The 279,883-nt window shown below is 42.3% G+C and overlaps 22 protein-coding genes, 4 long non-coding RNA genes and 1 pseudogene across 48 annotated transcripts; 10 read left to right on the top strand and 17 right to left on the bottom strand.

The window, feature by feature from the left end:
- Nucleotides 1-12,964: 12,964 nt before the first annotated feature.
- On the bottom strand, nt 12,965-32,887 carry LOC113141616 (integrin alpha-3-like). 2 transcript variants are annotated; one of them, XM_026326148.1, is made up of 29 exons: nt 32,745-32,887; nt 31,554-31,721; nt 28,987-29,114; nt 28,179-28,264; nt 27,851-27,987; nt 27,656-27,762; nt 27,475-27,567; nt 27,104-27,163; nt 26,845-26,998; nt 25,284-25,477; nt 25,107-25,195; nt 24,713-24,846; nt 23,325-23,402; nt 23,153-23,220; nt 21,499-21,635; nt 19,867-20,010; nt 19,486-19,583; nt 18,994-19,162; nt 17,070-17,156; nt 16,909-16,988; nt 16,748-16,825; nt 16,515-16,617; nt 16,265-16,441; nt 15,906-16,040; nt 15,554-15,664; nt 14,887-14,985; nt 14,595-14,720; nt 14,281-14,423; nt 12,965-13,839 (listed from the first exon to the last, which is right to left on the bottom strand). In XM_026326148.1, exons 2-28 carry the CDS (start codon nt 31,709-31,711, stop codon nt 14,313-14,315), a joined length of 3,141 nt encoding a protein of 1,046 aa, XP_026181933.1. In that variant the 5' UTR covers nt 31,712-31,721; nt 32,745-32,887; the 3' UTR covers nt 12,965-13,839; nt 14,281-14,312. The 2 variants fall into 2 exon arrangements, with proteins under 2 accessions (XP_026181933.1, XP_026181934.1); XM_026326149.1 differs by lacking the exon at nt 32,745-32,887 and adding an exon at nt 29,767-29,824 and having other exon boundaries at nt 31,554-31,683.
- A 12,090-nt stretch (nt 32,888-44,977) lies between these two features.
- LOC113141121 (globoside alpha-1,3-N-acetylgalactosaminyltransferase 1-like) lies at nt 44,978-57,192 on the bottom strand. 4 transcript variants are annotated; one of them, XM_026325348.1, is made up of 12 exons: nt 57,107-57,192; nt 55,471-55,756; nt 50,800-50,832; nt 50,370-50,426; nt 49,977-50,018; nt 48,522-48,575; nt 47,343-47,375; nt 47,132-47,266; nt 46,913-47,045; nt 46,580-46,775; nt 45,857-46,076; nt 44,978-45,778 (listed from the first exon to the last, which is right to left on the bottom strand). In XM_026325348.1, exons 2-12 carry the CDS (start codon nt 55,527-55,529, stop codon nt 45,637-45,639), a joined length of 1,104 nt encoding a protein of 367 aa, XP_026181133.1. In that variant the 5' UTR covers nt 55,530-55,756; nt 57,107-57,192; the 3' UTR covers nt 44,978-45,636. The 4 variants fall into 4 exon arrangements, with proteins under 4 accessions (XP_026181133.1, XP_026181134.1, XP_026181135.1 ...); XM_026325349.1 differs by lacking the exon at nt 48,522-48,575; XM_026325350.1 differs by lacking the exons at nt 55,471-55,756; nt 57,107-57,192 and adding an exon at nt 50,963-51,383 and having other exon boundaries at nt 50,370-50,832.
- An 8,849-nt stretch (nt 57,193-66,041) lies between these two features.
- LOC113140987 (interferon alpha-B-like) lies at nt 66,042-67,861 on the top strand. Its single transcript, XM_026325146.1, has 5 exons — nt 66,042-66,176; nt 66,864-66,953; nt 67,107-67,262; nt 67,336-67,407; nt 67,754-67,861. The coding sequence occupies exons 1-5, from the start codon at nt 66,042-66,044 to the stop codon at nt 67,859-67,861; spliced, it is 561 nt and encodes a 186-aa protein (XP_026180931.1).
- Nucleotides 67,862-70,394: 2,533 nt separating this feature from the next.
- On the bottom strand, nt 70,395-77,531 carry syngr1a (synaptogyrin 1a). Of its 2 annotated transcripts, none has more exons than XM_026325704.1 (4): nt 76,124-77,531; nt 73,796-74,033; nt 73,552-73,697; nt 70,395-71,734 (listed from the first exon to the last, which is right to left on the bottom strand). In XM_026325704.1, the coding sequence occupies exons 1-4, from the start codon at nt 76,223-76,225 to the stop codon at nt 71,576-71,578; spliced, it is 645 nt and encodes a 214-aa protein (XP_026181489.1). In that variant the 5' UTR covers nt 76,226-77,531; the 3' UTR covers nt 70,395-71,575. The 2 variants fall into 2 exon arrangements, with proteins under 2 accessions (XP_026181489.1, XP_026181488.1); XM_026325703.1 differs by lacking the exon at nt 70,395-71,734 and adding an exon at nt 72,936-73,250 and having other exon boundaries at nt 76,124-77,519.
- Nucleotides 77,532-77,920: 389 nt separating this feature from the next.
- On the bottom strand, nt 77,921-93,470 carry itga2b (integrin, alpha 2b). Its single transcript, XM_026324256.2, has 31 exons — nt 93,328-93,470; nt 92,260-92,390; nt 92,069-92,169; nt 91,052-91,217; nt 90,573-90,622; nt 90,437-90,482; nt 86,925-87,044; nt 86,564-86,608; nt 86,365-86,408; nt 85,479-85,544; nt 85,329-85,381; nt 85,172-85,244; nt 84,731-84,866; nt 84,377-84,562; nt 84,250-84,295; nt 84,013-84,114; nt 83,477-83,532; nt 82,970-83,121; nt 82,785-82,898; nt 82,449-82,516; nt 81,610-81,745; nt 81,429-81,521; nt 81,216-81,295; nt 81,049-81,129; nt 80,860-80,965; nt 80,249-80,404; nt 80,072-80,158; nt 79,845-79,964; nt 79,665-79,766; nt 79,459-79,581; nt 77,921-78,823 (listed from the first exon to the last, which is right to left on the bottom strand). Exons 1-31 carry the CDS (start codon nt 93,468-93,470, stop codon nt 78,734-78,736), a joined length of 3,072 nt encoding a protein of 1,023 aa, XP_026180041.1. The 3' UTR covers nt 77,921-78,733.
- A 1,497-nt stretch (nt 93,471-94,967) lies between these two features.
- LOC113140461 (uncharacterized) lies at nt 94,968-97,038 on the bottom strand. The gene is made up of 3 exons (XR_003296647.2): nt 96,754-97,038; nt 96,477-96,557; nt 94,968-95,230 (listed from the first exon to the last, which is right to left on the bottom strand). It is a non-coding gene; the product is annotated as an uncharacterized LOC113140461 (long non-coding RNA).
- A 161-nt stretch (nt 97,039-97,199) lies between these two features.
- Nucleotides 97,200-111,106, top strand: crhr1 (corticotropin releasing hormone receptor 1). Of its 4 annotated transcripts, XM_026324258.2 has the most exons (14): nt 97,200-97,323; nt 100,659-100,749; nt 100,858-100,908; nt 101,664-101,783; nt 104,003-104,085; nt 105,301-105,407; nt 105,640-105,760; nt 105,933-106,086; nt 107,474-107,534; nt 107,631-107,703; nt 108,177-108,262; nt 109,744-109,882; nt 110,125-110,166; nt 110,319-111,106. In XM_026324258.2, the coding sequence occupies exons 1-14, from the start codon at nt 97,300-97,302 to the stop codon at nt 110,457-110,459; spliced, it is 1,293 nt and encodes a 430-aa protein (XP_026180043.1). In that variant the 5' UTR covers nt 97,200-97,299; the 3' UTR covers nt 110,460-111,106. The 4 variants fall into 4 exon arrangements, with proteins under 4 accessions (XP_026180043.1, XP_026180044.1, XP_026180045.1 ...); XM_026324259.2 differs by lacking the exon at nt 101,664-101,783; XM_026324260.1 differs by lacking the exons at nt 97,200-97,323; nt 100,659-100,749; nt 100,858-100,908 and adding an exon at nt 103,128-103,283 and having other exon boundaries at nt 101,668-101,783.
- Nucleotides 109,034-110,430, bottom strand: LOC113140460 (uncharacterized). The gene is made up of 3 exons (XR_003296646.2): nt 110,301-110,430; nt 109,796-109,942; nt 109,034-109,193 (listed from the first exon to the last, which is right to left on the bottom strand). It is a non-coding gene; the product is annotated as an uncharacterized LOC113140460 (long non-coding RNA).
- A 1,719-nt stretch (nt 111,107-112,825) lies between the features above and the next one.
- Nucleotides 112,826-122,411, top strand: maptb (microtubule-associated protein tau b). Its single transcript, XM_026324257.1, has 12 exons — nt 112,826-113,105; nt 113,462-113,696; nt 114,107-114,178; nt 117,200-118,168; nt 118,826-118,866; nt 119,145-119,190; nt 119,272-119,351; nt 119,589-119,738; nt 120,409-120,490; nt 120,653-120,762; nt 121,451-121,618; nt 121,698-122,411. The coding sequence occupies exons 3-12, from the start codon at nt 114,112-114,114 to the stop codon at nt 121,728-121,730; spliced, it is 1,746 nt and encodes a 581-aa protein (XP_026180042.1). The 5' UTR covers nt 112,826-113,105; nt 113,462-113,696; nt 114,107-114,111; the 3' UTR covers nt 121,731-122,411.
- Nucleotides 122,412-124,096: 1,685 nt separating this feature from the next.
- On the bottom strand, nt 124,097-134,513 carry cdc27 (cell division cycle 27). The gene is made up of 20 exons (XM_026325743.1): nt 134,361-134,513; nt 132,438-132,513; nt 131,488-131,635; nt 131,215-131,340; nt 131,031-131,128; nt 130,801-130,946; nt 130,032-130,252; nt 129,859-129,958; nt 129,451-129,560; nt 129,257-129,356; nt 128,946-129,126; nt 128,253-128,425; nt 128,021-128,173; nt 127,833-127,913; nt 127,436-127,563; nt 127,131-127,248; nt 126,906-127,034; nt 125,810-125,884; nt 124,794-124,923; nt 124,097-124,488 (listed from the first exon to the last, which is right to left on the bottom strand). Exons 1-20 carry the CDS (start codon nt 134,385-134,387, stop codon nt 124,397-124,399), a joined length of 2,412 nt encoding a protein of 803 aa, XP_026181528.1. The 5' UTR covers nt 134,388-134,513; the 3' UTR covers nt 124,097-124,396.
- Nucleotides 134,514-135,201: 688 nt separating this feature from the next.
- gh1 (growth hormone 1) lies at nt 135,202-136,568 on the bottom strand. Its single transcript, XM_026325145.1, has 6 exons — nt 136,559-136,568; nt 136,074-136,267; nt 135,835-135,951; nt 135,608-135,751; nt 135,380-135,526; nt 135,202-135,285 (listed from the first exon to the last, which is right to left on the bottom strand). The coding sequence occupies exons 1-6, from the start codon at nt 136,566-136,568 to the stop codon at nt 135,223-135,225; spliced, it is 675 nt and encodes a 224-aa protein (XP_026180930.1). The 3' UTR covers nt 135,202-135,222.
- A 2,937-nt stretch (nt 136,569-139,505) lies between these two features.
- On the bottom strand, nt 139,506-160,303 carry scn4ab (sodium channel, voltage-gated, type IV, alpha, b). 2 transcript variants are annotated; one of them, XM_026324696.1, is made up of 31 exons: nt 160,190-160,303; nt 152,708-152,912; nt 152,409-152,546; nt 151,910-152,028; nt 151,501-151,590; nt 150,962-151,090; nt 150,403-150,494; nt 149,980-150,234; nt 149,846-149,909; nt 149,635-149,776; nt 149,024-149,224; nt 148,809-148,902; nt 147,839-148,077; nt 147,457-147,528; nt 147,263-147,364; nt 146,748-147,104; nt 146,295-146,481; nt 145,871-146,118; nt 145,653-145,761; nt 145,229-145,383; nt 144,480-144,653; nt 144,164-144,286; nt 142,623-142,907; nt 142,375-142,428; nt 142,057-142,194; nt 141,803-141,907; nt 141,437-141,707; nt 140,619-141,240; nt 140,352-140,496; nt 140,199-140,276; nt 139,506-139,877 (listed from the first exon to the last, which is right to left on the bottom strand). In XM_026324696.1, exons 2-31 carry the CDS (start codon nt 152,837-152,839, stop codon nt 139,506-139,508), a joined length of 5,292 nt encoding a protein of 1,763 aa, XP_026180481.1. In that variant the 5' UTR covers nt 152,840-152,912; nt 160,190-160,303. The 2 variants fall into 2 exon arrangements, with proteins under 2 accessions (XP_026180481.1, XP_026180483.1); XM_026324698.1 differs by lacking the exons at nt 147,839-148,077; nt 148,809-148,902; nt 149,024-149,224.
- Nucleotides 160,304-161,080: 777 nt separating this feature from the next.
- myl4 (myosin, light chain 4, alkali; atrial, embryonic) lies at nt 161,081-162,996 on the top strand. Its single transcript, XM_026324702.1, has 7 exons — nt 161,081-161,347; nt 161,743-161,770; nt 161,856-162,005; nt 162,186-162,259; nt 162,349-162,448; nt 162,816-162,893; nt 162,968-162,996. Exons 1-7 carry the CDS (start codon nt 161,243-161,245, stop codon nt 162,994-162,996), a joined length of 564 nt encoding a protein of 187 aa, XP_026180487.1. The 5' UTR covers nt 161,081-161,242.
- rdm1 (RAD52 motif containing 1) lies at nt 162,546-168,553 on the bottom strand. Of its 3 annotated transcripts, none has more exons than XM_026324700.1 (8): nt 168,486-168,553; nt 167,357-167,466; nt 165,836-166,015; nt 165,536-165,658; nt 165,240-165,408; nt 164,672-164,770; nt 164,488-164,564; nt 162,546-163,853 (listed from the first exon to the last, which is right to left on the bottom strand). In XM_026324700.1, the coding sequence occupies exons 2-8, from the start codon at nt 167,459-167,461 to the stop codon at nt 163,773-163,775; spliced, it is 834 nt and encodes a 277-aa protein (XP_026180485.1). In that variant the 5' UTR covers nt 167,462-167,466; nt 168,486-168,553; the 3' UTR covers nt 162,546-163,772. The 3 variants fall into 3 exon arrangements, with proteins under 3 accessions (XP_026180485.1, XP_026180484.1, XP_026180486.1); XM_026324699.1 differs by lacking the exon at nt 168,486-168,553 and adding an exon at nt 167,658-167,845; XM_026324701.1 differs by lacking the exons at nt 167,357-167,466; nt 168,486-168,553 and adding an exon at nt 166,384-167,350.
- Nucleotides 168,554-169,635: 1,082 nt separating this feature from the next.
- Nucleotides 169,636-171,688, top strand: ifnphi1 (interferon phi 1). The gene is made up of 5 exons (XM_026325094.1): nt 169,636-169,755; nt 170,146-170,220; nt 170,473-170,625; nt 170,894-170,971; nt 171,052-171,688. The coding sequence occupies exons 1-5, from the start codon at nt 169,636-169,638 to the stop codon at nt 171,190-171,192; spliced, it is 567 nt and encodes a 188-aa protein (XP_026180879.1). The 3' UTR covers nt 171,193-171,688.
- A 118-nt stretch (nt 171,689-171,806) lies between these two features.
- Nucleotides 171,807-181,921, bottom strand: abi3a (ABI family, member 3a). Of its 6 annotated transcripts, XM_026325093.1 has the most exons (12): nt 181,781-181,890; nt 180,733-180,875; nt 180,398-180,568; nt 177,588-177,773; nt 176,521-176,579; nt 176,369-176,422; nt 174,967-175,277; nt 174,578-174,715; nt 174,152-174,286; nt 173,322-173,435; nt 172,912-173,040; nt 171,807-172,672 (listed from the first exon to the last, which is right to left on the bottom strand). In XM_026325093.1, exons 2-12 carry the CDS (start codon nt 180,862-180,864, stop codon nt 172,509-172,511), a joined length of 1,593 nt encoding a protein of 530 aa, XP_026180878.1. In that variant the 5' UTR covers nt 180,865-180,875; nt 181,781-181,890; the 3' UTR covers nt 171,807-172,508. The 6 variants fall into 6 exon arrangements, with proteins under 6 accessions (XP_026180878.1, XP_026180874.1, XP_026180875.1 ...); XM_026325089.2 differs by lacking the exons at nt 173,322-173,435; nt 174,152-174,286 and adding an exon at nt 181,590-181,678 and having other exon boundaries at nt 181,781-181,799; XM_026325090.1 differs by lacking the exons at nt 173,322-173,435; nt 174,152-174,286 and having other exon boundaries at nt 180,733-180,870; nt 181,781-181,921.
- LOC113140952 (uncharacterized) lies at nt 173,047-174,520 on the top strand. Its single transcript, XR_003296703.2, has 3 exons — nt 173,047-173,215; nt 173,326-173,342; nt 173,562-174,520. It is a non-coding gene; the product is annotated as an uncharacterized LOC113140952 (long non-coding RNA).
- A 1,689-nt stretch (nt 181,922-183,610) lies between the features above and the next one.
- Nucleotides 183,611-186,542, bottom strand: dnaaf19 (dynein axonemal assembly factor 19). 2 transcript variants are annotated; one of them, XM_026325095.1, is made up of 3 exons: nt 186,428-186,542; nt 184,976-185,127; nt 183,611-183,932 (listed from the first exon to the last, which is right to left on the bottom strand). In XM_026325095.1, the coding sequence occupies exons 2-3, from the start codon at nt 185,122-185,124 to the stop codon at nt 183,830-183,832; spliced, it is 252 nt and encodes an 83-aa protein (XP_026180880.1). In that variant the 5' UTR covers nt 185,125-185,127; nt 186,428-186,542; the 3' UTR covers nt 183,611-183,829. The 2 variants fall into 2 exon arrangements, with proteins under 2 accessions (XP_026180880.1, XP_026180881.1); XM_026325096.1 differs by lacking the exon at nt 186,428-186,542 and adding an exon at nt 186,226-186,394.
- A 3,425-nt stretch (nt 186,543-189,967) lies between these two features.
- On the bottom strand, nt 189,968-215,087 carry arhgap27l (Rho GTPase activating protein 27, like). Of its 5 annotated transcripts, none has more exons than XM_026324928.2 (22): nt 214,977-215,087; nt 209,430-209,516; nt 205,854-206,992; nt 200,132-200,344; nt 199,201-199,365; nt 198,602-198,748; nt 198,183-198,251; nt 198,019-198,093; nt 197,276-197,371; nt 197,066-197,146; nt 196,911-196,976; nt 195,852-195,919; nt 195,652-195,739; nt 195,143-195,244; nt 194,740-194,871; nt 194,587-194,659; nt 194,274-194,393; nt 194,030-194,128; nt 193,872-193,949; nt 193,301-193,435; nt 192,762-192,867; nt 189,968-192,451 (listed from the first exon to the last, which is right to left on the bottom strand). In XM_026324928.2, the coding sequence occupies exons 2-22, from the start codon at nt 209,458-209,460 to the stop codon at nt 192,274-192,276; spliced, it is 3,261 nt and encodes a 1,086-aa protein (XP_026180713.1). In that variant the 5' UTR covers nt 209,461-209,516; nt 214,977-215,087; the 3' UTR covers nt 189,968-192,273. The 5 variants fall into 5 exon arrangements, with proteins under 5 accessions (XP_026180713.1, XP_026180716.1, XP_026180714.1 ...); XM_026324931.2 differs by having other exon boundaries at nt 194,773-194,871; XM_026324929.2 differs by having other exon boundaries at nt 209,430-209,557; nt 214,977-215,046.
- Nucleotides 215,088-215,747: 660 nt separating this feature from the next.
- LOC113141397 (uncharacterized) lies at nt 215,748-217,363 on the bottom strand (annotated as a pseudogene).
- Nucleotides 217,364-221,573: 4,210 nt separating this feature from the next.
- On the top strand, nt 221,574-225,030 carry LOC113141427 (uncharacterized). The gene is made up of 4 exons (XR_003296738.2): nt 221,574-222,128; nt 223,295-223,355; nt 224,380-224,427; nt 224,697-225,030. It is a non-coding gene; the product is annotated as an uncharacterized LOC113141427 (long non-coding RNA).
- A 3,643-nt stretch (nt 225,031-228,673) lies between these two features.
- samd14 (sterile alpha motif domain containing 14) lies at nt 228,674-238,910 on the top strand. Its single transcript, XM_026325631.2, has 11 exons — nt 228,674-228,773; nt 230,576-230,677; nt 233,405-233,562; nt 234,136-234,252; nt 234,336-234,522; nt 234,866-234,965; nt 235,586-235,654; nt 235,737-235,893; nt 236,907-237,029; nt 237,197-237,352; nt 238,468-238,910. Exons 2-11 carry the CDS (start codon nt 230,641-230,643, stop codon nt 238,621-238,623), a joined length of 1,260 nt encoding a protein of 419 aa, XP_026181416.1. The 5' UTR covers nt 228,674-228,773; nt 230,576-230,640; the 3' UTR covers nt 238,624-238,910.
- A 3,734-nt stretch (nt 238,911-242,644) lies between these two features.
- Nucleotides 242,645-244,736, bottom strand: csf3b (colony stimulating factor 3 (granulocyte) b). The gene is made up of 5 exons (XM_026325662.1): nt 244,598-244,736; nt 243,706-243,878; nt 243,499-243,609; nt 243,280-243,411; nt 242,645-242,901 (listed from the first exon to the last, which is right to left on the bottom strand). The coding sequence occupies exons 1-5, from the start codon at nt 244,611-244,613 to the stop codon at nt 242,698-242,700; spliced, it is 636 nt and encodes a 211-aa protein (XP_026181447.1). The 5' UTR covers nt 244,614-244,736; the 3' UTR covers nt 242,645-242,697.
- A 3,112-nt stretch (nt 244,737-247,848) lies between these two features.
- On the bottom strand, nt 247,849-254,763 carry psmd3 (proteasome 26S subunit, non-ATPase 3). Its single transcript, XM_026325953.1, has 12 exons — nt 254,461-254,763; nt 253,619-253,809; nt 252,830-252,970; nt 252,580-252,716; nt 252,003-252,193; nt 251,743-251,846; nt 251,541-251,655; nt 251,340-251,459; nt 250,776-250,879; nt 248,990-249,145; nt 248,623-248,673; nt 247,849-248,074 (listed from the first exon to the last, which is right to left on the bottom strand). The coding sequence occupies exons 1-12, from the start codon at nt 254,624-254,626 to the stop codon at nt 247,997-247,999; spliced, it is 1,554 nt and encodes a 517-aa protein (XP_026181738.1). The 5' UTR covers nt 254,627-254,763; the 3' UTR covers nt 247,849-247,996.
- Nucleotides 254,764-255,341: 578 nt separating this feature from the next.
- On the bottom strand, nt 255,342-258,709 carry LOC113140985 (leucine-rich repeat-containing protein 3B-like). The gene is made up of 6 exons (XM_026325144.1): nt 258,703-258,709; nt 257,332-257,564; nt 256,998-257,123; nt 256,734-256,898; nt 256,530-256,608; nt 255,342-256,200 (listed from the first exon to the last, which is right to left on the bottom strand). The coding sequence occupies exons 1-6, from the start codon at nt 258,707-258,709 to the stop codon at nt 255,947-255,949; spliced, it is 864 nt and encodes a 287-aa protein (XP_026180929.1). The 3' UTR covers nt 255,342-255,946.
- A 2,980-nt stretch (nt 258,710-261,689) lies between these two features.
- On the top strand, nt 261,690-274,640 carry LOC113140306 (serine/threonine-protein kinase WNK4-like). 2 transcript variants are annotated; one of them, XM_026324132.2, is made up of 24 exons: nt 261,690-261,882; nt 262,177-262,750; nt 264,850-265,022; nt 265,577-265,797; nt 265,961-266,118; nt 266,192-266,280; nt 266,908-267,127; nt 267,206-267,445; nt 267,614-267,794; nt 267,888-268,072; nt 268,654-268,727; nt 268,972-269,101; nt 269,191-269,307; nt 269,604-269,741; nt 270,002-270,056; nt 270,168-270,287; nt 270,648-271,201; nt 271,323-271,371; nt 271,592-271,719; nt 272,461-272,509; nt 272,605-273,073; nt 273,226-273,431; nt 273,515-273,609; nt 273,799-274,640. In XM_026324132.2, the coding sequence occupies exons 2-24, from the start codon at nt 262,316-262,318 to the stop codon at nt 273,799-273,801; spliced, it is 4,089 nt and encodes a 1,362-aa protein (XP_026179917.1). In that variant the 5' UTR covers nt 261,690-261,882; nt 262,177-262,315; the 3' UTR covers nt 273,802-274,640. The 2 variants fall into 2 exon arrangements, with proteins under 2 accessions (XP_026179917.1, XP_026179918.1); XM_026324133.2 differs by having other exon boundaries at nt 261,691-261,882; nt 270,168-270,278.
- Nucleotides 274,641-275,933: 1,293 nt separating this feature from the next.
- Nucleotides 275,934-278,005, top strand: LOC113140308 (DELTA-thalatoxin-Avl1a-like). Its single transcript, XM_026324136.1, has 3 exons — nt 275,934-276,212; nt 277,152-277,243; nt 277,394-278,005. Exons 1-3 carry the CDS (start codon nt 276,132-276,134, stop codon nt 277,809-277,811), a joined length of 591 nt encoding a protein of 196 aa, XP_026179921.1. The 5' UTR covers nt 275,934-276,131; the 3' UTR covers nt 277,812-278,005.
- The last annotated feature ends 1,878 nt before the right edge of the window (nt 278,006-279,883 follow it).

The raw sequence follows: 279,883 nt of genomic DNA, 5'->3' as shown, positions 1-279,883 counted from the left end.
GGCTCTAAAAGCAACACACACCTGTCGTTGTCCATGTGGTGTCCGTGCCGGTGCTTCCATCAGGATGAAACAGAATGCAGGGGTAGTAAAACAAAGCGTTAGCTACTTCACAGCCCGTTAGCCATGTTTTCCACTCATACCAGCTCTGCGAAAAACCCCAATTATACAGTTCCCCCCTTTATAGATACTTGTTTGGTGTTTAAATTTGGTCGGGATTGTCCTGATTGTTTAGTTGACAATTTATCCAGATTACTACAATGACTTAATGGTATTTCTTTTAATGATTTGATCATGTTGTTCTGTAATAAGGTAATGTTAGCCATGTTGACCGTGAATCCCGCTAGCTTGCTACTCCCACAAATTGTAACACTGGTTACTTATGATGAAAGCACATTAGTGCAAGCCCTTCTGGAATCCATACAGAATACATTGCAGCATCTAAAGTTTGAAAAACAAATTAATATGACAGTCTATGAGAAGTATCTGGGCGATTTTCACCAAGACTGAAATGTCAATATTCATAATTTATACCTGTATCAATAGCACCGGGAAGCAATTGAAAAAAACCTCACATGACCTGGAGGCTATTGATCGAAAATCAAAGCCTCGATATTAAATATTAAAAAAAATTCATAAAAACTAAAAGAAGTGACATATTTTAACTACTAGAGTTGTGCCTGGTGGGGACAGACGAGACCTATAAGCTGGGCATAGTTTGGAGTCATCAGGTCACATGACCTAGAGGCTATTGATCGAAAAATCAATTTATGTCATAAAACAAACAAAAAAAAACAAAACAAATTGATTTCTGTGAGATACTAGTAAAAATGCAAGTCTGAAACATTCATTTGTTAATGGAACAACCTCGCAATCTTTTTTAAACTCTTCTTTTTGATCTGATTCACTTCATCTCATACTTTTTTTTAATTCATTTTTATTTCAGTATATATGGTTTTATTGCTTGGTTTTCAATTCACACAATGCCTCCTACCAAAAATTCATAAAGAACCACATACCTGAACAATCCCTGGCACAGTTCCACCTGGAAGACCTATAGTTTCTGACTGTAGTAGCTTCACTTACAACGCCTCCCAGTACATAGACGTCTTCTTAGGCCCCCTCTCCTGCAGGCATCCCAGTTACCTGAAGGACATCTATCATTTCCTCGACACCATCCGTCCTATGGAATTACCTCTCAACACATTTCTCTTTACAATAGATATTGACAGTTTATACACCAACATTGACACGGAACTCAGACTCCAGACAGTCAGGAATATATTTAATAAAAATCCAGATAACCATAGACCGGACACTGAAATCCTACAGTTACTGGAAATTTGCTTGAAACATAACGACTTCACCTTTGATCACCAACAATATTTGCAGGTACAGGGCACAGCGATGGGCCACAGATACGCACCGTCCTACGCCAACCTGTATATGAGCGAGTGCCAGAGAGGCGCTGGAGAAATGTCCGCTGAAGCCCCTCTTCTACCTTCGCTTCCTGGACGACATCATCGGTGTTTGGGGACATGGTGAATACAGCTTCAACCAATTCATCACAATCCTTAACAGTCATTGTTAGAATAAGGGCATTGTAAATTGCTAACTGTGTTATGAGAATTGTCATTTTGCAGACAGATTTATGTAAAGGGTGTAACCAGGCATGTCATAGTTGAGGAAACCCAGGTTTTCTGTGCAAATCACCAAGACATGTAAATGTATGGATGTGAACTTTGTATGAACTCTGAAGTTAACCTATGTTTCAACTCTCCCCTATTGTGTAAAGTGAGACGGTGCCTGGAAGTCATGTAACCACCTCCAGATATAAATTAAAGTGTTCTGAGCGGGCTCGGGGCTGCAGCCGGGGATAGCACCAAGTGTGCATCTCCTAAAAGTCACGAGCTCAACCTAGAACAAAGAAAAGAAAGTCTCTGTGTAGATGTTTGATTAGAACCAACATTTATTGGTGTTTCCGCCCGGTTTCCAATACAGCATCAATGGTGAAGAGGAGGACGAGGACGCTGGAAAACTGTGCACAGTCGGTCCCATAGGGGACCGAGGAAAATCCACCCTCGTGAATTCGACGGGAGGTCGGTGTCTACTCGCCTGAAAAGATCCTCTTCACTTCTGCTGCTTGACGGAAGCCGGACAAGAGACGTATCTGCAGAAATAGGTGAGCTGCGTTGACTTCTATGTCTGGGACATAGCAGTGTCAGGGACACTAGAAAGCAGCTGTAAGTTCGTCAGGGACGAAACCTATGTCAGGGACATAGCAGTGTCAGGGATACTTGAAAAGTAAAAGCGCTATTCGTCAGGGACGAAAAGAAAGTATCAGGGATACTGAAACACGTGTGAGTGAATGAGAACGTGTGATTGATGGTAGTTGACGGACTATTGTCGGCTGAATAGAGCAGTGTCACTACCTATTTAAACTGTGTGTTATTTGTTGGGCACAAGTAAAAATCGAAAAGTTGAGTGTGGTGGACGGCTGTATCCGCAGGTAATTAGTACCTGTAGAAGCCTGATACAGTGGACGATCCCCGCGCTGTTGTGACTGATCGTTTGCTTGTGCCAAAGTTGCAACTATGGGAAAGGGGAACAGTAAACCCCAATTAATGGGGGATCCTAAATTTATGAACACTTATTCTCCTGGATCAGCGAGATATTTAGGAGAATGGAAGAAAAAGTATGAGTTTCCTGGAAAATTGGAAACCTGCGCATGCGATAAATTGGTAACTCAGTTAAAAGCAGAAATGGCCATAGTAGAACCTAGGAAAATTGATAAATTTAAACTTCAGCTCATTGAGGCAGTAAAGTGGCAAGAGCAAGCTGAGAAGAGAAGAGAAGAGATAAAAAGTCCCTCATAGCAGCCCTCCAAGAGGACCCAGCTGATTTTGTAGGGCGTCCACAAGCATTAATTCAACAAGAAGAAGCGGCTGCTGCGGCTGCCGCACCTGTGACGGGGGCAGCAAAGGCAGCCGCGACCCCGCCTCCTACGGCTGGACCTGCTCTAATCAGTCCTAGCCACACTAGATCAGGAAATCTGTATGGTCCTTTAATTGATGAGGTCCAAGGACTGGCAGAGGCCATGTCAAAATTAAGCCCGTTTAGGGACCTCCAGGGCGATGGGTCAAGGATGGGGCCCCGTCCTGATCCGCCGCCCTGGCCACCATTGATCGACCCAGCCAGCATCTTTCCAGCCATAGAAGTGCCTAACCCTCATTTTGGAGTAGTGAATGACAACAGGCCCCTTCTCCTGGTAAGGAGCTGGAGGATGCAGTAAAAGGGCTAGGGGACCCCTTCGCTAATGTTCGTCAATGGATTGAAAATCTGCAACAACTTAGACAAACTTACAATTTGGACGGGCAGGAGATTGACTCAGTGTGCAGGAAAGCTTTAGGACACAGATATGGAGGAGTGAGGGGAGGATATACAGGGCGGACTCCGGCGGGGGAGGTTTTGGCCCCCGGAGACCCAGTCTTAGACAACCAAGTTGCATTACTGACAGATAGAGTAAAAAATGCATTTGTTAAACCTCCTGATTACCAAGCTATTGCCCAATGTAAACAGAAAGAAGGTGAGGATGTGTAGTACTATAGAGGACGGCTAGAGGAAGTGTTTAAAGCAAACAGTGGTTTGGATCCCTCTGACACTGTCGCTTCCCCCAATCAGCAACAACTGAAACAGGCCTTGCTGAGTGGGTTTCTTCCGTCCATCACCCACCACATCCGAAAGCTAAATATTAATACACCCACAGATGGAGTGACTCGAATAATGAATTATGCACAGCATGCCCAAGACTTACAGAAACATAAATCAGAACAACAATCAAAAGCTGCAGTGTTAGAGGTAGAGGGAGCTCAGGAAGAGGCTTTGGAAATAGGAAATGGAAGGATGATGTATGCTATAATTGTGGTAGACCAAGACACTTTGCCCGTGATTGTGATGAGCAGAACCAGAGCTCAGGGAGAGATGAAGGCAGACGATCAGAAGAGTATAGGAGACCAGGACCCTTTAACCCCCAAGCATGACTAGGCCCTACTGTAGACGAAATGTTGGACCTTGAAGAAATTGTAGACACTTATTATAGTGCAGAAGGGAATAAGGTAATGCCCATTAGAATGTTAAAAATTAATGGAGTGAAAATAAAGTTTTTGTGTGACACAGGAGCAGACAGAACAGTTTTGAGGGATAGAATTCCTGGAGTGACAAAAGGTGATAAAAATATTTTTGTAAAATCAGCAAATGGACAGGTCACCCCTTGCAGTTTCTCCCAAAGTTTTATGATTGAGGATGAGGCATCTGGCTTTCAGGAAAAGGTAATGGCAGTTTTGTGTCCTAACTGTCCTGTGAATTTATTGGGCAGAGATTTGTTGAGCAAATTAAAAATATCTCTAGTACCTACTACAAACGGGATGGCAGCCATAGGCCCAGGGGAGGAGATCCCCTCTTATGTAGTGCTGAAACAAGGGGCGCCACATTACTGGTGGTCCCTAGATCTGCCCATGCCTGACCCTGGACGCACAGTAGAGCAGCTCCTGAGCCTGCTGCCTGATCCTCAACCACCACACTCAGAAAGCCTCTCCCCAGAGCAGATGCATGTCACCCTCTATTATAAACACACTCCAGGTCCAGATTTTGACTATGTACGGAAGTTTGAGAAGTTAGGGCCACAGAGAATAACGCTTAAGACCCTTTATACTGATAGGAAAGGAAAGGCAGTCTGCTCTGTTAGTCTTCCTCCAGAAGCTAAGCGCCTCATGAAGGGATGGACACCTAATCCTCATTTGTCAGTGTCTAAGACGAATGACATGCAGTGGGAGGAGTTGAAGCAGTTTTTGAATAAAGCTGAGAGTATTTGTGATTGGCATGAAGAAGAAGGAGGCTGGTTTAGTAATAGTGTGGGAAGCTGTTTTTACAAAAACTTAAATTGGGTTGTAACGGCCACTCCCCGTGCTCACATGGGGGAGGATGACCAAGAATGAGTGTTACTACTGGAGGAGTTAGATCCGTGTTTGGCTGAGGTGCCTGACAGTTTCTGGTCTCGGAGCAAAACTGATGTAGGCCTAATGACTACAGCTCCAGAAGTTATTATTAAGGCTAAATCTGATTATAGACCTAGGATAAAGCAGTATCCCCTTAAACCAGACGCGCTTCAGGGAATCAGGCCGGTAGTACAAGAGATGCTTGATGCAGGGATCCTGGTGAGAGCACCAGAGGCTCAGTGTAACACCCCTATATTTCCAGTGAAAAAGGCTGATGGGAGGAGTTGGAGGATGATTCAAGACTTAAGGGAAGTAAATAAAGCAGTTGAAAGTAGGGCCCCGTGTGTCCCAGATCCTCACACTTTGCTGAACCATATAAAACCTGAAATTAAGTGGTTCACGGTTGTGGATCTCAGTAATGCTTTTTTCTCTATCCCAGTACATCCAGACTCACAGGGATGGTTTGGGTTCACCTTTGAGGGAAAGAAACTCACCTACACCAGGTTGCCACAGGGTTATGTTGATAGCCCTACTATATTTGCATCAGAATTGGAAAATTGCTTATCTACATTCCATGTGCCTACACATAGCCAAATTTTGACCTATGTGGATGATATCTTAATTACATCAGACACTCAGCAGCACAACAAAGACACGGCGATAGCACTGTTCAAACATTTAGAAAGAACAGGTAACAAAGCATCTCCAAAAAAGCTACAGTGGGCTGCTGCTGAGGTTGTATTCCTGGGTCATAAACTAACACCAGAAGGCAGAGCCCTGACTGAATCCAGAAAAGCAGCGGCGCAGGGACAGTTTGGAAAATGTAACCTATACCTCATGGAAGACGTGAAACAGCCTATCGATCATGAAGTACTTTCAGACATGCAGAAAAGAGCCCCACCGGCTGAACAGCAACTCTGGCTCAAAGAAGGAGCCATAATTGAGCAAGACCTTTTTAAGATTAAAGACAAACTTTGCCTGCCTAGAAGTCTTTATCATACGGCAGCTATTTTGACGCATGGGCCTTGCCATGTGTCAACAGGAGGGATGGTATATGCAGTGGAAAAGTATTTTCATGCACCAGGTTTCAATAACTACTCAAAAAATTTTTGTAAATCCTGTTTGACTTGCTGTAAGCATAATCCACAGGGAAATCTCAGACCAAAGAGAGGGAGATTCCCCAATCCGGACTATCCATTCCAAGTTATTCACATGGATTTCATAGAGTTGTCACAATGTCAGACATACAAGTATTGTCTTGTTTTGATAGATGCATACTCTAAGTGGGTTGAGATTGTGCCCAGCAAAAGTGCTGATGCACTGACAGTGGCTAAAGCGCTGTGCAAAAACATTATTCCAGATCATGGAATCCCACAGCGAGTCTACAGTGATAATGGTCCACATTTTGTAAATGAAGTAGTTACGCAGATGTCTAAACATCTGGGTTTTGAGTTGAAGAACCACTGTTCATACCATCCCCAAAGTGCAGGCCTGGTAGAAAGAACTAATGGCACTATAAAGATGAGACTGAGGAAAACTATGGAGCAAACGGGAAGGACATGGGTGGAATGTCTCCCCCTGGTGAAAATGTATATGAGGGTCACGCCAACAGACAGAGGCCTGACCCCGTTTGAAATCCTTTATGGAAGATCTTTTACACTTCCCATTTGTGAAAATGTGTGTGAAAAACCTCAAGGAGAAATTACTCTAGCTGAATGGATGAGCAAGATGTTGCAAACTAGAGAAGTTATGAGTGCAAATAATCTGCCAAGAGATGTTTTGTCTCCACAGGTGCAGAGAGTCAAGCCTGGTGACCAAGTCCTGATAAAGGTCATCAAGAGGAAGACCTGGTCCACTCCCAAGTGGGAGGGGCCCTATACAGTGATCCTGACCACTCCCACTGCAGGGAAGATTCAGGAGAAACCTACGTGGATTCATCAGAGCCACTGCAAGATACTACAGCCACTAGGAGCCGAGTAAGGTGGAAGTCGGCCGGTATCAAAACCCTTGGCTGCTGAAGAGACCATCTGATCCTTACTCCCAACTATGGCTCTCCATCGGCTGATTCTGTGTCTAGGGACACTAAGTATTGTCTGTTATGCAAGCACAGACTGTAAATATTTACAAGACTGTAAATACCACTTGCTCCCAACAAAGGGGTTTCCAATTCGGCATACAGCTACAAAAACTACGGATCAGGACCTACCAAGTATCCTCTTGCAGACATGCTACAGGTTGTGTAAATACTGATTATGTGTGACTGATTGGGCTCTGATAGAGGACCAGAGGTGGTCGCCCAGGAGCCTGTTGGGAATTTTTCCTTTACAGAAGGTTTTCGCCCAACCCCTCACAGAGCCTTGCTTCTCCAAATCTTGTTTAGTCATAATGACGAGTTTCCAGAAAATCCTACAAGGAAGATGGAAAACTCTGATACTATGGTGAAAATGACAAACAGGAGGGAAATGTTAGAATAAGGGCATTGTAAATTGCTAACTGTGTTATGAGAATTGTCATTTTGCAGACAGATTTATGTAAAGGGTGTAACCAGGCATGTCATAGTTGAGGAAACCCAGGTTTTCTGTGCAAATCACCAAGACATGTAAATGTATGGATGTGAACTTTGTATGAACTCTGAAGTTAACCTATGTTTCAACTCTCCCCTATTGTGTAAAGTGAGACGGTGCCTGGAAGTCATGTAACCACCTCCAGATATAAATTAAAGTGTTCTGAGCGGGCTCGGGGCTGCAGCCGGGGATAGCACCAAGTGTGCATCTCCTAAAAGTCACGAGCTCAACCTAGAACAAAGAAAAGAAAGTCTCTGTGTAGATGTTTGATTAGAACCAACAGTCATCATAAACAAATTCAAATTAAACACAAACTAGACCCACATGAAGTCACTTTTCTCGACACCACAGTGCTTTTTGACTGCCCACAGGACAAGGAGCATAAAAAAATTACTTACCACGGTCTATTTCAAACAAACAGACATAAATGCTTTGCTCCATAAAACTAGCTACCATCCCAAACATACATTCCGTGGTATAGTCAAATCCCAAATCATTAGGTTTCACAGAATATCCTCCCGTACAAATAGACTTACACAACTCCATCTCCACTCTCTTCCGTAGCCAGAGGGGCTGCTCCAGACAATTTGTCCGGCACATAAAGCGGACTACTCTGGCATCTCTCTCTCCCCCACCAACAACTCACCTGACGGACACTCCAACCGTGCCACCGAGAAGCAGCTGCAGGAAGTAAACAGCACCGTTGATCCCAACCAATGAATCCCCTTGGTGACAACTTTTTCTAAAACTTACCTTTCTCTACAAGTTGCCTTTAAAAACAACTTTTAGACAATACTGTCACATCACATCCCATTCAGACACTATAAAGTCATTTCCGCTTTGAGGAGGACCAAAAACATCAAAGATATGCTGGTCAGAGTCACATTTAAAAGACAGGTTCAGTGCACACAACAGGACAGCCACTGGGCATTTAAACGCATGCACTTTATCTCAAATCCACATGGGGGAGCAAGTGCTCCAATTACAGACACATTCACTCTTCAAAGTAAGAACCTGGTCAATGGCATCATCTGCCAATCCTGCCTAATAATTTAAGTGGATGAGACGGGAAATACTTGATTGACAAGGCTTAAACGGCATTTACATAACATTAGGGAGGGCAGACTGACCACACACTTGGTCCAACATTTTCAAAATCATTCAACACAACGCTTGATCATCACAGGCTTACAAACCTGTGCTCTTCTTTTTCATCAGATTCACTTCATCTTTTTGATTTGATTTACTTTATCGCATATACTCCATCTGGCTGGCCTCTGAGCTCCCTGTCTGCTGATTTTCAAACTTCCTTCTGACCAATCACAGCCATTATGCAAATGAGAGTCATTCTAATGAGAGTCATTGCGACTTTCACCCTCTATAACTAACCCTAACCCTAACCCTAACCCTAACATTACCCTCGCGTGACCAAGAAGCTATTGAGCATAAGCTCACATGACCTGGAGGCTTTTGAGCCAAAAATAAAGCATCAATATTAAACAAAAAAAATTCATAAAAAATCAAATAAGTGACATATGAAAAATATGTGAGGTATGTCTGGTGTGGACAGACGAGGCCTATAAGATGGGCACACTTTGGAGTCATCAGATCACATGACCTGGAAGCTATTGAGCAAATGCTCACATGACCTGGACTCTTTTGAGCCAAAATCAAAGCATCAATATTAAACAAAAAAAATTCATAAAACATCAAATAAGTGACATATTTTAAATACTAGAGGTGTGTCTGGTGGGGACAGACGACGCCTATGAGATGGGCATAGTTTGGAGTCATCAGGTCACATGACCTGGAGGCTATTGAGCCAAAATCAAAGCCTCAAAATTAAAGAAAAAAAATTCATAAAAAATGAAATAAGTGACATATTTAAAATATTAGAGGTGTGTCTGATGGGGACAGACAAGGCCTATGAGATGGGCACAGTTTGGAGTCATCAGGTCACATGACCAGGAAGCTATTGAGCAAAACCTCACATGACCTGGAGGCTTTCTAGTGAAAATCAAAGCCTCAATATTAAACAAAAAAATTCATAAAAAATCAAATAAGTGACATATTTAAAATATTTGAGGTGTGTCTGGTGGGGAAAGACGAGGCCTATAAGATGGGCATAGTTTGGAGTCATCAGGTCACATGACCGGGAAGCTATTGAGCAAAAGCTCACATGACCTGGATGCTACTGAGCCAAAATCAAAGCATCAATATTAAACAAAAATAAATATTTAAAAGTCAAAGAAGTCACATATTTAAAGTATTAGAGGTGTGTCTGGTGTGGAAAGACAAGGCCTATAAGATGGGCATAGTTTGGAGTCATCAGGTCACATGACCTGGAGGCTATTGAACCAAAATCAAAGCCTCAATATTAAACATAAAAAAATTCATAAAAAATCAAATAAGTGACATATTTAAAATATTCGAGGTGTGTCTGGTGGGGACAGACGAGGCCTGTAAGATGGGCATAGTTTGGAGTCATCAGGTCACATGACCGGGAAGCTATTGAGCAAAAGCTCACATGACCTGGATGCTACTGAGCCAAACTCAAAGCCTCAATATTAACAAAAATAAATATTTAAAAGTCAACGAAGTCACATATTTAAACTATTAGAGGTGTGTCTGGTGGGGACAGACGAGGCCTATAAGATGGGCATAGTTTGGAGTCATCAGGTCACATGACCGGGAGGCAATTCACACAATGCCTCCAACCAAACATTCATAAAGAACCACATACCTGGACAATCCCTGGCGCAGTTCCACCTGGAAGACCTATAGTTTCTGACTGTAGTAGCTTCACTTACAACGCCTCCCAGTGCATAGACGTTTTCTTAGGCCCCCTCTCCTGCAGGTATCCCAGTTACCTGAAGGACATCTATCATTTCCTCGACACCATCCGTCCTATGGAATTACCTCTCAACACATTTCTCTTTACAATAGATATTGACAGTTTATACACCAACATTGACACGGAACTCAGACTCCAGACAGTCAGGAATATATTTAATAAAAATCCAGATAACCATAGACCGGACACTGAAATCCTACAGTTACTGGAAATTTGCTTGAAACATAACGACTTCACCTTTGATCACCAACAATATTTGCAGGTACAGGGCACAGCGATGGGCCACAGATACGCACCGTCCTACGCCAACCTGTATATGAGCGAGTGCCAGAGAGGCGCTGGAGAAATGTCCGCTGAAGCCCCTCTTCTACCTTCGCTTCCTGGACGACATCATCGGTGTTTGGGGACATGGCGAAAACAGCTTCAACCAATTAATCACAATCCATAACAGTCATCATAAACAAATTCAAATTAAACACAAACTAGACCCACATGAAGTCACTTTTCTCGACACCACAGTGTTTTTCGACCGCCCACAGGATAAGGAGCATAAGAAATTACTTACCACGGTCTATTTCAAACCAACAGACACACACGCTTTGCTCCATAAAACTAGCTACCATCCCAAACATACATTCCGTGGTATAGTCAAATCCCAAATCATTAGGTTTCACAGAACATCCTCCCGTACAAATAGACTTACACAACTCCATCTCCACTCTCTTCCATAGCCTCCGACAGACGGGCTACTCCAGACGGTTTCTGCGGCACATAAAGCGGACCACTCTGGCGTCTCTCTCCCCCACCAACAACTCACCTGACGGACACTCCAACCACGCCACCGAGCAGCAGCTGCAGGAAGTAAGCAGCACCGCTGATCCCATCCAATGAATCCCCTTGGTGACAACTTTTTCTAAAACTTACCTTCCCCTACAAGTTGCCTTTAAAAACAACTTTCAGACAATACTGTCACATCACATCCCATTCAGACACTATAAGGTCATGTCGGCTTTGAGGAGGAACAAAAACATCAACGATATGCTGGTCAGAGTCACATTTAACAGACCGGTTCAGTGCACACAACAGGACAGCCACTGGGCATTTAAACTCATCCACATGGGGGAGCCAGTGCTCCAATTACAGACACATTCACTCCTCAAAGTAAGAACCCAGTCTATGGCATCATCTGCCAATCCTGCCTCTTTATTTATGTGGGCGAGACGGGAAATACTTGATTGACAAGGCTTAAACAGCATTTACATAAGATTAGGGAGGGCAGACTGACCACACACTTGGTCCAACATTTTCAAATTCATTCAACACAACACTTGATCATCACAGGCTTACAAACCTGTGCCACATGGACAGTGGGCCAGCGGAGGAGACAGGAAAGACGGTGGATCAGGAGACTCCAAACCAGGTTTCCTACAGGACTCAATCTGACTGATTGATGGAGGATCTCTTACATCCCAAGATTCAAGGGCTTAAATAACAACCAAAAATTAATACATAGATAAGATATGTGGAATAAAATAACCCTTTCTCCTCATCCCTTCTTTCTCCTTCCTCTTTTAGTGTTCTTTATTTTATTCCCTTTTTATCTGGTTTTAGAGCACTTACCATATGGAAAAGCAGAACCCGGCCACCGGAAGCCACAAGCACTTCTTCTTGGATTGACCTTAGGGGATAATGAATTTATATCATATTACAGCCCTTTATCTTTTAATAAATAAATAATTATCCTTATTTATTTTAAATTCATGAATTGCGTGGTTTGCCTTTTAACATATTTTAAATGTCCTTTTTTTATTTTGAGTGGCTTTCTTTTATATGTTGAATTGTTTTCATGCATGCCCCAAGCACTTAACCCTTGTCCCCTTCAGTCACCAATATTTGGCCCGTGGATGACAGGAGAACTGCAGCCTCCGTGTCACCTCACCCTCCCTCCATCACAGATAACCCCCCCCCCCCCCCTTTCTTCTTTCTCCTCCCCATACTTGATCTTTCCCCATCCCAACTACTTCTACATGACCCAACCCTAACCTGCACCCCATCCTAACCCAAATCCTAACCCTGTACCTCTCCTATCCCTAAACCTAACCCCTCCGCCCCTAACCCTAACCCAAAACTGACCTGCACCCCATCCCAGCCCTACCCTTAAACCTACCTGAACCCTACCCTGACCAATAGCTCTCCCTGACCCTAATCTACACCACTTTAATTTGCTACCCTACCCCACCCCCATCCCATCCCAACTTGTCCTTTTTACTTAAGTGGGGAGTGAGGTGACAGTGGGCAGACCCCTGAGGCCAGTGCACAGAAGTCACAAAGTGACAACTAAACAAACCTAACCCCTAACCCTAACCTTGGGGAGTAGAGAAAAATGTTACTACCACTGATAACAGTAATAATAATAATAATAATAATGACCCAGTGTCATAACAGTCTTAACGGAGCATACTAATTATATATAAATCAGCACTTTTACCACAAATCCTGTCCACATTCTTCAGACTATTTTCCAAACTATAAACCAGTCTCCAGGTTGATGCATGTCCTTTCAAGAAGTTGTTTCAATGTATTTCATCCAAACAGCCTCATTTACACATTCAATTTACAGTGTATTGCTCAGGACAGTACGCTTCAGATATACTAATTTAGTGATGAAAAACATTAAAGCTGTCTATATGAAGCCAGATTGTTAGCTGAATAAGTGACTTGAAACAAGAATGAAAGCTGATATTGAAAATAGAAGATGAGGTGAACATACATTTTTCTTGAATTCTGGACCATGGATGCGTGTAGTTTCTGACAAAATTTTTTCAAGAATAAAACCTTCATTGATTAAAAGTTTTTGTTTTGTCTCCTACAGGTCTACCAATGCCTTCTTTACTGTGGAGCTCTGTAGGCAACATGAGCTGTGGGAATTTTAGTTGCAGTACCACCAAGAATTACTGCACCATTATCACCGCTGTGGAAGGAGATTGTCCACAAATATTAGTTTCTACGTATCTAACTCAGGCCAGTGGCATGCTGGGAAAAATTCACACAACAAGTCATACAGATGAAATTATAAAAACATTCCAATTACATAAAAATGTATGTTACGGTTAAGTCAACTGCTGTCAGTTGAAAATCTCATATCTCCATAACATACAGAATATAATGTGAACAGGCCACAAGGTTCTCACAAGACAGCAGACACACAGTCTGGCACTGTGTTGGTCCGTTTTGATTTGTTTCAGTCTGGTCAGTCCAGTTTAGTCCAGTTCTGGATGTGTCTCCATGGATACACAGTCAGTCTCTCAGCTAATCTCAGTCCATTAGGTGACCCAGTGTTTTGGTGACTTCCTGTTTCTGGACGAGGACTTGTCCTGGATTAGGATACCACCAGAGTCTGCTATGCCATGTGATGCAGAAAGAAACCACACTGAAAACACAGGAGTGTTGGAGACCTCAGCAGCAGCAAGCAGAGACAATTGGACACATGAACAGGAATGGTAAACAGGTGAACAGATCTCCAAAATGTTGTAATTGAGATAAAAGCAGAGTGGCAAAATCAGATCAGTCAATTCAGCAGGAAAGAAAAACACAGATTTATATAGATCAGCTGAACTATTGACGATCTGATTGATCAGACGCAGGATGAATTGGCAGGCTTGATAAAAGGACGTTCATCATTAAAAAAACACACCTTTAGTGCTTAGAAAAAACAGCCAGAAGGTTAATCAGTCAGTGACAGTCCATGACTACGCAGCAAGCAATCAGTACCAGTCAGTAATAGTTAGTACCCAGTCACTAACAGTCAGCAACAGTGTGATCTGAAACAGAAACTGTAATGGAAACAGGCAGTCAGTAACCGCGTCCTTACAGCAGGGTTCTCTGGCAGCACTTAGCCCAGCCTCAGTGCTCCTCAGTCATCCTCGCATTCTCAGACGGCTGGCTCTTCATGTGGGCCTTGTGGGTCTTTGCCTCGTACAGCTCTCTGGTGCTGGCTCTCCTGAAGAACCCACACTGGATAGCAGGGGTGACAACAACGCTTTACCACCAGGAGGTGATGAGATCACAAACATGAATTTATGGTGGCGAGAGGACAGAAATAACCATGTGTGGACCTTGGTCCATGGTCAATCCTAAAACTAGGGTTTATTTTGGTTTCAGATGTAAAGTTACAGCTTGGTTTACCTTCCAGAGCAGGAGGCAGATCAAAGCCAGCAGCAAGACTCCTGCCAGGACAGACATCACAATGATCCACAAGGGGGCACTGGAATCCACCTGCTGCCCAAGCTCTGGATAAATGTAGACCTCAATCTGCAGAGGAACATGGTGATTTGGAAGGAAAATTAAAACCATGGACAGATTAAAAATCAGTTCTTCTACAAACACTAAGACTTCTAAGTCTAAAAAAACAGGATTTAGTTTGTTTATGCAACTTTAGTTAGTCGGGGTTACTAACAATGCTTTAATAGTTTCTTACCTCTGTGCTCTGAAACTCCATGTTGACAGTGGGTTTGTTAGTCTGCAGCTTTAGAGTCGCCCGGCCTCGAACCAATATACCCCTCGCATCGTTGTAGTCCTAAAGACATCAGGTGACAGCCCTTTTACTTCCTGAGACATTTTTGTTTCACTAACCTGCTGCAGCAAAGTTTGAAATGGAGGACCTATTATATGTTCCCTCTAGAAATATACCATTTATAGACATTGATGTGTCTATAAACCGATTGTGGTGTTCCATGGGGCTCTTTTCTTGGTCCTTCAAAATTACATGGTAATATTCAATGTGTCAACACTCCTTAAACAGTAAGTCATGTCTCTGTGTCCACCTGATGAATCTAAGAATATTCCCTCAGTTTGAGCTCTGGATTTGGTCTTCACCACCTCCAGAGGGAAATCTCTGGTTCTTTAACTGCTAAATGCTCCACTATGTTCACCAGCTTGTCTGTGTCTGTCGTCTGTTTGCTGCTAAGCAGGTAGTGGACAGTCGCTTTTTACAGCTGCAGCTCTGAAATGAGTCATAACTAGACCAGACAGAAAAGCAAACTAGGAGCTAAAAGGGGCATGAACGCTCTCTAGAGTGGCACAAAGTACATGAACTGTTGATGTCAAATTAAAGCTGAACTGAACTGAAAAGAAAGTTTCTGTACCTCAATCATGGTGGAGTTCCATAGTCTGGCTCTGACAGTCAGAGTCGCTGATTTGTTCATGTTGATTAATGGACAAACAAATGTTTTACATCTAGCTCCGTGCACACAGTCCTGTAAGAACAAACACGTTTTTTAAATTCTTTTATACTGGTAATACTTGAATGCACACAATTTCTTACCCTTAAACCCAAATGTAAATACAAAAATCATAAAAACAAATCTAACCACAAAACAGTCAATTTGACAAAATGCCTGCACTTTGCTAAATGTCTCCACTTTCTAAAAAAAAAAAAACAATTTCTAAAATGTACTAATTTATTAGCTCTTATGTGCAATTTTATTGTGTTTGTACCAGAGTGTAGGACTTCTTATGTCCTTGCAATTGGAAGACAGGAAGAGTTTTTCTGGTCTGCTCCTTCTCCTTTGCTTTCACTTCAGCTTCCTTCAGACTCCTCTTCTCTCTCTTCTTCTCTTTCTCCTTTGACAGCTAAGCAGAAAATTATTATCATGATCATAGATATTACCACGTCATTAATTATGAAGAGGTTTCTGAGAACTCCAAGAGGTTTGGATTTTTAAAATTTAGCTTTTTGATGGTTTCTGGATAGTTTTTAACTATAAAACAGCTCTCTCCACATGCTGTGATAAATGTCCCAGCCTAAGACCTCTACTGTGAGATGAGTCCAAGGGAGGATGATGTTAGGTGGCTACCTCAAGGTTTAGAGGATTGATGATGTTGCCGGCTGGATTACAGAGAGACTCTGAGGTATCATTCACATGAATTTCTGAGAGGTACAGCAGCCACTTCCCATTGGACATTGCCAGGGGCCAATCAAACTCCACCTCGAGGTTACCTAGGCGACCCAATGGTTTCCCGATGATGTGTACCTGAAGGTCAGAGAACGCCCTGGGTTACACCTGGTCTGTTTACAATCTGAAAATGGTATGATTTAAAGCAAACCTGGAGGATGAAGAGCAGCAGACTTCCAATGTCCTCTGTCTTCTTCATGGCTGACTCACCAATAACATGACCACTGAAGAAGGCGGGCCCTGGTGGCCTGATTCTGTCAGGAAACAAATCAATTGATAAGATCATCGGGTCAAAAGTCAATATAAAACTTCTTAGGGTGAGTGAAAAAAAAAAAAACTTTGACCGCTGTGTATTAAGTAGTAGTATACTGTGTCTGTGCTTACAGAGTGAGAGATGTCTCCAGTGAATACTTCACCAACATGGAGACAGAGACCGAAGACAAATCTGACTGCTCACTGAGCCTAAGACACACAGGAGAAAGGCTAAATACGTGTCCAATACACCTCTTAAGATATGTGTCAGTGACAACTAATGTGTGTCCTACGTGGACAGGTGCAGCAGAGACTGAATCTCTCTTGTGTCCAGACTGATCTCAGATGTTTGAAATATGATCAGAACCTGAATCTGAAATAAAGAAGGATAAGAAGACAGAATAACAGATCTTGGCACTAGTAGTACTACAGTCTCAGCAGTAATGTTCTGTACCTTTTGGTTGGCTTTGAATGGGTTCCCCAGCTCGCACAGAAGAACACTGTCCTCAACAGAGCACTTTACCATTGCTGTGAAGTTACCCTGAAATACACAGGACACACTGAAGGAGTAACTGGTTCTACTCAAAACCCTGATTCTTCAAGGTAAATCTAAATGGATTTATTCATCCATCCATCATCTATACCTGCTTATTCCTAACCAGGGTCACAGGGATCTCTTTGGGTGAAAGGGCTTAGGGCAAGTCTTAAGTTAAATTGTATGCCAGTTACCCAAATGTTTTTGATTGTCAAGCCTCCTTAGTCCATTTAAATTAGACATTCATATAAAAGAAAATGTGGCATACCAAAAACAAAAAAACAGCAGCCATTCACTTCACACATGTTCCACAACCTTTTGTTCCTCTTAATCTTGTGGGAACAACTCAAAAGCCTCAGAATAAAATGACCACTTTTTCAAAGTTTATTGCCTGCCTCACCTACCCTTCTTCTTCTTTCGCTGCTCCCTCACAGATTATCGTCACAGCAGATTATCCGTCTCCATCTTTCTCTGTTTTCTGTATCTTCCACTATTACACCAACCTTGCGTATGTCCTCCTTCACTACATCCATGAAAATTCTCTTTATCCTTCCTCTTCTCTTCTTGGCTGGCAGCTCCATCCTCAGCATCCCCCACATCCCTTCTAAGTCTTCCCTCTCTCACTTTGTCTCCAAACTGTCCTACTTGCACTGGCCCTCTAATCTGTTCATTCCTAATCCTGTCCATCCTTGTCACTCCCATTGAAAATCTCAGCAACTTCAGCTCTACCACCTCCAGCTCTGCCTCCTGTCTTTATGTCAGTGCCACTGTCTCCAGTCCATACAACAGAGCTGGTCTCACTACTGTCTTGTAAACCTTCCCTTTCACTCTTGCAGATACCCTTCTGTCACAGATCACTCCAGATACTCTTCTCCACCCACTACACCCTGCCTGTACTCTCTTCTTTACTTCTCTACCACACTCCCATTACTCTGAACAATTGACCCTAAGTATCTAAACTTATCCACCTTCACCACCTGTACTCCTTGCAACTTCACAATTCCACCATGATTTCTCTCATTTATGCACATGTACTCTGTCTTGCTCCTGCTGACTTTCATTCCCCTTCTCTACAATGCATACCTCCATCTCTCCACGTTCATTTCTGCCTGCTCCCTACTTTCACTACTGATTACGTCATCCAAAAACATCAAAGTCCATGGAGACTCCTGTCTGAGGTCATCCATCAACCTGTCTATCACCACTACAACTAAGAAGGGGCTGAGAGCTGATCCTTGGTGCAAACCTACCTTCACCTTGAACTAGTCTGTCACTCCTACTGCACACCTCATCTCTGTCACACTGTCGTCATACATATTCTGTACCACTCTCACATACTTCTCTGCCACTCCAGACTTTCTCATGCAGTACCACAGCTGCTCTCTCTCTCTCTCATTGCATCTGTGGTACTTGGCAAAAAACCATAATGTTGTTCACTGACCGTCACCTCTCCTCTCAGCCTAGCTTCTACTACTCTTTCCATAGTTTCATGGTGTGGTTGGTCAACTTTATGCCTCTGTAGTTGCTACAGCTCTGTGCATCTCCCTTGTTCTTAAAAATCAGAACCAGGACACTTCTCCACTCATCAGGCATCCTCTCATCTACCCTCTCGCTCCTAAATCCTTGAACATTTATTTTCTGACAGGTCCTTTATTTTTCTATGCTAAAATATATAGTGTCCCCTAGGCTGAATATTAATCAAATGCTGTTCTGTACAGACACCCTTAGAAACCTTACTTTATTTTTTAATATCTCATTAGCAAATGACACTCTGGTCTATATCAACATTGTCTCACAATTTACCTGTTTAAAATTAGATAACAAGGAGCCTCACTTTCACTACCTTTGTTCGAACTCCAGAGTACATGAGGGATGGTGGAATGCTAACATTCAAAACAGCATTATGAGCATCCTCTGCTGGTCGGCCTGGTGACGGGGTGTTGCTGATGTTAACCTCCAGAAGCATTCGGTTAATGCTGCCATTGTAGTGCAAAACTTGAGCGCCCTTCTCCCTGGAAGCACAAATATAGAAAAATAATATAATTACAGCATCACCAGAGACAAGAAATGAGAGACAGCCCACTTTCTATGTAGATTTAAAAGGCTCATTCAAAAATGAATAAAATGCAGCAGTTGGTATTTTCTGGGGATTACAAACTAATATGTTTATGAATTCTATGTTTGAACCTTTAAGTCTCACGTCAAATCAGATGTTTTTCTGCAGTGAAATCACAAAACGTATTTCAGTACCAAAACAGGAATACACAAAGAGTCTATTAGCTTATGTTTTCTTAAAGTGGACCTCCAAACTGACATGGAGGAAGCATTCACTCACATAGTGAAGGGTTTCTGGTTTTCGTCTGTGAACTGGGCCGTCATCTGCAGGTTACTCTGGCAAAAGTTATCAGAACCACAGGACTTCTGGATATGGATCTGATAACGAAAGTCAGTGTCATTGATGGTTCTGTACATGTTTTTTTTTATTTTTATTTTGGGTTAATTTAAAGTGAAGTTTTGTTGAGATACACTGGTTATGACCTGGGTTCTGACCAGTATGCTGGTGGGTTCTAGTGTAACTTATGATTGGTCTGATTCTTGTTTTCATTTCTGAACTGGGCCAATTTCTGTCATGGATTCCAACCTAGGTTCTGGTCAGTTTCGACATGGGTTTTCATTTTTTATGACTCATTTTCTAATGGGCTTTGTTGGTTTTAACCTGGGTTCTGATGGGTCTGGGTGTCTGACTCAGGACAGGAAAGTGTTTCAGGTCTTGTAAGCCACTTTTTTTCTTTGGAAACTTCTTGTACAGAGAGACATTCAGAGAGAACACCAGAGGTTCTACTTTGTTCCGTATTGAACTCTGAAGACAAAACAGAAAGAAACAAAGAACAGAACCTCAGCAACACTTTTCATTTGAGGACCTCTTCACTTTGTCTTTAGTCTTTCAATCCTCTGATCAAAAGTCTACGCAAAAATGAACCCAGAATGTTTTTGACTGCACCAGCAGGCAAGCAGACTCTTGTTTCATCATCAATAATTTGACAATGACAATGACTTTACATCAACAGAACATGAAGCTGATTAAACCCTGATGGAAGGATTTTCTCTGCAGGCTTCAGGTCTCTGATGGTCAGTTTAAATGAAGTGTAACCAGCTGCCTCCTGAAAGGAAATAAGGCAGAAGGCAGATGGATTAATTGGAAAATTACAAGCAAGAATGTAAAGCAAAGAGGATTTAGACTTTATGGACGAGAATTTAAAAGTGTGGGGCTTTAAGTCTGGTCTGATGTGATAGATTTCTAACTATCACAAGATGAATGAGTCAACTCTGCCAACTCTGATCCTCAAAACACACAGCTGATGAGAAAACTGCAAAAAAAGCAGGGTGAATGTGGGCAGAATTGCAACCATACACTGAAAGAAATCACATGCAGATGGAATGGGACAAAGTCAGGTCAGGTCATGTAGAACAGTGAACTTTACCTGCTTGATGATTACAGTTGGATGTAGATCATCTGAAAACTCAACGTCCACTAAAGTGTGTCCAGCTACCAGGTAGTATTAGTATTTATTTCATTAAGTTGCTAAACAGTGTTTTTGGTAAATAACTGTCATATTTGTACTTTTAGGAGTTTAAATTGACTTAATTAATTAGAAATTGAAAATATACAAAGCAAAATATACAAGTTAATGAATTAATTAACCCACCCACTTCATGAGGAACTGTGGCGAATGGGAAGTTCATTCAGCCACAGACTAATTCCCCCTAAAGCCAAGACTGAAAGATTCAGGAAGTCTTTTGTGTCCACGGCCATAAGACTCTATAATTCCTTAATATAAACAATAACGTACACACACACACACACACACGCATGTACGCACACACACATACACACACGCACACAAATAAATAGTTAATTACTTTATTACTTTATGAATTACTATTAATCAATATAATTTAAATTATCTCAAATTTATTAACTGCTGTAACAACTGAATTTCCCCTTGGGGATTAATAAAGTACTTCTTCTTCTATATTGTCACATTTGCAAACTCCCCTTGGGGGATGAATAAGGTTTTTGGATAGAACTGAACTTAACATGTGAGTGATTTTCAGCCCTAAGTTTTTAGTTAGTTAATTAATTAATTTTAGTTAGTAAATTTCACTACAGTTAAAACATTTTTCTTCCACAACTAATATCTGTGAAACATCTAGGCTACAAATTATGACAAAAGTTCCTGCTTGGCAGTGGATGAACACTCCAGGATTTTTCCTGTAGTACCACACTCAGCACCAAAGCGGCTATAATGCAGCCTGCAGGGGGCACAGTGATAATCATGTGTCTCACCATGAGTCCAACACTCAGTGTTTCACACCGTTTTCTCTGCAATGACAGGTAACCGGTGTACTTGCTCTGCCCATTGTCACGGAAACAGAGGCGGGACTTGAGGCTGGTGATGTCGGCAGTGACAGTGAAGTGCACGGCTGAGTGATGAAAACACAGACCTCATTGTTAGAGTTATCACACAGGTCAACAACATTGGGTCTATGTAGAAACAGGTTTGAGATGTAGAAAATCAGAAATAACATTCACAGGTCAGACATTGCCACAGAAATACAGTAGCATAAAGTGTGCGCAGGAACAGAACAAAGAAAAATAAATAATTCTCATTAGTTTTGAACAGAATACAATGAAAAATTTTCACATTTCATTGTGACAAAATAAAGACAAAAAATAGACACAAAAATGAAGAAGATAAATTAAAATTAAAACAATTTCTTGATTTTTTAAATCTCCTACAGTTGAAGCCTATTGGGCAGTGTTAGCATTAGCATCAACAGAAGACTCATGATGCTGTCAGAGTTATGAATAGATCTGAGAATCATAGAAAATACAGCTGTTCTTAAAAGTAGTTCAATCTATTATCATTGTGAATGCCAGCTATTTTTTCCCCAGCATTTCAGTGTTGTTTGTGCTTCTGCGCTGTGTTGTCCTGAAATCTCTGTGTTAATGAAATGTGAATTTTTGCAGTAGTGTACAACCACAATCATCCACCACATTGTGTCTCCATTAGTGCAACTGCATCAATATAACCTGAAATAAAATAAATACAGCGACGCTCTGATGGCCACGTGCCATAGCAACAGCCTGACCTCATCTTTGATTGGCTCAATTACTGAGACAGAAGCAGGACATAGAGTTCCCTGAGGAACAGTGAATGGCTATCTTTGTGAGGACAATAATGCACTGCCACACCTTCAAAAGGCTGTTTGAGGATTCAGATCTGTTCAGGGTTCAGGGTACAAGTTTTGTTAAGGACCTGGGAGATGTTTTTTTCACTGAGGATCTTCACAAAAACAGAAGTATAAACGTGTGTGGGTCTCAGGCATAATACCAGTTTTGTAATGTGATTTTTTTATTCAGAGAAACACACAGAGGACACAGACACAAGGACACGGTATGATGTCATCTAATGTGTATGTGTGTGTGTGCATGTTTACAGCCTTGTCCTGTCAATTAATCAAGTCAGCCAATTACCTAAGAGTGCTCACACACGTTTCGATTTCTGTCTTTGTGAGGATTGTCACTGACAAAATGCATCTTCTGACTCTAAACTAAACCTAGTTCTGTCTTGGACCCCAAGACCAAGTCTGAGCCCTGAAACTGACCAGACAATATGTTATCACATTAACTCACATATAACCACACATAAGTCATAAAAGGTGTACAAAATATCAACCAAAAGTCATCAATTGTAGTTACAATAGTTAATCATTTATCAAAATAATTTTACGGTTTCCTTAAGATGAAAAAGTGTTAAATTTAGACTCAATTTTGTTTGTATTGTTTCCCATCCATGTCCAAGTGTAATTAGTTTCTCTTCAGAGATCAATAAAGGGATAGATTCATTGATTGTGTTGGTGTAATTGTCTCAACATAAACACACCACCTCACTGTATTGAGCTCATACTGCAACAAACAGCATGTGTTGTTCACTCACTGATGTTGTCTCTATCATTCTGCTCTTCAGTGCTGAAATTGTAGGAGAAACACACCTCCACCTGAATGCTGACACACACACACGCACACACACACGCACACACACACACACACACAGTCTGTTAGCTCACTAGCTGGCTAGCCTGTTACCAGGTCACAGGTTTGATCCTCACCAGAAGTCACAGCTCTTTGTGTCGACAACGTCGGGAGAAACTCTGAGGGTTTTATTGAGGTGGACAACTGGACGAGTTCTGCAGAATAAATCAGTCACTTGATCAATCAAATGGCTAAACATATCAATAACAGAAGATGATTATGAATGCATTTATGTGAGAATCAGATAACTGACCGATGTAAACATGTTTATTTAGTAAATGAACACTATGTGTGACATTAGGATGAAGTTAGTGGTGGTTACAGATGCACTCTTTAGTTGATAACTGATTAATTAATCAAGTCTTTTTAAGATAAAATGCCTGTATACATGTGAATTTACACTTTCTTAGTTTTCTCAGTGCATATGTCACATCAGAACATGTTTATGTCATCCTCAAGAATGAATTTACCATTTTCTGACATTTTATTCTGTAATGGAAAAATGATTTCTACTTGTATTATTAGATTTATTTGTATTCAAACATTTATCTACAGTTTGATTTACTGAGAACACAGAGGTCGTTTTTACTTTCACTTCCTCCATATTCAAGTTCTTCTGTATTTGCTCCAATTGATTATTAAGTGTTAGGACAACAATTTGGACGTCCTCATGGGCCTATTGTCAATGTCATGAGGGGTAAATATGGTGACAAAGCTGCTGCATGCTTACAAATATGGATTAATGACTATGGGTTTTCAGAAGGAGGAAATTAACCTGAAGATAAATCTGTGAATAGAAATCATTTTAATCCACAGAGAAATCAATTGATTAGTAAATACAATAACCTCAGAGAGTGAAAGATAATACAGTGATTACTTGAATAAACACATATTGATAACAAATGAGCTCAATGTAAATTAAAACAGTTCAGAATCCCTCCACAAGACCAGGGCCACAGAACAGAGGATGGAGGACCCATCGGTACTGATATGCCTCAACAAATCTGTATTTAATCACATGACAAAGCACCAAGTGAATTGGAGTAAACCAAAGGTTTTGGGGCCCTTGGGAGTACTAGTTGGTGAGCCAGTCTGATAGCTGTCAGTTTGTGTTCATCCAGTTATTCTGGTTTAGTCTGTCATTTTCAGGTCAGTTTAAGATAAGATAAGAAACTTTTATTTGTCTCACAATGGGGAAATTGCCATTTCTATTGTTCAGCTCTGTTCACTTGAACTCTTTTTTGGCCCCATAACTTGTATATTTTGCTTTGTATATTTTCAATTGCTATTTTTCTTGGTTTTGGGGAATAAAGCCCTCCTTTTTATAAAATTCACCTGTGGCTCTTTTGGTCTCTAACAGCCAGCTTTAATAGACCTATATGCACCTCTAAACTGTAAAGCTGTAAATGTTACTTTGCTAGTGTGGAAGTACAGTAACTCAGAGGTAGTAATAGGTAGGATTTACCTGAGCAGAGCAATGGTGTCATCCAGAGAACCGACCAACAGGTCTGGATATTTGTTCCCATCGATATCCTGACCTGCAGACAAAGAGTACCCAAAAGTCCTGAACCCAGGAAAGACACTGCTGCCATGGATCACCTGCACAGAGACAGAAGGGGTTGTGGTTGGATTGTGGTAATTGTAAGGATCAATTTTAGGTTCACACCATAATTGTGAGGACATTTTTGCATGGACATGTTGTCCAGATGTCACACCTTGAAAGGCTGATTCAGGTTTTATACCTGGTTTTAGGGTTCATATCAGTACCAGCTTTAAGTTCAGGTCAGAGTGAGAGGCTAGGACATGCATTACATCAGTGAGGGTCCTCAAAGATAGGAAGACCAAAATGTTTGTAAGACCTGGGTTGGTTCTGTAGAGACACCCTCCCTGCTCCCAGTCCAGATCATCACACTTCCTGTTTCATGGAAAGGAGCTCCGATGGCAAAGTCTGAAACACAACAACTCATCACTCTGCCTAGTTGTTGATTGGTAAACATGAAAATTGTGTCATCATCAGCGTAATGATGCATCCTCACCCTGGAAGCCATCTTGGTTCAGGTCTCCAGCTGCAGTGACAGCCATACCGAAGGCAGATCCTGCTGGTCCCCTCAGCACCATGTTGGGCTGAGGGTTAAACCCTCCTCTGGTGTTCATGTAGATGTAAACTGCCCCACCTGCCTCCTCCTGATGATCGAAGTAAAAAGGAGCACCCACCAGTAGGTCATTCCACCTGAAGGACAGAAGACCCAAACCTGAAGTGACATCAGGTTCTACCTAAGAGGTTTGTTTAGAATTAATTACCTAAAGCAGGTGTTTGACAGGCTGTTAAAATGTTGGTGAGTTTTAGGTTTTGATGCATCATTTATGGTTATTATTTGAAAATCTCTTGGAAGAAACCCCTACAGTGGCCGACAAGGGCATACGCGCAGCAACAGCCAAAACACATGCAAGAGAGAAAACACACGCAAGAGAGAAACGCTGCAATGGAGGTGCGCCAGGCCTGTAGGGGGACCCCGAACTGAGGAATGCTATATTTAGCTACGTTTTACAGAGGCGACATAAAAAAGGTAGGTTTTCCATTTATTTCTTTTTAAACACTTGGCCATCACGTTTTACATTAAATATTACATTATATATAAGTACAGGATTGTAAAAGATGACAGCCAAGTGTTTAAAAAGAAATAAATAAATGGAAAACGTATTTTCAGATGTCCCACCCCGCAAAAACAACCCCCCATACCCCATGTCTCCCAAAGTTGTATGACACTTTTGATCAAGTAAACAAATGTAGTAGAACATTTTTAGCATATTAGTGCACATGAGAACAATCACCAGAGGATGCTCATTCGGTTGCAATTCAAAACTATAGCTGCTGTTGGGAAAAATGTGTTATTCATTTAGCATAGCATTATGTTTGCTGATTTATTAATATTTGTGTTCAGTTTCTGCAAATAGAAAATCATGGTTTTCATTTACTTATTTAGTGTCATATATATAATTGTGTGAACTTGTATTAGTTGTAGGTATTAAAGAATGTGTTGTACAATATAGTGTGACTAGATACAGAGACTTAGGAGAAGAGGTGGTCACCCCCAGAAACCGTTGTTTTGCTAAACATGAGTTACAGGTCACACAACTGCAGAATGAGGAGTACCTAGAAACGATCAGTAAGGAATTCTTTAGATTTCACAGATGGGTGCTGTCTCATGGGATTGGCTGTGGAAAGTGCCGAGGGGTCAGGACTGGCCCTGGCTAACAAATAATGTCATGTTTTCCTTTGTTCTGCATCTCTTTCTTGCAAGGTTGGTTGCAGTTAACTGCTTGCAGACTGTGATTTTCTGACCAAGAGAGGGTCCTTGTACAAGCGTTTGGAATTTCAATTAAAACTTGTGTGTGAATGAAAAGAATTTCTCCTGTGCTAATTTCCAATAAACGAACACGCTACAAAGTGTCCATTTAGAGTTTGATATGTTCTGTTTAGACAACAGTGAAAGTGGCTGTACTGTGGTGTTGACTTGTTCAGTGGACATCAACACACTAAAGCTTATTTTTAAAAACTTAAAAATGTGACTTTAGTGTGAATTTTGTGATTCTTACCCATCATTGTTGAGGTCGGTGGTGGCCACGGAGTTACCAAAGTACGAACCAGTCTGTTCACCACGCAGTCTCTGTTTAATCACCAAGGTTTTAGACTGTTTCACCATCAACAACACAGATCCTCGAGCATCCTCTTTACAGTCCTTAGGAGCTCCTGTTTATAAATACAGAAACACTGCAATCAATACATGAATTAATGCAGCAGGAAATCACTCTCGCTGTTTAGTGGGTTAGGGTTGAACTATTTTTAGTCCATCACCTGTCACTATGGTGTCTTCATCCTCAGAGAAAAGATGGCGAGCTTGAGTGATTGAATATCCTAAGGACACACACAGACTCAGCGTTAATTGTATAAAATCATGATTTGTTCACATTCAACCAAAGTGTATCATTAAAGCAGCAGAACTGACAGTGATCAGCTGCAATTTGCAGTGAATGGATGCATAAACAACTGTCCCTGAATCACTGTGATTCTGAAGGAAACTTAAAAACAGCAGGATTCTGATTGAAGTTCTGCAGCCTCTGTCTCTTCTGGTTTCTCAGTGGATTTATGGAGGTTTATTGTAGAGGGAGAGATACTGAGATCCTCAGGAAGTGAAAGTGACTGAATCATATAAAGAGATTATTCACCTATATAAACATGTCTCTGATTCAGGTTGGGTAAGGAGCTCTTCTGCGTCACAAAGATGTCATCTGGATTCATCCAGGAGACATGGACATTTCCTACAACATCCACAGAAATTACACATCAGTGTTCAGAGCAGAAATCTTGGAGGTGAGAAGAATAAAACAGGACAGAAGAAAATCTCACCTTGCCATTCATAGCTTCCAGGTGAACCAACGATGACTTCAGTTTGAGTGATGGAGGCTGAAATCCCCATGTTACACATGGACTCACCACGGAAATCACTCTGAAAACTAAACACAGGAAACAGGAAGTGACCTGCACCACACCTGGAACTAGGACTGGTGGGCACTGAGTTTACATTTGTGTCATGTGACCTACTCGCAGGGCTCTTCTGGTTTCTGCCAGTTAATGTCATCATTGTTGTACTTCAGGTTGTTTCCACGGAGATAACACCGGCCAATCATGCTCCTGAGTTTGAGGGGTCCATAGAATTTAACAAACCGATGACCACATGCCTGGAGAGGCACAGTTTACCCACGTTAGAAATACATCTCTCTTCTTCTCTGTTATCAGACAATTGTGTTTCTCAAGCAGATGGGGGAATCCGTGAGCAAAAGTTACATAGTGTTTCTTTAACAACAAGACCTACAAGAGATTTAAAAAATGAGTAAAATCGGTTTACCAGCTAATGACAACACAGACTTACCAGGACCCTCCCTCCAGGTCGGCCCTGGCTGGCTACTGAGACACCCAGCCACATGTCTTCAATCAGGTTCTCAGAGAGGTTCACATCTGAAACAATAGCAGTACCTTTGATGAGCCTTTTCCTTGCAGCAGTAGTTTCATGACTTTTCTTTGCTTTAAGAGCATCATGTTAAAAATGATGCCCTCTAATTGGCCGTTGCCATGGTTCACTCAGGATGAAGCTTTATTGTGTCTGAGCATATTTGCCAGAAAGCAGATAAAAGCTCTGAAACAGATGGCACTACCAATAGTGCACCAGGAGACAGATAACATCAGGCAGAAACACAATGCCAGATGCAGGTTATTTCCTCCTATCTGGACTCCCAGGTGTAACCTAGGGTACATTCTGCTGTAGGTCACAGATAAAGTCCATTACATGTGTCCAGTGCTGCACAAGCGCCACAGGACTGAACTAAACCTAACCTATTTAACTGTAGCAAGACTAGAAACATTCATCCATAATATTATATTACAGAAAAACAATGTCATAAGTTTTGGTCTAAAATCCTCATCTTTAATGTAACAGTCTCCTATATTATACACACATCATTTGTATGCTACAAATGACAAACAGCTGGAAAATCAGTTATAAACTTGAGGTCTGATGATTTAACTGTGGGCAGACCTTTCATACATGCATCGGGAGGCTTCCCTGTACCAACATGGCGGCTGTGCTGATGCAGTTTAAACTGAAAGTTTTTTTTACTGTGTTTTAAGAAATAAAACAAACAGTGCAGAAAACTGTATCTTTAAATTAAGATGAACCTCACCTGGATCTATGAGCTTCATCCTGCTGCAGTCTGATTGGTCAGCAGTGATCGGGCAGCTGTACACTCCTCCTGTTCGATTGGCTGGAACATTAGGCTCTGCCTTTTCCCTGGGAGCTCCAACCAATAGCCTGTCATGATGAGGCAGGTGAGAGGTTCTGATATCTGCAGAACAAAGTACTACATCCTGGCGAACCTTCAAGGTTCCCTGGTATCTCAAAGGACAACTGTGTATCAAGGTTTTCTTGGAACTAATTTAAGGACACCAGGAATTCCTTGAAAGAACACCACATGTCCTGGAGGGACATTCTAGGACTCTCAAAGGAGGAGCACATTCAAGCACCCATAAGTCTTTCAAGGGGCCCTGGGATGTTCTGGAAATCATGGTCCTTTTCTCAGTGTCATGTTTGTTCATTTGAGTTATGTTTGTTTTACTTTGTTGTCAATACTATAATAAATAAGGCACATATTTCGTACATGTAGTTCTAATGCATTCCCTAGACCCTTACCCTAACCGTTACTATCAGAACTAAATGTCCTCAGTCCTCACCCTGAATTTACTGAAAACCAGTGTTGTCTCCACCCCCTCACCTGTGTGTCTGAGCTGACTGAGACACAGAGTGACTGATGGACATTAGCTGCTGCCATTAAACCACCACAGAAGAAGAGGAGCTGATTAACAGATGGAAACTATGTGGAAATGTGGACATGATTAAATCTGACATTTCTGTTAGTTTCATTGTTCACATGAGGAAGATCAGTCTCATCACTCCACATACACACCTGGTCTATGAGTCACATGATTCATGTATGTCAGCATTTATTCACACTGATGTTGAATCTGGAAAATGTAAAAAAAAAAAAAAAAAAAAAAATCCCACACACAACAGGTGGGTGGAAGCTACAGACTTTACCATCACTTGAACACATCTCATAAACACCCTGGAGGTCTTCTGGAACATTCTCAAGAGCTCAGAACCAGGTACGTCAGCCCCTCAAGTTTTTGCACTTAAAACCTCATAATGGCACCTCCAACTTTTCCAGGGTTCCTGCTAAAGACACCTAAAACTATCTCAGACTCTCCTTGGTCCAGGACAAAAGGGACTCATGTCACACAGAACTTGGGTCGATTCAGTCATAGAAGACCAATAAAAAGGACCTCTTGACACCTTCTCACTCTTGGTTATTGATCAAGGTGAGTTGTGTCTGATGGGTCTCTAGGCCAATCAGATGACAGTGACCTCTGGACCCCTGTGTATATCTGTGTGGTCCTTTAGCAGCCCTTCCAATCAGCAGTCATAAAAGTTGCCATGGTGACCATGGAGATGGACAGATGGTGACCCCTGAATGACTTCACTGCTGTGTCCAATGAGGCTCCTCTAAGGAAAACCAGTCCCGAGTCATAGCTCAGTGAAATATGAACACAGACATGAAGCACATGTGATTCGGTGTGCCTATCACTTCCTAAGGATCTCATTAGCTGTGTCCCAATTCAGGAGCCGCATCCCTCGAATGCTGCATTTGAAGGTCATTTGACTAACTGTTATGACAAGTCTGGTCCATTTCAAAGACTCCTTAAAATGCATACGACAAATGCAGCCTTCTTTTCCCAGGAAATTAAGTCATCATCTGATGTATCCTTTGCAGCCCAACATATCCCAAAATTTTTCGTGAATGGTGACAAAAAAAAAATGAACATAACGGAGTGGCGAAGCAATCAAAGTGAAAATATAATTATCCAAATTAAAAACAAATGAGTTTTTCAGGACCAGGCCCATTGGTCCACTGGTCCACACTCTGCACAAAATCAGTACTTCGTGATTTTTCTTTAGCAGCTCCATCAGGACAATATTTGTATGCTGTACTCCCCTGATATAATATTCTAGGACTAGCAGAGCAGCTCCTGGAATGTCCTCATGCAACCTCAGCTGGAGGACTTTCAGACAGGTGAGAGGTGAGATGTTGTAATGGGATCGTTTTCTAATCCTCAAGGACCCAAACAAGTTAAATAAATGACACTGAAACTTCAAAACTTCACTTAGGAGGCTTGAATATCCATCAGAGTTTCAAGTACTTTCACGTCTTTGTGTTTATAATCCTTGGCCCTTCCTCAGTGACTCCTTGATCCTCTTTAACGGCCCTCCTGCTGTACATGATCGGAAAAATGAATCCAGACTCATTATTGCACTGCAGGGCATCCACATGACCCAGGTTGTATGTAACTGTTGCATATTTTGAATTTACAAATCACATGAAACACATTATTACACTACAGATCACGCAGTCACATGTCTGTGCTTCCATCTTTGTGAGGCAGACAGAGATAGACAGACACAGACAGGCAGACAGACAGACAGAGTTAGAGACAGACAGGGACTCAGACAGAGATAGACAGAGACACAGACAGGGAGAGATAGACAGAGACACAGACAGGCAGAGATAGACAGAGATAGACAGAGACAGACAGGCAGAGATAGACGGAGACAGGCAGTCAGACAGGCAGGCAGTCAGACAGACAGAGAGACAGACAGTGAGACAGACAGATAATCAGGCAGTTTACTTATACTCACAAGTAAGTGTCTGTCTTCAGGTCTTGGTGCAGAGCGACAGACAGTCCAAAGAGACTCCCATCTCCGCCCATCTTCAGCAACGGAAACGTTGTGTCGAGGTTAAAGGCCACGTACATGCCAATACACATACTCAGTAACGCACACACAACTGTTGCCATGGAGACACACCTGAGATAACAATACCAAAATGTAACACTATAAGGCAGGTAGGAAGCAATACCTGTATAATAGCTAAGTGTTCTCACCCAAAAAACAAACAAACAAACAAAAAAATATGTAAGCAGGTGTTTGTCTAATACCCGTCTCTGTGTTCACATGATCTATTCATTCTTTCCTAAGGAGCACCACAGGGAGCAACATTGGGCCCTCTGAATAATGTCTAATCACAGACTGAGTCTATGCAGACAACACTGTGTTTTATTGATTGGCCTCTTTGGCTCTGACTCAGCTTGGTTCTGATCTGGTTCAGTCTCACTTCTGTACTAAATGTTGGGGCCTTACTGATACTGTGAATCCAAACCCAAAGTTTTTACACTCAGCACCTTAGAAAGGTAAGTGTTTGACACAGTACCAGCAGCAATGTGTAATTCTCAGGTAATAATGAGGCATTAAATTATTCACGTCACTGACAAATTAACCATTTCTGGCTGAGGATTACAGAAACCATCTTCTGCTTCAACAGAAAGAAAAGATTACTTTCAACAGTTTCTCTTCAGCTGCTTGCTGCATTTTTTAAAAGTATTTTACATGGTAATATTCACATTTATACCGGTTTACAATGGTTCTAATAAAACATTAATTCCATTTAATTTAATGGTAATAAAAAAAAAAAATCAGTTAAATGTTATTTTGGTGGATAATCACAAATTGATTGTACTACTGATTGTACTTTCAAAGTTCTTTGCTGACATTTATATAAGATAAACTATTAAAAGTACTAGATTTAGTTTTTAATGCAAAGGTTTTTCTTCATGGTAATATAAACATTTACCATTGCCTTTGTTTTTGACAGTAAGTACCGATACTGCCTTTCAATCTCATAGTATTTTGCACACGGTGGTACTTCTACTGCAGTAAACCACTAGAACAGTTTTTTCAACAGATTCTGATGAAATCTAATTTATTGACATTAACTTGTTTGATCAATGTCTTTTGGAAATAATCTGCTCTTTGAAGGGAGAAGTTTCAAACCTGTTTCACTGCAGCTGCTGTTTGCTCTTGAATGAGGTCAGATCCTCGTCCTCCACAGGTTGTTGCTTCGATTCCCACTCTGTCCGACTTCTCCTCTGTCTGGACACGCTCTGCTGCCTCTTGGTCTTCCTCAGCAATATGTTGCTCCACCTCCCTCTCTCTCTCATTCGTCAGTCACCCTCCCCCCCCCGAAATGAAATCATGTGTCCGTGTGTGTGTGTGCGTCTGTGTTAACCTGCCCACACACACGCACACACATGCACGCACGCACGCACACGCACACACACGGACACAAGCCATAAATGGATTTGGGCGTGCGAGGGCACCTTGATTGTCTCTCTTCCATCTGTTTTTGTGTGTGTGTGACACAGAGAGGGAATGTTTTGTTAACCTTATGAGGTCTGACTGTGCACATTCAAACATACACACAGACACGGATGGATCACTGAATGGACCTGCCAAACACAGACACAAGGGCCCAAATGGTCAGGGGACCACAGAACCCTGGAGGGACTGATGAAAGTCAAACACTTGGCAGCAAAATGAAACAAAATGTGAAATAGTTTTTGCGAAATTATACAAAAACAAAACAAACAAACAAAAAAAAAGAATATGCCACAGAAAAATGATTATGCAATGACAAAATGAAAGACAAAACAAATAAAATATTTGACTTCAAAGAGGTGTAAAATTGATAAAAACAGAAAAAAAAATGCAAACTGACTACAAGTCGTGTGGTTGCTCAATGACTGATTCTTGTTTTGATCAGTAAATGAGAGGTGGAGGCCTTTTACATGGGTGCCCATTGTTTTCTGACCAGTACACACACATACACGCATTCAGGGCTTATTTCAACTTCCTGTCTTTGTGATCACTTCCTCGGTCTAATTCTTCTCGTTTTCCAACCAGAAACTTATGTTCACACGACTGCATGTCTATACTTGGAGAGACAATTCCTGCAAACCTAAAGTTTAACCCTTTAAAATTTCATAATTTTTTAATGTCTGGGATTAATGGGATCATTAAGTTTTTAAAATTTTGAATTTATCTAAATGACTGGGTGCTGGAATGACAAGCTATGAGCATAAGTGAAAATCATATTCTACGAAGTTAATGGAATGAAGGGACATTTTACAGCTTTACACTAGACAGATTTCTATAAAGTTTTAAATCGATCTTGGTGTGAGTATTTTAAGTCTTTAAATGACTTAGAGAGATACATATATATATATATACACACAGATATAGATATTTATTTATATGCCTGGTGGTGACAAAGCTTGTGTAGGTTTAGCCATAACATGTAAACTGATCGTCACAGATTCTTAAACACAAAATTAAAGCATGTTTATGGAGGCTTGCTCCAAAGACAGGAGCAGACAGAAAGTCCTGTGTCCCATAAAGAGACCTCACAAACACAGACATACAAGCTCACACACTGTCTACATGCAGCTGTGTGGCATCTTTGAGATGAAAAATATTTCTGACACATGCACGGGTTATTTGATGGTGCTGTGGTCACGTGTGCAATAACTAGTTCCAAAGAGTGATCAAAAGGCTTCATGCGCTGTTTAAACAGCTGCACTCGTACCCACCACAGACACCTGACCTGCAGTACAATCTGCACCAGCGACACAGGAAGTGACCTACACTGAAAATGTGCTTCACACCAACTTAAAACCACCTCTTGACTTAAATGAGTTCCTTATTCTGTTTGTCTTGTTGTTTGTTTGACGCTGAAAATTTCAAATCCATCCATCCATCATCTGTACCCCCTTAGTCCTAACCAGGGTCCCAGGGAACAGCTGGAGCCTATCCCAGCTCTCTTTGGGTGAAAGACAGGGGTCCACCCTGGACAGGTCCCCAGTCCATCACAGGGCCACATAGGGACAAACAACCTCACACACTCACACTCACTCCTATGGGCAATTTAGAGTCACCAATCAACCTGACATACATGTTTTTGGACTGTGGGAGGAAACCAGAGTACCTGGAGAAAACCCATACAAATCACATATTTGTGCGCTATTTTTATTAATGTTATTACCACTGTATAAAAAGGAAGGTGCTGATCGTGCGATAAGGGAGATTATTATGTACTGGAACAAGGACATAGTGAAGGCAAAGGAAAGACAACAAATACAAAATATTACATTTATGTAATTTTCTAACTGAAAAAACTGACTGTATTGGTCTAAACACACGTACTGTTACTGCACTAAGTTAAACTCAATGACAGCGTTGACTGGTCCTGAATTCTGTGTGTGTATAATTACATCTTGGCAGCCACAACCAAGTTTTATATTAATTTAAGAGGATGGGGCAGTGCAAACTCAATCAAAAACAGTGGATGATGAGCAGCTCACTAAAAAAAGTGATGAAATTTGCAGGTGCTGTGTTGTTTGTTTCCAATGATCAGCTTTTCCCAGGTCCTGGCAGAATTTCAGTACACTGGGTCACAAGGTCTCATCTTTGCAACAAGTCCAACTTAAGTCCAAGTCTCTTGTTAGAAAAGTAAGTGGTACTAACAAGGAAGAGCTGGATGAACATCTTACAACTAATTAGGTTAATTGGCAACAGATCAGCAACATGATTGGTTATAAAAAGAGAATCTTAGAGAATCAGAATCTCTCAGAAGTAAAGATGGGCAGAGGTTCACCAATCTGTGAAAAGCTGCATCTACAATATTTAACAATTTCAGAATAATGTTCCTCAATGTGAAATTGCAAAGACTTTATATATATCATCTACATTACATAATATCACCAAAAGATTCTGAGAATCTGGGGACAGGGACAAGGCTGAAACAATATTGAATGCTTGTGATATTAGGGCCCTCAGATGGCACTGCATTAAAAACAGGCATGAGTCTGTGATGGACATCACTACATGGGCTCAGGAATACTTCAAAAATGTTATATATGTTATATAAATACTTCACTGTTTGTGCCATCCAAAAAAGGAAGTTATAACTTTATCATGCAAAGAAGAAGACATATATAAATATGATATAGAAACACTGCCATGTTCTCTGGGCCAAAGCTGATGTAAAATGGTTTGGGGCAAAGAGGAAAACTGTTCTGTGGTCAGACGAATCAAAATTTGACCTTCTTTCCAGCAACCATTGGCGGTACGTCCTCTGGATTAAAGGAGTGGGACCTCCTGACTTGTTATCAGCACTCAGTTCAAAAGCATCTCTGATGGTGTACATTAGTGCCTATGGAATAGGCAGCTTGCACATCTGGCACCATCATTCCTGAAAGATATATCGAGATTATAGAGCAGTATATGCTCCTATATAGACAATGTGTCTTTCAAGGAAGGTCTTACATATTTCTGCAGGAAAAAGCTAAACCACATACTGCATCTATGACAGCAGCATGAATTCGCAGTAGAAGAGTCTCGCCTGCAGTCCAGACCTTGACCACATCTTGAAACAAAAAACACAAGACCACCAAGGATGTGGAGCAGTTAATGCTCCTCCAAGAACCATAGTGATCCATCCATCCATTCATCCATTTTCTATACCCGCTTTTCCTGAATCAGGGTCACGGGGATCTGCTGGAGCCTATCCCAGCTCTCTTTGGGTGAAAGGCAGGGGTCCACCCTGGACAGGCCACCAGTCCATCACAGGGCCACATAGAGACACAAAGACAGACAACCTCACACACTCACACTCACTCCTATGGGCAATTTAGAGTCACCAATCAACCTGACATACATGTTTTTGGACTGTGGGAGGAAACCAGAGTACCTGGAGAAAACCCACGCAAGCACAGGGAATACATGCAAACTCCACACAGAAAGGCCCCTGATGGGTTTCAAACCAGGAACCTTCTTTGTTAGAATAAGGGCATTGTAAATTGCTAACTGTGTTATGAGAATTGTCATTTTGCAGACAGATTTATGTAAAGGGTGTAACCAGGCATGTCATAGTTGAGGAAACCCAGGTTTTCTGTGCAAATCACCAAGACATGTAAATGTATGGATGTGAACTCTGTATGAACTTTGAAGTCAACCTATGTTTCAACTTTCCCCTGTTGTGTAAAGTGAGACGGTGCCTGGAACCCATGTAACCACCTCCAGATATAAATTAAAGTGTTCTGAGCGGGCTCGGGGCTGCAGCCGGAGATAGCAACAAGTTTGTATCTCCTAACAGTCACGAGCTCAACCTAGAACAAAGAAAAGAAAGTCTCTGTTTAAATGTTTGATTAGAACCAACATTTATTGGTGTTTCCGCCCGGTTTCCAATACAGCATCAACGGTGAAGAGGAGGACGAGGACGCTGGAAAACTGCGCGCAGTCGGTCCCATAGGGGACCGAGGAAAATCCACCCTCGTGAATTCGACGGGAGGTCGGTGTCTACTCGCCTGAAAAGATCCTCTTCACTTCTGCTGCTTGACGGAAGCCGGACAAGAGACGTTTCTGCAGAAATAGGTGAGCTGCGTTGACTTCTATGTCTGGGACATAGCAGTGTCTGGGACACTAGAAAGCAGCTGCAGAGTTCGTCAGGGACGAAACCTATGTCAGGGACATAGCAGTGTCAGGGACACTAGAAAGCAGCTGTAAGTTCGTCAGGGACGAAACCTATGTCAGGGACATAGTAGTGTCAGGGACACTTGAAAAGTAAAAGCGCTATTCGTCAGGGACGAAAAGAAAGTATCAGGGATACTGAAACACGTGTGAGTGAATGAGAGCGTGTGAGTGAATGAGAGCGTGTGACTGATGGTAGTTGACGGACTATTGTCGGCTGAATAGAGCAGTGTCACTACCTATTAAAACTGTGTATTTTGTTGGGCACAAGTAAAAATTGAGAAGTTGAGTGTGGTGGACGGCTGTATCCGCAGGTAATTAGTACCTGTAGAAGCTTGATACAGTGGACGATCCCCGCGCTGTTGTGACTGATCGTTTGCTTGTGCCAAAGTTGCAACTATGGGAAAGGGGAACAGTAAACCCCAATTAATAGGGGATCCTAAATTTATGAACACTTATTCTCCCGGATCAGCGAGATATTTAGGAGAATGGAAGAAAAAGTATGAGTTTCCTGGAAAATTGGAAACCTGCGCATGCGATAAATTGGTAACTCAGTTAAAAGCAGAAATGGCCATAGTAGAACCTAGGAAAATTGATAAATTTAAATTGCAGCTCATTGAGGCAGTAAAGTGGCAAGAGCAAGCTGAGAAGAGAAGGCAGAAGAGAAGAGATAAAAAGTCCCTCATAGCAGCCCTCCAAGAGGATCCAGCTGATTTTGTAGGGCGTCCACAAGCATTAATTCAACAAGAAGAAGCAGCGGCTGCTGCTGCCGCACCTGTGATGGGGGCAGCAAGGACAGCAGCGGCCCCGCCTCCTACGGCTGGACCTGCTCTAATCAGTCCTAGTCACACTAGATCAGGAAATCTGTATGGTCCTTTAAGTGATGAGGTCCAAGGACTGGCAGAGGCCATGTTAAAATTAAGTCCGTTTAGGGACCTCCAGGGCGATGGGTCAAGGATGGGGCCCCGTCCTGATCCGCCGCCCTGGCCACCATTGACTGACCCAGCCAGCATCTTTCCAGCCATAGAGGTGCCTAACCCTCATTTTGGAGTAGGGAATGATAATAGGCCCCTTCTCCTGGTAAGGAGACCGTGGTCTTGTAAGGAGCTAGAGGATGCAGTAAAAGGGCTAGGGGACCCCTTCGCTAATGTTCGTCAATGGATTGTAAATCTGCAACAACTTAGACAAACTTACAATTTGGACGGGCAGGAGATTGACTCAGTGTGCAGGAAAGCTTTAGGACACAGATATGGAGGAGTGAGGGGAGGATATACAGGGCGGACTCCAGGGGGGGAGGTTTTGGCCCCCGGAGACCCAGTCTTAGACAACCAAGTTGCATTACTGACAGATAGAGTAAAAAATGCATTTGTTAAACCTCCTGATTACCAAGCTATTGCCCAATGTAAACAGAAAGAAGGTGAGGATGTGCAGGACTATAGAGGACGGCTAGAGGAAGTGTTTAAAGCAAACAGTGGTTTGGATCCCTCTGACACTGTCGCTTCCCCCTATCAGCAACAACTGAAACAGGCCTTGCTGAGTGGGTTTCTTCCGTCCATCACCCACCACATCCGAAAGCTAAATATTAATACACCCACAGATGGAGTGACTCGAATAATGAATTATGCACAGCATGCCCAAGACTTACAGAAACATAAATCAGAACAACAATCAAAAGCTGCAGTGTTTGCACTACTGGATGTCATGAGTGACAGGGGAGGAGGAGGTCCTTCACAGTACAGCAGGAGAGGATTCAGAGGAAGAGGCAGAGGTAGAGGGAGCTCAGGAAGAGGCTTTGGAAATAGGAAATGGAAGGATGATGTATGCTATAATTGCGGTAGACCAGGACACTTTGCCCGTGATTGTGATGAGCAGAACCAGAGCTCAGGGAGAGATGAAGGCAGACGATCAGAAGAGTATAGGAGACCAGGACCCTTTAACCCCCAAGCATGACCAGGCCCTATTGTAGATGAAATGCTGGACCTTGAAGAAATTGTAGACACTTATTATAATTCAGAAGGGAATAAGGTAATGCCCATTAGAATGCTAAAAATTAATGGAGTAAAAATAAAGTTTTTGTGTGACACAGGAGCAGACAGAACAGTCTTGAGGGATAAAGTTCCTGGCGTGACAAGAGGTGATAAAAATATTTTTGTAAAATCAGCAAATGGACAGGTCACCCCTTGCAGTTTCTCCCAAAGTTTTGTGATTGAGGATGAGGCATCTGGCTTTCAGGAAAAGGTAATGGCAGTTTTGTGTCCTAACTGTCCTGTGAATTTATTGGGCAGAGATCTATTGAGCAAATTAAAAATATCTCTAGTACCTACTACAAACGGGATGGCAGCCATAGGCCCGGGGGAGGAGATCCCCTCTTATGTAGTGCTGAAACAAGGGGCGCCACATTACTGGTGGTCCCTAGATCTGCCCATGCCTGACCCTGGGCGCACAGGAGAGCAGCTCCTGCGCCTGCTGCCTGATCCTCAACCACCACACTCAGAAAGCCTCTCCCCAGAGCAGATGCATGTCACCCTCTATTATAAACACACCCCAGGTCCAGATTTTGACTATGTACGGAAGTTTGAGAAGTTAGGGCCACAGAGAATAACACTTAAGACCCTTTATACTGATAGGAAAGGAAAGGCAGTCTGCTCTGTTAGTCTTCCTCCAGAAGCTAAGCGCCTCTTGATGGGATGGTCACCTAATCCTCACTTGTCAGTGTCTAAGACGAATGACATGCACTGGGAGGAGTTGAAGCAGTTTTTGAATAAAGCTGAGAGTATTTGTGATTGGCATGAAGAAGAAGGAGGCTGGTTTAGTAATAGTGTGGGAAGCTGTTTTTACAAAAACTTAAATTGGGTTGTGACGGCCACTCCCCGTGCTCACATGGGGGAGGATGACCAAGAATGAGTGTTACTTCTGGAGGAGTTAGATCCGTGTTTGGCTGAGGTGCCTGACAGTTTCTGGTCTCGAAGCAAAACTGATGTAGGCCTAATGACTACAGCTCCAGAAGTTATTATTAAGGCCAAATCTGATTATAGACCTAGGATAAAGCAGTATCCCCTTAAACCAGACGCTCTTCAGGGAATCAGGCCTGTGGTACAAGAGATGCTTGATGCAGGGATCCTGGTGAGGGCACCAGAGGCTCAGTGTAACACCCCAATATTCCCAGTGAAAAAAGCTGATGGGAGGAGTTGGAGGATGATTCAAGACTTAAGGGAAGTAAATAAAGCAGTTGAAAGTAGGGCCCCATGTGTCCCAGATCCTCACACTTTGTTGAACCATATAAAACCTGAGATGAAGTGGTTCACGGTTGTGGATCTCAGTAATGCTTTTTTCTCTATCCCAGTACATCCGGACTCACAGGGATGGTTTGGGTTCACCTTTGAGGGAAAGAAACTCACCTACACCAGGTTGCCACAGGGTTATGTTGATAGCCCCACTATATTTGTATCAGAATTGGAAAATTGCTTATCTACATTCCATGTGCCCTCACATAGCCAAATTTTGACCTATGTGGATGATATTTTAATTACATCAGACACTCAGCAGCATAACAAAGACACGGCGATAGCACTGTTCAAACATTTAGAAAGAACAGGTAACAAAGCATCTCCAAAAAAGCTACAGTGGGCTACTTCTGAAGTTGTATTCCTGGGTCATAAATTAACACCAGAAGGCAGAGCCCTGACTGAATCCAGGAAAGCAGCTGTTCAACAAGCCTGTAAGCCTATCACTAAGCAACAGATGATGCAATTCTTAGGGCTGTGTAACTACTGTCGACAGTGGATTCCAGATTATGCTCAAGTAACACAACCGCTGTTAGACTTGATTTATGAAACACCGATGGCCATGAAGCAGGAAATAAAGTGGACTCCAGAAGGTGAGAAGGCTTTCTGTGAGTTAAAAGCACAGTTAGTGACCACACCTGTCTTGAGTCTCCCAGATTATAGTAAACCCTTTGTTCAAACTGTGGATTGTAAAGGGAAGTTCATGACTTCGGTGCTAACTCAGTTGTCAGGAGGAAAGCAGAAGCCAGTAGCCTATTATTCTAAGAGGCTGGATCCTGTGGCTTGTGCTTTGCCTGCCTGTGTCAGAGCTGTGTGTGCCGCTGCAATGGCAGTAAAAGCCTCGGCAGAAGTAATACTTTTCCATTCACTTACATTGCTAGTCCCACACTCAGTTGACTTACTTCTGACAGAAACTAAAATGTCATTTTTGTCACCGGCTAGACATCTGTCAGTCATGGCGCTCCTAATGTCCCAGCCACATTTGACTATAAAAAGATGCTCTACACTCAATCCATCTACACTATTGCCCACAGCTGAGGAAGGCACACCACACTGTTGTATTACAAACACTGAGGAGACATGTAAACCCCGTAGTGATTTGAAGGATGTAGCCTTAGCTGAAGGGGACGTGTGGTTTGTAGATGGTTCTTGTTTTAAAAATGACAAAGGAGAAAATATGTGTGGGTTCGCTGTAGTGTCACTACAGGATGTCTGTGCAGCAGGGCAACTTCCTTCACATTTCTCAGCACAGGCTGCAGAAATAATAGCCTTAACGCAAGCATGTAGGCTAGCAGAGGGGAAGAGTATTACAATTTACACAGACAGCCAGTATGCTTTTTCAACTCTTCATTTCTTTGCTGCACAATGGGCTCGCAGAGGAATGAAGACAGCTGGAGGACAGTCAGTTAGACATGCTCCACTCTTGAAAGAGCTATTGCAAGCTGTCATGTTACCAAAACAACTTGCGGTCTGTAAATGTGCCGCACATACGAGGAAATTAGATCCTATATCCAAAGGAAACAATAGAGCGGATGCTATAGCAAAAGCAGCGGCGCAGGGACAGTTTGGGAAATGTAACCTTTACCTCATGGAAGAAGTGAAACAGCCTATAGATCATGAAGTACTTTCAGACATGCAGAAAAGAGCTCCACCGACTGAACAGCAACTTTGGCTCAAAGGAGGAGCCATAATTGAGCAAGATCTTTTTAAGATTAAAGACAAACTTTGCCTACCTAGAAGTCTCTATCGTACGGCAGCTATTTTGACGCATGGGCCTTGCCATGTGTCAACAGGAGGGATGGTATATGCAGTGGAAAAGTATTTTCATGCACCAGGTTTTAATAACTACTCAAAAAATTTTTGTAAATCCTGTTTGACTTGCTGTAAGCATAACCCACAGGGAAATCTCAGACCAAAGAGAGGGAGATTCCCCAATCCGGACTATCCATTCCAAGTTATTCATATGGATTTCATAGAGTTGTCACAATGTCAGACATACAAGTATTGTCTTGTTCTGATAGATGCATACTCTAAGTGGGTTGAGATTGTGCCCAGCAAAAGTGCTGATGCACTAACAGTGGCCAAAGCACTGTGTAAAAGTATAATCCCAGATCATGGAATCCCACAGCGAGTCTACAGTGATAATGGTCCACATTTTGTGAATGAAGTAGTTACGCGGATGTCTAAACATCTGGGGTTTGAATTGAAAAACCACTGTTCATACCATCCCCAAAGTGCAGGCCTGGTAGAAAGAACTAATGGCACTATAAAGATGAGACTGAGGAAAACTATGGAGCAAACGGGAAGGACATGGGTGGAATGTCTCCCCCTGGTGAAGATGTATATGAGGGTCACGCCAACAGACAGAGGCCTGACCCCATTTGAAATCCTTTATGGAAGATCTTTTACACTTCCCATTTGTGAAAATGTGTGTGAAAAACCTCAAGGAGAAACTACTTTAGCTGAATGGATGAGCAAGATGTTGCAAACTAGAGAAGTCATGAGTGCAAATAATCTGCCAAGAGATGTTTTGTCTCCACAGGTGCAGAGAGTCAAACCTGGTGACCAAGTCCTGATAAAGGTCATCAAGAGGAAGACCTGGTCCACTCCCAAGTGGGAGGGGCCCTATACAGTGATCCTGACCACTCCCACTGCAGTGAAGATTCAGGAGAGACCTACGTGGATTCATCAGAGCCACTGCAAGATACTACAGCCACTAGGAGCCGAGTAAGGTGGAAGTCGGCCGGTATCAAAACCCTTGGCTGCTGAAGAGACCATCTGATCCTTACTCCCAGCTATGGCTCTCCATCGGCTGATTCTGTGTCTAGGGACACTAAGTATTGTCTGTTATGCAAGCACAGACTGTAAATATTTACAAGACTGTAAATACCACTTGCTCCCAACAAAGGGGTTTCCAATTTGGCATACAGCTACAAAAACTACGGATCAGGACCTACCAAGTATCCTCTTGCAGACATGCTACAGGTTGTGTAAATACTGATTATGTGTGAACTGTTTGTGCTCTGATAGAGGACCAGAGGTGGTCGCCCAGGAGCCTGGGGGCCGGTTGGGAATTTTTCCTTTACAGAAGGTTTTCGCCCAACCCCTCACAGAGCCTTGCTTCTCCAAATCTTGTTTAGTCATAATGACGAGTTTCCAGAAAATCCCAAAAGGAAGATGGAAAACTCTGATACTATGGTGAAAATGACAAACAGGAGGGAAATGTTAGAATAAGGGCATTGTAAATTGCTAACTGTGTTATGAGAATTGTCATTTTATAGACAGATTTATGTAAAGGGTGTAACCAGGCATGTCATAGTTGAGGAAACCCAGGTTTTCTGTGCAAATCACCAAGACATGTAAATGTATGGATGTGAACTCTGTATGAACTTTGAAGTCAACCTATGTTTCAACTTTCCCCTGTTGTGTAAAGTGAGACGGTGCCTGGAACCCATGTAACCACCTCCAGATATAAATTAAAGTGTTCTGAGCGGGCTCGGGGCTGCAGCCGGAGATAGCAACAAGTTTGTATCTCCTAACAGTCACGAGCTCAACCTAGAACAAAGAAAAGAAAGTCTCTGTTTAAATGTTTGATTAGAACCAACATTCTTGCTGTGAGGCAACAGTGCTAACCACTCAGCCACCATACTGCTACCATAGTAATCCATAAACACAATAAAATACACAGACCACATATATCTCATAATTGACTAACAATCAACTAAGAGCCTTTAGCTAGGTGTGCACAGTGCAGATAAGACATTAGACAAGGCACAATTAAAGACAGTGGAGCAGAGAGCAGTACAGATAAGGTGCAACAACGTAGTATATATAAACATGACATGCTGTTTGCATTTTCAAATTTTTTGTGTACAAGGAGTTTGTGTGTTCTTTCTTTTTCTCTAATTTCCACAAATGTGTTGAATTAAATGATGACAAGAGAAGCTGAGAAAAGCAGAGCAAAGTATTCTGACTGAACTCCTTTCATTTAAATAATAAAACCACACAAAACACCTGAGGGAAGAAACAGAAACTCAGTGACACAGTGTGTATTTCTGTGACCTGATCAACCTGAATTGAGACTCACCTGTGAGTCTGAAAGAATCCGAACCAACGTTAAAACTGATTTAGAACTTTTACAGTAAACTACAATTAATATGACATCTGGCAGCAACACACCAGGATGTAGCACTAAGTCCAAAAAATGCCCTCAGAGGTATGACAGACGAGGGCCCACGTCTTAATTTAAAAAAAAAAAAAAAAAAAAGTGCTGTGTTACGTGTTTTCCCTGTCAAAGCTTATGATTCAAAGGAACAGTTACACAGGACCACTGCGCGAAATTAACTGCCAAGGCAGCCATTATGTTTAAAGTTTGTGGTCTGTACTAATTTTCAGGAAGGCAGAATCAGAGATGTCTAAGTTTCAGTCACATTTATTATTTGTAAATAAACTTATTTACTTCAAGATAACAGAACACAAAAAACAGACCCAGCAGAGTCCTGGAGACCTGACCTGGACTGTCCATAGTGCATGTTTACAGCAGTAGAATTAAAACTACATCTAGAACACACCCCGAGGATTAATTTACCCTAACCCCCTGATGCTTTGCTTTCCTTTTGCATGAGTTAATAGTGTATATTTATTCTTTAATTAAAATCACATAATGTGTATGAATGAATAAAACTCCAGTAAAAGTTACTTATTGATTATTGCCAGTATTTGTGAGGCTTGAATAAGCCCACAGCCCCTCTAAGGTCTACATGTTTGTATAATCCAGCACCACCTCTGCTTTATATTTAAAGTGTGTCTCTTTTAGCAAATTATTATTATTTTTTAAATTTAGGGTAAAACCAGATCAGGTCTTGGCATCCTGCCTTTATCTAACTCTGAGATGTCAGAAGTCACATGGACAGGTGTATTGTGGGTAAACTTCGGGTGTTAGAGAAACGTGTGAAACCATTCCAGAGGTGTGGAGAGGTGTAGTTGGGCTTTTCCAGACTTTTATAGTCCATTTCCCCATTGCAGGACAAATAAAGGTTTTCTTATCTTATTTGAGTCTAGTCCAGTCCAGACTCTCATACATTGGGTCTGATAGCAGCATAGTTCTTGATGACTCCTGAGAATCTGACAAGGTGAACTTCTGGGTTTCTGGGTTTGAAGTCCTGCCACAGGTACTCAGGTGACAGAACTTTGGAGGGCTTGTTGATCCACATGTACCTGAAAACACAGGAACAAGAAGTATAGTCATCAGAGCGTACAGTCGGGGCCAACACCAGTTCTTTCAGCTCTGCCTACCTGTTCAGGTGACTTTCCTCCTGCCAGGCTGCCTCAATGCCTTCCTTGGCATCATCAATGAAGTTGGTGTGGCAGGTTTTGGTGAGCAGGTGCACTTCCTCTAGGGTGCCTCCAAATGCACCCCCACAGTAGTAGAAGTCTCCCTCGCCAGGAGCCACATAGGCTCTGGATTCCGGCCTCCGCTCATAGGGGAACCTGCTTCGATCATCTCTGTAGTAACCTGCAGACACGGATAGGAAGGGTCATACAAACAACATGTGACCTGGACAAGTAGATGTGTGATCCTGTTGGATCACCGTACACCCACACTTCATGTCATTTCAAACACTGAACATTTAATGATAAAATAACAGACTGAAAATGTGAATATTTTGGTATCCATCCAACTTAGAAGCCGGCCCCTGCTGAAAGTTTTCCTCGTTACATGCCAAGAGTCACTCTCTGCAATTCTCAAAGAAAAAAAACTCCAACATCAGTTTGACTTGTACAAACTACTTTTCTTCCATGTGTAAACTTTGTGTCAGCATGTTTGAAACCAACTAATTACCTGCAGATGTAGGTAAAAGGCCATTTTAAATTTAAAAAGAAAAAGTAATTTCTGGACATCAACTCAAAGATGGGATGTATTTTTCGTTGCGGTCCAACCTCGATCTTTCTCAAGTTAAACTTTTACCAAGTGTATTCATCCATTGTCTATATGGGAAGGGAGGATCGTCTACTGACCAGGATGTATCACACCGACCAATCCACCCAGTGACTCTGTCCCCCATCGGCCATGGAACTGGGAATCGACGTCCAGGCAGAAGATGTAGTCAGCGTAGCTATGAAGATTATCCTCTATCAGCTTCTGGATCAGCTCCATCCTACGAGCTGAGATCTCCTGCCAACGTTGGGAGTTGGGCACCGAACGCACCGTCAGCTGGAGGACAAGTCATGAGATATCAAACTACAAATACCACTGAACTCCAGCATGAGTTCAACAGCTGAGCTCAGTGTAAAGATGTGATTTTATTTGTAATGAATCTTGAAAACACTTCATCTCCATCCTGTGTTTACCTGTCTGCCGGCGGACATTTTGACCTGGGGCACGTCTAGCGGCCGGTCGGTGAACACGTAAACATGTACCTGGAACCCAACAAAGAAGTGCTGCTCTGCTGTCTCCAGGAAGTTTTTGAGGAAAATGGTGTACCTATGGAGAAGTGCAGAGGTGTCAGCTCCAAGTCAAAGGTCATAGAGATGCTGCATTAGGAGGCAGCATAGAAATGTCAAGCTTACTTTCCAACAGCAAATACAGTGGCTGCAATGCGGATATTCTTCAGTTTGTAGATGCTGTCCAGTAGATTCGGGTTAAATGTTCCCTCCCATACCACAGGAGCCAACCAGGGTGTGACCATCACCACATCGGTCCGACTACGATTACAGAGACACCAATATCATCAACAAGCACCAATGTTGCCAGTCATGAACAACAGTGAATGTTACTCACCCAAAAACAATGCTGGGTTGTTGGTACTGCAGACTGAAAGAAAAACAGATTGTTCATCAGAAAACAAGCAGAACAACATTTTCACAGCCAGTGCCCACTATAGCTGCAGGTATGATCAACAGCCATGTTTCTGTGGCGCTAAACAATTTACAGTTAGTATTGAATTTGGCACAGGAGCTTCTGATGGACTGAACGTGTCTCATAACACAGGAAGGTCGATCACAGCAGCAGCCTGAAACACTTCTCCTCCATCTCTACCTTTAAATGCTGGTGTCCCAGAGCACATCAGAGATGCTATCACAATCCTGTATTAGAGTGGATGTATGATTGATGTTATCTTTCAATCAACAGCTGTTTTGGAGATTTAACTGTGTGGTTTAGTTGTTTCACTGTGGAAAATTGCCTGGAAACATAGTGTGGAGAGACATAATTTCCTCTAGTGCACTTTAATGAATCTTGCTGCAATATGGTTGGATCCCCCGTCCATTCCGGTGTTTGTGTATTGGAATGTGTTTCACTCTCTCTGATGTTTATTTGCTTTGTTTTCAGTTGGTGTGATAATGCTTTTTAAATGTTCTTGTTGGATTTCCTACCCTTCTATTTAAGCCACTTTGTGTCTTTTACTGAAGAACCAGTGTTTTTCAGAATCACTGTAGACCTAAGTTTAGATGATTGTGATGACTGGCTGCTGGTCTTGTCTGTCAAGGCTAGCTGGTCCCATGGGAGTGAGTCATAGAGCCATAGTGAAGGCATTTTTCAGAAATGGGTCATCTGGCTTGCATTAGGAATCCAGAACCCCCTTTTGGACCCAGAAGTGGGGGCAGAGCTCACAAGTGTAAGTCCAAACCACATGGAGTCACCAGGCAGTTGTGAGTTCTGCTCCCAGTTCTGGGTCTAGGAGGCTTCTGTTAAAGACATAGTTCAGAAAAATATTGTAATATCTGAAACCGCTGCGGTTACAGGACAATATTTCTTCACTGACTGCAAATCATCCTGAAAAGAGATTCTGCAGCACTGGTGAGGACAAACAGAGGGGGGATTTGGGACAGGATGACTGGTCCTTTTAAATATCAACTCCTGACGCAACAAAACATAAAGAGCTGCCGTCAATCAACATGTTTGACGTGTGTAATTACTAAAAGTAAATCTGATTAAGATGATGGTGACAATGGTACTTACTGGTCCGGAGCCACAAGGTGAAACTCATGAGTGACAATGTGGGTAGGGTCAGACCTACAAACACACACAAACACACACACACACACACACACACCCTCACACACACACACACACACACACACACACACAGTTAAAGATGTGATCATTTGCCATATGAATATAAAGCTCTTCACAACGTATTTATCTGTTCATTTTTTATGGCAGAAACTGAACTGCTCCTGTCCTGCAGACACACCTGTATTGTGACCTAAGTGTGTTTATTCATTTCTTGTTATAACTGCAGGATTTACAGTAATAATTTTAATGCAGCTCCTGTGGAATCAGTGTGGACTGGACTGAGGCTTTCTTCAGAAATAACTTTAGATTTTACAAAATCTTCCAATATACATCCTGCAGGATATTGTTGTGATAATATCCCAATACACTTGGGATATTACATACCCCATGGCATCACATCTTAAACCACTGGTCACTAATTTAGGCCTCAAAATGGTCACGTCTCCAGGTGGTCCAAGATGCGGTGGCTCGTCTTGTAACTGGAACGCGAAAAAACGAGCACATCACACCAATTCTGGCTGCACTCCATTGGCTGCCAGTCTCTTTTAGGATTCATTTTAAGGTTTTATTATTTGTTTTTAAATCTTTAAGTGGCCTTGCCCCATCTTATCTCACCAAACTCCTTCACCCTTATACTCCCAGCCACTCTCTTAGATCAGCCGACCTCCTGCCAAAAACAAGGAGGAAGCTCCGTGGAGATAGAGCTTTCTCTATTGCTGCCTCGAGGCTGTGGAACAATTTGCCTTTGCAAATAAGACAAGCCCCTACATTACCCATGTTCAAAGTACAACTTAAAACTTATTTGTATACCCAAGCCTTTGGACCGGCATGATGGGTTGATTATGTTGACTGTTTTTTATTTTTTTTATTTTAATAAAATTTATAACCTATTTTTATAATTTTTATTTATTCTTGTTTTATGTATATTTGTTTTTCTGTTTGTTTTGGTGTACGACACTTTATGTCAACTCTTGCTGTTCTTAAAGTGCCTTATAAATAAAAGTATTATTATTAATAGATAATTTGACAGAAGAAATTATTTTGAATTATAATTACTACTACTTTATAACATATATTACAGTATTTATAAAAGTTATTTGTGCCGAGTCTTTAGTAACATCCAGGTGCACAGTGATCCTGATACAACTGCTAGCCTTGGCAGACAAGAGCAGCAGCCAGTCATCACAGTCATCTAAACTAGGTCTACGGTGATTCTGATACACCTGTCAGGTGGTGCTCAGAAGTAAAAAGCACTGGTACCTCAGTAAAAGTACTGAAAAGATCGAATGCGAGCAGAGTGATAAACTGGTAAACAGGTGCTTGGTGCACAGGCTGGAGGTGATAAGCCTGTCAGACCACACCCAGAGAAAAGGTGAGGGAAGAGTTGGTGGTACTGACCTATTGTTTGGTGTTATCGCTTTCTGCTCGGAGGATGGGGATCTGCACACACACAAACACCATGTCACTGTAACAGGTGGATCCATCTCTGTAATGACTAACCCTAACCAATCATGAAATCAATCGGTAGCCATTGTCCTGGTGAGAACCAGTTCCATTGTAACTCCAGGAAAGTGAGTTTGCTTAGAAAGTAAGCGGTTTGTTTGCAGAGCAGCATTCAGACACAAAGTGGCTTAAATAAAAGGGTAAGGAAATCCAACAAGAACATTTAAAAAGCATCATCACACCAACTGAAAACAAAGGAAATAAACATCCAAGACAGTAAAACACAAAACACACTGCAGTGCAGTAAAGTAAAGTACAGCAAGTCGGACCAAATTCCAGGAAACTGACCTGTTGGTTTTTGTGATTTCGTTCAGCTCAGACAATGGAGCAGAAATGATTGAAAACCTGTGGCAAACAGACAAAGTCTCTGATGGCATGAAGTGATAGCTGATGTGAAAACGTGACTCATGCTCACAGCATCAAGAGAAAAACATGTTTAATATCCAGGAGTGATACAGAAAGAGTCTGAATCAAGAGTTTGAGTCATGGCAACTGGACTTCTGCTACTCATCCACTAGCTAGCTAGAGTAGCTTCATCAGTCTAATAACTGCTGAAGCTACTCTAGCTAGTCCAGTTGCCATGACTCAACCTGTAGATAACTTCACCTAGATGACTCAGAATCTTCACAGTCTGAATCATCAGTCACACAGGTAACGACCCAATGGTTTCCAGGTATGAAAGGAGCTGCAGAAATGTCACCTGCATAGTGTGTGTTACCTGTATGGCTGGTTGATGTAGCAGTAGAGCAGCCTGTGGGTGCAAACAAAATCACCAATTAATATTGGATACTATCATCACAGTTCAATGCAGCAGCTGTGTGTCAGTTCTTTAGTTTGAACGTAGGTGAAAAAAGAGCAACCCTACATAATGATCAACTGACTGTTAATAAGAAGCATCTTCCCTTCGGGAACGTTCTCTCTCTGTCGTCTGACGTTAGAGCTTCTGGGAAGAAACAGGGTTATGGACTAAATTCATTCACTGAGGATTAGACAAGAAGACCCAAACAAACAGCTGAGACACACGAAGAAAACGCAGCAGATGCCAACATTTCTGCTTTCAGCTCGACCAGTGAAGGGAAGAGCTGTGGATGTGGCTGGAACGTAGGCATTCCTGTCAGTCCCATATCTTTGTGCTGCCATCAAAGGGAATAAGTCAGTTCCCGGATGAACATGGGCAGTTGACCATCGGAACCTTACTCCTGACGTTCTCCTTCTCTGACTAGACCCAGTTACCAGGGTCTTAGTTCACTCAGAAAAACAGCAAAAATCTGTTGGATTAAAACTTTAACATACAGTGGGTATGGAAAGACCCCTTTAAATTTTTCACTCTTTGTGTCATTGCAGCCATTTGCCAAAATCAAAAAAGTTCATTTTATTTCTCATTAATGTACACTCAGCACCCCATCTTGACAGAAAAAAACAGAAATGTAGAAATTTTTGCAAATTTATTAAAAAAGAAAAACTGAAATATCACATGGTCATAAATATTCAGACCCTTTGCAGTGACACTCATATTTAACTCACATGCTGTCCATTTCTTCTGATCCTCCTTAAGATGGTTCTGCTACTTCATTGGGGTCCAGCTGTGTTTAATTAAACTGATTGGACTTGATTAGGAAAGGCACACACCTGTCTATATAAGACCTTACAGCTCACAGTGCATGTCAGAGCAAATGAGAATCATGAGGTCGAAGGAACTGCCCAAGGAGCTCAGAGACAGAACTGTGGCAAGGCACAGATCTGGCCAAGGTTACAAAAGAATTTCTGCAGCACTCAAGGTTCCTAAGAGCCCAGTGGCCTCCATAATCCTCAAATGGAAAAAGTTTGGGACAACCAGCCAAACTGAGCAATTGTGGGAGAAGAACCTTGGTGAGAGAGGTAAAGAAGAACCCAAAGATCACTGTGGCTGAGCTCCAGAGATGCTGTAGGGAGATGGGAGAAAGTTCCACAAAGCCTCTCCTCAGTGCAAGACACATGAAAGTCTGCATAGAGTTTGCCAAAAAAACACATGAAGGACTCCCAGACTATGAGAAATAAGATTCTCTGGTCTGATGAGACCAAGATTGAACTTTTTGGCGTTAATTCTAAGCGGTATGTGTGGAGAAAACCAGGCACTGCTCATCACCTGCCCAATACAATCCCTACAGTGAAACATGGTGGTGGGAGCATCATGTTGTGGGGGTGTTTTTCAGCTGCAGGGACAGGATGACTGGTTGCAATTGAAGGAAAGATGAATGCGGCCAAGTACAGAGATATCCTGGAAGAAAACCTCTTCCAGAGTGCTCAGGACCTCAGACTGGGCCGAAGGTTCACCTTTCAACAGGACAATGACCCTAAGCACACAGCTAAAATAACAAAGGAGTGGCTTCAGAACAACTCTGTGACCGTTCTTGACTGGCCCAACGAGAGCCCTGACCTAAACCCAATTGAGCATCTCTGGAGAGACCTGAAAATGGCTGTCCACCAACGTTCACCATCCAACCTGACAGAACTGGAGAGGATCTGCAAGGAAGAATGGCAGAGGATCCCCAAATCCAGGTGTGGAAAACTTGTTGCATCATTCCCAAGAAGACTCATGGCTGTACTAGCTCAAAAGGGTGCTTCTACTCAATACTGAGCACAGGGTCTGAATACTTACGACCATGTGATATTTCAGTTTTTCTTTTTTAATAAATTTCTACATTTCTGGTTTTTTCTGTCAAGATGGGGTGCTGAGTGTACATTAATGAGAAATAAAATGAACTTTTTTGATTTTGGCAAATGGCTGCAATGACACAAAGAGTGAAAAATTTAAAGGGGCCTGAATACTTTCCGTACCCACTGTAGCCTATCACCTTCAAAAGACAGAAAATTAGTCTATGTGCTGTATCCATATACAATATAACCTGCGCACCTGGACATTTAGCAGTGGTTCTGCTGAACAAGTCTGTGCTGGCAGAACCTGGTAAACACATTCAGCTGTAACTGGCTTTGTTCTTTTTTTATCTCCTGTTTGTGAGCACAGTTGCTGTGTCACTATTGCCGTTTTAAAAGCTAAATAAAAAAATAAAATAAATAAAATAAAATACATTTCATCTGTTCATCTAAAACATTTAGTAGTTTTTCCCCAAAACCCCATTTTGTCAGATCATTCCTTAATAACTTTTGAATTTATCATAATGGATCATGCAGCATTTGGAAGAAAATTCCACTACAGCAGATGTTTATCTGACAACGCTGTTAATACATTTAAGAAAATGATTCCATCTTTATTTACATCTATGACAAGTACCAACACAGTGGAGGGGAGCTGCCTCAATACCACTCCCTACCAAATTGATCATGTTGTTGACAGTGCTGTAACCTCACTGCGTGAAACACTCAATACTGTGGCCCCTCTGAAAAAGAAGTTAGTGAGTCAGAGAAGACTAGCCCCATGGTATAATTTACATGTTCGTACCTTAAAGCAGGCATCACGAAGGCTGGAAAGGAAGTGGCGTTCCACAAATTTAGAAATTTTATCTAGCCTGGAAAAACAGTCTACTAACATATAAAAAAGCTCTCCGTAAAGCCAGAACTGCATACTATTCATCACTAATAGAGGAAAATAAGAACAATCCCAGGTTTCTTTTCAGCACTGTAGCCAGGCTGACAAAAAGTCACAGCTCCGTTGAGCCCAGTGTTCCCTTAGCTCTCAGCGGTGATGAATTTATGAGTTTCTTTACAAATAAAATCACAACTATTAGAGATAAAATTCATCAGATGCTTCCTATACCTGCAATAAATGAATCTTCTACTACAGTAGCTCTTGAATTATCTGTAGGACCTCAGTTATGTTTAGACTGCTTCTCTCCTATAGATCTCTCTGAATTTACATCAGTAGTTGCTTCATCGAAATCATCAAAGTGTCTCTTAGACCCCATCCCGACTAGACTGCTTAAAGACAGCCTGCCATTAATGAACTCATCTTTATTAGACTTGGTAAATTTATCTCTAGTATCAGGCTACGTACCACAGGCCTTTAAGACTGCAGTGATCAAATCCTTACTCAAAAAGCCTAGTCTTGATCCAGGAGTCTTATAAATATTATTATTATTATTAATTAATTAATTAACATAAAAACACTCACTGAGCCTGCTGCACCAACCACAGCAGCATTTTCATTTTGTGCCTAGTTTCACAGCTCCACATGTGACTCCTGCAACTATTCACCAGTAAAATCTCAGCATTTTTACATACACATACTATTCAAAGTGCTTCACACAAGCAGCGGGACACCTGCTTTACACTGAAGAGTTGATCCGATCATTGTTGCTGACTGAGGATCAATATCGTAACAGTGCAACTACAGTAGGCTGATGAGTTAAGCTTCAGACTTCCCGATGGGAATATTCAGAATCCAAACCACAGGGCTCAGAGCTCCTCGCATGACCCCAGAAATGGGGTAGACTGGTTTCCAGTAACAATGGTCCCTCAGAGGCTGTAATGCATCATAGCTAATGTTGGTTTAAGAACTGTAACTATGTTTGTTTTGTTTCTGTGTTCTCACATTTGTCCAGGACAGATCCGGCTCTCCTGACACTGTCTGAGAAACTGAAAGAGCCAACACGGTAGCTACTTGCTTGTGAGGATTTATTAACAAAATGAAAATTTTTAGGTTTTCACTACTGAACAGGCAGAACGTCAGTCAAAACACACAGGTTTGGTATTTTATCTTCACTTACACTAAAATAATAAAGTGCATCAGTTACAGTAGCTCATTTTCTGGCAAGTGCATAGCTAAGTCAGCTGACGTTGTTTGACAGTATTCACACCATGGAGTTGTAACATACACCTTCTAAGACACAGTAATAATGACCAAATGTTCACAGTCACAACAGGAAGCAGCTGGATTTGCTTTTTAACTTGGATTTAGTCTCCACCATTAAATCCATTTCTACTTCCTTCTCCCACATTGCTTGTGTGTGGTGGAACAATGTGTTTGTGAACTCTGACAACAGTTACTAACAGTCCTAATGATTAATTATTACAATTTTAGGGGTGCTTCAGCACCCCAAAAAAAGGTCTTAAATCATCCCTGGTTCAGTGATTAGATGTTGATGATATTTACGAGCCTCATTCAGCACCATGAATAAAGTATCTATCTATCTGAGGAACTCACTGACATTCTATAACTATGGTGTAGAAAATCCAAACTTTTTGAAAACTAAACTGTGATCATGAAATACTATTGAAAGTGTTAAGTGCAAACTTTCCATTAGCACTTCAGTAACTGTTGTAGTAGTAATAGTAGCAGTAGTACTTCTGTAATAGCATATGTACTTGAGAAGTAGTAGTACTAGCCCCTCAGTACCAGTAGCACTAGTATGTGAACAGTAGTAGCAGTACTTCAGTAGTAGTATTTACTCACACCATCAGCAGAATTAAGACCAGGATCACTGTCACAATTTTGCTATTTATGGGCTGCATCTCACAGTCGGAGCCAGACCAGGACAGTCCCGATCTCCAGGGTGAGAACCTTTAATCCACTAAAACCAGATGCTCATAAACCAGATCCAACACTCAGGCGATCCAGCAGATGTTTGTTGGTCCAGATTGGGGTTGTGAACCAGAGAGATCGTGGCTCAGCATTAACGTGTTCCACTGTTTCAGCAAAGAGCAGGAACCAGGAAGTGTGAGCGAGCGAGCAGCAGTATCTACAGAGTGAGAAAGAGAGGGCGTGGTGAAGAGATCAGGTTTCTAAGCCCATTTCTAACAAAGTGACTGCAGAACAAGCAGAGAGAGACGAGGTGCACAGTCACTTCCTCATACACAGAAATAATACAAATATCCATCAATCGGTCAGTCAATAAATCAATTTATTAGGCCCAGAGGGCAATTTGTGCAGCATCAACTGAATCTGACACCAGTATTGGTGCAAACAAACAAAACACTGGGGCACAGAGACTCGAGTCCACTGTACAGAGACTTAAGTCCACCACAGAGACTTGAATCACCAGTATCCAATTTTGAACTAGTTCAGTGTAAATTTCAGATTCAGATTTCTAATCTTCATCCCCCTACTGGTGTCTGGATAAATTCAGTTTGGAGCGGAATGAAAACAATCCTGAAATTCAGGCTTGTCCAGTGAAGGACCCACGTCCACAGATTCAGTGGAAATACAAAGACAGTCCAGCCCACACTCGCTACCCTGACACCCAGAAAACATGGAGGATGAGTGGGGGTCCTCGGGTTGAGTTTCAACATTTCCCTCATTTTGCGACTTTAAAAAGATAAAAAGTGCAAAACATTTTTACAGTTTGAACTCTCTGCACAGACGATACAAAATAATTTTCCTGCTTCAGCTGAACTGACATATAAATAAAAGATTCTCAGTTTTCATTTGTTCAGACTTGTTTTATTCCATGGGCCATAAAGGATCCAGTTCACTCTCAGCTAGACCAGTAACGCTGTTGCATACCAACAAACGGGAACTTTAGGAGCAGGTCGACGGGTTTGTGTTCTGTTGTCCGGGTGGACACACTGCCCCAAGTATGCACGGTACCGGGAATCTCACGGGTAAATCGGGAGGGTTGGCGAGTATGGTGCGCCCCAGCCTCAGTGGACTAGGCCCCCTCCTCACTAATCCCAGGTTAAGCCGGACCTCAGAAACAGGTGATTTCAGGTGCATCAAACCTTGAAAGAGCCCAAATCAACATTCTAACTGATCGAAACCTCCTGAAATTAACCACCAGTCCCCGACACCCACAGACAGATGAGAGACCCCCACTTGCGCAGGACCAGGTTGACGGACTTTACACAGCAGACTCCGCCGAGAAAACGCTGTACTACTTTAACTACCAGAACCAGCCTGAATCCCACACCTGTTCACCTCTACCTGGCGGCACTGACCAGGTGTACGACGTCACACCGTCGCGTGGTCATAAATACCTGACATCATCTGTCGCTCCATCTCATGCCACGGACGACCGCGAGACAACAGGAAATATAGCAGGACTCGGTACCGACAGAAACAAACGTAAAGAGAAAATCGGTTAGAAACCCACCGCGTCAGCATGCAGCTCTCGATGTCCCCGTTAAATCCACAAACAACCTTCTAATTTCCGGCCTCACCGCCCATCTACCGGTCGACGTTAGGCCACGCCCTCTGCCCCTCCCCCCGACAAATAACAGGAAATACGTCCCGGTGAAGCCGTTTCTGTGTAAAATGACATGAATGTTTAGACTCGGTTGTAATCTGCAGGTTACAGGATCTCACACCTGTAAATAAGACCTGCTGTTCACCTGGATCAGCCCCACACAGATGGTGCTTATACTTTTAATGAGTAAAACTCCGGCAGGGTTAGGTACAACATAGTAAAAATACTGTACAGACTGTACATGTTTACATGTGCACATTGGAAAAAAAGTATATGCAATTATATATATGGGCATATACATACAAAACAAAAGTTATATACAGTATTAGTTTATATACTGTACATTGACTATGTACAGTATATATACATTGACTATATACATTTACATACTGCATCTACAGTTAAGCATTTCGTCAGATTTGTTGTTATACATTTTTAATTTAACAAAACTTTTTAAACATGTAAACCAGTGCAACCAGTAAAACCAGTGGAATCAGTTCAGTTTCCAGTGGTTTGTAAATTGAGTAACATGGTGAAATTAAGTCTGATCTCTTTATATTTCAAGGTGGTCCGCTGATTAAAGAGGACAGTCCAGTTCCCTTTCCAGAAAGACTCAACCAACTCATACGTAATGCTGAGGTAATCCATCAATTGATTGATCAATCAATCAATCAGTCAACCAACCAATCAACATACTCCTGCTTACATTTTGGACAGCTACGTTTTGCATTACCAGTCATATTATCAAGTAATTTGTATGTTATTGTTGATGTGTTCACCTCCACAAACAAACATGTAAACAAACTAGTTGTGTCACCTGTTGATGACATCATCTCTGTCAGCCAATCAGAAAGATAGAATCCACACCCGTCTGTCTCCAGGTGGAGACCAAGCTGGTTTTCGTGTGTACAGGGTGGTAGTACATCCTGGGAGCTGCTCAGGAAGGAAACCAAACTGCGCCTGGATCACCTGGACCTGCTGGTCGCCTTCATCAAAGATGCAGCTTCTGCCAGCAGGAGCCGCTCTACACCAACTCAACATCAGCATTGACTGACATTCCTGCTGAGTCTCTGAGAGACTCGTCATTCTGCAGCCGCTTTATTTATATATTTATTTATATGTGACCAAAGTTTTAGTATTTATTTATGGGAATTTGTCTAAAAATGTTTTTATGGAAATGAAGCTAGAGACCAGTGTTGAAAAGTAATATCTATTCTGTTATTATACTAATAAAAAGATTTGAGCTATTTTAGTTGAATATTTTCATTTTATGCTAATTCATACTTCTTTCCAACCATGTGTTGTACTTTCTACTACACTGCATTTATTGCTAGTTATTTTGATAATATTTCACCAAAAATCGTGGCCTTAAGGTGGCTCAGAGAATCACAACTGTTTTATTATTCTTTCGTCTAGCATGAATCATTTCAGATTTACCTGGGGAACATTGGGCTAAATTTAACTAAATGTTTTTTTATGTCAATCTAACAAACAAAAACACCAACCATGTTTGTATTTTTACATTTCAGTGGTAAATGATAAAATGTAGATATGTGGATTTTCTCCTCCCACAGTCCAAACACCTGCAGGTTCGGTTGGTTGGTGATTCTAAATTGCCCGTAGGTGTGAATGTGATTGTGTGTCAGTCCTGTGATTGGCTGCTGATTTGTCCAGGGGGGGACCCAGGTGTTCCAGGATAATCAGTAGATGATGGATGGATCAGATAATAAAAAAAGTAATGTTACAGGTTTATGATGCTCACAGCTGCTTCAAGTGATTCTCAAAGGAAAAATGGTTTTTAGGCCAATGTACAACACATGGTGAAGTATGGAAAGTATTTCAAATACTTCAAAGTACATAAGTAAATAAGTAAATGTAGCGGTATATAAAGTACTTCAAATTAGAAGTATATAAGGTAGTTAACGTCAGCTACCCAACGGTATATAAAGTACTTCAAATTAGAAGTATATAAGGTAGTTAACGTCAGCTACCCAGCGGTATATAAAGTACTTCAAATTAGAAGTATATAAAGTAGTTAACGTCAGCTACCCAGCAGTATAAAAAGTACTTCAAATTAGAAGTATATAAGGTAGTTAACGTCAGCTACCCAGCAGGATATAAAGTACTTCAAATTAGTAGTATATAAGGTAGTTAACGTCAGCTACCCAGCGGTATATGAAGTACTTCAAATTAGAAGTATATGAGGTAGTTAACGTCAGCTACCCAGCAGTATATGAAGTACTTCAAATTAGAAGTATATAAGGTAGTTAACGTCAGCTACCCAGCGGTATATAAAGTACTTCAAATTAGAAGTATATGAGGTAGTTAACGTCAGCTACCCAGCAGTATATAAAGTACTTCAAATTAGAAGTATATAAGGTAGTTAACGTCAGCTACCCAGCAGTATATAAAGTACTTCAAATTAGTAGTATATAAGGTAGTTAACGTCAGCTACCCAGCGGTATATGAAGTGCTTCAAATTAGAAGTATATGAGGTAGTTAACGTCAGCTACCCAGCAGTATATAAAGTACTTCAAATTAGTAGTATATAAGGTAGTTAACATCAGCTACCCAGCGGTATATAAAGTACTTCAAATTAGAAGTATATAAGGTAGTTAACGTCAGCTACCCAGCGGTATATAAAGTACTTCAAATTAGAAGTATATAAGGTAGTTAACATCAGCTACCCAGCGGTATATAAAGTACTTCAAATTAGAAGTATATAAGGTAGTCAACGTCAGCTACCCAGCGGTACATAAAGTACTTCAAATTAGAAGTATATAAGGTAGTTAACATCAGCTCCAACATTAAAGTGATCAACACAATAATCATCAATAATTAGAATCCAATAATATCAGATCCATTCATGTGAAATGGGCCATTCTGCACAATGAGTACTTTACTTTGGATACTTCAAGTACATTTAGATACTGGTACTTTTGGACTTTTACTACAGTAATATTTTTTAATGCAGGACTTTTACTTGGAACAGATTTTTACTTTGTGGTATTTCTGTTGTTAATTCAGTAAAGGGTCTGAATACTTCCTCCAACACTGGATTTAACATTAGGTCTGTTATATTTAGTGTTAGTAGTCAGTCAGTGTTAGTATTTAATATTTTATTTAATTTCTAATTATGAAATTAGACGCAGAGTTTCCCATGTGCCAAAGAAAGGAAGCCTGTCTGTGCAGGACCTAGACCGCAGGTTTGGACCTGTCCTGCATTTTGCTTGTACCCACAAGAAAATCTTCTATAGGAGAAAACAAACGAAAACAAATTATCTGAAATGTGAGCCAATGAAGAACAAAAATTTCCCATGTGTTAGTTCCATAAATATTTCTGCAGAAAACCTGGTCATTGTGCTAAAACTGTTGAGTTCTGGTATAAACGGATGTTTCAGTCAGAAACACTGAAGCAGCTGATCGAAGCTTTAAACTGCTAAGTTTGGTTTCATGAGTTTTCCTTCAACAACCAAAGTGGAAACTGAACAACTACAGCTGAAGACTGAAGAGGAAAGTCCTTATCATCATCATCACATTTCTCCCCAAACTCTGAAAGTCATTCAGAATAGCTTCAGGAGAGAAAAGCCTCAGGCGGGGTTATGTGGTTTTCATCTCCACAAATGTTTCTGCCGTTTTCTGTCTAAATGTTAACTGAGCCTGAACTTCCTGCTGTCTCTTCTGGGTAAATGTAAACTGAAGATTTCAGAGGTTGAACCGCATCCTGAGCTGCTCTGATCTATGACGCCACAGATGAGTTGTATTTTGATTCATACAGAAAATAAAGATGTAACGTGGAATCTAATACACACTGTGGCCAAAAGTATGTGGACAGGTCTGATCACATTCTATCTGGGGAGAAGTTTTTGCTAGTGTGCAACAGTTTTTCATTTTTAAACTGTTTTGGCTTTTTAGTCATTTAAAATAAAGAGTCAACCAGTGCAGTATTTGAGATTCCTCTATTGATGACCGATAGAGGTTTGAAGTAAAAAAACTGTTCAGTATTAAAAATAATAAAAAAAACACTATCATAAATTAAGATTTAAAATTTTCTTCTTCACTCTCAGATTTAAAAATATTTTGGATTAATGTGAAGTTAAATTTTAATTTGTTTTTTTTTCATAAATGTCATTAGCTGACACGTGTATGGAGATTCTTAAGTTATATAGAGGTTGAGTCATTTCAACTGGACTTCTAGTTTTTAGGTCAAATGTTTCACTACTCCTCAGAGTAGCTTCATCAGTCAAGAGAAAGCTGATATGGAACCTCCAATTTAGCCTTCAGGTTGGTTTCACTTCACACCTGGTCTGAATAGGCTTGTTAGGTGAAGAATAGAAGTGAGCTCAGGTGAAGGTCATAGGATCTAATGGTGGACTTGTGAGTGTGCAGAGTGTGACCTCCCTGGAAGACATTTGATTTGTTCCTTAATTTCCTGGGAACAGATGAAAGAGCAGCCTGGTAGATTGAAGACAGGTTATGTCTGAGCCCTCCACCCCTGTTAAGGGAGGGTTTTTCCACTTGGACATTATATAGCTTCCCTGACCCCTCTCTCAAACCACCTATCTTCTCTGTCCACAATATCTCCATCACTGTCTTCAAATGAGTGTCCTGTTTCCTTTACTTGGAAGTGCTCAGCTGACTGTGGTCCTGAAGAGATGCTCCTCTTGTTGGGTGGTTGTTTGGTTTCTCCAATGTAAAGTTCTAAGCTTTCTTCCTTACACTGGACGGCAAATACCACATTGCTCCTCTTTTGTTTTGGTGTCTGGTCTTTAGCGGGAACCAGTCTCTGTTTCAGTGTGTCGGTGGGTTTGAAGTGAACTTGTATTTGATGTTTCCCAATAATCCATTTAAGCCTGTGAAACACCTGCTACATAGGGAATATCCAGGTTTTTCCTCTGTGGATGTTGGGGCTCAGCCTGATGTGGATGTTACCTTGTTGAAGGCCCATGTAGGGTAGCCACAGGTTTTGAGGGCTGTCTTTAGATGTGTGTCCTCCCTTCTCTTGGCCTCCATGGAGGTAGGGATGTTGTTTGCTCTATGGCGTAAAGTCCTAATGACTCCCAGTTTGTGTTGCAGTGGGTGATGGGAGTCAAAAAGAAGGTACTGGTCTGTGTGTGTGGGTTTCCTGTAGACTTCTATCTCTAGGTTCCCATCAGACCTGATGACGACCTCACAGTCCAAAAAGGTCAGCCTGTTCTCTTTGGTGTCCTCTCTGGTGAATTTGATGTTTGTGGCTACTGCATTGATGTGATCTGTGAAGGTTTGAACTTCCTGGGTCTTGATTTTCACCCAGGTGTCATCCACATATCTGAACCAATGGGTTGGTGCTGTTCCTGTGAAGGTGCTTCTTCTCCTCTTCTTCCATGTACAGATTGGCAACGATGGGTGACACAGGGGAGCCCATGGCACACCCATGTTTCTGTCTGTAAAATTCACCTCTGTATGAGAAGGATGTGGTGTTCAGACACAGGTCCAGTAGCAGCAGATTTGGTCTGGGTTGAGGCTGCTAATGGTAGAGAGGGTGCTGTCCTCCAGTAAAGAATTTAATGGGATACATTAATGGATAAAAGACATGTAGGTATTTTAAAGTTACGTTTTTAGTTTAAGGGTTTTTCATGAAGACCTTTGAGGATTATTTTATGAATGAAACCATCATTAAATTGAACTGAATAAAAACAACTAGCACCCAATCAGGTTTCTTCTTATTATTTATATGTAAATTGCTAACAATGCCTTTAATTTTTTTTAATGCCCTGGACAAGATAATTAATATATTGTAACCCATGAATAAACTCAATTAACCAGAAATTTAAATATAATTGATTTTAATGTAATTTTAATTTTAAGGTGGTTTTTCCCAATACACTCTTTTCTCTCTCTCAGTGCATCAGAATGCAGTCATTAATTAGTCAAACATTAACCTCAATTACAACAATATGTTCAAATCCATGGAGTTGAAATTAACATAAACCTGGACCTGAACACAGAATCATAATGAAATGAAAGGGTTTTAGTCATAAAGTGTTTTACATCCACACAATTTGGTCACACAGCTCAGTTGTTCTATCGAGGAAACCAGCTTCAACTAAATCAGAAATTGCCAAAAATATATGGACACGCTTTCGCTACTACCCCCTTATCAATGAACGCGACAGTCAGTTTCGCTGTCCAAATACTTTTGGACATGTACTTTATATCTGGAGTAAAGTGTTTAATCTATTGGTGGTGGCGTGTGTGTGTGTGTGTTAGTTATAGGAGTGGGGGATGAGAAGGGAAATTTTCTAATTTCGTAGAATTTTTGAAACAATTTGCTTTGAAAACATCAGTTTCAGTTTCTGTCCCTGTCCTTCCAGGGTGAAGCTTTATTTAAACCACAACATGACAGAGACACTCTCCAGAACCACAACAACCTGCAACCACAGGGAGAGCCAGCTCAACCAGGACCAGGACCTGCAGCAGACTGACAGTGAGTTTAATTTTGGTTGTGAATGAATCAGAAGAAATTAAGAATCTGTCAAACTTTTAAACAGATTTTGGATTTTTTAACAAATCAGTTAAATATAAAACATATCACAAATTCAGCACCAGAGGAAACACGACACTTCATATTTTTCTGTTTCTATTTAAGCAATTTGTCTCTCCAATAATCTTACGAATTAAAATATCACTGATTTTTAGATTTTTAGTAGATGAAACTTCAAAAAATGTTCTATTTAAAGCTGAAACTATGGGATGTTCCTTCATTGTTTTTGTCTTTTTGGAAACAAAAATTTCTATCATTATAAAAACAAAAAAAGTGAAATTATTATTCGAGGTTTTTGTGGCTTCATTTGAAACATTAAGACAAAATTGTCTTTGACAGACTTTAAATGCTTGACCTGATTGCAAGTTGAAAATAGAGTTTAGAGGTTTTGAATAGACTGGTTTAAACAGACTGATGCAGCAGCTGCTTTGTGACAGAAAAATACATTTCAATACAAACAGATTTTATAAAAGAGCACAATCAATTACCCATTATCAGCCATAAAGTGATGTAAACAGGCTCAACACAACAGACATAAGTCTGAATTAAAACTAAATTAAACTAATATTTCACATCCACAGTAAAACACCTGAATGTGAAAATGCTCCTTTAATAGTAAAGATCCTGCAGCAGTAAACTGGTAGAAAACGGAAAAATGATAAATGTATAGGATCAACAGTTTCAACCTGCTGCATCTAACAAACTATAAATTTACACTCAGTTTTCCCACACAATGAGTTTGTGACTAACAAGAAATAAACATGAAGCAGACTATGTTAAAGTGATGACGCCAGCTCCAGTTTCCAGATGGACGGCGCTCAGATGGAAATATCTGAACACAGCTAATAGAACACAACCGATTTAAGTTTCATTTCAGGGTGAGTGACAGCTCAGAGCGTAACCAGCTGAAAAGTCAGAATGAAGCTGGGTCCTGGTCTGAAACAGTCCAGGAGCTACTGATCAGTCTGACTCAGCAGCTTTTTCACTTTCAGTCCATTTCAGTTTTGTTCAAACTTAGCGTGAAAACCTAAACTTTCTGGTGTGACCTGAGCTCCTCTCGTGTAAATGAGAGTGGATTTGTATGGTTCTGGCTCAGATATAAAATCTGCTCTTCGCTCGCACTGAAATGAAACTTAACTTCTGACGTCGATATCTGACTGTTTCCACGTACGCGCAGACACTAAGTGTTTCTGACCAACGAACAGGGAAAACGCTCATCGGAAATCATGCTGCGTTTTTATGACAAATGGCAACTGTGTTACGTCACACGTCTGTTTACCGATAAATATTAACATCGTCTGTGATTCATCTCCAATGAAGCCCAAAGTTTCAGTCTGATCTGCAGCTGCTACAACACACCGTCAGGTCAGAGTTCAGCTTTGATTTCACTCTCTGTCTATTTAGGGCATTGAATTAATACTAACAACAAAGAATTTGATGTTCCTGTCCTTTCTCTCTGGGTTTGTGCATGAAAAACTAAATATTGATGTCACTGTCACTGATGATCTTATTTTTAACAAAACCTCATTTGACAACTGAGGCAGAAATCACTTAGTTCAGCTTCACCATCGTCACGTCGGCAGGTTTGGTGACAAAGTTTTTAGCGGCAAGTGAAGGCATCACTGTTTGAAGATGCTGAATACAAACTGTGGCTTACTTTTAACAAATTAAGGTAATGTTAAAAATAAGACAGATGCACCGAAAATATAATATATATAGAAATATCCAAAGATAAATATGTCACAGATCAAATATTAATGAATGTGTGAAGTTTCAGAACTTCAGTTGGAGTTTGTGTTATTTTTTGGTTAAACGTTTGGTAGAATCTGGTCTTAACTCAACACTTAAAGGTTTTGTGATCTGAATGTACCTGCAGTAACTCACCTGGTCTTGGATCAGACTTTCTGTGGTTTGATGACTCACAGTAGTAGGGTTAGGGTTGCTCTGATTGGCTGATTGGTCCTGATATCCAGACAATCTACTTTATGTTCCAGTTGACGTGAACTCACTCACTGCCAGGTCAGGCAGCACACCTGAAGCATCTCAGTCCAGCTCCAACCAGGACCAAGATAACTTGAAGATCCAGGACAGAACCACTGAAAAAAAATCAGGATCAGGATTAAGCCCACTTCAGGTGAATGTTTTTAAAACTCAGAATATCAACTTGTCTTTATATAAAACATCAACTAAAACAGATATTTCTAAACATCAGGACGAGAACAACCAGAACCTGCTACAGTCCAGATAAAAACCAGCACAGTCTCAAGAAAACCTGAAGCAAAAACCATCAGAGCTATAACCTCCAAAACCAGGACCCTCATGCCCATGATGCTGTCTTCAGCCCTACTCATCCTCCTGCAGCTCTGCAGCCTCCAGGTCATGACGGTTGCTATGCCAAGATGTGGGCTGCAGGCGACTGTGGTCCAAACCGCGTACAACCTTCTCAAAGACCTGGTATGACCCTGGACCCTAAACACTGTTCTGCTGTTGTACAGTGGCTCTTTATCTCAGGGGTGTGTTCAGTCAATCAGGAGCTGGACAATACCATCTCAGATGAGGGTGGAGGGGGGGAAAACAAAGTGAATTGGTGTCTTCCAGCTCTAGGGTTTTACTTCAGATGTTTTAGCTGCAAAGATGCTGCATTTACAGAACTAGTGCAGCCAGTGATTTATGTTTCTGAACAGACAGTTCAACTGCTTTCACTTTTTCTCTATAACTGACATTTTAACTGTGGTCGGTGCTATAATATTTACGTGATGCTCCAGCCATCATTTTAAAACACTGGTTTACATGTTCAACACTTTCATCTTCTCACTGTGAGCAAAGGAACGTGTTCTGACTGATTATACACAGTTGCCTTCAAATGCTTTCATTTCAGATCACAGCACTCAGTTTATAGACATGAAGTGGTTTTATGCTTCGTCAAGGCTTCAACTTTATCTGACACTTTAACTTTCTTCAGAGCTTATATTTTACATGCTGCTCCAACTGCTTTCAAATTTTAAAATGTTTTAATTTTAATTTAGAGCGCTGGGCACACATACACTTTGTTTAGACACCATTTCTAGTTAATGTCAGTCCTGTTTGCAGCTTCGTATTAGCTGCTGACACAGTTTGGGCTGTTTTCTGTCTGTCCTGTAGGGAGGGCCATTTCCTGTTCACTGCCTGCAGTACAACGCCAACATCTCCTTCCCGGACTCTGCCTTCCCTGCCACATCCAATCACTTCCAGGTAATGGTTTTAGCCTCACATAAGCCTCTCAGCCAATCACTCAGCTGGGCAACTGAGAAAAAGTAAAAGTCCAGTTGACTCAACCTATAGATTTGTTTTACAAAGCTTTAAAACTGTGGTTGCAAACACTGACAATTGATTGGTCCCCTGCAGTGCGACCAGGCATTAAGGGTGGTGTATGAGTCACTGCGTGGGGCGTGGCTAATATTTAATGATCATGATGAGTTACCTGACGGACTCATGTGGAACAAAGACAAATTTGACATCTTCCACAACCTGCAGGGCCGACTGCTGAAAGAAGGGAGCTGTGTGAGTATCACCTATGAAGAAACCATGGATTCATTCATTCGTCTTGCATTCACTCATTCATTTCTCTCTGCAGTTCTCCAGTGTCGGGGATTCAGGTGTTTTGTCATCTTACTTTAGTAACGTGACGGCTGTGCTGCAGCAGCAGGTAAACTCACAAACACTGATTTCTTCATATAAACACAGATAAAACTTGTGAATCAGTTTTTGAAGTTCTTGTCCTGAATTTAGCCACAACATCCTCTTGAATGTTTTAGAAATAAAGTTGATGAATTTAATCCGTACTCAGGATGGACAATATAAATGATTTACCATTTAATTTTTGAGTTTAGCATCTGACCTTACGTCACCCCAGCTCCTTACAATATAGAAACACATTTTCAGATATTTGAAGAATTTGTATTAAACACGTGATTAAGGATTGGACATTGAGTGTGTCAATCAGAATGTGGACCGATCTGAGCTGAGCTGGTGGTTTTGTGTGTGTCACTCAGGACAGTGCGGCCTGTGGTTGGATGGCTCTGAGGAGGGATCTACTGAGGGTCCTGATGTATAACCTGCAACAACACCGCAACTGTTTCACCAAGAGACCTGCCCACTAAAGGCAGATGCCACACCCACCAAGCACACAGATTAATAATGAATATTTATTTATTTATTTATTTATTTATTTATTTATTGTATTTGGAATTATTTATGCTTGGATATAGATTGTATATTTTTGTACAAGGAATTCTCAAGTGCCTTATTGTTGTAATTCTATTTTTTAAAAGTTCCTTTTTTCAGATTAAAGCATCATGAAAACTCACAGTTTGAAATTTACTTTTGTGCGCACACAGTAACCAGAGTAGAAACAGTAGAAACAATCATCTGCTGTGACTCATCTCTTGTTTCTATTTTAGTTTAATTGTCTGCAGCTGCATCAGGAACACAATGACACATTCAGTCGTCAGCTCATTATTAATCCACTGATTTATAAAGTAGAAAATAACATTGCAAAACAGTCAGAATTTTTACCTTTGACATAAAAGATTTATCTCTTCTTAAACTAAACTAAAACTTTCAACTATTTCCTCTGAAACGTAACCACAAACTTCAATGTGCCAACAGAACCCTGACCCAGCACTGTATGCTGCTGTCAAACACAAAGTGAGACTGTAGGTCAATTCTCTGACTGGTCTGGTTTGTTTCTGCTCCTGTCCCGTCCAACAACTAATTAAAACAATTTACCAGAATTCACCTGTTTCTGTGGAAACAACCAATCATCATTTCACTGCAGCTTTTCAGTGCAAAGGAACACATTGTAGATTGGTTCAGAATCATCACACTCACCTGTATCTCAGGTGTTGTTCTCATGAGCTGATGGGTTCGACTGGTGTTGTTTGAGTGAGCAGGAACAATGGCTGCTGGAGTCTGACCTGGAAGGACACAGGTTTCTAACAGGAAGTGACATAAAATTCACATCTTGTTTGAACTGATCGAAAGTTATGAGATGAATCTGTTCAGCTTTTAATACCAAAAGTCTACAGTAACGATGGTCCTGACGGATTACTTTAAAATACAAAGGTGATTAGGTTTCTTAATATTTGTTCTTATTAGTAATTGATTCTATGTCACTGTGATTTTCACAATAATGACATATATTAAAATTTTTTTTTTTTTTTTCACAAAACAACCCAGCTCTGTTAAAAAACTAAAAATGATTGTGTAAAAGATTTTGTTTGTCTTAATTTCACAATAAGTGCGTGCTCATCAAGGATCAACAAATCAATCCTCAAAGTGCTTTTAAAGAACCAGATTATCTGGATCAGAATTATCAGGATTATTTCAGTCCCAAAGCAGCACCTTAAAACAAACATTTTTAAAGAACAGAACCCTGGTGTGAATCTGGGTTGTTTCTAATCCATTTGTTTTTCGATGAGATATTTTGGTAGAATAACTGGATGTTTGCAGCTGATCATGTAGAAACACTGATTGTTAGAGTCAAACAGGTCAGTGTTTTACTTTCACTTTTTTCTCCACGCTCATATTCAGACTGCCAACAGTGTGAGTAATATGAGAAATACTCAGCCTGAAGCAGTCAGGCTTTAACTCATAACGTTTTACTTAAAAATCAGACAGACACCGTGAGTCACAGCTGCAATAAATACCACAGGGATAAGTCAGTCTTTCATTAATGCCTTACAGTGGGTACGGAAAGTATTCAGACCCCTTTAAATTTTTCGCTCTTTGTGTCATTGCAGCCATTTGCCAAAATCAAAAAAGTTCATTTTATTTCTCATTAATGTACACTCAGCACCCCATCTTGACAGAAAAAAATATCACATGGTCATAAGTATTCAGATATTTCAGTTTTTCTTTTTTAATAAATTTGCAAAAATTTCTACATTTCTGTTTTTTTCTGTCATATTATCCCAATAGACCACTTCGCTCTCAGAGTGCAGGTCTACTTGTGGTTCCCAGAGTTTCCAAAAGCAGACTGGGAGGCAGAGCCTTTAGTTATCAAGCTCCTCTCCTGTGGAACCAGCTCCCAGCCTGGGTTCAGGAGGCAGACACTCTCTGTACTTTTAAGGCTAGACTTAAAACCTTCCTCTTTGACAAAGCATATAGTTAGGGCTGGCTTCAGGTAACCCTGAACCATCCCTTAGTTATGCTGCTATAGGCCTAGACTGCCCGAGGACCATCGGTGCACTGAGCTCCCCTACCCTAACCCCCCCCTTCCCCTCCCCTCTCTTCCTCTCCTCCCACCTCATGTATATTCCACCATTGAATGTTACTAACCTTGTGCTCTCTCCCTCTCTCTCTGTACCTTCTGCAGGTGTCCCTGGTCCTGGAGCTGTATATCACTGATGTGCAGTTACTGGCCCCACCAACCTGCAGTGTCTATTTGTTGTTTATTGTTGCTGTTCTTTTCTCTCTGCTCTATCCACTCACCCCAACCGGTCGAGGCAGATGGCCGCCCAAACTGAGCCCGGTTCTGCTGGAGGTTTTTTCTTCCGTTAAAGGGAGTTTTTCCTCTCCACTGTCACCAAGTGCTGCTCATAAGGGATTTGCTGGGTTTTTAGTTTTAGTTTTTGTAAAGTGCCTTGAGATGATTTGTATTGTGATTTGGCGCTATACAAATGAATTGAATTGAATTGAATAGAACAGCGCCATGTTTCCAAAATCGGAAAAGACCAAGCCGCATTTCCAGCGCGGCAGTATATTATGTGCATTGTGTGGTTTTCATTCAACAACAACTGCAGACATTTACATAACATGAAACAACACAAAGCTGATTTTCTCTGTTTAGTACACACTGAACTGAATCATACAACACAAACCATTTTTGAAACCAGTTTGGAGCATTTGCCATTTGGAGCATTTGTCATTCCTTATTTTTTTAAACATTTTGCCATTTGACAAACTGAATAAAAGTTGAAAACTGAAACCAGTGTTCTTCTTTCAAGCAGCTTATTGCTCAGAGAACAAGCCATCAAACTCCACACACTTACAAGCGCTGTCACCAGGCCCCTTTTCCACACACATCGCCCAGAGTCATGGTGACAGCCACTCCCACTAAACAATCCCACACAAACACACACAATACCTCCCTAACACAACTCAAAGTACACAATAACTCCAAACAGAACGAAACTCTTAACACATTTGAACAGGTAACCTATCTAAACACTGATAACAACTCCCACAATGCACCTGGCCGCCAACTCCCCGGCCAGGTTGCTACAATATTCTTGGCTGTGATTGGCTGACAGAGGACACGCCCCTGGCGGCCAAAGTCACAGTAAAACGATGTGTTTTTGTTTCGAGTTCCTCCGTGTTTCTGTTGAGTCTCTAAATGAATCACAATGATCCTTTCCTGCCCAGTGACTGTAGAATGGGTGGACATAGCAAACCCGCTTCCGGGTTCGAAACCACATAGGAAGTGGCCGCTGGCTCCATCAAGCCCTGGCTCGGATTGACTTTCATTTAAAAATCAGCGCCAATTACTAAGTCACTATTAATCATTGTGGCTTTTTCGTCACTCTTAATACTCTTTCACACTCTTAATATTCCTGATTTTTATATGTCGATATTTGCTCCGTAACACAAGAAGGTAAATAACTGACCAATCAGGTGCCTCCTTTCATCCACGTCGTCATGGGAACGTTCTCTAGACGCTGCCTTATTGTCCAAATATGGTAATTTTGGCTCCACAAAACCAACATGGCGACTGAATCAGCTTCATTCTCGTGGTCCACAACGCTACTGGTGACGTCATATTGTATAGGTCCAGTCAGACATATAAAATATAAATAAAAATGTATTTTAAATGTCTATGGGTCCACTCCCATAGCATCTGAATTTAAACCCCGCCCCTCTGTGAGCGGGGCCTCACAATGTTCCTGTTGGTTGGGGTCAATGTAGTCCTGATCGAAGGTGATGGAGTCGGCTCCCAGCTTAAAGCGGTGGACTCCCAGCAGACACTGGACAGCCTGCAGACAAAGTGGATTCAAATGATGAAATTTTACTGTTACTGGAATAAACACGATAACTATCAATACTAGCTTAGTAGAAAATGATGATGCAATGTAAACTAGTCTTTTTTTCTGTGTAGCCAGACAGGGAAAAATAAGGAGAAATAATAAAACACAATAAAAGAGCGGATTAAACTTAAGTTTAAATTCATAGATCTGGATCTGGAAATAATGACATGAGAACTGCTGTCATGATCACAGATATACTGTGGTTTAACTTCTTGATTTTGGTTTGTGTTGTATGATTTTGTTTTTTATTTGTTCTTGATTTTATGTGTCTATGTTCATGTTTCATGTTGGATTAAATCTATGTCCCTAAATTATTTAAATTGCTCTATAGAAGTCTTACATGCACAGGTAGCAAAACACCTGCTGGCGTTTTGGTTTGGGCTCTTAATTTAGGCATATATTGTGTTTCTCATCTTTATCTCTGACCCACCGATATACAGGTAGAGTAGTCATCTGTATGCAACCCTACAAGCAAAACCCCAGCAGCAACCAGGTGAGAACATGTTATCTGACAGACTGACAGCTTTACTCCAAAATCACATTTTGTTCAGAAATGATTTTAATTTCCTTCTCAAACTCCAAATGCGGATGTTTCTGCACAGTTTTGATGCATTATCAAACTAAACAGCACCAATGTTTATGATGATGTGATATATGACACATTCATCAGCGCGAACAGAGTTGATCAATTAAGGACTAAACATGAAACATGTTGTCAACTGTCGCTTTGCTCAGAAAAGTGAATGAAAAGGGAGACGAGGTGTGATCTCTGTCATAGGACCTTTAGTCATGTTAAATTATTTCGGTCACAGTTCTGTATACATGTAACATCCTGGTCTGCTGAATTATAATAAGATAAACTTTATTAGTGCCCGAAGAGCAATTCAGGTTAATTATTGTCATTACATTTTTATGGTATTTTGATGACATTGTTCTTATTAGTGCATGTCATATATAATTATTGAGCTACAATTAGACTCATTCACAGTTCATTATAAACTTGTCTTGATCAGTTTCTCTGCTGAAGTAACACGTGACTTTCACTTTTAAGGGTCAATACAGGTGATTTTATCTAACCTAGTGACCTCATAATGACATCACGATGACTGCAGTGATATCAGACTGTTCATTAACTCTTCATGCACCACAGTTGAATTTTCATGTCTTTAATCTTCATCACATCATCATCACTGTAACAATATATGAACAGGAAAACAGCATCACTATGTCACCATGGCAACTGGAAGGCACTTAGGATGACAGGCACTTAGGTTGACCAATCAGGATCTAGGTGGAGCTTGGAGGATGATTGGTGTAAGGAGAGAGCTAAAGGTAAGTGAATTTCTGTGTGTATGCATGCGTGTGTGTGTGTGTTTCAGGCGAGCGGAGGTGTGAACAGTTTGTTGTATTCTTCTTCAAATGAAACTCTCTTCAGACGCTCCAGCGACAGCAGAGTGAGACCTCCCTACACACAACATATCACACAGAGAAACAAACATGTTACATGTACGTTTTTATCTCCACACTAACATGTTTACATTTAAAAAGCAGCAGCTCAGGTTGAACCTGACAAGAGGAGCATTTAAACGCGTTTAAATGTCGTCAGTATCAGCCTGAAGCCCACATAAAAACTGCCATGACCTCCTGAACCACCCTGGACCCCACCTGCTTCAAATCTTGTGTTCCTATAACACACCTGTGGTTACAGACAGGTAACTTCCTGCGGTGGAAAAGAATTCTGACTGTTAACAGGCTTAGGTACTTACCCAGGTGAAGACAGAGAAGAAAGAGAAGACGATGGTGGCTCGAGCAGCATCAGCCCCTTCGTTCAGAGGATTGTCTTCATCTTTAGAAACTTGCCACTGATTGGCCAGAAAGCAGAACCCAACAAACCAGACCACAGACCAGAGAACTGCAGAGAACACACGTTACACCTGGTTGTTAAACACGGGTTACACCTGGTTACTAAAACAGGTAGATATCACAGAAGTGTGGGAGGCAGCGTCTCACCTGACACTCCGATGTCGGCCATGACAGCCTTCTTCCGGTTCTTCACGCCACTGATCTGCGGAAAGTAAACATCGAGTGCCAAGAAAGCAGCGCTGCAGAGGAAACACACCGTGGCCATGGCGATGGCATAGTTGCAGGCGTTCTGGTTGCGGTTGAAGATGCAGTATTCCTCCACCTCGACAGGGCGGTTAACATAGCCCTCGTTCACGATGCAGCTCAGGATCACAATGGAGAAGAGCTGAGAACACAGAGCAGGCAGTTAGCACAGATACTGTTTGAAGTTGCATTGAAGCTGCATGATGGTGAATGTGGTGGTTAATTAAGACTCTGAGCCAATCGCATGCTGTGTAACAGCTGAGCCAATCACAGTGGGGTATGGGTGAAAATGATGTCTGGATGATACATAGACAATCAAGAACATGATGTTTTTAACATTGAATTAGTTCAGTGATAATAAGCTCCAGCAGATCCCTGTAAACCTAAATAGGAATAAGAAGGTATAGATAATGGACAGTGACATTTATTTTCTGGCCGAGCTCCAAATCTCATCTGTTCACACCTGTCCTCACCTTAACCCAGACAAAACCTCTATAGTTACTGAAAGAGCTAGACCATCCAGGACCATTTCAGGGAAAATACCAAATTGTCTGTCAGCTTGCAAACAGAAAAAATTGTCTTCCTGTGTCATTCAGCCTTACTCTGTAACTTCCAATCAGGGCGGCCTATAGCCTCTGTAACATCCAATCAGAGCAGAAGCAGAGGTAAACAGTGAGGGTTTGTCTGAGGAGTCTTGTGCTGTGCCTCAGGAATGTTAACACCAGTCTCATGACTGAAACACACACACCAGAACACACTGAACACAACCTCAACTAAAACACACACCAGACACACACAGATAACACGACCTGACTGCACCAGAACCCAAACACTAAACTAACCCAAAACCAGCTTAACTAAACCAGAATGTTAGCTACTCTAAACTAACAGAAACCAAATTACAACTAGAACAGGTTAAACACACATTAGATACACCAAAGTACACGCAACCAAACTGAATAAACAAAAACAAACCTACTCAACTAGTGGCTAAACCATAACCACTAGTAGCACATATTAACTAAACCACTGGTTGAGGTGTGTTTCCATCCACCTGTATTTACATTTCACAGAAAAGTATTTTATATTTATCTGAGGTCTCTGTGTGGATAAACCCAGTGTAAACTGATGAATCATGTGACTCAGAGACCACATGAAACCAACAAGTGATTTCATGTTTCCATAGGATTTCCATCTGTTACTCAGCTCCTCTTCTTTTGTGGTTGTTTAATGGCAGCGGCTGGACACTCTCTCTACCTTCATCAGTCAACTCAGACACATAGGATGAGGGGCAGAGACGACACTCCGGTCGGGTCGTTCTGCATTAGGATGGAAACCTCAATGTTACTGAGCCTGTCCTGGTGATCATCATGTTTGTCACTCTGTGGTGTTTACGATACTCCTGGTGCACACAACTCAGACAAAGCAGAAACAGAAGCCGCAGCTGTTCTCATTCACGTCCTCACTGCTGATGTGCTCAGGGTGTATCCAGAGGACTCTGCAGGAGCTAGCAAGACTTTAACTGAGCAGTGTTTTACCAGATATTTCACTGTGAATCATTTCTGTAACTGTCACCGACTCACTGCAGCCCAATAGCTTGTCTGCTGCTGGGGTCATTTCACCTGCAGTTAGAACAAATGGAACAAACAGTTTACATGAAAGAGAGCTCTTCTTTCATTGGCTGAGAAGCTTCATGACTTCACAGGTTGAGATTTAACTCTGTGAGTCAGTTCCATGCAGACGTAACTCTCACTGCACCGTTAAATCCCCTATGCAGCCATGCTCAGGAGAGGCCAACAAACCAGATAAGTTAAAACCTTGTTAGACAATTTCAAACATGTTTTCATGTACAACATGAAATATCAAATTAAAACACACAGCTCTGTAATGTCCTCAGTGACAGGTGTGACCTCTGAGGTGAGGCCAGGTACAACTCCTTAGATTAGGTGTGGGCAACCCATGTTCCTTGAGGGCCACTGCTTGCTTGTTGACTGAAACAGCACCAGAAGATGCCATCTCAGGTGAGGGGGGAGTGGGGGAAGATAAAGTGAATTGGTATCTTCCAGCTTCTGACTGGCTGAAGACACCTGATCCAGGTAATCAGCAGTGGGTAGGGCAGGGATAGTAAGAAAACAAGCAGGACAGTGGCCCTTGAGGACCATGGGTTGGACACCTCTGGTTTAGATGGACCAAAAACCAACGGTGACTTCATCATTACATCATCAAACTCACCCAGCAGAGAATCCTCACCACAGTCTGAGGCTGTCTGATGAAGGTCAATGGGTCAAAGGCTCCGCCCGCTTTCCCTGCCCCATATGCCTGAAAACCATCCATCTGAACACCAGGTATGCCCGATTCAGTCCACTTTAATCCTCCACCACCCCCCAGCTCAGTCAGAACAGTTGGTTTTAGTACAGTTTGGTCCAGTTAGACCAGTGAATCCACTTGGCGGTGGACTGGGTGCTCTTTTCTTCCTCTGTCGATAAAAACTCCTCTGTAATCTGCTCTAATCCCTCTCATCCTCCCTGAGTGGACAAGCCTTTTTTTGCCCTGAGCTCAGCCTCATAGGCTGAGAGTTACCTCCAACCATCTCACAATCAGAGGCCTCAATGTGTTTTTCCCCGCATCATGTGAGGAGTTACAGTCATCCAATCACTGAGGAGGTGGAGTTATGCCGCGAGGCTTCACTCGGGGAATAAAGCCCCATTTTGTCTCCTTTCCCTCTGTCCTTATTTCTATTTAATAACTAAAAAACTCCTTTGACTTTCTTCATTTTGTTCATCGTCATTTTTGTTTTTCTGTCCATTGATTAATCTCAGAACATAAAAGTTTAGCTTCTTACCAACCGTATTGCATATAGATTGACATAGAAGAATTAAAGTAATAATAGAGAACAGTAATGGGGCCTGACTATAAACTATTAAGAGGCATCATCTAATTTAAAAGTCAGCAGAAGAGAAATGTTTAGTGTAATTTAATAAAAATGTTACAATTTAATAAAACTAAAAATATAATATATGTAATGATAGATTTTTGTTGTAAAACAAACATCTGATTGATATCTAATACACAGATCATGAGAATCTGATTGGGAGTAAAAAAGTGAAAAATCAAAATAAAGAATAAAATGAACACAAAAAAAATCAAATTCAAGAAATTATTAAAGATTCTTCTGCTCCTGTGAAACGTTAACATTAAAGCCTTTTTTTTTAAATTTCCAAAAATTAAACCAGGAAAATCATCTTGATTTTTTTACTTTACCTGTTTTGGTTCCCTCAGTTGTGTCTGCCAGGCAGCTGCAGGTAAACAGATGTGTGTTTCCACGGAAACACATCAAATGATGTGTGTGTATGTATGTGTTCATAGGATTTACTGATGGCTGCCAAAATTAATGCGTTAACGCAAACTCATTTTAGTGGCACTAATTTTATTAAAGCAGCGCGCAGTTCCTGTTTGACCCACGGCCTAGCCCGTAGTAGGAGAAATATAAAATGCAGCCATAGGCAGTAAAGAGTGCAGCAGCAAACAGAAATGGAGAAAGAAAAGGGTCTTCTGAACGATAAATGCATTTACAAAACGATGTCTGCAGATACCTAGCAACACCTGCCACATCCACACCTTGTGAAACATTGTTTTCAGGGCATGTTGTTCAGAAAAATGAGATGCCCTGTCATCTGAAAATGTAAACAGGCTCGTCTGTTTGAACTGGCTCAGTGCAAAGAAAGAGGAATAATGGGAACTTGGGTTTTTTCTGTCCTTTTTTTCCATGTGTTTAATAGACATGAACAAGTTCTTTGAAAAACATATCTTCTGTCTTTGAAACATGTCTATGCTCTTTATGTTTAGGGTGGTTTCATTAATAATAAACATACATTTGCATAAAGCCTCCATGTTTGTCCATGTCCATGTTGATTAGAGTATTAAAAACTTGAAAAGTATTAATTTAGGGTACATTTAGAACAGATTAAAATGTGTGATTAATCACAAGTTAACTCATGACAATCATGCAATAATCATGATTCAATATTTTAATCGATTGACAGACCTGGTTTAAAGCTATTCGTATTAAAACCAAAATGTATGTCAATATATGTTGAAGTGCATAAGCCTCTGAAAGTGTAAATTAAACAAGCTTAATTTTTTCATTTCTTAATTAATTAGCAAATTTGTGATTTAAAACTTCAGTTCACTACAGTTTTGTGGCTTATGAACTGCAAAATCACGAAGAGACCTGACTCTGCATCAGTGCCATGAAGACTTAAAACCTTTATCTTACTAAATATTTTTCCATTTTATATTTATGACTATTAGCATTAGTGAAGATTAAACCAACAGCTGAAACTTAAAATGAAAAAGGAACAGCCTAATTTAATTTAAATTGTGAATAACCAAAATAAATAATATAAATGAAATAGGCTTAATTATAACATTTGTTTAAGTAATAAAATTACAATTTTTGGGGGCAAATCAACATTTGTGATCATACAGCGATTTCATATTAAAGTTTGATAAAACATCTTTTGATCGTATTGTCCTTACAGTTTTGAATTCAGAAAGTATTTTTCAAAATAAAATGAAATCAATGAAAATCAGTAACAATAGTTATAAGTGACTGTGTTAATCTGTGACTGTTGGATTGCTGTAATTTAACATTCAAAAGTCATTAAAATAATCACATTTTCTCATAAACCCACAGACACACTGTCACACAGTGGGACTTTATGCAAATGAGGCTTGAATTTAAACTGAATTTCAAAAATGTCTAATTAATGTTTATTGACTGGTTGATAAACTGCTGACATGCACGATGTCGTTATTTAACATCACATGAGTGTGTGTGTGTTATTCAGTCACATGACACTCCTCATCGAGTCGCTGCTCTTCACCATCATCATCATCAGTGGGGGGGCGGGTTCGCTGAAAAAAACCCAGCTAGACACACACACAGACAGACACACTTTGTTTGGTTAGTTTATATTAAACAGCCTCTGGGTTTGCGTTACATGATGAAACAATTGAATATTATTATTGTATATAATAATATTTGGATATGTAATTTATATACAATTTGTTACAATAAAATAAATAAATTTAAATTTTACAGCCCGGTGATGCACAAAGAAGTGTTAAATCTGCAGAATTGTGAATGGAATTTGCTGTTAGCTGCTGCCAGTCAGGTTGACTGAGTCACATTAACAATATATCCATAAGGTTATTTTTTGTGTTGTTGATGCCAAACTGAATTTTAAAAATATAAATATTTAAGTCAAAAATGCAGTGAGTCTGCAGGGAGTTCACACCTTAATACTCAGCAAAAGCTATTATTATTAAAACCAAAATGTATGTCGTCAATATATGCTGAAGTGCATAAGCCTTTGAAAGTGAAAATTAAACAAACTTTTTGAATGTTTGTCTGTTTGTTATAAACAGGGGCAGTCACTTCAGAAATCTGCCAATTTAATATCCGTCCTATGACATTATAAGAGACACTGGGTACCAGGATCTTATGGCGAATACTGACTGCTTATTTTATGATTTGGTTGATTGATTGACTGACTGATTGATACCTTCCAGAAGACAAAACAGATCAGGCTCAGGACCAGCAGTCCAGACATGATTGACAGGACAATGTATCCAATAGGAACATCTTCCTCGCCATCAGGAGGACGCCACAACACACTGATCTGAGTCTGCAGACACACGCAAATCATACAGAAAATGACAAGGATTCTGTTGGGAGTTCATGTTGATGACTGTGTGTTTTCCTCTGTACCTGTGTGTGTCCACTAGGCAGCAACCCTGGTTGGACCTTTGATGATGTGTTGATGACATCATAATAGGCGGAGGAAATAAGTTCATAGTTCAGGTAGGGAGTCTGTGGGAAGTAACACAATGACATCACCACCTCATCAACATCACCTGTGTGTGTGTACCTTTAAGTGTATGTGCGTACCTTTGTAAGTGTGTATGTCCATAGTCGGGCTGAGATTCGAACAACAGCACTGAAGCCCCGCCCCAATGCTGTGACATCACAGACAAATCTGACACACCCTGCTTCACTGTTGCTGCAGTTCTACACACACACACACACACACACACCACCATCATCATTACTGAGTACACGCTATGGTGACATACATGTTTGTACGATCAGGATTGCAGTAACTGGACTGTATTTACCACATGAACAGTTTGCCTGTGTGAATCTGTCTCCCCCTGCTGGATCAGTGCAGAAACTGCAGAAACACTGGAGGAGGCATTAACCAGCTGTAGGGACACAGGTGAGAGAAGGACAGGTTAAAGAAAGGTCGGTGAGAGACATAAGTGAGAGACAGGTCAGACGGACAGATGACAGACCTTGAAGGGGTCTATCTGTGATGCATTCAGTGTCCGACAGCTTAGTGATTCTTCAGATGCGTTGGTGAAGATGTAGAGCAGGTAGTGATGTCGCCAGGTGGAGGGGAAGTCCACCATCAGCCGGGCGTTAACACCACTTGGACCATAGTTCCTCAACTAGACACCAGCACAGTCCTAAGTATTATCAGTATCATCAATATGACCAATATTCTTAATACTAAGAGCTGCAGGACACCAGGACAGGACTCTGGACTGTGGGGGTCAATGTGACACTAATGGGACTGAGTGCCCACAGCTTATGTTGCTTCTCAGGGCGACTTTCATCCACAGTTGAATCACCCACAGTCCTGTGACCAGTTGCTTATTTCTCCATGACAACACAGGCAACATGGAATATGTAAGTGTTCGGTTCCAGTGTCACACCGTTTTTGTCAATTAATGAGCATTTGAACCTAAACCGTGATCTTTTCCTTGGCCTAAGCTGATCCAGACCCTAACTTCAGCATTGGCAAGTGATGCTCTGGGCCTGACCCGAGCTGAAACAGGCCTGCTTTAATCTGTCTCAGCATTAGTGGTGAACCCTGAGCTGCATGCTGATCTGAACATCTTACCTCGTACACATGCTCCACCAGTGGACCCACTGCCCCTAAACTCCCAGGGTTCATTGCGGGTTGCCAGTCAGGAAGGGGCAGGACAATGTCTGGAGGGGAGGAGCCTCTGAAAACACCAACAGCATCATCACGTTCAGTCTGACATTTGACACACATGGAACAATTTAACACATCATGTTGTTTTTTTACCCTCTGATTTCAAGAGTCGCTTCCGCTTTGACCTGAACCTTCACTGACACTTCGTTACTGCAGGGATTCACAGAGTTCTTACTGGCAGACAGACGGGCGGACAGACATTAGCTTTTGTTCCACTAACACCAGCTGTAATTGCAGTCACAACGCAAAGACATTTGTACCTCCTGATTCTGAGGACAAAAGTGACGTGACTCTCCACCTCCTCCAGACGACCGACACTGAACAGAAGATCTGACCTCAGCTACAGACAGATAATTAATCACAGTCAGTCAGACAGACAGACATAACTTCCCACATGGAGGATCTTTCCCCCAGTGAAAACACTGAGAATATTTCTGTAATGCTCCACTACATTAAAATGAGATGTGTGTTACTGTCTGTCGTGGTTTCATGGGGTTTCCAAGGTCACAGGTCACGATAACGGTCTGGTTGTCCTTCCTTTGGACACACACCAGTCTGTTCACACCCTGCAGGTAAACACAGTGAACTGAGATTATGTCAGTGTGTGTGTGTGCGCACGTGCGTGGGTGTCTGTGTTTTTGTGTGTGTGCTCACCCGACTGCTTTGGAAGTGTGTGTGTTCGGGAATTCGGACCACCAGCTCAGTCTCGTACGCTCCCTCACCGTCATTCTCCGCCGACAACGACAGCACCACCGACTGGTCCTCGCCAACCAGCACGCTGTCTGACACACTAACAGGTAAACCAGTAGAACCAGTAAGACCAAGGACTAAAGCAGAAATAGTTGACTTTCAGGTTCGTTGTGGTTTTATTCTTATAGTTCATTTGGCTCTAGCTCAGTTGTACTCTGATGATAATGATGGTGGTGGAGGTTTGTAATCGATTTCCATATTGATAATGTCTAATATCGTTATTAAAGGTTATCAGTTAATAATAACAATCCTGGGATTTGATGATGCTTATAAATGATGGTTCTTGTTAAAGGTTATTGTTTCACATTTTGTTAAGACAGTCCATGTTATTAATTTGTGACTTGATCCACCAGACTTCCTGAGTTTGGACTATAATTACTTTAATACACTTCCTGTATTGTCAGTGTGCATGTTCCTCTACTTTATTTGTCTTGTTTTCCTTGACTGTATTCACCTGTGTTTCATTAGTTCACCTCCTGCATTTGTGCCAGGCAGTCGGATATTTTTTTTTTGGCCATCATCTGTTGTTCAGCTGTCAAGCTCATGGTTTTTGTTACTGTTGTTAACTGTTTGGTCAGATTGACTGTTCTTCTCGGACAGTGTCCAGATGGCTTCTTTAGCTTTGTGTTCATTGGCTCTAAGTATTTCTGTGAGTGTTACCATTTGGTGTTAAAGGTTTGAGATGATGATGCTAGTTCTTAATAAAGCTTATAGATGGTGCAGTGTATGGGTTGTTGACTCACGCTTCAGCACTCAGCTTCAGGTCAGGAACACAGATGTTGTCGTCCCCACAGTCCAAAACGATCCTGGTCTAAGATACACCCAGTTTGTTTGGTGAAACTGAATATCACTTTTATCTTACTGACAAAAACCTCATGAGCACCAGTTTGGGTTTTACACCTTCAAATGTCCGTTTTAGGGTCAGGACTTGGATTTACCTTCCAATTTCAAATCAGGTTTAGGTATTATTTGCTATTTTTTGATATTCCAATGTTCTGCAGCAGAACCCAATTAGTTTACACTTGTTGAAGTTTGTATCTTTATAAAGATGCATTTCTAGTCATGTATCCCAGACTCACCTGAGCAGCAGCGTGTGTCTGTCCATGCAGCAAAGCATGCTGGGTAGTGTTGAAGAGGCTGATGTTGGTGGTGATGAAGATTGGACTCAACTTATCCCGAATCTCCTCTTCAGACTGCACACAGACACATGCAGGTGTGACTCTATTCACCTGTATTTCTCTCTTTTTTTTTTTTTGGTACTCACCCTCAAGTAGGCAGTTTGATTGACACAGGCCATGCCCACCTCCCTCTGAACCCTCAGGATCATAGTATCCTGAGCCTGATTGGTCGACAGCAGCAGGGTCCGTCTTGCCATCGGCTGCTTCATCTTGTCTAAGTGTAGCTCCAGCTTCAGTGCTGCCTCAGCCAATCAAAAGGCAGTCAGAACAATTAGGTCACTATTGATAAATCTATGTAGACCAAGGGTGGCCAACCCGGGTCCTCGAGTGCCACTGCCCCACTTGTTTTTCTGCCCTACCCACTGCTGATTACCTGAATCAGGAGTATCAGAAGCTGGACGATACCAATTCAAGTGTTTTCACTCCCTCTTCATCTAAGATGGCATCTTCCAGCTTCTGATTGGCTGAACACACCTGATCCAGGTAAGGTGTGTAGGGCAGGGATATTAGAAACAAGTGGGTCAGCCTTCAAGGAACATAGGTTGGGTCCCCCTGGTGTAGACAACCACAAACACAAACTGTCTCAGATTTACCTGTCTCCTGTGGAATTCTGTGACCAGACACATAAACACACATCTGGATATGGAAGCTAAGGAGAGAGAGATCAGTTAAATTTACAGTCTGTTGTGTGATCATATAAGATGTCACAGTATGGATGTTTATCAATATGCAGATGAAATCAAATCAACATCAACTTCCTTTTTTAGTGCAGTATATTTACTGTCTGCCATTTTAATGCAATTGCATAAAATTCTATTCACTATAAACTGCAAGGAAAATCTCCACAATGGTATTTGAAAGAATCTAAAAATTACCTTTGAACATCTGTTGGTGATGCCAGTAAATGACAAGTTTAGTAAAATGCCTTTAAGACAGGAAACCCTCTTCAGAACTACAGAGACTAACGTTGTTACGCTGTAACTAACGCTGTTAATTTTGTCAAAAATCTTAACATTTCCATTTAAATTGTTTATTATGTGTTTTTAGCGAGTAGCCAACCAGTATGTTTTTGTCATGCAGTCTTTCCTTCTTAATGAATTAGTTAATTGTGTGTTCATTAGTTCCTTACCAGGACACAGGTGTGTTTTCCTGATGACACAGTTTGATATCTGGATTCAGGAAGTCCGGCAGCAGACAGAGAGAAACTCTGGACCGAATCACTGCTTGGGACCTGAACACACAAATGTCTTTCAATTAACTGAACGCAAATGATACATAGCTGGAAGTGGTGACAAGAAATTAATGTTTTCAGGGGTCACCACTCAAAAAACAGGTGAGTTTGAGGACTTTCAGCGTGAGGTCATACCTGTAGACAAATGCTCGGTCGGCAGCCCATGCTCCAACCAGCAGGTCTACAAAGGCAGACAAAGGAGGTTACTAATCATTAATTATTCATCTTCAATAATATAGTATGCTTCAGTAATATAGCATACCTGGATATCCATTGTCGTCAATGTCTGCTCCGCCCCTCAGAGTAAAGCCAAATGCCATTCGGCTGCTGGGCAAGGGGCTGTCAATCACCTGGGAGGGTGTAACTGACAGACCATTACTGTTCCCCAGGTAGATAAACACCTGGCCCTGCTCTCTGTCACCTGACCAAGGGGCACCAACAGCCACATCTGTAGAGAGCCAATCAGAGGATGCTGAGCTATTGCACAGGTTTTGTTTTTGTTAGGTGGTGGTGTTAGCTGCTGCCATTAGCTTGTTAACAACTAGCATGAAAAGCTAAAGTCAGAAGATTGCCGGCCATCTTGCATTACAACAACAGCTAGATGATAACTGATTACCTTGGTAACTGTCCATGTCCAGGTCACCCAGCACAGTGAGGGCGGAGCCAAACCGCCCATACAGGGAAAAGCCAATCAGTGATTGGTCAGGCTGGGATGAGAAGGAGGTGTGCTTTCTCTGCAGGTACACAACCACCTGGAATAATAATAGTGGTCGAATAAAATGTACTCTCAGTAATTAGGAGGGCAAATTACTGTGAACTTCGCATGAAACAAAATAAGCAGAGTAACTGCCTGTTTTATCATAACTACTGATTCTGACCAGCTATTTTTGTAGTACCCTGTGTTATTTAAGACCGCCATATTGAACAGTGATGTGACTGAACCAACTCACAGAGCTGCTCAGACATCAGGTTTGTAGGAAGATCCCAGTTTAGGTAAACAGTGTCTGAAAACATTAAGTCAACAAGGAATGTAAGAACTTTACTGATGTTTTCAGACCTGTCCTCTCTCCTGTAGCTGCTCCATCACTCTGTCCATGTAGAGAGGAGCTCCGATCAGCACATCATCTAAACTACAGACAGAAAACCAAGGTTTCATACACAAACAGTTATGTGATTATTAAAGATTCAGGGCCAGTGAGTGAAAGGGTTCTAACCCGTCACTGTTGATGTCAACCACAGCCAGACTGTGGCCAAAGTATGACGCCACCTACAGGAGAAAGAGATACCACCGGGTCCGGGTTCAGACAGTTCACATCACTTTCTTATCAGGTAGATTTACATTTGTGATGACATTACGCTCACACCTGAGCTCCCAGGAAGGTGTGGTAAAGTCTTAGGGTTCCCACACTCCTGCCATCATAGATCTTCACCTGTTAACACAAAGAGTGAAACTAGTGTCCAGTAGAACCTTGAGGAATACAACCGTGTACCAGAGAGCACTGGAGAACCCAGTGGAGCACAGCTGAGCACACATCAGAATAAACTGTAGTCTTAACTCTCTAAAGCAGCAAGTTAAAGATGCCTCTCTCCTCTTCCTCCAGCTATTCAATCAAAACATGAAAACTCAAATCTCAAAATTCGGGATGCTGAAATCAGAAAATTATAAAATCACAATGAAAAGTAAAGATTTTGTAGTGGAGTAAAATAGAGTCTAGTAGAATACAGTCAGAGCACATTTTCTCAGAGTTCGGTACAATGCAAAGAATTAGTCTGGACTCTTATGGGGTGAGATCGATTTCTGATGGACGCAGAATATATCAATCAGAGAAATGAAGGATGTGGCGTTTGTAGTAGAGACACTAGTGAATGACTGTTGTGATTTTTGTGAGAGGTCAGGATGACCTCTCACAAAATGACCATGAGAACATGGTGTTATCACCTGTTCTGTTCATATTTTTGAACAGAGTAAACAACAAAAGCCAGTTGTAGAAAGATTCGCGGACTTGGGACTGACACTGAGAAACGTTACGAACGAGTCAGTGTGTGCAAGGCTTGTTTGAATCTGATTGGACGACTGGAGAGTAAAGCCCGCCCCACTGCAGATAAATGGCTGCGATTGGCCCGGCTCATTTGAGGCCGGAGGAAGAGCCTCTCCATGGCAGGGGGTCCAGACCCACATTCTTTCGCTAAGAAAGGACTGGGTCTGGCTGACCAGGCTAAGAGTTCAGTAGAGTTAAAATAAAGTCTTACTGTTCCTGCTGTGTTTCTGTCATTTGGAACACCAACCACATAATCTGAAACACAATCATTATTGATCCATTAATAGATAAGTGATCAGTTGTATTGATGTCACTGGTTCCCCTTTGTCAGTAATATGTAATCACAGAAATCAATCAGGTTGTATTAGTTATATTCATTAATCAGTTTGCTTGTATTGTATTTTCTTAACCTGGTGTAGAGTCTCCAGTCAGCAGACCACTGGCCACAGAATAACCTGACAGACACACAACACTCCAGTCATTTTCTGTCAGAAGAGAACCATGTTGTTCTTTTGTCGAATTGTGATACATGTTAAACATTACTGATGTGTTTGTTTGAAAAGGTCTTTAAAATGAACAAGGTTAATGTTGTAATGTGTTAAGGACAGACAGTTAGCTGAGGTTTGGCTTTGGTCAGATAAATCCACAGAATCATGAAGTTATAAACAGCGTTCCCACTGAATCCTGGGAAACGTAGCAGCTGATAGACCTGGGAGTTTCACTATTTAGGAGTCCTATTTTAAAAATTCAACCTTTCTCAGTACTACTCACCACAGTAAAGGTCATAATCTCCTCTCTCATCTGATTGGCTGATTCCTCCCACATACTGGATAGGATCTTTGCTCCGCCCACTGTCAATGATGTCACTCACATCCACTGTGAACACCTGACCTGAAATCAACCCAGTTTTGTCAGCTGTGATGTTTCTTGAAGGCCACTACCCAGCTTGTTTCCAAAAATCTAACTATCCGAAACTGGAAGATACCATCTCAGATAAGGGTGGAGTGGAGGAAGATCAAGTGAATTAGTATCTTCCACCTTCTGATTGAATGAACACACCTACTCCAGGTAATCAACAGAAGGTTGGGCAGAGATAATTGGAAAACAAGCAGAACAGTGGCCCCCGAGGGAGGGCTGGAGCCAATCCCAGCATGCAGTGGGTGAGAGGCGGGTCCCCACTGGACAGGCCAGCAGCCAATCACCTACGGACAATTTGGAGAAAACCCACACAGACTCAGGGACAACATGCAGACTCCACACAGAAAGGCACCGGGTCCACCTGGGTTCAGACCCTAATCCTGACCTGCATGTGTTTGGACTGTGGGAGGAGAAAACCCACACAGACACAGGGACAACATGCAGACTCCACACAGAAAGGCCCCGGGTCCACCTGGGTTCAGACCCTAATCCTGACCTGCATGTGTTTGGACTGTGGGAGGAGAAAACCCACACAGACACAGGGACAACATGCAGACTCCACACAGAAAGGCCCCGGGTCCACCTGGGTTCAGACCCTAATCCTGACCTGCATGTGTTTGGACTGTGGGAGGAGAAAACCCACACAGACACAGGGACAACATGCAGACTCCACACAGAAAGGCCCCGGGTCCACCTGGGTTCAGACCCTAATCCTGACCTGCATGTGTTTGGACTGTGGCAGGAGAAAACCCACACAGACACAGGGACAACATGCAGACTCCACACAGAAAGGCCCCGGGTCCACCTAGGTTCAGACCCTAATCCTGACCTGCATGTGTTTGGACTGTGGGAGGAGAAAACCCACTCAGACACAGGGACAACATGCAGACTCCACACAGAAAGGCCCCGGGTCCACCTGGGTTCAGACCCTAATCCTAACCTGCATGTGTTTGGACTGTGGGAGGAGAAAACCCACACAGACACAGGGACAACATGCAGACTCCACACAGAAAGGCCCCGGGTCCACCTGGGTTCAGACCCTAATCCTGACCTGCATGTGTTTGGACTGTGGGAGGAGAAAACCCACACAGACACAGGGACAACATGCAGACTCCACACAGAAAGGCCCCGGGTCCACCTGGGTTCAGACCCTAATCCTGACCTGCATGTGTTTGGACTGTGGGAGGAGAAAACCCACTCAGACACAGGGACAACATGCAGACTCCACACAGAAAGGCCCCGGGTCCACCTGGGTTCAGACCCTAATCCTGACCTGCATGTGTTTGGACTGTGGGAGGAGAAAACCCACTCAGACACAGGGACAACATGCAGACTCCACACAGAAAGGCCCCGGGTCCACCTGGGTTCAGACCCTAATCCTGACCTGCATGTGTTTGGACTGTGGGAGGAGAAAACCCACACAGACACAGGGACAACATGCAGACTCCACACAGAAAGGCCCCGGGTCCACCTGGGTTCAGACCCTAATCCTGACCTGCATGTGTTTGGACTGTGGGAGGAGAAAACCCACTCAGACACAGGGACAACATGCAGACTCCACACAGAAAGGCCCCGGGTCCACCTGGGTTCAGACCCTAATCCTGACCTGCATGTGTTTGGACTGTGGGAGGAGAAAACCCACACAGACACAGGGACAACATGCAGACTCCACACAGAAAGGCCCCGGGTCCACCTGGGTTCAGACCCTAATCCTGACCTGCATGTGTTTGGACTGTGGGAGGAGAAAACCCACACAGACACAGGGACAACATGCAGACTCCACACAGAAAGGCCCCGGGTCCACCGGGGTTCAGACCCTAATCCTGACCTGCATGTGTTTGGACTGTGGGAGGAGAAAACCCACACAGACACAGGGACAACATGCAGACTCCACACAGAAAGGCCCCGGGTCCACCTGGGTTCAGACCCTAATCCTGACCTGCATGTGTTTGGACTGTGGGAGGAGAAAACCCACACAGACACAGGGACAACATGCAGACTCCACACAGAAAGGCCCCGGGTCCACCTGGGTTCAGACCCTAATCCTGACCTGCATGTGTTTGGACTGTGGGAGGAGAAAACCCACACAGACACAGGGACAACATGCAGACTCCACACAGAAAGGCCCCGGGTCCACCGGGGTTCAGACCCTAATCCTGACCTGCATGTGTTTGGACTGTGGGAGGAGAAAACCCACACAGACACAGGGACAACATGCAGACTCCACACAGAAAGGCCCCGGGTCCACCTGGGTTCAGACCCTAATCCTGACCTGCATGTGTTTGGACTGTGGGAGGAGAAAACCCACTCAGACACAGGGACAACATGCAGACTCCACACAGAAAGGCCCCGGGTCCACCTGGGTTCAGACCCTAATCCTGACCTGCATGTGTTTGGACTGTGGGAGGAGAAAACCCACACAGACACAGGGACAACATGCAGACTCCACACAGAAAGGCCCCGGGTCCACCGGGGTTCCGACCGACCCACAACCTGGTGCTGGGAGGAGGCAGTGCCACACCACTGCCCCACTGTGTCATCCCAGGTTAGGATTAACTATGGAAATCAGAGGCTCAGTGATTGATGAATGTGAGGAATGGAGGTGGAACAAGCTAATGTGGAGTCACAGCAGAGTAAAAACTGAAGGGGCGCTGACATTTATGAAGTTGTACACAAATACCAAATGAAAAGATGAGTCTTGTTTTCTCCAGGTCCTCTGGTTTCCTCCCACAGTCCAAAAACATGTATGTCAGGTTGATTGGTGACTCTAAATTGCCCATAGGAGTGAGTGTGAGTGTGTGAGGTTGTTTGTCTCTATGTCACTGTGATGGACTGGGGACCTGTCCAGGGTGGACCCCTGCCTTTCACCCAAAGAGAGCTGGGATAGGCTCCAGCTGATCCCTGGGACCCTGGTTAGGAATAAGGGGGTACAGATGATGAGTTTTGTCCCAGGAAGATCCCAACACTAAAAGTCACACACAAGAAGACAAAAGTGAAAACTACAACCAGGCCTGTCCTTCTGAGCTAAGTCCAACAATATGTTAAAGCTGAAGCAACAAATCCCTTTCAGCAGAGAGCAGCTGAAGTGAATCCTCAATGAAGAGTAGCAAAACATCTCTGAACAGACTGGTCTTATCCAGGTCCAAGAGGATTCTTTTAGAAGTCCCTTCCATTACAATTGAAATAGTCAGACATTTCTGCTCTTTAAATTCATTCAGAATTTGGCTGAAACTAATGCGGCTGTATTAAATAGACTAGAAGGATTTGCACAGTGTTATGCAAATCCTTACTTAGTTTTGTTGAAGCGGCCTGTGTTGTTAATCAGATGTAGTTCCTGTCAGTAACCAGCAGCTGTCTCCCCTTACCCTGGAAAAAAAAGCTTCCTGGAGCTCCCAGCACCAGCCGACCCCCCTGCAACAGACAGGAAGAGTCAGGAGTGAGGCCCAGGAGCCGGGACTGTCGATCCTGCTACCTAAGGGTGACTGCTCACCACGCCCTCACCTTGGTGATGTCAACGCTGAAGCCCACCTCACAGTAACGCTGGTCATTTCCTAAACAACAACAGATGGAGATGAGACTTGGAGGCAGAATAATAATAATTTTCATCTTGTAGTTTTAAGTCTGTTTTCATGCCCTGCCACACACCGATTGTACAGAGACACCTGTAAGGTGAACAAACACAAGCTTTTATTTTTTCATCTGATTCTGTTTTGTCTTCGGTTCATTTATTTTAGCTTTTTACATCCTATGTCTTCTGATATACTGCCTAGTGTTTCCTAAGTAATTTCACCCTTCGGTTTGTTTGTTGGGTGTGAAGTTGTCAGTAAAACCCTGGTGTGACCAAACAACCAGATCAAGTCCACCAGAAAACATGGTTCTCAGCTGAGCTCAGATCGGGATCTATGATTCAGATTTAGGATTTTAGCTTGATAAGATGTATAGAAATGTAAACTGAACATCAGAGAAGACGGCCATCATACTGTTTTTCATGAGTTTGTAGTCGTCCTCCATCATAATTCCTCTACAGGGGGAGAAGAAGGTGGAGCTTCCTGTTGTCTGGTCCAATAGGAGGCAGTTCCCCACAGGTGTTTTTCCTGACTCCGCCCCTCCCCTCTGAACATTCCAATGGAATAGCGGAGCGCAGGCCTGACAGGTGAACACATTCGCTCACTGTTATTACCCTCATCTGACCACTGTCTGCACAATTTGTTCTTTTTTAAGGCTCTCATGCGTTTTCGGGCTGGTTTAATGACCTGTTTTACATCTACAAATACACAATTCTGTTCTGTTTTACACCCATTTTCTCTAAAGCTGAGGCACTTTAGAACAAAGGAATAAATTGAGATGGTGACTCATGAAGCCGTAAATTAACAATTTTCACCCAGTGTCAAGGAAACTCACTACATTTTAGAAAGTAGAAAACAAAGTAGAAAACAAATGTGTAGTCACATTCCTTGAAATAATTACAGAAAAGAAGTGAATCTGGAAATCACATATTAATATGATTTCATCCTAAATAGCAAAAAACACATTACACTTTAATTACAGGCTTCATTACTTGTACATTGCTCCATTATTTATTATTATTTATATAAATTACTGCAGTAGGGCCTGGGCATATACTCCCTCTACCAAACTACAAATGATTTATACAGAAAATATTTTTTTAGATGTAGAATCATTTTTCCACTAATAAATATTTTTTTATGTTTCAGCAACAATCTGCCTTTTGTCTTTATCGATCATTTCAGCGTTTTTAGATTTTGTGAAACCAGGAACAGTCATCAGTCTCACCTGCATTTTCAACAGAAATAAAGCAAACTGGATTTGGATTTCCCCAGACACATCCTCAAATTATTCATTGTCAGCTCTTGGTTTCTTATCCACTGTAAATATTTTTGATAAAATAAATATATTTTCTTGTAGTGGTGTTACAGTTGCGTTTTTCTTTATACATTTTTTGTGATTTAATTGATTTAAAGTCTGTGTGTTCTCACCAGTAAGTGTGTGTTGCTGACCGATCGAACTGAAGCTCCGAACCACTGCCGACTCTTAAAGGTGTGAAACAACAGCCCAGAGCTGCTGAAGTCCTCATCACCTGGGATAGGTGGGACACTCAGTCAGAAAGTTCCCATCAAGAAACGTTCTGCTGCTTTTGCTTTAATTGGAGCATATGACAGAAATGTACCTTTCATGTCAAAATCGATGATGTCACATGGCCCCCCTCCAGGTGACCAGGGGCAGAGGAACACACCCCCTCCCTGGATTATTCGTGATTGACTGGTGTTCGCATTAGGGGCTCCAATGACAACAAAGGATCTGCAGAAAACAACAGATAAAAATCAGTGTTTCTACCATCAGTTTCTCTCTTAAAACTCCTCATGGCCCTAGAACCACTTAAAGGATCAAAGAAATCTACTTCTGCATGCAAAGACCACAGGACAGTTTTGGACCCCTGAATTCAGAATTGAATCTTAATAAAACCCTAGAATTTTTTTTTTCTGCAGAACCAAAACCACTTCTCAGAGAACTTGCTCCAAAATGTCTTTCTCAGGACCAAATAACCTAAGACCCAGAGCTTCTTAAGGGACTTTAACATGGCACAAAACCCTTCTTTTCAAAGATCTTTTTTCCCAAGAACCAATAAACTACTTGCTCAAATGGCTTTAAAAACTAGAGAAACCTTTTATGTACCCCAGAACTACTACTACAACTATGAGCCCAGAATTTGAAAAGAAGGACTTTTTCTAGTACACCAGCAACTTTAAGGACTTCAGTCTTCTGGGGTATGGGAGAACTACCCCAGATGTGGGGTCCTTCAGAACCTGCACCATAACGGACCTTTTTAAGAATAAAAACCAGGTTAACATGTTACTTCAGGTGTTAGTCTTAAACTAACTAAGCCTAAACAATAGTTGAAAAGTTGTGAAAAGAGGATTAGTCATAATTACTCATTAGATCGGGCCAAAATGTTAGTTAAGCTATTATGATTTTAGTTAATATAATATACGTATATATATAATATATGTAGGGATGTTTATGTAGGATAAATTTGTCAACTAATGTGCTATTAGTTTTGTTGTTGACAGGGATAATTAAGGAATCAGCAGATCAAATGTTTAGTTCTAATTAAAGTAATTTAGGTATTAATATTTTGTTCATTCAAATGTTAGAGGTACTTAAAATGGTAATTAAAGTTGTTTAAGTTGTGTTTAAAATGGTAAAGTGATAATTGTGGTAATTAAATGGTTCTTACTTGTTGTTGATGGTGTGAAAGTCGAGCGAGAATCCGAACAGACTTCCAGTCTGTCCACTGAACATCACAGCTTCATCCAACAGGTTCAAACACACACACACACTCAGACACAGCAGCGCACACACATATCTGAGAGCACACATCACACCTGTCTGTTGACCTGTGGAAACTGAAGTGGTTGTTGAGTTTTCTCTGACACTTCAATGCTCTGACACCGACAGATGACTGACAGATGCTTTTCCACTGTTTCCTGTTGATAGGAGTTAAAAATAAAAGCCTGTGTTTATCTTTTTCTGCAGAGTTTTATTTTGTACGTTTTGTTCTTCTGTATGTGGTGAGTTCAGAAACACACATTTAACTGTTGTTTTTACAATGAATCATGTGTAAGATTTTCTATTGTGTTTATTTCAACTTTGTACTGTTAGTTTGAACAGAAAGTAAAACACAGAAACGTGCTGTCAGTTCCATCCTTAGGATCTGATCTGGTTCTGCTTTAATGGGTGATCATCAGTTACTAGATTCCTGTGAGCTGTGTTAATGCCTGTCTGTAAACCACATTTGTTCTGGGATTTCAAAGTTGAAATCTGACACTGACACTAATAAATGACAGAGCTGCTTTTTTCAAAGGCAATTTTTCCCCTCTTTGAGTCATATTATTAATAGAAATGAAAAATGTTTCCATCTCCAAATTATTTTTATAATTTTGTAATTTTCTTGATCGAATGCATCAAATGCGCTTTGTGTTGTCTCTCGAGAAAGTTTTACTAAACCCTTGAAAAAAGCTGATTTGTATGAAACAGGTTGAAATGATCGCACTGTGCTGACTGTTTCTCTTGTTTTAGGAAAAATCACACTTTATGGTTCAGTGATGATTCAACCTTTACTGATCATAGTTCCTATTCCTTTTGTTTCTAAAGCATAACCATGTCTGTGTGGAAAGTTGAGTTGATCTGGACCTTAAATATGTCAAACTGAAGCTTTTTTGGTTTTTTACTTATGAAGCGTTCCAGACCACAAGTGTGCAGGAAACGCATACAGGATGCGTAAAGCCCCATTTTCCCCTGATGTAAGAAGCTGCATAAGGCTGATAACTTGTGCCGATGATGCTGGTGCTTGAGTCATTTCATGGTTAATATGCAGAACAGCTGCTAGTAACAGTCCAGCTCTCAGGTCTGATGTGTCTCAAACTGTACAGAATCTGTAAAAAGGGTTTGTTATTTATTTCTGGCCATCATAATTTACATAGAGCAGCCCCATGAATTGACCAGAGCATCGCTGGGTCAGGTCTGGTCATGGACCTTTGTTGAATCTCTCCCTTGTTTCACATCATTTAAAAAACAGAATATAAGTTAAATTAATAAAATCCACTTTGTTAGATCAACAGCTTCATAGAGAACAAATATTTTTCATTGTAAAATACTAGTTTGGAATATAATACTGAATACATGTTCAGTGCGACTCACTGAAGTAACATAATAAATAATTGTGTGCACTGTAAAACTGGTCCTTACAGATTAAAACCAACTGTTTGGACCAACTGTGGCTGCAATAAAGATGAGATTCACCTGAAACTCACCTTCTTAACAGCAGGTGTCACATCCACTGCTCAGCCCCAATTGAAGTGCAGCTGAGGTCACCAATCATATTCAGCGCTGCTCTCCACAGGCGGAGCCATAACCAGTTACCGCTCAGCGAGCTTCCCCACCATCAGACTGCTGCCATGGCAATGCACTGACCGAACACCAGTGCAACCTGCAGAGGGACACAGGTGGGACAGGTGTCCAGGCTGATCCACAGCTATGGTTTTACAGGTTGCCTGCAGACCTCAGATCGAGACCTGTTCTTCCAGTTGCCAGCAGCATCCAGACAGCTGATAGGCTGGCAGACAGAGAGAGGGCAGCGCCTAAAAAATCCAGCAGGAAATAATTTAAACACCACAGGTCCAGACTTCACTCATGATGAGATGCAGTTAACGAGGGACGAGCATTGTTACAACAAGCAGCAACCAGTCAGCACATCTCACCGGCCAATCACAGCAGCTTGTTTCATGATGTAATCGCCACGACAGTGTGACATCATACAGTGCTATGATGTCATAGTGTGTGTGTATTTTTAGAGCTGAAACAATCCATTCACAGTGTCAATCTGCATATCAGTTTCAATAACAACCATGCAAAATCACAAATCAAATAAATTAAGCAAATTAACCTTTACTGCCATAAACGTTGCTTCTTCCTCTGTTACAAGTTTCAGTAGAATGAAGGCAAACATGAAGTCAGCCAGCTGAGTCTGTGTGCGTCTGATCAACAGCTTTGCAAATGTGTTGGGAAAAATCTCAGCCAGAAAAAATAAAAACACAAAATGTCTTCACAGACATGATCAATCATCGGCCATATACATAAAGAAAGCTCCTAACTCAGCATCAAAACCTTTAGACAGGAGCCTCTAGACAGATTTAGAACAGATCCTAGAGCCACTCTTTCCTCAGTGAGGAGTCGGGGCTGAGCCCGTTGTCATGTGACATCCTTTTGAAGACTGATTAAAACAGACCTGCACACTCAAACAAAAGTGCAAGATATATCACAAGAGAAAACAGGGCAGTTTTGTATATTTGACCCGAATCACACGGTTTGATCTGTTTCAAAATTGCTGGAGAAAAAAGGTCTGCACTGTTCCAACATGAACGTTGATGCTGTGGTTCCTCTTTCTATTCACATAAACCTCTTCACGTTCTGACGGTGCAGTAATCCATCAGATCCATCACCACCAGGAGAGTCCATAGCTGCCTCTTTGTGAGCCTGTAAGCTGTGAATGTTCAGTGGAAATAAACCGACAGGTCTGAGGTTCAGAGTGCTGCACTAATTGTTTCACTCTGCTGATAAAAACAGACAAGTCGTCGCTGCTGCATCGTTGCATTTTCCCAGGTACCAAATATCTGAGTGATGACTGGTTGTGGCCTGTTGGTGCTGGGCAGGAGATGCAAACCTGAGAAGATTAACGCACATTTCTTCTCCCTCTGCTTAAGAAACTCCCCATGGCTCATAAAAAACTTTTGTCTTTACACTAGTATCTGCTCATTTTTTTATTGATCCAGTGAACCAGCAGTCAACAGGTACAAACTGTAAAAGCTGTAATGTAGTCCACTTTACCCAGAATGCACTGCAGCGTGTATATATTGAGGTGTTACACCTCCACCTGCTCCACTCGGCTCCGTGTATTTGCCGGAGACACTGTTGAGGTTAAACAAACGGAACAGACAGAAATTAGTGTCACTGAAGCTCAGGGGCTTGAGACGAGGAGAGCAGATAAGGAGGAGACCTCCTGCTTTGTCTGCTCCTCTTACCTGCTCACCTGTTCACCTTCCTGCTCCCTGCCCGGTGTTTCAGTTTAATAATTATCTTTTCTCACAAACGTCTTGATCTTTACCTGCAGTAAAACTAGAAAAATCCCGTGAGAGTCAAAAGTATCAGCATCGACGTCGATCACCGGTTTAATGCTGCAGCACTGAAGGTGGAGCTGGGGGGTTTGGTCCGGACTGGTCCAAGCCTCCTTTCCGCTGACCGCCCGCCCGCGTCCTGCACTCTGATTGGTCGTCCTCTGTAGCAGCCTCCTCACCGGCAGCACGCGCTACTCCGGTCTGTCAGTTCCCGATGTGGACCCGCAGTGACACAAGCACCCGCACAGACCTGGACCAGGACCACGGTAGACCCGTGACGACCCCTCTCCCTCTGCATACGGGTTGTTAAGCGGTTCCCTCCTCTTGCCGCTTCCTGCGTGTGCTCTAGGCCGGCTCGGTTCGGCTCGGACCTGTTCGAGTCCTCCTCTGTCGCGGATCGGGCTGATTAATCTGTCCCGGCACGGACCAACATGACGCGGGACATAAACCGGATCGGACAGTGCAGGACGAGGCCGTGAACGGAAGGACCGCCGCGTGCCACAGCGCGCGCTACCGTGCGCATGAATGAATGAGAGATGGACCGGAAAATACTGAGTCAGGTATGTGTGTGCGCGCGAGCGCGTTACATTGCGTCTGGTATTGCTGACACCGAGGGGACCAGACCTGTATTGGTTTGGGTTAATTTTCAGGTGTGAATCTGTGACAGTAGAGTCCAACGTGCACGTGCTGCCAACAACAGCCCAGATGTGCACCATGTTAAAACCCCCTATAATTTACACAACGTGCGTGGCTGGTTGGTGTTTATTCATATTAATAATAATATTAATGAGATTAATATTAATAACATTGATAATGGTGATAGTAATAATATTGGACATGATAAGAAGAACCAGATCAGAAATTAACAGAAGGATTTTCGAGGAGAAGCAGTTTACATGTGATTCTCCTCTCAGTGTCTCCTCATCGGTTCTGTTCAGAAAATCAAACGTGTTCCTAAATACAGCCTCGGGTTTCTGTTTTGGGTGGATGGAGGTCTGTGACACCAGAGACCTACATCTCTAGCCTGTCTGTGGTTCAGGTTTTATAAATCTGGATGTTCTGGTTAAATGTGAATGTTTCTGCATGAACCCAGACCTCCATGGTTCTCAGAGCTGAAAAGCTGAGTCTGAACAGAAACTGGGTTGTGGTGCTGGACCCACAGGTAGAGGATCTACTGAAACATTCCCTGTCAACATCAAATGATACTTTGTTCATAGAGCACCTAACCACAACACTAAAACAACTCAAAGAGATAAATTACATCAAGTATCTGAAACAGGTTTTACCTTCCGGACCTTGACTTGGTTTCACCTCCAACCAAACTGACAGGAAGGGTGGATCCATGTAAACAGAGACAGTGGATCAGTCTAAATGTAGCACACACACACACATGCAACACAATACCCCATCAACCAATCGACAAGGAAATAGGCTTAAGTCAGACACTGACAGTGAGGAGGGTCGCAGTCTGAGGTTTTATCTCATCCTCTCTGTTCTGCGTTAAATAATCAGAAAATGCTGATCCTCCATGTCCAAACTAGACCTTTAGGTTTTTCTGCTAAAGAACAGAAAATGTGCTTCAGAACACACAAGAAGCAGAGGCTTGAACAGGAGCATGAAGACTTGTCTAGATTATATGGACTCCTCTGTTGGCACCTTTATATTTTGCTCCACCACTGGATGTCAAACTGTTGGAGACTCAGGGTCTTATTCAGCCATGAGACTCGCACATAAAACTACGCAAAACACATTTTCATATTGAGGTTAATGGATGAAAAACATCTAAACTTTACTTAAATGCAATCCAGAGTCTGAGCCCTTCACGTTTTACTGAGTCCATGAACTTTACTCTGGCACCATAACTGACTGTAACTCACATTCTGGCTTATTTAGGGCTTTCATGGTCTTCATCAGTGAGTGGAACAAGCTCAATCTGAACCTCGAGGATGAGCAGGACCATGAAGGCCCATCCAGACTATGAGGCCATAACTCCTAAACTGGAATGAGAAAACAGAGCCAGGAATTAAGGCCCGGAGCAATAATGCAAAAGACCATCACTGAACCAGAATATGAGAGCAGAGCAGGTATAAGGACCAAAAAAAACAACAAATAGCAAATAAACCCCCGGCTGTTCTTTAAAACTTTTCTCTCTGCTGACAAAGAAGAGTCAGAACTAGAGAAAAGACCAGAAGTCGAATAAGCAGAACATGAAGAAGACAGGGAACCAGCAGCAGAATGAGAAAGTGTTTGCAGAGCGGTGAGTCAGAGCTGTGAGCTTCAGACCAGATCACCAGAACTCAGTCCTCCCACTCACCAACAGCTGGACTGTGACAGCTGAGACGGGAAATGAAAATATAGACCTTGCACTGCTGTTTCTGTTTTTTTACAGAAACACAAAAACAAAGTGATCTTTTTCATGTCTGTTCTGGTTTTATTACTAACGTGTGTCGTGCTTCTTCCACACTAATAACAGACACACATGATAATAACAAGTAAGTATATAGTGTTGTGTATGTGCACGAACACAGCACTGATATGAGGCATAAATTAGATGTGACTTAGTGTTATATGTGAGAGGAGGAGCAGCAGGAGGTGGAGGAGGTGAAACAGTCAGAACAGAGCCATATGGCCTACACCCCTGGGAGCCCTTAGCCAATCAGATTGCTCTGTCAGCATGAACTGCACACACATGGTTGAATATGAAAAACAAAACAGTAACTGAAAAACAAAATTCATTCTGAAACACTAAAATTTGAGCTTGAAGGTCAAGTATTGACCTTGAAACCAGGAAAAAATAACAATGTGCCTAAAAAATAAATTCATGTATGTAAATACATTTATTTTTAACTAGAAAACTGTTTCAGATCTTGTTTTTAGATCAGATTCACAGCTCTACACTGATTTGACTGACACCATTTTTCATGTACTGCGCACATATTATTATTATCGATACAGCACTTTTCAAGATGCTCATACTCAGAAGTGTAAAGACGGTGATATTGCTTATTGCAGAAATCATGAGCTGCTGAATCGTCCAACATCAGTGGGCTCAAGACTTTTGGTAAACAAACCAAACAGGACTGTGACTGATGGAGCTCCTCGCTCTGAGCCGCCTCAACCAAAACATTTACACCAAGCGCCCTGAAGACCGACAGCGTGCTGCACTCAGCACGGTCTAATTTTAGCTGCAGCGTGACGACAGTAAATCTCTGTGGACAACAGATTTACTTACCGAGTATGTTTCTGGTGCTGTGTACAAAAATCTTAGTTTAAACCATCGCTGTGAAGCCACACTGTCTGGTCTTCACACAGACAAAGCCTGCTTGAGGGTTCAGGCTAGGACCAGGCTTAGGCTAGAACCAAGTTCAGGTTAGAGCCAGGTTCATATGAGGGTTGATATGAGTCGGGCTTAGATCAGGAGGTAGGGGGCTCAGTGAGTGCCAGCATGTGCTTGAAGCAGAGTGTCTGAATGCCAAACACTTTGGAGTCACACTGAAGGAATAATCAATGTGTGACACGAGTGAATAACGGACAGAAGGCGCCGTCGCAGACTGAACAGCTGATTAATCATCAATTACTGATTAATCATCAATTACTGAGTCTAACTGGTGAATTAATGAATCAGTGGGATTAGTTATCGTTGTACTGATGACAATCACGTCTCACCTACCGCCACGCCACAGCCTCTGATGGAGCTGAGACACTGTATATTTGTCCACCTGTCTCCCTATCTGTCCACCTGTCAGAGCCGTGATTAGAAATGGGGGACTGTTGCACAGCAGCTCAACAGCCCTGAACTCGGAGTGGGCCTGTTGGTTTGACCTCTGACCTAGGAGCTGACTCTAGGCCTCCTGTTTATTATTATTAAAAAAACTCCACTGTCTCCCTTTTTCAGGTGGTTTGTGTGTGTGTGCTGCTGACTGGATGGGTTTCTCCTGCAGAGTTAACCTGCGAGACTTTGATACTGCTGTCGACTAACCTGACAGGTAGTGTTGTGTCTCTGTGTCTAACTTTTTTGATTCTCAAAGAAAAAAAACTAGTGAAAAGTGGTAATTTCTGCTCTTTGTTTTTCTTTCGATATGTCGCAACCTCAGCAAGGACACTGGCGTTACTAAACCAGACGCTGACGGTCAGTAACACCTCAGGTTGGTACAGCTAACTGTGCACTTTGGCCTTTGCTAAACTGAAACAGGAAGCACACAAGCTGCACCTGTGCAGTAGTTTCAGACTCAGTCTCACTGGGTAAAGTTACACCAGGGACAGATCTCAATTCCCTTAACTGCATCTATGTTTCCCTCACTTGCGTCTTTTCCTTGCATCTTAGTCCCGCCCATGTAAGATGCAGGGAGAGAGGACAGGCAGCCTCCTCGCTCCTCAGAGCAGAAATAAGAGCTCTGGGAAGTCCTTCATCATAGTGGACTGGGACCAACCTCCGGGTCAAGTGATGATCCAGGATTGAGGAACAATCAGTTAAGAGAATTGGGAAGTTCCCATGGACTACAAGATCAAGGGTCCCTCTGAATTACCTCATACTGCTTTAGGTTATTCTGGACTAGCCAAGACCAGCTGTAAATGTCGTGGACTACCCCGGTATATGTTGGACCTTACTGGACTACACAGCAGTGCCCAGTAACTTGAATCAGCAGTAACTTGACCTAAACAGGGACAGCGTAGGTTAGTGTTGTCCAGTCAGGGTAGACACATGTATGCTCCATTCCCTCCTCAGAAAACCACAAGTCAGACTTTAGATTTAACTGAAAATATAGGTTTTGCTTTTTCACTGAAAACAGATGTTCATACTGTTTGAAATCAGGGCTTTTTGCTCCAGGGAGATTACCTGTCATCAGGCAGGACATATATTTGGCACGTCTAGTCCATGTGTCTGTCTGTTTGTTTGCAGGTCTGTACTGCGACCTGTCTGTGGATGGTATCGGAACCTGCTGGCCTCGCAGCGCAGCAGGAGAGCTGATCTCCAGACCCTGTCCTGAACAGTTCAATGGCATCCACTACAATACCAGCAGTAAGAATCTGTCGTTCACCTGTGTGGGCACTGAGCTGGGTCTGGCTTTTAGCTGGAAAGGTCTTGTTAAGCAAATGAGTCGACATTGTCGCTGGAGTCAGAGCAAATGAAGGAGCTGGTCACTTAGGTGTGGCCACAACTGGTACTCAGGTGTTCCTCATCAACTGATCATCACCTCTGCTCTAATTAACCTGGTCCCAGATTAACCCTTTCCACCCCAGGGTCCAGGTACTGGGACCAGTCTGGATTCGGTATTAACATGTGTCTCCACAGGTAGTACTGCATTTGTACTGCATCAGATTTAGAACCGTTAGAACAGGTTCAGCAGCATCAGCATCTCTGCCTCTTCAGCATCAGGCTGTTTTCACTCTGTATTTTACAGTTTGGAGCAGGTGAGGTTTCTCAGATATCACTCTCACCTGGTGATGGACACATGGAGACTTGTTGTGTTTCTAAATTCTCCCACATATCACTGATCCACAGTCCTGGTTGTTCAGTCCACCAGCTTTTACGGACAGAGTTTGACTTCTTCAGGCAGAAATCCAAAAACCCTCTGCCCAGTGAAAGCCACCCGGGGCATCCACCTTTGGGTTATGAAACTCCCTGCTGATATTAGCTCCATGCTTCTCTGTGGGAGCCCAGACATGGCATTTTCTACATTTTTTAAACAATCTGGTCCAGGGGAGAGAGCTGACTGAACTGATGCAGCACAGTGATTTACATCAAGGAAGATCCAGTAATTTGAATAAGTGTAGACACACTCCATTATCAGGACATTGTGCTTTCATGAACAGGACGGTCTATGACTCATTTCTCAGCTGTTTGTAGGAGTCTGTGAAACATTTCTTCATCCTGTGATGGTGGACTGGGCCACAGTCTGTTGGACTTCATACAACAGGATTCATCCCTCCCCAGCCCTCAGCCAACCAGCAGCCTCCAGTCACGTGTCAGACCTTCACACCTTGTGCAAACAGTCTGCAAAGACAGCAGAGGATTTACTGACTTTTGTTTCCCGCCAGCTGGATAGATTACATTTATTCCCACTGTGTGTGTGGGCGGCAATAAATATCCTGTTCAATTAGAGGGTTAGTTGTTGATCTGCATGAATCATCCATGTGTGTGTTTATGTGTGAGTGAACCAGTTGAATACCATAGTAGTTAGGACCTTTCTGCAGTGTGTGTATGGTCCTCACACCTTCCAAGGCCTGTTTGAGTGTTCAGGTTGGAAGCAGATTAAGGTTCGGGTCAGGGTTGAGATGTTCGGGTCAGGGTTAGGGGCTGGGGGGTTTGTTATGTCAGTAAGAGTTCTCCTAAAGATAGAAAAAGACAGCTTCTGTGTTACAGGTGGAGCTGATGCCTCATGACACCTTCATCACCATCATCATTTTCATCATCATCATCATCACCATCATCATCTTCATCACCATCATGACTGAGCAAACCTAAAGCCAGCTGGAGGGAAAGTCCTGTTTCCCTGGTTACGGTCTGGTTGTGCCACAGGTGACTGATCAATGAGCAGAGATATGAATCAGTTTAAACTGAATTTTTTTCTTTGCAGCATGAAATTCACTCGGTTTCAGAGTTGAGGATGGGGTCACAAACTGTTTTTATCCAAGTGATCAGAAAATAGACAGAGAAAATGTTATTTAAATTCAATTAACTTATAATTAAAGTGAAAGAGAATGAGACAAAATACTGTCAGTTGTCATATGCTGAGCTGAAAGTAAAAGTTTGTAGCTTGGACAGAGATGAGGCCTGTCTAGCATCATCAGGAGACTATTCCAGGTTTTAGCTCCATAGAAATGAAACACTAATTCTCCCTGTTTAGTCCTGACTCTGGGCACGAGCAGAAGGCCTGTCCCTGATGGTCTCAGAGTTCGAGATGGTTCATATGGCACCAACATGTCAGAGATGTACTGTGGTGCTGAGCCATGAAGAGACTTATACACAAGCAAGGCTGTTTTAAAGTCTATTCTCTGAGAGACAGGAAGCCAGTGCAGAGATCTGAGAACAGGAGTAATGTGGTTGTACTTCCTGGTTCTAGTCAGGACCCGAGCAGCAGCGTTCTGAATGTAACTCACCTACTAATGATTAATTGCATTTGCATTTCTGGATTCCATTTAATATTTTTAATGTTTAGCTGCCTTCCACTGACTTAGTAACTTAATTAAAAATACAGATTTTGTAAGATAGTAATTATTCTCCCTTTGTGTCTTCAGACCGGGTGTACAGGGAGTGTCAGTTTAACGGCAGTTGGGCTCCTCGAGGAAACTACAGTCAGTGCACCGAGATCATCGTCCTGGTGAGCCTCCTCAATACTGTGATCAGTACTCTCTGATCAGCCACGAACCACTTCACTATAGTTTTTACTGTCCTGCATGAGAAATCTGGGGCGGCACAATAGTGGGTCTTCTCCCAGCAGCAGGTTGTGGGCCTTTTCTCTGACCCGGGTCCTGTCTGTGTAGAGTCTGCATGTTGTCCCCTTTGTGCCCTACTACTGTTATATAGCTAACCCTAACTAGCCCTGACCCTGACCCATCTATGTCCAGAACTCCAGCGGGTACTGAGCAGTGTGTTGTCTGGTGGATTTGAGTGTCAAACACAACAACCAGCTAGGACAACTTTGTCTCACTTAAACACAGGCTAGCCAATCAGAGACAAGCAATAGGGTGTCTTTGTGAACAATAAAGTCCAGAGAGATCAGTGAGAACCATGTGGACCCACAGAGTGGGTGTCACACTGTGTTACTGTGTGTGTCCATATGTTGTATCATGAAACTCAGTTAGTGCATCACTCCCGCTGTTTCCCATCTGCTCTGATTGGATCAGTGCTGGCCAATCAAAGGACTACAAACACTAAGAGCATGTGTAAGAGGTGCAAGTGTGTGTGTGTTTGCAGGATGAAAGATCACTTGAATAAAATTAGGGTTTGGGTCAGGACAGACACTGAGGATCTGTTTGTGTTTGCATGTTTTGGCATCAAAACAAAAATAACAGCTATCATCACAGCAACAGAACACACACACACACATAAATGTGCAGATACAACCACACACATACACACACACACTGAAGCCTTGAAACCTTAACACTGAAATATTTGAAAGTTGTTTTAATAAAACAAATAAAAATGACCCTGTGATGGACTGGTGACCTGTCCATCGCAGGGTGGACCCCTGCCTTTCACCCAAAGAGAGCTGGGATAGGCTGCAACAGATTCCTGGGACCCTGGTTAGGACTAAGGCGGTATGGATGATGGATGGATGAAATAAAAATTCTGAATCCCAATTGTGAATATGTCCATGCGGATTATTAGTCTGATCTTCTCAGCAGTTCCAGCAAAGCATGGATTGTTCCAATTATTCATACAAAAAAAAACAAGTTCTTTCTTTGTATGAACTTTTTCACATTTTTATATGTTAAAATAAAAAGCATTTTCGATTTCATCAAAAATTTTCAATTTTAATGTAAAACTAAATATAAACAAAGTAACTGCTGTGTTTCCTGTGTATTTGCAGAGGAAGAGTAAAGTTCATTATCAAGTTGCTGTCATCATCAACTACCTGGGTCACTGTATCTCTCTGGGAGCTCTGCTTCTTGCCTTCACTCTATTCATGAGACTCAGGTAATACACCTGTCTGGTTACCTATCATTCTGAATCAAGACTGAAAATTCTACACTGTAATGAGATTTCTACGCTTATACCTTTAAAGGGTTCTGTGAGGGCTCAGACTGAATTTGGGGTTCAGGTTAGAGTCAGGACTTTGTTAGGGTTGGACATTTACTTGTGATGGTTCAGGTTAGGTTCAGGAGGTGCGTTATGTCAAAGACAGAAATCCAAATGTGTGTGTTATCAGGAGTATTCGGTGTCTGAGGAACATCATCCACTGGAATCTCATCTCAGCATTTATCCTGAGGAATGCCACCTGGTTCATCGTCCAGTTAACCATGAATCCTGCTGTTACTGAGAGCAACCAGGTAATGGCCACCTGCCCCTGACAACAGTCACCATGAGACAAGGTGATGATCTGCACTAATGAGATGGTAAAATTAAAAAAAAATAACACAGCAGTGACCTGCAGACTGAACATCATGTGACTCTTTAAGTCATGACATCACAGTGACCTTACACACCTCCTCTCCTTCTCAGGTGTGGTGCAGGTTGGTGACAGCAGCCTATAATTATTTCCATGTCACAAATTTCTTCTGGATGTTCGGTGAAGGTTGTTATCTCCACACAGCCGTGGTTCTCACCTACTCCACCGATAAACTCAGGAAGTGGATGTTCATCTGCATTGGCTGGGGTCAGTCCACCTGTATGTCTAAAAATCACCTGTCTGTCTATAACCTCACCTGTGTATTTACAACATCATCTGTGCCACTACTCCATGAGTTGCGACCTTATCCTGGTGGAGTGGTTTGACTGCCCAAATGATCCTGGGAGCTATGTTGCCCAGGTCTTTATGCCCCTGGTAGGGTCACCCAAAGCAAATTGGTCACAGGTAATAGGCCAGAAAAAGTGCAGCTCTAAAAGATCCCATTATCAATGGAAATAGATCACAAGGCACACGACCCTGCCCGGGATAGGGTTACCGGGGCTCCCACTTCAGACAGAGCTTTTCATACATCCTGAGGAGGGCTAGGGTCATTGAGTCCAAATGGACAATGCCAAAACGGCCAAACGAGCCATAACGTCATTGATGGCTGTTGCGGTGGCATTTCTCGAACCTGGTGGTGGACACCAGAAGTAAAAGATGCCATCAAGCTGAAGAAAGTCCTAAAGAGCTTGGACTCCTGAGGCAGCTGACTGGTATCGGTAGGCCAAGTGGTATGCAGCATGGGTGTTTGCAGAAGCAAAAACCCAGGTGTGGTAGTAGTTCTATGAGGTCACGGAGCAGGTCTTTCATTCGGCCTCGAGGAGATTCCATGTGTGTTCCAACTATAGGGGTATCACACTCCTCAGCCGGAGTGTGATACTGGACAGAAAAATTTAGGAGTATGGGGTCCAAGGCCTGCTGCTGCAGACTGCCCAGTCCCTGTAAAAGCAGAGTGATAGTCTGGTTTGCATTTCCAGTGGTAAGTTGGACTCATTTCCAGTACATGTTGGACTCCAGGGCTGCCCTTTTTGAGGTGCAGTCAGTGATCCAGGTTGGTGGCCATTGATCTCATCTCTGTCGTAGTTCTGTTGGCTTCATCGGGCCAGGACCTGCAGTGTGCATTGGGGTGGTTCGCATCCAAATGTGAAACAGCTGGGATAAAAATTAGCACCTCCAAGTCCGAGGCCATGCTTTTCAGTCGGAAAAGGGTGGATTGTCCCTTCTGGGTTGGGGGAGAGTTCCTGCCACAAGTGAAGGAGCTTAAGAGGGGCTCAGCATAGAGCCGCTCCTCCTCCACATCGAGAAGAGGAGCCAGTTGAGGTGGTTCAGGCGTCTGTCTGGGATGTCCCCTGGGTGCTTCCCTGGGAAGGTGTTCCAGGCATGTCCCAGAAGAAGGAGACCTCTGGGAAGACCCAGTACATATGTCTTGGGTGGACTGGGAACGCCTCAGTGTCTGCCCAGAAGAGCTAGTGGAGGTGTCTTTGCTTAGACTGCTGCCCCCATGATTCAGCCCCAGATAAGTGGAAGAGAACAGACGAATGGATGGATGGGTGGACCTGTGTATTTACAACCTCCCATGTCTGTCTGTTTACAGGTATTCCTTTCCCCATCATAGTGGCCTGGGCTTTTGGGAAACTTTACTATGACAATGAGAAGTGAGTGAGTCTGTTGTTGTCTTTAAGAGATTAATCTGTGTGGAAGTGACAGATGAGGAGAGACAGTCTGATTGGTGGGTGTCTTCTGACTGACAGGTGCTGGTTTGGAAAGAGGGCAGGAGTCTATACAGACTACATCTACCAGGGCCCTATGATCCTGGTCCTGTTGGTAAGAGAGACTGCCTTAAAGTTTGAGCTTGTCCTGGTCCTGCTCCCACGCTCAGTAGACCTTTTCATAACGAAGCACAATGATGACTTTCATCACAGTTTGTAAAACACAGTGGAAAAGCAAAACAGCAGAAACCAGTTCAGTCCTGCATGTCCCCACAAGGTTTAAGTTATTTTTGTAATGTAATCTATTCTAAAACATAAAATCAGAATCTCCTCACATCTTTAAAATAAAATAAACCAACTTACTTATCGGCTGCTTAAAAACGCCAGGTTCACACAGAGATGCCCCCTGATTGGCCGTTCTGTGTTCGTTATATTCACTGACATGTAGTGCAGGCTTTTTCCAATCATTAATGTATAATAACTTGTTAAAGACCACTGTCATGTGAATGTTCTATTTTTGTTGATCATGAGGTTATAAGACATTAAAACAAAAATCACACATCAACACTCTTTATAAACTCTCTTTAGATTAACTTTGTCTTCTTGTTCAACATCGTCCGGATCCTGATGACCAAACTGAGGGCCTCTACCACCTCAGAGACCATCCAGTACAGGTACGAGCATCCACACAGGGAAGGAAACCTGGATTATAAATTAACACATAACCCAACAGTGGGTACACATTCTACAAGTAGTGAATGGTACATCATATTACAAACCAATAAACCAGAACATTGCCACAACAGCATCCATGCCCTCCAGTCTTTTAATTTCTATCAAACTAGTTTATTTTATTTATGCATTGATTCCAACCAAAAGGGAACGAGAAACCTGACTCTCTAGAAACCAGGGAAATATTTCCAAGACAGTCTTCACCAACTTTCTCTGCCACTAAAGTAAAAAAAAAAACAAAAAAAAACTATTTGTCTCCAGTTGAGGTCGATCATTTTCAAGTAGCAACCAAACAACATTTTAAACCTCAAACAAATGTCATTGTAAAATACTAAAAAACTAAAACACTGATCAAAACGAATGCCACAAAAGTAACCACAATAACCAGTGAAAATGGTCAAACAAAAAGAAACCTGCATGATGGTCCTGATACCTAAACCACTTCAAATGATCCTTTAGCTTCAACAAACAACTGTGGTCAGACTAAAATGAGAAAAACTTAAAACAGTCATTGTCGGAATTGGTTTTGTTTTTACCCAAACAGTAACTATGAGTTATGTCCTATTTATGTGGCACATTACACACAGTACTTTAACCAACTTAACTGTTTTTGTAAATAATCTACAATAGGGGAATTATTCTCAATGTCCATATGTAAAGCATATAGTAGTCAGTTCCAACACTGCGAGACAGGAGAAAGGTTTGCAGACACAGTCAATATCTGAAGATTCAAATTCTAAGGTCATACAGGAATATATACCCCTCCTCAAGTGGTATGACAGAAAGTTGCAATGGTCTCTCAAGTCCTCATCTACAGTGGTTATAGAAAAGCATCACCCTCTTCAAAACTTTCCCATTTTGTTGCTTCATAGCCTGGAATGAAATAATGAAAAACTGAATTTTCCAGGCTTATTTACTCAGTGCAACTCACAACACACAGAAGTGAAAGAAAAACAGAAAGTTTTAAAAAATATATAAAAAATTAAAAAAAAACAATGCTAACTTTCAGTGTAAATGCCATATTCATAGCAGATGTGTACAAGTCCAAGAAATCCAAAACAGCCTCCACAACCAATCATGGGAGGACCAGTGTTTTGATAGCTGTCTGCCACCAAAGGTTTACAATTTGGGATGACTTGTGTGAGCAGAAATCTACTCCCAGAGCGGGGAATGGTTCTCGCCTTTTGTTTTTGTGCTCACGTTCACATGAAAATGTGCAGGAAAACCTTTATTTTGTTTGTGGTGTTTCTTTGCATGTGACCCGATTAGGACACCATGAACCTTGAAACAGAACCGGGCTCAGTTTGTACAGTTTTTAGTCTTTCTCCCCAAATTAAAACACTTAAGAGTTTTACTGTGAGTTGTACTTTTCCCTCTGTAATTAAAATGATGTGCTTTCACTGTTGGGGTTTGTTGTTTGTAGGAAGGCGGTGAAGGCAACTCTGGTGCTGCTGCCTCTGTTAGGAATCACCTACATGTTGTTCTTTGTGAATCCTGGAGGAGAAGATGAGGTTGCACAGATCGTCTTCATCTACTTCAACTCCATACTCGAGTCCTTCCAGGTTCAGCTTCACTTTAATGTTCATATCCCTGGGTTGTTTCAGTGATTACACAGCCGATCACTGTCAGAACAGACCGTCAGTTAGTATTGGTTTGTTTTTACAGCAAGTATGTAAGCACGACATTGACCTTTACACTCAATGGCCTAAAACTGAACAGTCACTGAGTACGAGAGACCATATGACATGAATAGTATACCTTATTAGCTCTGTTAGTAGCTAACTCTGACCCTCTGTCTCTACAGGGATTTTTTGTCTCAGTTTTCTACTGTTTTCTCAACAGTGAGGTATGTTATTTTCTTGATATTGAGCAGTCTGTGGTGTTACTCAGGGCTCTTTACTTGGCTTTATGTGTTCATTTTCAATAATCAGCAACATATTTTGACATTTATATAAACAGACTATTTATTTGTATGCTTACCTGTGTGTCTGTTTGCAGGTGCGCTCTGCAGCTAGGAAACGTTGGATTCGCTGGCAGGACCGTCACTCCATCCGGAGCCGAGCAGTGCGTGCTACATCACTGCCCACCTCCCCAAGCAGAGTATCCTTCCACAGCATCAAACAGTCCTCCAACCTCTGACCTTGGACTTCTTAGAGACCGCGTCTGCTGGACGTGAACTCATTTAATCACAATCTGTGACGAAATTACACTCAGTCGTTGTTGCAGCCAGTGGAGCAGAGCAGAATGGCCAATCACAGTGTGGGACAGAGATTTTGGAGCCAATCACATTGAAAAGTAACAGTCAGGACTCTGGCTGTCTGGCTCCACCTCCACCAATCAGCTGCTTCCCCAGGGTCAGCTGTCCTGTCAGACAGCTGTTCTGTAATTAATGTTAGTTTATTTATCAGTAAATGTGTTATTGAGTTGCTACAACTGTCCATATTGTAATACGGTAATCTACTTTCAAAGTTACTTTCAAATGCCTCTTTACCAGACACGATGAACTTAAGTTCACCATCAGCCCGTCATCACTCTCAACTATTCATCTTTTAATAAGAAAATGTCTAAAATCTAAAACAAGCATAACCTCTTGCTTTGTTGCATGAGGTACAGGAGATAAAAGGTCTTGCTTATATGGTTCAAAATCCAAATAATCTACTTTGGGCAAACCTTTGCTTTGCTATCAAAGAGCTATCCATAAAAGCAAATTGCTAATATAAACATGCTAAATTCTTAGGGTTCATTGTAAAGAACAGATTTTAAATCATCAGAAAGTTGAGCAGCCACCAAGGCAAAAATAAAAATGTGATTAGTTTTTGTTAGGACATACAGTGGGTACGGAAAGTATTCAGACCCCTTTAAATTTTTCACTCTTTGTGTCATTGCAGCCATTTGCCAAAATCAAAAAAGTTCATTTTATTTCTCATTAATGTACACTCAGCACCCCATCTTGACAGAAAAAAACAGAAATGTAGAAATTTTTGCTAATTTATTAAAAAAGAAAAACTGAAGGGGTGTGAATACTTTCTGTACCCACTGTATTTTCAAGAGAAAAAAAACTCCAGTAGTGGACATGGACATCACAGGGTACTATTACAAAACACTAGAAGAAACTCTAGAATTACCTATAACAAATGATCAAATATTTGGATATATGAAAAAATTCAAAATTTCTGAATTCTAAAGAAATGCAAACAGGACCTTCATGAATTACAACTACGTTTGATAATATCAAACATTCTAGGAGTGGTATAATAAATGTTCTGAGAAAAAAAAAAAAAGATTATACCAAATTCACCAGATTCATTCATCATAATTTTATACATTAAAAATAAAATTCTGATGGCATTATAAATCATTTTGACAGCACCAAACAGAATCCAGGGGTTTAGCTTCTGTATGAAATGTGTTTTTTTCTACTTTAATATTTGCACTTTCAACAAGATGAATACTGCACAGAACAGGTATAGTTTATAACAGACATTTACCCTAAATTGTAATCATTGTGCTTATTAGCACTGTGTAGAGTTTATGTAAAGTTTTATTTAAACAAAAAGGGCCAGTTTAGACTAGTCCTGGTAGATAGAGAACAGGGGCTGGTTTTATAAAGATATTTTAGCCTGGTCTAACACTATAGCCCAGGCTAAAAGTTACTACTAGACTAATGCAAATTACACAAAAATAAAACTGACTTATTTTGAAGCTAAAAAGTAACTAAAAGAACCAAAACCAATGTTTCCATGGTAACAACTGGTGAATGCACAGCTAGTAATCTGTGGCGGGAGTTTCTTTGTTTACATCTTTAGATATTCAATAACATTTATCTCAAGCCTGACTGTTGGAGAGATAAAAGCATTATTCAAAGTCTGTTTCTAAAACCAGCTCCCGCAGTACTAACAGTAACCATAGTAACCGCAGTAACCATAGTAACCGCAGTAACTGTAGTAACCATAGAAACTGTAGTGAAGCTGGTACCTGTCGGTCGGTGTGGAGGAAAACACTCAGGATGAAACACAAGCTGCTCCTCTTTATCCTTTGTCCTGAAACAAATGTATTACTGTGCCTGGAAGTGTGTGACAATAAATGAACTCCTGTGGCATTATTAGCTGGAAAAAGCTTGATAAACACATGATTCAAAAACATCACTTCTGTAAATGTTGACTAATTATCACAATATAATCTGACAAGAAAAGTGTGCACCAGCCACCTGAATAAAAAAAAGTTTCAAGAAAGTGTGGGTGGAGGTTAAGGTGAAATAATCACACACCTGTAGATGTGACTCTGTCTTATCTGGTAAAATCTAATAAATTAGTTCATTAACAGGATAAATAGTGTTTTTCTTCAGTGAAGCTATGAACACATCTGACTGATGGATATGAAACTCAACAATCTGCTTCTGTATTAAAAGGACAAAACTGACTGAGGAAACATCAACTACGACTCCCAGAGTGCATTTCACTGATGAACATCCAATCAGAACTTCATGCTCTGCTGCTTCTACAAAGTGTAAAATGTAGCTCACCTGGTTTTGGGTCAGTGTGGGACCAATTGAGGACCCATCGGCGGCTTTGGCCGGTCCCAGGCCTGACATTGATGTAATGCCATATACAGTAAATACCTCTCATTCCTATCCAGGGTGGTGCCTGGACCCAATCTCAGCTGATACTGGGTCAGAGGCAGGGTCCAGCCTGGACAACACCAGACAGGAAAAATCTCCTTTAACTGAAGAAACCACCAGCAGAACCGGGCTCAGATTGGGTGGTCCATATGCCCTGACTGGTTGGGGTGAGTGGATAAAGGAGAGAGGAGAGAGGGGAGGGGAGGAGAGGAGAGAGGAGGAGGGGAGAAGGAAGGAGAGGAGGTGAGAGAAGAGTGGAGGAGGAGAGGGTTAGCTCTAGCACTGAAGGTAATGACAGTGTCCCACAGTGCCACCTACTGGACAGTCAGTGTTTTCCTGTCACTGATCAATGGAAATTAGATCAAAATTAATGTTAAATTTTACCTTTTGTGTCCTCAATTCCTTTTTATTGTGTTATGAAAATATGACATTTATTACAGTGCATGAAAAAGATATTTTGCTTCACTTTGAAACATAAAAAGTTTGATATATCGTTTATGTGAATACACGTTTTGTTCTTCAGGCTCTAAATAAAGTGCAGAGGCTTTAATTTGAAGACTTTTCCGTCGGTGCAGAAAGAACCGTGTGTGAGAGGAAGTACCTTTACTCTGCTGATCCGTTTAAATACACGGATGCAGCGGGTTACCATGGTAACAGCAGCCTCCTCTCCCAGCATGCAGCAGCTGAACCACCCCCCATCACAGAGAGGCAGCAGGGTGGAGCAGCAGACGGACGGACAGCAGCAGCAGAGCCAGGAGGTAAGACACGGAAACAACCACCGCCTGTCTGTGCACCTGCGTGTCTGTCTGTGCACCTGCGTGTCTGTCTGTGCACCTGCGTGTCTGTCGCTCCGCTCTCAGGCGGCAGCGGTTGACGCTGCAGCGTATTTTCCGCTCCCTGGCCGTCTGTCACCGGCCGCTTCGCCGCCGCCCGTTAACCCGCGGTTGAGTGGGCTTCAGACAGAGGTGAAAGTGCGCGCGGGTGTGAGAGCGGATGATTGACAGGTGGTGGAGACAGCAAAGTGTAATATAAACTGAATTTGTTTGTGCTGCATCATCATCATGGAGGAATTCTGCTGTTACTGAGCATGCCCACTGGCTATTCTTCATCTCTTCTCCTCTTCCTCTCCACCTCTTGACCTCCTCCTCTCACCACCGCCTGTCTGTAGGAGTGATGATGGATGGAGACTTGCACCCCCCCAGAGATGGTCCCGCCCAGGAGGAGCAGAGGATGATGGGAGGTTGGTTTTTCCTGTTGTAGAACCAGCTGAAGTGATGCAGCGTCATGTCAATGTCGTGTCGAGCTGTTAGCACTTGCAGTGTCACTCTGACAGTCAAACTGGGACTATTTGAAAAGGAAGATTCATTTGAGGTGAATATTTGTATAAACATGAAGATTTAGACTGAGAGCCATCACAGAACAGTAAATAACTTTCACTCATACCAGTAAGCCACACCCACCCATGACATCACAGCAGAGCTCAGTACATGTGATGTCACTGTAGGGTGTGCACATGACATGAGCCTGTCACCGGTTTCACATTATCGCACTGATCTGAAGGTGGAGGGAACACCTCCTGCTTTACTCCGCAGGTAACCCCTGACACACCTGTGAGCTCACAGATCATAAACCTGGGCCAGGTGTCCACGGTCTTCAAGACCAGGTTTTAAGAGCTCCTCTTCACTCAAGTCCCAGTCAAACCAGTAACAAGTGACTTAGTGAAATACAACACTAAAACTTTCCACACGTCTTACTAGAGATTTCAGCAAACATCTGTAGGAATCAACATTTGTAGGAATTATCTGTAGGAATCAACATCTGTAAGAATCATCATCTATATGAATCAACATCTGTAGGGATCATCTGTAGCAATCAACATCTGTAGGAATCATCTGTAGCAATCAACATCTGTAGGAATCATCTGTAGGAATCATCTATATGAATGATCATCTGTAGGAATCAACATCTGTAGCAAGCAACATCTGTAGGAATCATTTGTAGGAATCAACATCTGTAGGGATCATTTGTAGGAATCAACATCTGTAGGGATCATTTGTAGGAATCAACATCTGTAGGAATCATTTGTAGGAATCAACATCTGTAGGGATCATTTGTAGGAATCAACATCTGTAGGGATCATTTGTAGGAATCAACATCTGTAGGGATCATTTGTAGGAATCAACATCTGTAGGGATCATTTGTAGGAATCAACATCTGTAGGAATCATTTGTAGGAATCAACATCTGTAGGAATCATTTGTAGGAATCAACATCTGTAGGGATCATTTGTAGGAATCAACATCTGTAGGGATCATCTGTAGCAATCAACATCTGTAGGAATCATCTATATGAATGATCATCTGTAGGAATCAACATCTGTAGGAAACATCTGTAGGAATCATCTGTAGCAATCAACATCTGTAGGGATCATCTGTAGGAATCAACATCTGTAGGAATCATCTATATGAATGATCATCTGTAGGAATCAACATCTGTAGGAAACATCTGTAGGAATCATCTGTAGCAATCAACATCTGTAGGGATCATCTGTAGCAATCAACATCTGTAGGGATCATCTGTAGGAATCAACATCTGTAGGGATCATCTGTAGGAATCAACATCTGTAGGAAACATCTGTAGGGATCATCTGTAGGAATCAACATCTGTAGGAAACATCTGTAGGGATCATCTGTAGGAATCAACATCTGTAGGAAACATCTGTAGGGATCATCTGTAGGAATCAACATCTGTAGCAATCAACATCTGTAGGGATCATCTGTAGGAATCAACATCTGTAGGGATCATTTGTAGGAATCATCTGTAGCAATCAACATCTGTAGGAAACATCTGTAGGAATCAACATACAAATCCCCCTCTGCATTTAACCCACCCAAAGTGCACACACACAGGAGTGAACACACACGGGCAGCCATTGCTGCAGCGCCCGGGGAGCAGTTGGGGTTTGGTGCCTTGCTCAAGGGTCTCACCTCAGTCGTGGTATTGAAGGTGGAGAGAGCGCTGGCTACTCACTCCGCCCCACCGACAATTCCTGCTGGTCCCGAGACTCGAAGCCGCAACTTCCAGGTTACAAGTCTGACTCCCTATCCTTTAGGCCATGACAGACAATATCTGTAGGAATCAACATCTGTAGGAATCCACATCTGTAGGAATCCACATCCGCAGGGATCATCTGTAGGAATCAACATCTGTAGGAATCAACATCCGTAGGAATCCACATCCGCAGGGATCATCTGTAGGAATCAACATCTGTAGGAATCAACATCCGTAGGAATCAACATCTGCAGGGATCATCTGTAGGAATCAACATCTGTAGGGATCATCTGTAGGAATCAACATCTGAAAGTGACTACTATTGTCAAGTATGGTGACCCATACTCGAAATTCCCCTCTGCATTTAACCCACCCAAAGTAAAGTGCGCACACACAGCAGTGAAGGAAGACAGACAGACAGACAGACAGACAGACAGACACACAGACAGACAGACAGACAGACAGACAGACAGACACACAGACACACACACACACACACACACACACACACACACACACACACACACACACACACACACACACACACACACACACACACACACACACACAGGAGCAGTGGGCAGCCACTCATTACCGCCTCAGTTGCGGTATTGAGGGTGGCACCACCGACAATTCCTGCCGGTCCTGAGACTCGAACCCGCAACTTCCAGGTTACAAGTCCAACTCTATCCGCCACGACTGCCCCATAGGAATCAACATATGTAGGGATGATCTGTAGGAATCAACATCTGTAGGAATCATCTGCAGTGCTACTTGCAGTCCTCCCAGCAGTCTCCACAGTACATAATGAGTCAGTCTGCTAAACTAACCGATTTAGTCATTTGGTCGAATTCACATGGATCATGTCTAATATTGTGACAAGTAATTTGTCCATTATTGATCTGATCTTTACATGTACAAAAACAAAAGCAGATCAGAACGAGGACACAACTGTACCAACCAGAGACCTTGACTTCTTCCTCTGTCCTGTTACCGGTGGCAACCACTTTCACATTCTGGTTACCATGGTGACAACCTTAAGTACATCCAATCAGTGTTCAGTTTGTTCTTGGTGTTTGTTTTCATCTGCTCTTCCACAGTTTTCATCTGTGACATCATCTGGATGTTTGTCCTCTTCCGCCTCGTTCTTTTCCTCTCTCTGCTCCTTTTCTCCTCTCCCTTTGTCTCCTCTCCTTGTCTCTTTGTCTCAGATTTCAACTCTGTCAGTTTCCTAGACAAATTCCCAAACGGAAGCAGAACAGAGGAGGTGAAAGGGGAAGATGGGGGTGAACAGGTGAGCAGCACTAAGGAGCAGCCAGAGAGGAGGCAGGAAGATGAGGAGAAAAACAAGGGGCAGATAGAAGATGAAGATGAAGGACAGTTGGAGAAAAAAGAGGAGGTGGAACAGCCACAAACACTGCGCTCCTCCTGCACACCTACTCCTGATGAAGGAGCCAACAAAGAGGAGGACAAAGGAAAAGGAGAAGAGAAAGAGGAGGTGTCAAAGAAGGAGGAGCAACTAGGAGGAAACAAAGAGATGGAGGAACAAGAGAGTCCTCCATCTGAAGAGCAGCAGGGAAGAGCTGATGATGAGGTGGAAGCCAAAAAAGAACAACTGAAAGAAGTGGAGAACGTGAAAGAAAAGAACGATATGATGGAAGATGAAGGGGAGGCGAAGGAGGAGACAGAAACTGTGATGAAGAAAGAGGAGGAGGTTGAGCCTGAGACCACCAGCTTCTCCTCCTTACCTCCTGACAAAGGAGGAGCTGATGAAGAGGAGGAGAAAGATGTTGTGGTGGACAAAGTGGAAGAGGAGAACAAGGGAGAGCATCACCCTACCTGCAGCTCCAAGGCTCCTCAGGAGGAGCAGCTGGATTCTGAGAACACAAACACACCGATTCATCCAGCACCTGCTCCATCCTCTGATGACCATGAGGTCCTGGGAGATAAAACGAGCACTCCTCTGACCAATGGAGGTATGAACGAAGGGAGGACACATTTGATTTTTCCTGCATCCAGTCCCTCCAGAACCAGAGCACCACCCACAAGAGCTGTTCTGATGGGGAAAACAAGCACTTCCTCTCATCAGCTGGCTGCTCCCCCCAATAAATCAAGTGCTCTTCCAACTAAACAGGATGCTCCAAATAGGAAATCAAGTGCTCCTCCTCCCTTGACCAAAGGTCTGTCCGTCTGTCTGAATCTCCTCCACCTCCTTTTCTTCTTCGTTTTGCACCTCTTCCTTACTCCTGTTCGCCCTCCACCTCTTCTTTCACCTGCATGTTTTTTGTTTGCATCTATTTCACATCCTTTTTTTTTTTTTTTATTTCTCCCTTCACCTCTCCTCCTCTGCCTTTTCTCACCCCTTGCTTGTGCCTCCCACCACCTCCTCACATTCACGGGTCTTTTCCTTCTCTCTGGGCCCCCCTACTTCCATCTTCTCCTTTCCTTCCCTTCCTCGTCCTTTCATGTCTTTTTGTCTGATGAGACACAAACCGGACACTTCCTGTCAACCCCCTGGTTGTCATGGAAACAGTGCCCCCCCATTACTGACCCATCTCTGCCCTATGACCTCTGCTTCTGTTTGCTGCCCTCCGACATTTTTCTGTTAAACTTATTTCTCTGCACATAAATAATATCGATGATCAATCAGGACAATAGTAATTAATCAGATTCAGCATCAGCTGTTCAGTTACTTTAGTGATTACTGATTACATCAGTTACTTTAGTGATTTTGAGTTTCACTAAAACAACACACAGTATGAAACCAAGTGATAAATTAATGATGGCCATCATGTTTACCTCGCTTTTCTTCCTCTTTCTTCTTCTGCTTCAAACAGAAAAATCTGCCGTAAAAGAAACTGCTGAAGAAACTGTGAAGGTAAAATCGGCAATAAAATCTTTGTCTCAAGTGAAAAACCTGCAGCTTCACCGCATGTGTAGAATATTTATTTTTACATTAAATGTAAATATTCATCAGTAGCAGGGATCTTTTGTGAGGATGTTTTCAGAAATAAATCTGTGTCTCAGGCTGTCTCAGTGATCCCAGACTGACCATGATGGGGGGACAGTGGGTCGATAGGATTCAAATATGATCGACAGTGGACACCAATATGTCACCACCACTAACAACAAGACTAATGGGTTTCTATGTTTCAGGCCTCCAGCACCAGAGCAGCCAAGATGATCCCAGCCAAGAGTACAGGTACATGACCACAACAGTATCACCAGTTCAACAAGTAACTAGTTTAACCAGTCTGAATCAGTGAACCCGTCTTTCCGTCAGAGTCAGTCGATGGAGTCAGCAGCCCAGGAAGTCGTTCTCCCGCCAGCCGGTCATCCACTCCCAACAGAGATGTGAAGAAGGTCTGAACATCTGTCTGTGTAATAGAAACCAGTAATGAAACCTCAGCCGGTGTTCAGGTGGTAAACCATGGCTATGACTGACGTATGTAACCTGAGACAGATCTGCAGCGCCACCAGTCACTTCTCGTGTATCTGAATGAGCTCAAACATTTCTTGAGCATACAGAAAATGTTTTATTCCTGGTTCTTCTCTGCCAGATTTTTACAATTTCCCTATTCTTTGTTACTGGTTCAACAGGTGGCGGTGGTCCGGACTCCTCCCAGGTCTCCAGGCTCTGTTCGTGGACGGACACCGCCCCTCCCATCCCACCCCATGCCGGACCTCAGTAACGTGAGGTCAAAAGTCGGATCCACGGAGAATCTTAAACACACACCTGGAGGGGGCAAAGTAATGTACACACTCAGTCTGGTTTCCATCAGTTCAGAGGACTTCACTCCTACCCCCCCAAGCCTCACCTTAACCCAACCTTGACTTTAACCCAACCCCAACTTATTCTTAAATCTTACAGTCCCATAAAAACCACGGTATGGCATCACATCAATATCAAAACTAGGGAGCACAACACAAAACCAACGAACAGCATTTACTGAAGTCATCAATCATTCAATGTCCTGTTAATCACAAAACCAACCATCAGTATTTACTGACAGAACTGTCCACGGGCCCAAATTGTCAAAACCACCTCATGTTTTGTCGCACAAAAAATGTCAATCGAGCACAGAGAGCAGTTGAAGGAAATCCACTTGGTGAGAGGAAAACTAAATTTGAGTGTGATATTATGATAAACGTAAGCGCAGCTCTTCTGTCTGTGCATGCAAGCTTCACATTTGTGCTCACTAGTGGGACATTTGCACTCGTGAACTGTTAAATTGTGCAGGTCCAAATTTTTCACCCTGTTTTTGCACTCCCTAGTTTTGATATTGATGTAACGCCATACCATGGAGTGCCCATAGTGTGACTTCAGATTTATGTCTCCACAGCACAAACAACAGAAGTTAACCGACTCAAAAATGTGTAAAATATAAATACATGAAATCATAACTCCCTGTACCTGCAGGTTCAGATTATTAACAAGAAGTTGGACATCACTAATGTGACATCAAAGTGCGGCTCCAAAGGCAACATCCACCACAAACCAGGTAACACACACACATTTTGCTTTATGTTCATGACATCTGTGGTTTATTCCCTGAAATTGATAATTTATTAAACTGAATGACGCCAACTTCACTACGCGTTCCACATGAACACATTAATGATATAGGATTATATTGTCATCTGTCCTCTGTCTTGCATGACAGGTGGAGGGAAGGTGGAGATTAAATCAGAGAAGTTGGATTTTAAAGGAGTTCATTCCAAAGTCGGTTCTCTGGAGAACGTCACCCATGTGCCAGGAGGAGGGAAGAAGAAGGTACATGCTAAAAAGACACTAAAGTCTGTGGGCAGGACTAACAATACTCAGTGTGCTGTCTGCTGAGTGAGGTGTCTGGGACATGATGCAGATCACCAAAATATCCCCAGGTCATCAGGTTTTCACCTCCATCCATCACTGATTGTGTTAGTTTTGCTTCCCTTCTTCACCTGGAGAGTCTGAAGACTGAGCTGTCTTTCCATTATTTGAAGCCGAGCGTCTTGTTCTTTCCTCCCACAGCTTCATTATCCTGACTCCCTTTGTACATTGGACCAGACAGACCCAGTCCTGCTTCCTGCTTTGCTGGATGGTCCAAATAATGGACCCCAGTCTTTTCCAGCACTGCCTTTAGACACACACAGTTTGTTGGAATGACTCAGTCAAAGTTGGGACACTGTTTGCATCCATTTATTTTACCTTATTTTACCACTTTGCTTTGTAGCATTTAGGGATAATCTCTGGACTTGCAGCACTATAATGTCAACATAAAATGAAGACATTGGGATGGAAAGATGGAGGTGACCAGTGCTTTTAGTTATCTTGGGTTTATAGTGACACCCACCTTGTGTTAAAAGTAACTATACATTTTCTAGATGTCTCATTAAGCAGATATATTATTACTATACTATATTATTATTATTATGTATAGTCAGTGTTGTAAAAATATTTGTTGTGACTTGTTTCACAGATAGAGAGTCAGAAACTGACCTTCAGAGAAAACGCCAAAGCTCGAACTGATCATGGTGCTGACATCATCATCCAGTCTGACTCCTCCCCTCTTCACCATAGCAACACTTCCTCCCCTGGAAGCCTTAATGCAACTGAAGCTCCACCTCTTGACACCCTGGCTGATCAGGTGAGAAAATTACCTGTTCAAACCAAAAACTGGCAAAAATCAAGACACAAATTTACAATCAACTCCCTCTTCCTGTCAGGTGTCTGCCTCCCTTGCCAATCAAGGCCTGTGATTGGATGACCCTGTGCCTGCAGACCCCACCTCTTTCTGTTACCAAGGAAACTGCCTGATAGAAGAAAAACTTTCTGCCTGTTTCCTCATGACCTTCATGTTCACTACACAGACAGGATGGAGGGATTTTATGAAATCAAGCCTTGCGCTTCAGTCATCAGCCAATCACAGCTCAGCATGACAGGTGAATCCACCTAGATGTTCAGTGAAAAAGGAAGCTGCAAACAGACAGGTAAACCCCCCTGTTCTGTTGCCCGACAATAACAGTACCAGTTTAATCCATCCAGAATCCATTAGCCTAGCTTAGCATAGACTGTGTCAGCATTAGAAAATAAGACAACTGCTAACCAATCAGACGGCAGGTTAAATTCATCACATGACTGTGACTACATTAAATTGCGCTGCCTATCAATATCGATCAGCATATAAATACATTTTAAAATTGATCAAATTTCTGTTATTACTCACCCAAAGTCCCAGGAGTGAAAATCCTGAGATCGTTCATGACAAGAAAACAGCGTTTGCTTCCTTCACAAAATCCCTCCAATCGCAGAAAGTCTCTCTCTGACGTCATCTTGCAGCCAATGATCATCTCTCCTGTGTTTCTCAATGCTGATGTGCTGTAGGCCCCGTGATCGCCCCCACCATCATGAAAAAAATTCCCAGAATGCAGTTTAAGTCCAGGTGCCAAAACCAGTCTGTCTCTGCCTGTGGACTGTTAAAAGTGCTTTGTACCAATAAAGTTTCTCTTGGACCTGCCCAGTTTGATGTTGTGAATAAATTCCCCAGCAGGTGAATGGATGTTGTTCAAACAACATTATAGCAAAAAGTAAGAGCCTGTGAATTCAACCTTTTGGTCCAGAACTCAGATATACTGTGCTGAATGTTTCTTCAAACAGATTCGTCAACCTAATTTTCTCTGATCTGATTTTTAGTCACCACGTGCTACAGTTGTTTGTTAGACTGAACTGTCTGGTCCTCACTAAAACCACCTGGAGTCACTGAGGACACTCATTTCACCCAAAAACAGGTTGATACCTGCATGATGAAGTTTCAGATGCTTCTTCCTGACCGACTCCTGACAGCTGCATCATCTGCCGGACACACCTTTGCAGAATGGGCACAACACACCAAAAATATGGTTTAAACCAGGGATGCCCAACTCTGGTCCTCAAAGTCCTGCTTGTTTTCAAGCTAGCCGTGCACAACCCACTGCTGATTATTTGGATCAGGTGTGTTCAGCCAATCAGAATCTGGAAGATACCAATTGACTGTTTTTTCCCCCCAACCTCCTTCAACGCTAATCTGAGATGGTATTTTCCATTTTCTGTCCCGCTTCACCTGCTATTGGGTGCATTTTGAATAACATCACCTGAAAGCTAATTATTAAATGACACACACAAAACAATAAACATTATGTTCTGAGGCCCTTTAAACTTATTTGCTGCTATTGTTTTATTTCTAAAATGTTTCAAGCTTAACAGGTAAAAACATGATGCTGCAACTGCTTCACAATAAAAGTCACACTATAGCTAACAAGTGGAAACTTTTATTTTGAAGCAGTGAAAAGACCAGAAAAGTGATTAAAAATGTTAGTGCTGCCCATGACCCTGCTTCAGTTTAAAGTGAACAGCATAATGTAGCATTTCCATTACTTTTCTGCTTCTACTCTATTGCAATGACCTGACTTCCACTGTAGTGGTGGTCACGCCATGGTACTCATGGGGCCATTGTCCTGCTTGTTTCCAATAATCCCTGCCCACTGCTGATTATCTGGATCAGAAGGATCTTCCAGCTTCTAATTGACTGACCACACCTGATCTGCTGTTACTTTCAAAATAAAATGTCATCAGATCAGCTGTTAAATTTGAAACGAGACAAAAAAAGGAAAACAGGTAAAATTGCACTGAAGTAAAACAGCAAAAAGAAATCAATATATACTGTGCACTTTATCCTGTTACATACACTAAGACTGTCATGGGTCACGCCTCATTAGCTGTGTCAATCAGTAATGTTCATAGGACTGGCTGCAGCCTGACAAATACCTGTCAGCAGAATAACTTTCAAACGTCTCTATTACTGTGTTCTGTTAGGGCTGACCAAACACTGATGAAACATTTAAATAATCTCATCTACAAACAGTCTCGTTTTTATTGTCTTATAACTGCTACTCTACCTGCTAAGGCTGAGCCTGTAGTTTTATTTTCCATGAATGTGCCTGGCTGTTATCGTTGCTTCATTAATGCAGACCTGGTTAATCTCCAACAAGCCTGATACATGGGAAATCAAGTCATGTGACCATCCCTCACCTGTTTCCATCGGTGCAGAGCTGCTCTGACTGGCTGCTGGTAAACTGGACACTGGTGGGCAGGTTTACATGTTTTTATTGATTCATTTCCAATACAATGATAAAAAGAACATAAAAAAAAAACAGCTGTGATGTCAGAGGACAAACTCAATGACATACAAGGAAGTGGAGGGATGGGGGCATGGCTTTTGGGTAGCAGCAGTCTGTTTCAGCCAATCAAGGAATAGAGAGGAGGCATGGGGTGGAGCTAAACCAATGATCTGTCTGAATGTTAACTAGCAACAACATTCCTCCAGCCAATCACAGCAAAGTGCAGAGCTTGGCTTGAGCAAGGAGCGAGGCCATAGGAAGGGGCACGGTTAAAGGATGTCGTCACTCTCGGCCGTGTGCAGTTGCGTGTCGTCAGCGTCCGTCATGATACTGCTGTCCTGACTGTCATCCACCTCTGCCGCTAACCGAGAGAGACAGACAATTGAGTTAATTTTACAAAATAAAGATTAATATAAAGTGCTGTTGTGTGATGTAATAATCTGGCTAAAATGAAGGTATTGATAAATACTGATGTGATGGATCTGTTCACTAAAATAAGCAGTGCAGATGACAGATGTGGGCGTAACTGATTAGAGTGAATGTGAGCGCCCTCTGCTGGTCAGCCACGTTAAAACAATTGTTTTGCAGTTGCAGCTTAAGATAAAATCATTCTGCAGAGGAGACAAACATGATCAATCATTGTGACAAACTGATTTGTTTTGGTACCTTCATCCTCTGGCAGGTATCTCTTGTCAATTGCTTCTTTGATCTGGTTATTTGCTCCTTTAGGATCCAGATCCATCGCCCAGCTGAAGTTCATTAGTGCCAGGTGAGTCTGACCCAGCTTCTTGTACACCTGAGGTGAGGCAAGTGAGGGATGGGGAGACAGATAGTCAAATGGACAGTGAGGTGCATTTCTCACATAAGGTCTCACTGCTGTGGATGTCATGTCCTGGCAACACCTTAATGCTGGTGATGATGGTAAAATCCGTCTTATGCTGATAATTAATGACTCCTGCCCACTAGCAAATACATTTAGGTTTTAAATGCCCTTTATTTTTAAATCAGTACATTTATCATGAAGTGATATTTCATTGAAAACAGGTGATATCGTCTGAATTAGAAAATAAAACTAATCTGTCAGTTTCTTGTCACTGTCTGCTATGTTATTTCTGAGGTTGGTTGTGATTTCACAGTCTAAGATCTTGATTTGTCCACCTGAATTGAACGTCCAGCTAATCTGAAGGGTGTAATTACCTCTGAAAATAAACAAATGGGTCTCAGCACATTTATAAAACAACTCCTGAAATTTAAGTGCGAAAAAAGGTCTATTAGTAAAACTAACTGTGGACTCGAACTGTGCCCCCTAGTCAAACTAACATGTCTATCCAAACAAGCTGCATTTTTCAAGAATGTGGATGTGAATTCTGTCGACTGAGCTGCAGATGAAACATAACAGATTGAACTAATTGGTTCTGATGAGCGTAATCAAAATCTGAAAAGAAACTTTTTAATTATTTTGTGTGTTATGCAAGAATAACATATACTTTGTATTAGTTATTTTATAATTTGACATGTAATTTAGGGAACAACACTGAGTTGAGTTAAATGCTTCTGGTAAAAACAAGATGGAGCGTTTTGTCTACAGCGTTACCTACAACGTTTGTACAAGCCAGTTTCTTTCGTTCAAACTCAGCTGCAGCACAAACACCTGCCACAGTGAATCAGCTGACGGACGTTACCTTTCCAATGAGGAAGTAAACCAGAGACTCTTTGGGAACAATCTGCTTCAACTCCTCCAACTCCTGAAGAGCCGCCTGCAGAGAGAGACAGGTCAGGAACAGATGTGTGTCAAAATGTGTTGTGGTCACCAATGCTGATGCTGCTGTGTAGAGTAATGCACATTCAGACACTGCAGCTACACTATTACTATTACTACTAGACTCTTACTGGAGATTAAAATTGCACTTAGCAACTAACACATTGCTCACAGGATCAGAATCTCAGACCATAATCGCCATCAACTAGACAAATTAAGGCCCAGAACATACTTCACACAAGTATACAAATGGTGAACACAGTCAACGCGTGCTCTCGTGGGCCAGAGCAGGTGATCAAGATCTAACGATGGGGTGAAAAATCGGCCAGATGAAGCACAGAATGTTTCCGGGGTGATTTTGAGCGCAGGTTAATCCAGACAGAAATGAGTTTCTCGTTTCATGTTACACCACTCAGCTGCAACCCTCACTTGCATCGTGTAGGAGTTTCACGCGAAACACTTAAGAACACGACACCAGTTTCATTTAGCTTAAAGTGTTTGCATTTTCTCATATTGCAAAATATACTGAGTAAAAAAACTGCAATGTAATTTTTCCCCCCAATATTGTGCAGCGCTATTGTCAGCTGTTTGTTTGGGTCTTCTTCTCTGATCCTCAGTGGATGAATTTAGTCCATAAACCTGTTTCTTCAGAGACAGAACGTTCCTGAAGGGAAGATGCTTCTTATTAACGGCAGCAACAGGTCAAGCAGCTGAATCAGATTTGGTTTCACTGATCAGCAGCTGCAGGTTGTGGTTCCACACATGCTGCAGGTCACACAATGAGACTCTGCATTAAGAGTCAAGTCGATACTTCATGTCTGTTCGTTCATCTGTTCATTTTTTAATTTTTATTTGATGAAAGATGTAAAACATTTACTTTTTAAAAAAAAAACATTCCATTCAGTTCTAGTCATTGTGAAAAATAGACCAATTAATATGTTTTTGTCAGTTTTCATTGACAAAATGATTAGTGGTTGATACTCTGGATGTATTGATCAGTACAGTTCAGTATTGTTTACCTTGTACTTGTCATTGGCAAACAGAATGGATGCTCGGTGGAACTTGCAGAGTGGGTTTTTGGGATCGATCCCAATCGCTCTGTTCAGAGTCTCTAAAGCCACATCAGACTTTTTCAAGGCATGCTGCACCTGCACACATGTACATAAACACACATCCAACAATTACTGCTGTTCTGTAGCAGTGGATTGAGGCTAGCACTGTTAGCATGTAGTATCAGAACGTACCACTCCAATGTGACAGAGCAACACAGAGCTCTGAGGGTTGATACTCAGAGCTTTCTTGAAGTGAATTTCTGCCAAGTTGAACTTCTCCTGTTTGTAGTAAATCATGCCCAGACCGTACCTACACAGCAGCAATACACAAATTATTACACCGTAGTGAAATACTTTACCACAAACTGAACAATATTGCCTTCAAGAAGAAGGTACAGACAGTAGTGTAGCTACTAAACTGACAACCGCAGTATACATTCTCTCTCTCACACACACACTCACGCACGCACAGCATCTTGTAACCGTAGTTACCATACCACGCATTGTAGTGTCTGTTGTTGACTCTGATGGCGTTGCGGAAACAGGCGAGTGCTCGATCCAACTCCTCCGTCAGAACAAACTCATGACCCAACAGAGTGTATGCATATGCAAAGCCTGGGTCCACCTGAGAGACAGCCATAGACAGACACATGTCGGCAGGCAGACAGAAAGGAGGACAGAAAGGTGAGAAAGAGACAGATGGATAGTTTACATTTAAGAAGCCAGATCGCTGAAAATATGAAGAACTTCTTGAGCAGGTGAAACTACAGGAGTTAACTTCTGATGACCCTGTAAAGACTCCCACAGCTACATTTCTCAGACTAGAAAGAATCAGGAAACTTGACCATGGCAACTATAACTCTAGCAAAGGTAAGCTTGGTATCAGCAGCTCACCTGGATGGCCCTCTGAAAGAACTTTATGGCTATGTCATGCTCCCTCTGCAAACTGAAACAGTTTCCTGCTACACACCAAGCCTGCAGAGAGACAGACACAAATCTACACTGTCTCACAGGCATCAGGTCTGAGCAGAAAAACAACAAAGTGCGTGAGTTTGAGACACTCAATAAGATGGAGTTTTTACCTCAGGGCAGTTCTTGTCCATGTCAGTCAGGTCTTTGGACAGGGCAGACAGTGCAACGTCTTTCTGCAGGTGCCACAGTGTGGTCGAATAAATCTCCATCCCCTCAACTCTGTAGGACTCAATCCTGCGAACCTCACTAAACAGCCGCTCCGCCTACAAATATACACATCATCAGGGCATCATGTTACCTGTGGATTAGATGAGTATGGATCTGTATGCTAGTGGAGTTTACCTGTGTGTACTCTGCTAGTTCGAAGTAGGCTCTGCCGATGTGAGTGAGGACCCAGCCAGTGTTGTAGTGCTGGGGAGGGAGGGAGGTCAGGATGTTGATGGCTTCTCTGCAGTTGTAGGAGCACAGTGCCTGGTAACCACGCCCCAGTTCCCGTAACAATGCCATCACACTGTCTGAACACACACACACGCACACACATCCCAACACTGTTTATACAGACAATGCGTGTTCTGCCACATTTCAATCTGTTTAAACAACTTGTTTCTTTATAAAAGATCAAGCCAGAAACCACACTGTGCTTGGGTTAGGTCCATGTTTAAGTGCACAATTAAGTTTTTTTTTTTTTTTTTTGTGCTATTCAGCAAATCACATAACAATAACATAAAGTATATGTTAAATAAAATACGACATAATTAAATGCCAGTTCAGTGGACAGAATTCACTGGGTCCTCCTTTTTACTGAATCAAGAATCCTTTTCTAATGAGAACCAATGCTGAATTGAACTATAACACCAAGAATGGACTAATTGAACTGTCAAAGACCCTGAGTCCTAACATACTCACTAATATCATCAATTTATTTTTATTTCCATCCATCCATTCTCTTATGCCACTGACACTGAACAAGAGGCAGAGTCCATCCTGGACAGACTGCCACTCTACTGCAGAAAATTATTTTATTATTATTATTACCTGCAGCAGCTCTTTGATACTGAGGGATCTTGGTATCTGGTAGACTCAGGCTGGGATCCAGTCTCAGGATGTCCAGACTCTCATTCAGGTTGCTGCTGTTTGGTGTCTTCGCTGATTTACATTTTGTTTTCCTGTTGGGGATCTTTGTAGGAAACTTCATCTTCAACTTTTTACTGTTCTCCTACAGACAGAGGCATGAGGTTAGGAACATATAGTCCACTACTTTACCATAACCTTATTAGTTTAGTAGTACATTACTGCAAGACAGTAATAGTACTGTTGTAGTAGTAGTAGTAATAGTAGTGTGGTACCTTGGCAGTAGAGCTGGCACTAGTAAACAGTCTGGAGCTTCTCCTGGGCTGAACATTTGGAGGACCTGACATACTGGGACTGAGGACCTGAGGGGAACCACTAAGAGACAGAAATAGACCTTACTGAATGTCAACTGTCTGTCTGACCTGTTGTTTTCTTACTGGAACAGACACACTGAAGTCACTGGACATACCTAGTGTGAGGTGCAGAGGTCTGTGATTGGTTGAAGGGGATGGGGAGAACATCTCTGCTGTTTCCACTCTGACTGAAGACAGACTTTGACTGACTGATCCTGGAGACAGACTGGTGAGGGCACAGACAGGTATGTGAGGAGAAAGAGTTTTAGTTTGAAACCATCTACACCAGCGGTCTCCAACCCTACTGTCCTGCAGGTTTTCCAACTATCCTGCCCTTCCAGTTTCTGATTGGCTGAACACACCTGATCCAGGTAATAGCAGTGGGTAGGGCAGGGATATCTAGACACAAAGCAGGACAGCAGTGCTCAAGGACCTGGGTTGGAGTTCCCTGATCTACACTGTGAGGGTAGGCTAAGGCCGGGGAGTGTCCTGTCAGCTATTGTAAGACCAACATGTGTGTGTACCTTCTTGCTGGGAGCTGTAGTTTGCGTCTCCATTGTCGCTGAATAGTTCTGTAGATATGTGGGGTCTCCAGGGCTGGGCTCCAGGGGCAGTATGCCAAAACTACACACATACACAGACAGGGTTAAGTATGATAGAAATGTTAACACACCCACCTGTGCAAGTATTAACTTACCTAGGTGTCAGTGGGCTGAGTGCAGCAGGTCCACCCAGCAAACTCCGCCCACTCTTGGGCTTGTTCTGTTTAGCCAGTAACGAACCAGCTGACGCCATGGAAACCGTGCTACCCAATAGAGAGCCAGTCTCTGGCGATATGAGTGAAGAGTCAATGTAGGAAACTGACAAATCAGACGTCAGCTTTCCATTTGATGATTCTAGATTCAAACGGTTCAACTCCTGAAGAGAAAGAAAAAAATTTTATACACTAAAATCAGAGTGAAACATTCAGTAATCTGATTATTTAATCTTATCAGTCCACATTACTGGTGATAAAAAAACATTTCATTATCCGACCGTAACCATCAGTAATTTGGTTATTTAACAGGATTATGATCAGCAATTCATTGATGAAGGCCTCCTGTTTCAAATAGCACAGAGTAAATTTAAATTCTAAATTTGCTTTAGAATTTAAGCATTTATCCAACCTGAATCCAGTATTTAACTGATCCATTTCAATCCTCACTGAACCTGTTTATATTTACAGTTTCACTTCAGAGACTTACTAAAGAAAGAACACTAAATTAAAATAATTAAAAAAAACAACAACCTTACAGTAGCAAACAGATTCAGTTTATTTATATTGAGCCAAATCACAGTAAAAATCCAAAGCCACACTGAAAAAGGCTGAACTTATTATTCATGTCTCTTTGACAATAAACCTGCAACAGATTTGGTCCTTGCTACAGCTGTTCAGTGCATATTGAAGGTGTGTTTGAATTATGTACCAGCGTGTCCTGTGGCGTTTCCATAAGTGCAGTGTCTAGACGGTGGGAAGGGTTGTGGGCGGGGCTAACAGATTGAGGGGGGGGGGCTATAGAAGAGCTCTGTAGAGAGGACAACCTGAAAACCTGATCTGGATCTGGCTTCTCTCCTGAAAATACAGACCACAATATTTATTTGAGTTACATTATCACATGACTAAAGGTAAAACTCATCAGGCGTACGTGTGTGTTACCTAGGTGACAGAGGTTCTGGAAAGGTGACCAGAGGAACGGATTGAGAGTTAAACTTCTCTGGAAACACTCTGCACCTTTAGCAACACGATCTGTCTTACTGCTCAGACAGACAGAAAGAGCCAGGTCAGTAATCCGTATGTCTAACATCATTAACACCACTAACAGGGTAAACTGGTTGGTTACCAGTAAATGTGTCCCAGTAATGAAAGCGTGAAGGAGGCAGAGTCTCCAAACTCTGTGATGATGTCATCCTGACTCTTCTGCTTGTTCAATACTCCACCAATCAGAACCTGTTCTCCTTCAGCTAGCCTGAAAGACACACAGGTAGAGATGGAAACATGTGCAGACAGAATTACTTTAAATGAGTCATATTTACAGTTAAATTATAAAATGTCATAAAATGGTATGAAACAGGTTGGTTTACTGCATTCACTAGTTCTGTGTGCGTTTCCTTACTTGCTCAGTTCGACGCAGCATTTTGCCAACAGAAATCGAACTTGTGGTGTGGAGCAGCTGTGAGCCTTGAGGAGCCGGTATGCTTTATATGGCTTCCCCGAGCGGTAATAACATGTGGCCAACAGGTATAGAGCCTCCTCTGACCTCACTGTTAGACAGGGGATTAAACAGACCAGTCAACATGCTTTATCATGGTTGTGTCAATTATATAAGGAGCTTTTGATCCTTGATGGGCTCTGAGTGATCAATGGGTCAGCCTGACTGCATAGTTAGCCGACCTAACACCTAACCCCAACCCTGATCACCACCAGCCCTCTGCTAGTCAGGGGAACAGCTTCAGACCGGACCTCCTCAGTCAGCTGCTGCTGTTCTGACAAAGCATGAAGCAGCAGTTACACTGGCATAATATCAATTACAGTACTTGTGATTAGGAGATGCTAACCCAAACTACACCTCAGCAACAAAGCTGATAAACTGAAGACTTACAATAATGCTAAATAAAATAAATCAGGCCTACCTAAGGTCTCATAAATAACATTTTACTTTGTGCTCTTTAATTTGATATGTCACTATTTTCCACTTAGATTTCATATCAGTCCAGTGAATTCTGTTTCACTCTCAGGGTTTACAGTCAGTCTGTTATATCCAACTTGAGTGGTAGACTTGTTTCAGCATATTAACAGGTATAAAGTCTGTGTCACTATTTGAGAATTGGAGAGGTGAGCAGAGAGCTTCCACTACAGCACTGAAAGTGGGGTGCCTGATTCGGTTCAATGGATCTGACAGGGACTAACTGTACAAAGTGCAAATTGTGGTGGCAAATATTAAAAAACCATGTGAAATTTTACCACACCATAATTTTGCATCAATGATGGCCTAAAGCTGATACAGGAGACAGGTATTTAGCCTCCTCAGAGCTAAATACCTGTCTAGCTACATAGAGGCATTACCTTCAGCGTAGAGCCTCTCAGCAAGGAACACAGCGTCCAGGTAGTCATAGTGGTTCAGAGCCTGCCACACTGCAGCCTGAACACAGAGGGTGACAGGTTTAACATCACAGACCAGTCCTGATCCCATATCAATTAGTCCTGAAAGGTACCAAATAAACCTGGCACAAATGAACATGTCTTGGCAAAACATAAACTATTTCCGACAAACATTTAACGAATGTAATTCTGGCCTACATGCTGATATTAAGTAGTCCCAATGTAAGTGTCTGAACTCTGTGTTCACAGATACTAACATGAAGTCAAATTCAACTGATTTTATGTTGTAGACTTGGAGTTCAGGATGAGACAGGTTTCTGTGAAATGTGTGAATAACCCTTTAAATATCAGATTAAGTCTTTCTCTATAACCGGAAGATACATGTCTTTGCCCTTTACATACAGCTGTTAGATGTGGAGAGAAGCTGGCTGAACACTGATATGACACTTGATGTTCCAGGTTTCAGTCATATGACGCACTCTGCCAAACAATGACCGTAAGTTTTTATTTCTATTCATGCACAGCTATTATTATCCAAGGTGTATTTCAGAGGAATCCATTTCCATACAAGATGAACAAATCAATCAGAGAGAAATCAAACCAACAATCTGTGAGCTGCATTAACATCCGCACTGGCTGCAGTTTATAAGGCAGTGTCAGTGTGATCACCTTCTTGTAAGATTACATACATGTGGTCATTGATCACACAGGTAAAGTAACCTGGTTATCAACCTACAGGGACGAGATCAATCTGGGATCACTGATTTACTATCGGTCCTTGAATAGTACCGACAGTACCCGAAATAAAGAGTTAATGTGTCGCTTATGAAGTCTGATAAACCGCAGAACACATACCCATTTGTATTGACTGTATATTAATCAATAGATCGAACTAGTCTAATTCTGGCTGACATGGCAGCTAGCTAGGTTATGTTAACCGGTAGTTAGCTGACATTAGCTAGCGTTAACCAGTAGAGGCTAATTAGCCGTTTGTTAACTTTACTGGTCTGTGGTGAGAATTTAATTACAACAAGAGTAACACCCCACATAACCATTTATGTTCACTGAAGAATAACGAAAAAAGATTTCTGATTTTACGCTCACTGAATCCATTGCCCTAAACGTTAACGTTAGCCGGCTAACTGTGTTAGCATTTCAGCATCGGTAACGCTAATACACAACTCCATTTGAAATCTAACTTTTTAATATCCCACTGCTCACCAGCACAATATGCAGCTCTGTAACAGACCTTTACATAATCAATACCGGTCGCCCATCAATTCGGCATTGATAAAGGTAACCAGATACGTTTTGCTTCTATAGTATATAAACTTCAGTAAATGTTTGCGACGGTATTACCGTCCTCCGTGGCGCATTATGACCTTAGCCTGAGAGCAGCATTATGACATTAACATGCGAATTTAATCTTGCATGGCCTTTCTATTAAAAGTTAATCAAGGAATCGATCTGTGCCGAAGAGATGAGCGGAATCGAGGAAGTTAAAACATTACACGGGTTCTCCCATACTCTTTGTTTTTAAACAGCCATCAATAAAAAAAACTCAATGTGACACATTTGTAAAGACGTCTGGCATGACCGATATGAACTGAAAACAAGCCGACGAAAGGTAACGACCTAGCATTAAGCATTATTTATCCAGATTCCCCACAGACAAAACCTTATTGTAATGATCTTGTCGTCTTTTTAAAGTAATGACATCGTCTAACTGCTCCGAGTTGCAAGCGGCGGGGTGCGGGGCCTACGGCGGGGGAACAGCTCGCACACCGTGGACTGGACCAGCTGCTGAGGCCGAGACGGAGAAACAAGCACGGCTTCCTAAATACTCAGCACCCGCTCATGACAACGAACTGACAATGTGTTTTTTACCTGGACAGGTTCCTGCAGCACCGTCATTCCGCCTTATGACTCCGTCTGTTTGTCCCTGTCGTCTATTTTTCCTCTTTTCTCTCGGCTCTTTCTTTACATGAGTCTCCAGGAGCTGCAGCCGAAGATTTGAATACAACGACCGTTAGCAGCCGAGCTCGCCCGAATAATGCCGAGGACGGTAAGAGGCCGGGGCGGAATGGGGCGACTGTGAAACGGAATGAGCCGAATCAGGATTTGCGCCCCCTGCTGGTAAGACAAACTCACTTTCACGTGAAAAGGTTAAAATACAAAAACAGGAAAAAATAATTCTGATACCTTACGAACCATTTCATAATAAAACTGATGCCATATTTTCAGTTTTTTCTGTTGTCTATCAAATATTTGTAGATTTTATAATGTTGGTCAACCAAAAGATTTTGGAAGACATCCCACTGGCTTAAGTAGAAAAGCAAACACTATGTCCAATTCAATTATGTTATTTTTTTTCACACATCTGTAACACAAAGCTAAGTGTAAAGACCTGACTCATCACTGTCTTTACTGGCAACGTTTTTATTGAAGTTTGTCATCAGAAGATATTTGTTAAGGTCTCAGTGTTTTACAGCAGATAACTCAAAATGAGGAGAAACTAAAGAAGAACACAGGGAACATCAGTAGAAGATCAGTTTCAGACTAATGTCCATTTTAGACGAGATGAATCATTGACACACAGGCATGAGTGAAACACAGCACACACTTTATTTGACAGGCCGATGGTATGATATCACTTCCTGTTCAACCTGCTACAGCAGACCACTGATAAGGCTAATGCTGTTAGCAGAGTTAACTACCTGAGGCAAGGCCTCACTGGGGGGGGGGGCTACTACAGAGTGCAGTTAGCCTCTGGAGAGAGTCGACACTTAGCCACTGTCAGGTATGTCTCCACCTGAAAACACAAATACCATCATTACATCATCATATAATCATTTTTGCATTATATAATCATCAGTAACCCCGCCCCCCCCCACACCCGCACCCACCTTGTGCATGTCCTTCTTGAAGCAGGCCAGCAGTTCATAGGCTCGTTTCAGCGACTCGTCGGCTCCCAGACTCTGATAGTAGTTTCCATAAGGAGCGAGCTGCAGGGCTGAGCTGTCAGAGAAGATTTCTGCTGCATCCTGATTGGCCTGTGGGGTGATGGGTGGTCAGTCACACAGCTCTGCTAGGCCTCATCATGTAATACGTGATTTATGTGCATGTGTACTCACCCTGATCAGCAGCAGGATTCCTGTCTTCAGTTCAGACAGTTTAGGTGAAATCTGGTTCCTCTGTGCAGATCCTCCAGACAGGGAACGACTGGGGAACTCCCAGGACTCAACCAGTCGGTAAGAGATCGATAACAACTTCAGCACCTAGAACCAATCAAACAGTACAGGCTTAGAACGTGTATAGGATCAATACCAGGTTCAGCATGGCAGTACTGTGTAGTACTCACAGAGCTGCGCTGTGTCTCGTGCTTGTCGATGGGGCTGATGATGTAATCCGAGTTACAAAAATCCTGCAGGAAGATTTTGTTGAGTTGACGCTGCTCCTCCGTCTGCAGAGAGCTCTCCTGCAGAGCAATTCACACAAACACAACAGAAACACACAAAGCACACAGAAATGATTGATGAGCTCCACCTGCTATCTCATGGTTTTGTCCCTTCGTGTCCCTGCAAGCTGACGTACACTTACAAAGTCAGAGAAGAGCCTCTGAGCGAGCAGGTGCAGGTGTTGAACTCTGCTCACAGCGATGGAGAACAAACGCTGACTGTCTGTGATTGGCTGAGAGGAGACGCCCAGAGACAGGACTGACAGCAGGAGGATGACTGGCAGAGACAGGTGGGACAGGTGAGTCAGGTGAGAGACAATAGGACAAGATAAAAGCTCTGAAAGTGTAAAATGTATTCCACCAATCTTACTAATTTAACACTGTAACGTAAATGAGTAAATGGTCAACAATAGAATAAAATATTAGACATAAGTTAAAGTGAAGTACGGGGTGTAGTGTGAAGTCTAGTCTGTCAGAAATCAGATAGTCAGTAACCTGATAATGTTAAAGTCATACTGGGATATTGATCAGCCCAGATTCAAATCCAATAAAACTTAAACTGACCAAAGTCAAAGTAAAATCAAAGAGTCAACAGCTAAAACAAAAAACACTGAAGTTCATGTCATACCTTTGTCCATGGCTGGTTCTGGTTCAGTTTGGTCTGTTCTGATGCTTTCAGCTCAGAGGTTTGTGGTTTTATAGTAGAAAACATGATGATTAAATTCAACAGAAACACGAAATGGACAACCTCCAAGCGTGTGTGTATTTAACATTAACACTTTAATAAAAATATTTATCAAGCAAGAAAACACTGATGGTAAGGACAAACTGATAGAGCAACAGAAAATGCTTGACAAAAATGAAAAAAATATATTGAAAACTTAGTTTGAAATATTGTTTCAACAATTGGTAAGGGACAAGACGAAATGTCCAATTGTTAGTAGAAACAAAGAAAATGGGAAGTAATCAAGAATTATTTTTAACCCTGAACAGGCCAAATTAAACATGACGCTAACTACAGTCTGAAGTCTTTAATAAATATTCTGACCATAACACTACTATAACTGCAGTACAGCAACTAATCTCCAATTAACTAATCTCCCTGAAGATTGTACATGTTCAGACTGTGATTACACAGAAGGCAAAAATAAGTGGCCAGACAACATGAATTTAAAATAAATAATAGCAAAGAAGTGAAGAAAAAAAACATATTTCAAAAATTAAATGGTAAACTAGAATTAATCCTGTTAGAAAGTTGCAAGAGGAACCTGACAAAGTCTTAAACACTGATGAAGATCCCCCCCCCCTTTCTCTTTATTCCAGTTCAGTGTTACATGATAAACCTTTTCCAACATAAAAACTTTACCCATGTGCTATAATCATCTCTCTTTGTGCCCTTATCAATAACAGATATTTTGTTCCAAACACACAACTCTGCATTAAACTCATGTTGTCACAGCGTGTTGATGCAGTGTAAAGTCTGTGGTCTGATAATTGTATTTAAATTATTGCAGACTAGATCATCACAAAACTTTTGACAGTCTGGGCACAGATGTTCACAGCTCAGAGGCTAGTAGAAACATCTGGAAAAATAATGTATTGCAGGAAATAGTCAGATTTCTGAAAAACAGCAGCAGGTTTGTAAATTGGTTGAAATGTGAAAAAGCATAGAAGCAAGATGAAACAAAAATAAAACTCATGATTGTAGATTCTCAGAACGTAAAATTGTTACATCTACTTTTTAGCAACTGGGTCAGATGTTAGTGAATTTATTCACATCTGTCAATGATCTGCGCTCAGACATTAACCAGGTACATCACAGGAAAATGAATTTATTCAATGCTTCCTGACACCGAGACAGCTCAGATACATATTAAAAGTAACAGCACCGGGTTTTTATATTTAACCACATCAACAAACAGGTCCTTGAATGGTAGAACCAACAGCTTTCAGACCAAAGGTGAAGGAGGAGAACTCTCAGGTACATCTCTTGTCCTGTTCAGCAATCTGTGCTTCACCATCTTCAGTATTTATTTACTGTGGACCTTCACAGTCAGAGCTCCCTGTGCTTTGAAGCTCAGTGGACTCACTCTTATTGTGTGTGACAACTAGATAAACATGTTGTATGTTAACTAACGGTCATGGAAATCTGTTCTTGTTGTGTACTGGCTGTTTGACCTTTGTGTGCTATGAGATAAACTGTGTCCTTGTTGTGTATTAATGACTGTGTGTGTGTGTGTTGATAAACCTGTTCCTGTATATTAATGAGTGTGTGTGTGTCTGCAGCCTCTCTGTTGTGCGTCTGACCTTCTCATCATTTGTGTCAATATTCAAAATGTGACGGCAGAAACAAATTCACTCAGAACACACAGACAGAGTCACACACTTTTTAAACTGGGCTTGAATGAAGGAATTTACATCAGTGACTGACACTGGAACAAACAGCTTTACAGAACAAAATAATATCAATTATATGTATTAATGTTGTAACAAAACATTCAGATGAAAATATCCAAATATCTAGGGCAGACTACGCCCATCGTCAGCAGCATAAACTCAGGAAAAACATTGCTAAAACGCCTTGGCACCACCTTACGACACATAGACCACCACATCCAGAACTCAGAGGAATTTGTCCCCAAGGTCAGGGATCTTAAACAAGATTCAGATGAAACGATGGTATTGTTTGATGCCACATCTCTCTTCACCAGCATCCCCACCGCTAGTGCCCTAAAAATGTGTTAGAAGACATGAAGCATGGTCATTAAATGTGACTATGGGGTTCATTACATCTCAGGGGAGTTGCACTGTCAGTATTGCCAGAATGCGTCAAATTGTAGAGAACTGATAGAATCTAATATTTCTAATTTAGTCTCATTCATATGAAGATTTAGCTGTTCTCTTACTGGCTGTATTGTAAAAACGATGTAAAAATAGCTGTAAAAAATGTTCATGCAGGACCTTTACTTGTAAACCTCGTAAAGATCCTGCATTTTCAGATATTCTTACTAATTAGTGTCATAATTGGTGACCTCAAATGTCCATCTTTGCAGACTGAAGAAAGCAGCTCTTGAACATGTTCAAAATCCTTTTGGGGAAGGAAACAGGTAACAACCACCAGGTCTGTTCCTGTTTATCCTGTTCGGTGGGACGTGGAGTGGGTCACTGGAGATGTCCGGACTCGAAACACTGACATGGGGCACACACTGCACTCGTGCACGTTGCACCACCACGAGCACGGACGCCCCTGTTTTGATGTTTTTAATATTAGATTCAAGGTCTGAGGAATCCTTGACAACAACTCTCAGTTCGAAGATTAAAAACCGCACTAACTCCTCCAGCAAAGACAGAAAATGAAGAGACAGTAATTAAACATTTTCATGTGCCAGAAGAAGCAAAGAACTGACAAAACGTGCAGCTGGTTTTCAGTCATCAGTGGATGTTTTCCTGTCAACCTTACAAACTTTACCTCACCTGTTGTGATCTGCTGCTCTGCTGAGTCTTTTCAGAAGCTTGAGCTAACAGAAAGCTTTGTCTGACACCCCAGTCCGGGGGAAATGGGGCATCCGCCACCATCACACCACAGACTCTTTCAGGTTCTCATTTGGCAGGAGGTCGGGGGCACTGAGGGGAGGGACAGTGTGAAGGAGAAACTCGCTCTGAAGTTCCACCTGGGTGAGACGAGTCGGGTGCTCAGCAGAAACACCAGAACCAGGCTGCTCATTGTACTCTCCATCTCCATACAGCTGGCTGATTCGTTTAAAGACGAGGCCTTCAGTCTCAGGCGGCAGCTCCTCGTCTCGACATCCCTTCTTCTCGCGATATTTGTAGGATGCCAGTTTGACCGTCCGCTGAAGGAGGTGTTTTCTGTACGCGCGCTGGATCACCATTGCTGCAACCTCCTCCTGTTTCCTCCGCAGGGTACTGCTGATTGGTTCATATGACACCTGCGAGTACAAATAATTATCTGTCACTTCAGCAGTTTGTTAGTGTCTTGGATGGACCAGTGACTAAAGTCTCACTTTGATGGTTAAAAGTCTAATTCAAGAGAAAAGTTAAACCAAAAAATGTTTAGCAACGTTTTTGACCAACTATCTGTGTTTTCTTCAAAAACTAATTATGGACCACAGAAGGTCTAAAAACCTCAACAGATCATCTGCGCCCTGACAGGTACATGTGTCCACTGTTCACACATAAAACCTTTCTAGTGTTAAACTGGAGAATTTGCTGTGAATACTACAGAATAAAATGGGATAAAACAGCAAAACCTTGGAAGGGTTGTTGGCCATGAATTTCTCCTCCATGCTGGCTTTAAGAGCATCCATCGCTCCTGAATCACCCAACACCTGCACATAGATAAGACAGGAAAGATAAGACAGGACAAGACAAGACAACACAAGATAAGAAACACAATATGTGACCTGTGCAGTGAGGGCAAGCAGGATGTCCAGACAGTGGATCTTGTCCCCAGGAACCAGAGGCAGATCCATGTGGATCAGTTTGATGGTGTTGGGTTTGGGAATCCTTAGAGGATCCTGTAGAGTATCGCAGAAATCTGACAGCTTACTGTGGAAGACAGAAGAGACAATTAGAAATCTAAAGATTTCAACAACACAGCAGAGATAGAGCAGGCTCAGATTAGGGGTCAGAATGTAAATTAAAATTCTTCTGCTACAAGTCGGGCTCACCTATACTGTATAAACTGCGAAGCATCGGGGTCAAACTTCTCCCAGGTTTCATAAAACATCTCAAAGTCGTCCTCGCACAGTGGGTCAGAGCTCTCCTCTGTGGCCACGTTGAAGTTCTCCAGGATGATGGCGATGTACATGTTGACAACCACCAGGAAGGACATAATGATGTAGGTGGTGAAGAAGACGATGCCCACCGCCGGGCTCCCACAGTTACCTCTAACTGCTGATCCTGGGTTCTTGATGTCGGGGTCACAGTCCGGTGGTGAATTCATGATAGGGCTCAGCAGACCGTCCCATCCGGCCGAGGTGGTGATCATGAACAAACAAATCATGCTGTTCCCGAAGTTCTCAAAGTTAAACATGTCATCAATCATGCCCCCTCTCTTCACATAAGCAAAGTTCGACATGCCAAAGATGGAGAAGATGAACATGATGAGGAAGAGCAGGAGGCCAATGTTGAAAAGGGCAGGAAGTGACATCATCAGGGCAAACAGCAGCGTCCGGATCCCCTTAGCTCCACGAATGAGACGAAGGATTCGGCCAATGCGAGCCAATCGGATCACACGAAAGAGCGTGGGGGAGACGAAATACTTCTCTATGATGTCAGCAAGGAGGAGGCCTGAGAAAGGAAAGGATGACAGAACCATAATATTTCAAACTCATTCTTCTTCATCCAGGTCAAAGCTCAAATGGCTGTTCCAGGATTCAAATGTCACAAACTGTGTAGCCTCTAAAAAGGGACTCATACTCTTACTATATCTCTGATCATATTGAATAACCCATTACTAAAATTTAAGAGTTGAAAGCACACTCGCCTGCAATGGACAGGAGGACCACAACAAAATCAAAGATGTTCCAGCCCACAGCGAAGTAGTGCTGCCTGAGCGCCGTGATCTTTAGAAGACATTCAGTCGTGAAGATAACTATGAAGACAAGATTAACCCAGTACAGGATGATTTCTTTCTCAGGACTCTGTTCATCTGTCTCCACCATCATCGTCACCATGTTGAGGCAGATCAACACCATGATGAAGATGTCGAAAAACTGCTTGGTCACCAGGTCGAAGACCAGACCCTGTAATTTATTCTGCAGACACAGAAAGAGAAGAAAAATAGACGTTTCATCCATGTGAAACTTTCACACCTGTACAGTCAAGTCAGAAAGGAAAGAACAGAGCTGACCTCAGGGCGTGGAACAGGTTTCTGGGGTTTCTTGGAGCCCAGTTTCTTCATGGCATTATAATATTTCTTCTGCTCCTCTGTCATGAAAATATCTGTTCCTCCCAAGTATAGGCAAAACAAAAGACAGTTAAGTGAGTGAGGCAGAGTATTATTTATCACCACATGAATCTGGATGAAGCTACAAAGGTTCTTTCAGTTTAAACTGTAAAGGATAGATGTGACTAATGTCAGTATGTAGATATGTAGATCCATATCTTGGCTTTCTGCTGGTTGAAGTTGTCTATGATGACTCCGATGAAGAGGTTGAGGGTGAAGAAGGAGCCGAAGATGATGAAGCAGACGAAGTACAGGTACATGTACAGGTTCTCCTCGTACATTGGCTGGGAATCCACCTACGCAGTTTGTAACCATGGCAATCAAAGAAAACTTACTTTCAGGTGAATTTTATTTACACAAGCCCAAACCACCAACGTAAGGTTTTTGTACAACATACAATTTTCTGGCTTTACCAGTGCAGCACCACTAACAGTGCAATAACAAGACCAGTTTGTTACCAGTTGGCTCAGACTGACCTCTCTGGAGTCCACTGCTGCGTACATAATGTCCATCCAACCTTTAAAAGTGGCCTGAAACAGACAAGACTCCTTTAGACCAGCTTTAATTTACGCAATTGAAACACATCTTGCTGTCAGAAACACTAAGAATACAGCAATAATGCAGCTACCACGATTTGGTGGTAGTGATTATTTTGATGCTATAAATAGACTTTTCTGATCGTTTTTTTGTGTTAAAGTGTAAGGGAGTGAATTTTCAAACTGACCACTTGTAGCAGTGATAGGTACCCCATCCCCACGTTGTCATAGTTGACCTTAAGGTTCTTCCAGCGAACTTCTGTGAAGTTTTCTTCCATCAAAGACAAACACTCGGTCTTGTTGTTGACCTCACCAGGGTCAAACATCTCCTCTGATGTCTCGTTGAAACAGTAAGAAAATTTTCCAGCGAACAGATTCACTCCCATGATGCCGAAAATCAGCCAGAAGATCAGACACACCAGCAGCACATTAAAGATGGACGGGATGGCTCCGATCAGAGCATTAACCACCACCTACAGACAGAAACAGGCAGTCGGACAGGGATACAGGTAATCTCGCTACTACTAACTCCTGAATGACAGCAAGATGGTTCAAATGGGACAGGGCCTTTCTGTGTGGAGTCTACATGTGGTCCCTGTGTCTGTGTGGGTTTTCTCCTCCCACAGTCCAAACACATGCAGGTCAGGATTAGGGTCTGAACCCAGGTGGACCCGGGGCCTTTCTGTGTGGAGTCTACATGTTGTCCCTGTGTCTGTGTGGGTTTTCTCCTCCCACAGTCCAAACACATGCAGGTCAGGATTAGGGTCTGAACCCAGGTGGACCCGGGGCCTTTCTGTGTGGAGTCTGCATGTTGTCCCTGTGTCTGTGTGGGTTTTCTCCTCCCACAGTCCAAACACATGCAGGTCAGGATTAGGGTCTGAACCCAGGTGGACCCGGGGCCTTTCTGTGTGGAGTCTGCATGTTGTCCCTGTGTCTGTTTTCTCCTCCCACAGTCCAAACACATGCAGGTCAGGATTAGGGTCTGAACCCAGGTGGACCGGGGCCTTTCTGTGTGGAGTCTGCATGTTGTCCCTGTGTCTGTGTGGGTTTTCTCCTCCCACAGTCCAAACACATGCAGGTCAGGATTAGGGTCTGAACCCAGGTGGACCCGGGGCCTTTCTGTGTGGAGTCTGCATGTTGTCCCTGTGTCTGTGTGGGTTTTCTCCTCCCACAGTCCAAACACATGCAGGTCAGGATTAGGGTCTGAACCCAGGTGGACCCGGGGCCTTTCTGTGTGGAGTCTGCATGTTGTCCCTGTGTCTGTGTGGGTTTTCTCCTCCCACAGTCCAAACACATGCAGGTCAGGATTAGGGTCTGAACCCAGGTGGACCCGGGGCCTTTCTGTGTGGAGTCTGCATGTTGTCCCTGTGTCTGTGTGGGTTTTCTCCTCCCACAATCCAAACACATGCAGGTCAGGATTAGGGTCTGAACCCAGGTGGGCCCGGGGCCTTTCTGTGTGGAGTGTTCGGTTGGTTGGTGACTAAATTGTCCGTAGGTGTGAATGTGAGTGTGTCTCTGTGTGTCAGCCCTGTGATTGGCTGCTGATCTGTCCAGGGGGACCTGCCTCTTACCCAATGCATGCTGGGATTGGCTCCTGCCCCCTCACCCTGAATGTTCCAGGTTACACAGCAGACGATGGGTGCATAACTACTGAACATGATAACTTACAGACAGGTCACCTTCTGATGCACCTGTGTATGTTGGTCATTGGTGAAAGTGTTGGCCTCACCCTCATGCCCTCAAAGCGAGACAGGGCCCTCAGAGGCCTCAGAGCCCTCAGGGTCCTCAGTGATTTGATGGCTCCCAACTCAGAGTATCCCAGGATGTTTGCTGTCAGAGACACCAGAGACACCTGCAAAGTACAGCATACCTGGTGTTGACGACATAGCACAGGTGACCACCTGAAGTATGAGCGTTAAACACAAAGAACAGACAGCTTAACAAAAAAAAAAAAAAACATGTTTTAAAGTGTGTAAGTTTACCTGTTACATCACTGATCAGTATATTATCAATAAATACAGTTTCCTGTTTGATCATGTTCTTACATCTACGATGAGGAAGTCAAGCCAGCACCAGGCGTTGGTAAAGTAGGTCTTGAATCCATAGGCGGCCCACTTTAGAACCATCTCAACCACAAACACATAGGTAAAGACCTGGTCTGCATACTCCAGAACCGTCTTTATGACCCGACGCTGCTCCAGGTAGATGTCCTCAAATGCCTGCTCAACAAACACTAACATTACCATGTGGACAGGTGTGTCAAACGCAACTTTCTCAGGTTCAGTTCATCCCTGCAGATTGTTCTATTAGACACAGCTGTACTTGTGCATTTTTCATTTGTTTTGCTTGTGACTGAAAAACACAGTTTTGTAAACATGGAATTTGTTTTTTTGTCTATTTTCTGCGTATGAATGTGGGGTTCGCTGTCTCGGAAGCACAGACACGCTGAGTCAACACAAAAACAAATGCAGATTTTTGCAATAACATGCTTTAATTGGACAATGTGTTTCTACAATGACACCTGCGTAAGGTGAGGTGGCCACGTTGGTCAGTCCAAACAGTCGTAGCCTGTGAATTCCTGTGAACCAATCAGACCTGACCGACTCACATCATCAGATCAAACAGACCAACCAGCTGCTACAACAGCACTCGGGTATTTAAAAGGACAAAGACTAATGTGGTGCAGAGTAAAACACAAATGAATCACTGCCAGTTCTTTTCAATAATCAACGGAAAAAATGAATATAAAAGAAAGAATGTAAAAAAAAAAAAAAGAAAAAAAAAAAAGACTTACCAGAGCACCACTGCTCAGCAAAATCATGAAGATGATGAATGTCTCAAAGTAGTTGTGTTCTACGATAGAGAAACACGTTCTCCTGACGTTTGACCAGACCTTCCCTCTGCCCTGGGATGTGTCTATGTCCAGAAATGGACAACGACGATAACACTCTGAAATTTGAAAATGCAAACAAAAAGTTTTATTTGAATGCACTGGCCCAATTATACTACAAGACTCAAAGATGTACAGATCATCTGCTACAGCTGAGATGAATCAATCCTGCACCCGCTGTCTGCCCTTTGCAGTACTGATAAGTCCTAACCCACTAAGTCTGAACATCAGTGTCACTGCAGCCAAACCTGCTCTCATTTTGGATCAGATTACCAGAACAGCATCAGGTCAAACATGGAGTCTGTCTGTGGGATGTGTGTGTTCGTACGCTCGGTGCAGCAGTCCTCAGGTGCGTTTGCTTCACAAGCTTCGTCTTCTTCATCCTCCAGGACTTCAGGAAGTTTCTGTACAGTGCTGCAGACCGAGGACTCGTCACACTGAACAAATAGATCAACCAAATTTCACAGAAACCACCAACAAAAATCTTCATCAAATTGTTATTACTGAAAAAAAAAAATGAGCACAATATAATTCAACAGGTTTTACATGGGAGCACTTTTCATTCTCCTCATCATCTTCATCCCCCTCCTCATCTTCATTGTCCGGCGTCTCAAAGTCAGACTCGGACTCGGCGATAGGGACCTTCAGGCTGGTGATGTTGTGATAATTGCTGGCCAAGTTGCCACGGTTACACCCGAGGGCATCAACCTCTGACATTGGCTGATCTGATGTCACAAAGGTCAAAGCCAGATTTTCGGCATCCTTTGTCTTGTCATCTTCCTCAGTGTCGATAACTAAGAATGAAAAATCAATATATCAGCCATGACAAATATTTCATTTACACAATAAAAAGCACAGAAAAAAAAAAAAACATAAAAACTAATGAATGAAATGCCTATAACACCAAATAAACACCAAGCCTTAATAACACAGGGCACCAAAGGCCATTCAATAGAAGAAAAGTCTATACCAGTATGGTCATGACTGATAGGGTTCCTCTTTCCCAGTAAAGTAAGCCCCAGGATCCAAGACTTGATCCAGGCCACAGCCCTGTTGATCCGGTTTACAGCAATCTGCAGGTTGTTTTCGCCTTCGTCTTCTGGGGCTGCCAAATTACTGAATGAGCTCAGCAGCAAAGCCAGGAACAGATTCAAGACCTGAAACAAGACCAGCAACAGATATAGATTTAGAGTCCATAAGAAAGCCAGGTACAGATTCAGAACCCAAAATTAAAGCACAGACTAGTGTAGTATCACATTCAAGAATTCTAACAAGAACAAGACGAGCTTTAAGAAGGGACTCAGGTCAGGAAAAACATCAGAACAGTGTCAGAAGGGCACCCCCAACCTTGAATCTGGGTTGGGTGATGAGTCACAAACTGAATGAGGTTCATGCCAGAAGATGCCTAGCTGCAAAGACTCACCACCAGATTTCCGATGACCAGGACCATCATGAAGACTATCAGACATATTGTCTGACCCGAGACCTCCATGCAATCCCACATGGTCTCGATCCACTCCCCACACAGAACCCTGAAGATGATGAGGAAGGCATGGAAGAAGTCGTTCATGTGCCAGCGAGGAAGCTCGCAGTCCTCTGCGATGCGACAAACACAGTCTTTGTAGTTTTTCCCAAACAGCTGCATGCCAACAACAGCGAAGATGAAGACAATAATGGCCAGAACCAGAGTCAGGTTCCCCAGAGCCCCCACTGAGTTGCCGATGATCTTTATGAGCATGTTGAGGGTTGGCCATGACTTGGCCAGCTTGAAGACTCGCATCTGAACACAGGCCAGGTGATGAGACAGGTACAGGTGAAGAAACAAGGAGGGCAACAGGTGAGGAGAAGGGTAAACAGACAGGTGAGGACACGAAGGACAGGGTGAGAGACCTGTAGAGACTATTAATCTATTGGTGCTGGTGATGGCGGTGAACTGACCAATCGGAATGAGCGCAGCACAGACAAACCCTGAACATTAGCCAGTCCCAGCTCCACCAGACTCATAGTGACAATGATGCTGTCGAAGATGTTCCAGCCCACCTGTAACCGTGGCAACAGGACAGACACGTTACCATGGGAACCATCTTCACTCACTGTCAGTGAGCTGTTAAAGAAAAATCAGGAGGTCCCACCTGGAAATAGCAATACGGGTCCATGGCCAGAAGTTTGAGGACCATCTCAGCTGTGAAGATCCCTGTAAAGACCTGCAGCAGGTGTTCAGAGTGTGAGGTTAAAGGCCAGAGGTCAGCAGATTAATGCTAGTTACAGAATACACACAAACAGGCTGTATCAGTCATGGACAATCAAATTCACTGTTTTCACTCCAGGACCATGAGAATAAAGCGGCTCAGCCATGACGCGACATGCTGAGTTTTCAGTGACAATCAGGTTTGTGTGGAAACAAAAGGCCCCTAATTTCAGCCTGATCTTATACCTCTCACCCACAACTGCGGCAGTCAATAAGATAACCTCAGAAAATAGCAGTTCGACACTGTCTGAAGATCTGTCACTGACCAGGTTGCCAATACGCAGCAGCTCCTCAAAGTCCTCTGTCATTGGATAATGCTCCATGGCCATAAAGACAGTGTTGAGAACAATACAGATGGTGATGCCCAGGTCGACAAAGGGATCCATGACAATGATGTAGAGCCACTGTTTGAGCCACCGCCAACAGCTGCAGCAGTTCCACTTCAGGAAGATGTTGGCGAAGGAATACCAACAAGGAGGACATGGCCTCTGGTCATCCTCAAAGTCTGGAACACACAGCTGGTTAGTCAGGATATAAAGTCTCTAAACATGAGCTTGTTTTTCTGGTATTGTCCACTTTAGAGAATCCAACAACCTTCATGCTACAAAATGTGTGAGATCTGATACCCACTAATATCACACCAGGATTCAATTCAGTTTATTTGTATAGCATCAAATCAACAAAATCATGTCAAGGCACTCAGTCCTACAAAAAAGAAATGGTAAAGAAGAAACAGACAAGCTGGAGGCCACCACCACACTCACCTAGTGAACACAGCAAAACGCATTCACTCTCAAAAATATAGTAAAGCTGACTGCATTGAGCTATAGTGCAGCTGTGGATTGACAGTGTGAATATACAGTAGGCTATGAGAGGTGGAGCTACAGTGTCACCCCAACACAGCTAACTATTAAGCAGCAACAAAGCCTAAACTGTGTTGTGTAATTTAGAAAAGCTCAGTAACTGAATTGATCCTCAGCTCCTGCAGCGTTTACAGCCTGGGTGGTTTAAGCTCTTCTGTGAGCAGCAGAGTGGAAATTGGGAAACAACATTTAAAGACTCCATAGTCTAGTCCAGTGACTCCATTCAGAGCTAAAACCAACCAGATGAGTTGACTAACCCTAACCGATTTAAATATTTCAACCTTCAGATCATTTAAGGTCACACACACCAAAACACAATAGCAGTGTTATTGTGTATTACTGTGTGTATTACTGTGTGTGTGTGTGTGTACACCTTCCATCGCTGTGTGTTGTTCATGACTTTTTATTTCTGCAGATGAGTTGGTTGAGTCTTGCTTCTCAGAGAGCGCCGCCTTGCAGGCCGCCTTCTGTAATTACAACAGTAACAGTGAGACATGTTCAACCTCGTGTATTTATACAAATAACTAAAAGAAAAGTATACGTCTATCTATTCATGAAAAGGTTACATTTGAGTCCATCAAGACAAACCTCTTCATTTCTCTTCTTCAGCGCCTCCAGGATCTGAGCATACTCCTCCTCCTTCTGTTTGGCCTCAGCAATGGTGGCCTCATTCTGCTCCGCGTAGGCCATTGCAACCACTGCCAGGATGAGGTTAATGAGGTAGAACGAGCCCAGGAAGATGACAACCACGAAGAAGATCATGTAGGTTTTACCTGCTGCACGCAAAGTCTTCAGAGAGGTAGACAGGTGATGTGAACAAAGTGGAGCGACTTCAGGCGTGTGTGCATTGTTAAATTGAACTATTTTCTACGTGAATAAGGAATTCAAAGGAGGCCCATGCATGCATTATTTGACCACAGCATAACGAAAGCTGCTCTCATTAACCTGCTCACATACTCCACCCTGATTAGCTGCCTGTTATTACACTGTGAATAACACTGCATTTACACAGCTGCCATTCATTGTGAATGAGACCTGGTGTTTGACTGAGGCAGTCTTGTTATTACAATGGCAGCAAGCACAACTGTAACAAACACTTTAAATCAATAAACAATGTCAATCAAATATCATCTATTAGTAAAAATCAGTGAGTACCACTCAGGGACCAGTCTCTGAAGTGGGACCGGTCGTTTACTGACCAGCTGGAAAAGGTTTTCCCAGAAGTCCTGGGTCATCAGTCTGAAGAGTGCCAGGAACGCCCAACCAAAAGTGTCGTAGCTGGTGTAGCCGTAGTTTGGATTTCTCCCCACCTTTAAACAGACGTAGCCCTCCGGACAGACCCTGAACACATAGCACCACCATAACCATCACCGCTGTCATAACATCATATTTATCTGTCTGTGAACATACCCGGCGTCAGAGCTGTTTCCGCACAGCAGAGCATCAGGCTGACCAGGCAGGTGGTAGTAGTTTTCTGTCAGGCAGACTAGAGTCAGTGCTTCAGGGAGCACAGTTTCCATTTCAAATATGAAATCACATCATACCTGGGTTGTTGATGTGCTCGTAGAAATCAAAGTCGTCATTTCCTGTGCCATTGCCATGATGACCAGCGGTGAGGTTGGTGTCGGTCGTGTGGTTACTAAGCAGCGGCGGCATCAGGACACACTTTTGCCTCAGATTTCCCATGAAGAGCTGCAGACCAATCAGAGCAAAGACGCTGAGGCAGAACACTGTCAGGATCATGACATCGGCCAGTTTCTTCACGGACTGGATGAGAGCGCCGACAATTGTCTTTAAACCTGAGGGGTCATATCAGGTTCATGAGCATAAATCAGACACAATAACAGTTTGTTACAAAATGACTGGCGGCTTGGGGAAAGCCAATTCTTCTTCAACAAGTCAAGTGTGACGTCAGACTCTTTAGCTGTATATCATAACTGTGAGGTGTTCATCTTAAATACACTGACCAGGGATGACTGTGATGGTCTTCAGGGCTCGCAGAACTCTGAATGTCCTCAGCGCCGAAACATTTCCCAAATCCACAAATTCTGTGAGATATCTGAAACAAGTAGCATCATCATGATGAAACATGCCAATAAAAAATAACCTTCAATTAAAAAAATAAATCAAACACCACATAGTTTAAGTCAACATGAAAAGTGAAAAGTTGTTTCTGATTAATAAAAAGTCTTGGTACAATTAACCTACACGTTACTGTGGGTACATTTAAAGCCTTGAAGGCTTAAAGCAGTTCTCTGGATTATTATCTTATATTATAACATACAAAAACAATAAACAAAGTAATTCAAATTATGAGCCAGTTCTAAAAGGAGCAAATGACAAAAACGTTAAACTGTACTAACTACCATTGTTAATGGGTGAAATAAACGTCGACACTATTTAACTTCATGAAAAAACAATTTTATTACACATGAACAAAAACCAGAAAAAATGTAAACTGGGGTAAACTGTATTAACTATACTGTATGATGATAAGTGTGTCTCAGGTGTGTTATTGATTATTACGCCATGCTGATGACCATGAAGTCCAGCCAGTTCCAGGGGTCTCTGAGGAAGGTGAAGTCTCCAACACAAAATCCTCTGGACAAAACTTTGATAGTTGCTTCAAATGTGTAGATGGCTGTAAACACATATCTGTTCAACAACAGACAGAATCTTAAAACACATTGAAGTACAACAACATAAAACCTGTAACGGCCGTTTCTCAAATTAACAAGACAAACTGTACAGAAACATTCAGTAGTGTGAGACTCCATCACCGCGATGTCTTAGACTCATTCTGGCTCCAGAAGATTCATGTGGTGTCGCTGTCTTTCAGTTCCAGTCTGAATTTTACACAGAAAATATGTCGACGCTTTGTCTTTTCAGCTAAAACAGTATTGCCAAAAATAATAAGCCTTCCTTCACAGCAAGCATTAAAAAGAATCTCCACATGTGGACTGTATTCTGTATTATTGGACAGGCCAAATCGCAAACTGTGCCAGTATTGCCTGTGTGTGTGTGTGTGTGTGTGTGTGTGTGTGTGTGTGTGTGTGTGAACTCACTCCACAGTCTTGCTCCATGCTGGGGGATCACTCATCGTCATGAACACACAGTTGGTCAGAATCGTCACCATGATGAATAAACTGAATAAAGTTTTGGCTTTAAGGAATAAAAAGTATTGGCTGATCGTTTAATCAATAACCTATTGATAAAGGTAACGACTGATGTTTTCACTGACCAGTTAGGGTGGACATCAACCCAGACTGGTTGACGAGACTCGTGTGTAAAAACCCACAATGAGCTGCCCAGTCGATCCTTTGACCACATGTTTAAAATGATCATGTTTATTGTTTCTCAAAACAAAAAACAAAGGTTTTCTCTGAATGGCTGAACTACGGAGCTTTGGGTGCTGGGTTTTCTTTTCATGAATAAGTCACAGCAACAGGTGCAGCGTGACATTATGAAGGATATGAGTGGATCAGGACCCTGATGGCGATGGTCCGCAGTCGGCTGAATGGACTCAGGAGGTAACAGGCGGGTTCAGCATTAAACCTGTAGATGATGTTTCCTTTTCCGAGCACAATGAAGGTCTGCAGAGAAAGGCAGATGCATCAGAGCCACGGCAGCCTCTAGAGTAAAATGCACAGAGCTGATCCCGGTGTCTTAATGTCATAAGATCATTATTATGATCTTATGACATGATCATAATAATGTAATCCAAGCATTCACTAGACTAATCAAACAAACATCAAATCTGTCCTTCAACTTCTAATTTGAAACTTGATACAAGTGAAATGTAGTGAATAAATGATTGATCAGTCTGATTTTCCCACTTGACTCTGTGTATCACATACAGATGCTGAAACAAAACCACATCCAGTTGTTGAACCAGACTGTCATCACACTGGTGCTGTTTCAAGTAGAGGCATGAGAGCACATTTAAATGCTTTAGGGTTAGAGTCAGAAAAACCTTCTGCGATTGGTAGAAGGGATCCAGCTCCTCCAATGGGGTACTGAGAAGCCCAGGGGGCGGGTCTCCATAGATAAATGGGAGGGGCTTCCCAGCCTCCAGGTCACTGGCTGGTTTAGGCAGATCATCCTCTGCTATCTGTCAATCAGAGGTGCAGCCAATCAAACATGGCATAGTGAATCATTGACAAGATATTGAGTTTAGGTCATAAGTAATTGATATACTCTGTATTTATTATTATTAGTGGATGGTATTGATTAGTTGTTACTGATAGGCAATAGCCCATAAATGTTTTGCACCTCAATGTTCTTCTCCTTTCTCCTCTGGTGCTCCTTCTCTTCGGCGTCATGTCTTCGCTGGATTTCTTCTAGTGAGGCTGGTGTGAAGCGTTTGAGCACCTCGGAACCAACAGGGGGCAACAGAGGCGCCATCCTGACATCACACTGCACCACCGAAACTGCTCTGTGGCTTTGCAGTCACGTCCTGTTCGCGTACGTCAGACGCCTTCGTTGTCAAAAACAAACACATGAAGAAAATGTGACACATTCACAGAAATGGAAATCCAGAAGTGAATCTAACTAAAGAGCTTCATGTTCCCAGACTGTGAATTACTGCATCCTGATGATCGCAGCATCTTAATCACTTATTTAGTGCATGCACATTATTTATTTTTGCCTTGATGCATGTGTTGAGTATGTCTGCCATGTTTAAGCAAATGTAAGTTTTTATTTCAGAGTAATTTTGTACTTATTGTTAAAATTATCGTCTTTCTGTGACCTGCATGTTCCAGACTTACATCAACACCAGAAAACACCAACATTTGAACCGATCCAATCTGACAGACAATCAGATGCAAAGTTACACACACACACAAAGACAAACGTCTTCACACAGTGAGGGCAAGCGTTGACATAAAGCACCCCTAACCCTTATTGTAACCCAAACTGACCTAGACCTGGTTCTAACTTAAACCTGAACCCTAAAACGGCTCTTTGAAGCTGTGAGGACCAGACACCATGTGATGGTATCAGACCCAACCACAGAAAGTCATGTGCACTTTAACACACACGTCTCTGGTGTCTGCGGCGTTGCCAGGGCGACCCCACCCTCGTGTTGCTATGGCAGCAGCTGTTGCCAGTCATCAGTTTGACCCTCCAGTGTAAAGTTACAGGGAGTACGATGACCTGGCCCATTCCCACAAACAGACAGACATGTCTCACTACAGTTGAGAGGACATAATTATTATTATTATAATGCTTTCACTAGACCCTAACCACCACAACTGAGCGCCCTGACCCTAAAACCCTAAAGTCTCAACCCTCAAACAACCAGTTGTGAAGATCAGCCAAAATGTCGTCACCACGCCAAACAGACCACAACAGAATGGTATCAGCATAAAACATGTCCACACACACACACACATTTAAGAATAAAGACAAACGTCCTGATGATGAAATCATGTGATAGATAAAAAATATTAAAGACAGTACTGAGAGAATGCGATGATCAAACCAATAAAGTTTCATTTTGATCGTCTCTGTCAAAGATGATGCACAAATTATGTTTTACGTCTGATTTTACAGTAAGTTCGGCACATCCTCAGCCACAAACAGCAGCATCTGTTCCCGGGCGTCAGCAGGGACCACAGCCTGTGGCAGTTAGCGTGGCTTCTCAAGAACCAGCAGCAGCTACAGTGAGATAGTTATACGAACCACTAAAAGCATCGGTCACTATGGCATCTCACTAGTGATGGAGGCAGGTGGAGCAAAATAAATCACATTAGTTATCATGGCATCCAGCCAGGCACATCACATCTCAACATTGTCTACATTTACTGGTCTCCAGTTCCACTGCTACCATCCTTGCAGCTCACTCCACCCTGACCAACTGCCTGACTCAAATTGCACCACGGAGGGAAGCACATTCCCTGGAAATGAGCTGTGATTAATTTGAAATAATTATCATTGAACCAAAAGAAGGCCAGGAGTGTGGCTGATCAGAGGGAGGGCCTGAAAGAAAATCACAGAGGAATGAAGGGTGTGTGTGTGTGTGTGTGTGTTCTGTATTTAGCTGTGTGTAGCCTGATATTTGTGGGAACCATGAGTCCTTGAACTGATATGAGACAGTGAAGGACAGGTGAGCTCCATCATATGCAAAACGCCTTTTTCAAAGTGATGTCAGTGGAAATAATGTTAATCAGTTCGTAATTTGAACAATTAATTCTTTTGCTGTAACAAAGCCTGTGGCCTGTAGAGGGCAGGTGCTTACACAGTGTGTCTGTGTGTTGTTCTCAACCCAACATCATCATCATCATCATCATCTTCCTCCTCCTCCTCCTCCTCCTCCTGTTGATGATGCCCCCCACCGACCCCCCCACCGTTGTTGTGGTCTCTATTTCAACTGCACCAATGACCTCTTCACTAAATCTGTCAACACTGCAGCTCAGTCAACTCCAACCTCTCCAGCCAAGTTAACCAAACTTTCTTTAAAGTGATACATCGGATCATCGTTCGGCCCAAATCTTAACCAAATTTCTGTCTCACCATCAAGAACTGCACTCTGTCATCTCCCCATAACCAGTCCTTCCAACTCCGCAGCTCGTCTGAAAGTCAGACTCTATTTCTACAATATTATCCTCCATTGCCAAACCAGATGCCCAGCGCACACCCTCCTGTGCCCTCGATACATCCAGGACCAAACATCAGACCTGGAGTGACTTCTGCACAGCAGCCTTGGATCTTAAGGTGTCAGCAATTGAGCTAAAGGACCAAAATGCTCATAGAGACCAGGAATCCAGGAAATATAATAAGATGATGTATTTACACAAATTCAAAGGAAGAAAACAAACAGGGGGGAAAAACACACATCACAATACCTGAAAGATAGTAAAGTCCATGATCACAATTAAACAAGAGTCTAGGATGCACCCAACAGGAGGAACATCCAGAAACATTGAGCAACAAAACAAATAGAACCAGCAAAGAAAAGCACAGACTGAGGTTGAACCCAGAACAGCTTAACAAGACACAGCTGGAAACAAATAAACACTAATTAACAGTAGTAAAACTACAGAAAACAAGGGACACACCAGGGAACAGGAAATACTTCAAAATAAAACAGGAAACAAACGGGATCGTGACATAATGTTTTATTTAATAGCCCCTGCAAACTAGTGTACCTTTATCATGTCATTGTTTAGTATTCATGACATGTACTGCAAGTAAACTACATCCACCTTATAATGTGGAGTTCATCCTGAGCAGGTGGCACAAATGAACTGAAACTGGGGTCTGACCAGTCCTAGCTCACCTGTGTCAAACAACAAATGCTTCATGGAAACTTTGAGTTTGACACTATTCACATCAGCTGGTCAGCACTTTAAAATGGAAATAAAAAGGAAATGATTATATCAGAGCAAGTCTTGGCGAATTGATGCCTGCTTTTCTAATGACAAATTTGAGTTCAAAAGGTCATTCCTAACTATGGCATATTTGTAAATAAAAAAGTCATATAATCTTCGACAGTGTCTCAAGACACCCAACCCTCAACCATACATTGGCCCACATTGGCCACAACCATATTTAGCACTAACGCACGTTCAAATTAATCAACCGTCATGTGTCATCTATCTGCAGTCATACATGCAAATATCAACATGCATGAACATTTAAAAACAGTTACAGGGTCTACGAACACACACCTGGACGAACATGTGACACACAAGCAGAGACGTAAGAAAAGAGTCTTACTGTGGTCGGCTGCTGTTGGTTTGTTCGCTGCTTTGAAATGTGTGTATGTGTGTGTGTGTGTGTGTGTGTGTGTGTGTGTGTGTGTGTGTGTGTGTGTGTGTGTGTGTGTGTGTGTGTGTCCATCACTAACATGTCATTTAGCCTCTTGTGTTTGTGATAACAGGCGCCACTCAGAGACGCACACAGACATTAATGCTGGACATATTAATGTTGTTTTTCACCACAGGAAGGCACCAAACAAATTCAAAGCTACATAAAAATTGAAATACATAAGATTCCACCAGAGTCAAATCCACAGCCCATGAAACACATTAAGAGGAAAGCTTGGCTCATTCATTTGTTTGTGTGTAAAGGAGAATGTTTTATGTTGTACAGACACAATATGCAGCATACGTGGGGGGACAAGCTCTTTGTGCAGTGCTTCAGTTCAGAAACTAAGACCAAATAGAATAAAAAGACATCAAATAAGTACAAAGATGCTGAAAACTGTGTATTAAAACAATGAACTGTACAATATTGTGGAAGTTTTCATTTTCATTTACTGATTCTGCAACCACAGTCATAAAGGACTGTGTGACCCCCCAGAGCCCTGGTCTCAGCATCATGGACTCAGCCTGGGATCACAGGAAGAGACACAGATCTCAAACACACCAGAACCACCTATCTGTCAATTAAAAATACTAGTAACACCTATGTGCAACCTTCAACAGTCCTCTTTGATTTCTGCTAAAAGCAGTTTGTCATTTTCATCATCAGTAACTTCATCGGCTTTTTCTTGGTAAACTAATTTTCCCCTTCTCCCAGTTTTTGTGCTAAGCTGGCTTGAACCTCTCACCATCGGTCAACAGAGGACGGCAGGTGTCTTAAATGTTGAACTGCTCCTTTAATAAAACCTCAGCAATGTCTTTCCGAGACAGACAGGTGACTCATGAGCTCTGTCCGTCCTGCTGCCTTCACACATGCACACGCGCAGCTGTTATCGGTGTTGTTCCAGCAGCGTGTCACATTGATAGAGGAAAGTCCTGCTGCGTTTTAATGCACCGTGTGTGTGTGTGTGTGTGTGTGTGTGTGTGTAACTCAAGACCGCAGAATGTTGTTGGACGCAGTCAGAGACGCCCGGCATTTCCTCTCTCTCTGTCAGCTCAACACGCTAAAATAAAACTCTATGTCTGTGTGTGTCTGTGTGTGTGTCTGTGAATGACAGACTACAGCTGATAGAGCCTCTTACAGACAGGGGGCGCAGTGGTTCAGATCATTCCCAGAAATACTGACCCTATTAACCATAAAAAGTTCAGCATGTGCGGATTCTGTTGTCAGTGATTCAGCAGGAGACAAATTAATGTCACATCAACATGTTGACGTGTTTCTGTTACTCTGAAGGAATCAGTTCATTACAAAGTGGTTAAATAAACAGTATTAAAGTGTCACGCTGTATGTAATTAGAGACTTAGACAGACACGTTTATACATCTGAAATATGTGAAGTATTAAAATTGTCATTAATGAAGCGTCAGATTTTGGAGTGACTGGCTGATTCCTAGCTGTGTGGCCAGTAACATCCATTCATGTCATGCACAGTGCATCTTCTGCATCCTGAAACTCGACAATCAGCTAATTGTCAACAAGTCGTCAGCTCAGATGCTGCCGGACAGAAGCAAAGACACAGAGTCTGCTCTTGTCTCAGTTTAGCTTGTGTTTATTGATCGTGGTTTGTTCTGTGCGGAGGAATGTGTCAGAAAAAGCGTAACGGAGAAATGTTCCTGTGTGTTTTGAATAAATTAATTGATGTGTGTTTTGAGAGCTGAACTCAAACGGTCAAGTTTAGAAGTTTCTCCTAAACTTTCTCTCTGAATTCTCTGGACTCTGACTGGCTCTGGTGCAGACGTGCCAGACCTCAAACACACACACACACACACACACACACACACACACACACACACACACACACACACACACACACACACACACACACACACACACACACACACACAGACCTACCAGTGTGTGTATTTGCTGAGCGTTGTGTAGATCACATTGCGAGTCACAGGCCAAGTAACTTGTAAATGTGCTGCAATCACATGTGTCTGAGATTCTCTCTCAGCTTCATGCAGTCGTACTTTTGTAGTTTCAATCAACCCAAGAACTAAACGGAACAACTCCAAACATTTCAGGTGTGCTGCACCCATCAGCAACAACAATACCAGCACATAAATGCTTATTGATCAGGGCAGCACTGATCACTCTGATGAAGAGATAAATTTAGAAGCAGGTTTGTTTTCGCCACATACATTTTGAAACCAATGCAACAGCCAAACATACAATGTAATTTTAAATCTGTGATGAGTTTGGTGCATTTTTGTAGGAAACCAAATGATCTTTTACAGGCTAATTCCAAAAAAAAGCTGTTCAGAGTCTTAACGTGTGCAGCTGTCACATCTGAATTTTGGGTAAATAAGTCAAAAATAAAGAATATTCCCATCTTTGTGTAAACGCGATGTACTTTTAATAAACAGATTGAACAATCTGACAATTTCAAGTGTTTTACGGGACACTGAGGTGAAGAATGAGGGTTTGAAGGTGTGGCCAGTTCAGGTGATCGACCGTATTCGTCTGGACAAATGTTTGCAGCTAGCTGCACACATGTTGATAGCTATCAGCTCCTGTATCAGGCTTCTGGTGGCTGATACAGCACAGATGTGTAGGACCCAGACCTGTGATAACCTGTCACTGTTAAAGCTTCCCTAAGTCAGGTCCCGCCACCCTGTCTTCTAGCAGACATGGTACCCTGAACAGCAGCGAGCAGTGCTAATCTAACCAGCTAATTCCTCTGACGGGCTGTTGACCTTTCAGTGTGACCCTGATCAGTTAGCACTTAGCCTGGCCACAGCTGCATTGAGCTAATTTAGACTGCAGCAGTTGTTAATATCTGATCCCTGATCAGCTTGTTTAACTGGCCTATAAATACTGAGACTGCCGGCTTATCTTCAACTCTAACCCCAAGTCAGTGTTGTGTCATATACAACCGACCAGACCCACGGCGGTCTTTAAAGCTATCAATGGACATCGTACATGGCTCCTGCTGCGGTCCGATACTCAAATTCTGACATTTTTGGCATCCTCCCATCGCTGGTATCTGCTCATCATAAAAGAGCAGGTCCTGGTGAGGCACCTGTACAGGTCAGACACCTGAGAGTTTGCTATGTTGCCCGACTTTTACTACAGGTGACTTTAACCTGTTCGAGGCACCAGGCAACAACAGATGAAATAAAAACAAGAATATACCGTAAATGTACCAAGAACAAATATGTACGTTTACAACATCTCAGCCTTTGTTCACCAAAGAAACAAAGTTCAAATCCTGAGCAGCAGCCTGGCTTTTAGAAAACTCAGATCTCCTTGTTTTCTGTTTTACGTCACTGTCAATCGTCATCATCATCATCCTCACACCTGCCGTGACTCAGTGACTCTTTGATGAGAAACTCAAGAAATAAAGTGATTCAGCTGATCATGAGGTTTAATGTTCAATCGGGGTAATAATCAATTAAGTACACACACACGCACACACACACGTGCACGGTCCGTTCAGGTGTGTTCAAGTACAACACAATGAAGTCAGGTGAAACAGGAGGTGTCATGCTTTCCCAGACACTTCACACTGAGACAATCACGTTCAAGTCTTCTGTTGCAATTTGTTTATGATAAATAATCAATTTTCTGTTTTGTAAACTTGAATCTCATCGTGACGTGGCTAAACTGGCGTAAAAAATATAGTTTATTCAAAGAGAAATCAGAAATTTAAAGATTAAAAACATCACTTGACATTGTGAAGAAGCTTCCTGTTAGCAATCAGACACATCCACCAGGGCGGCGTGGTCTCTTTCTCTAATCTTTTCCACAGAAATTCCTTTTTTTCTGCATATTTGTGTCATTTTATACTTTGATGTTCACACATCCATGAGTCAAATAAACATGAGAACAGAGCAAACACAGTCAGTATGTCAGTCTGCATAAACAGGTGATGGATCAGTCTTACCTGTTCCAGTTGTTTATTCCAAAATAATTCCATTAAACATCAGAATCTCAGCAGCCTGTCTGTCTCTCACTCCGTCTGTCTGTCTGGTGTCTTTGGCCTCGCCTCGCTTTGCCTCTCAGGCTGAAACCTGAGAGGTCAGGTAGTGTGTCATCACGCACCCACACACACACACACTCACACCCACACACACACACACACACACACACACAGTCAAGTGTTCATCATTTCCCATTTTAATACATTTGTTACTTATAGAATTTTCTAAACTTTTAATTCAAATTTAAAAGCAAATGTTCAAATTGTCATAAAAGAAATTAAATGAATCCCTTATTATTATTATTTAGAGACAAGAAATAAAACATAAGAACAAAAATCAGACTGCTGACCTTCCCCCTCAGCTGTTTACAGGAGAAGCAGATCATGTATGAATTAAGTCATTTTGTAGCTATTTTATAAAATGTCACATTAAAACCAGTTTATTATTGAACAGCTCATAGTAAAGTCAATTCACATACTAAGCATATTTAGTTTCCATTATAAGACAAATGTGCCCAGTTAGAACCACTGGCGTCAAAACGGAAGCCCAGTAATTTGAACTGAGATTGAAACTGGGAACTGTGCACCACCTGCTGGTGAGTTTGAACAGGTGTAAACCATACTGAGTGTTGTTATGTCACCTAGAGTGAGTGATCTGTTAGCAACCACCAAAATATCGACTTCATCCTGAACACAGAACTTGTGCTGGTACAGAAATCTGCAGCTATTTCTATTTAAAGTGGCTGCAGTGTGTTGATGTTTTCTATTTAAGGCAGTGTCAGTCAGGGTGGCTTCACGAGGGGATTGAAGAACTTGTTTCAGATCTATTTGCAGTTTGTCTGTCTGCAGCAGAAATCCTGAGTGGACTCGTCCATTAGTTAATTCTCTGACCATAACTGGATTTGAGTCTGACGAGTATTTAAACGGCGTCACAGAGGAATCCTCTGTCTCTTCCTCTCAGCCGTTGCTGTTCTTTGACTCGATCATCTGATTTCACACTGTGTTGGTTTCTTTTATATGACCATGGCTCCCAAGAAAGCTGAAGCAAAGAAGGAAACAGTGAAACTCTCTCCAGAACCAGAAATTGCTAAAGAACCGGACTTCGACCCACACAGCATCAAGGTTGTGTGTCCGTTTCTCTGTCTTGTATTTGTATGAATCAGAATGACAGAATTATTAGAAAACCTATGATCGTAATAGAAAAAAGAAACTGCACATGTTCTGCACTGAAATCTTTAGTAAAGACCAAACTCATCAGTTTTTACCATTTACTGTGAGTGAACAGGTGTTTTATTTGTGCACCGTGATGTACGGACACCTTCTCCAGAAGATAACGCTGCACGAGGTGGAGAAAGTTTCTTGAGTCATCTGTGAAAAAGGAATATAAGACGAGAAAGAGAAAAATATATATTTAAAAAGCCGAAGTACTTACAAGTCAATGACGTGTTTAAGAGAAGGACCTCCAGTAACTGGTCTTTTGGATTCCAGATCAATATTTTCTGTGTATTTTGTTTCAGATTGAATTCAGTGCTGATCAGATCGAAGGTAAAATGCAAACAACACATGTAGAATTGTAATCAGCTCTTTACATGATATTTCCACTATCACAGTCTGAATTTTTTGGCCATAGAGTTTAAAGAAGCCTTCCAGCTGTTTGACAGGACTCCAGAGAATCAGATGAAGATTTTGTTCTCTCAGTGTGGAGATGTGCTCAGAGCTCTGGGGCAAAATCCAACAAACGAACAAGTCCACCGAGTGCTGGGACGACCCAAACCAGAGGGTACACACACATTTGGTTTTGTTACCAAAGTTATGAGCTTCTAATAGAAGACAGAGAAAAAGTTTTAGCTTCACAACATGAGCTAAGTCAGAGCGATTAATTCAAATTACAAAATTGTTGAATTCATTAACAGTTATGTTGTAATAAAGTGTGTGTTATTGCTGTCACTCTCCAAAAAAGAAATGGACCGTAAACTGGTGGACTTTGAGACCTTCTTGCCGATGCTGCAACATGTGGCGCAGTCCAAAGACAAAGTGAGATAAAACGTTTTAACCTACAAAGGTCAGAGCTTTGTTCACTGCATATTTTGGTGACATTTTTACAAGTGAGTCTGCATTAACAGGGGACGTATGAGGAATTTGTTGAAGGCCTCAGAGTTTTTGATAAAGAAGGAAATGGGACGGTCATGGCTGCTGAGCTGAGACATGTTCTGGTGACTCTGGGTATGTTGATCACTATTGATTGTGCTCACATGTTTCAGAAAAACTTCATGAATGGATGCAGTCAGCTTTGAAATAAAGAAATGACACAGTTTTCTTGAACACATAAAATAAAAAGATTTAATGAAACCATGACATTGGCTGGATTCTCATCGTAGTTGTGAAAGACACATTTTGCTTTGTCGTGTAAATTTTTCAGAAAATGCATATTCTGACATTCTTTAAACTGAAGCTGTCTTATCAATTAATTTATGCAAAATTTGTGGATTGTTTTCTAAATAACAATCCAACAATATATTGTGTTTCAGCATTTGCCTGTCTGCTATGAAGTGGTGACTGACGTTGCATACGGTGTGTTTTGTGTTGTCAGGAGAGAGGATGGCAGAGGGAGAAGTGGACCAGCTGTTGGCAGGACTGGAAGATGCTAATGGATGTATTAATTATGAAGGTAACATACACGTTTAACAAACGCACAGAAAGCATGTGTATAAAACATGTAATGAAAGAAACTGTATTTTTCAGCTTTTGTCAAGCACATCATGGCCAGCTGAAAACACATGTAAGTCTGTTAAATGGTTTCAGCAGCAGATCCAACAGAACTTGGGTTCCATAAAGAACAAGATTATCAAGACTTTGTATTTCAGGTTGGAGCCTGTGTCCTGACAGAAGTGGCTGTCTGCTGTCATCTTCTCCATCTGAAATAATTCCTCATTTAATAAAATTTATGTTCAACTTCCATAGTTTTAGCCCTGATTCTTGTTTGTATTCAGTGTGCAGGCACAGTTTGTACGTGTACGTGAGACAAAGGGTGGACACAGTAAGCTGGCAGGCACTATATGGGCATATAAGCATCTCAAATGGCCCTGCAGAATTCTGTTTGTGTGTTGTCTGCAATAATGAGTTTAGTCACTAGGTGCGGTGTGTACAAGAGAGCCATGTAAGATGTGAGTCCTTTAAGGCATTTGCAATGTCACAGAAATGGCGACAACCATAAACACTGTTCACGTATTTTATGCTTATGGACAAAACAATTGACTCATCGTTATAATTGCTTCTTAATTAAAGCATCTACTGTACTTTCAAGTCCTATATTTCCATCTCAGTCTCTATGTTTTGCTATGAGATACAACAGAACTAGCGACAGTTTGTTAACGTGGATGACACATGACCATAGAAAACTAACAGGAACACAGTTACCAGTAAGAAACTAATTTATTCATACAGTAGATTAAAATTAATGTGAAGCTGTGACACAATTTAAACCTGCAGTTCCCTTAAAGCACCTCTGTTAACTTGGAAACAATGGAGTCCTACCCACAATGGGTGTTTATGATGTTGTCAGATCCCATTCTTCATCCTCACGCTCCTCTTTATCAGGAGGAAACTGACCCCAGGAAAGTTCGTTCACCTGCAGCACAGAATATTTACATAGGTTTTGTTTTATCTCTGTGCATACACATACATAAATAAAATAAAGCACATATATGCACATAGCCTAAATACACACACATACGTTTACATATACATATGCTATACATATAGACATGAATGTGCGCTTGTATTTCTATCAAACTGAGAACATTATGGCCAGTTCTCACTTTTTCAGACTCCAGTTGGAAGGTTTAGACTTGGTTTTTGGGTTTAGGTTAGGTTAGGGTTAAGACTGAGGTTAGGGATTTAGTTCTGATGGCTAGGGTTAAGATAAGGGTCTAGTGAATGAATTAGGTCAATGAGTGTCCTCACAAAAATAGAAGTACAAGTATGTGGGTGTCTATGTATATACACACATATAGATGAACAGATATAAAACCATATATAACATATACTTATAATATAATATGCATATATAATGGATAAAAGAATATATATATACATACCTATTACACGCTACATGAAAATACAATAATATATATGTGTATATACACGCACAGTAGGTTTATTGTATAGACATTAATACTGTATATGTAGTATTATAACTACTATAACTATATAAGAGAGAACAGTGAGTGTCAGAGAAACTCTCCGAGAACAGGTAAACTCACCTGGAGGACTCCTTCACTCTGCTCTGGTAGAAACTGATCAGAAGTCTGTTTCACTTCCACCATCACTTTACCATTTCCTACAGAGACACATTAGTTATGACCAATTACTAAATATTTCATCAGAGACAAACTACGGCAGCAGATGTACAAAAAGCTGCAGTGCTGGGTGCCAGAGTATTACTACCTAGTAGTATGAGTAGTACTGTTGTGAAGGCCTGAACCAGCGCTTGGTCTCTGACCAGCTTTTGTAGTTTACAGCGCTTCTGAAGCAGAACATCTGGACCTGCAGAACAACAAACCCAATCAGTAACATCTGCTTTTTCAACCTTTTTTTCAGTGCAGTATACAAAACCAACTGTATATAATGTGTGACGTAAGTATTTAATTTTATATTACCTAACTTTTTTAATTGTATGTGTAACTACAGTCATTAATTACAGGAGTATACATACAATAGTTTCATTCCTCTTGTTTCCATATGTCGATTTGATCTGTGACATAAATCTATGTCACTTGATGCATCCTGAACTGTGATTTACTCTATAAGCCACGACGTAAGTCCCAATTTTGACAAGTAGAAATGGCATAAAGTTTTGGGTATGACTGGATATGTAATATGTGTGATTTACCCTTATTTAACTATTTACTGTAAAACCTGCAATTGAAATCGTAGTTCAATATCTTTTACGCAATAGAAATTAGAGGTGTCACATAAATTATTTCCATTTTCTCAGCTGGTGTGTGCTCCTCACCTGTGCAGGTGAAGCTGTCCTCCACCACTGCTGCTCCTCTGGTCTTCTGTCCATAATGAGGGAAGGAGATCTGCAGCAGGCAGCCGAACCTCAGCCTCCTCCTCATTCCTCCACCCTCCTCAAACTCACCACCACCTTCCTCTTCTTCTGCACTGGGGAGTTCCTTCAGCTGAGGAAGAAACAGATAGGAAGTCACCTGCTGTCACTGTCTCACCTGTATGTAAATGAATTAACTGTCTTTTTCAGTTTATTTTCAGGCAGTGCCATCAATGTGACATCATCACAGTGTTTCTCACCGTGATGATGTCTGAGGTCCAGCCGTTGAATCCCAAGTAGTGATTGGCCAGATCCATGCAGTGGGTGTGACTCAAAGGTCTGATGTGAGACAGGAAGTGAGTCTGTTTGGAGCTCAGCTTCACCTAAACGCACGCACGCACGCACGCACACACACACACGCACACACACACAGGTAACTTACAGGTAAACCACCAGCAGCAATAACCTCAGTGAGAGCACAGTGAGAAACAAATGCTCACAAAGACAAATGTGTTGACAGCCTGTTATAAACTGCACCAGAAGAAGAAGCCAATGACAACCTTGAGTGGAGAGCTTTGGAACAGCGAGCGTCCATCAGTGAGCCGTTGAGCCTTTGAAGCTTGAGCAGCAGAGTAGAACTTGATGAGAGCGGAGAAGCCGGGTGGGTGGAAAGGAGCACTGGGACTCACCTTCAGCAGGTAGAGAGGACCGAAGGACGAAAACACACCAAACAACTGGGCCTGAACACACACACACCAACAGGTACAGGTGTGACTGTCTCTTCAACCTCATTAAAACAATCAACCAGTTCATCAACAGGTTTGACTGCCTCACTCCTATATCAACGGCTGTCTGACCGGTTAACACCTCCCCTCCCCGTCAACTACTGTCTCAGTCCTCACCCACACTACAGCAACCCTGTATCCCTAATCCTAGCCCCGCCGCCCCCCACCATCACAGCACAACAGGTCAGAAGAGAACTGAGACTACGCCCCAAAAACAGGTGGCCCAGACAGGATAAGCCTGAGAATGCTGAAAACCTGTGCCAGTGAACTGAGTGAGCCATTCAAGTATATCTTCAACCTGAGTTTGGAACTAGGGAAAGTACCTGAACTCTGGAAAACATCAGGTCTCATCCCAGTTCCAAAGAAAAACGGCCCGAAAGATCTTAATGATTACAGGCCTGTGGTGCTGACGTCTCACATCATGAAGACGTTTGAACAACTGTTTCTCCACCTCCTAAGACGCCAGGTTAGTCATGCACTCGATCCCCTGCAGTTTTCCTACAGACAGAAGGTGGGTGTTGGCGACGCCATCCTCTACCTGCTCCATAAGATACTCTCCCACTTCGATAAGGGGAAAGGTGCTGCGAGAATCATGTTGTTTTTTTTTTTTCCAGGGCTTTAAACACAATCTAGCCCCTCTTACTGAGGAACAAGCTGACTGACATGCAGGTGGATTCAAACCTGGTGATCTGGATCACAGACTGCTTCACCAGAAGGCCACACTATGTCAGGACAAGGGACTGCGTCTCTGAAACCATCTCTAGCATGCAATCTAAACCAGCTACAACTGAACATCACAAAAACCAAGGAGATGGTTATTGACTTTCGTCGGTCCGGGTCTACCCTGTTACCTGTCTCCATCGAGGGAGTGGATGTTGAGAGGGTCAGGTCATACAGAGACCTGGGGCTACAGGTAGATGGCAAGCTGGACTGGTCAGTGAACACTGACTATCTGTATAAGAAAGGTCAGAGTTGGCTGTTCTTTCTGAGGAGACTATCATCCTTCAACATCTGCAAAAAGCTCCTGTTGTTTTATCAATCAGTCATCACCAGTGTTCTTTTCTACACGGTGGTGTACTGGGGAGGTAGCCTGATAAGCAGGGATGCCACGCAATTGAACAAGGTGGTCAGGAGAGCTGGTTTGGTGGCAGAAACCAGGGTGTTTACATTTTTTATGAACATGGAAGATGCAGCTCAGCAACAGCCAACTTTGATGGCTCCTACAGCACCACAGCTGCATTTGTCCTACTCTTCACTGAACGTAAGTCACCAGGTGGGCTCAGGTAGATTACTCACGTGGACCACGTCCTCAGTGAAGCACGGCTGGATGTCCCACACAAACAGTGTCTTATTGTTTTCCACAGGAACCACAAACTCCAGGACGTCCACCTCCACGTCCATCTCACCTGCAGAGCGCAGAACCAGGAGGAACGAGTTCTGCTCAGTCTGCACCAAACACCCTCGAAAACCACATGTCACTTTTAAAATGATAAAAACTTAAAATACAACATGAAACCTCTGGAAAGCTACTTAATTACATTCAACATTAACCCCCCGTTGATGATAAAATATGACATATAGAAACGAAATATAAAACCTTAGTTTTGGGAGAGTCAGCTGACGTGATTTAAAGTCAGCAGCGGGTTTTTTACTCTAAAATATTAACGAAGCGAATTAACAGTTTAACTTCAATTTCGTCCAGAAACTAAACTGTATTTTCCAAACACACTAAACCACAAGAACCGCGTCCGTGTGTCCGAGTCTCCGGTTGTTCAGTTATTCACTGTCCACTTCCGCAAACACAGATTTACCGCGCTTCCGCTGAGGGGCGGGCCTGCCTTTGTAGCCAATGAGAATATAGAACAAGAGTGACGACATCTCCGAAGGACCAATTTGTTCTCAACCAGTTTCTACACATTTTAACTGAAAAATCAGTATTTTCATTGATTTCACTTCTAAATGATCAGAGGAGACTTCTTAAAATGGGTAATATGAGTATGAGTATGAAATATAACAGTTAACCACAATGTACAATTAATTTACAGTTATACTGCAGTAAAAGTATTTTTTAAACTTTAATTAACCAAACAAAACCTCAGTGAGATTCGAATTCTCTTTTTCAAGCGTGATCTGGCCAAGACAAAATGGTTGTATAACATAAATAGTAATATCAAAAAACCAACACGATGTAAAAAAAAATAAAACAGAAATAAGTATAATGCAGATACTACTGATATAGATTCCTACTGTGATCCACGTGTTTGTGATTGCTGTAGAAAAACCGTAGCACTTTTCCATCTTAATGTTAAGATTTGAGTTCAGATCTTAACGATCAGATTGACTGATCAATCGATTGACTGACCGACGCTACGTCAATACAGTAATGGCTATTATAGTCCAATAAGGATTAAAGAGGTGAACTTACCTGCCCCTACGTCACAATGTCGTGGCTGACATCACCACGTATGCCGACACAGTGTTGCATCATCAGTGAATTTCTCTATGACAACCAGAAAGTGAAAATGAGGCTGACTTTAACTGTCAGTCAAACTCCAGGGAAACAGGAAACCCGTGAGACTGCCGCCTTCAAAATAAAAACACAACATTTCTAACATAAGACAAGATGTTTGCAATGACTTTCGTTACTGCCTCACTCGAACTCTGACTTCCATGTCTGCTTAGGGAAAACTCATTTGTTTTTGTTTGTTTTTGTTTTGGTAAGGACATAAAGTGCTAGCTTATATTCTGAAAAGGTGAAGGTGCCGCTTCCTGTGATGTAGGTAATCGGAGTCTGGAAAAGGAAAGTGAAGGGACTTCCTCAAGAGGGAAACGCTTTCAAATATTCCAAATAAAACTAATCATTTTTACACATAAGTTAAAGAGAATTTCATTTTGTCATATTTAAACCAGTGTGTTTCATTTAAAGGACCAAATTATCCAATTCAAATATAATGATTTGGTTAAATATTTTTCCAGAAGAAACAACATTCATGTCAGAGGTGGAAAGGAATAGATATATATTTATTCAGTGCTTTCAAGTATGTATGTATGTATGTACAATTTTGAGGTATTTTTATGCTGCACTATGAAGTACTTTGCACTACATTTATATGACAGGTTAAGTTAATAAAATAGTTTTATTACCATACCAAATAAAGCATTATATAAATTAATTCCCCCTGCTTCAACAGGAAAATGCTACACACGTTACTGCTCAAGTAAAAAAACAATTTAATTACTACTATTGGTTCTGTTTAATCGAATAATTTAAAACTCATAAAAGATGTATTCTGCATAATAAGCATTTTAGTTGATACTTTGAGTTATTTTCTGGAAAAAAACTAATTAAAAAATGAACTAGCAAAGTATTTGTAGCAGAGTATTTGTTACAGTGTAGTACTTTTACCGCAGTACTTAGAGATTGGAAAGTGAGAGTAGAAATGCTCTGGGACTTTCTGCCTTTCATTCTTTTCTGTTTTCTGTTTTCTGACTGGAATAAAAGTGTGGACTCAGCAGCATGTTGGAAACAGACAAGAAGTACAGCTCACACCTTCACCATCACCTTCACCTTCATCATGATGAGCTGCATCCGCCTGTTCTTCATCCTCTGCAGCGTCCTGACTCCTGCTCTCTGCTGTGATTGGCGACACTACCGTCGCTACAGCAACAACTCTCTCACATTCATCCGCCTCATGGTGAGTACAGCACGGACTCCAGGTCCTGGAGGAGGCTCCAGAGGTCCGGGGTGGGGGGGTACATGATCCTTTGGGATTCACAGACTGTACATGTTTACATGTGCATATTGGAAAAAAAGTATATGCAATTATATATATGGACATATACAAAACAAAAGTTATATACAGTATTAGTTTATATACTTTACATTGACTACACTGTATACATTTACATACTGCATCTACAGTTAAGCATTTTGTCAGATTTGTTGTTATACATTTTTAATTTAACAAAACTTTTTAAACATGTAAACCAGTGCAACCAGTAAAACCAGTGGAATCAGTTCAGTTTCCAGTGGTTTGTAAATTGAGTAACATGGTGAAATGAAGTCTGATCTCCTTATATTTCAGGGTGGTCCGCTGACTAAAGAGAAGAGTCCAGTTCCCTTTCCAGAAAAACTCAACAAACTCATACGTAATGCTGAGGTAATCAATTAATCGATCGATCAATCGATTGATCAATCAGTCAATCAGTCAACCAACCAATCAACATACTCCTGCTTACATTTTGGACAGCTAAGTTTTGCATTATCAGTCATATTATCAAGTAATTTGTATGTTATTGTTGATGTGTTCACCTCCACAAACAAACATGTAAACAAACTAGTCGTCACCTGTTGATGACATCATCTCTGTCAGCCAATCAGAAAGTTAGAATTAACATCTGTCTGTCTCCAGGTGGAGACCAAGCTGGTTTTCATCAGAGACAATCTGAAGGAGATTGCACATCTCTATCACCATGGCAACCGCTCCTCTGTTACCTGGGACACCCATACGACCACCAAGTTCTTGACGAACATTGACAGACAGATCGAAGAACTTAACACCTGTGTGAGTAAAAAGACAATTCAGATGACAGTTCGGGCTCCTTTTGCCACTTAAATCTCTAGTGAAGACGCACCTTTTACTGGAGCTGCAGCACATAAGTCAAAACAAGAGTGACGCTTCACATGCATTTTAACTTCACTTTGACATCGACTGCCACTTCACTTTTCGGTGTTTTGTTTGACATCCTGCTTTAGTTTCTTTTAGTGTTTCCATTTGACTCTCGCTTCAAAATCTTCCACAACAAAACTTTTCATTGTGTTTTTGTCTTCAGGTGTCGACGAACAAGACGGCAGACCACAGGCTGAGAAAATACTACAAGAGATTGGTCACACGTATACTGGGCCATACTGTAAGTCTAAGTACTGTTGTAGTACAAATTGCAGTACTATGTGTACAGGAGTTGTACTAATTGCAGTACTGTGTGTACAGGGTGGCAGTACTTCATCCTGGGAGCTGCTCAGGAAGGAAACCAAACTGCGCCTGGATCACCTGGACCTGCTGGTCGCCTTCATCAAAGATGCAGCTTCTGCCAGCAGGAGCCGCTCTACACCAACTCAACAGCAGCACTGACTGACATTCCTGCTGAGTCTCTGAGAGACTCATCATTCTGCAGCCGCTTTATTTATTTTTATACTAATTTATGAACACATTTTTCTATTTATTTATTTATGAACAAGGTTTTTGTATTTATTTATTCATTTTTACTGTTGTACTTGAAAACACGAGGATGGGCTTGTTTTGATTGTTTCTGACTATACTGTCTCGTCTGTTCTGTGTTGAGTTTTGGTAAAATGACATAGGCCCCAATGACCTTTAACATTAACTGACATTTAACTGCTTATCCAGCTCCACTAGTCCGAAACGTGGACATTAACAACCTCTGAAAAACACCAGGTCAGCCAGAACAGCCATTTATAACAGTTTGGAAATGGTGGCAATGGATTTCTCTGTCCAGATGTGTGCTGCAGTCCAGATGTGAGGCTGCAAACTGTGATGTTACTCTGAGCTGTGACTTGAGTAAATACAGCTGTACCACATATTACAAATATTCTATTACAATTATAAGTCCTGCATTTCAAATGCTAGTAAAAGTACTGAAGTATTTTTACATCTGATCATTTTGATGAAACTGAGTGTGAACCTTAAAAATAAACCAGAAACAATCAAAAATGATAAGATGTGCATTCACTGAAAGACCCAATTTATTGATCATTTGATGACATTACATTAAAATTTATCCTGTTTATTGATCATTTTAACAATAATTATATTTTAAATGTTTTGTTTCATGCAAACAAAATTTATCATCACATCTATTTGAATATATGAATTGATTATCAATAATGACTGATCATGTTAATTAGTAGTTTGAAGTCTGGCCCATGGGCATATGACATCTAAAAATACTGCAGTACAATTAAAATTACTGTATTCAAGATTGTATTTTGGTAAATTTAGTGGTACTATCAATAAAATAAACAAGAGAAAGGATATGACGAAAACAAATTTAACCTAGGTTTAACTAATCCAGGTTTAACTAACCAAAGAAAAATGAAGTAAAATGAGTTTGTTAAGAAAACAAGAAAACAGAAACAGGTTTAATTTCAGAAAAGACACAACATACTGAGAATTGCATGTCTGTCCTGAAATAAACTGTGGAATAAATATGATGAATCTGCGAAATGATCCTGAGGCAAATATCAAATATCATCATCATCAGATTTCTGCTGTTAGAGAGGCTTTTTGTGGGTTTTTACAAATTCCTAGATATAATGGTCGGCTAATGACTTAACCCACAGTTAACTGGCAAAAAAGATCACTTAAACAAATTTTAATAAACCTCTGGGGGCAGCAGAGGCTAACACAGGTGCTAATGTAGTGCTAATCTAGCCACATGACTGGACGTAGTTTTCCGGGAAGAAGCCGTGGTTACCATTGAGGAAGCCCTCACACCAGCCGTTGTCGTGGCGATGTGTCAGGTAGATGATGTTACCCTCAGTGAAGGACAGGTCGTCAGGTTTCATGGCCTCATAGGAGTACAGAGCTACCACTGGACACACAGGTAGGGCAGTTAAGAGTACACACAGTACACACTAGTACACACTGTAGTACTCACAGCAGCCACCAAGAGCAGCGCCGCACCAGGACTGATGTCAGTAACAGCAGTATAAGTAGTGTGTAGTAGTTGTCACAATAGCAGTAGCGATAATGGTACCTTTCAACAGGTAGTGAAGGTTGTGGGCTGGGGCAGGTTAGTATCAGGAGTAGTAGTAATAGTAACAGTAGTACCTTTCTCCAGGTAGCTGGGGGGGGCGCTGGTGTCGTAGTCAATTGGTGGAGGGAGGGGTGGCATGATGTCATCAAAGCCACCGTCATTGTCCAATGGAAGAGGAGGGGGTGGGGCTGGGATCTCCAAATCTTAGAGAACAACAAACAGGTCCAGTGAATGACTCTGATTGGCTGATCAGGTGTGAGGAGGCAGAGCTTTGTCAGGAAATGGCACAGCAGGTAGTTCACAAACTCAGGTGGGGTTGTACCCTGATGTGTAGTGCTACTACTTTACTACTGCAATACCATGAATGATCTACTACAGGTAATATTCCTACAGATACTTTTCCGTAACAGTTAATGGTACTATTTCTAGTACTAATACTGATGTTAATAGTAACGAAACTAGTACTACAGCATTTGTTCCTTACCCAGGTGCTCGAGGCGTGCAGGTAAGCAGAGTCGAGGTGAGGAGGAGGGGGGGAGGGACGGAAAATGAGGAGGAGCGCGAGGGGGAGGGTAAGGGGGAGGAGGGGGAATGATCACTGACAGAGAGAGAGGGCGAGTCAGAACCTTCAAGTGTTCATTAATGAGACAGAGTGAGCATCTCTCTGCACACACAATCTCTGCTAAACTTTGAATTTGAACTCTGTGCTTCATGTCAAATCAAGGCCTTTCCTCAAGGATCCATTACCCTCCTCAGTGACACCTGGAACCTCTTTAAGGACCCTACAGCTTTTCTCACAGAGCCTACACAGATATATTCAAGCTCTCCAGGAACTCCTTCAAATTTCATCAGCTTCACTCAAGAACCAACAGAGATGTTTCTCTGTGCTCCTTGTAATCTCCTCAAGGACCCAGGGACCTATTCAGACACCCAAAACTTACTTAAAGACCCCCCATGCCCAAAATAACAACTTCCTCAAGAACTCACAGGTCCTCCCCAAGATCCACTAAACTTCTGACCTGCAGATCCTCCTCCACCCCTTAGAACGTCGTCCAGAACTACCCAAGGCTCTTAAAACTTTGTCCAGGACTTCTAAATCTATCTCATTGACTCCTGGAATCTACTTAATGACCCATAACCTTCTCAAGGAATCCTGAAGTTTCCTCAAGGCAGATTCTGTTCTTGTGAGTATTTATTTCTGTTCGTCAAATCAAACAACTACTAATTGATCAGCATCTCATCGATTTTCTGCAAAATTTCTTTAAATCTCTCCTCAGTTTCTATTGGACAACAGCACGCCCTCCATCAGCTTACGTGACTGGACAGCAGGCAGGAAGAGAGAGCGGGTGTAACGGCAGCGGGAGGCGGGGCCAGAACGGACCCTCAAAGAGAGAGAGCGAGTAGTGGGGGGCGAGCGACGATGGCGACTCCTCCGGGACAGGAGGGTCACTGAAGACAAAACACCACAGAAGAAGTAAGTGAAGCAAAACACCAAAGGAGAAACTCAAGATACCACAAAAGAAGAAGCTGTGAGAAAAACACCAGCGAAGAAGAAACACAGACTTAACTGTAACATGAAACGCTAAAACGCTGCTTTAAGATGAAACATCTATTACTGGATTTGGTGCAGTTTGCTTGTATTTTGCTACTGAACTTAGTTGTTTTGTTGGTCTTCCATCAGCAGCAGGTAGTAAAAAATAATAATGAAACTGATAGAGTGGTTTAGCGTCAGACAGATACCGTCTATATCCTGGGAAGGTGGAGGTGGAGGAGGCGGGGCTGGCAGTTCTGAGTTGTCATTGGACAGTGGAGGGAAGCCGTCATCGTCACAGGGAGGAGGGGGAGGGGAAGGGGCGGGGTAGCTGTTCTCCTCCACCACTGAAAAGAGGAGAGGTGATGTCATCATGATGTCACTCATTTTAACGAATACAGGCAGTTTAATGAATGCATGGTAATCTGAGAAATCTAATCTAGGTTTAACTAATCCAGGTTTAACTAACCAAAGTTTATCTCAAACATAACTAGGACAACAACTAGTGTATTTATTGATCAGGTGGATCTAGTGATGCAGCTGTTTACACTATTTATTACTATAAATCCCTCTGAAACAGTTTTCATTTTGTCCTCACCTGTCTCTAGACTGATGGGTGGGGCTGGGGGCGGAGCTGGTAGTAGAGAGCTGTGACTGGTTGGAGTTTCTGAAGGCAGGGGAGGAGGAGGAGGGGGCGGTGTCACCATCTCTGCTGACAAATTAGGAGGAGGCGGTGGAGGAGGTAGGACAGAAGAGTTCATGACCTCATCATCCTGAGGTGGCATCTCATTTGCTGTTGAGGGAGGAGGTGGGGCATCATCCAGCAGAGTGGTGATGATGTCACTCTCAGGTGGAGCCTGCCAGGAGGTCGGGATGGTGGGTGGAGCAACAGGCTTCCCAAAACTGGAGCTGAGGGACAGTAAGAATAAAATTAGTGATTAACTAACGTGACAGTGACACATCCTGTACAGAAATCTCACCGACAAAAACACAGTAGAAGAAGAAACTGCAGAAACAACATACTACAACATAGTACAACAACACGTTTACAGACCCTGAACCACAAGATTTCATCTTTCATATTCTTTGATGTATTTTTTGACTGACCAGCAGTGACATATTGAATATTGCCTAATTTTAAAATAAATGTATTTGTGGAAAATGGGATGTCCCATGGGATATGTCATCACATTTATCTTCAGCTAAATGCTAATGCATTAAAGTCTGCTGTTTGGACAGTAAACTCATTTTAAATCAACCAGTACCAGTAGTAATGAAAGATGAAAAGAATGCACACTGAACTGCCCCAAACTACACACAAAATCTTTTTGCTGCACAAATTGCAGAATAAGAGGTTTTATTATATTTTTGTGTGGCTGATTATGGAGAACAGTGACTTTAGGTGTATCCCTCCTTAATATGCAAATTATATGCACAACTTGTAGGACCTTTAGCCCCGCCCCTCTGTACCAAAACAACAGAAATCTGAAACTGAAAAGCACAACGACTACGATGTCAGCGTAAACAAGAAAAAAAATCTGTCATTGAAAAACAATATTTAAAAAATATAAAATGACATGATTGAAATTTAGTTTTCAATGCAGCTTTTAAGTATTAAAGTATTATTATTTAGTATTAAAATTTTTTTCAGTTCCAATTCAGTTTCTTTGTTTCAATGCCAGGGTTTCCTTTTCCAGCTCATGGCTTTGTTTTTCAATGCCAAATATTATTTCCAGTGCCAGCACTGTTCTGGCTCCATAAACTGTATTGCTCAGTGAAGACATCAGTCTGTCTAAATAAGCCTGAAACACCTGAATCTTAAATGTAACCTGGACTCTGAATCAGATGTTTGAACAGAGCAGATTTTACACACATGCTTCACTGACTGCTGAGCTCTGTCCCACTATTTCGCCAAGAAAACGAACAAAAACTAAACAGGTGTTTCTAAGAACCAGACTGAACGTCCTCAGACTCCAACATACATTCGACTCAGTTATTACCCGCTGACAGGGGGTGCCACTGGGCACTGGACTGGCTCTGGAGGTTTGTTGGACCTGAAACACAGAATGAAACCAGTCAGACTTCCCATATATGATGTGTGAGTTGTGAAAGAAGAAGTTGTCAATAGAAGCACAGTGAAAGCAAAATGAACCTGATGGAGGCTCCATGTTTACGGATCGTCCCGGTTCTGTCCGACTGTTTCCCAGAGACCTGTGGGGGGGGGGGAGAAAGCATCAATAGAGGACTCAGCAGCTATCATTAGTCTCTACAGTTTCCCACGCTCAACAAAGACCAAGTGTGTGAGAGGTTTTTAAATCCACTTCCTCATTAAAGCCTGGACTCAACTGCAGCCAGAAACAACTGTTGTACTTCAGTATTTCGCCTCTACAGTTGGATTTTCTACTTCTACACTGCAGTGACGGTGCCTCTGAAGAGTTTACATAGAAACAGATGATGAGTTTTTAAAACGTGGTGCTCAGCATGAAACCAGCACGGACAGAACCTTAGTGTCATGTTCCACAGACATCTTCATTGCACTTCCCATGTGAATTCACTCTCATTAGGGCACTGTGGTGTAGTTTGCAGTAGTTTAGCGTGCACGGTGGTGCAGTTTGCAGTAGTTTAGCAGTAGTTTAGCGTGCACGGTGGTGCAGTTTGTAGTAGTTTAGACATAATTCCCCCAACAAACGAATCAAACACTCAGCCGGTTTTCAGCTGAGGGTCGATAAAGTTGACAATGTCTGAATGAGGAACATTTCTTGCAGCGTCACTTCTGCTTTTGTGGTTCACTGCAGCCGCCGGCACTTCCTGTCGGCATCGCCCAAAAAGCAGACAGAACAAAACTTCACTTCTGCTTTTGTTTCTTCTGCTTCTTTTTCTATGAATGCGGCTGTCTGTACCTTTCCTGATAATTACCAAAAGATTACCAGATACAGGACTGAATGTCAACGTTTTGTAAATATAATTTTCTCCAAAATTAAACAGAACACTGATCTGGATGTAACCAATGGCAGTTTAAACCCTGTCAATGTCATCCATATCAAACTTAAAAATGTTATGTGCAGCAACTTCAAATGTTTTGTTTTTGAATCATAAAATTGGCAGCTTTCTAATGGAAGTTCTGCATTAGTGCTTTGAGCAGGGATTAAGACAACAAAACACAGGACGAAACAAACAGCACCGGGATGCCATTTGTGTGTCTATGGGTGTATGAGGTACCTTCATGCCGTGACCCAGGTCGTCCAGCTGCTGGTAGTTGATTGGTCGGCGGCTGTACGGTGGGCGGGGCTGTGTTCCTGCAGGAGGTTGAGGAGGGAGGATCTTGTGGCTGCGTGGTACCCGTCTAACCGCCGTGAAGACGCCAATCTCTCTCCGAGAAACTTTCTCTTTATGCATCTCCACCGTCTGAGGATGAGGAGGGTGGGGCAGCAGGTTCGATTAAGTCCCATCAGAACTGACCCCTAAATAAATGTGGTCTGTGTTTGTATTGCTCTGTTTTGTAACGTGTGCCTTGGGAAATAAGACAAATTTCATTTTTTACATCTTGCACATTTGCAGTTTAAAAATGTAATGTGTGATATTCGGAGGGATGTATTACCAGAAATGGAATACAGTATTGATAAATATGTTGTCACTAGTGTGTAATCATGAGAAAATATCAACTGCTGCACTTTCTTAATCTTGGAATTGGACTTTTAAATCTACATAGTGTCTTTGGTGTTAACTACAGGTGTGAGACAAAGTGACCACAAATTCAACCACTGAGTGAAAATAAAGGGTGAAAACAGACAAAATAAATAGTGAGTGAAGAATAATGTGCATCTGTCGGAGAGTTGTTTAAATCACAGCAGTGGACCTGGTCGTTTAGTTAATGACCGTGAACACAAGACTGACAGAACAGAGGTCCCATTCATCCATTCACTTATTCAGTCGGTCCCACCCTCCCTGATTGGGGGGGATCTGTATTCTCAGCACAAAGTACTCAGGACAACAAGCAGCACTCATGCTGCTGGGTAGCTGACGTTAAATACCTTATATACTTCTAGTTTGAAGTACTTTATATACCGCTGGGTAGCTGACGTTAACTACCTTATATACTTCTAATTTGAAGTACTTTATATACCGCTGGGTAGCTGATGTTAACTACCTTATATACTTCTAATTTGAAGTACTTTATATACCGCTGGGTAGCTGACGTTAACTACCTTATATACTTCTAATTTGAAGTACTTTATATACCGCTGGGTAGCTGACGTTAACTACCTTATATACTTCTAATCTGAAGTACTTTCCATACTGTTGGGTAGCTGACGTTAACTACCTTATGTACTTCTAATTTGAAGTACTTTCCATACTGCTGGGTAGCTGACGTTAACTACCTTATATACTTCTGATTTGAAGTACTTTCCATACTGCTGGGTAGCTGACGTTAACTACCTTAAATACTTCTGATTTGAAGTACTTTCCATACTGCTGGGTAGCTGATGTTAACTACCTCATATACTTCTAATTTGAAGTACTTTCCATACTGCTGGGTAGCTGACGTTAACTACCTTAAATACTTCTGATTTGAAGTACTTTATATACCGCTGGGTAGCTGACGTTAACTACCTTATATACTTCTGATTTGAAGTACTTTATATACCGCTGGGTAGCTGACGTTAACTACCTTATATACTTCTGATTTGAAGTACTTTATATACCGCTGGGTAGCTGACGTTAACTACCTTATATACTTCTAATTTGAAGTACTTTATATACCGCTGGGTAGCTGATATTAACTACCTTATATACTTCTAATTTGAAGTACTTTATATACCGCTGGGTAGCTGACGTTAACTACCTTATATACTTCTAATTTGAAGTACTTTATATACCGCTGGGTAGCTGACGTTAACTACCTTATATACTTCTAATCTGAAGTACTTTCCATACTGTTGGGTAGCTGACGTTAACTACCTTATGTACTTCTAATTTGAAGTACTTTCCATACTGCTGGGTAGCTGACGTTAACTACCTTATATACTTCTGATTTGAAGTACTTTCCATACAGCTGGGTAGCTGATGTTAACTACCTCATATACTTCTAATTTGAAGTACTTTCCATACTGCTGGGTAGCTGACGTTAACTACCTTATATACTTCTGATTTGAAGTACTTTATATACCGCTGGGTAGCTGACGTTAACTACCTTATATACTTCTGATTTGAAGTACTTTATATACCGCTGGGTAGCTGACGTTAACTACCTTATATACTTCTAATTTGAAGTACTTTATATACCGCTGGGTAGCTGACGTTAACTACCTTATATACTTCTAATTTGAAGTACTTTATATACCGCTGGGTAGCTGACGTTAACTACCTTATATACTTCTAATTTGAAGTACTTTATATACCGCTGGGTAGCTGACGTTAACTACCTTATATACTTCTAATTTGAAGTACTTTATATACCGCTGGGTAGCTGACGTTAACTACCTTATATACTTCTAATTTGAAGTACTTTATATACCGCTGGGTAGCTGACGTTAACTACCTTATATACTTCTAATTTGAAGTACTTTCCATACTGCTGGGTAGCTGACGTTAACTACCTTATATACTTCTAATTTGAAGTACTTTATATACTGCTGGGTATCTTGGGAATTTCCCCCCAGGGATCAATAAAGTTTGATGATCAGTCTGTATTTTGTTGGATCCATCTGATTCTGAAAAGGAACTAAAGTTATCAGATAAATGCAGAGCAGGAAAAAGTACAAAGTTTGACTCTGAAGTCCAAGGATGAAGTAGCACTACATGGAAATACTAAAGTAATACTAATACCTCAGAACTTACATACAGTACTTGAGTAAACGTACTGAGTTATGTTTTACTGACACTGATTCAGAATGATTGCCTAATTCTCCATGACAACCAAAGCAGAGGTTCATGGGAATTGTAGTATTTTCAGCTGAACAGTGAAAGTGTTGGGAATATGAACCATGAAACTGTGACTGCTCACACCTTCACTCACACCTGGGGCTCACCTGACCAATGAGGTTGATGGAAGACTCCATGTGACGAAGCTGATTTGTCTGAGCGTCGAGCAGAGTCAGTACGCTCTTGGCCAGAGTGCTGATCTGGTAGGCGACGCTGGCCAGTGATTGGGTGGTGAAGTGTTTAGTTTCCTCCAAGGCCTTCATGCTGCCGTCACCTGACTAACCACAGAAAGACGGCAGGTGAGCTCAGCTTAGGTTTTTGCTGTAGCATTAGCATTCAGCAGTACTAGTCTGTTGTGGTAGTTGAAGTAAATGTTGTGGAAGTAGTAGCGATGGTGTAGCAGGTTGTACAGAGGTGGTAGTACAGGAAAAGTAGTACCTACCTGTATGTAGTTGCTCTGGCAGTACTCGGCCACCTGCAGCAGGTTGCTGTAGTTTTCCAGCAGAGCGTTTCGGGCGCTCGGAGCTTCTTGCAGAATCTTCATCACCTGGTCTTTGAAGTTCTCGTCCTTCATGGTGACCTGCCCTGAGACAACATATTTCATTTGTACGTTTAGATGGAGTTTTTTCAGACATAAACAACAGAAGGGTCATAACCACAGAGGCCCAGTTACAGGCTCTTTGTGTTCTATGCAAGAAAAACTTTTACATGTTTAACTGTTTGATTTATGAATAAATGTAAGGTTTGGATAAAAGGCGTCAGCTGCAGATAACAGCTGCAAGATTTCCCTGAATCAATTTATTGACAAATTACCAGCAGATTAATCAATTAAGAACATAATCAGTTTGAAAACCGACACATCCTCAACCAACAGTAGCAGGAAAACGCTGCTGACACGTGAACACATCAACAAAAGAAACTAATGAATCAGAAAGTCCAAGGGCCGTGGATTCACCTTTACTTTTAAAAGATATTATATTGGACCAGTTTTAATGAGATAAGACAAACTTTATTAATTAAATTTGAGTAATATTAGATGAGTTTCTTTGGTTTTGGGTCTAATTCTGTGGGTTTCATTTATACTTTGTGAGCCACTTTCTAACTTTGTTTTAAAAATGTTCTAAAGAAATAAAGTTTTACTAAGCTTTAGTATATAATAATGCAGTAATTTTACTTTCTACTTTTTTATTTTTAGTTTTAATATTTGAAGTACATTTTTGCTGGTTATACTTAGACTCAATACATTCGCAGTGCAGGACTTATGAAGCAGTACTTTTACAGAGTAGTGTTAGTACTCACACCTCCCTCTGCGTCTCGTGAAGTTTCCAAAACGATGACAGGAAACTGAAGCGTTTCAGGTGGAAATCTGACGCGGTGACATTAACGATCTATAATCAATAATTATCGTTTTTTTTTACTCAGCACGTGAAGCGGGCGCGACGCTTCTGTGTAAATTAATTAAGGAAGATGCAAAATAAATAAAAACTCACCAGAATCTGCACCAGAAAAAAATTGAACAAGTTGATGGAGGCTGCTCTCTGAAGATCGTCTCTGTTCCGACAGACCACTCACTCCTCATCATGTCATGGCGTCCTGGAAACCTTTATAAAGACCCCATGAACCTTCAAACTATCAGTGAAAGGCTAAAACTCAATCCAGGGATTCCAGGAATATTGTTAAAGACAAAAATAGCCTCACTAAAATCTTAAATTTTGGAATCATCTCAGAAGCTAATTTAAGGACTTGTCCTAAACTGCAAGATTTACAAAGACTGCCTGGAATAATTTCAGTGGCTCTAAAATCTCGTTTGGACCTCAAAAGAACCACAAGAATCACTTAAATGTTTGCACAAGAGATTCCAAAAATCGTTGTAAGATCTCCAAAGGTCCTGGGGTCCTTACTCAGCTTCCAGTGGTTCTTAAAAATGGTGTCAAGGATGACTGTGAAGGATTCCATGATAGAGAATCCAATAAAATGGATCCTTCTGTCTCTCCAGATAGGTTCACAGTATGGATTTCAAGGAACCCTTTAATCAAATCTGTGAAACCCTGGAAGTCCTTGAATAATTGATGACACACCCTAAACAACTCCAGGACTTCTCAAGCACCAAAATGGTATGTGAGAGATTTTGGTCTCACTTAAATATTCTGAGTGAGACCTCCTGCCTGAGTTTCCTGCTCAGCATAAACCACTTCCTGTTTCACACTAGATAGAAGCAAAACCAAAAACTGACCCAGAGTCAGTTTGACTTCTGAGAAACTGTTTGAAATTACACAACCTGAACAGAAGTGAATTCATACCAGTATATACACCAGACTCCATATAAAAACCTCTAAAAACAGTAACAGTATATACACCAGACTCCATATAAAAACCTCTAAAAACAGTAACAGTATATACACCAGACTCCATATAAAAACCTCTAAAAACAGTAACAGTATATACACCAGACTCCATATAAAAACCTCTAAAAACAGTAACAGTATATACACCAGACTCCATATAAAAACAGTGACGGTATATACACCAGAATCCATATAAAAACCTCTAAAAACAGTAACAGTATATACACCAGACTCCATATAAAAACAGTGACGGTATATACACCAGAATCCATATAAAAACCTCTAAAAACAGTAACAGTATATACACCAGACTCCATATAAAAACAGTGACGGTATATACACCAGAATCCATATAAAAACCTCTAAAAACAGTAACAGTATATACACCAGACTCCATATAAAAACCTCTAAAAACAGTAACAGTATATACACCAGACTCCATATAAAAACCTCTAAAAACAGTAACAGTATATACACCAGACTCCATATAAAAACAGTGACGGTATATACACCAGAATCCATATAAAAACCTCTAAAAACAGTAACAGTATATACACCAGACTCCATATAATAACCTCTAAAAACAGTAACAGTATATACACCAGACTCCATATAAAAACAGTGACGGTATATACACCAGAATCCATATAAAAACCTCTAAAAACAGTAACAGTATATACACCAGACTCCATATAAAAACCTCTAAAAACAGTAACAGTACATACACCAGACTCCATATAAAAACCTCTAAAAACAGTAACAGTATATACACCAGAATCCATATAAAAACCTCTAAAAACAATAATAGTATATACACCAGAATCCACTGGAAAATGTCTAATAGATCTAAGATTCAAAGATCTTCATAAATCCCAATTGCTTTGCCTTGTTACAGTGCTTGTGAGATTACACCTTATAGGTCCACCCTCTATACACTGTCACTGGTCTCAACACAAAGAAGAAAGAAGCTGAAAATTTGTGACTGCTGGTTTATTTACATCACCATGTGACCATGAGGAAACAGTTTTCATAGAAATGGTGAAATATTTCTCAATGGAAACCATTTAAAAAGCTGTTGGATTACCACAGAGCTGAATGGTCGTGTTTTAATGTTCCGGCAATACACAGTTTCACATTAAAACTATTTGAGCAATAAAAACAGTCACTGCTCCTTGTTGCTACAGCAACCAGGCATCACCTGTTGCTCGGGACGACAGGGTTCCAGGGTTGTTTCCGTGGCGCTCCATCTTTGTCTTTCTTCTCCAGGGGCTTCAGGTGACACGCCATGACCAGATCTCTGCCCGAGAGACAGCGACACATCACACTGAGCCTGAAAACACTTTAAGAACACCAGGACCCACCAGGGCCCACCTTAGGGCCTGAGAAGACCCAAAACACACCTGGAGTGCTCTCAGCCAATTACCAGGGATAAAGGACTAAGGACTTTTTCAGAGATTTGGAATATATTTCCAGGGGCATTTCAAGGCAGCTTTCAACTCCTTCAAAGTCGACAAACTGTACACAGGTAACCTACTAATACTCAAGTCATACATTAGTTTGAATATGAAAAACATTAGTTTGCACAGGAATGTGCTATGTGACCTGCCTCTCACACTGTTACAACCTTGCTGCCGCTATGCCCTGCATGATTTAATATTAATATATATGGGGCATCGTATCTTCATTAAATTATCAGTCTCACTGAACAATAAACCACCTATTTTAATTCTGATTTTCTCTGAGGGTTTCTCTGAGGTTGAACCGGTCGGGGACTGTGCCGGCTGGAGCATTGGCTGTTTTTTTGTCTTCAACTCAAATTGTCTCCACTACTTCTCTGCATATCAGGGGTCTCCAACTTCAGTCCTCAAGGTCCACTGTCCTGCTTGTCTTCCAACTAATCCTGCAGTTTGTAGCGTCTGATTGGCTGAACACACCTGATCCAGCTAATCAGCAGTGGGTAGGGCTGGGACAGTTGGAAACAAGCAGGACAGTGGCCCTCGGGGACTAAGTTGGAGACCCCTACTGTATAAGAACCACAGATAACCCACGCTCCCAGGAAGAACAGCACAGTAGCCATTGTGCATTAATTCCATAATGCACCTACTGTTTTCCCTCTTTTAAACAAACACTGGATTAAAATGATAAAGAGAGAATCAAGGAAAACAAATGATATTTCAATTATAATGACCTTAATGAAGACTGACAATTGCAATAACTGCATAGTTTGCAATATCCCTCTATCACAGTCAGAACTTAGGTTCTATTTATTTAGCTTCTGATATTTGGTTATTCACAACCTCAGCGATAAGACCCCTCGTGCACAAAACGTCCTGGAGTTACCTGAACTCGTCGTAGGAGGCCACTCTCTGACTGACCGCTCTCAGTTTGGCTTCGTTCTCTCGGCTGTACCTGCGCTCAGACTCCACGGCCGCCTGCAACTCTCTCTCCAATGCAGAGAAGTCTATGACATCACGCTCTGACATCGCCATCACCTGATGATGTCACACAGGCAGGGGCAGACTTTAGATAGATGGACGTCCGCCCGTGATAAAATTTCATATCAACAGTTACTGTTACAAAGTCTAATGGCTGTGGGGACAAAGGATCCACTCAACCTCTCAGTTCTGCAGTGCAGTGAGATGAGCCTCCCACTGCAGCTGCTGCTCTGTTTAGTGTTTATTATTGTTCAATATAGAAAGCAGCTTCCTCCACATCTGCTGCTCCACCACAGTTCTGAGGGTCCAGCCCCCGGCCCAGCACAGAACTGGCCTTTTTCACCAGTTTGTCCAGACGCCTACAGTCTCCGTCTGTAATGCCACTCCCCCAACAGACAGCAGCATAGAACAGTGTACTTGCCATGGCAGTGTGGTAGAACATGCACAGCATGTCACTGCAGACACTGTACGAACTGAGCCGTCTCAAGAAGAAGAGGTGGCTCTGCCCTTTCCTGCACACTGCATCCACACTGGCAGACCACTCCAGTTTTCCATTCAGTACCATCCCCAGGTACTTGAAGGTCTGCAACGTCTCTATCTCCTGTCCATCACTGCAGACTGACTGGCATGGTGCTTTTGATGTCCTAAAATCCACCACCAGCTCCTTAGTCTTGGTGGTGTTCAGGAGAAGATAGTTCTTTTTGCTTCAGCCAGTGAAGGCCTCCACTAAGTCCCTGTACTCCCCCTCCTGTTCACAGCGCGCACATGCCACAACAACCGTATCATCAATACTTCTGAATGTGGCTGGACTCTGAGTTATACCTCAAGTCCAGTGTGTAGACCGTGAACAGGAAAGGAGCAAGAACAGTCCCCTGTGGGGCCGCAGGCTCCCAGACACATCTCGCCAGTCTGACACGGTTATGAGTCACATGGTTTAAACACCATCACATAGCATAAAACTATTTTATACAAACACAGAAAACCCCAATACAACATCAGGATTAAACGGAATCTCCAGCAGGCCAAAACAGTAAGCGACATGTTTTAGTTTTTAGTTATTATTTTGTGTCGTTTTCCCAGACATGGACATGAACATTAGAAATTAATGTCTCCAGGTCGAGAAGTTTCCTTCAGACTCATTGTGGATTCACAAACCTGATTTAGGAGGTTTCAGGCCCAGCTGCAGGGACTGCTGGTCTCTGAGTAACAACCTGCATAAACTCAAACGAGCCCAATCTCCCGAACCGCCCGCCCGCACAGCTCACAGGTAAACCGAACACCTGAGCACAACTAGCTGTGATTACCGTTAGCTTCCGGCCTAGCATTAGCCCAGCAGACAGGTGCAGGTGAGCTTTACCTGAGTTTTGCCTCCTCGTGCTCTCGGTGTCTCCGCGTCTTCCGGTGTTGTTTTTTCAAACTGTCTCCATGACGACCGGTTGCCGCACAGCGCCTGCGCACTGCAGAGCGGACAGGGCGGGAAAACAGTTTATATGTGCAGCGCGTGTTCGTCCATTTTTTGCCTTATTTCTAGTTTTATCCGCTGAAATCGTCTTATTAAGGCGGCCGGTCCGGTCCGGTCCGGTCCGGTCCAGACCCGGTCCGGCAGCCACACGGCAGAACTCAGGGTTTCTTCTTCTTAATTCTTTTTGCTGCTTCTTCTTCTTTAACACAAACATTTATAAAACTTCTCTTTCCGGTTTGAATAAAATAAAACAAAACAGAAAACCCACTGTAAGTCAGCTCTGACTACTTTTTCACTGAAGATGAATGTTTTTCCTGTGATCTCAGACTCAGCTCAGTCACATGTGAAACCACAACCAGAATCTGAATTTCACCCATATGCACACAATCAAACTGAGATCCTCACATATGAGCACACATGATGGACTCAGTTCATCACGAGCAAATTATATAAGAAGTACATGATATAAACTTACATGTGAGAAAAGTCAGTACACCCTCTAACAGCTAAATTCCGGGCCTTTATTTTGAAATAAATGTGTCTTTCTGATGCCAACTGGATCCTTCTGGGCCTGGATGGGACCAGTCTGTACTAATCTGCTGGAGGGGGGTTATTTGCTCTACCTTTATTTTTCCTCTCCGCTGTTGCCAAGTGTTCCTGCTTTCATTTGATCGTAAGACAATATTTACTCCTGTAAATATTCAGCAGGAAAACATGGAATCAGTGCAACATGAAACAACAGGAAGCACAAGAGAAACAAACCACAAGCTGCTGCCACAGTGCAAATGACAGGTAAAACCAGATGTAACAGAACATATGGGAACCCAGCAGCTTTGGAGGAAACACAAAGGATGTTGTTGTTCTTCACATGTCAGTTCAGTCTGTGCATGGTGGCAGTTTAGGAGCTCAGGGGGTTCACACCTGGTCCATGTCCCTGACACACATGGATCAAACTGCAGGTCTGATGGGAACACTCAGGGATGTGGACTCAGCCTAAGCTGTTGTCATTTCCATATTAAACTTAAATTCCTCTTTAAACTGAATTAATAATAAATGTGTGAATCAGAAATGTGATTTTCTCATGTCTGCTCCATTAACCATATGGTGACCCCTCAGGTTTATTTGGTGATCCTTAAGAGGGTCCCAAACTGCAGGTTGGGAACCAATGATGTAAACTGACTGTACGTGATGTTGATAAAACTGCGCCACCTGCAGTAACACGCTGCTGAAGCTGCGTTCAGAATAATACCCGTCAGTCTCAGGGACATTTTATGTACTTTTCTGTTGATAAAGTACATGAAGGTTTCTCTTAACCTGGCTCTGAGTACACTCAGCTGGGATGGAGTAGTTTTTGTTGTACCACTGATACTTTTACTTTGGTAAAGAGTAGGAATTTGTCTCTTAAGAGCACAGATTTGTGTGTGGACCTACCAGTAAGAAATGACACAACACAGCGCGAGAATGCAGGAACAAGCAGGTGATAAATATCTGATCATGTGACTTCAGGTGAAAGCAAAAGGTAGTTCCAGAGAAAACAGAGGGGGCAGAGTCTGGAGCTGTTCCAGGATCATAGAGGACAAACTAACGACCTGGAGCTGAGACTTGGTGAGTGATCGAAACTTTTCTCTACTTTAAACCTGAAACTGGAACTTCTGCTAGTCCTAAATAAACAGTGACAAGAGGTTATTGAACATAATTAATAGAGGACATGACTGCCAGCTGCATTTCTTTCATACGCATTTCTCTACGCAGTGAATCATATATTTACCCTAAATATTATTTACATGCTGACGCTTCAACATTTACATGAGGTCCAGAGGTTTTGGCTTTGATGACTCTGGTTGTTCCTGTGTTCATTTCTATGTAAACAGGCTTTCAGTTATCACTGAAATTAAATCGAGTAAGTGTTAGAATAAGCTCTCCATACATGTAAGGTACAGAACACAGTCGACAGCACAGAACAGACCAAACCTGTAGCTGAAATATTCAACACTGAACAAACCTGATTATCTTTTCTCATTCGAGTTCAGATGTTTGCATGTTTGCTGAAACTGGTACAGAAACTGGTTTGTGTTTAACAGGAAGTAGAAATGGACACGGTGAAAGAGGTTCTGCTGAAAGAGCTGAAGAAACTGAAAACTGAAGAGTTTAATGATTTCAAGTTCTACCTGGAGGAGTATGGCTCCAAAGCAGAAGTCCTACTCAGGAAAGACAACGAGTTCATGAAGATCTCGCCCTGCGACCTAGAACACGCTGACCGACGGAAAACGGTGGACCTGGTCTGCCAGACATACAGCTCTCAGGCGCTGGTGGTGACCCAGGAAGTGCTGGAGAAGATCGGAAGGCACGACATGATCGACAGTTTGAAACAGGCCAGAGTCACAGGTAAAACTTTCTATCTGGAACACAACCAGTGTTTTTTTTTTTTTTTTTTACCAGATCAGAACCAGTTTCTATGAAACCAGAACCAGAATTTCTATCAGGACAGAACCAGTGTTATGTGCTGGGTTAGTAGAGCACAGGCAGGTTTTTGTTGAACCAGAACTTCCAGAGGAACGGCCAGGTGAGCAGACAGGAATGAGGGAAAAGCTTAGAAGCCGAGAACAAACAACAAACCAGGAACACAGGCAGGAATGAAAGCAATGCAAAGGTACCTAATAAAGTGGACACACTGTGTACAGCCCTGGCTCCTCTCATGTTTCTTTCTCTCCTCAGGTCCGTTTCAATTAAACGCTGGTAAGTTGCAGCTCAGACACATTTCCAGCATCATTGACCCTTAAATAAAAGCCCCAGAGTTTCTGACAAACACCATGAAACTTTCCTCTCATCCTCTTTTTTAGCATCTTTGCAGTAACACGGTTACCATGGTTACCATCTGCATCCCCAGGACAAACAGCTGCAGCCACATCTGTACACACCCTATTTTGCCCCTTTTCACTGTTTCTGTTCTTTAAGCCGAACATTACTCATTATAACACTATCACTTTAATTTGTACGCACCACTTTACGCACCACCACAGTTACAGTTACATGACAGTTAAATTTGCTTGTTGTGCATTAACAAAATCTGTTTTCTGTTTTTTCACTTAAGTTGTAGAACATTTTGACAAATCAATTGTTTTGCATGTTGCAGTTGTATGTTCATTCTTTGTGCGGCTTCACCTCATACAGTGTTTGATATATTTGTGCTTCAGAAATCTCAGCTTGTAATTGGAACACTGTGGGAGTTATTGGTCATGAGACAATTAAAGCTTCAACCCTCGTTTACTTTTTAAGATCTAAAGCGTGTGATTCTTTCTGTCGCTGTGTAGTTGTCCAGTCATTTTTAGGGAAACGGGTTGCACAGTTTGACACCATGAAATAAATGGACTGATAAAAGAAGGTTTCCAGTCTTCAGTCAGGCTGCAGGTGCATGTAGTAAGAAGTGCACAAGACTGTCAACAGATCAGATTGATCTTTATTAAAAGTCAGTAAAATACCCTCTTATATACAGAACTGAATCTGTTACCATCCATGTTTGCTTTGTTCTGGATCCGTAATACATATACACTCAGTACTACAAAACATATATTATGAAGACTGTTATTACCAGAGTTCAGCATTACAGCAGTAAATTTGTACTGCAGAAGGAACACTTTAATTTGTGGAGTCTCTCAGCCTCTGAACTTTCTAATAAACCCTGTTTAGATTTACATAAACATTAATTTTAGACACATTTAATACATCATTTTGTTATGTCTTCAATCATTCCTCACGTTCCTCTGGGAACCATACTGTGGCCTCTGGACTTTCTAATAAACCCTGTTTAACTTTACATAAACACAATATTTAATCTCTCGTCCTGTTCTCAGACTTCCACAGAGTCAGTTTCACTTCTGAGTCCAGTCCAGACATAGATCCAGGATGTTTAGTGAAGCACAAAGACACAATTTGATCATTTCTCAGTGAAACTGTGATTTGTCCACGTCTAACATGACAGAGGCCGTCAAACTCACATCACAGCTGCAGGTCAGCAGGTCTGAACACAAATCCAACCTGTTCCAGGGTTAAAACAATCGACTTGTTCATTTGGTATCACATATACTGACTTAGAAAATCACTTTTCTGTGCAAATCTGTGTTTTCCAGTGTTCAGGACCAACACGACACTAGTCCTGTCAGTGATTCAGGCAACAGCTGCTCCTTGGTTCAGGGTCAGGAAAGATGAAGGTCCTTGTTACAAGTGACCAGAACCAGAAGCCAAGTCTGAACAGAAGCAGAAACAGATTCCTAAAGTTGGAAAACAAACATGTTGTGTATCAGTGTGTCTGCCATTTTGTCAAATCATTACTAAACTAAATCTGAATGGAAAATATAATCTGGTTTGGTTCTATGGAATTAATAATATTTCAAAGTCATTTCTAGAAGACTGGTCTGGTGGCTGGATGCTGTCAGTGGAGAGACAGACATTATCCTAAACATGATAAATGCAGTGTTGGCCTAGGCCTTGTCTGAATGTGACCTCTTTTCTTAGTGGTTCCAGAGTCCAAAGTATTTTAGTACCCTCTGGCAGATGTCCACTGGCAGTGGAGAAAGTGAGTATGTTGATGATAAGCTAGAATTCCAGTATCAGAGTTAAGGCTTCATGAGTTCAGGCCCAGATCTGACTCTTCCAGTGGAGAAAGCGTAAATCCTTTTTGAAATGCTTGGTCCCTGAGACACATTTAAATAGCAAAATACCTGGAGCTTCTTTATCTTAACCTGTTGACTACACAGCACCTCTGTTCCACCACCAAGCTTTAAATGACTGTGACAGAACCTCAACCAACCAGCCAAAAAAAAAATCTTGTTGCACTCTAGATCAGAGCTTTATCTGTTCCTCCTATTTGTCTGTGGACAGCAGCTCAAACCTAGAACCTGGCAATTGCAGTCTGCCCACCGGACCTTCAAGACTTGAAACTCAACTAGACTCGACCTGAGTGTAAACGGAATGGACCCAGAACTGATTCTAAGAGCTGAAGACCCTCAGCACAGTCACGATAAGCTGGAATGAAGCAACAGATCAAACCATCTTCTGCCTTGTCTGTCTCAGTGTCTGCCTGTGCTTCTTGTTCTTTAAATCCCTGTAAGTCTGAGTGTCTTTTGCTTGGTTTGCTTGGTAGTCTTGTGCACTCCAGAGTTCTGAAAGGCTCCAAAATCATCCTGAATAAATGTGTATGGTTTTCACTACAGGTCAGATAATGGCTGTTAGTTGCCTTGAAAGTTAATTGGAGCTGCTGAATAAGATTTCAGAACCATTCTGTGTTATGTGGGTCTAGGCTTATGTTTGGGTCTAGTTCTAGACCCTGAAAACTGGGACTATTTGGACAGTTTCTCCTGACAGTAGAAAATGTAGGCATTTTTAAAATATCAAGAGAGTGTTGTCTGCCTTTTGCACATGAAGATGATTTAATACGTTGTGCAGTCTGCAGCTTCTGATTGTACTCTCCTGTTAACTACAGGCCTACTGTCAGGTCTTGGTGTTTGGTTCTAGTGGTTAACAAGGTTCTGCTTGGACTAGTTAAGACACACACGTGATTAGAAAGCATCAGCATGTAACCACCAGGTTCCAGATTCCATCCCCTGTGAACTGCAGTTGAGAGGATGCAGTCTTAATGACTGAGAGGTTTGAAGGATTTCTGCCTGTTCTGATGATGTTCTATTGGCCTCCAGGAGGTGGCACAGGGTCTTGAAAGGTTACAGAGGAGCACCAGAGGGTCCCTCCTAGCTCTGGGGGAAAATGGTCTGGAACTCTTTGAGCATAAGCTCCACTATCTGGCTCTGAAACACCATGTGGATCGTCATGTCTGCCGACTCGGTCTGGGGGCGAAGCAACGTGGGTCCAAACACGATGGCGACACTCTGAAATGACATCCTGTTGGAGTCCTTGTGGTCAATCACCCTGGAGAGAGAGAGAAACAGGTTTTGATGTGGTTTCAAAGCAGACTGACATGATGCTGCTGGTCTTTCCCCATTTCTAATGTTTCCTTAATTATGTTCAGTGTTACCAAACAGACTCTACTGGATAAGGTACCGATCATATAGGGTTATATTGTCAACAAATATGGGGAAGGAAACCCCAATAAGGGCCATTGTTTTACACTTCAACCAAACTAAAATTGTACCCAAGTTACATTTATATATTGCCATTATTAATGTTAATTGATCAATAAACTGGGTGTGACTGTTAAACTGGGAGCCTGTGGACTCACTTGCGTAGGTGTTTGAACAGAAGCTCCATGGTGTCGTGGTTTGGCAGAGGCAGCGTGCACACCAGGTCCTTCATGTAGGAGACTCTAAGGTCGTAGTCTGAGACTTCTGCTCGGAAAAAACATACTATGACTTTTTATTTTTCAAGACAACAATGCTGAATACCGAACGGGAAATATGCTTGTCCTTTTGTGCATAGGCCTTAAAAACTACAGATCCTGTTTTTAAAATCATCATCTAAATGCACAAATATTTGATAAGGCTGAATCAATTTTTAATAGATGTTTTTTAGGTTCAAATTTTGTAGTGAATTTGTCAAATCAGTTTTGTGAGGCTAAAAGTTTGCAATTGGACAACGTATGGATATATTTTTGTATGATTGGTACCAAAACAAACACAAACAAAATATCTGATCAGACCTTTTAAAACACTGGAATCTGTCATCTATCCCCTGTGGCAGCGGTTTAAACAGTGTATGTCACATAACATAGTTTTACTATGGAGCCTGTAGTGTTTGATGTAGGTTTTGTTGTGCACTAACGGATGGCAGCGATGAACTTGTCGAAGCAGCTGAAGGGAAACAGCGGCTCTGGAAGTTCCCGCAGGAAAAGCTTCAAGGCTCCAGTGATGACATGGATCTCCTCCCACTGTCCATCGTCGAGGTCCAGTTGCTCCTCTGCAGAATCACACAAACACAACATATAAAACAGAAGTTAAAGAAAAACAGCAAAGTTTCTCTTGGCAAAAACCAACATGTGCTGCAGCTTCTCTCTGGGCTTAAACACATCACTGTACATCAGCAGCAAAGTATAGCATATGGCATTGTCTGCATATCATTACATTCATGTTTCATTATACAGGTCTGTCAAATCCCAGCAAGTTGAACTATGTCATCTGACATAAATTTAGGTCAGCAGTCACTATGACAAATGTCCAGAACTCTAAAATCCCGCCGGTTTAAAAACATTCTGTTGTGTTTTGGAGTCAAACGAGCTCTAAAAACAAACCAGTTCATCCAACTGGACTTCCTATGCTGTATTTTGTTGTCTCACTGCAGACCCCTGTGTTGTAAATGTCTGAATCCACATCCAGTTTTTTGTCAGAGTTATTACCATGATCAGCTTTGTGTCGCAGTTTCTGGATCACGGCGAGGTTTCCGCTCACTCTGTAGAGCCCGTCGACATCCAGACCTGAACACACACAGTGAATACACACATATGTCTTATGTGTCATATGTATGTGTGTAAACTGTTCATGTTTGTTTGTTTACCTCTCCTTTCCACTGTTCTGATACATTTCTCCACAAACTTGGGAACGGTGGTGTTTTCTCTGTGACACAGTGTGTCCAGGTGGCAGCCGAACACGTTATCTAAACAAACACCAGAAAAGTCTCATTACCATTACACCAAACATTGTTACACCTTGTCTGCTCAGGTCTGGAGCAGCAGGACACATTTAAGTTTTTAAAACTGATTTTAAAAACAGGCTGGAACCAGGTTTGGCTTCTGTGTTACCTCTGATGTATCCCTTCTCTTTAACGCTCTGCAGCGTCGGCCTCCGCTGGAGGAACCGTCGCAGTTTGGTCCGAACTCGTGTCTGCTCAGAGTCGGCTGAGCTACAGGAATTTGTGGTCGCTAAAACAGAAAAGAGGAGTCACTGTTACAAACTTCCTGGAGCTTAGTATTTTAATTTTGTCTCAGAGCGTTTTACAATCTGTCACACTCTATCATCACAGCCTCAGTTCAGAGAAAGAAAAACTGTACAATGTTCTGCTTGAACAATCTCTGATCTTCATCACTCTGCACTAGAACAGGGCCATGTGCTTACATGTCCTCTTCCTGTCTTTGTCCTCTTTGTCTGAAGCAGCTTCGTCCTCGTCCTCTGTCAGATGCTCAGGTTCCTGAAAGAGTTTAACTGAATGAAATAACTTCCCACAGCAGCATTAATGGTTAAAGTTCTTCCTTTACTGAATGCTCTCACTCCTGTGTGGTGACAGCGGTGAGTGTCTGTTACCAGCTGTCGGATGGCATCCTGGATCACTTTGAGCCAGTCGGTGATGATGCTCTCAGTGTCGTACTGCATCAGGTACTCGCAGCCCTGACGAGTCTTCAGCTGCAACAACAACGTAGTTTTTAACTGCACAGTTGACACTAAATTATACACGCGACACGCTTTTCAGTAACCATGGCAACCAGGCAAGACCAGCAGACAGAAGCACTTGGATACACATGGATTAAGTATGACTGTGCTAGAGACCTCTTGAGCAGGCTGTAACCATGGTAACAGAGGTGTCAGAACCTCTGTAATAGGCTGTAACCACGGTAACAGAGGTGACAGAACCTCTGGAGTAGGCGTAACCATGGTAACAGAGGTGATGGTGTACCTCAAGAACGTTTTTCTTGGAGGACTTGTCCTTGGAGGCCCAGCCGACTGATGCTCCTTTCAGTTCGATGGTGTATTCTGGAACGATCTGTGATGCTTTCATCTGAGGAAGAGAGAGTGTTCATCATCACATGGACCCATTTCACGGTAATTACTGTCATAATTCAGCTCAACTCAACAAATCCCTTATGAGCAGCACTTGGCGGCAGTGGAGAGGAAAAACTCCTTTTAAGGGAAGAGGAAACCTCCAGAAGAGCCAGGCTCAATTTGGGCAGCCATCTGCCTCGACCCATTGTGTCATGGATAGATTATATCATTTATTATAATTATTTAAACCCAGATGAAGGTTTCGGAAGAAAGGTCCTGTGTTAAGGTCTAGTTTAAATAAACAAAATCTATAAAATACTGACAAGCTGTAAGTGTTGAACTGCTAATCCAAAAAAATACAAAGATTATTGTGGCCTTGGTTTGCTGAGTGGTTCTTTTCCAGTGCGTGTTTATGGTTCTTACAACATTCCCAGTTGGAGCAGATTTAGGGTCTTTGTGGAAGGTGAGGATCCCACCATGGAGGACGGTCCAGGACTGACCCCAGTTCTTCCTGTCCAGCAACAACCAGACAGACACAGCACACACAGTAGTTAACGTGCCATAAAACACAGGAGACCAGGAGCAGTTTAGGCTAAATGAGAGTTTGGCTTTTTGGGTCTCACCTGATCTTTTTACCGTGATCAGCCACTTTGGTCTTATTGATGATCCCCGCTTTCTCCAGCAGATGGCTCTGCAGACACACAGATAAACAGGTGAGTCTGAAAGTTCCTTTAAACTTGCAGGTAACCTTTGAAATGTAACTCCTGTGTAAACATGGGAGTGGTGTGTGGCCCTGACCTATGGCAGCTCAGCAGGTTCAGTCTGTACCTGCAGCTTGAAAACCTTTTACTGTTGTGAATATAATTGGCCTGAAGAGTCCTGGAAACACTTTGCTTCCCAATAGAAACACCACTGAACATATCTGTACAACCGCCACCTGGAAACCCTCCTGCACCATTAAAAGCCTTTAGCAGTGCCTAAAACATCTCAGTGACCTTTGGATCCTGTCGGCCTGAACTCATCTATTCATCTATTCTCTTAAAACAATAACAGGCAGTTTACAGACTCACAAAGCTCATATGACCTGCAGATAAGTGAAAGGTTTGATCTGGTGATACAAGAGGACACTGCAGTCATAGTGAAAAAAACCTAAAATCTGACCAGGGAGAGATAAACAAACTCGTCAGTGAACAAACAGGAGATCAGTTAGTTTGTCTCAGAACCATCAGCAGGACCCAGATTAGGAGGGTTAGTGGAAGAACAGATGAATGTGCTGCCAGTGCCCCCTGCAGGCTGCAGTGCTCATTACAGTCACAACAGGACGTTTCAAGACAATCTCTAAAATCTGTCTCCAGACGGTGGAGGGCATCTTTCAGGAAAAGGTCAAATATGTCTTGAAAGGTTCTGGCAAAACTAGAGCTGCAATACTGAGGAGTCCCAGCAGGAGGAGCTGTCTGTGTCAGGGTTCCCTTAAAAACAACCAGTTGTCAGAAACAAAATCAAATGTTAGTGTCTGATCATGAAGACAAATGTTAGTAGGACAATGTCTCTTGAAACACACGTGACCATGGTAACTGCAAAAGATCGGCCACCGTCACCATGGAAACAAACACACATTTCTGACCAAAATAACCCAAATAACACAGAGCAACTTCTGCAGCCAATCACGGGCCAGGACCTACGTGCAGCTGGTGGGAGCCTGTGCTCCGATTGGACAGATTCCTCTTCAGTCTGTTCCTATCAGAGAGCTTGATGAGGGAGAACAGGATGACATCAACGAATGAATGAATGAAAAGCAGAAAGATGTGATGGATGGATGAGACAGGTGTGTCTGTACCTGTGGACTGTCAGGGGAGGGTCTTCGGTTAGACACTTCGCTGTGGTCCGAGATGTTCCTCCTGTGGCCGAGAGCAAACATCTGTAACACAGAGAAAATGTTTAAGTCCAGATGAAGTTTGAGCTTTTTAGCTCGCGTTGTCTTCTTTCATACAAAAAGGATAAAACGCTCATCATCACTTGCACAGTTTGTTCTGTTGGTTCAACTCACGTCTTCAGCCACGCTGTGTCTCCAATTCTTGGGCTGCAGCAGCATTCCCTCCTCAGAAACTCCATTTCCCATCAGCCTTTGGGGCAAATGTGGGAGCTGCAACAAGTGAATATGCAAAGTAAGAATGGTTATTCATAAAAGACCTTTCTGGATCAGTGCTTCACAATAAGAGAAAATTAGGATGAAGCAAATGAAGATGGTATAAAACTGTGACTGAATCAGAGACCAAATGGTTTGAAAGGACTCAAATCTCAACCAGTGGGTCTTCAGATGACACACCGAACCCACAGGGCTCGTAAAGTCATCACAAGCCTGAACTGAATCTGAACTCAGAGGAGCCCAGTGTAAAGAGATCAGGACTGGTGTTACTAAGACCTCTCTGATGGCCTGCACCCACATTCTGGACCAGCTGAAAAGCTTTTTACTAAGACAAAGGTTGATTATGGTCTGCAGCAGTTTAACAACAACGACTCAATCTCCAGAGCAGCTGGTCCAGATTCAGGGCCTGCTCAGAAGTGAAGAAGTAAAGATGGTTTACCTGCAACAGGACCACAAACATGGGTCTCTGATTTACCGGAATTAAGCTGCAGAACATGATCAGCCACTTTGCTTCGCATTTCCTGGTACAGTGGTACAGAAAAGATAAAGCTGCCTTATTGGCTGTTCCTGTAATCTGTGTGTGGCTTTTCATCTACACAGCAGTGGGTCAATAAATGGAAGTTCAGTGTCTATGCTGCTCGGACCTCCTGCTGCCTCCACTGGGAGCTGTTTCCATCCAGCTGAGCTCTGGGAATCAGACCCACGTGCTGCTGGGGATGCTGGGAAAACACAAACAACCCTGATAAGTACTGTGGACGAACCCATGAACACCTTGAGATGTGCAACATTAAGTCAGTGTGTGTTGTACCACTGGGAAAACAGCGTCGCTGCTGTCGTTCGGTCCAGCCACAGGATAATCCTCCTCTGGCAGCGGCGGCTTCAGGTTCATCCCACAAACAGCAGAAAAAACAGAAAATTAATAGTTTTTATTTGATGAATATTTCCTGAGGACAAAACAGCAGCTGGTGTATTTACAGGCAGGACAGGAGTTTTTGTTTTGGCTCCTTTTCTTCTGCTTTAGCTCTGAAAACACGTCTGTGCCTCAGGAAGGTTTTACTGAAATATCTGAAACTCGTGAGTTTCCCCTGTTGGATTCTGGCTTCTAACTTCAAGACATCAAGACAGTTTCAGTCAAACAAATAATACGTTGTCACCTTGACGTTGGCCACTAACAGTCAATAGTCGTAATGTACATGACTGATCTGAAATGAGGAGTCAGGATTGTACCGGGCCGCCATCGTGCTTCCTGTCTGCTGCAGATCCGGGGTGGGAGGACAGCGAGTCCGGTGCAGCCCAGGATGTGGCTCGTGTGGCGTTGTTGTAGTAGTAAAATCTCCCGGACACTTCGTCCACCAGCTGCTCCCAGCCAGAACCCTGAGAGATTAGGGGGTTTTAGTCAGATTTATGTACAAGCAGATGTTATACAAACAGCCTGTGAAGGTTCTCAAGCATCCAGGTTTTGTTATCTAGAACCTCAGTCAGCATTCATCCAAGTGGCTTCTTCACAAATAAGAGGTTCAGTTACTGGGACTCAGCTTCTAGATTTAAAAAAACCATTGATGGATCAATAACATTTGTCTGAACGTTTGTACATCCTATAGCTCAGGTTCTTAGGTTCTCCCAGAGCTTCAGGTCTGTCGTAATTTACACGAGTGTCCAGACAGTTTCACTTCTGCCTCCTGGACATTTACACGACACTGTGGGTGTTTGACTGAAGCTTGTTCACATTTCATCCTGCTGCTGTGCCGTGAAACTTTGAGAAAATGTTAAATGTGTTTGGAGATGTTGATAAAAATGGAGGGAATGAGATGATTCGTGATTTGTACCTGTAAGGAGCTGTGGGACAGCAGAGGTGAGGGGGCATTCGGTCCGTTGGACGGGTCCACGACTCCTGCAGGTGGAACTGGGAGGCTGCGGGGGTCGCGCCAGGTGGTCTGCCTGGTCCCAGGATGGTAATAAAACACCTTCCCGGTGTCCTGGTCCGTGTGCACCTGAACACCACAGTTAAACAGAGATGGACTTCAAAGAACAGAGCTGGTGGTGCCGTTCAGGTACACTCGTTTTTATCATGTTTATATCAAGAGGTCTGACACTGGTGTGGTTTTCCCAAATACTTCAATGTGTGTGCTGAAACCTGATTTTTAAAAATGTCATCTACAGATAAAGTATTTTTCACAAGCTGCTCAAGTTTATTTTTTGTTCTGATTTAAAATAATTTAAAAGTGATTTAAAAGTGAAAAACCTCACACATGTCGCTGGTAGATTTATCCAGAATTTAATTTTTCATTTTAAAAATGAAAAAAGACCAGTTTCCCATCTACTATTTACACAACTGAAACATTTTCATTTTTTTAAAGGTTTGTCTCACCTGAGGAACAGGTGAGCTCAAACTGCTCATTTGATCATTGAGGAACAAACCTGAACGTCTCACGTTACATCTGATTAAATTTTAATTCCCTGTGTGAGCTGCACTAGCATGAACACCGCAAAGGGAACTGAGTCTACAGAAACAGGAATATGCAAAATGTTTGAATGAACTTCAACAAAAATATAAAAATAAGATTGTATCTGAGATGGATAAATTTGAACAGTCGTAAATGATTTTACTGAAAGCGAAAATGAACATTAGGAAATAAATACTTGATATATTTAATATTTCTAGAATTTCTGCTGACTGCACTTCCTCTGTCTCAGGTGACACTTCACTTTCAGTGGTTAAACACACCTGTGGTTCAGGCCTATCAGACAGCACATTACCTGCCACCCATCTTGTGGGCTCAGGGGGGAGGCGGGGCTTATCATGCCGGAGGAGGAGACTGAAGAGGACGAAGAGTGGGCTGGGGGCGAGGGGGCGGGGTCAGTCGGGGGAGGAGCGATGGGCCCAAAGATGGAGATCTGAGGCAGTGACGCTTTTTTCAGGGTGCAGACGTTAGCGTAGATGGGCGGGTTCAGGCCGGGAGAGGTGAAGTTCTACAGAGAGAGAGAGAATTTAAAGGGACAGTCCGTCAGTTTATTTTCAAGCCTTTGGTCCAACAAAAGTTAAACTGCAGCTTGGTCTGTGTGTTCCTGCAGGTTTGAGACAAAAGAAAACATCTGAAGCCATCAGACCCAGAGAAACTAGGACAGAGGTTGTTACTGTATTAAGATGTTTTACAGGCATCTATTCCCCTTTAACAGTAACAGCCAGTCCCTGGGTGCAGCAGCTGCTGTCCTACAGGAAGAACTCCACCTATGTTCCATAAACACACATAGACCAGTAAACAAACACTGACGAACAACAAACAGTTTCATGTTTAATGCTCCAACTGTCTAGGAAAGTAAGGGATGTGGCCAAACAAGCCTTTTCTGCCACAATGTCCGAGTTTTGCATTCACATGGTGAATTCACTGCCCAAGGTGAGAACAAATAAATTATAAAACAAAATTCAGAACCCACACAGGGGTTCCTGATAAACCAACTGGGTCTGACACAGGGGTTCCTGATAAACCGACCGAGTCCCACACAGGGGTTCCTAATGGGCTGTATCTGCAGGCCGTCCCAGGCAGACAGATCCATATGCAAATCATTTCACACCCTGACAGCACAGCATATACACAAACAGGAGAAGGGACTGGGACAGATCAGGTGTGCCTCTTCTAAATGTTTAACAGACAGTTAGTCAGAGGTCAGAGGTCAAACTCAGTAAAAATAACTCAGTTTCTCATTAATCTAAACACACTTCACCCCCTGGCAACTGACCTCAGATCAGCTTTTGTACTAAAGAGCAGCCAGCAGATCCTTCATGTTTAAATGCATTAACAGACGACGTCCCCACCTGTGGCTTCATCATTACAGACAGCACACTCTACTTTCCCGTAACCTGCAGAGAAAAGGTTCACTGAGTTTACAGACAAACCCTTTATTTAGGCTGTCTGGACTTACCCATAATGCCTCTCTCCATTTGTTGTTTGTTGTTAGAGTGAATCCAGAAAAACCCAAAACCTGCTATTTTTCTAATGTGACTGTATCAGTGTCATGGTGTCAGACTGCAGCTCTGCTCTGCGGGCTGTAGCCACGCCCCCTGTCTATCTGCACGCTGTAGCCCTACCCCCCGTTTCCTAGTGGGTGGTCTGGATTTTTTCTGCAACTTGACTCTTTTGAATCTAGACCTGATCTGAATTTGATCCGAGGCACACAACTTCATGGACACACGAAACGTCCTCTGATCCTGGACTTCCTGAACGTCCTCATGGATGCGTGGAGCCTGTGAAGAGCTTGTGAAACATCTTTCAGGTCCTTTAGAAATTCCTCAGCGATTCCTGGAATCTTCCCAGGAATTCTAAAACCATCCTCAGCAAGCTGTATGATTTTCAGTGAGTCCCTGATCCCCTAACAGGAGACATGGAACCTTCTTATGGAACTCGAGGAACTTTCACGTTTCCTGGAACCTCTTCACTGATTCAAAAGACAAGGATCTCCCTTACCTCTACAGGATTTCTAAAACAATTGTCAAGGACACAGGACTTTTTCTAGTGACTTCTAGATCCTCTATAGCTTTTCTCGAGCCATGGAACCTCCATAATCTGAAACTTCCTTAAGAACCCACAAATCTGCCACAGGGACCCCTAAGACCTCTTCATAAAACCTTTTCCAGGTCTTCTGGAAGCTCCTCCAGGCCCTAACACTACTTTAATCATGCATAAGCATTCCTGGAACCTCTTCAAGTTCTCATATTATCAAGAACACTGCAATGGTGTTTGTCTGGATGTTTGAGTGAGTTTAAACATTTGCCTGAGGTCACATGTGAAACAGTTGTCCAGTATCAGTAAGATCAGGTCCACAGTAAGCTGCTGCTGCTTCCTGTGTTCTGGAAACATTTTACAAATCCCCCAGAAACACCCAGAAAACCTCCTGTTCAACTTTAAAGGCATCTCAAAGTCAGTCGTTAAGTTTAAACAGTAAAAGTTCAGATATCAGCAACAGCAAAGCTGCAAAGCTGACGTCCCCGTTTCCATCGGCTGGTCACAGACTTTAAGACGACCACATGCTGCTCACACTGTCATCCTCATCTCATGTTCTACTCCCCACAGGAACTACGGTAGTACGCTGATCCTTTACTGCAGTGACAACACAAATTACACACATTCAAACTTTTACTGCAGTAAAAGTCCAGAGTAATTTGAAGTACTTTATATACTCCTGGGTAGCTGACGTTAACTACCTTATATACTTCTAATTTGAAGTACTTCATATACCGCTGGTTAGTTGACATTAACTACCTTATATACTTCTAATTTTAAGTACTTTATATACCGCTGGGTAGCTGACGTTAACTACCTTATATACTTCTAATTTGAAGTACTTTATATACCGCTGGGTAGCTGATGTTAACTACCGTATATTCTTCTGATTTGAAGTACTTTATATACCGCTGGGTAGCTGACGTTAACTACCTTATATACTTCTAATTTGAAGTACTTTATATACTGCTGGGTAGCTGACGTTAACTACCTTATGTACTTCTAATTTGAAGTACTTTCCATACTGCTGGGTAGCTGACGTTAACTACCTTATATACTTCTAATTTTAAGTACTTTATATACCGCTGGGTAGCTGACGTTAACTATCTTATATACTTCTAATTTGAAGTACTTTATATACTGCTGGGTAGCTGACGTTAACTCCCTTATATACTTCTGATTTGAAGTACTTTATATACCGCTGGGTAGCTGACGTTAACTACCGTATATTCTTCTGATTTGAAGTACTTTATATACCGCTGGGTAGCTGACGTTAACTACCTTATATACTTCTAATTTGAAGTACTTTATATACTGCTGGGTAGCTGACGTTAACTACCTTCTATACTTCTAATTTGAAGTACTTTATATACCGCTGGGTAGCTGACGTTAACTACCGTATATTCTTCTGATTTGAAGTACTTTATATACCGCTGGGTAGCTGACGTTAACTACCTTATACACTTCTAATTTGAAGTACTTTATATACCGCTGGGTAGCTGATGTTAACTACCGTATATTCTTCTGATTTGAAGTACTTTATATACCGCTGGGTAGCTGACGTTAACTACCTTATATACTTCTAATTTGAAGTACTTTATATACTGCTGGGTAGCTGACGTTAACTACCTTATATACTTCTAATTTGAAGTACTTTATATACCTCTGGGCAGCTGACGTTAACTACCTTATATACTTCTAATTTGAAGTACTTTATATACTGCTGGGTATCTGCTGTTAACTCCCTTATATACTTCTAATTTGAAGTACTTTATATACCGCTGGGTAGCTGACGTTAACTACCTTATATACTTCTAATTTGAAGTACTTTATATACTGCTGGGTAGCTGACGTTAACTACCTTATATACTTCTAATTTGAAGTACTTTATATACTGCTGGGTATCTGCTGTTAACTCCCTTATATACTTCTAATTTGAAGTACTTTATATACCGCTGGGTAGCTGACGTTAACTACCTTATATACTTCTAATTTGAAGTACTTTATATACTGCTGGGTAGCTGACGTTAACTACCTTATATACTTCTAATTTGAAGTACTTTATATATATCGCTGGGTAGCTGACGTTAACTACCTTATATACTTCTAATTTGAAGTACTTTATATACCGCTGGGTAGCTGACTTTAACTACCTTATATACTTCTAATTTGAAGTACTTTATATACCGCTGGGTAGCTGACGTTAACTACCTTATATACTTATATATACTTCTAATTTGAAGTACTTTCCATACTGCTGGGTATCTTGGGAATTTCCCCCCAGGGATCAATAAAGTTTGATGATCAGTCTGTATTTTGTTGGATCCATCTGATCCTGAAAAGGAACTAAAGTTCTCAGATAAATGTAGAGCAGGAAAAAGTCTAAGGTTTGACTCTGGCATGTAGTGAAGTCCAAGGATGAAGTAGTACTACTCAGGTAAAGTAGTAATACCTCAGAGCTCCAGTCCGCCACTGACCAGGAGATGCCCCTAAACATGAATAAACGGTGGATGGACATAAACCAACCAGCGTTTTATTCATTGAACATTAACATTTTTAGTAACGCTCAGTATTTTAGCACAGAACCACCTGAAGTGCTGAAGCTATTAAAAACATGCTTTGACACTGGACCAAACAGAACTGAACAGGGACCTCAGTCTCGGTTCTCACAGAACAAAGGAACTAATTCCCACAAAGAAACGGCGTAAAACAAGAGAATAAAACACTGTCCAGCAGAACTTCAGCTAGAGCTCCAGCTGTACTTCACTTTGCCCTCAAATACTTTAAATGCACATTTTCTGCTGTGGGTTCAGAGCTTCAAACTTTTTGAATATTTTCCAGTTGCAAACCAGTCTGACCAGTTCACCCAGTCTCTCCATGTCAGGTCACTGTGTTTCCTCTCTCGTCCTGCAGCCGTCACTGCAGAGCCATGCTCTCACCGTTTCCTGTCCGACCCTGAACACATCCTGCCGGCTGTGACATCACTACATCCTGCTGACCTCATCACATCCTGCTGTGACATCACATGAGCTGAAACTTAACCATTACTCCTGATGAAAGTGGGGAGGTCAAAGGTCAGAGGTGACAGTAAATTAAATATGATTATAATAATACAAGAAGAATATAAATTATAATATTAATGCAATATAATATTATTTAAAAATCTAAGATAAAGAAACACAATTTTAAAAAATATTTCATTTGCTAGATTTTTTAATAGAAAATACATAAATTGTAAAGAAATCTAAAATAAATATATATTAATTAATTTATATTAACAAAATCCCAGTGAACCATAATATTAAACTTGATAATTATTATGATCCAGGATCTGTTCCTGGAGATCAGAGGTCTGCAGCGTTTCTGCTCTGCTGAGCATGAAACGAGGAAACAGCTTTTTTTTCTCTGAGCTTCCTGTGTTGGCGCTGGAGGAAATGACACGTTAAACGGGGCTTTTATTTTGCTAAAAGACCTGCATCCTCTGACACACGACTCAAGCTGATCTAGAACCACCACTGTCCTGACTCAGGACCGAACCACAGCAGCAGAGCCTGGATCAGAGTCCGGACCTCAGCAGCAGACTGGAAACAAGAAGATTCACACAGCACGGGCCGTACATTCCTTGAGTGGAAAACACGCTGCGCTGCATTTTCCCTTTGTCTGTATTCATTCAACATTTGAACCAGAACATCCAAGTTCTTTCTCTAAAACTGACAGTTCATAGAGGTTCCAGCATCTGAGTATGGATTAATCATGGGCAGACATAAGAAAGGGCCCCACGTCCATATGATCTCTGTCTCTATTCAGTAACCTGTCCAGGTTCTGTTTCAGCCGAACTGTCTGAAAGTGTTCCCTGCTCTTAATCCTTCCTTGCAGAGAAGGAACACTCTGGGATTTGTTCTGGTCTAAACCTGAACTAGAAATTGTGACTAAAGATATTTCACAAGAATTTGGACCAAGAAAAGTCTCTGGTGTCTTACCTGCGTGGGAGGAGGTGCAGGTTCTGGTGCAAGTTCAGGTGGAGGTGGTGCAGGACTTACTCGAACCAGGGCTTCCAGGTCCAGGTTCAAGTCCTGGATGGACTCATAGATGTGGTTTGAATCCTCCTCCTTCAGGGAATCTTCCTCCTCCTCACCACTCTCCTCCATGATTATCTCCTCCTCCTGTTGCTCTACTGGGAGCTCCTGGTTGTCATGGCAATCTGAGGATGGTGAGGACTTGCTGTGGACGTCATTGATGGGGCAGACCACTTGAACGACGGGGACTGTGGGGACCACTGATTTCCCAACCGAGATGGGCTGGGCCTTGTTCTGAGTCTGGGCTTGAGTCTGGGCTTGAGTCTTGGCCTGAGTCGGGGCCTGAGTCGGGGCCTGAGCCGGAGCCTGAGTCGGAGCCTGAGTCGGGGCCTGAGTCGGGGCCTGAGTCGGGGCCTGAGTCGGGGCCTGAGTCGGGGCCTGGGGCATGGAGAGGGGGTCTGCTGGATTGAAACTGGGAACTTGAGGTTTCCCACTTGAGTCCTTATTGTTCTCCAGCACCCCTGGTAGGTGGGGCTGCTTTTTGCTCAGACCACCATCAGCAATGTTTGTAGTCTTGCTAGTCCCAGTCCCTGCAGGACCAGCAGAAGGGTTGCTGGGGTGTCGCAGTGCTGGAACAACCAGATATGACATGTCATGAAAGTCCATTGGAACCCCAAATGTTGACATACGGCTCTCAGTCTTCCGGTGTCCGGCAGCATCAGGTCTAAGCCTGATCGTTACATCATCTGCTGGTTTAGTTCTGGTCATACTTTGCTCCTCCAGAGTCTTTGGAACAGGAACAGGAACAGGAACAGGGACAGGGACTGGGACTGGGACTGGGACTGTTGTAGTCACAGGAACCAGCACTGGCTCAGCACCTGGTGGGTCAGCAAAATCCAAGGGTGAAGGAAAGTCCGCTGGCAGCTCCTTGACGTATTTGGCCGGTATGTAGAAGGGCCTGGAGCTGTTGTTGCTCCGTACCTGCCACCAGTGGTCATTGGTCTTAGCCAGCAGGACATAGCGCTCGTTGGGTTTGATAGTGACCAACACCCCATCCCGCCCTTGGTACTCATACTCAAACTCCACCAGGACCAGACCAAGACCTGAAAGACCAGGTCCGGATCAGAGGATCAATAATGAACAGTATTTCGTCAAATACAACAGCAAATACTAATAAAACTCTAGTGTAACTACTGAATTATTATAAGAACTATTACTGCTACTGCTAACATTACTACAGTTACTTCAACTACTACTGTATCTACTACCGCTAACATTACTACAGTTACTTCAACTACTACTGTATCTACTACCGCTAACATTACTACAGTTACTTCAACTACTACTGTATCTACTACCGCTAACATTACTACAGTTACTTCAGCTACTACTATATCTACTACCGCTAACATTACTACAGTTACTTGAACTATTACTGTATCTACTACCGCTAACATTACTACAGTTACTTCAACTACTACTGTATCTACTACCGCTAACATTACTACAGTTACTTCAGCTACTACTATATCTACTACTGCTAACATTACTAGTTACTTCAACTACTACTATATCTACTACCGCTAACATTACTACAGTTACTTCAACTACTACTGTATCTACTATTGCTAACATTACTAGTTACTTCAACTACTACTATATCTACTACCGCTAACATTACTACAGTTACTTCAGCTACTACTATATCTACTACTGCTAACATTACTAGTTACTTCAACTACTACTATATCTACTACCGCTAACATTACTACAGTTACTTCAGCTACTACTATATCTACTACTGCTAACATTACTAGTTACTTCAACTACTACTATATCTACTACCGCTAACATTACTACAGTTACTTCAACTACTACTATATCTACTACCTCTAACATTACTACAGTTACTTCAACTACTACTGTATCTACTACCGCTAACATTACTATAGTTACTTCAACTTCTACTGTATCTACTACCGCTAACATTACTACAGTTACTTCAACTACTACTGTATCTACTACCGCTAACATTATTACAGTTACTTCAGCTACTACTGTATCTACTACCGCTAACATTACTACAGTTACTTCAGCTACTACTATATCTACTACCGCTAACATTACTACAGTTACTTCAGCTACTACTATATCTACTACCGCTAACATTATTACAGTTACTTCAACTACTACTGTATCTACTACCGCTAACATTACTACAGTTACTTCAACTACTACTGTATCTACTACCGCTAACATTACTACAGTTACTTCAACTACTACTATATCTACTACCGCTAACATTACTACAGTTACTTCAACTACTACTGTATCTACTACCGCTAACATTACTACAGTTACTTCAACTACTACTGTATCTACTACCGCTAACATTATTACAGTTACTTCAGCTACTACTGTATCTACTACCGCTAACATTACTACAGTTACTTCAGCTACTACTATATCTACTACCGCTAACATTATTACAGTTACTTCAACTACTACTGTATCTACTACCGCTAACATTACTACAGTTACTTCAACTACTACTGTATCTACTACCGCTAACATTACTACAGTTACTTCAACTACTACTATATCTACTACCGCTAACATTACTACAGTTACTTCAACTACTACTGTATCTACTACCGCTAACATTACTACAGTTACTTCAACTACTACTGTATCTACTACCGCTAACATTACTACAGTTACTTCAACTACTACTGTATCTACTACCGCTAACATTATTACAGTTACTTCAGCTACTACTGTATCTACTACCGCTAACATTACTACAGTTACTTCAGCTACTACTATATCTACTACCGCTAACATTATTACAGTTACTTCAACTACTACTGTATCTACTACCGCTAACATTACTACAGTTACTTCAACTACTACTGTATCTACTACCGCTAACATTACTACAGTTACTTCAACTACTACTGTATCTACTACCGCTAACATTACTACAGTTACTTCAACTACTACTGTATCTACTACCGCTAACATTACTACAGTTACTTCAACTACTACTGTATCTACTACCACTAACATTATTACAGTTACTTCAGCTACTACTGTATCTACTACCGCTAACATTACTACAGTTACTTCAGCTACTACTATATCTACTACCGCTAACATTATTACAGTTACTTCAACTACTACTGTATCTACTACCGCTAACATTACTACAGTTACTTCAACTACTACTGTATCTACTACCGCTAACATTATTACAGTTACTTCAGCTACTACTGTATCTACTACCGCTAACATTACTACAGTTACTTCAGCTACTACTATATCTACTACCGCTAACATTATTACAGTTACTTCAACTACTACTGTATCTACTACCGCTAACATTACTACAGTTACTTCAACTACTACTGTATCTACTACCGCTAACATTACTACAGTTACTTCAACTACTACTATATCTACTACCGCTAACATTACTACAGTTACTTCAACTACTACTGTTGAGTTCAACAATTTACCTAAACGAAAGACAAGACTCACCTCGGCCGAGCTGGGTGGAACTCATTGCCATTGTGACGATCCTGGGCTTCTCAGGCCCCACCCCCACAGGTAGACGGGCAGGTGACTCTGAAAGTGAGGGTCAAAGGTCACAGCACATCAGCAGCTCCCTTAGAGAAAACAGATCAGATACTTCTCTGACACAGTGGACTGCAGTAGTACTCTGCTACAGAAGTAAATCCTGACGAGCACAGATCAGCAGAAATAAAGGTGAAGGACGTCTTCAGAGAATAAAAGCAGAGACAGGACTGAGAGTTATGTGCTCCTCTGCTGCTTCATGTCAGAACAAGTCAAACTACCAACAATCAGATATGCGCACTGAGCTCCTCCTGCAGCGCTGACACTAACCTGATCTGTTCACAGTCCTGGTCAAGCTGGAACTCTGTGGTTTGGAACCGGCTGTTTTACTGCTCTAAACTATGCTGGTGCCAGTTTCCACCGCAGACCCATGTTAAACTCACCACACACTCCCTGAGCTCAGCGTTTCAAATTAAATGTCCTCCAGGAAATTGAGGGAGGTGTCCAACCATGACCCCAGAGAGACCACAGACTGCAGGTTTTGAATCCAAACCACACGTCCTCCTCACCCTCCTCTTCTTCTGATGAGTGAAGGCTGAGAAACAGCTTCAGGTGCAGCACCTCCACCTTCTGGTCTGGAGCGTTTAGGAGTCAACACTAACATATAACGAGCTACTACAATATGGTGACAAATTCTCCCGCTAAATCCAGCCCTGAACTCATCTACAAACCTTCTGACAGTTGTACTTTAATAATTATGTCTTTATAAATGCAGTTTTTTATGTTGCACAGACTTTTGATTTTGCCTCATATTTGATTAACCAGCTTGTCATGACTGTTTCCTGCAGCAGACTGACACTGGCCCGTGACTATATCTTACCCTGCATGTCTTCATGCTGCTCATACTTCTTCAGTATATTCACGGGCACTCAGCCCAGAGAAACCAGGTTCCACAGTTCTATAAGAAGTAGGTTGGTGTAAAGGCGGCAGGTTGGGAACCAGACCAGTATCAGGGATAAAACACAGGGTTGGTTGGTCGGACTGTGACAGTGTGGATCTACAAAATTTCAAGAGAAAACTGTTTCAGTGGGACTTGGTTCATTTAAATGTCCTGGTCCTGCTCAGCTGTTACTCCGCTGTCCCTGCACATCCTCATGTGGGAGCCGATCCGAACCCTGGTCCCCTGAGAAAGAAATCCCCTTAAGATCAGGTTGCAGCTAAGACATCCCTGGAAACAGGTGAATGTAAGCCGCTCAGTAAAGTCCAGGTAAAGTCAGTATCGGATTCAGCCCTGAGGTCATGGGGTAGTTTGCCTGTTTGCCCATTTGCAGCCTTGTGTTCATGTGAACTGCTGCTACAGATATCAGCAACAGAAAATGACAAAGTTCAGTTAATGTCATTTTTTTAAGAAAAACTGAAGTTGGTAAGTTTGTCTCAGAGTTTCAGTTTTCCCTGACAGGAAACAGAATCTCTGGGCTTTAAAGTTCTGGTCAGATGAAACGACATCACCACAGAGAAACTAAGACAAAAGAAATTAGCTGAAGCCCCAAAGTGAACATTATCAGTGGAGTATCAGCAGAGAGAGACCACAACAGAACAATACCAGGAGCTGATCTCAGGCCTGTTCTGTTTACTGAGGGAAGTGTCTGCTCTTCCTGTCTGCTGGAAGCCCCGCCCACATCACTGTGCAGGTCCCACCCCCAGTGACATCACACCAACATGTGCGTGTGTTTCCTGTCTTTATACATGAACAATAGTTAGTCTGCAGCAGATCAGTCCAGACTGAAGCTGGAATCCTCCACACTGATCCATACACTACACTGATCCATACCTAAGGTCTGACTATCTCAAACCTCCTGATGTCCCACAGCCCAGGACCTAGAACCAGAACCAGGTTTCACAGATGCTGGATGCTGAGTTTCCAGTCTCTGTGAGTGTGATGACTACACAAGGCCTTGTTCAACAGATACCATGATTTACCATAGTAACGGGCAAATAAAGATTCACCATGGTAACGGGCAAATAAAGATTCATTTATATAATAAATTAATTAAATTAAATACTTTATACTACAGTATATAAAGTACTTCAAATTAGAAGTATATAAGGTAGTTAACATCAGCTACCCAGCGGTATATAAAGTACTTCAAATTAGAAGTATATGAGGTAGTTAACGTCAGCTACCCAGCGGTATATAAAGTACTTCAAATTAGAAGTATATAAGGTAGTTAACGTCAGCTACCCAGCAGTATATAAAGTACTTCAAATTAGAAGTATATAAGGTAGTTAACATCAGCTACCCAGCGGTATATAAAGTACTTCAAATTAGAAGTATATAAGGTAGTTAACATCAGCTACCCAGCAGTATATGAAGTACTTCAAATTAGAAGTACATAAGGTAGTTAACCTCAGCTACCCAGCAGTATATGAAGTACTTCAAATTAGAAGTATATAAAGTAGTTAACATCAGCTCCAACACTAAAGTGATCAACACAATAATCATCAATAATTAGAATCCAATAATATCAGATCCATTCATGTGAAATGGGCCATTCTGTACAATGAGTACTTTTACTTTGGATACTTCAAGTACATTTGGATGCTGGTACTTTTGGACTTTTACTGCAGTAACATTTGGAATACAGTCCATGTCGCCCCCCTGACCAGGATTCAGGATGTTTATTTATTTCCTTGTTCTTTGTGTTTACAGGAATAAACAAAGTGAATGAGACCACTAAAGCAGAAATTACAGACTGGCCCTTTAAGAAGCTTCACGGAGGTAAACACTCAAACCTGCTCTGAGTCACACCAGACTCAGGTGTGTGTTCAGGTGATGCTGGAATGCAACCATCCCCCCTTCTCCACCTGTGTTTGTCTGTGTCTCTCAACCACACCCACCCCACCAGTCAGGCATGTAACACACACACACACACACACAAGTAGCTCTGAACTGTGTGAAAAAATAACTCCAGCTGTCAATCATGAAACCGAGGCTTGTGGCGGGACACGCCCTTTGACCAACTCCACCAAGAGTTTCTGTGTCATGTGACATCTCAAACAGCCAATCAAGAGTGTTTTAACAAGTTCACCCTTCACCCTGAGTGAGCGGGTGTGGTCACAGTCTGATACACAAACAACCAAGTTGAACCCAAAGCCGCCTCCACAGGAATGTGATGAGAGCTGTGTGCCCCTGAACACTCGTTACTACATGTTACTGCACTCGTTACTGACCACGTTACTACGTTACTGCACTCATTACTGACCATGTTACTACGTTACTGCACTCATTACTACATGTTACTGCACTCGTACTGACCACGTTACTGCATGTTACTGCACTCGTTACTACATGTTACTGCACATGTTACTGCACACATTGCATGTTACTGCACATGTTACTACATTACTGCACTTGTTACTGCATGTTACTGCACTCGTTACTGCACTTATTACTGACCACGTTACTGCATGTTACTGCACTCGTTACTACATTACTGCACTCGTTACTGCATGTTATTGCACTCATTACTGACCATGTTACTACGCTACTGCACTCGTTACTACATGTTACTGCACTCGTTATTGCACTCATTACTGACCGCGTTACTACGTTTCTGCACTCGTTACTACATGTTACTGCACTCGTACTGACCACGTTACTGCATGTTACTGCACTCGTTACTACATGTTACTGCACATGTTACTGCACACATTGCATGTTACTGCACATGTTACTACATTACTGCACTTGTTACTGCATGTTACTGCACTCGTTACTGCACTTATTACTGACCACGTTACTGCATGTTACTGCACTCGTTACTACATTACTGCACTCGTTACTGCATGTTATTGCACTCGTTACTGCATGTTACTGCACATGTTACTACATTACTGCACTCGTTACTGCATGTTACTGCACTCGTTACTGCACTCATTACTGACCACATTACTGCATGTTACTGCACTCGTTACTACATGTTATTGCACGTTACTGCACACATTACATGTTACTGCACACATTACATGTTACTGCACGTTATCACATTACTGCACTCGTTACTGCACTCGTTACTGCATGTTACTGCACTCATTACTGACCACGTTTCTACGTTACTGCACGTCACTACATGTTACTGTACTCATTACTGACCACGTTACTTCATGTTACTGCACGCATTACTACACGTACTACTACATGTACACTAAGATGTCTGTGAAGACAGATGGACCGACATCAGCTTCACTGTTTACACCGGAAACTGTACAGAGTCATCATGGAGCTCTGAAACCTTCTCAGAGACCACCACAAGATCTGGTCTCTAATCTATCTGCAGCCTCCTCAGGGGTGTCCACAGCTTCCCCCACCAACTAGCTCAGAAACCCACACCACAACCTGTATAACCTGCACAATCTTCTCAAGGACCTGCAATCTATTAAAGAACCTACAACTAAGACCTAAACGACCCTAAAACCTGCCAAGAACCTACAAAACCTGCTCCATTACCTGCTCCACCCCCCATGGACTGCAGCAAGTCCCTGGAGGACCACAGTCACCTCATAATCCTCCTCAACAGCCAGAGGGACCACTGCAACCTTCTCAGTCACCTCCAAAGCCCCCCTGGGCCCCACAGCCTCCTGACAGGAGGTTCTCACTCACAGGTTCAGGTGTGATGATGGATCAACAACAGATGTCAGATGTAGTACTTGTACTGAATATTACAATACCTGAGAAACATGTATTTCTATCAGAGTAAATTACAAACACAACCTGTGATGCTTCCTACTTTATCTTCAGATGTTTACAGCAGTAAACAGCAGTAAACAGCATAGTTCACCATAGTACAGTGTGGTGAGTAGTACAATGAGTAGTACTCAGTACAGTTGTGGATCCTTCACTGACTCCAGCTGTTGGCTCCATGTTGGATAAAGCTGGAACATGTTTTCACCAACATCATTTCAGGCACGTGAGGATGTTTCCGTCATATCTATCAGTATCACACAGGATGGATCATAAATACTCCATATGGACATTCAATTACTCCTGCTGTAAAGTACTGTAAAGTACTGTAAAGTACTGTACAGTCACCTTCAGTGTGCTGTGTTTACAGGTAGTATCTGACACGACTGACTGTGAAAAACATTTTAAACTTTTCTTGATGATGGAGTTTTCTCACTAATCGCCACTTAAATCATGTTTTCCAAACCTGCCCAGACACAAACCTGCATAGAAAACCTGTTCTGAGCTAAACACACACACTGATCTTCAGTCAGTTTCAGCCTGGATCAGTCTGTGTGTGTGTGTTGTTCAACCTCATGTGTTCAGACAAAACCTCAGCACAGAGAGAACCACAAAAGACACAGGAACGAGAAGGAAAAAGTTCACCATGACTCTGTCAGCTGCATGGATACAGATAAATAAAAAGATAAACAGATAAACAGACAGATCAATAAAGATAAATAGATCAATAGATAAACAGATGAACAGACACATATGAAGTTGTGTTTTACCTGCAGTAAAACTCTGATCCAACCATCCTGCTCTTTGTGCTTTCTCTGTTCCTGAAAGGGCGAGTCCAACTCACACAAACAGGTTTGTCTCTCTCTCTCTGTGGCCCCACCCCTCCCTGACCTGCCAGTCCCGGCTTGCCCCCCCACCTTACCCTGTGAGTAACATCCTGTTTGACAGAAGACAACAGTCAGGTCAGCAGCGCCCCCTGGTGCTCGCTGCTGCGTCACTTCTTTTTATTGTGGACTCAGATTTTCTGTTAGAACAAAGAAAATAAATCGTTGACACGAATCATGGAGTAGTTAAGAGACAGCACTAAAATATTCTTCTATAGCATAAATAAAAATGATCATTGTCCTAATAAATGAATCAGGTGATTAATGACACAAAACTATTTCCCTTCATGTTGTTCATGAACGTTTCCTCAGTTGGAGGAAGAAGTAAAATAAGATGAAACATCACGTATTTACTGATCCACTGTTCTAGTGCAGCCTGTCATCAATAAACACCTAAATGGTTAGAACTGAACAACTACAGCTCCCATGATGCACTGCAATAAAGGCCTAGTGTACATGATCAGTCTCATTTCCCAGTGAGTCCCTGAACTCATCACGGAAATGCTCCTGTGGTGGAAGAAACCAGTCAAACAGAAACAAGACAGACTGAGCTGGACATGAACTTTAATTACCTGATCTGCAGGTTTTTTCATCACAAACGAGTAACGATGTAAAGTAAATGATGATAATGATGATGAGGACGAAGAGATGGCCTGAGGATTTTCTGTAGCTGATAACTTTTCTTTTTTAATAATTAGGTTTTCTCTGATTCCACAATTCAAACTGTGGTGGCTGGAGAACATGGAAAACAAAAACCTATTAAGGTGTGTGTTCTGTATCCAAAATAGTTTTAAAGTTTGTGTGAGTCTGGGGTGTGTTTCCATCTTCATCTGCAGATCGTATCCAAATCTTTACGGAACTGAATCTCTTAGTGTCAGCAGTCGGCAGGAACCTGCTACTGGTTGTACTGGTTGCTGGGACTTTGCTCATGGAAATGAGACATCTGTCTCCGTAGAAACCATCTGGACACTCACACAGTCATTCGTTGGATTTCAGCAGCCTCCAGCAAGTTCCACCGTTCTTACATGTGTTATTGCAAATCAACCAGCTCCAGGAGTAATACATGGAAGAGCTTCCTGTTCTGCCTTCCCACAAACACTGGACTGTATGACATGGCAAAGTCTTCTCCGTAGATCACATGTGTCACTTTGACTTTCTCTGTGAATTTTACTTCAGGCCATGTTGCTAAACACGCTCGTACTCCATCTGACACATGCCTACAGTCTTTGTTGTAATAGCAGAGGCTGCCAGCAAACTGCAGATCTTCATCTATTTTCTCGCCTGTTTCCACAGTGAAGCCGACAGCGACGATGATCCTGTCCACAGGGATCTCAGTCAGCTCCAGAAGGATGAAATCATCCTGGCTGTCGTACACCAGCACCACCCAGTCGTACCAGTCGTACTGCTTGTAGTTGTCCAGGCAGAACTCCACAGCTGTTCTTTGAGCTTCATAGATCTTCTTGAACATCTGGACATGTTCACCTTCTTTTCCTGATGATTTAAACCCCATGAGTTAAACCCCATCACTCTCCAGTAGAGCTGGTTGAGCACCATATCCCGATCCCGCTGATGCCACATTTGAGCTTCTTCCTCAGAAGCTGGTTGATGTTTCCACTGAGGGACGTGCCGTTGACCGTCAGGGAGTGGTAGAGGTTGGCCATGCTGGCCTCAACACCAGTGTTCTCGTAGTAGTTGGTGAATATCTCTGCCAGCCGGAGTTTGTCCTCCTCACTCTGGACCGACTCGCTGTTCTCACGGAACTCATTAAACCTGTTCCAGGTGTTGAGGATTCGGACCTCGTCCTGAGAGTACACGTTGGCATAGTTGAGCCACTCCACATCTGTTGCCAGGTGGAGATATGTTTGGAGAGGGAGTCCAGTTTCCTGTTCACCTCAGCAAAGCCTTTTTTCAACTGCTTCAACACAGTGTCTTCCTGAGAGATGAAGGCCAAGACCACGTTGACTAAAGAAGACACCAGACCTCCGATACCGGGTGCCAGCCTGGGAAACTCAACAAGTCCCTTCATCGCAGCTGAAGCCGTTTTGAAGCGAGTCCAAAAAGTTACCACTGTGACTAAATTCAGGGAGTCTTTGATCACCTGTGAGGACACATCTACCTGCTCTCTGGTGCTGGGAGCCAGGTCTCCCATTCACCCTGTAGAAAGGCGAGGGGTTGAAGCAGGTGGGGTCATGTGACTGAGCAGAGGTGGTCGTCCAGCAGAGAAGGAAGAACAAAGCCAGTGACATTGAGGCCGACCGCCAGGGGGACCCCATAACTGCAACTAAGACAGAAGAAGTTTAGACGCTAAATAATATTTTCAGTAACTTCACATCTTTTCCAGTTTATTTCAGGTCGTGATTTAATCTGTTGTTGAGAATCAGATCGACTTAGGGTCACTGTGTTTATCCATGGCTGCAGGAGTCAGATCAGTGCACCAAGACTCCACAACAAAACAGGGACACAAACTGAAACCTTCCATAACTAAAAGCATGATGGGAACCTTCCTGTGCAGCTCTGCATGTGAGCATCAGGCTGGTTAATGAGACCAAATAACTGTTCTACACAAAGATGTTTTGTTTGTCTGTTATCCAGGCCTGCATAAAGCACCGAACAGACTCATTTAATAAGTGCATGTTGCAGACTATACCTGACAAATCATGTGCAGGTTTGACCTAAAACCTGCTTTAAAATCTCAATAGAATAAGTTTACATTGATCTTACATCCTGTTTATGTAGTTTTAAAATAAAATCTCATTTTACATTAAAGTCACAGACTGATAAAACTAAACTGCAATTTCAACATTATCATATAAGTGGACTATTAATTCACTTGGTGTGTAAATATAAATAATGTAGGCACTGATATCTGACATGAAAATCAAACAAACTAGTATAATATAAAAATAATGTAGTATAGATATAATCTATAAGGAGCAGTGATTCTAATCTTCCCTAGTCTGGTTTTATTAAAATAGTCTAATCAATATTAATCATAATAATAATCATTGTTGTATAATTTATTGTCTAAGTAAAATATATATTCAGTCTGTATCTGTATGTTTTAAAAAAATATCTTTAACCAGTCGCACATGGCATCACTGAATAGGTTTTAGTATTATTAGTAGTATTAATAATATTACTAATAGTAATAGTAGTAGTATTAAGTACCTGTGCTGAGTGGCTGCAGCAGGACTCAGTTTCACTGAAATAAAGCAGGGTGGCTGCAGATGTGATATCGTTTGTTCAGACTATTTGTCCGCTGGTGTCAACAAAAACTCTGGACTGTTGGAAAATCCCGTCACAGTCTGACCCAGTTTCTCAACACAACTCATATTTATCTGATCGATAAGTTTTCAGCCGCAGCAGCTGTAGCTCGCCCTCCACACTGAACCCAAACCTCAGAGTGTAGAACGAGGAGTGAAAGACCAAGAGCTCGTTTTAACAAATACATCAAGTCACTGGGGTGTGTACGTCTTCAGTCACTTCCTGTAAATAAGACTCACCTGGCCTTTATTTACTGACAGGTGTGATGATCTTTGAGTCACTGAAAGTGAAACAGCAGAACAGGTTCTATTATCTAAAAACAATCTCATCACATTTGTTTTGTAGAAATCCCCACAGAGACTGGACTGTTCCTGTAAAGCACCTGAGTTACTGTCACTGCCCAACACACCTGTGTGCCAAACCAAACCAGATGTTTTCAGACCAGATCTGGCCACTGTCACCTGTTCAACTGAGTTCATTCCGTATCCGCCGTATTTTCTCCGGCTGTCATCTTGAAAGCTAAAAAGAAAAAAATAAAATAAACATTTAACAATAAACAAGTCCCGAGTCATTTGAGCACAAGTCACTTTGTGCGACCTGAGTCCTGAGTCCTTTTATGATCTAAGTGGCCGTGGCTGCTTTTGTTACCCTGACTCATCTTCCCACCTTCTGTTCCTCCAAGTTATAAAGGGCTATTCTGCACTTTTTCGTTCTCCCTTTCAGCTACAGAGGTCTCCGAACAGCTTCAGTCGTGAACCACCTGAAAACTGGTTTCACATCTGAAACCCTCCTCTTTAAAGTCAAAAAACTGTGAGTGAACTGTGAGTGTTTAAGTCAGAAACACGTTTGTAGTTATAAATTAGTAAACGCTGATCAGCTAATCACTTCCATCAGGACTTTGTAGGACTCACTGGAGCAGATCTGATTATTATACACAGGTCAAAGTGGCTTCAGCTCTGATCAGCAACTGGTACAATGCAAACATGCTAAACATACATCATGTTCAAATTCAAATTTATTTAAAGTGCATTTCACCCATTGTCCCAATACATTGTGCAACAAATAAACAGTCGATATATAAAATACCAAAATTTATACCAGATTTAATCTGATGAGAAGAAATGGGGGCGCAGAAGTGGATAACCAGCAATAATGATAATTTAAATAACAGATTTCTTATCATAGTTTCAGCAAAGGAGGCGAGTGACGTGTTCTTGAAGCACAAATGAATATAAGATTGATTGTCAATATTGTATCATCCAGTAAATGTATAAAGGTAGAGCGTGAATCGAGATGTGCCCAGAACAAAACCCTGTGGGACACCGTAGGGGGAAGGATAAGGAATAGAGAAGTTGCTGTAGTTGATGCTAAAGGTTTGACTGGAAAGGTTTGACTTAATCCAGTCATGGGAGGAGTCTTGTATAAAAAAGGTTTGTAATCTACTAACAAGAATCTGGATCAGTGGTGTCAAATGCTGTACTCAAGCGAAAGAAAGATAGAGGTGCGTTACTGTCAAGGTTGAGTAGTAAATTGTTGGTTTGTACCAATGTTTGCAGTGAAAATTAAAAGCAAATATAAAACAGATCATTTGCTTGGTTCTTCTACAGTTTGGGTCACAAACGTGTGGTAGAAGTCTAACCAAACAAGCGTTTAAAAAACCCTGACCAGGTTTCTCTGAACATGTCCTCTGAAACAGACATTACTGTGCCGTCAATAGTGCAGGCGTACTGCTGCTCCAGGTATTTCTCATCGAGCTTTGTATCTGCTGATGATTTACTTAGACAGGCAGCGAGGTGGACGGTGGCCTTAAATCTGGAGGACTGCAGCACCAGAGACAGGGCCAAGGTGACGACAGAGAACGGGACAATTTCAAGGCTCTGTCCTGGGTCCATGAATGGGATGATGATGCGGTCTGTGAGAGACTGATATGTTCTCCACACACCATCATCTGGTCGAAGAGGGCTGACCCAGATGTTTGGGATCTTGTTATGTCCAGCTTTCTTCATTGAGTTCCAGTCATCAGGCAGCTTGGTGGGACGATGCTTTGCGTTGGGGATCTGGCAGTTTTTACGTGTGTCACAGGAAAAGAGCCTGTGCTGAAGCTTCAGTTTTCCTGTGGCGATCCCGTAGATTACATCAGCAGTGCTGACACAGTTCCAGGGAGAATAGAGCACAACGTCTGTGATGTTGGGCAGAGGCAACAGACACCTGGCTGGGATCATGGGGTCTCTGATCGATCCGTGAGCCACAAAGGTGATGTCGATGTCGTTGTTGTTACTGTGCTTCTTCATTTTTTCCTCGTCCAAGTGTTTCTTCAGGAAAACAACCATGTCTGCAAGTTGAAAGAAAGACCCTGAATTTTCTGTCAGCCAGCGTCGAGTTGCTTCGTCCTGACAGTTTTTCAGTGCATCTTGGATTAATGGCTCGCTGAGTTTCATCTTCAGAGTCTTCTCCATATCGTCCATGAGTGTGATAAACATTAAACGTTCAAGGAACCTCCTGAAAGAATTGCAAAAAGAAGCATCGTTACATTTCACCCAGTTTAAAGTTTTACTTTTTAGTCATGCATCTGTTTTGATGTTGAACCTTTCCCATCTCACTGGTCCTGGTCCTGGGACCAGTCTGGACCCGTTATTAATATCACCTGTTGCTGCCAGTTTCACTGTCATTTAGAGTTTGGATTCAAATGTTAGTTGTTTCTGCAGCTTCTTGCTCTGACCTGCTGATGGACACATGGAGGCTTGTGTTTCTAGATTCTGACCCACAGAGTCCAGGTTCCTCAGTCTGACCTCACATCTGTAGAGCTGCTTGGTTTGTTTTTATGTCCTAAGCATAATTAAAAAGACTGAAATGTATATGAACGAATTATGAAGGACTCACCTAAATTTGCCCATTTCTTCTCGATGCTTCTCTAAAATATTTTTTAGAAATTTAGCCTCGTCTGTCAGAGTTTCACTGGTTTCCATGTTGTGGTTGTTCACGTTTTTGACACTTGAGAATCAGCACAGGAAGTGAAAAAAGTCCAGCTCCAACCTGAAGAAGAAAGTTTTATAAACAGTGTTGATAAATTGCAGATTTGTGGATCAACAGTGACTGAAGTTTCAAAGGTCAATAATGAGTCTGAACAGAAACAGAAACAAAACTGAGAATATTATTTATGTTATTACACCAACTGAAACACCACAGGGTCCATCAGTTAATATCTGTTTGAGGCTGATGACAATTATCTGTTTTTAGTTAAGAACCAGACTTCACTAAAATATCCAGTAACTGGAGAAACAAATTACCAATGAATTAACTGAAAAACGTTCGTCATCTTACCTGCACAGGTGAGTCTGCTGGAAAATGCACGATGCCTTCACATTCAGTATTTATAAATGAAGCCATCGTGTTTTCCTATTGGCTGGTTCAGTCAGGCGTTACAAAATAAAGCGAAAGAGAAACTGTGGTATTTTCCCAAACCACAGTGTCAAGTGTATAATAAAAAGTGTATAATAAAACCACATCCACATTCAGTCTCAACAAAATCATCTATTACACAGATTAAAATAACTGGATATTGTTGACATGTAAGTGGAGACTCAGCAGATACAGACTTTTATATATATGACAGGTGGAATCACCTCTGAACCAGTGACAGAAACTGTGTCTGAAAATAATCAAAGCATATTTGTATTTGTTATAGAAATCCCCGCAGCGGTTCTGGCCTGTTCCTGTAAACCAGCTGATTTGCTGCCACTGCCTCTTGTGCTGTGGGGTCAGGGCTGTGCCCAGGTGAGGGATTTTAAGCTTCTACCTGCATTAACGTGAACCAGTGACACTGACATTGTCACATTTAATTAATTCTCATATAAAAACAGACTTTAGTGCCTTTTTAATGTTTTTTAAAACACAAGCTCAAAGTAGGAAAAGCACCTCATTGGTTAAAACTCCATCAGCTGTGATGACATCAGGTAAAACACAAACACATTTTTACTATAAGTTCACAACATTTGTGTCACAGACAATAAACCCCAGATGAAAATGAGCTTTTAGTTTTCGCTGCTACAATAAATGTACTTGTGCATTGTCCCTGTCAAATGAACAATAAAAGACAGTCAGTTAAAGTCAGCGATGTTATCGGCCTAAATATAATGAAGTAATTCCAAATCATAAATTCTGTAGTTAAAGAGAATACTGTTCAGTAATTTAAGAACAAATACATTTACAGAAGAAATGAAATTGCTTTAAGCTTTTCTGTGTCATTCTGAGAATAATCTCTGGTGAATAAATATGAATAATATCTAAATAATAAATAATATTAATAAATATATAATAATAAATAATTCATTTCAAAAAGGAGCAATCCCAACAGTTTAGTGTACGAGAGCACAACTACAGAGTGAAACTGGTTGTTTGTGCAGGATTTTATAACTTTCCATCCTGTTTCTTGATCTGCAGTGAACAGTTGACTATATACACTTTCTATAAATCACATTGACAGGTTTTACTTCTTAAGTTAACCATTACCTATTTTATAGACCCATAACCAAACATTATCAAACTGCCACAAGGTTGGTTTCTCTTTAGAGCTACAGGCTGGGAAAGCAGGAACATGAGTATTGACTTGTTTTTTTGTTGGACAAGACATAAATGAGTTTCAGAGGGATGGAGCATTAAAAAGTGTAAGTTCAACTCTGCTTAATTTCTCTCCACTTCCATCTTTTAGAAGACAAATTCAAAAACTCTTCACTACAGTATGTCACTGATTTGTCTTTGATGACCAAAAAGCTTTTCTTGCTAATGCACGTCAGGTGAAGAAGCTTTACATGCCTTAATTTAATGACAACCAGTCTAACGATCTTAAGGAGATTTCCAGTTACATGTTATTTTGGCCTTAGCAACTAATACTATTCATTTTCAGTGTCTGGAAAATAAAATATTATTTTTCTTTTAAGCAGCAAGAGTCACCTGTCCCTCTTTTTGTGACCTTCTTCAAGTGAAACTTTCCAAAATGAACAGGTACTGTGACCATCAGTCTTTACATTAATACAAAATGTGACAGATCTATTGCATATTAACGAGACATTTCAAAGAGAAACTGTTTTTGTCCTGTAATCTGGATGAAGTCCAACTAGTGACTGAAAAAGGCATATCGGTATATTGTACTCCAATTACACTGGTTTACTATTTGATACTGCTTTGGACTGTGATATAAAATCAGACTATAAATCGACTGATTTACTGATTGAAGTGCGTCATGTGATACAGGTCTTGTATAGTATATATGCTCAAATGCTCCTATTAGAACATAACGATTTTTGTGGCTGATCAAAAAACACATTTTTCCTCTTGGACAATGAAACCCAACTAACCCCAGCAGCAACAGTCTACACATGTCACATCTGTTTTTTTTCCCCCCAAAGTAAATGCATTGCCTGTTAACAATGTCAGTAATACTGAATTACTGCCATTAACAGCTTTCCCATAGTTCTCTAAATAGTGTAAAATGCATGTTTAAATAGTGTCTCTTCTGGTGGTGGTATATACAGGAGAGAACAGCTTATCGCCTAAATGTATTTAAATACAAAAAGTAACAGGCTATAATAAACGTGGGACTTACTGTATTTTTTATTTTTACAGTTTAACATCTGGTCTTGTTTGGAAACTATTAACTCACATTTTACTTTTTTGTTTTGTGTCATAAAACCTGTTTTTATCTAATGAATATAGACTTCTGTCTTCAGGTCATTTTTATGTACTTTGGTCACTGTCAGAGAGAAATGGTTCTTTTTTTACTGCACTTTGGGAATACACAGCTACAGGTTTGAATAATAAGAGCTATGATGTCTGAATTCAGTTTCAGATGCTGGTACTCACATTTCTTAGTTGATCTGTCATATTTTATTGTACTAGTATTAAAAAAATGAATATAACCACTGTATTACCTGCCTGGTGGTGGCCTGTTATACAAAAGTATATATAAAAGGTTTAAATTCTAATTTCTAAACATCCACCCTCAGTTTTCTCCCTCTCTCTCTATCAGGAAGGAGTCCATGACACCACCTATTGAGTTTGAAGATAACCCAGACAGGTCAGAAACTACTCAATCTATCTAATAACTAGTCAGACCTCACTCTCTACTCATGACTTGTGCTTACTTACTTTGTTTGTGCACCCTTGAGTAAAGTGTCACATCATACTGAGCAATGACTTAATTACATCCTTGGGATCTAAGCATTAACTTTATTATAGTTATAATCAAGCAAATATCACCTGTTTGTCAAGTAATTGTTTGTTGAACAGTTAATGGGCGTGCACGTGTTTGTCTTATCATGTAATAAGGTTTTCATTTTACAACAGAGGGTCAAGAGGGCAGGAACATTGCAGACGAGCTGCAGGATAAGATTCTCTACTGGATCGAACAGCAGGAGCTCTATGCATTAAAGCTGAGGGAACTGGCTGAAGAGCTGGAGTCGCTCAGAGAGAAATGCATCAAAAGTGAAGTTTGTGGCAGCACAATGTCAGTGTTGGGAGCTGCATGTCTGATCGGGGCCGGTGCAACTACCCTGTTGACTGGTGGAGCAACTGCTCCACTTTTTATTGCAAAAGTAGGATTAGCGTGTTCAGGTGTAGGAGGCACTGTCACTGTGGCTACTAAAATCTCTGAGCGTTTCAAATCCTGTGGCACCATGAAATCAGCACAGAAGTTACAAAAGACGATTAACCAAACTCAACAAAGAATCAAAGAACTGCTCCAGCGAATCATAGCAGAGTCTGGGAATGGGAACGGGATGGGGAACAGGTCAGGGAACGGGATGGGGAACGGGTCAGGGAACGGGATGGGGAACGGGACGGGGAACGGGACGGGGTACGGGACGGTCCAACTCATCATGGCAGGAGGACACATGAACAAGATAATAGCAGCAGCAGCTGCTGGTTTGTTATTGTGTTTCCTGATTAATGAGGAAGATTTTAAGCTTTTGCCTGGTGTATCTATGCAAGTCCTCAAACAAGTAGCTGCAAATGGACGGAAAGTGTTAGGAGGTGCAATGGTAAGATTTAATGTGTTTTCTCATTTATGTAAATATGTTAAACACAAATATACATTAAGTCACAGAATTACCTTAATATTAACTACACATTGTGGTTTTGTCTGATTTTAAATGTGTATCTTTGTATATTTATTCATTTTTCCTGAATCTTATAATATTAAATAGTAATTGATCTGTTCAGACTGATCACCAGGTTCTGGGAGGAGCAGCTGAGATGGCATTTACTCTTCCTGAGGCGATTCAGAATTGGACAGACATGATCAACAAAAATAATGTGACAAGCGAGCCAGTCACTGAGAGACACATCAGACCAGCTTCTAAAGTCCATGCAGAGGCTGAGGAATCTGCTTCAAGATGGAAATAAATAGTGGCACTGAAGTATAATCAGCAGCCCAGAGTGTTGAGTGACCAAGATGGCGTCAAAGCTGAAGACTGGCTGTCTGCTGAGCGTCTGCCTGTTTTTAGTCTTCGTTGAAGATTTGAAATGTCTTAGCAACTGAAGAACAGCACAGATTATCACTTCCAGGATGTTCTAGGTGAATCTCATTTCAGTGTGAAATGGATTTGTTGGCTGCATCTGATGTTGGGTAACAAAGTTCCCCTTAGATCTTAAAGGGTGAAATTATAACAGAAACTTCACTTGTTTTATTCACAAGAAGATGTTTAACATAACTAAGAACTGGGGCAGGACTGGGGAGCAACTGGGGGAGACTGATCACTTGTGTTCTATACTGGTTTGCTCCTTTCATGCAAGAAATATATTCAGAAGAGACAGACTGTCTGTTGCAACAGATCTGTTTTGCTTATAATTAGCAATTATAAGCAAAACACCAGTTGGCTCAGCTAAAAGCATGTCATGACCAAAATGGGCTGATAACTTACTGGAATTGTACAGGTAGACACTTTCTATACGCCATGATCACACCATGTTAGTCTTTGATTGAGTATCAGCTAACTGAGCAAGTAAACAGGAAAAAGAGCATAAATCAATGTCGTTTCATGAACAACAAATATTTATTTTTATATAAAACCTGCTATGTCAAAATAGATGGACAACTAAAACTGAGCAGCCTGCAAATGACACCAATGGGACTGAACCAACTGATCTTCATCGTTCCTGCACTCCATCCAGACTCTTAACTGCCCTGCTTTTTTTGATCATTTATTCTTCAACAACCAGGTTTTTCTTCAGGAATCAAGGAGGGTGTGATTAGAAATTCAGCCAAAAGAGGGCAAGAGTAGAAACATTTGATCACCTAATTTTATATCGCTGATTCTTGATACTTTATACATGTATTGTACTTGTTTTAAGCTTCTACATCTGCTAAATAAAGGACACTGTCTTTATCATAAACTGATATAAGGTTCTGTAAAGAGCTTGTAGCCTCAGTGATGTAAAGGATGCAGAAGTCAGGTCCACAGCTGAAGGCTTTTGTTGGCTGATCTAGACTCAAACTGACATTATCTGAGCAGCAAAAGTACTTTAGGATGAAGGCAGTGAATAAATGTCTCTGCACTGACTTCCTGTCGCTCAGAGAACAGACTTTCAAACAGCACTGCTTGTGTATAAGTGTCTTCATGGCTCAGCACCACAGCACATGAATGACATGTTGATCTGCACTCATTCTCCTTTCATTTTATTTCAAGGTAATTTTATACTATTTACTGTTTCTTGTTTAATTTCAACCTATTTTTAACTTGTCTTTCATTTCTGTAAAACACTTTGAATTACTCTGTCAGGCCGCTTCATGTCCTCCTCCCTACGGTTCCTATGGCAGTGCTGATCAGGGCCCACTCATTTTCACACGTTTGTCCTGGGAGAAGCAGATAAAGATCCTGATTAGACAGTAGCCAATAATTGATTTTCACTGACGTTATTGATTAACAATCAGTCAGTCAGTGTAAGGACAGAGATCTCTCCTCACAGGTACAGCCTGGATTTATCCTCAGGCCAGAATCCAACCTGCACAGTCCTTTATCACACTGGCACAGTGTGGACAGGCCTATTAGAACAGCAGCATCTTAATCAACTTTTAAAGCTGATTTTATTTTCTGCATGTTGAAATATTGAGATTCAAAACAAAATATAATGTGGAGGACTGTAATGATGTGTGGGTGTTTTGTGTTTGGAATAAAATGTTTAATTTCTTTAAGGTGTCAGATGATTATTAATCAAATGAGGTTAGAATCATGAGCCGACACAGTTTTGCCTTACCTGTATAGTTTGGCCCATAGCAGCTAAATGAGCAGAAACTTCAGTCCATCCACCACTTTGCCATCTGTAGCCTCCTGTTAAAGAAAGTGTGGTCAGTGTTAAACCCAAGGACTGTGACTGACTCTTCTGGGTAACAAGATCCCACCTCAGTGAAGAACTGGACCTTTTTCCCCGTTGCCATGGTGAATCCTTGTACCTGAGCTCCACTGATGATGGAGTCAGTCATTCAGCTCCGAGTTGGTTGGACTGACTGATCTGGATTCTGGGGCTACCCAGCAGTCTGGAAAGTACTGAAACTAAATTTCCCATCTCGGGACCATCAGACCTCACAGTTCAGTTCAGTTTGTTGAAGCTGTTTTCGGGAATAGACCTGGTGTTTCAGCCCTAATTATGTGTTTAACACTGAAGCTGTGACAGGTGCTGTCACATGTTCTGTTGGCTGAGCGGCTGCTTGGACAGGAGCGTGCAGAACTTTCTGTACGCAGTGGGAAGGAGGGCGCACCAGATGTCGAAGTGCAGACTTGGTGTGGTTGACCATGAGCAATGACGCTGTTCTACAGTGTCACATATTTGTCATTTGTTGAGTATCAGTTTTACTATTTTATCTTTTTTGCCTAAATCTCATTAAATAATTTCCTTAATAGTAACTTTGTGTTTATGGCCATTTCCATTTCGGTTCCAGAATCTTAGTTCAGCTCAGACGAAGATGCTTTAAAACAGAAAAATGACACGGCCCATTCATTTTATATTTATGTCTTACATGTCTGTGTTTGCCTTATTTTTCATGTCAGGTTTTATTTTGCTCCATCTGTCCATCCCTCCCTCTCTCTCCCCTCGCTGCATGTTCACCCGGCCCTCCTCTTTTATCCTCACTGCTCCTCCTCCTCCTCCTCCTGCCTCAGCTGTCCTTCCTGTCTCAGATGGAGGCTGCAGTTTTCTGCTGAGTAGCGGTGAGCCAGCATTCGCTCGCTCTGCCTCAGCAGACAGCCTGAGAGTCCTGCACCTGGAAACTACAGCGCCCACAATCCTCTTGCTGCAGCTCAGACTGTTGCCTGTGCTGGAGTGGAGCCCCGTGGAACCCTGGGAATCGCGGTCCTCGGTAACTGGCTGGTGGTGGAGGCAAAGGAAGAGAGAAGGTGACGTGCCATGACAACAGTCAGAGAGAGAAAGGTGAGTTTACCTGTTTGTTTCCCTGCTGATGTTTCAGCCTGTGTACGTGTCTGTACATCTCCATCGTCTCTGTGGCTGCACCTTTCATCCACCATCTTTTCATGTCTTCGTCTCTCATGTCAAACATCTTCCTTCCCTTCTGCCTCTCGGTCTGACGCTGCATTTTCCTGCTGGACCTTCAGTCTTCTGGGAACGAGCTTTGTTGTCAGTGTTTGTGTCACTGGATCTGTGTGTGTGTGTGTGTGTGTGTGTGTGTGTGAGACCACCTCCACCCAGTCTCAGCTACAGCTAATGCATCAGTCTAATGTTTATTTAGGTGTGAGTGTGGTTTAGATAGAGATACAGATACAACACAGTATTAAACTGGTAGAAAACACAAAATGACGACACAAGATGAGACTTAAAAAAATAAAAAGATATTTGCAGAAAATAAAAGGACAGAGTCAAACAACAGAACACGACAGGTACATGTCAAAACGACAAAACTAACTGATGTCAGGTTTAAATGACGCCACAGACATGAAGGCACAAACACAATCCAAAGACAAGTGACATTAACGGACAAGACAGAAACACATGAAATAAATGAAACATAGAGGATGCAAAGACATGACAACAGGAAATGACAGGATGTTACGACTATCATGTGACACCTAATAAATGACAACATGAAGCAACAACGTCAACAAAAAAACCACAACAGAAAACATCACATGCAACTCACCAGACCAATGACTGGACACCACATGAGACACAGCACAAAGCAAGTTTGAGAACAGGAAGTCCACAGATGGCGTCTGACCTCGGCCTGTTGTCCTCTGCTCCATCTGGCTCCGTCCACCTGTGTCGGCCCACATCACCTGTACCTGTTCACCACCGTTTCACTTTTGAAGACGGGTTAAGAGGAGGAGGTCTTGGCTCTGGCAGCCACTGGTTCCCACTTTGAGCTGCAGAGACTCCTCCATGGCTGCTGTTGGAAACCACTACTGGCTTCTTCTGACCTTGGCCAGGTGGCAGGGGGGGCTCACTGATGGAGCGGACTTTGCCAACACAGGGTAGAGAAGCTGGAATAACAACAGAAGGGCTGTAGGTAGCAGAGAGTCCTGGGGATAGTATAGCTGAGAGAAACCAGGGCCTGGATCTGGGTACCTGCAGGGACCAGACCACAAATAACCTGTGGATCTCAGATTTATCTGCACTGTGATCAGCCGAGTCCAGTTGCCTCCCTCCTGCACCTCTGGAACATCTGTCTGTGGTTTCTGCTGAATCTGTATGGAGCCTTTTCAGCAGGAGGAAGAGGAGCTCTGTCTTTTTGACCCTTCAGTGCTGCCGTAGTCTGTGTGGCCTGCTCACATCAGCAGGGCTGCATATTTTCATCTCCTCAGTCTGAACTTTCTGACTCTACTGCTGACGCCCAGAGGATTTTACAGGACTGTCAGATTACACAGCAGCAGGTTCAAATGTGTAGGAACAGAAAGATCCTGTTTCCTGGGGCCCAACGTTACTATGGAAACATGATTCAATGGTGGCCAAGCAAGGGATGCTGCCCCCCCATCACAGAGACTCTGGATAAAAGAGAAAACACTTGTTTACTGTGTTTGGCATGAGCTGCTCACACACGAGTCTCATTAGTCCAATAACATGATGCTAAAAAATGCTGCCCCCTGCCCTTTGCCAGGCATTGTGCTAAGCTAAGCTAACAGACCTCTGACCTCTGACACCAACTGTACATACGAGATGTTTTTAGCTCGACGAGCACAATGTGCTGAAAACTCACAGATGTTCAATGTTTGTGTGTGCAGCTGTTTCCTGCAGCTGGCGGACTGCTCCTTTAAACCTGGGTCTGTGTGAACAGTGAGCGCTGAACATGTCAGGAGGCCTGGACGACTCAGACAACGTGTTCGGTGAGTCTCACTACCTTAAATACTTCTAATTTGAAGTACTTTATATACCGCTGGGTAGCTGACGTTAACTACCATATATACTTCTAATTTGAAGTACTTTATGTACCGCTGGGTAGCTGACGTTAACTACCTTATGTACTTCTAATTTGAAGTACTTTATGTACCGCTGGGTAGCTGACGTTAACTACCTTATATACTTCTAATTTGAAGTACTTTATATACTGCTGGGTAGCTGACGTTAACTACCTTATATACTTCTAATTTGAAGTACTTTATATACCGCTGGGTAGCTGATGTTAACTACCATATATACTTCTAATTTGAAGTACTTTATGTACCGCTGGGTAGCTGACGTTAACTACCTTATGTACTTCTAATTTGAAGTACTTTATGTACCGCTGGGTAGCTGACGTTAACTACCTTATATACTTCTAATTTGAAGTACTTTATATACTGCTGGGTAGCTGACGTTAACTACCTTATATACTTCTAATTTGAAGTACTTTATATACTGCTGGGTAGCTGACGTTAACTACCTTATGTACTTCTAATTTGAAGTACTTTATATACCGCTGGGTAGCTGACGTTAACTACCTTATGTACTTCTAATTTGAAGTACTTTATATACCGCTGGGTAGCTGACATTAACTACCTTATATACTTCTAATTTGAAGTACTTTCCATACTGCTGGGTAGCTGACGTTAACTACCTTATATACTTCTAATTTGAAGTACTTTCCATACTGCTGGGTAGCTGACGTTAACTACCTTATATACTTCTAATTTGAAGTACTTTATATACTGCTGGGTAGCTGACGTTAACTACCTTATGTACTTCTAATTTGAAGTACTTTATATACCGCTGGGTAGCTGACGTTAACTACCTTATGTACTTCTAATTTGAAGTACTTTATATACCGCTGGGTAGCTGACATTAACTACCTTATATACTTCTAATTTGAAGTACTTTCCATACTGCTGGGTAGCTGACGTTAACTACCTTATATACTTCTAATTTGAAGTACTTTCCATACTGCTGGGTAGCTGACGTTAACTACCTTATGTACTTGTTTGGCTCTGACAGTGTAGATTGAGGTGTGTGGTCAGATTCTCTGTGCAGCAGTAAATAATAATTGCAATAAAATCAACATGCTGTGTCTTTTTTCTGTGACTGATGAAAATCTGAATCACATCTCTGCTCTTCTTTCTTCTTTCTGCTTCAGTTTCTAATTTCGCCTAATGTCTCTCCACCCCTCCATATAATTTCTCTTCTCTGAGCCCTCCCCATCTTCCTCTCTCCCTCGACAGTTCCCAATAGTCCGTTAATGTCTCTCTCTCATCCCCCCATCCTCTGATTCACTACCTCTGTGCCACCACTAAAACCTCCCCCTCCCTTTACATTCACCTCCCTGCCTCCCCCTGGGAAATAAACTGACTGTGGGGGAGGAGAGAAGTGTTCACAGTGAACGCAGAGCACATCTCCATTCAGCTCCGAACAGAAACAATAACTGTAACACGGGATGAAATATCTGTAGCAATAATATAACAATGTAATGTCAAAATACCAGTAGAAAATCTAAATGTGTCTCAAACAACAACACAGCAGAAAATAATAATATTGAATCCATGTGCTGCCATCTCAGCTTTTTACAAATTACTGAGCTGTTTCTGAGTTAGCTCATTTTTAACATTCAGGAAATTTCAGGTTCATTTCTTCTTAAATGATTTTTATTATTTTAAATTCATCCAGGTCTCTGGACTTTAGAGACAGAGATCTACATTAAATTACTGATAATTAAAATGTGCACAAAGAATTAAACAACGTATGAAATAGCAACAACAGTAATGACGTCATAACTGCTTGAGCAGCATCTAGTGGACATCAGAGGAAGTTCAGCTGCTTTAATGTCGTCAGAAACACTCGTGCACTGTGATAATTAAATCAGCTGTTACACCTGCACAGCCTGCAGTTCATTCACAGACAAACAGACGTGTCACGCCTCATTTAAAACAGACTGATCCAATCAGTGTCAGACTCGTCCTTTCTGAAATGTAAACACACACACACGACTTTAACTGAAGAGGCTGCAGAACTTCATTCAGATTCCTGCTGTTTTTAAGTTTCCTTCAGTGTCACAGTGATCCAGGGACAGTTGTCTATGCACCGATGGGTTCACTGCAAACAGCAGCTGATCAGTTCTGCTGCTTTAAGGAGACATTTTGACTACATGAATCACTGCAATCAGTGGATTCACTCCAAGTGTGAAGTTAATCTCTTCACTGAACTGAACATCTAGTGAACTTTGACACAGAGAGTTGAGTTTTGAGGATGCTAACGCGGCTTTTAATCTGCGTCAGTGTCCAGTTTCACTGAAGTTCCAGTGTGAAACATGGTTCAGTGAGAGACAACAGGACATCAGATTCAGCTTTCATTCGTGTTGGAGACTCCTGCTCTCTGTAGAACACCGAGAACCGAAAGCCAGAGAGAAACTGCTGAGACGTCACTGCAGCAGACTACAACCAAATATTTCACTGACAGACTGTCCAGCTCTGCACAGTCAGAAGTGACAGCAAAGATTCAAAGAACAGAAACAAAATGCTTCTGTAGACCAGTGAGGATCAATAACCACAGGGTCAGGGTTCATCTCCCACAATCCTTTGCTGCCTCCACAGGACAGTCATAAATCTGTATGAGGAACACTTGAGCCTCTGGGGTGTGTCTTTCAGACCTGAACGAGGCGATCCCAGAGACTGAGCTGCTGGATAACAGCATCCAGAAGGGCCGAGCCCAGCTGTCTGTCAAAACGAGGCGGCACCGACCCTCCAGGTCCCGGTACCGTGACAGCGTGAGCTCGACGGAGGGCGACGACGGCCTCGAAAGAAAGGTGCGAGTCTGACAGAATGTTTGAAACAATATCCTAAAGTGTGAACCTCACAGATGTGAAATGGCTCAAATCAAGAGGGAACAAATGAACATTAGGAACAAATGACAGACCTGAAGAAAGGAACGGGTTGAAAAAAAAAATCTTATTAATAAAAAAAATCTTATTAATTTATTCATGAGGTTAAATAGCCCAGTAGTGTAATGATTTATAAATCTGAAATCATTAAGTACAGAATTTCTAGTCTGAAGGACGAAGCTGAAATATTTTAAAAAATTAAAACCTGGAGAAGAAATAAAATCATTTCACTGGTGACTGAAGGGAAATAAATGGAGTCACAACAATTAACACAACTACTAAACCTCTAGTTGACAAATGAGGTAAGATATTAGTGGGTGAGTCAATTACTAGTATCCGAGTCAATCGGATGATTATTTAGTTAATTAGTATGTGTACAAGCTGGTTAGCTCCTTCATCAGTTATTAACTAACAGGCTCAACCAGTTAATGAGTTAATTAGTGTTTCAAATGGAATTTTACCACTAAAACCTGCATGTGTGTGTGTGTGTGTCATCAGGACAGCCCGTTACACTCTGCCCGCTCACCTCTACACCTGGCCATGAGAGGCTCCTCCCCCTCTCCCGAGTCGCTGCTATCAGTTCGAAGCCCTGGCTTCTCCTTTGACACATCACTGGTGAGACCAATGGAAGCTCAGCACAGGGATGATGTCATAAACAGAGCCAAAGAAAAAAATCCTGCTTCACTTCAACTCCACAGGTGCGTCGCTCGCCAGAGGATGGAGGCACATCATTGGCTTCTCCCCCACGGGGGCGGTACCGTCAGCTGACCAACGCCACGTCTCAGGAGGCTCTGGTGACGCCGAGCAGCTCGCCCTCCAAATCCTGCCCCTCCTCCGACTGCTCACCTGTCTACATGAGGAGGAACAGGAGGCCTGACAGTGAAGGTACGCATGTCTGAAAAAACAAACAAAACAACTTTACCCGATAACCTAGAACACCCCTGCTCACACACACCTGTACGTACTAGAAGAAACATACTGCCACACCTGTACACATGAGGACACTCCTTAGACACGGGCATTAAAACACCTGTGCACACATCTGGCCACCTGACCCCCCCCAACCATTCCTGACCATATGAGCAGGAACAGGCTCACATGCCATGAGTGAGCGGAGCTTATGTCAGTGTAACATGACGACGAAGAGTGTGAGCGAAAACCTTAAACTTTCAAATTACTGATATTATTGATTAGGACAGATACTGATATATATGTGTGTGTGTGTCAGTGTTGGTGTCGGATACAAGTCGGGACCCCAGTCCAGCTGATCCTGCAAGTCCGACCGTCGTCTTTGACAAGAAAACCAAGAGACGCTTCCTGGACCTGGGGTGAGACACAAACACACTTTGGTCTTTATATAGTTGTGAGGACACTTAATGCCTCCACCAGTTTCTTCCCCCTAACCTGGTCCTAACCTGAACCCTAAAACCAGGTGTGAGGACTGCATGTGTCCTCGCTGTGCTGGTGTTTGTCCAAAAACATGGTGCTAATTGTTTAGGTTCTGTTCAAGTGTTAAACCGTCTGTCTCTATCAGTATCTTCTTGTAAACATGGGACTGAGCTAATCTGAGTGGGAGTCCAGTTTCTGTGCCTTTGCTGCAGGAGGAAGGTTGATTTTCACCTAAAGAGAGCTGGGATAGGCTCCAGCTATGTGATCAGTTTTTCAGCAACAAATCGGACCAGGAGATGACGTGTGTCAGGATCTGACTCACCTTATTGATTGGCCGATCGATCACAGCCCAGTATGTTCACGCTGGAAGTCTGCTGTGATGCTTCAGTCAAGTTAAAACAGAAACATCTAAAATGAAAAAGAAACATCTTGTTTGGAACAAAAGTTGTTTCATGAAAATGAAAATGCATCCATGCATGTGTTTACACAATTAATGAATAAAATGCGTTTAAACTCAACCTGGTCCTTTGACTTGATTCTGCTTCCCCCTCTGTCTCAGGGTGACTCTCAGGCGCTCATACATCAGAGTGAGGAAAGACAAGTCCAACAGGCTCTCTGTGGGCAGCAGGTGGGTCCATCACATACAAAACGTCCATTCAGAAAGTTCAGTGTTTAACACCGGATGTTTTACCTATCCTGTCCTGTCTCAGAGAGCCGTCAGAGAGTCCGTCTCGGTCTTCTGGATCCTTCGTCCCTTTCTCCTGGTTCTCCGAAGGACGGGGGTCGATCTCCACCTCTGGGACTCCCCCCTGTTCCCCTAAAATCCCCCCACTGAGCTCCCCGAGGCCCCGCAAGTCCCACTCCCAGGTAACGACTGTTGCAGCATGTTGTTCCTGTGATCTTGAAGGATCCCTCCTAGAGTCATGCTTTTCTCAAATTGGTTTATTTGTTTAAAGTTACGCACAGAAGTTACAATCTTTTACTGTTGTTGTTTCCTGTTTCTTGTAAGTTATTGGTTCCTGGAATTATTTTCTCACATAAAGTACAATTATCTTCCTGACCCAAAACCCTTCCTGAGGTCATTCTATTGGTAGAAGGTACGATGGGTTTAAATACCGTGTCAAACTATGCACACAGGATGAAAAAGAAGAAATATCAGTGTGATGTGAAAGAAATTCTTCACTCTGGCAGAAACATAATTTTCTGCTATCATGATGAGTCGTGGTGCTGCTCGCACTGTGAATCAGTCTGTGTGTTTCTGTGCTGCAAGCCTTTATCTTTATCTTAACACACACACACACACACACACACACACTTCTCAGCAACCACAATATTAACTACAGCTGTGTCCATATATGCATCTTTCTGTCACTGTGAGGACATGTCCAATCCTCAAGCTACCAAAGGGCTGTTTGAGGTTCAGATTAGGTTTTAGGAAGCAGGGCTGGGGTTAAAGTTGAGGTGGTTCAGGCTGGAGGATGCATTATGTTATTGAGGGTCCTCACAATGACAGGAAAAACTCTTTCTGTCCATTTTACTGGTTTATGACTCTTCACCATTAAAGCTCAGAGGAAAGAGCTCCATTAAGCATCAATCATAGCGCTGCAGCGTGTGTTCACCAGGACCTGAGCACATTATAATGACATATCTGTGAGTACTTCTGTCAGTATGGTGTTACTCTACGTTTTCCTACGTTCAGACTCAAACCAGCAGCAAAGTTTATTTTGACTCAGCCCAGCTGCCACTAACACTAGAGACCAAATGTGGATTCATCCACAGCTGAAAATAGTCCCGTTTCCATTTAATGTGCCAGAAAAACAAGGACAGAACAAACACATTTCTAAAATATATTAAGGTGCACCTTCTCTCTCTTCCTGCAGGAGTCAGCTCTCAGCGAGGAGTTTTCTCCTCCTCACACCTCCTCCTCCACTTCTCCCCCTGCAGAGTCGTCGTCCTCCAGATCCTCCCATCCTTACCAAACCCTGTCCCAGTCCTCTGACGAGGTAACACACAAACACACACCTGAAACAGAAGAAAGACAGGAAAGAAAAATAAGGGATGAGCACAAAAAAAGAAAGCAGGTTAAAAAAACTGAGGAAGGATAAAAAACTACATTATATATTAGACAGCAGGAGCTGAAGAACATGATGATCCTGCTCTTCCTCCTCAGCCCTGTGACGAACCGTCCTGCCTGGTTTCCTCATGGACGACTCAGCAGGTATGTCAGTGGCTCCGAGGACTCAACATGGAGCAGTACGTCCCAGAATTCAGTGCGAGAGACATCGACGGCGAGCAGCTGCTGCAGATGGACGGCAACAAACTGAAGGTGAACAAGAGGAGGATGATGAAAAGTTTAATGCCAATCACCTGAAAAGATGTACCAGGTGCATTAAAGTAGAAACAGTTCTCATGTACTTTGAGTCTATTCAGGTTCTCCTACTTTATACTTCTACTCGTTTCAGTGGAATGTTTTTTTTACTGCACCACAACATCTGAGAGCTGCAATAACTTCACAGGAGTTCACTTAAAAATAATAATATATAAATATTCATAGTTAAACATTTAACCACCCAAAGTAAACATTGCTTGTTTTTTTTTAGTTATATCACACGGGGCCAGTCTGCCCGATCACTACTTCACTCTTCATACTTTAAGTCTGCTTTTACTGAAGTAGACCTTTAAATGCATGAAGTTCAGCTATTATTTAGTAGGTTTGCATTGTGGTATTAGTACTTTTACTGCATTGAAAGGTCTAGGTTCTTCCTCTGGAGGAAAAACTCATCATGAAGACATTTAAACAACGAGCAGAGACAAAGGCCGACTTGAAAACTTTCCTACAGTTGGACCATTGACATTTATGAGAAACAGCTGATGAAACACTTTGTCTTAATATGTGCAAACAAGTCGAGATGAATTTTTCAGGTTCACTAGTTTCCTTTATTTTCAGTTTGTCCATCACATCTAATTCTGGGCAGCTTTTTTTCTTTTATGGGTTTTATTAAATAGTATTTATGATCAACAGATTAGTTGTATGAGAATTGATTATGTATTTGTGTTTTAATGTCTGTTTCCTTTATTAAACTTTATTTTAAGATTCTTAATTTTATGTTTCTTTGTAGGAAACCAGACATTTTATCATTTGTCTGTTTTTAACAAAGGTCCAAGGTTATTTTATTTGTGCCTGAGGGTAAATTTGTTTGGGCAGTTTTACATCATTTAGCCCCACCCCCCCAAAAAAACCCAACTCAAATGCCACAATCAGACATTTTGAGATTAGATTCTCTTCTTGGTGCTAAAAAAACATCCAGGAATTGATTTTTAGGAATCATGAACTGATAGATTTGGAAACTCTGGTCTGCAATATTCACACTCATAAAGCAAATGTGTGAAATAACAGTATCTGTAGATTCTGCAGGTCTGACCTTGTTTGTCTTGATGCAGGGTCTGGGCGTGCTCAGTTCATCTGACCGCAACACTCTGAAGCGCCGCATTAAAGACATCCAAAGTGCAGCAGAGAAGGAGAGAAAAGCTCTGGACAAACTGGAGAAACAAAAAGAGAAACAACGAAGGAAAGACCAGGAGCAGCGTAGGAACTAAAGACCAGCACCAGGGGGAGACAGAGGTCGTCCGGAGGGAGGAAGAGGTGGAGGGGTGCTCTTTAGTCTGGAACAGGAAGAAACAGACGCAGCGATCTGTAGGAAACATGAAAAGCTAAAACAGTTTTACAGTCATGGAAATCTCTTGGAAATCAGTTTGATGAGAAGAACAAAATTACATCCTGGTATCTGAAGAAGGTGCAGTCAATCCTGATGTTGCAGAAAAGGTTATGAATTTAAAAAAAAAAACTAAAAAATAAATAAAGCTAAAATTATGAGAAATTCTAACATATTTCAGGCTCTGTCTTTTTATTACAATGGCCCTGAGGACCAAGTCCTGCAGTGCAGAAAATTAAAACAGTTTTTCACCACGTTTTAATATTAAAGTCTGGAGCACATCTCCCTTCATATTTCTAAGCTTTTTTGTGTCATTGTCATTTGCTGCAGTGGTCATTTCATTAAAACTGCTGCTGCAGCTTATTTCGACTTCCTTTCTGAGTCTGCAGAAAACTCACACTTCAATATTTCATTGATTCTAAAATATTTAACAGCTGTTTGACCTCTTCTCTTCAAGTCCTGACCCCCTTCTGTGAACCGGCCCACTCTGACCACAGCCTCAGGACTCTGACAGATGTGGAGCCTGAAATATGAAGTAACAGCTGAGACAGTTTTTACTGAAGGGTCAAACAGGAAACATGATTCAGTGTAACACGGGCAATAAAGCGCTAAAGAAGAAACGAGATGCTTCATTAACCGTCCACAGTCTGAGGGTTAGGGCTGCTGCCTGATTAAAACTGTCTGTTTCTGCAAGTCCACATTCAAATGATCATTTCATTAAATAAATCTGTGGCAAACTTCTAGAACTAACTGTTTTCTTCCAGCACCTGAACAAGTCCAGGTTGAAACACATCTTTATTTTTACTTTGTGTGAACTAACAAAGCTCATGTTTTGGTTTTCACATTTAAGGGTTAATTTTACCTGTCAACAGTTTAAGGGTTTTCCCATTTAAGGGTTAATTTTTACCAGGTTAAGGGTTTTCCCATTTAAGGGTTAATTTTTTACCTGTCAACAGGTTAAGGGTTTTCCCATTTAAAGGTTAATTTTTACCTGTTCAATTCAATTCAATTCAATTTTATTTGTATAGCGCCAAATCACAATACAAATCATCTCAAGGCACTTTACAAAAACTAAAACTAAAAACCCAACAATTCCCTTATGAGCAAGCACTTGGCGACAGTGGAGAGGAAAAAACTCCCTTTAACGGAAGAAAAAAAACCTCCAGCAGAACCGGGCTCAGTTTGGGCGGCCATCTGCCTCGACCGGTTGGGGTGAGTGGATAGAGCAGAGAGAAAAGAACAGCAACAATAAACAACAAATAGACACTGCAAGTTGGTGGGACCAGTAACTGCACATCAGCAATATACAGCTCCAGGACCAGGGACACCTGCAGAAGGTACAGAGAGAGAGAGAGAGAGAGAGAGAGGGAGAGGGAGAGAGAGAGCACAAGGTTAGTAACATTCAATGGTGGAATATACATGAGGTGGGGGGGGGGGGTACCGATGGTCCTCGGGCAGTCTAGGCCTATAGCAGCATAACTAACTAAGGGATGGTTCAGGGTTGCCTGAAGCCAGCCCTAACTATATGCTTTGTCAAAGAGGAAGGTTTTAAGTCTAGCCTTAAAAGTACAGAGAGTGTCTGCCTCCTGAACCCAGGCTGGGAGCTGGTTCCACAGGAGAGGAGCTTGATAGCTAAAGGCTCTGCCTCCCATTCTGCTGTTAACAGAAGCACATATCTCATTCAACACAATTTAAATAACTGATCGCAGGCAGAAACAAAATTAAATGAATTCAGGAAAAAGACTGTAGTTTTGATATTAGCTAACGTGCTAACGTTAGATAATAGCGTTAACTTTGCTAATGCTACAATGCTAACATTAGCTCGTCACAAACACCTTAAAAAAGATAAATTTGCACCTGAGATTTTATTTCGCTCTGAGAAGTTTGTTATATTTTATTAGACCAGTTTGTGAGATTTTACACAAACCAGTTTCATGCACCGTCTATTAACTACGAGTCAATTTAACCAACAAAGCCGCGGCAGGTGCTTCTCCCGGCGGGGGATGCTAACGCTAGTCTCGGGCAGCAATGGCGGCATCTGACCGGTCCGTCAGTGTCGACTCGTCAAGGGACGGTACCGGTACCGTTTCACCCAAACCCACAAACTCACCAGAGAAACCGAACCCGTCGATGCTACGTCTGAATAGCATACAGCTGCTGTTAGCTGGCCCCGCTAGCTCGGGGGCTAACAGCGACACGTTTTCAGTAATTACTCGGCTAGAAACACGCCCCAAAACGCTCCCAGTGTTCTCCTGGGTGGAACACATGAGCACCCGATCCTGCTGGAACTGTTGTTTATTTCTGTTTTCAAGAACTTTTTCAATTTCTAACCACCGCTTTTACAAACGACTTTAGAAAGGTTTACTTCCTCACTATTAGCCAATCACAGCGCAGACTGACTGACCAATAGGAACACAGATGACAAACATTTTAGATTAAAACAACACGTGAACCTGTTTGCTTCTTGGTGTCGTCATGTTTGTCAGTCTATTTCTGAATGAAGATAAAAATAAAATCAACATTTGTTTAGAAAAATCAACATTTATTTAGAAAACAAAGAAGGTGACCAAAATAAAAGTGATAAACCTGTTCAGGAGAAACATTTTCCCATAAATAAAATAATTAAATTCGTTACATCATTTCACCCACAGGGTTTACCTTTGCTTTGACAAGTCATTACAGTGTCACGTCAACAACTCAAAGTTTGACATTTGTCATTTGAAATAAAATCCACAACATGTTTTCATGTTTAAACACACACAGGGTGAACTGATATGAAGCAACAACTGTAATCACCGTCGTTGCTCAACTGAAGAAACGTTTCACTTCCTGAAGTGAATCAGCAGCTCTCTCTCTCTCTATTTGTTTTAAAGCTCTCTCGTCCATCCCTTCACTGTAAACATCAGCCACAAAACATATCAAACACATTTACGTTTCAGTGCCAAAGACAAGCTGCTCACACATGGCAAATAAAATTATTCTTAACACCTTAAACAGTAAACCAATAAATATCTCTCCTTAAATATGGAATAAATATCACTAATAAATAAAAACATTATACAGACAATTGAACTCAATTTGAACTATCAAAGGAGGATTCTCTGAAAATGACATATCAATGTAAAACATTAATAAATATATATATAAATAAAACATACAAAAAATATAGAAAATGTTTGTCTAAAACATGTCAGGAAGTTAAGTTTAAAACTACAGATTTTTTTTGCATGAAATTCTCTTAAACATTATCAAAATTACTTCCATTTAGTTTTTAGCAGTCGACCGAAGAGGAACAAATTTTTCTTCGTTGTGTCTATTCCAGTTTTGTTCTATAGATGATTCAACATGTCAAAAAAGGGTGGACTGAATTTTTCAATCACAAAAAAAACCCTGTTTTTCTGTGTCGACCTGCAGCTTCAGTGACTGCACAGCTGCAGAAAAAGAGAACGTTTCAAAGCTCTGTGCAGGTTCAGACCTGCAGCGTCTCCTTGTCTCCGTCTTCATTCCTGAAGAAGCTGAAATGTTCATATTTCTGCTGCCTGATTTCTGCAGAAAACGAGTTGAAGCTCTGACACTGAGGCTGATACACCTGGTTGACATGCTGCAACACACAAAGGGATATGTTGGGGATATTTTCTGGATGTCTGCATCCAATCACATCTGACGACTGACCCAGAGGAAACTTTTCAGATCCAGAGTCTGAGATACTGAGGAGGAAAAAGCCACAACAATAAAACACTGGGTTACAGACGGATGGGTGGTTAAAACAGAGTAAACATCTGATCTCAGTTTTTTCTGATGATGCAGAGACTAAAGGTTCTTCCAGGGGGGCCTTGCACAGGTAAACACAGGTCGCAGGAGCTCCTTTAAACACCTCAGTCCTTATAGACTTTATTGCTGTCCAAGCCTCTCGTGTGTTCTTTAACGCAGTGCTGAGTCGCCCCCTTGTGGGTGGAGCTTATTGTGCACCTGCACCCTGGAACCTGTAGGTGGCTATGGCTCTAAGGCTGCGGATGAGGTCGTGGCAGAAGGAGCGGAGCTGCGACAGTGTTAGGTGGACCGCCACCTGGACCTCGTAGTTCCCAGGGAGACGGGAGGCCAAGTCCAAGCTACCATTCTGATCCGAAGTATCGCCACTGCCGAGCTGAGCCGCCTCTTTCAACTGAAACACACAGAACCAACACTTGACAGCAGCCAATCACAGCTCAGTGACGTCTCTAGTGTGTGCATGGATATAGATACAGCCGCCATGTTGGTACAGGGATGCACATTTGTGTATGAAGGAATTAGTTTAAAACAGACTTGGGAAATGAGACATAATTATAAAAACTACATTTAGAAGATGAAGTTTTTCATTCTCATTTGAAATATTTCCAGTTTTCACATTTATAATTTGATTTTAAGTCACATTATTACAACGATAAATAATACTTAATACTATCAAATCTGGGATCAAATCCTTTATTTGCTGCACCAACTGACCCTGCTGTAACATGGCGGCTGCAGAGGCGTGTTTCTACCTGTGAGGTGTGTGCATTACCTTGCTGACGCGTAACAGCAGGTCTCTGAGGTCGACCTTCAGGTCATCCAATCCACTAACTTTGCCAGACAAAACTCCCAGCAGCCTCTGGTACAGCTGACCTCCTGCCAACATTCGACTCACACACATGTCCTGCAAACATCACATGACGCATTTTAACCTTTAACCCCAAGACCACCAACACAGCCTGCACATATCAACCCGTAAACCTTGGCTCACCAGTGTGAAGTTCTCTGACAGCTGCTTGATGACGGGGGCAGTGGGGATGCCCAGTAACTTCGCCATCATCTCCAGGTATGTGGACTGGTTGGAAGGGTCGAGGGTCAAGCCCTGGGGATGACAGGAAGCGCTCATCAGCACAAAAGAGGAAGAACAGCCAATAGAGTGCAGCGAGCCTCTGAGCTCGGCCAATCACATGCTGTTTACCTCGATGGTGACAGTGGCGGCGTGCACAGCGGGGAGGTCTTTCAGGATTTTCTCCACCAGCGTCTTGGTCCGCTCCACCGCCTCCTTGAACGTCGGTGCAGGATTGGTCAACGAGCTGATGGAAGCTGACTGGACCAAAACTGCAAACAGGAAGCAGTGCAGCAGAGCGAGGACTGGAAAAAAAAAACAACCAATAATCGATTAATTTACTGTTCAGTGTTTTTCAGCCCAGTTTGTTTATTTCTACTGTGACTGACGACTTTATTGATCTATTTAGATTTGATCAAATCAATATAATAATTATCTTTGAGAATCACATGCAGAAAGTAAAGGACATTAAACAACAGGCAGAGCAACGTGAAAAGTAAAAATAATTAATTTTGTAAAAACAAAAAAATCATTTTGACACCAAACAGGACATTAACTCATTAGCTTAGCATGTTAGCATGCTAACAGTTGCTACTTAGCAGTAAAGTAAAGGCTCATGGGATCAGCTGTTCAGTGAAAACCCAAAGTGTTGGACACACTAATCCTGTGACCTGATGGACTGACACGGTCTGGACCGAGGAGGACGCAGTTTGTCTGCAGAGCCTAACTAATCAATCAATCAATCAACCAATCAATCAATCAATCACCAATTACCCAATAATTTCCTTCGCTCCAATAAATCAATAAATCATCATATCATCTCTGGTCCAAATCAGAGTCCAGACATCTGGCACCTCTGACCCCTCATACAGCTACTGGTCCAGGTGAATCCAGATTGTGCTCAGGTGTCAGAGACCTGTTGCGTGCTCGCTGCTCCACCAAACCCCGTGCACTTTCCTGCTGATTTTACTGCCGCTCTGCAGCGCGTGCAGCCCGGTCTGAGACCAGGGAAGTTCGGTCTTACCTCGTGCAGGGTTCATGTCTGTCAGGGCGGCCGTCTGTCTGTCGGGGTCGGTGTGTGTCCGCCGAGAAACTCGGTAAAATCTGCTTCAGCTTCCATTTGCAGCCGTTTGGACTTTTTATCTGCAGCGTCTCCGGGATTTTCCATTGACGGACCGTCACCCCGGAGTCATGCCCGCAGTCACGCCGATAAAACCCGAAATGACGAAGCTTGTGTTGCGTCACTCGACAGGAGCGGCTCAGGACAGGCGGAAACCTGTAGGGGTCTCACCTGGACTGGTAGAACACGTGACTACATATTTTATTCTAAGAGTTCAGGTGAGCGGACCAAAAGTTTAAGAGATGAATAAAAGAGAGTCCGTTAAATGGAGAAAATGTAAGAGGAGAAGTATTCACATCCTTTAGTCCAGTAAAGTACTGCAATACTCAACGGTACTGCAGTAATCACAGCTCAACGAAAGAATCCGATTATTCCTGAAATAATTGACAATGAGAACAACAGCTGGTGATTTAAAACCAGCTGATGTTTCCTGTAAATAAAAAAGAAAACTCCGATGGACACGATAAACGGTCCATTAACAAACAGGCAGCAAATTATAATGATTAGAAATAATTATTCTACTTTTTATTCAAACTCAAAAACGGAACTCTGTCATTCAGGTTTTTAATTCGGCATCTGCCTTAAAGCTGGAACATACAAAAACACTTGGTCCTTTATTTTTCTTTTTGTAAAATATTTTTATATTAAAAAAATATTCTAATATTTTCTATCACAATTAAATTTTCTCAGCGGATGTGTGTTTGTGGTGTATTATTCACAGTTTCCTTCTTCGTGTGTCGTCATATTTCACTCTTTAAGAAATTCTGGACAAATGTGAATCATCAGGAAACGGATTTTTTTCTTTTTCTTCCTTGTCCAGAGGAAACCACATTTACTCCTCTGCTTTAATTAATCTTAAGGTATTATTATTATTATTATTAACAACTATCACAAATTATCCAGTTTACTTCATAATTCATAAATCATCAATTAAGGAATGCTACTTCCTGTCTACTTCACACATGTATTGATAAGCTATGATCCAGTATTTCTACTGTTACTGCAGTAAAGGATGGCAGTACTTCTTCCACCGGCAGTGCCCGAACAGATCGTGTCCTCGTGGAATATGAGGAGTTTTTGGAGCCTGTTGTATTTTACCACATTAACTCTGTGTTATGTGGATGTTTACATGCAGCAGCAGCTACAATACACAGGAATGTGGATTCATGTGTGTGGACCTCAAACATGTGAGATCTTGTAGAACATGTTGCTCTGCTGCAGATGAACTTACCCACAGTTTATAAAGTACTTCAAACTCTTCCAACCTTAAACTGCTACTGCAGTAAAGTTCAACTTGTACATAAATGCAGCAGGAATATTCATGCAGACACATCAGATATAACAGTAAATCAGATATAACAGTAAAACACCAATTTACTGTTACTTTAAGTATATTTTGTGATAATACTTCTATTTGTAGTGGATTATTGTGTGGTACTGTGACTCACTGCAGCTAAAGATCTGTGTACGTCTTACACTGCATCAGTTATTTACAGGGATGTTCTGTTGGGACAAATCTGAAGGAAACGTGGATTCGTTTATAGGAAATTTTAATCCATTATGAGGCAAGTTCTAGGGAAACACGTAAAATCCTGCAATGATTTCATGTTTACACTTTCATAATGAGTTTCCTGACTGATTCACACAGTCAGAGCCTGAGTCACCTGCTTTGACATAATAATTATTGTCATTATTTTCAGTGCATTGTAATATTACATAACATTCAAACACAGAACAAATATCCCTGAATTTAGTAAATATCTTCAGTTAATTTTCAGGCGCATGTCATCAAGAACCTCCTCAACACCAAAGTTAAAAGTACGTTTACTCTGGTGAGGTACTTTATACACAGGTGTGTACTTGTTGTGTCTGAGTCCTCCTGACTGATTACACAGATGAAATTGCAACAGGATGAAAATTGATAAACCCTCAGTGTGTGTGTTAACACAATGCCGAGTTTAAAGCCCATGTTCATGACTCATGTCCCCGTATAACTGGGGGCCCCAGGTGCCCCGGGCCGCCAATAAAAAGTCTTACTTGAAAGAAATGACGTCAGAAGAGAAGATCTTCATCCAAAAACATCAAATTACAAACCCAAGTACTAATTATGATTTTGATAATGTCTTGTGTTTTATTTCATATGCTACATTATTCCAGGGCCCACGGTCTTCTTCAGTGAATGGGGCTGAGCTCGTAAAAAGGGGCTGAATAAACACTGGAAACAGGTAACACACCTGAACCATCTACACCTGCACAGGAAGACAATGACATATAGTCCAACACTTGAGAAAAGTTGGTTTTTAAGTTTAAATTTAGATTAGCACATGAAAATAAAGATTTTAAAAGACACAAAAGTAAAAACACCAGGTGATGATTTTAAGGGTCAAGTGAGCTGTTAGTTTTCATTTCAATTAGTTTCTGTTGGTAAAAAGTTTTGTTTGTTGACAGATATAGACACAGCTCAGCTTGTTCTTGTGCTCAATCATTCAAGTTCCATCTGCAAAGCTCGTCTTTCCTCTTGTTAGACACGTTTTCCCACGGCACATCTGAATGATGGCCCCGACGACCTGAGGCCCGACTCAGCCGCTCAGACTCAAGTGGCTGCTCTGAAACCGGTTCGTTAATCTCAGGCTGCGTGGTGAGTTTTTCTGCCAAACTTTAACTTCTCTCCAGCCTTATTATTAAAACCAGTGGAAGTTGTTTACTAAACTGCAAAATGAAGCTTTTCTCGTGACGATTCATTTTTTGTTTTATTAATAAGAAAAACTTCAGCTTCACTTTGTGAATGTTCCTGTAAATCAGCTCCGAAAGTTCAGCTTCAGTTCAGAAAAAAAATCTGATGTAGCTGGATGAACAACACAAACGGCTCTGGCTCGTCAACACGTTCTTCTCAACATATGCAGGAAAAGATTGAACAGACGACCTGAAAACGCAGAAGCTGAGCCCCAGTTCAAGATTAGTAATAAATGTTATTAGCTACAGCCGCGAGGTGATTGACAAAATATATATTAGAGTAACAGAATCACTACATGTGTTTTACACAGGATGTTGGCTGTTGTCTGGTTTGAAGCTTGTGTGTCAGCTGGTCAGAGATCAGACTACATTACCCAGAAACCCACAGAAACAGACATGTAAACAAAGCATTTTATTTGTCTCTGAGAGAATCAATAAATGAATACAGTGTGTGAAGTTCATGGAGAGCATAGTCACATGAGGAACACAACAGAACAAACAGGGGTATTATGGGAAAAAACTGATTAGCTAACATCAGCGTATAGACACACAGGAAGTCAGCAGAGAGGATCACGGGAAGCTGTCGTCGTCGTCTTCCGCCATCTCTTTGGCGAACTCCAGATCCTGCTGCTCCCGTTCCCGACGCTCCTGAATGCACCAGACATACACACAGACATTTCACATGACTGTCAGCGTCCATGTCTCTGCTCGCTCCACAGAGTGGAGTTCCAAGGGATCAATGCTGGGTCTGATTCTTTTCACCTTAACCTCTTGGGAAATATTATCAGGAAACACTTAATTTCCAGTGATATGCAGACGACACTCAACTATTCCTATATACTGTGAAACAAACCAGTTAAACCAGTCTCAGGTGCAGTGTATGTCTCCCCACAGACTGTAGATAAAGATGGACACCACATCACCACTTCCTCCCACTTAGCAAAAGTGAAGCCAAAATATTGATACGTGGCTGCCGTCTTAAGTACAGGAATAAGTATTTGATTTGTACTTTGAATTTTCAGTTTTCAGTTTTCATGTTCCATCCACTAACATGGAGGGGGGGCGGGGCCATCTTTGTTTACAGTCTATGATCCTTCCTGTTTAGTCAGTCACTTCCTGCCTGTGAAAGGTTACATGTGACCGGATGTGTTTATTTTTCTCAGGTGTGTGTGTGTGTGTGTCCAGGTGTGCGTTACCTCTGCTGACTCCAGGTCCTTGTTGTACGCTTTAGGAGGAAACCTCATTGCCTGCACAGACACAGACAGACGGGTGATGAGAAACATCCCAACAGACCACACAGCAGGTGTGTAACAAGTAGAGTTTGTTACCACTGACTGAGCATTCTTCCTGTTTTACTCACATCCACTGATCGCTGATTCATCATTTCTGATCAATTATTAGAAATTAATAGGGGATAAGCCTATGGACGTCTCAGGTGTGAGTTACCTTCACAGACATGTTGTGGACGTCTCAGGTGTGAGTTACCTTCACAGACATGTTGTGGACGTCTCAGGTGTGAGTTACCTTCACAGACATGTTGTGGACGTCTCAGGTGTGAGTTACCTTCACAGACATGTTGTGGATGTCCAGGCAGAAGGAGATTCTCTGGTGAAAAGCCAGCTGAGGCTCTCTTGTCCCGTAGATGTCCATGGTCTCTTTTGATTGGACAAAGCCTTTCTCATGGTTGATGCTTGCCTCAATCACACCGTCACGGATCGCCTGAACACACAGAGACACACATCAGAACCAGAATCATTTATGTGTGACTCACTAGGGATCTGACTCCACTAGAGCTGCTCTCAATGAAGGAAAGAAGGACCTTCGTAGTCCTTCTTTCCTTCATAATAAACTACGGCTGTCATTTTAAATTAATTTTTTAAAAAGGTCATTTTAAATTTTGCATGTTGAGAATAAAGTGGAAATTTAGTGTTTGGAATCAAAGCCACTGCATGTTGAAATAAAACCAGTGAACAATGTTTAAGTATTGAACAAATGAGATTATACTAATGAGTCTATACAGTTCGCCTGACCTGTATGTTCCTATATTTCACTTTGAGCTGCTGCCAGGTGTGTTCGGCCCATTGGATTGCAGCTAAATAAACAAAAACTTCAGTACATCCAACACTTTTCCGTCACCTTCAACATGCTTTCTGGAATACACCCCTTCTTTCATCTTCTTCTTCTCCTCCTTTGGGCTGCTCCCTTCAGGGGTCTCCACAGCCAATCATCTGCCTCCATTTAACCCTATCCCCTGTATCCTCCTCACCCACACCAACTATCCTCATGTCCTCCTTCACTACATCTAAGAACCTCCTCTTCGGTCTTCCTCTAGGCCTCCTTCCTGGCAGCTCTAACCTCAGCATCCTTTTACCAATGTATTCACTGTCCCTCCTCTGAACATGTCCAAACCATCTCAATCTGGATTCCCTGGCTTTTTCTCCAAACCATCTAACATGAGCTGTCCCTCTGATGTCCTCATTCCTGATCCTATCCATCCTCGTCACTCCCAGAGAGAACCTCAACCCCTGGTTTTCCTGAATTCAGTAAATGTCTCGTCTTCTGACTTGTTAACTTTAGTGTGGTGCTGTCAGCCCTGGATCTAGGCCTGACAACTAACACGGTTCACTGTTAAAAAACTGTGCTACTCACTGTTATCATAATGACCTTGGGTCTGGTACAGCCTGTACTGCACTTTTCCATCTTCTCTTTCTATCACTGCCACAACAGGTCATCAGCACATTGTGTAACTGACAGTGACGGGCCAACACAGTATCGGCAACAACATCAGCACTCCTGTGGCGCCACCTTCAGGACAAGCTTCTCAGTCACTGTTGTGTTGAACACGTTTCCAGAATTAGTTGACGTCAGTGAGCAAAGATTCAGTCTGACCTCGTACCAACTTTATTACTGCTTTGGTCCAGTGAATCTTGTTTTATAAAAACTGAGCATGTTTGATCTGAGTGTTCACATCTCAGAAGCTTTAAAAAGCGAAAACACCGACACCATGTCCGACTGCAGCTGATCGTACACAGAGACCGAGCAGCTGAACTTAAGATCAACAGTAACACAACATAAAAAACATTAATACCATATATGTGATGGATACACTCAACATGTGATTTTACAGCTGATACATTGCCATCTGTCTTAATTTAATATGTTTGCATGATTCCCTCAAACATGAATTCACGAACCTCTGAAGACTAGAAGCTCCAACACTGTGGCTTATGTTGCATATAATAAACTGGTGAGTAAAAAACTGTTTTCTGTTGTTACCACCAACAGACTCCATTTGTCCAACTGTTCTTGATTTCATTTTAACAGTGAAGAGTCGATAGTTTGCTGTTACCTTGGCAACGATGAACTCAGCATCCTCAGGACTGTCGAGCTGCAGCTTCTGAGCGATGTCGGCCAGAGAGATGCGAGAGTATGACAGGCTGATCATTCGCACACCTGCACACACACAAACACACCTTCATATGAAGAAATTTCAGGGCAAACATTGGAAAGATGTTTACAGAAATGGAAAATCAGCGGAGCAGGTGAAAGGATTCTGGGCTGTTAGCTCAGGCTACGTCCTGGAGAATTTAATTTTCTACCTGGAGCTAAATCTCTGAAGCTCCGCTGAACTAAACTGTGCTGGACCTAACGTACAGAGTCAGCGTTTGTCTGACTAACCCTCGCTGCTGCTGTAACACTGTCCACTTGATGGATAATTGATTATGTCCCCTAACTGATGAGCACAGATTAAACACAAACACACACAGACACAGTGTGGATGAGTAATGTTTCTTTGAACCCAGAATCAGACTCTGACACAACAGCAGTAAAAACAAGGCTGAAATGAAATTAAGCTGTGAACACGCATGGAAATGTGTGATGTCAGAGGGGACCAGGCATGTGATAGGCTCACCGGTCTTGATGACGTTGTGTCTCAGGCGGATGATGAGCGTGTACGTCCCATCAGTCTGAAACTTCTCCCCAAACTGCTCCAACACCTGGTTGAACTTGGCCAGGTTACCTGTCCTCACCGCTGCACACGGGAATAATATGTCACATTAACACACAGGAACTGTGTGGGTTGATGTTGGAGTGAAATGTGTGTTGAACAGACCCTGTGTGAGCAGGAAGTATGGCATCAGCGACCTCTTGAGCGAGGGCTGTCTGAACTGAAGTCTGTCAGGAATCTCTCCCAGCAGCAGTTCCACCACAATCAGCAGCTTATGGACCTGAAACACAACGGTCTCTGTTGGCGCTGGTCCACCTCCAGCAGAGTGTGTGAGTGTGTAGCAGAGTGTGTCTGTGTGTGTACTGACTGTCTGTTTGAAGCCCACAGCTGTGTGTTGAGGAGCTTTCCTCAGAGCGTTGGTCAGAGTCCTGCGAGCCTCCGAGTACTCAAGCTGAATTGCTTTAATACGACCTGCAGGCCACACGACACAGGTGAGTTCACAGGTCAACAAAGACACACAACAGAAAGTCTAGATGTAAAAACATTCTGTAGCAGAACATGAAAGTTCATCATGTAAAAAACAACTACAACTGTTTGTCAATAACTGACAGCAACACAAAGCCTCACCTGTGTAATACAGGTATCTGGCCCACTCGTTGTTGTTAGCGAGCTCAGGAAACACGGATTTGGAGACCAGCTTCTCAGCCTGGTCGTACAGGTTGAAGTGCAGGTAGTTTCTCAGCAGTAGGTTGAGAAGAACAGCCTGACCATCAGCGTCGTGACGCAGCGTCGCCGTACGAAGACGAGTGTGGAGGAAACTAAAGTGTTCAAAGACACACACAGGCTGTGAGAAACAAAACACAGGTCCATGAGAAATAGATCTGCCGATGCGTGATCATCCAGCTCAGCACTTCTGATTCAAAACTAGATCCACACATTTCTGTGAGCAGAGAGAAGCTGGTGGAGCAGTAGAACCAGAGCCCAGTGGACTCTTGGTTCCTTCAGAGCCTGTAAACAGTGTCGGCCGTTCTCAGCATCTGGAGCTGGTTTTTGGAAACAGACAGGCCTCCCATTGTTGGTGAGGAAGAACCATGTGAGCCAGGTCAGCGGTGTGGCTCCCTGCTGGGTTTTTAATAGTTTTTGGACAACTCACTAACACAGCAAAACACAGGCTAATGTGTTTTAGTGTGTGTCTGTTGTGTACCTGCGGATGGTGTCGAACTGATTGAGGAACTCGTACACTCTGGCGTGGTAATAATAACATTTAGCAGCCACAAGATCCAGAGCTCTGCGGTTCTTAGAGCCGATCTTCTGCAGCAGGTCATCTGAAACTTTCTGAGCCTGACGAAAGACAGACAGACAGAAGGTGTTCAGGCAAAGAGGTGTGGAGACAGACAGACAGACGGACAGACGGACAGGTGTGGAGACAGAGACAGACAGGTGTGGAGACAGACCTCGGTGTATCTCTTGTTGTTGGTCAGGTGAACCACCAGCAGCAGCTGCAGATACGCCTCCACCTCAGGCAGCAGAGGAGCCGACGCTGCTTTACCTGTCCTTGGACGAAACTGGACGTCTCCATCCGCCATTTCCATCGGCTGAGGCAGAGTGAGAGAGTCAGGAATCAATAACAAATAGATGATCAGATATTTGTCAATCACCATTAAGTTTATTTGATACCACAGTTTATTTCAGCTGCTTGTGTTCAAATGATGAAATCTGATTATTCTGTTAAATTCATCAAATTCAGTGAAACATTAAAGACTAAAGTTTTCAGTTTAAGGATTATTTCCACCATCTTAATTATTTCATCATCATCACATCATTGATTAAGTGATGAATTGCTTAGTTCATTAAACTGCCAAAAATAAAAACAAACACCCCCTGCAAATTCTCAAAGTCTCACTTTGAATTTCCAGTGTATTATTTTGTCTGATCTAAATCCCTAAAAATACCAGCAGGTTTCAGTTCATGGTAACGAGAGAAAATTGCTCCAAATTGGCAGAAATTAAGCTTAAATGTTCACAAATCTGACATTTTCATTTACTTTTCGACTTTTATCCGATCAACAAAGTCACCTCCAATTGTTTTTACGAAATGACTGATTAATCGGCTGACTGGTTGTTTCAGAACTGAGGCAGCAGACTCATAATGAGACGATTAAAGTATTACTGACGTCTACAGACTATGAGTTGACCGGTTAATCAATAGTAAAAGCGATCACTGATGGTGTCGCGACTCCTCACCTCCTCCAAGAAGCCCAGCAGGAAGTCTCTGGTGGTGCTGTTGTTGGTGAAGAAGCCACAGATGGCTTTGTGCAGCACGTTGGTGTTGAGCCGGCGGCTGGTGGACGGCAACGCTCGCAGAGCACGAAGAACAAACCGGGGCTCCTTCCCGGACACGGCCTTCTCAATCTGCTTCACATGCTCCTTAATGTCTGAGGAGGAAGAGGGTCAGAGAGGAGTAATGGGACAATCAACAAAGACCAATAAAACCAATGGAAATGATCCTGCAGGCAGCTCAAACAGAAGCCCACTGATAATTTTACACATTTTAGCTCCAGTTTGTTTCACATCCAGTCTCAAATAATTAAAAACAAAGAAAACCCACATAAACCGAGAAACGCCTTTACATATTACATTATACATAAAAGTTTTATCCAGTCTAGTCCAGGTCTGACAGGTCTACACACGGCGGGGTCCAGACCTGGTCTGATGAGACCCGGGTGGATTTAGAGTTATGAAAGCCCGTTTAGTCACCTGCAGGACGAGGACCCTGGTTTTGGACGGGTTTTAGTGTATCATTACATGTTTTGTCCAGGCCTGCAGAGTCCACATGCCGAGGCTTGGACCTGGTCTGATGTGGTCTGTGACGTTTACTGCCTGTAAATCACGTCTGACAATTTTCCGTCGCGTCCAGGATCAAAACAATTTCTGTTTTGAATCTTTAAATCCGCGGGTTAGCTTTTAATGCTAACAGGCTAACAGCCGCCGTTAACGGTGTTAAACCGCACCGACAACAAACCGGCTCCTGTCCCGGACCCTGCGGTGGTTTTCACCGTGTTATTTAACATTAATCTGACTTTTACCCTCCAGGGTCACGCTGTCCAGCTCTTTGGGCTGCTTAGCCGCGTTAGCCGCCTCCTCCTCCGGCATCTCCACGTCCTGCGGCTCGGGGCCCGGGTCCTTCGGCTTCTCGGCTTTGGAGTCCCGGTCCCGGCCTTTGTCCCGCCGCTTGGCCGCTGTCTCCTTCATGATGTTAGGAGTTAAACTGTAAATAAAAACGTCCAACACAAACCGGATTTTACCTGCACAGTCACGTCCAGTCAGTTCGGGTCACAATGACTGGCAACTATTTTGGAGCGCAGGGGATTGTGGGATACGGCAGGCAGAACGAGTCGATCACAGAGCCAATAACAACAACAGACCGATAGGGTGAAGAATATATTTATCATAACACCAATAATAATAATAATACAGGTCACAAAACAGGTAGGATGCAACTGGACACTGTATTTTTGTTTACTAGCACAACATAAACAAACAGATCCAAATAAAAAAATCAACTAACAAGACATTTAATTCAACATGTTAAGACCAAAATAATCAATCAAACTAATGAAACAAACTGTTAAACATTGGAAGCGTAATGCAGGATAAACACAGCAAACATGAATATGTCTTGTGTCTACAGTAATACCAAGACCTAAATATAACAATTCAATTGAACTAAAAAGAACTACATTAATTAACAATAATTAATTAAGAAAATAGTCCTGTTTCATTTAGAGAACATCAAACACATATATGAGGTATATACAGCATATGTTGAGAAAAATGCCACGTTATGATTTCCTGATCTTCAGTGATAATGTTTAGTGTCGACCTGCAGCTTCAGTGTGACTCCACCAACACAAACAGAATCTCCGTCTTTAGTTTCTCTCCATAAACAGAAACCTTTCTCAGCCTGATGAAAACAGAGGTAATGAATCTTTAATCTGGCAGTAACACCTCGTCCTGATGTTGGAAACTGTTCGCACACACAAAGACCAAAGGACTGACCTGAACACGACACCATCAACACAACCTTCTGTCCCTGTGGAGATCATGGCATCAGTTTAGCTTTGACATGTGAGGACAACATGGCAGTAAACATTTCTTCCTGTGCTTAGTTAAACTGTCATGATGAAAACACACAGTACATTGTAAGCACAACAACAAAACAACAACATGAGCATGCAGGAGCAGCAGCTCTGAGGAGGCTGGTGGCTGAGCTGGGAATTAATTATCTCAGGCTGCATTAATTAATTCATTGGTTCCTGAAGTCTTGGGAAAGGTTCTAGAGGCTCTTAAGAAGGTTCCAGGAGTACTGGAGTAAGTTAACAAAATGACTGAGGACAAATAACGCATCCTTGGGAAAATCTAAGGGGAGTTCCAGGAGTCCTAAGGATCTCTATAGACCTTGGAGCTTCCAGATCTCCTTGCAAAAGTTAAAAAAGTCTTTGTGGAGCTCCTCTGGGATTGTGGTGAGTGATTTTATGGGTCTTGAAGAGAAACTGATGGTCCTGGAGAAGGTTAGAGGTTAATATGGGGCAGATACAGAGTTCCTTGAGGCTGCAGGAATTCCTGGCGGCTCTGCAGTAACTTGAGGTATGCCACATGTCGACGGGCGTGCGCCTGGTTCTGTCGGATGTAGTAGATCAGGTAGGAGATGACCATAGTGAACCAGAGAAACATGGTGACCAGCATCACCACATCTGTGGTTCTCCTCACAGACAGACACAGATCCCAGTCTTCCACCAGTAAAACCAGTGGCCTCCCAACCACTCCTGGAACACAAAACACTCCCTGTCATATCAAAACTGGTTTTTAGTTATGTTGTCATGTCAACTTCAGACAATTCACTGCTGCTGGAAGTTTAAAATTCACAACACTGCAGTTTTCTACCGGCTGTGTGCAGGACCTATGTTTGCTCCCACTCAACATGAAGTGAAGGTAACTTGACGTCTAAGGAACATAATGTAACATGAAGTGAAGGTAATATAAAGAGTGAGATGTAAGGAATGTTATTTTACATGCATATATATATTCTATTACTACATGTTGTGATTATTTAATGAAAAGTCACGCTGCACAGCGATTGGCTGATGAAACGCACCCAGGTTTGGAAGGTCTGAGGATTGACAGACGACTTCAGCCAGAGAGGACGGGTCCAGATCCAGCCGAGCCATCGACCCCTGAGCACAAGTAGAAACACAGTACATGTACTGGATCAGATTTTTTTTTTGTTTCCAAACATCAGAGGAGCCTCATGAACGAGCACTTTCACATCTAGACTGACTGACACGCAGATCAAACTCACCTGCATGTTGCAGTCACAGTGCCAGGGGTTCTGTGTGAGGTTGGTGCGTGCTCTCAGCCCGCCGAGCACTGCTGGGTCCAACACAGACAGCCGATTGGACGAAAGGTCCAGGAAACGAAGAGAGGGAGCCAAACCACGGAAACAATCGGCTTCCAACAAAGATAGCTAAGAGGAAACAGCAAGCAGGAACCCACCACCAGCATTATCTCCTACAGTTCCAGTCCGCTGGTTTCCGTTCATTAATGCTGCACATTGTGTCAGTACCTGGTTGTACGACAGGTCAAGCTCATCAAGCAGAACCAGGTCAGCGAAAGAGTTGGCCGGCAGCGAGCTGAGCAGGTTTTTATCCAGAAACAGCCGTATGGTGAGATTAGAGAGGCCAACAGGTACCTGAGGACACAACACACCTGAGCAGCTGAAGACTAAAAATGTAAAACACCTGATGAGAAGATGGACCAGATTCATTTACACACTTGAATCCAGGAACATCCCAGAGCTTTAGTCTAATTAAGCACAAAGACTAGAATCTGCTTGTCTATCTTGTCACTGAAGACATGAGCACAAGTGTCAACCTCATAAACACCATGACAACACAGACCTGCATCAGTCTCAGCTCACTGCAGCGGACCGTCAGTCCTCGGTCCGCCGTCTCTGATCCCTGGCAGACGGAGGCAGAGACTCTGTTGCCATGGAGCCAGAGGGCCTCATTCAGTGGTGATGATGTCATCACCAGGTGCGATGATGGAAGGATCAGAAGAAGAAGGAGCATCCTCCGCAATGAAACAGCCACCACAGAAGAAGAGGGCAGAGATGCCCCAATATGACGTGTCACTACAGGGAAGAAAAGGCAAGAAAAACAGTCGCAAAAAAACACAGAACAAACTCAGTTTGTCACAGTTTAATATTTTTTGAGAACAGCGCCACCTACTGACACAGGGCTGTAACAGCCACAGCTTCACTGACACAGGTGTCAAATCTTGAGACGTGCAGTGGTGCCTGGTTCCAAATAGAGGAACTTCCACTGGCTTCAGGTCTGAGATGACACTTGTGGTTCTGGGATTTAATGGGTCATCACCAGCCTCATGCAAAACTGGTTATGTGGTTTCTGTAGGAAGTAAAGAAATCCCTGACATCATGCACTGTGCACATTATGACAATATTCAAAGTCAAAGTCAAAGAAGCTTTATTGTCACTTCAACCATATATAGCAGACGCAGTACACAGTGAAGCTAAACAACGTTCCTCCTAGACCAGAGGTGCTACACAGAACACAGACAAAGTGCAGTGACGCGGACAAACATAGAGCTATGACAGAGGTAGAACTAAATTATAATTTAAAAAATAAAGATTAAACTAAGAAAAAACACACAGCGTATCAGCAGATTAGACTGTGCTACTACATCCAACATCACACACCAGTTTTTCCATGTGTGCAGATGGTCATTCAAGCTGTTTCAGCTATTGTTGAACAAACAAACCATATTTACTGCAGCACATGACTCATGTACGAATGATGCAGGAAACAGATGCTTCCTATACCTGCAATAAATGAATCTTCTACTACAGTAGCTCTTGAATCATCTGTAGGACCTCAGTTATGTTTAGACTGCTTCTCTCCCATAGATCTCTCTGAATTTACATCAGTAGTTGCTTCATCGAAATCATCAACGTGTCTCTTGGACCCCATCCCGACTAGACTGCTTAAAGGCACCCTGCCATTAATGAACTCATCTTTATTGGACTTGGTAAATTTATCTCTAGTATCAGGCTACGTACCACAGGCCTTTAAGACTGCAGTAATCAAACCTTTACTCAAAAAGCCTAGTCTTGATCCAGGAGTCTTGGCTAATTATAGACCAATATCCAACCTGCCATTTATTTCTAAAATCCTAGAAAAAGCTGTTGCTAAGCAGCTATCAGACCACTTACACAGGAATTAACTATTTGAAGATTTTCAATCAGGATTTACAGCACATCATCGTACAGACACAGCACTGTTGAAAGTTACCAACGATCTTCTCTTAGCCTCAGATAATGGACTTGTTTCAATACTTGTCCTCCTAGACCTTAGTGCAGCATTCGACACCATTGACCACAACATCTTATTACAGAGACTGGAGCATGTGACTGGTATCAGAGGAACAGCGTTAAAGTGGTTCCAATCCTATTTATCGGACAGATTCCAGTTTGTTCATTTCCATGATGAACCTTCCACACGAACAAAAGTTAGTTATGGAGTTCCACAAGGCTCCGTGCTAGGACCGATTCTGTTCACCCTGTACATGCTTCCTTTAGGATATGTCATTAGGAAGCACTCTATTAATTACCACTGCTATGCAGATGACACTCAGTTATATCTATCTATTATACCTGTTAACACAAACCAGTTAACCAGACTTCAAGCCTGTCTAACTGAGATAAAGGCCTGGATGACAAGTAACTTTTTACTTTTACACTCGGAGAAAACAGAAGTCATTATATTTGGGCCAAAAAACCTCAGAAATAACTTTTCTCAAATTATAGCTACTCTAGATGGCATAGCCCTGGCCTCCAGCACTACTGTAAAAAACCTTGGAGTTATTTTTAACCAGGACATGTCCTTTAACTCACACATAAAACAAATCTCTAGAACTGCATTCTTTCACCTGCGCAACATTTCCAAAATTAGGAACATCCTGTCTCAAAATGATGCAGAAAAACTAGTCCATGCATTTGTTACCTCAAGGCTAGATTACTGTAACTCATTACTATCTGGATGTCCCAATATCTCCATAAAAAGTCTCCAATTAATCCAGAATGCCGCAGCCAGAGTCCTGACAGGAACTAGCAAGAGAGATCATATTTCTTGGCTTCTCTTCATTGGCTCCCTGCAAAATATAGAATAGAATTTAAAATCCTTCTTCTCACATACAAATCCCTTCATAATCAAGCTCCTTCATACCTCAAAGACCTCATAGTACCATATTATCCCAATAGACCACTTCGCTCTTAGAGTGCAGGTCTACTTGTGGTTCCCAGAGTTTCCAAAAGCAGAATGGGAGGCAGAGCCTTTAGTTATCCTCTCCTGTGGAACCAGCTCCCAGCCTGGGTTCAGGAGGCAGACACTCTCTATACTTTTAAGGCTAGACTTAAAACCTTCCTCTTTGACAAAGCATATAGTTAGGACTGGCTTCAGGCAACCCTGAACCATCCCTTAGTTATGCTGCTATAGGCCTAGACTGCCCGAGGACCATTGGTGCACTGAGCTCCCCTACCCTAACCCAAACTAATCAATTATTGATGAACGGTAGTGAACAGTCTGAATGTGTAAATGTTAACAAATTCAGGCCTGTAGCTGTTTTCTAGAAGGTTAGAGGTCAAACTGTCTAAAGAAGCAGAAACACATTTATGTCTTAAACTGACCTGTAATCTATTTTACATTATGTATTAATAAATCATTTAGGTACATTTTTCATAGAGTGACCAGCTACAAAGTGGTTCTAACCTGCAAGTCTGTAAAAGTAAACAAGAAACAAAACAACAAAAAAGGGATGAAGGATCAGACGATGAAGAAGATAAAAGGATCAGAGGAAGGATTAATAACAAGAATAAGACGATGAGCAGATTAATCCTCAGAGCAGGGATTAAAATTAGGTCAGAGATTTTCTGCTTTATGAACAGGTGGAGGACAAACGAGGAGGAAAATGTTTTTATATTCTTTATTCATGACTTTATCACGGTGTTGTGGATAAATGTGTCAAATTCCCTTTGTTTTTGAATTCAAAGGTTATAATTATGATTTGAACAAATTGATCTCAGCAGTCCTCAAGTATATTGTGAGGTATTTTTTATTTTGTATTTTACAATTTTCAGTCACTTTATATTTGCTGTTATATCTGATTTTATAACATGGACTCAGGTTAAGAAATGTGTCAATAAAGATGAACCTTTTACTGCTGATACTTCAGTTACATTGTAAATGCAGTATTTTTTCATTATTACTACTTTTATTCCCAGTCTCAGTAAAAAATCAGATTTTCTGTCCACCATTTTAAAAACACGATTAAACACTGTTTTACTGTTTTATCAGTTGCTACTTTTCGATGTTGATTGATTATTAATTTTCATTTAAGCTTTTTATCTGTGATTGGTCACAACAAAAGGTGGAAAAGAAGAACATCTGAAACTTAAAGTGCATTTCTGTTGAACATGAAACTGATCAACACAAACAGCAACAAATCAATAACTAATGACTGATCGGTTTTCAATCTCTAATGTGTCAAAAAAAAAAAAAGATTTTTACTCACATGATGCTGGAGAAGCAGCGGGACCGTAACTCCCTCTAACCTGCCCGCAGGTGTGAATGTGTCTGTCTCTGTGTGTCAGCCCTGTAATAAGCGGCTCATCTGTCTGGGGGTGGGACCCGCCCACTGCAATCCCACTGCATGCTGGGATTGACTCCTGCCCCTCACTCTAGATAGCAAGAACAAGACATAGATGATGGATTAAGGGTTAAACATGATTGCTTAACACATTCAACCACAATAATTAACTAAATATTGTTCCCCAAACAAACAATAATCTGATTAATGTTCATTTAAACCGTGTAAATATTCAATTATTAGGTTTTAATGAGACTATAAAAGTATTGAGTGGGGACAGCGTCCTCTGCAGGACACAACGTCACATCACAACACATTTCTGCATTAAATTCATCTGAACAGAAAACCGTAATTCACATGGACAGAAAAGAGTCAAACTAAACAAAAAGCAGAAATGACAAATAATTAATGAACAACAGCACAACAAAGTTTATCTCATTATTATTAGAAGCCAAGTAGTAAAATACATATTAACACAAATAACAAGCGAGATGAAAAAAACATTAAATGTCTCTCAGGTGTGAGCGACAGGTCTTCCGGTGGGCGGGGCCTGTCGCAACGTTTGCTCTCAGCTGATAGAGCTCGTGCTCAGAAGCTGGGGAGGAGGAGGACTGTGTGTCACGGTAGGTGAGCTAGGTCACCGTGTTTCCTGACAGTTTGTTCTAAGGGACTGACCCGGATCCTGTTTAAACTTGGACTTTAAAAATCTGCTGCTGCTGGAGTTCTACTGGTTTCTGTTTCCACTGGCTTTACTGGTTTTTCACCTCAGACTCATAAACTCCAACATAGTAAGTGGCCTACACTACATCATATATAATATAATAAATATTATGTTATAACATACAGAAGAATAAAAAACATGGGTTTACTGTGACACAGTATAAGTGACATAACATCTCTGAGACAATAATAAATAATACATTTGATTTGTGTTTGTACATGTAAAAAACAACTATAGCAAAATAATAAAACACTGATAATCATCATGAATATATGGAGTAAACATCATATACTATATTATTATCCATACCATTGATAATAACAGAAATACCTTTTAAATATTGATGCTGTTGATGCTCTAGCAAACAGCTCCTCCCACTCCTGTGACATCACAAGGGACTTGAACCAGCATCCCCAGGGAGGAAGAGGTAAGAGGAGGAGGAAGGAAGAGGAGGAAGAGGGAAAAGGAACAGGAAGGGGAGGAAGAAGAGGTGGAGGAGGATGCTGCCCTGGATCGCTGACACCAAAAAAAGACCTGAAGAAGAACTAAAAGAAGAAGAAGAAGAAGAACAGGAAGAGCAGGATGAGGAAGAGTCTGTTCTCCATCCTCCTCTTCCTCCCATCACTATGACAACATTGAAGGACAACCGTGTGGGCCAATCAGAGCCTGTGGCAAAACCACTGGCCAATCAGGACCCCAGCACTGACTCAGGGGAGGAGACGGTGGGCGCCCTGTCAGACTCCAACAGGGAAGCGTTACCATGGCAACAAAAGGAGGTGGAGGAGCGCGAAGAGATGGAGACGCAGGCAGTGGCGTCGTCCCCCGACAACCGATTCCTCAAGTTCAACATCGAGATCGGACGAGGATCTTTCAAGACGGTTTACAAAGGCCTGGACACTGAGACCACGGTGGAGGTGGCCTGGTGCGAACTGCAGGTAAATACTAGACAGAGTACTGAAAGTACTGCATACTGACACACATAGGTACACTTAATTACTTTCTTATTCTTTCCTGCTTGAACTTCCTTGACAGGAAGTGATAAAGTGTAATCTGATCTAATCTAATCTGATCTGATCTAATCTGATCTGCACACTTAATCAGTCTAACTCATAAACACAGGAACTGCAGACATCAAACCAACCAATCAAAATACAGCCTCTAAGTCACTGTGGACACACTGTAGGTTAAAATATAAATTCTATTTATTTGCTGTTTTTCATTTATATTTTTTTTATTTTGTCTTTTGATTTTTTCTATTTGACCCTGATTGAATTTGACCTTTGTTACTTTATGATTTTATTGGCTGCTGTCACTCAGTGTGAGCTCTGATTGGTCCAGAATAAGGAAGCTCAGTGCAAGGTGATATATTTAGCACAAGGTGGTTCTTCATGTTCAGCAGGTTTAGTAAATCTTTAACAGTGTGTGGAGGATTTGTTCAGTCTGAGGGTTTTGACCAGGTGTGCCTCACCTGTCCGACACCTCAGGCACCTGTTTGGGTTTAATCATGTCCAGATGTGTTTTGGTCTCTGATGCAACTGAGGACAGGGCCTAAACTTAGTTTCTGCTTTGCTGAGCCTTTACTCTTTACAGGTTCAGGACTCCGGTGCCCCTGAATAAGTCTCTGACACGCTGTCTGATGTTTGCAGATGTATCAGCATGTTGTCAGGAAAACTAAAAGTTCTGCAATTTCAGCCAGATTTCAACTCAGTTAAGGATTTAATGATGGTTCTCAAACTGAGACCATTGTTCCAACTGGAGTTTCCACATCGGTGTGAGGGGCAATTCTTTTTAGTTTTAAAGCATCGCAGTAAGGTATGGGGGTTTGGGCCTGGCGTGGAGCTCGGGCTACAGGTATTCTTCAGAGATGAGGCCGTGTGTTGTCTTCAGCATGTTTTTAGAAACGACATGGAGAACGTTTAGTATCAGCAGTAACAGATTAGACTGTACAGCAGCTCAGTCGCTCTGCACGGTCAGCGTGAAAACACAGTGAGCGGAGAATAAAGCTCACTGCTGGTGATAACACTCTGCTTTAACTGGACTCCTGTTGACTCCTTGTGTCAAGTACAAATCCAGCTCCAGGGGCTGCATCATGTCAACATGTATGGAAAGACAAACGAGTGTGTGTGTCTGATAACGTGTTCGCATGACTCAGCAGCGTCAGATACTGTGTGTTGTACCGTACACAGTATCCGACCAGACACACAGCTGCTGGTTCGTGTGATAACATGATAACACACACACACCCCCACACACACGCACGCACGCACGCACGCACACACACACACACACACACACAGACACACACACGCACGCACACACACACACACACACACAGACACCCCCCCACACACAGTTGTATTTCTTTCGCTTCAGAGGACATCATACTGACTTACAGCTCTTTCGTGAACTTCCTCTTGTGTTTATGGTCATTAAAGAACACACTCACCTGTCCTTCACTCCTATTGGTCAGCAGTTTCCCTGCAGCCTAAAACCTTTGGACCTGAGTACAAACAGACAAAACTCAAGTCTTTTCTAATTTTTTTGTGTGTGGGTTGTTACGTCACTGTCCACCCTGACAGACACATCAGCAGGACATGAAACAGCAGGCAGGACTTTAAATACACTCACACACCTGTAAAGGTGATCATGGCGGAGCTGTTGAACGTCACCAGGTAAAAATGGGAAGAGCAGTGTTCCTGTCACACAGTCATCCACCAGGAATCAGTACCTGCTTGAATCTGATTGGTCAAACTGACCTGAGCAGCAAACAAACAAACATGACCTGTCAGCGACACGGCGACTCTTTTCACACTGAGTTTGAACATTTAAATGTTTATTCTCATGTCATGTTATTTATGTGGTTATGTTTGGTTTGTCACATGATCCTGTTGAATGTGAGGAAATGAAAACAAAGCACAATCTCCAGGAACTGGTTGGCTGTGAACAAGTAGAGAGCAGTGTGTGCTGCTGATTTCCCATCATGCTCTGCGGCGATGCTGAATTCATGTATTTGTTCCTCATCTTTACACCTTAGACCCGTCGTCTGAACAAGGTGGAGCGTCAGAGGTTCAGCGAGGAGGTGGAGATGGTGAAAACTCTGCAGCATCCAAACATCGTCCGATTCTATGACTCCTGGAAGTCGACGGTGAAGGGCCAAAAATGTACCATCCTGGTGACGGAGCTCATGACATCTGGGACCCTCAAAACGTGAGTCCAGAACTAGGATCTGAAAATCCTGCTCGATGTGGGCAGAGTCCATTTGCCTCATTTATCTTGATGTATACATATTTTCTGTTCCCTTTAAATGTAGGTCCAAGTTCTAGAAAATTTTCAGGCTCCAGGATTTTCACTGGTGCAGGTGTTGGCCTGTTTCACACCTGGATTTAATTTTGTCATATCTTCAAACTCCAACACAGGAAAACTCAAGTGTCAGAGAAGAAAAATAAAGTTGAACACATTCTTACATCTTCTGGACTTTTTGTCAAATACTATTCTGTTTTAACCAGTCACCTTAGGGTGATGAGGATGCATATTAACGGTGTACTAATGACAGGTTGACATGTCTTTGTCTGCTAATTTCCTGATCCTTTGTAGCTAGGGTTCATCAAGGATCCATCCTAGATCCTGTTTCTGTTTCTCTGCACCTCTAAAGTGCTTTAGAGGAAAAAGGAGATATTCTAATTTCCAAACACCCCATTTTCATTTCAGTTCCTAGATGTCACCTGAACTAACCAGGTTTGTACTACTTTAAACACGTCCAGGTACTTGCGCAGATTTCGCCAGATGAAGCTGAAGCTGCTGCAGAGATGGAGTTTCCAAATCTTGAAGGGACTGCAGTTCCTGCACTCGCGCAGCCCCCCTATACTGCACAGGGACCTCAAGTGTGACAACATCTTCATCACTGGTCCCACCGCGTCTGTCAAGATAGGAGACCTGGGCCTCGCCACGCTTAAGAAGGCCTCGTTCGCCAAGAGCGTCATCGGTAAGAGCTCAGTGTGTAGTGAGAGGCAGCAGGGTCAAATCAAAATGTCAAACTTCAAACTTCCTGGTCTTAGTTTAACAAAGTCCAGGCTGTAGCTCAGAGCAAGATGTTAGAGGGATTTTCTTCATGTTGGTGACATACTTTGTGTTGGTGATGCATTCAGGGACCCCGGAGTTCATGGCTCCAGAGATGTATGAAGAAAAGTACGATGAGGCCGTTGATGTTTACGCCTTTGGCATGTGTATGCTGGAAATGGCGACGTCTGAGTATCCGTACTCCGAGTGTCAAAACGCTGCCCAGATCTACCGCAAGGTCACCAGTGTAAGGCTCCGCCCATCCGAACACCACCTATGTCCTGTCATTATCCAGGTGTTTGACTCTGTTTTTGTCTCAGGGAATCAAACCCGACAATTTCTTCAAAGTCCAAGTCCCGGACCTGAAGGAGATCATTGAAGGCTGCATCCGAACCAACAGCAGCGAGAGGTAACGTGAGCAATCACGGTGCAGAGTCACACACATCACTGTCAACGCATATAAACTTGTTTACAAACAGTGTCACCTACTGAGTGTGTATAAACGTATTACACTGCCCATTTTTGTTTGGGGAACCTGTTGTGTGCTTACACAGTGTGAACAGGAAATAAACCAAATTTAAAAGACGATCAATGATTTTTTTCTTTGATTTGGACCAAATGAACCAAAATGAACCAAAGTCCACTTTCACTACAGGCACTGAAAGCCAAAGCCATGTTTTTGACTGTTGTTCTCAAATGTTGGAGCTGACGTTAACTACCTTATATACTTCTAATTTGAAGTACTTTATATACCGCTGGGTAGCTGACGTTAACTACCTTATATACTTCTAATTTGAAGTACTTTATATACTGCTGGGTATCTTGGGAATTTCCCTCCAGGGATCAATAAAGTTTGATGATCAGTCTGTATTTTGTTGGATCCATCTGATCCTGAAAAGGAACTGAAGTTATCAGATAGATGTAGAGCAGGAAAAAGTCCAAGGTTTGACTCTGACATGTAGTGAAGTCCAAGGATGAAGTAGCACCTGGACTTATGATGACTGGGTTAAGGATGTTGGCTTGTTTCCTCCTGCAGGTTCACAGTCCAAGACCTGCTGGATCACCGGTTCTTCCAGGAGCAGCTGGGCGTCCACGTGGAGCTGGCTGAGGATGATGATGGCTCGAAGGCGGCATTGAAGCTCTGGCTTCGCATGGACGACAACAAGAAGCTTCACGGCAAATATAAAGACAACAATGCTATCGAGTTCTTATTTGAGCTGTACAAAGATGTCCCCGAGGAGGTGGCCCAGGAAATGGTACCTGATGACATCACTGTTGACATCACCTGACAGGTCGACAGGTGTCTCACCTGTCACTCTCTCTCTCTCTCTCAGGTGGTGTTGGGTTTTGTGTGCGAGGCGGACTATAAGCTGGTTGCTAAGGCAATCAGGCATCAGGTCACGGCCATAAAGCGTCAGAGGGAGAAACAGCGCCGCCTGCTGGTGGACGCTCTGAACCACCAGAGAAGTGCTGTGATCGAGGAGGAGCCTGACCCCACCCATCAACGACATGAACTGGCCAATCAGAAAGCACCTGTCAGGCCCATATCTGATACTGGACAACAGGACAATCCGGTGTGTTTGAGACTGTTTCCATGGAAACACAGTCAATTGCCTAATGATCTAAACTATTAAAAATATTTTCAGATATTCAGAGACAAAGAAAATTGACCATGTCCTGTTTTAATGATCAATGTTTGTATTCCTTCCATTCAAACATTTGTTAATGTGTCTCTTTTAAAGTTACATCAGGACTCAGGTGGTGTTTCCACCTGTTTACAAGCTCTGCCCACCATAACAGTGACATCATCAAGCAGCAGCCCAATGGATTCTGGAATCAGCAGCATCTCCAGCAGGATGGAGGGAGACAGAGACGAGGAGGACAACAAAACTTCCAAACACACCTCCTGCTCCTCGGCCACCTGTCAGGACATTGTTTTTTATGTTAATTTATTCTGGACTTTCCAACATGTCTCCACCTGCACATTTACTGCAATTCTCTCTCCTCTCATCACAGCCGACTTTGACATGGACTTGAGCTCCACAGGTGTCCCAGAAGGGGTTGAAGTGATGCACCCTTCTGTCACTAGACCCATCCTCACCTCTTCAGGCCCCGCCCCTGCTCCAGTGACTCAAGGAACCCCACCCCCTGTGACATGGGCATCCAAAGCTCCGCCCCTCCCTGTCCTTCGTTTTCCTAAGGTGAGCAGGGGTTGGAGCTAAAATGTTTTAACTCTGTCAGCCAATGGCAGCTCAATCTCAGAGTCATGACTCTGGGACTGACAACATGAAACATGTTGATGTGATTCAGTGTAACTTCCACTTCCTGAGGGTCTCATTATCTCTGGTGTCCCTCCGCAATAAAGCTCCATAAATCCACTGAGAAACCAGAGGAAACAGAGGCTGCAGAACTTCATTCAGAATCCTGCTCTTTTTAAGTTTCCTTCAGAATCACAGTGATCCAGTGACAGTTGTCTGCAAATCCTTGTGTTCACTGCAAACAGCAGCTGATCACCCTCAGTTCTGCTACTTTTAGTTATTAGTAAATCTAATACACAGTGATCTTCCATCGACGCCTTAAAGCCTCAGTGTGAAGATTGGACAGTTGTCGGTGGATAGTTGTGTTACCATCCCGAGTGAAGGTGGATGTTTGGTTTTTGCCGCCATCAAGAGGAGATAGAGAGCACTGACATGAGCTGCAGACCAATCAGGTTTCAGCTTCCCATCTGTATCGTCCGCATCAGGAAACAGTGAAAATTGAATCAGTCTGAATCTTTCTCCAGAGCATCGCCGTGTCCCACAGTGCCGAGCAACCGCCTGCTGGGTCAGTCTGCGGCTTCTCCTCACCTGTCGACAGGTAACACAAACACATTTATGTTTATAAGGATGTTTATCAAAATGATCTTATGATCTGATTCTGAAGTATCTGAATCCCCACTTTTTAAAAAAGTTTTTTTGTTTTCATAAACAATCTCACTTCTTGCAAGTGAACACATTCATTCTAAAACACATTCATTAAAACAAAGGAATCTGTTTACTTCTCGATGTTTTTGTGTCCTGCGTCCCTCTTTTATCCCTTTTCTGTTTTGTTCTGGTCGCAGCTCTGATGTGACCTCAGGTTTGAGTGACGGCAACGATAACCAATCAGATAAGAGCAACCAGGACGCAGCTAAAAGATCAGTTACGAAGCAGTTCAGGCGGCGAGCGAGGGCTCGTCTGAGAATCATAGGGGTGAAAACCGTCGGCATCAGATTCACTTGTAATGTCCAAAAACCAAAATAAGATTATGTGTATAAATGCTGCGTCTGTGGTGCGTTCAGGTGTCGGACCGGGAGGACCGGGTGGTGGAGTGTCAACTGCAGACTCACAACAATAAGATGGTGACGTTTAAGTTCGACCTGGATGGAGACAATCCAGAGGACATTGCGTCTGTGATGGTGAGGACAACAGCCGGTTCAGGTGTTTAGTTCAATTTAAACTAAACTTTGCTCAGTTGTGTCTCAGTTTGTGTTGTTTTATGTTTTATAGAAAATACAGTAATGATAAGCAGAACTTCATATTCCGCTGATTACTGTGACTTTTGTGACACCACTTTTTGTTTTGCTTCAGGTTGTTGCAATACTTAATATACTAACACAACTGTTGTTTTTTATTTCGTGGCAGTTTCCAGCTCTGATGGTTCTAGTCTATGTGGTTTTACTGTGATTCAGTTTCAAACGTCTGTGCTGTTCAGCTCCACAGAGACTTCATCCTGTCGTCAGAGCAGGAAGGTTTTATCCTCCGCATGTATGACATCATCAAGAGGGCGGAGTCTATGATGCATCAGCAGCCAGCAGACGCCAACAGGTTATCTCACCTGACCGAGTCCACGGTTTGTATTAGGATCGTTTGTATGTTGTGATCAGTGAAGTGAAAACAATAAACTCACCAGAGTCTCAGGTGGCGTCTTAAAGAGGCTGATGTGTCCAGACAGTCCCAGATTTTCAGTTTACTGTGATAGAAAAACAGACACATGACATCAATGACTCATCAATTAATAAATAACTAAATGTTAAATTTCAGCAGTAGTCTGGACTGATGCTCTGTCCTCCATATTTGATTCTGTTTCCTGATGTTAACTGAATTTTTCAGCCCAGCCTGTCGGCCCAGGGCCTCTCCAGGACTCTGTCCTCGTCGTCTCTACCCGGTAAGGGTTCTTATAATCAGAACAGGAAGGCGGGAACTAGTATGTATTGATTACTCTTTACGGCCCAAAGATTGATTGACTGACTCGTGGATTGATCGGTTTTCCCATCAGACATTGCAGCTGCTGACTCCTCCCCCCTAAAGGGAGTGGACTTCTACATCGACCCTGAGGCCACGCCCCCTGTCAGGCCGCTGAGGTCACAGTCCTTTCACACCTCATCAGGTGCATCTGGTACTCTTCCTTTCATCGTTTTTTCTTCAGCGATTTTCGATTTCCTCTGATGTATAGGAACAGACTAAAGTTTGGATCAATCATATTCTGTCTTCAATCAGTTTTTAGATTGATGTTTCCACTCACAAGCACATTTTTGTTTTTGTTCTTGGTATCAACACGATTGTCACGTCACCTGCTTCCACCAAACACCAGCCATCATCACTCGAAAAAGATTAACTTTGTCAAAACAAAAAAATTATTCTGGCTCAAATTTTCCCAGACGACAAGATGAAAAAAATGTTTCATGTAAAAAACGAAACCTGTGATTTTCGTGTTTTATATTCAGGTGTTTATGTTCTGACCTTTTTCTCTTTCCAGCTTCCACCCATCAGCCCGTCCTCTACCCCCCCACTTACCTCCCACCTGATGTTGCCGCCTCCCATCTCTTCCCTCCTCAGTACCACGTCCCACCCCCCCAGTACTCCCTCTATGGTCCCTCCTTACCTACCCAGAGCTCCGCCCCCAGCCTCCCACGAGTCCACAGTAACCCCTCCCTCCTCACCCCACCCACTGCATCTTCTTCGATGCCTCACCCTGCCCCACCTCACTGGTCCCCCACTGACCAGCCCCTCTTCTCTCTGGCCAGTGTGCTCTCTCTGGCCATGAGTGTAGCCCAGTCCCTAATTCCCCCACCTGGGAACCCCAACCAGGGCTTTCAACCCCAGCCCCCATTTCCCTCCACCCAGGGCCTCCTCTCTTCCCCCATCTCTCCATCCTTGGGCTCCAAGCCCCATCCTCTACACCACAGCTCCCTCTCTGCTCCCTTCCCCCTCCATCCGCCCTACAGCACCAACACCCCCCCTCCCCACCCCTCTGTTTTTGAAGGCCAGCAGGAAGGGTCACTGGCCACCCGGACTCCAGACACACCTCAGGTAGGACAGGGACAGGAGGACGGTCAGTTTACCTGTCGCTCACTTGTTTGCTCCCGACCTGAGTCTGCAGAGTCTGATCACATATGTGTTCCTTAACTCATCCATCCATTCATTCATGCAGCATCACAGTCCAGTGCAGGTGAAGGTTGACCCAGAACCGCCCCCTCATGGTGAGTTCCTTATGACCTCACAAAGTGACATGGACTCGTCAAGAATCATTCATTCATTCACTCATTCACGCTTTCTGATCATCACTAACGTCTGTAAAACAGAGCATTGCATTATGGGAGTGTTAACACAAAGTAATGCACACAGGCTGTGTTGAACTTTGCTCTATTCCCACGTCCTGTGAGTGTCCACACAGCCGCTGACCTTTCATCTGATTCACAGATTCAGAGGTGGGCCCTACTCCCAGTCTGACCAGTGTTCCCAGTCTGACCAGTGTTCTCAATTCCAGGGGAGAGCTCTCTGACTCCTCAGCCTCCTCCCCCACACCTACATCGGCTCCTCACAGCAGAGTAAGACACATTGGGCTTTCACCCTCATTTTCACAATACGTCCAACCCCTCAGCCTTAGGGCAGACACACTGAGCCGTCCCTGAACGTCGCCTTCGTCTGGACCAAAAAGTGTCATTGAACGCACCACACAGCACAGCACATACGTTGTGCGTTGGTAGAGGAAATACCTCTCCACAGCAGCAGGGGGCAGCAGTGGGACAGTGGAAGACCTATACTGCAGGTCTACAAAGTGTGACCATTTTCACACCACAGACGGTTTATAGCTGCTTCTGATCCAGAACAGAGAAGAAGCTGCAGGTGGAGCTGCTGTTGGCAGGATCTGGTCTTTGGTTGGGGAAGAAGGTAGGAAGAGGTGGAGGAGGGAAATAAGGAGAAACTGCTCTGATTGGTTGAAATCATGACTACATCCAGTCACAGCGCTCACTCTCACTGATAGACCCGCCTCCACACAGCAGTCACACTAGTGCTGACAGGAAACACCACAGAGACGAAGGCGACACCAACGGCCAACTGTCGGCTTGGTGTGTTACAGGCATGACCCGAAATATCACAACTAAAGGTCTAACCATCCCCCTAATCCTTACCTTAATCCCAACCTAAAGTAATCTGGACCCTAAAACCAGGCCTGAACACTCAAACAGGCCTATGAATACATAAAGACCAGAGCACATGTTCTCATGGTGTAGAAACATCCTCGTAATGTCAACACTGAAATAAACTTTGTTGTTCTTCCTGTCCAGGTGTCCTCCTCTGCCTCACTGTCACCCAGACTGTCTCCCATACAGGAAGGTAAAACGCACCTGAAAACAGACCCCAAAACTGAATGAAACTTAAAGGAAACTAAGGTTAAAATGGTTCTGGTGACAATTTCTTCTTCCTTTCAGTGAAAAAACCTCCAGTCTTCAGCATCGGCCGCTTCCAGGTGACGCCCACTAAAGATGTTCCTGTTGTTCAGCATCAGGAACCACGCCCCCTCAACCGGGCTACGCCCACTACCCATTCCCCACCCCCCTCCAGGAAGAGCCAATCAGACAGCTCAGAGAGCAGCACTGAGGATCAGAGCGAATCAGAGAGCAGCATCGTCACGGTGAGAAGGGTGGATGAGGAGAATATCGGGGAGGAAGAAGAAGAGAAGAAGAGATGGGCAGAGGAAGCGGAAGAGGAGGACAAAAACAGGAAGGGGGAGGGTTGGGGGCTAAGCATCAGTCGGTGGGAGGAGTCAATTGGAAACCTGGGGATGAGTGGCAGCAGCTTCAGCCAATCATGGAGCCGCTCTACAACTTACTTCAGTTCAGACGAATCAGAGAGCGAACCTGAAGAGATGTGGGAGGAGCTACAGAAACTTCGTGAAAGGTGATTGGTGGATTACCTCTGTATTTAAATAGATATATTGTCACAGCGCAGTGAGTTAGTGTTTGACACACTGTGACTCGTCTCTACAGAACATGAATTCAATCCTACTTCTTCAGCAGACATGAGCACTATTTTCTCACCTGTCCCCACAGACACGTGGCAGAGGTGCAGGCCCTACAGGCCAATCAGAAGCAAGAGATTGAGGAACTGTACCTGAGGAAGGGGAAAGTCCCGCCCGTTGGTATAGTCACTCCAGCCGCCATGTTGAATCACCGCCAACGTCGTTTCTCCAAGAGTGGAAATTACCCTCCCGCTCGCAAGAACAGCCTTCAGAGACTGGAGGTGCTGCCCCAGGCAGGTGGGAGGACACACAGCAGAAAACACAGAATAATAAAGTTTATCGAGATGATACGAAATAATAATCCGAAGGCTGCGGTTCAGGTATCATGAGGAAGAGCCCGGTGAGCAGCAGCAGTAGCGGATCTCAGGAGAGAGCAGGGAAAGGAGTGACCTTCGTCCCCGGACACAGCTGCATGGTGAGCTCATAAAGTCTGTGAGACATGATGATTCAGCTGATCAGGTCATCGATAAATCACACAAACTGTTTCCTGTCCAACACTCAAACAAGAAAATGTTTTTTAATTTCACTTCAGTGCTGATCCTGAAAAAAGAAACCCAGTGGAATAATTTACATTAACCTCTGACCTTTGACCTCTGTCTTCCAGTGAGAGGAGCTGCTGCCAACTGAAGACACGAAGAAGAGGAGGAGGAAGATTTCTCCCCGAACACACGTCACTTGTCAAACCTGCCAAAAAGGAAATGATCAGACACCGAAACATTTGACATATTTGGTCTGAATCCAGATTTAGTTTTATTTTTTTGTTTTGAGTTGAGGCAGAAGCTTTTTAACAACTTTAAGAGGAAGCACTGAGCTTTAATGAAGCTCATGCAAAACATTTTCCTTTTTTCACTGTTTCTCTGGTGAAATTCTGCAGGTTTAACACATCAGAGTATTTTTCTACATTTACCTGGACAACAAACGCCTCGAGACGCATCACAAGGACATGTCACCACACAGAATAACACAAACAATAAAAACAATGAACAAGCTCGGTAACAAAGTACACACACACACAAAATCTCTAAGATCAGGAAATACAGGTAATTAACCCCAAAGTAAAGCAACAGGAGGCCTTTACCCTGAGAATAAAACAGTAAACACGTTTGAGGAAAACAAACTCAGAAAAGTTTCAGTTAATGAAATGAAGCTTTGCATTTAAATGTTAGTTTCTCTAGAGATGAATGACAGTGGAATCAAACTGCATAAAACAGCTGAAGAAAATGTATTTGAACCTAAAGCTGGTTCTGAAACCTGGACCAGTCCAACTCAGTCCAACTCTCACAGATCCTCACACTCGCCTACATTACCCACAATGCAGCATGGACAGCTGGGATAAGGCTATGATGGGTCCAGGTGATGGGCACCTGGTGCTCCAGACTGTGTTCAATGTTTCCTGATTAATATATTTATTTGTACTGTTCGTGAATAAAATCCCTGATCAGTGAATCGGTTTAAGAACAGCAGCGTCATTTACAGCACGTTTCAAACAAAGAGGACACTCAAAGTACAAAAACAACTTCAGATGAGTTTTAACTGAAATAGGCCAACAAGGCTCTGACACTTTTTAATCTCTACGTGCTGCCTGTTAACAGATGACACAGGATTTCCATCCTGCTCATCATTCGCAGATGTGTTTTAATTCCTCCCCCAATAGTTTAAACCATATCAATTAATTGCCCCATGAACACATGAGCAACTCTTCACGGTCAAATACAGTTCACGACAGATCCAGAAAATAGGGAACTAGTTCCAACAAATAACAGGTGGGCCCAACACAATCTAGGATCCCAGTCTATCTTGGGACTATGTCTAAGACCAGATGTTTGTTTCATTTGAGCAGTAGTGTTGAACACGTTGGTCAAGATTATACTGGTGGAATGGGCTAAGGAGGGTCTAGGCAGGTGTCTCCTGGGATAGGGGATGATTTATGTCATGTCTTACTGGAACCACTTTAAACAGAAAATACAGTAGGCGATTTTCACAGTCCGTGAACAAGCTCACATGATTAACGCTCTGAAGATGTTCAGATTAAAAGTGAAATTGTGGAAATTCTCCACATTTCTGGGAAACATGTCTTCATCAAAAGCTCACATGCCACAGATGTGACGATGTTACAACACACAGGCCAGAAAAACAGACACTGAGCAAAAAAAAAAAGCAGAAGCTTCACCATTAATCAAATCGAGATTATCCAATTTATAGAAATAGATCGAAGTTTGATTTTCAGAATTCAGAAACATTCAGGCATATAATGGTGATTTCTGATAAAGTGCTGCGTTAATCGTGTGAATAGGAACCTTTCAGTCAGTGCCCCTGCTGGACTCTCACATGTGGGAACAGAACTTTATAGTTTTCGTATGGACAGTGGTGGTAAATAGGTCAAGTACTGTAGTTAAGTATAATTCTGTTTGTACTTGAGTAAAGGTTGATCTGATGGAAAGAACATAGCAGATCCTTGGCAAACACAGTGTGAACAAAATTAACATGAGTGAGGCAAAATCAGATTTAACTTCTTTTTCTGTTTTTGTAGTTGATCAGTTTGTTCCTGTTCATTGTTAAAGCCGTGACCCAAAATTTCAAAAGATGCCACAAAAACAGATTTTAGGTTTTCAGGTGACATTCAATAGCACAGCTGATGCCAACTACCAGGAGCAAAGTCTGTAGTTAATAACGTAGATGTACAAGACTGTGAATGACCTGTGTCGGTATAAAGGTCACTGATCAGGGACCAGGTCTAGAGACAGAAAAAGGAAGCAAGAAAACAAAACAGGACCCAGTGAGAGGCTGAGTCAGGTCTGGGGGTTTACAAGAAATCCCATCTCATACAGAGAAAACAGGACTGCAGACCTTGGACACACTTCCTCTTTCAGGTGTAGTTAATTAACATTAAGTCACTATCAGATCTGCAGAACCTCAGTTTCCCTTTCTGTTTTTGGGATGTATAAAAAGACGGATGCTGCAGGTCCAGACCCACGAGCCGAGAGGACCGTTCGTACAGATCTTCATCTCATCACTGCTGTGAGTCAGACTTTTATCCTGTAATGCATTTCTTTGATTTTCACCAGAGGTTTGAGTCTTTCTGTTCATCGTTAAATCTGTGGTTTTCTCTGTTTTCCCCACTAGATATTCAACAGAAACTTATTTCTATGGATTTTCTTTATTTCTGTTCTTGCTCAGTGTTTTTTTGTTGTTGTTGTTTCAGTAGCACTAAGGTGATCAGGAGCACAGTGGCTTTTATTTTGAAACATTTTTTTTCCACAGAAAACCGTGTTTCCTCACACTGAGTAGGAATAAAATAATAAAATACACATGACCAATTTGAAAATGCAGAATTAACTGATCAAACCCAATACAGTAACAAAACAATAAAAAGAATTTACAAAAAACATTAAATCCAGCTAAATGAAACTAATTCCAGGTCAAAGTTAGTGAGAAAAAGTGAAAAGCAGAAAGTGTTTTGTGGAAAAAGTTTCTCTGGTAGCTTCTCTGGAAAGAAACGTTTTTAACTACTGGTTTGTTTTTAGCCAAAGCCCAAGAAGAATGAAGCCAATTCATTTAAAAAGCAGGACTGTTTGACTAATTCTCTACAGTTACAGATATGTAATGTGGATGTAATGAGCCCACAGAGCCTGGAAACGCTGCTGTGTCAGAGTCTGTCTCCCCTGTTCACACAGTGTTTGATGTAGCGCCCCCTGTGGTGGTTATGGTCAGGTCAGGGCGGCGCTCAGGCTCAGGTAAGGAGGGTAAACACATCCTGACTAGAGTCTGACACAGCTCCCAGGTTTCACTTTATCATAAGTCCAATTCCTTCTTGTTGCTGTCAGTCCCTTCGACCGCACCGACAGATCGTTTCATTTCAGTGACCTGTTTAACCCAACTGACCTATTGCAGCCTCTGACCACTGTGGCTCAAAGGTATGAAATGACCTTTCATTGGCTGCTCTGTGTCCCTGCCCAGACAGGAGACGTGATGGCTGGGATCCCAACAGACCGCTGGTGCACCTTCGAGATCAAGGATGACTGCAGTGACTACAAGCTGTGTAACCCCAGGTTTGTTGGCTGCTGTTTTAAGGAGTCTCTTTGTCTAAGCCAAGCTACCACCACCTAGTCATCTGACTCTAGACATTTGCACAGTAACAAAAATGTTGAGAATATTCAAATCTGTATTCTCTGTTGTTTTTGTCTTGCTGCTGTGTGCAGGACGTACACTTACAGCGGACACTGTGAGACAGAGTTTCCTCCTGTTATTGGCCCTTCACAGTCTGGCAGCGCCCTGTTCGTCAAGACTCCTAACACGGCCTGTGGAGCTGTTGGAGTCCTCACTTTCGATCTCTACGATGAATCCAAGCATCAGTCCGCTGGGAAAATGGCTATAATGTTCTCGAATCCGTACGACTTCGTTCAGTACTCTAACATGTATGCAATAGGGGTCTTTGGCATGGACGTCAACTGTGACTATGATCTTTATTATAAGATGTATAACGGTGCAGAGGACGGGTTTGTCAGAGGTGAAGCCAAATGTGGTGGCCTGACGTATGAAAGCAGCGTCGCCATCGTCAGAGCCACCATGTCAAACAGTTACCAGCCTGTCATCCAGGTAGTGGTGTGCAACAACTGAGGTGAGGAAGCTGATAAAACAAATCAGCTGCTGTCAGTGATCAGCTCAGTCTTCCCTCTCACAAACCAACGTTCCTCTGGTTTGATTTAGCAAATCACTTCTTTCAGTTCCTCTGTGTTGATGCACACACAGTTCATTTACCCAGTCTTGTTTCCACATCCTGTTCCCAATAAAACGCACCATATTGACCGGGGCACTGCTGACTGATGATTTGTCACATGTTTAAAGTTCTCTGAGAGAGCTGAGTTACAGTTCACAAAATAATCTAGTCTCTAATCCCTGCGGTCGACCTGTTGCTTTTCATTTTACACCTTTATACTTCACATGACAGCAGTTACTCTCCAGTGTATTATTCTACTGCACAGCAGAAAAGCTTGATACAGGAATCATCATTTAACACGAGCTTCCTCTTTGTACACACATGCTGAGCTGCTAACACCCACTAATAATCAGTAGGACCAGATATTAAACACAGTGTACTCACTTCAGTTGAGGGGCAGTGATCCAGGACACGGACAGGTCCAGGTCAGGGTTAGTTAATTTCTGATCTCAGGTGAGAAACAGGTGACAGGCAGATACAGAGTCACATGATGGACTGAAGGTGAAGGTGTTGGTGTTGCTCCCTGGACTGTTTGTGTGTCAGAGCAGAGAAGCTCAGAGCCGTCGATCTTTGCCTGTGATAAAACCATTTTCATAGGTAAATACAGGTGGCGATGGCAGGTGACATCAGGTGTGTGTGTGTGTGTCTGTGTGTGCTCACACATCATTTTCACTTCTCTCTATTTGTGGTCACAGTTCACTGTGCTCTGTCCAGCACCTGAGCCTGCCCTCACCTGCTCCCCATTTGTCACAGATGTTTAAGGCAGATGAGGATGTCAGGGGTCATGCAAAGGTTGTTGTGCAGCAGGAGGGTCAACACCATCACCTCCCAGAGAATTAGCTGCTCTACAGTCCAGAGAAACGTCCAAGATAAGGAGCAGCAGGAGGCCACGGCCATGTGAGAACCTGCCCGTTTGTTTCTGCCATATCTGTATAAAACACACTGACCTGCTTTTCTACAACACTGTTGATGATACACCAGTACACCAGTATATAAACACTCACAGTTCAGACCGGTTTGGAGCAGATTTGACACCCGCCACCTTACCTGTACAGGTGAGGAGTCGTGAACAACAGGTTCATCTCAGTTCGTTAACTCCCCAGAAACACCTCCAGGATCACGTCAGCGTGTTGTGTCAACTCTGACCCACCTACAGCTTCACCCTCCACCTGTCCATCACCCCTCCACCCTCTACTCTGATCTGATTAACATGTTACTGATTATCTGGTATTGATCATTGATTGATTGTGGTCTTGATACGTACGACATTAACACGGCAGCTGTTCATGCTCCTGCTCTCCAGAGGATGAACCTGGTTTACTTTCTGCCTGTAGGGGCCAAGCATTTCCTGTTTTACATCCATCATCTGGAGTTAAACCACAGAAACCGTGAACATCAGGACTTCTTCACAATAAAAGCCCTGACGATTGTATTATTTTAACTGTCACTGACGTCCAGGACAAACAAACGACACTGATAATATCCAATTTTAATAATGAAGAACAAAGCGGTACCACACATTCACACCTGAGGATATCGCAAACTGATTTACTGAATGAGTCAGTGATTTTCAAGGTCTGGACAAAATATCAGAAACACCTGTCACTGCTTCTCATATTTTCCCCAGTGGGAATTACAAGTATTGCACTTAAATCAAATTTTGAAGTACTTGTACTTACTCCACTACATTTCAGGGGACAATATTGTACTTTTTATTCCAGTACAATTTTTGCTTTCCAGTCAAAAGTAGATCGGCCCCATTTTCCAGGTTTTACTGAAATTTAAGCAGCAAATCATCTGAAATGGTGCAAAGGTGCAAAAACCATGTACTTTTCATAGTTTTATAAAAAAGTTTCAGTGAAGAAGAAATGAGTCCAGTTTCCTCCACCATCAAAAGGACCTTGGACACTGGACTCAATAGTCTGGCAGACCCAAAAGCCAGAACAGCTCAGTCTCCAGACTGAGTCTCCCC

Source organism: Mastacembelus armatus, chromosome 8 (genome assembly GCF_900324485.2).
Source record: "Mastacembelus armatus chromosome 8, fMasArm1.2, whole genome shotgun sequence".
Classification (NCBI taxonomy): Eukaryota; Metazoa; Chordata; class Actinopteri; order Synbranchiformes; family Mastacembelidae; genus Mastacembelus; species Mastacembelus armatus.
Note: the sequence above shows the minus strand (reverse complement) of the source record. Positions and strands in the feature narration are given on the sequence as shown.

What these genes read in the sequence shown, in the direction of transcription:
- LOC113141616 (XM_026326148.1), bottom strand. Translation starts at nt 31,711, where the DNA reads ATGGCAACAGTTGTGTGTGCGTTACTGAGTATGTGTATTGGCATGTAC. An exon ending in TCTCTACAGAACCAACCCAG is followed by an intron (nt 24,847 to 25,106) that starts GTCTTACAAACA and finishes GTCTCTGTGCAG; the next exon opens with GTGATCCATGGCAGCAGTGT. An exon ending in ACTCTGGAGTTCGAACAAAG is followed by an intron (nt 17,157 to 18,993) that starts GTAGTGAAAGTG and finishes TGTGTATTTCAG; the next exon opens with GGTAACTTCACAGCAATGGT.
- LOC113141121 (XM_026325348.1), bottom strand. Translation starts at nt 55,529, where the DNA reads ATGCAGCCCATAAATAGCAAAATTGTGACAGTGATCCTGGTCTTAATT. An exon ending in GTCTTAATTCTGCTGATGGT is followed by an intron (nt 50,833 to 55,470) that starts GTGAGTAAATAC and finishes TTGCACCCACAG; the next exon opens with GCTGCTCTACTGCTACATCA. An exon ending in CACCTTGTGGCTCCGGACCA is followed by an intron (nt 47,376 to 48,521) that starts GTAAGTACCATT and finishes TTTTTCTTTCAG; the next exon opens with TCTGCAGTACCAACAACCCA.
- LOC113140987 (XM_026325146.1), top strand. Translation starts at nt 66,042, where the DNA reads ATGCCCATGATGCTGTCTTCAGCCCTACTCATCCTCCTGCAGCTCTGC. An exon ending in CCACATCCAATCACTTCCAG is followed by an intron (nt 66,954 to 67,106) that starts GTAATGGTTTTA and finishes GGTCCCCTGCAG; the next exon opens with TGCGACCAGGCATTAAGGGT. An exon ending in CGGCTGTGCTGCAGCAGCAG is followed by an intron (nt 67,408 to 67,753) that starts GTAAACTCACAA and finishes TGTGTCACTCAG; the next exon opens with GACAGTGCGGCCTGTGGTTG.
- syngr1a (XM_026325704.1), bottom strand. Translation starts at nt 76,225, where the DNA reads ATGGATGGTTTTCAGGCATATGGGGCAGGGAAAGCGGGCGGAGCCTTT. An exon ending in TGGTGAGGATTCTCTGCTGG is followed by an intron (nt 74,034 to 76,123) that starts GTGAGTTTGATG and finishes CTGTGTTCTCAG; the next exon opens with CTCTTCTCCATTGTGATCCT. An exon ending in GGCCGACATCGGAGTGTCAG is followed by an intron (nt 73,698 to 73,795) that starts GTGAGACGCTGC and finishes TGTTCTCTGCAG; the next exon opens with TTCTCTGGTCTGTGGTCTGG.
- itga2b (XM_026324256.2), bottom strand. Translation starts at nt 93,470, where the DNA reads ATGTGTGCTCTCAGATATGTGTGTGCGCTGCTGTGTCTGAGTGTGTGT. An exon ending in TCAGCGTTGACATCACCAAG is followed by an intron (nt 90,483 to 90,572) that starts GTGAGGGCGTGG and finishes TGTCTGTTGCAG; the next exon opens with GGGGGTCGGCTGGTGCTGGG. An exon ending in GACCGAGCATTTGTCTACAG is followed by an intron (nt 84,115 to 84,249) that starts GTATGACCTCAC and finishes TTGTGTGTTCAG; the next exon opens with GTCCCAAGCAGTGATTCGGT.
- crhr1 (XM_026324258.2), top strand. Translation starts at nt 97,300, where the DNA reads ATGGACCGGAAAATACTGAGTCAG. An exon ending in GCTGTCGACTAACCTGACAG is followed by an intron (nt 100,750 to 100,857) that starts GTAGTGTTGTGT and finishes TCGCAACCTCAG; the next exon opens with CAAGGACACTGGCGTTACTA. An exon ending in ACTGTTTTCTCAACAGTGAG is followed by an intron (nt 110,167 to 110,318) that starts GTATGTTATTTT and finishes GTCTGTTTGCAG; the next exon opens with GTGCGCTCTGCAGCTAGGAA.
- maptb (XM_026324257.1), top strand. Translation starts at nt 114,112, where the DNA reads ATGATGGATGGAGACTTGCACCCCCCCAGAGATGGTCCCGCCCAGGAG. An exon ending in GATCCCAGCCAAGAGTACAG is followed by an intron (nt 119,191 to 119,271) that starts GTACATGACCAC and finishes TCTTTCCGTCAG; the next exon opens with AGTCAGTCGATGGAGTCAGC. An exon ending in CAGGAGGAGGGAAGAAGAAG is followed by an intron (nt 120,763 to 121,450) that starts GTACATGCTAAA and finishes CTTGTTTCACAG; the next exon opens with ATAGAGAGTCAGAAACTGAC.
- cdc27 (XM_026325743.1), bottom strand. Translation starts at nt 134,387, where the DNA reads ATGACGGTGCTGCAGGAACCTGTCCAG. An exon ending in TTACTGGGACACATTTACTG is followed by an intron (nt 131,129 to 131,214) that starts GTAACCAACCAG and finishes CTGTCTGAGCAG; the next exon opens with TAAGACAGATCGTGTTGCTA. An exon ending in TTTACTTCCTCATTGGAAAG is followed by an intron (nt 124,924 to 125,809) that starts GTAACGTCCGTC and finishes GCCTCACCTCAG; the next exon opens with GTGTACAAGAAGCTGGGTCA.
- gh1 (XM_026325145.1), bottom strand. An exon ending in ACGAGACACAGCGCAGCTCT is followed by an intron (nt 135,752 to 135,834) that starts GTGAGTACTACA and finishes GATTGGTTCTAG; the next exon opens with GTGCTGAAGTTGTTATCGAT. An exon ending in TCAAGAAGGACATGCACAAG is followed by an intron (nt 135,286 to 135,379) that starts GTGGGTGCGGGT and finishes TTGTGTTTTCAG; the next exon opens with GTGGAGACATACCTGACAGT.
- scn4ab (XM_026324696.1), bottom strand. Translation starts at nt 152,839, where the DNA reads ATGGCGCCTCTGTTGCCCCCTGTTGGTTCCGAGGTGCTCAAACGCTTC. An exon ending in GGAAACAGCTCTGACGCCGG is followed by an intron (nt 149,777 to 149,845) that starts GTATGTTCACAG and finishes CTATGTGTTCAG; the next exon opens with GGTCTGTCCGGAGGGCTACG. An exon ending in CTCGCTTTGAGGGCATGAGG is followed by an intron (nt 142,908 to 144,163) that starts GTGAGGCCAACA and finishes TTCTGTCTGTAG; the next exon opens with GTGGTGGTTAATGCTCTGAT.
- myl4 (XM_026324702.1), top strand. Translation starts at nt 161,243, where the DNA reads ATGACCATGGCTCCCAAGAAAGCTGAAGCAAAGAAGGAAACAGTGAAA. An exon ending in GGGACGACCCAAACCAGAGG is followed by an intron (nt 162,006 to 162,185) that starts GTACACACACAT and finishes TCTCCAAAAAAG; the next exon opens with AAATGGACCGTAAACTGGTG. An exon ending in TGGATGTATTAATTATGAAG is followed by an intron (nt 162,894 to 162,967) that starts GTAACATACACG and finishes TGTATTTTTCAG; the next exon opens with CTTTTGTCAAGCACATCATG.
- rdm1 (XM_026324700.1), bottom strand. Translation starts at nt 167,461, where the DNA reads ATGGACGTGGAGGTGGACGTCCTGGAGTTTGTGGTTCCTGTGGAAAAC. An exon ending in GGACAGCTTCACCTGCACAG is followed by an intron (nt 164,771 to 165,239) that starts GTGAGGAGCACA and finishes GTTGTTCTGCAG; the next exon opens with GTCCAGATGTTCTGCTTCAG. An exon ending in AGAGTGAAGGAGTCCTCCAG is followed by an intron (nt 163,854 to 164,487) that starts GTGAGTTTACCT and finishes TCTGTGCTGCAG; the next exon opens with GTGAACGAACTTTCCTGGGG.
- ifnphi1 (XM_026325094.1), top strand. Translation starts at nt 169,636, where the DNA reads ATGATGAGCTGCATCCGCCTGTTCTTCATCCTCTGCAGCGTCCTGACT. An exon ending in TCACATTCATCCGCCTCATG is followed by an intron (nt 169,756 to 170,145) that starts GTGAGTACAGCA and finishes CTTATATTTCAG; the next exon opens with GGTGGTCCGCTGACTAAAGA. An exon ending in TCGAAGAACTTAACACCTGT is followed by an intron (nt 170,626 to 170,893) that starts GTGAGTAAAAAG and finishes TTTTGTCTTCAG; the next exon opens with GTGTCGACGAACAAGACGGC.
- abi3a (XM_026325093.1), bottom strand. Translation starts at nt 180,864, where the DNA reads ATGAAGGACGAGAACTTCAAAGACCAGGTGATGAAGATTCTGCAAGAA. An exon ending in GTGGCACCCCCTGTCAGCGG is followed by an intron (nt 175,278 to 176,368) that starts GTAATAACTGAG and finishes ACTGTCCCTCAG; the next exon opens with CTCCAGTTTTGGGAAGCCTG. An exon ending in ACCTTCCCAGGATATAGACG is followed by an intron (nt 174,287 to 174,577) that starts GTATCTGTCTGA and finishes TTTTGTCTTCAG; the next exon opens with TGACCCTCCTGTCCCGGAGG.
- dnaaf19 (XM_026325095.1), bottom strand. Translation starts at nt 185,124, where the DNA reads ATGGCGATGTCAGAGCGTGATGTCATAGACTTCTCTGCATTGGAGAGA. An exon ending in GCCTCCTACGACGAGTTCAG is followed by an intron (nt 183,933 to 184,975) that starts GTAACTCCAGGA and finishes TCTCTCGGGCAG; the next exon opens with AGATCTGGTCATGGCGTGTC.
- arhgap27l (XM_026324928.2), bottom strand. Translation starts at nt 209,460, where the DNA reads ATGGCAATGAGTTCCACCCAGCTCGGCCGAG. An exon ending in GCCCACAAGATGGGTGGCAG is followed by an intron (nt 199,366 to 200,131) that starts GTAATGTGCTGT and finishes TGTGGTGTTCAG; the next exon opens with GTGCACACGGACCAGGACAC. An exon ending in CAAAGACAGGAAGAGGACAT is followed by an intron (nt 194,394 to 194,586) that starts GTAAGCACATGG and finishes TTTCTGTTTTAG; the next exon opens with CGACCACAAATTCCTGTAGC.
- samd14 (XM_026325631.2), top strand. Translation starts at nt 230,641, where the DNA reads ATGTCAGGAGGCCTGGACGACTCAGACAACGTGTTCG. An exon ending in CAGGAGGCCTGACAGTGAAG is followed by an intron (nt 234,523 to 234,865) that starts GTACGCATGTCT and finishes TGTGTGTGTCAG; the next exon opens with TGTTGGTGTCGGATACAAGT. An exon ending in TGTCCCAGTCCTCTGACGAG is followed by an intron (nt 237,030 to 237,196) that starts GTAACACACAAA and finishes CTTCCTCCTCAG; the next exon opens with CCCTGTGACGAACCGTCCTG.
- csf3b (XM_026325662.1), bottom strand. An exon ending in CCGCCACTGTCACCATCGAG is followed by an intron (nt 243,610 to 243,705) that starts GTAAACAGCATG and finishes TGTCATCCCCAG; the next exon opens with GGCTTGACCCTCGACCCTTC. An exon ending in TGCTGTTACGCGTCAGCAAG is followed by an intron (nt 242,902 to 243,279) that starts GTAATGCACACA and finishes TGTGTGTTTCAG; the next exon opens with TTGAAAGAGGCGGCTCAGCT.
- psmd3 (XM_026325953.1), bottom strand. Translation starts at nt 254,626, where the DNA reads ATGAAGGAGACAGCGGCCAAGCGGCGGGACAAAGGCCGGGACCGGGAC. An exon ending in CAGTTCGACACCATCCGCAG is followed by an intron (nt 252,194 to 252,579) that starts GTACACAACAGA and finishes TGAACACTTTAG; the next exon opens with TTTCCTCCACACTCGTCTTC. An exon ending in CTGAGTTCATCGTTGCCAAG is followed by an intron (nt 249,146 to 250,775) that starts GTAACAGCAAAC and finishes CTGTGTGTTCAG; the next exon opens with GCGATCCGTGACGGTGTGAT.
- LOC113140985 (XM_026325144.1), bottom strand. An exon ending in GTGAGCTGAGACTGATGCAG is followed by an intron (nt 257,124 to 257,331) that starts GTCTGTGTTGTC and finishes TTGTGTCCTCAG; the next exon opens with GTACCTGTTGGCCTCTCTAA. An exon ending in TTGACCTGTCGTACAACCAG is followed by an intron (nt 256,899 to 256,997) that starts GTACTGACACAA and finishes GTTTCCTCTTAG; the next exon opens with CTATCTTTGTTGGAAGCCGA.
- LOC113140306 (XM_026324132.2), top strand. Translation starts at nt 262,316, where the DNA reads ATGCTGCCCTGGATCGCTGACACCAAAAAAAGACCTGAAGAAGAACTA. An exon ending in AGGAGGTGGCCCAGGAAATG is followed by an intron (nt 267,128 to 267,205) that starts GTACCTGATGAC and finishes TCTCTCTCTCAG; the next exon opens with GTGGTGTTGGGTTTTGTGTG. An exon ending in CTACAGAAACTTCGTGAAAG is followed by an intron (nt 273,074 to 273,225) that starts GTGATTGGTGGA and finishes CTGTCCCCACAG; the next exon opens with ACACGTGGCAGAGGTGCAGG.
- LOC113140308 (XM_026324136.1), top strand. Translation starts at nt 276,132, where the DNA reads ATGTATAAAAAGACGGATGCTGCAGGTCCAGACCCACGAGCCGAGAGG. An exon ending in ATCTTCATCTCATCACTGCT is followed by an intron (nt 276,213 to 277,151) that starts GTGAGTCAGACT and finishes GTCCCTGCCCAG; the next exon opens with ACAGGAGACGTGATGGCTGG. An exon ending in TACAAGCTGTGTAACCCCAG is followed by an intron (nt 277,244 to 277,393) that starts GTTTGTTGGCTG and finishes TGCTGTGTGCAG; the next exon opens with GACGTACACTTACAGCGGAC.